The sequence below is a fragment of the Orcinus orca genome, chromosome 5 (assembly GCF_937001465.1).
Source record: "Orcinus orca chromosome 5, mOrcOrc1.1, whole genome shotgun sequence".
NCBI lineage: Eukaryota > Metazoa > Chordata > Mammalia > Artiodactyla > Delphinidae > Orcinus > Orcinus orca.
In genome coordinates, this window is record NC_064563.1 from 12,096,466 (window position 1) to 12,384,823 (window position 288,358).

The 288,358-nt window shown below is 44.8% G+C and overlaps 3 protein-coding genes and 1 long non-coding RNA gene across 7 annotated transcripts; 1 reads left to right on the forward strand and 3 right to left on the reverse strand.

The window, feature by feature from the left end:
- Positions 1-4,293: 4,293 nt before the first annotated feature.
- OXNAD1 (oxidoreductase NAD binding domain containing 1) lies at positions 4,294-60,043 on the reverse strand. 2 transcript variants are annotated; one of them, XM_004271929.4, is made up of 9 exons: positions 59,550-60,043; positions 49,674-49,830; positions 47,752-47,869; positions 47,377-47,440; positions 32,222-32,328; positions 20,405-20,546; positions 6,755-6,997; positions 5,900-6,008; positions 4,294-5,226 (listed from the first exon to the last, which is right to left on the reverse strand). In XM_004271929.4, the coding sequence occupies exons 3-9, from the start codon at positions 47,859-47,861 to the stop codon at positions 5,072-5,074; spliced, it is 930 nt and encodes a 309-aa protein (XP_004271977.1). In that variant the 5' UTR covers positions 47,862-47,869; positions 49,674-49,830; positions 59,550-60,043; the 3' UTR covers positions 4,294-5,071. The 2 variants fall into 2 exon arrangements, with proteins under 2 accessions (XP_004271977.1, XP_033287881.1); XM_033431990.2 differs by lacking the exon at positions 49,674-49,830 and having other exon boundaries at positions 59,550-60,041.
- Positions 60,044-60,125: 82 nt separating this feature from the next.
- Positions 60,126-122,151, forward strand: DPH3 (diphthamide biosynthesis 3). Of its 3 annotated transcripts, none has more exons than XM_033431991.2 (3): positions 60,126-60,373; positions 60,885-60,959; positions 121,550-122,151. In XM_033431991.2, the coding sequence occupies exons 1-3, from the start codon at positions 60,266-60,268 to the stop codon at positions 121,766-121,768; spliced, it is 402 nt and encodes a 133-aa protein (XP_033287882.1). In that variant the 5' UTR covers positions 60,126-60,265; the 3' UTR covers positions 121,769-122,151. The 3 variants fall into 3 exon arrangements, with proteins under 3 accessions (XP_033287882.1, XP_004271979.1, XP_004271978.1); XM_004271930.4 differs by lacking the exon at positions 121,550-122,151 and adding an exon at positions 62,701-65,196 and having other exon boundaries at positions 60,151-60,373; XM_004271931.4 differs by lacking the exons at positions 60,885-60,959; positions 121,550-122,151 and adding an exon at positions 62,701-65,196 and having other exon boundaries at positions 60,132-60,373.
- On the reverse strand, positions 103,319-143,072 carry GALNT15 (polypeptide N-acetylgalactosaminyltransferase 15). Its single transcript, XM_004271932.4, has 10 exons — positions 141,871-143,072; positions 125,818-125,984; positions 124,206-124,410; positions 120,019-120,186; positions 113,530-113,647; positions 112,020-112,214; positions 111,154-111,285; positions 110,462-110,566; positions 106,431-106,574; positions 103,319-103,840 (listed from the first exon to the last, which is right to left on the reverse strand). Exons 1-10 carry the CDS (start codon positions 142,545-142,547, stop codon positions 103,694-103,696), a joined length of 2,058 nt encoding a protein of 685 aa, XP_004271980.1. The 5' UTR covers positions 142,548-143,072; the 3' UTR covers positions 103,319-103,693.
- Positions 143,073-265,482: 122,410 nt separating this feature from the next.
- Positions 265,483-268,744, reverse strand: LOC125964491 (uncharacterized). Its single transcript, XR_007477554.1, has 2 exons — positions 268,462-268,744; positions 265,483-268,412 (listed from the first exon to the last, which is right to left on the reverse strand). It is a non-coding gene; the product is annotated as an uncharacterized LOC125964491 (long non-coding RNA).
- Between the last annotated feature and the right edge of the window lie 19,614 nt (positions 268,745-288,358).

Genomic DNA, 288,358 nt, shown 5'->3' on the forward strand with positions numbered 1-288,358 from the left:
ATGTGAAAAAGAATACATATATGTATAACTGAATCACTTTGCTGTACAGCAGAAATTAATACAACATTGTAAATCAAGTATACTTCAATAAAATTTTTTTTAATGAGTTTTAAAAAATGGAGTTCTCTTGACCCCATTTCCCTTTCCAGTTACCATCCCATCTTTTTCCTTCCCTTTACACTAACATTCTTTGAAACAACGATTCATACTCATTACAATTTCTTTCCTCCCAGTTGTTCCCACACCCACTCCAATGTTTCACTCTTGACATCCCTCTTATCAAGATCACCGGTGACCTTCCAGTTGCTACATCAATGGCTGCTCATGAGAACTTCCCTCCTGTTGCATCAAAAATGACCCAGCTGACCAGTCCGTCCTGCTTGAAACACTTTCTTCATGTGGGTTTCTGACAGCACACTCATCTCCTTTTCCTCTTTTCTGTTTATTCAAGCACTTTTTGCAACTCTAATAGCCCCAAACCTCATCAACACCCCACGACTCAGTGGGGGCCCCTAACACAGCCGGGGCATCCCCAAACAAGCCAACCATCGAAAGTTTGAACACAATGGATGCAAACAATCAAATGTACAAAAAGCCAAAGAGTTCATAATGATACTTAAAAAAAATAATGTCACTGGTCATCTTCGATCTTTGGAGGTTGCTCAGACACCAACTCTTAATAGGCTAATTGATGAATAAAAGGAATCAAGCACTGATTCTGTCTTTCCAATTCAGACTCATTTTAGGGCAAGTCAATGAGGGAAAGTTCTTTTTAGAAGAGTCACGGGTAATAACTGCAGAAAAAATGATAGAGATGGGCGATTAATCCTTAATGAAATAGTAGGTATAGACAATGATCAACAGCTACTAAGATAATTAGGTGAAAGGCTGATAGAGAACTTTTCATTGGGGGGATCAGGCTGACAAAAGCTGAACCCACTGATCAATCTTAAAAACACTAGAAGTGGGACAGACATTAGGTGCCTCCTTGGGATGCAACAGAAATACATAACACCGGGCTTCCCTGGTGGCACAGTGGTTGAGAATCTGCCTGCTGATGCATGGGACACGGGTTCCAGCCCTGGTCTGGGAGGATCCCACATGCCGCGGAGCAACTAGGCCCGTGAGCCACAACTACTGAGCCTGCGCGCCTGGAGCCTATGCTCCGCAACAAGAGAGGCTGCGATAGTGAGAGGGCCGCGCACCGCGATGAAGAGTCGCACCCGCTCGCTGCAACTAGAGAAAGCCCTCGCACAGAAACGAAGACCCAACACAGCAAAAATAAATTAATAAACTCCTACCCCCAACATCTTCTTAAAAGAAAAAAAAATACATAACACCACGTACGATGTAGTCCTGCAAAAGAAAAACAAAATCTTGAATCTAAATGAGCTCTAGATCTCCTTACCAGTTTATGTGACATACAGAGGATACAGGGTGATGTTCAATGACACCTTGAGGATACAGTAGGCTGGGTTTACAATGTGGGAAAGTCTGTAGGACCAATGCCCCAGTTTCTTCAATGAAATGTCTATGGATATGTGTGTGGGGTGGGGAGAGGGGACCGTGGATTGAAAGCAGCTCAAAGGACATATCAACCAAATTGCAACACGTGGACTTTGAGGCAGTGGGGGGAAAAGAATTCAGGAAGGTTGTTTTGACGATATTAAGGAATCACTGTTACTTGTGCTGAGTGTGATGATGGCATGGTGGTCACATTGAGGTGACATGGCTGTTATACACTGAAGAATTTACAGGTGACATGATATGATTTCTAGGATTTACTTCAAAATACTCCTGAAACATCAAAACACAATGACGTTGAGGGCAGACAAAAATAAACAGCAGAATGTTGGTAATCAGTGAAGCTGGGTGATGGATGTCTACTTTGGTGTATCTTTGAACATTTTCGTAAGACCTTTTTTTTTTTTTTTTCTTTCAGAGTAGGGGCTACTGACCAGAAACAGGGTCCCAGGGAACATCCTTATCTCGGAGCTCCACGTCCACCTACAGACACCCTGTGGATGAGGAGGTGCCCTGTGCCTCAGAGAAAGCCCCTTTAATGGCAGACTATTTGGGAAAGGCCAAGGTATTTGATCCATTTTCTGGTGAGCATTAGCGTTCATTCTAACACAAAATTTGAGAAAGTCTCACACATCAGCTTAACCTATCTTCTGAGTAGACTCTGAAAGGGTCTCATGTCCCAAGAAGAAACATCCTTTCACAAACTCATAAGGCCAGAAGGATCCATAAGAGTGCCTTTAAAACAGCCCATCAGCTCTGGGCAGGTCCTCTCACCCATGTAAGAAGTATCTACTAAGTACTTACCATGTGCCAAAATGAGCGCTGAACAAGACAGAGCCCTACCATGTGCAGGTTACAGGCAGGTGGACTAAACCTGCGCCATCCAGCCTCTTACACCCTTCCTGAATAGGATGAGGAAAAGCAAAGTACTAACACACTCACACTCATGCACTGCTCTACCGAGCACTTCATGTTTCATCACCTTTAATCCCCATAACAGCCCTACAAGGAAGGGGGTATTATTCCCTCCGTTTCACATGCAGGGGCGCGTTATGTGCCCACGTGTGTGTAATCACAAACTGAGGCAGCACGCAGGTCAGCGACGTGCTCCAGGTCATCTACCCAGTACGTGGCAGAGCTGAGATCTGAACCCACGCAGCCTGGCTCACAGGCTCTCTCCAGTTGACATTCTCAGCCACCACACTATAAATTCCAAGTCACCCTGGCTGGACTTAATTTGAGGACCAAAGAGATTCTCACTGGCCCAGCAAGCAAGGGCAAAAGGACATCCTTGACCAGTGGACCAGATATACTGTTCAGTGCTCAGCACCAGAAAGAACAGAGCTGGAAGGAGCTACAGTCTAGGCAAAGGTCATGACCTGGCCCCTCAGCGATTTACAGATGGCAACAGTGTCTGGCAGGGTGGCGGGCAGAGCTGGGATCTCCAGGACGGGTGGCCCTCGCTCTATGACACAACACCGGGCACACAGGCCCCTGTCCCATGCCACACTGAAGCTACCCCCCGGCACCTCCACTCCCAACACAGAAAGGCCTGGGGCGGACTCCCTCTTGGTAGCTGGGTGTCCCCCCGCTACCAGCTGCCCTGGCCAGTGGGCAGAAGGGCCCTGCAGTGCTCTCACGCCCTTGAACCTCAGCATGCTCCGCCCTCAAGGCCAGCCCTCAGCCTGGACACTTTGGGGCCAACGGGTGACTCAGGCTCCTTAGGGAGGTCAGAGCTCCTCATGTTCCCCTCACCTCTGAAATGGTGACGATCATTGCCCTGAACGGACTCTGATGTTCCTGTCGGGTCAAGGGTCCCCCTCTCCTCCTACGGAATTCAAATCTGGGATTGAAACAGTTGACAAACGATCCCTGCTTAAAACAAAATTCAAAACAGGGCAGAGGCTAGAATGGTGATGCTAGCCGTCGCCAGACCCCATAAGTCAGTGATGTGTTTAAGTCCTGGAGTCCCCGTGAGACCTGCAACCCCAGAGAGGAGAAAGGGTCCCCTGCCCTCTCATCAGCTGGAGAACAGAATCCTCTCCACGGACCCCTGCATTCCGGCTCTGGTCTGCCCTTCTTCCCGGACCCCCCTTACCTCATGGGGTTCTCCAGGAAAGTGGCCATGGTCCGAGACTGCCTGTCACAGAAAGGAGGGCCTGGCCTGAGCCTGGGGACTTATTTCAGGTATTTTAAACTCTAAACAGAGATAAGAAGTAAAGTCTGCTTTCTAGCAGTTCCACCAGAGCAGCCTTAGGACGATGCTCTCCACTCCGTCCATGCATCCTGGGGACCACCTCCCAACCCCAGGCTTAGCAAGGGATTAAACGGTAGTTGCTTTCTTTTAGTCACTCAACAGGTATGTGAGAAGCTGCTGTGCCAGGAACAACCCTGGCAAAAGAATGAAATAAAAGGCAGAGGAACAGGGTTTGGAATTGGCTCTGTAGCCCCTAATCAATCCTAAGCACATTTCTATAGCCAGCCAGCCGAGCCACTAAAGGCAGATTCAACAGGGAACACGGCAGTCATCCTTGCCTTTGTCCCAAACAAGAAGCCGCCTCCCACGTGTAGCACTGAGGCAGGTGGCCAAAGACAGACCCCAGGAAAGGTTTCATCTGAGAAGAAACTAACAATTAGGATACATACTGAGGTTGGTTATTAACATGAAGCAAATATGCTGGATGTTCAATTCCATAAAGCAGTTTTCCTAATAATTTTCTATTTCCAAATCCAACTTCTGAAGAAGCAAGGCTGCAGGCAACAATAAGGTAAACTAAAACATTAAATTTTTATTTTTTTATTTTTGGCTGCGTTGCGTCTTCGTTGCTGCGCGCGGGCTTTCTCTAGTTGAAGCAAGCAGGGGCTACTCTTCGTTGCAGTGCGCAGGTTTCTCACTGCAGTGGTTTCCCTTGTTGCAGAGCATGGGCTCTAGGCGCACACGCTTCAGCAGCTGTGGCACGCAGGCTCAGGAGTTGTGGCACGTGGGCTTAGTTGCTCCATGGCATGTGGGATCTTCCCGGACCAGGGCTTGAACCCGTGTCCCCTGCATTGACAGGCGGATTCTTAACCACTGTGACACCAAGGAAGTCCCTAAGACATTAAATATAAAGCATTTCAAATGAAATTATGTTTAAATTTATTCAACATAAGATATATAGGTTGTTATCAAATAATTTAAAGATAGCCTACCTTTCACACACAAAACCATATTTTCATGACTGAATAAAAGTCTATGTCTTTTTTTCCCTTAAGGGGAAAGAAAATCCCTATTGACCAATTCAAAGTACATCATGAGATAATCAAGCAGTTATTCATAAAAGAAAGTCAACGTAGTGAAAATCAGTTTAATCAATGAAGTTTTTGCAACAAGTTTATAATTTAAGTCTGTCAGCTGGTTTTTCTTGTTTCTCCAACCGGTCACTGAGTTCACAGCCTTAAAAACTAAGACTGGGTAGAGGTAAATTCATCCACCACGAATCACAGAGTGTACTGTCTGTCCCTGTCCTCGTGGACCTCCATCCCACCCTTCTGCACCTGCGCCTGCCCCCTACCACCACTTCTCAAAGTAGATGTGCTCTTTGGGAACGTGGCTGCTCTCCAGTTCCTTGGAGAAAAAGTCTGTCATGGGAGGTGGGCCACAAATGTAGAACAAGGTCTCTCTTGAAATATGGTATCTTATCTCCTTCTCCGTTATTCTTCCTTCTACCAAAAAACAGAATAAACACCAATTTAAGCCAGACGTGTCTGTACTGAAAAGAGGAAGGACTAACCACAACTCGGCAACAGTGTTTATTTTCAGTAACTAAGCTCAGTGGGTCGCGTCCTGAGTCATCAGCATGCTGGCTCCTGCTGGTGTCCGGGCCGGACCCAAGCAGAGAGCGCGTCTCCAGGTTTCCTGAATCCACGGCAAGCAATGAGGGCAGCTGATCCTAATGCACTCACCAGACAGGGCCAGGGAGCATACTGATCTTTGGGAGAGATTCAAAACTGCCTTCAGCAAAGTAAATAAACTGCTTTGTGAGAACTCCTCCCAGGGAGGGGAAACCACGAGAAATTTAAATTACTATTAATGGCAAATGGAATTGATTCAGTCAAAGCCGGAGTATAATTCTTTGTATGCATACTACGGCGATGACGCAAAGGTCCCCTAAAAAATGCAGAAAATAAATTTTAATATGGGCAGCAGGAGATCTGTATATAATAAGTAAATCCAACTAACCTCTCCGTATTTTTCCATGATGAATCGTCTCTCAATTCCCCAAGTAGTGACATTCCCAGCCAGCAACTCCCAGCAATAAAGCATCTACACTCAACCAACTGGCACATCCACAAAATAACGGTGTGGATACAGTCAAAACATCTTTAGGGGACTCACCCGTGATGTACGGCTTGAGGTCTGCACTGATTTGTGTAGTCTGTTTTGTAACATGCAAACTGCATGCAATCTTCTCAGGAAATTCATTTACTAAATCAAGGATATTTTTCTGGAATGTCAAACATACTTGGTCACACTACAATTTAAAAAAATCAAAACAGATGTGCACCCCCAGGGACGATGAACCTCCACTGCCATTCCACACACGTCTGCCCCTCCGCTCTCTACTTAGAGAGATATTGTTTGCAGCCGAGCAGGCCAGAGCATTCAGAGTACAGAGGGCTATTTGGCTTTAATTGAAATCTGAATATGCTAACAAGCATATTACTAACTCTCCGGGAGTTTTTTCTTTTTTCTTTTTCTCAGGCGTGGGCAATTAAGCAGCAGTTTCACTGACCACAGTTGTGTCTTTTAACTGTTTCTGTTCTTTTGTTCATCCTTGCAGCTGCAAAGCAACCCAGAGTGAAACGCTTCTCCTGTCAAATGGACTTAGTTTCCACAGATGCAACCGCTGGGAGTTTCACATACCCAGCTGGGTCTCACCTACTCCTGTGCCATCTGAGCCCACCCGTAGTCCTCGTGACTCTCTGGGGAACCCCAGCGCCACGCTGACTTTCCTGCTCGTCCACCTCCTGAGTCAAGCCCCCAGCCCTGCCCTCTCCTGTCACTGCACTGGGAGCCTCCTCAGCACTAGCTTTTTAAATTGTCCTGGGCCTCATTTGAACATGATTCAGCCTCTCCAGCTTCTGAACTATTGCAGAGAAGACAGAATAGAGACAAGAAAGGTCCGTGGACACTAATACCATGATGCGAGTCTGCTCACAGCAAGCTATGGGACACACACTCCTCCCTTACCTTGAACAGGAGCTCACTGGTGTTTTTTGCGCTGTAGAACAGTCTGATTGTTCCAATCTCATACCCACGTCCCTTGTTCGCCCGTTCTCTGTGGAGGTCTGCTGCATGCCGCAGGATGGAAAGCAGAGGGTTAATTCCAACTCCTCCCGCAATCAACACAAGGTTTCTAGAGGCATCTGCAGGCTGAGGGTCAAAGAAGAACTCTCCACCCACTCTCATGGCCACTTCCGAGTCCAGTGTACACTGAGGGGGGAGAGAAACGAGCCTTTAATGCTGTGTAGCAAAGGTCTGAAACCATGTTCTTCCTTCGGAAAGCAGAGGGCATCCACCTCCTATATTCTGGTCAGTTTTTAGGGCCATTTTTACAGCTTGCTCTCAGTTCTCGCAGGGCCGTGAATTGATCCCACCTGTGCCTCATACAGGCCATGTGCTCCTCCACCTTCATGATGCAGGCTGCACAGCCACTCTGGTGTTGAGAAACGGAGGCTCGCTTCAGGAATCCTGCCGTTTGTTAACTTCTCAGGTGCTGAACTAACTGGGTTGTGCAGAGAGGCACTGGGCCCAGGGGACAGCCCTGACGTATGAGTGTCCTTTTCTGAGCTGTGTGCCTGTGCTCTGATTAAAGCCTTGGAGCTGAGAGGCGGGATGGGGCTACCCTGGGCTCATCAGGGCTGAGGAGTGTGGGTCCCCAGGCTTCCTCCTGGCCGCCAGCAGGGAACAGCCAGGCTGCTCCACAGGCTGAGGCCAGCACTGCGGTCCTGCTCAGTGCTGTCAGCTTCTCCCTGGAGCAGAACAGGCAGCCAGAGGTTCCAGCCTAGGGGTTGAGTACCAATCACACCCACCCAGGTAAAGCAGCTACAACTGGGTGAGGTCACTTACACCAGAGATACCATCAGAGCTGAATGCACTGGTTCTCCATGGGGGCGGTACTGCCCCTGAGGGAGGTGTTTTGGAAATCTGTGGTGACACTTTTTTCAGGTCATGATGACTTGGGGAATCCAACTGGCATTCAGAGGGCAGGGCCAGAGACACCAGATGTCCTGTGAAGTCAGTGGTGCCCAGAAGCTGGCTCCTACTAAGCGGATGGTTAAATCTGCAGGAATTGTGTGGGCCAGTTTCTACTGGTAGTTTGATGCCAGCAACTGTGGGAGTACTTACAGCACAGAAATCAGCAAATGAGGCAAACGAGGGCTTTTAAGTCAGAGAGCTGGTGTGGCGGCACACCAGTCTCTGTGATGCACAGGGCTGCCCTGCACAGAATTCTAAAAGATCCATGGGACGTACATGCAGGTGAAAACTGGTTTGGAACGATCTGAGACTAGACCCTAAATCATTTTACAAAAAAACTCGACCACAGGGCAGACAGCAAAGCAAGAAGAACCACAATCCTGCAGCCTGTGGAACAAAAACCACATTGACAGAAAGACATGATGAAAAGGCAGAGGGCTATGTACCAGATGAAGGAACAAGATAAAACCCCAGAAAAACAACTAAATGAAGTGGAGATAGGCAACATTCCAGAAAGAGAATTCAGAATAATGATAGTAAAGATGATTCAGGACCTTGGAAAAAGAATGGAGGCAAAGATAGAGAAGATGCAAGAAATGTTTAACAAAGACCTAGAAGAACTAAAGAACAAACAAACAGAGATGAACAATACAATAACTGAAATGAAAACTACACTAGAAGGAATCAATAGCAGAATAACTGAGGCAGAAGAATGGATAAGTGACCTGGAAGACACAATGGTGGAACTCACTGCTGTGGAACAGAATAAAGATAAAAGAATGAAAAGAAATGAAGACAGCCTAAGAGACCTCTGGGACAACGTTAAACACAACAACATTTGCATTACAGGGGTCTCAGAAGGAGAAGACAGAGAGAAAGGACCCGAGAAAATATTTGAAGAGATGATAGTCGAAAACTTCCCTAACATGGGAAAGGAAATAGCCACCCAAGTCCAGGAAGTGCAGAGAGTCCCATACAGGATAAACCCAAGGAGAAACATGCCAAGACACACAGTAATCAAATTGGCAAAAATTAAAGACAAAGAAAAATCAGTGAAAGCAGCAAGGGAAAAATGACAAATATCAGACAAGGGAACTCCCATAAGGTTAACAGCTGATCTCTCAGCAGAAACTCTACAAGCCAGAAGGTAGTGGCATGACATATATAAAGTGATGAAAGGGAAGAACCTACAACCAAGATTACTCTACCCGGCAAGGATCTCATTCAGATTCAATGGAGAAATCAAAAGCTTTACAGACAAGCAAAAGCTAAGAGAATTCAGCACCACTAAACCAGCTCTAGAACAAATGCTAAAGGAACTTCTCTAAGGGGGAAGCACAAGAGAAGAAAAGGACCCACAAAAACAAACCCAAAACAATTAAGAAAATGGTCATAGGAACATAACACATCGATAATTACCTTAAACGTGAACGGATTAAATGCTCCAACCAAAAGACACAGGCTCGCTGAATGGATACAAAAACAAGACCCATATATATATGCTGTCTACAAGAGACCCACTTCAGACCTAGGGACACATACAGACTGAAAGCGAGGGGATGGAAAAAGATATTCCATGCAAATGGAAATCAAAAGAAAGCTGGAGTAGCAATACTCCGATCAGATAAAACAGACTTTAAAATAAAGAACGTTACAAGAGACAAGGAAGGACACTACATAATGATCAAGGGATCAATCCAAGAAGAAATATAACAATTATAAATATATATGCACCCAACACAGGAGCACCTCAATACATAAGGCAACTGCTAACAGCTATAAAAGAGGAAATCGACAGTAACACAATAATACTTTAACACCTCACTTACACCAACGGACAGATCATCCAAACAGAAAATTAATAAGGAAACACAAGCTTTAAATGACACAAAAGACCAGATAGATTTGATATTTATAGGACATTCAATGCAAAAACAGCAGATTACACTTTCTTCTCAAGTGCGCACGGAACATTCTCCAGTACAGGTCACATCTTGGGTCACAAATCAAGTCTTAGTAAATTTAAGAATACTGAAATCATATCAAGCATCTTTTCTGACCACAATGCTATGAGATTAGAAATTACAGGGAAAAAAATGGTAAAAACCACAAACATATGCAGGCTAAACAATGTTACTAAATAACCAAAAGATCACTGAAGAAATCAAAGAGGAAATCAAAAAAATACCTAGAGACAAATGACGATGAAAACAGAATGATCCAAAACCTATGGGATGCAGCAAAAGCATTTCTAAGAGGTTAAGTTTATAGCAATACAAGCCTACCTCAAGAAACAAGAAAAATCTCAAATAAACAATCTAACCTTACACTTAAAAGAACTAGAGAAAGAAGAACAAACAAAACCCAAAGTTAGTAAAAGGAAAGAAATCATGAAGATCAGAGCAGAAATAAATGAAATAGAAACAAAGAAAACAACAGCAAAGGTCAATAAAACTAAAAGCTGGTTCTTTGAGAAGATAAACAAAATTGATAAACCATTAGCCAGACTCATCAAGAAAAAGAGAGAGAGGACTCAAATCAATAAAATTAGAAATGAAAAAGGAGAAGTTAGAACAGACACTTCAAAAATACAAAGCATCCTAAGAGACTACTACAAGCAACTCTATGCCAATAAAATTTTAGGACAACTTGGAAGAAATGGACAAATTCTTAGAAAGGTATAAGCTTCCAAGACTGAACCAGGAAGAAATAGAAACTATAAGCAGACCAATCACAAGTAATGAAATTGAAACTGTGATTAAAAATCTTCCAACAAACAAAAATCCAGGACCAGATGGCTTCACAGGTGAATTCTACCAAACATTTAGAGAAGAGCTAACACTCATCCTTCTCAAACTCTTCCAAAACACTGCAGAGGAAGGAACACTCCCAAACTCATTCTATAAGACCACCATCACTCTGTTACCAAAACCAAAGATACGGGCTTCCCTGGTGGCGCAGTGATTGAGAGTACGCCTGCTGATGCAGGGGACACGGGTTCGTGCCCCGGTCCAGGAGGATCCCACATGCCGCAGAGCGGCTGGGCCCGTGAGCCATGGCCGCTGAGCCTGCACATCTGGAGCCTGTGCCCTGCAACGGGAGAGGCCACAACAGTGAGAGGCCCGCGTACCGCAAAAAAACAAAACAAAACCAAAGACACTACAAAAACAGAAAATTACACACCTATATCACTGATGAATATAGATGCAAAAATCCTCAACAAAATACTAGCAAACAGAATCCAACAACATCAAAAGGATCATACACCATGATCAAGTGGGATTTATCCTAGGGATGCAAGGATTCTTCAGTATATGCGAATCAATCAATGTGATACACCATATTAACAAATTGAAGAATAAAAACCATATGATCATCTCAATAGATGCAGAAAAAGCTTTTGACAAAATTCAACACCCATTTATGATAAAAACTCTCCAGAAAGTAGGCATAGAGGGAACCTTCCTCAACATAATAAAGGCCATATACAACAAGCCCACAGCAAACATCATTCTCAATGGCGAAAAACTGAAAGCATTTCTTCTAAGATCAGGAACAAGACAAAGATATCCACTCTCACCGCTATTATTCAACATAGTTGCAGGATACAAAATTAATGCACAGAAATCTCTGGCATTCCTAAACATAAATGATGAAACATCTGAAAGAGAAATTAAGGAAACACTCCCATTTACCACTGCAACACAAAGAATAAAATACCTAGGAATAAACCTACCTAGGGAGACAAAAGACCTGTATGCAGAAAACTACAAGACACTGATGAAAGAAATTAAAGATGACACCAACAGATGGAGAGATATACCATGTTCTTGGATTGGAAGAATCAATATTGTGAAAATGACTATACTTCCCAAGCAACCTACAGATTCAATGCAATCCCTATCAAATTACCAATGGCATTTTTTTTACAAAACTAGAAAAAATCTTAACATTTGTATGGAGACACAAAAGACCCCGAATAGCCAAAGAAGTCTGGAGGGAAAAAAACGGAGCAGGAGGAATCAGACTCCCTGACTTCAGACTATACTACAAAGCTACAGTAATCAAGACAATATGGTACTGGCACAAAAACAGAAACATAGATCAATGGAACAGGATAGAAAGCCCAGAGATATACCCATGCACCTATGGTCAACTAATCTATGACAAAGGAGACAAGGATATACAAGAGAAAAAACACTCTCTTCAATAAGTGGTGCTGGGAAAACTGGACAGCTCCATGTAGAAGAATGAAATTAGAACACTCCCTAACACCATACACAAAAATAAACTCAAAATGGATTAGTGACCTAAATGTAAGACCATACACTATAAAACTCTTAGAGGAAAACACAGGAAGAACATTCTATGACATAAATCATAGCAAGATCTTTTTGATCCACCTCCTAGAGTAATAGAAATAAAAACAAAAATAAACAAATGGGACCTAATGAAACTTAAAGCTTTTGCAAAGCAAAGGAAACTACAAACAAGACTAAAAGACAACCCTCAGAATGGGAGAAAATATTTGCAATCAAATCAACAGACACAGGATTAATCTCCAAAATATATAAACAGCTCATGCAGCTCAATATTAAAAAAACAAACGATAGAATCAAAAAATGGGCAGAAGACCTAAATAGACATTTCTCCAAAGAAGACATACAGATGGCCAAGAAGCACATGAAAAGCTGCTCAACATCACTAATTATTAGAGAAATGCAAATCAAAACTACAATGAGGTATCACCTCACACCAGTTAGAATGGGCATCATGAGAAAATCTACAAACAACAAATGCTGGAGAGGGTGTGTAGAAAAGGGAACTCTCTTGCACTGTTGATGGGAATGTAAATTAATACAGCCACTATGGAAAACAGTATGGAGGTTCCTTAAAAAACTAAAATTAGGATTACCATATGACCCAGCAATCCCACTACTGGGCATATACCCAGAGAAAACCATAATTCAAAAAGACACATGTACCCCAATGTTCACTGCAGCACTATTTACAATAGCCAGGACATGGAAGCAACCTAAATGTCCATCGACAGACAAACGGATAAAGAAGATGTGGTACATATATACGATGGAATATTACTCAGCCATAAAAAGGAACAAAACTCGGTCATTTGTAGAGACATGGTAAGATCTAGAGACTGTCATACAGAGTGAAGTAAGTCAGAAAGAGAAAAACAAATATAGCATATTAACGCATATATGTGGAACCTAGAAAGATGGTACAGATGAACCAGTTTGCAGGGCAGAAATTGAAACACACATGTAGAGAACAAACGTATGGACACCAAGGGGGGAAAGCAGCGGGGCTGGGGGGTGGTGGTGTGATGAATTGGGAGATTGGGATTGACATGTATACACTGACGTGTACAAAATGGATAACTAATAAGAACCTGCTGTATAAAAAACAAAAACAGAGGGCTTCCCTGGTGGCACAGTGGTTGAGAGTCCGCCTGCCGATGCAGGGAACACAGGTTCATGCCCCGGTCCGGGAAGATCCCACATGCCACGGAGCGGCTGGGCCCGTGAGCCATGGCCACTGAGCCTGCGCATCCGGAGCCTGTGCTCCGCAATGGGAGAGGCCACAACAGTGAGAGGCCCACATACTGCCAAAAAAAAACCCAAAAAAAACCCAGAAACAAAAACAAGTCAAAGTATTGTTTGCCTGGATCTAACATAGTCTGAATTTTCCAGAATGTCACTGCCATGTAGATTGTATGTTGTTATGTCCAGAAATTTACCAAACATGTTCACTATTCTGGAGAACCACATCCCAGTGTACAGCACGTATGTGTGGTCATTCTGTTGCCAGGAAACACCTGCACCACCTGCATCTGTATACGTGTATTCACGGTAATCCTACACTGAGGAACAGCAACCTGCCTACCTCATTCTACCTTCTAGTTTAGACATGTCCCACCATTTATACTCTGAAATACAGTCTTTGATTATGGATCACTTTCCTTTATTTCTCCTTTGTATTGTATTTAGAGAATTGTGTTATATTTTAAATGTATTTATTTAATGTATGTACCTATGTATATATTAACTTTGAATTTCATTTCAGAAATGAAAGGGGGCATTGGATCCAGCAGTGTTGAGAACCCTTAATTTGGATAAAAACACACTGATCTAGGAGTCAGAAAGCTAACTTTTAATCACAGCCCCTATGAAATCCAGCAAGTCCCTTCGCTCCTCTCAGCCTCTGCTGCCGCACCTGGAAAATGGGTTCCAGCCCCTGTCCTGCTCACCCCCCAGGGCCATGGTGGGCATTGCATGACACTGTGGGGGAACCCCTGCTGGCAGCAAGCACTACATGGAGGGTATTTTGGTCATGTGGCTGTCACAGAAGAAAAAACATAGGGGGTGCCTGCTTCCTTCTTCCCTGTCACCAAAAAACAGAACTTAGGAATAAAGAAATCATTTATACTAGGAGCATTCTTGACACAAGTCAACTGAGTAGACTCCCTCAGTTCAGGCACTTTCTGAAGACCAACCCTGAGCGCTCACCTGGTGCCTTGCCTGATAGGTGCACAGTAAGTACTTTTTGATATGAATTTAATTTGGGGCTCTACAACTTAAAGAACTAAACTTAGAGAAAATCTAAGAAAAAACGAAAATTATGTGAATTCACAGAACAGGTCCTTTTTGGTCAAGAACTGTTAAATGAATGGAAATCCTTTCTCTGAGGGGGAAAAAAAAACCCATCTGAACTATTTTAAAGATGCAGGAGATTTTTACATGAAGGATGGTACATGGGTTTTCATTTTTGACAGAAGAAATTAGCAGCAAGGGTGCATTCTTTTAGGAATAACTAAAATCTAGGAATTGCGACACTGTCTTCCAAAGTGCTTTAAAATGCTCTTCCCTTTCAAGTCTTGAAAACAGAAATCTGTGGAGGCTCTGTCTAATGATGACAGCAGAGTTAATCTCTCTCCCCTCCTCTCCTTCTTGCCTGTACATTTCTCTTTATCTCTAAGAATCTAAGAGTAAAAGAGACTAAGAAACAAGACAGAAATAATTCCCTCCAATGGTCACCTTCAGAGTGCTTAGTAATGACACCAAACAAAACCTTTAGGTTACTGTTTTTAGAAACCAGAGCATTTTCAACCCTTAAGTTGTCAAGAAAATATGTCCCAGAGAGAGATAATAATCAAGAAGCCTGTCGTCTCCTTAGTGACAAAATAATCTTCAGTAGATCTATCTCCTAATTTGCTAGCATCTGGAAAGAATCAAAAGCCATCTTTGTCTTTTGTTGATCAATAAAAACTGCCAGGGTAGCATGAACACGAGACTCAAAGTGCTGTAGAGTATAAAATGGAAGCGAGTAAAGGGACATTACCTTCAATTACATGGCAATGTATCTAATTTGGATATAGATTTTCTACTTTTGAAATAAACAACTTTTCCACTGCAACTGGCGCCCAGCACACAATAGCTGTCTACAACCCTTTACCCTACCAGGAGCTTGAGCCAAAGCAGAGAAAATAAAGGAAGACATTTATGGCACTTTATTCCATGTCCCAACACAGCAGCCTGCTGCCACCGAGACACTCACGTGCCTCTATTGTCCACTCTAATAGCTTAATAAGACGAATCCTCAGGAGGAAAACAGACACCTGAGAATGGTTCCAAGAAAAATCTAACTTCATAAAGGCTGTTTGCAACTCCCACTGGGCAGAGTGGAGCAGGCAATACAATTAGGATGTGCACTCAAGCAATGCCACTTGGAGATTTTCTACAGCCTCTTGGAATAAGTTCCTTCACTGAAATGCCAATGAGCCATGAAACCAAGCAGGGAGCTATGGACCAGGAACAGGTCCAGGTCACGTAGGCGGCCAACAACTGGAGGGGGCACGTGGCACTAGGAGCCCAGATGGCTAAGCTCCTTTTAGCACTGAGCTCGGGGCACATGGACACCTTGCTGGTCCCACCCTCAGGGCATACTTTAACAACTCAGGATGCAACCTGGAGATAGTGATGGAGGAAAATCCAAAGAGAATATAAAAAGGAATGAGATAGCCGAGGCCACACCAAAGGAAGGACTCAGAAGGTCCCAGGGTAGAAATGTGACAGGATACATTTACAATGGAAATGCTAAGGCAAGCAGCTAGAAATGTGTGTAAACAGATACAACCTGACATGTAAACCATAGGAAGAATATTTTTTTATGCTGCTGTAGATTTAGAAATCTTTTATTTTTTACATTATCTTTACGGTAACAGTTTTTTGTTGTTGTACACTTCTATGAATTTTAACACAAACATAGAGAAGTGTAGCACCAAAATTGATACTGAACAGTTCCATCACCCCCCCAAAACTCCCCTATGCTATCCCTTTCTGCTCACACCCTTCCCCACCCTATCCCTTGTCAACCACGTTTCCATCACTGTATTTCTGCCTTCCAGATTGTGGCATAAATGAGATGTATGGGACCTTTGAGACTGGCTTTTTTCACTCAACATAACACCCCTGAGATTCACCTGAGTTGTGTTATGCATCAACAGTTGATCTGTTTTTACTGCTTAATTAACAAATACAGGTGGACCTGGGAGATACTGCAGGTTGGATTCCAGAACACAGCAATAAAGCGAATACTACAATTAAGTGAGTCACAGCCATTGTTTGGTTGCTGTGCATATAATAGTTACATTTATAATGCATATAAAAGTTATGTTTACATTATACTTTAGTCTATTAAGTGTACAGTAGCATTATGTCTAAAAAAACCATGTACATACCTTAATTAAAAAATACTTTATACTACAAAGCTACAGTAATCAAAACAGTATGGTACTGGCACAAGACAGATCAATGGAACAGGACAGAAAGCCCAGAAATAAACCCACACACTTATGGTCAATTAATCTATGACAAAGGAGGCAAGAATAGACAATGGAGAAAAGACAGTCTCTTCACTAAGTGGTATGGGGAAAACTGGACAGCTACATGTAAAAGAATAAAATTAGAACATTCTCTAACATCATATAGAAAAACAAACTCAAAGTGGATTAAAGACCTAAATGTTAAGACCAGATACTATTAAACTCCTAGAGAAAAACATAGGCAGGACACTCTTTGACATAAATTTCAGCAATATTTTTTTTGGCTCCATCTCCTAGAGTAATGGAAATAAAAACAAAAATAAACAAATGGGACCTAATTAAACTTAAAAGCTTTTGCACAACAAAGGAAACCATAAACAAAACGAAAAGACAACCTATGGACTGGGAGAAAATATTTGCAAACAATGCTACCAACAAGGGATTAACGCCCAAAATATACAAACAGCTCATACAGCTTAATATCAAAAAAAAAACCCAATTAAAAAATGGGTAGAAGACCTAAACAGACATTTCTCCAAAGAAGACATACAGATGGCCAAAAGGCATATGAAATGATGCTCAATGTCGTTAATTATTAGAGAAATGCAAATCAAAACGACTATGAGGTACCACCTCACTCCAGTCAGAATGGCCATCATCAAAAAATCTACAAATAAATGGTGGACAGGGTGTGGGGAAAGGCAACCTTCCAAACTGTTGGTAGAAAGGTAAATTGGTGCAGCCACTATAAAGAACAATATGGAGGTTCCTTAAAAAACTAAAAACAGACTTAGCATATGATCCATCAATCCCACTCCTGGGCATATATCTAGAGAAAACTCTAATTTGAAAAGATACATGCACCGCAAAGTTCATAGCAGACCTATTCACAATAGCCAAGACATGGAAACAACCTATGTCCATCAACAGATGAATGGATAAAGAAGATGTGGTATATATATATATATGATGGAATAATACTCAGCCATAAAAAAGAATGAAATAATGCCATTTGAAGCTACATAGATACACTTAGAGATTATCATACTAAGTGAAGTAAATGAGACAAAGACAAATATCATATATCACTTGTATGTGGAATCTAAAACAATAATACAAAAAAACTTATTCACAAAACAGAAATAGACTCACAGGCATAGAAAACAAAATTACGGCCACCAAAGGGGAAAGCTGGGGAAGGGATAAATTAAGAGTTTGGGATTAACATACATATACTACTGCTATATATAAGACAGATAAACAACAAGGACCTACTATATACTACAGGAAACTATATTCAATATCTTGTAATAACTTATAATGGGAAAGAATCTGAAAAAGAATATATATATGTATGTATATGTATATATATATATATATATATATATACACATACACAGACATACATATATATGTATACAGTCACTTTGCTGTACATCTGAAACTAACATAACATTGTAAATTAACTATACTTTTTTTTTTTTTTTTTTTTGCGGTATGTGGGCCTCTCACTGTTGTGGCCTCTCCCGTTGCAGAGCACAGGCTCCGGACGCGCAGGTTCAGTGGCCATGGCTCACGGGCCCAGCCACTCCGTGACATGTGGGATCTTCCCAGACTGGGGCATGAACCCGTGTCCCCTGCATCGGCAGGTGGACTCTCAACCACTGTGCCACCAGGGAAGCCCAACTATAATTTAAAAAATTTCTTCATATAAAGAAAACCTTTATTGTTAAAAAAAATGCTAACTATCATCTGACAAGGCAGGGTTGCCACAAACATTCAATTAGTAAAAGAACACAATTATTTGCAAAGTGCAGTAAAGTAAGGCGCAGTAAAACAAGGTCTGCCTGTATACTGTATGAATGTATTGATATCACAGTTTATCCATTCACCTGCTGAGGGATGTTTTGGTTGTTTCTAGTTTTTGACAATTATGAATAGAACCACTATAAACATTCATGTACAGGTCTTTATATGGACAATTCTTCTGTTTCTCTAGGATGAATACCCAGGAGTGGTACTGCTGGGTATTATGGTAAGTGTATATTTAGTTTCATATGGAATTGCCAAAATATTTTCCAGGATGGCTGTAGTATCTTGCTTTCCTTCTAACAATATAAGCAATATAAGAGTTCCAGTTTCTCCACATCATTGGCAGCACTTGGTATTGTCGATCTTTTAAATTTTAGTCATTCTAATAGGTCTGTAGAGGTATCCCACTATATATGGTTTTAATCTGCATTTCCCTAATGGTTAATGATGCTGACCATTGTTTCATTGCTTATTTGCCATCCTTATGTCCTTTTTAGGGAAGCATCTGTTCAATCCTTTGCTCATTTAAAAATTATGTTTGTTTTATTTTTGCTGCCTTTTGCAAGTTCTTTATATATTCTGGATATGAGTCCTTTGTTGGATATCTAATTTGCAAATACTTTCTCCTAGGCTGTGGCTTCTTTTTGAAAATTCTGTTATAGTGTATTTTGCAGAAAAAAAATTTTAATTTTGATTAAGTCCGATATATAAATCTTTCCTCTTAGGAATCTTGCTTTTGGTGTCATGTCTAAGAACTATCTGCCTACCCTGATGTTCAGAATATATCCAGTGTTTTCTTCTAAAACCTTTACTTAGACCTACAATATATTTTAAGTTACCTCTGAATATAAAGTATGAGATTTAAGTCAATGTTCCTTTTTTCTGCATATGGATAGACAACTATTCCAGCACTGTTTGTTGAAAAGGTTATCCTTTCTCCATTGAATTTCTTTAGCACCTCTGTCAAAAATCAAAAGGCCATATGTGTGCCGGTCTATTGAACTCTTTAATCTGTTCCATTGATCTATATGTCTATGCCTTCACCAATACCACACTGTTTTTATTACGGTAGCTTTATTTTAATCTTAAATTTGAGTAATGTGATGCCTCCCCTGTTAGTCTTCTTTTTCAAAACTGTTTTTGCTACCCTAGTTCCTTTGCTCTTCCATATAAATTTTAAAATCAGTTTATTTGTATCTACAATATTTGCAATATAGCACATTCCTTTTTGGTAAAGGGGATAAGCAAGTGCCTGAGATGGGATGGAGGTTGTTGGTAAATATAGAAGGCACACTCTAGAAGTGAAGGGGATGGCAGTTAAAAAAAAGATAAAGGTCAAAAACTGATCTGTTCTTAGCTCACTCTTTGTTATCAGAGTTCTAGTAGGTAATGAACAGCAGCATAGGGTTGTGTTGAGGTCCATGATGAACAATGAATTATTAGCAGCAAATGTGGACTCCTTCTCAAAATCACATGTGAAGAGCTCTCCAGAGACTGAAATGGAGAGGCAGTGGCACCACAGGTTTAGCAGTGCTCAACTGGGCACGAGAAGTACGTAATCAGAGATTGTTTCCTCTCCAAATAATGAGAGAATGATTAGCTTAATTCTCTTCATTTAAGATGGTCAGGACAAAATAATCTGATTTATAGATTTACCAATTACAAGACACACACAGAGCCAATTTCCAAAAACGTACATATGAAGTAAAAATGTTTTAATCCTAAAGCAGCATTCAACTGAATACTGTTTGGTGACCCAGAAGGTATTTCAAGACCCCAAAGTATCTTTGCATCATCCTTAGTGCATCAAAAAGGTTCTGCTTCTTTAACCTTGCTACAGTCTGAATTCTGGATGGAGGGGAGCTCTTTGTGAGCTTCTACCCTTTTCATGCAAGCCTAGGTTTCTTAGGTGGATTAAGTGAGCTGAACACAAATTCTGTGGGAGACAGAGATCCCACATCTCCCAGTTTAAACACAGGTTTGCTCACCTGATTGTGAATCCAGAGAGCAGGAGGGTGGTTTGTGTATTTCACTGCCAATTCTATCATTCTCTCTTGTTCTAGCAGTCTGGGGCTGGAGCATATTGAGAACCCACCAACCACAGAGACTCCTGGGATAAAGAAGTCAACCCTAAAAGGAAAGGCAAGTAAATAACTATTGTTGAAGCAATTTTAAAAGTGGGTACTAAGGTAAACAAAACTGACAAACTAGACTAAGAAAAAAGGAGAAACAAATAAAATTACTAAAATCAAGAATGAATGATGGGACATTATCACCAACCTCACCAAAAAAAAAAAAAAAAAAGATTATAAAGGAATTCTATGAATAAGATAAAAAATTAGCTAACTCAGATGAAATGGACACATTCCTTGAAAGACACAAATTACCTAACTGGACTCAAGAAGAAACTGAAAATCTGAACAGACCCATAATAAGTAAATGGATTGAATTAGTAATTTTAAAACTTCCCACAAGAAAAGAATAGGTCCAGATGGCAGCACTGGTGAACTCTATCAAACATTTAATGAAAAATTAATGCTAATCTTTCACAAATACTTCCAAAAAACCCAGAAAAGAACCCTTCCCAACTTATTCTATGAGGTCAGTTACCCTGATACCAAAACCAGACAAAGCTATCACAAGAAAAGGAACTATAGATCAACATTCCTTGTGAATATAGATGCAAAAACCCCAGGAATACAAGATTGGTTTAACATATGAAAATCAATCCAATGAAATAAACCCACTTAACAGAATAAAGGACAAACCCATGTGATCATCTCAATAGATGCAAAAATGGCATCTGACAAAATTCAATACCCTTACATAATAAAAATACTCAACAAACCAGGAATAAATGTGAACTTCCTCAACATGATAAAGGCAACTATAAAATATCTACAGCCAACATCATATTTAACCTTGAAAGGCAAAAAACTTCCCCACTAAGAACAGAAGCAAGACAAAGATGTCTGCTCTGACCACTTCTACTCAACATGGTACTAAAGGTTCTAGCCAAAGCAATTAAGCAAGAAAATGAAATAAAAGGTATCCAGATTGGAGGGAAAGAAGTTGCAGATGACTTAATATTGTATATAGAAAATTCCAAGGAATTTACTATAAATATATTAGACTAATAAACAAGTTCAAATAAGGCTGCAGGATTTAAAATCAGTAATAAAAACCAATTTTACTTCTACACACTAGCAATGAACAATCTAAATGTGAAATTAAGAAAAATAATTCTATTTATAATAGAATAAAATAATAACTGGGAAGAGTCTTTAAAAGAAGTTTAAGATTTGTACACTGAAAACTACAAAACATTGTTGGAAAAAATCAAAGAAGATCTAAATAAACAGAAAGGCTTCTCATGCTCATGGACTAGAAGACCTAACACTGTTAAGATGGCATTAGTGCCCAAAGTGATCTACAGATTCAATACAATATCTATCAAACCCTAGCTGGTTTCTTTGCAGAAACTGACAAGTTGATCATAAAACTGATATAAAATTCAAGGAACCCAGAATCACAGAAGAATAAATTTGGAGGATTCATACCTTCTGATTTCAAAACTTATTATAAATCTACAGTAATGAGGACACTGTGTACTGGTGTAAGGAGAGGCATATATATCAATGGCAAAGAACTGAGAATCCAGAAATAAACTCTTAGATTTATGGTCAACTGATTTTCAACAACAATACCAACACAATTCAATGGCAAAAGAATAGTCTTTTCAACAAGTCATGCTGGTTTTGTAGTAATCTATAAGGGAAAAGAACCTGAAAAAGAATATATATACACACACACACACACACATATATAAATAACTGAATCACTTTGCTGTACACCTGAAACTAACACAACATTGTAAATCAACTATACTTCAATTAAAACAAACAAACAACAAGTGGTGCCGGGACAACTGAATAGCCACACAAAAAGAATAAAGTTGGACCCCTACCTCACACCATATACAAACTTTAACTCAGATCACAGACTTAAATATAAAAGCTAAAATTATAAACTCTTAGAAGACTTACACAGGAGTAACTCTTCATGGCAACAGATACTTAGAAATGACACTAAAACACAAAGGTCAAAGAAAAAATGGAGAAACTAGACTGCATACAATGAAAAACTTTGTGCCACAAATGATACCATCAAGAAAAAGATGACCCTCAGAATGGGAGAAAATATTTTCAAATCATGTATCTAATAAGGGACTTGGATACACGTTATATAAAGAACTCTTAACAAGTCAGTAATAAAAAGACAACTCAAGTAAAAAATGGGCAAAGGATTTGTACAAACGTTTCTCCAAAGAAGATATACAAATGGTTAATAAGTACATGAAAAATCCTCAACATCATTAGTTATTAGGGAAAGGCAAATCAAAATCACAATGGGCTATCACTTCACACTCACTTGGATGGATGGCTAATCAAAAAGACAATATCAAGGATCAGAGAAATCAGAACCCTTACACATCGCTGATGGGAATGTAAAATGGTCTTGCCACTTTAGAAAACAATTTGGCAGTGCCTGAAAATGTTAAACATATGTGACCAGCAATTCCACTCCTAGGTATATACCGAAGAGAAAAAAATATGTATGTCCACTCAAAAGCATGTACATGAATGTTCACAGCAGCATTATTGATAATAGTCTAAAAGTTTCAAAATAATCTAAACATTCATCAACTGATGAAGGCATAAACAAAATGTGGTACATCCACACGACGGAATTAAATACTGATCACATGCCACCACATCGATGAACAACAAAATTATGTTAAGTTAAAGAAACCAGTCACAAAAAAAGATCACATATTATATATTTCTATTGATATTAAATGTCCAGAAGAGGCAAATCTGCAAAGACAGAAAGTAGAACAGTGGTTGCCTAAGAGGGTGAGGATGGGGACTGAATGATAATTAGTGCAGAGTTTTTTTCTGGGATGATGAGAACGTTCTAAAATTTGTCTGGGCTGATTGATCACTGTAGTTCTGTGAATATACTAGAAATCACTGAATTGTACACTTTAAATGAGTGAATTTTATGATATGTAAAGTATATCTCAATAAAAGTTTTTAAAAAGTGTGGGGAAAAAAGTGGCAATAAACACTCTCTCACTGGCATTTGAAAAACTAAACAGGCTGATGCGGGCTCCTAAGTTCCAAGAGTCTCATTTTCCTTCTTCTCTTCTAACCATTCTCCTGTAGTCGAGAACTCTTGTGAGTTCTTCTACTGAATTGAATTCTATGCCACAGAAACTTTTTTGGGGGGGGGGCTGGGGGGGTGATTCTAGGAAATGCAACAAATCTAGTCACATACCAAGGAAAGGGAAACTCTTTAGAAACTGGGACCACAGGAAATTCTCATCTCCATGTCCAGAAAACTCAAATATCCAATATAGCTGCTTCTCAGCCATCAAAGAGCAATAGTATTAAAAAAAAGCAATAGTATCATTTCCCTCCAGTTGCTTCCCTACCAGCAGGCTTACACGAAAAGCACTTGACGTTCTCTCCTGATTTGATCTATGTATGGCCTTAAAAGATGTTCTCTTCTCATCTCTGGCCTTAGATATCTGGCCATTTTTTTATAGTCTTAGAAAACCAGTTCTGGACTGGAAGTGCTCCAGAAAAGGTCCCCAGGCTGTTTTCGCATTTATTCACTTCCTTCTTTCCCATGAATATTCTAATTCCCCTTCCATTTCAGACAAGATACAAATTTTAAAAGACTATAGCTAACATTTATTAACACAGTTGCTATATGCTTTCAGAGAAGAGGTAAATGGCATCTCCATAGCTTCTGTGTTTAAAAAAATTAATCTCTGAGCTACTTTTGCTGCTTTATCTCCTGAACTATAGCACCCTCTGCTGCTTGATGTTGATAAAGACCTTTCTCTCAGGTGTCCCTCTTCTCTAGTAACTCTGGAAACCCTTTGCCTTTAAAAGGACTCCTTCATGAAATGCTACAGAAGAACCTCATCTGAATGGACTTAAGAAAATATGTACAATACGTATTTAATAAAACATCTTTCTAAGAAAGAATTAAGTTTTAAACACACAAGCGCGCGCACATGCACCCCTTTAAAAATGCCCTCTGCAGGATCAGCAACCAGATGAGTGAGTACGTGAAGAGCGGAGAGAAAAGACCTAATTCTGTAGTGAAGCGCACATATCCACATCCAATGTGACACACCAGGCAGCCCCATCCTGCCCCAGGGCCCAGCACAGAGCAGGCACACAAACCACAGCCGAACGACAATGCTTTAGCCGTCAGCTACCGTACTCGGCAAACGCGACAGACGGCATCTGCCCACCATGAACAGGCACTGGGGTTGGTGTTGCAGGTAAAGATGCAAGTATGTCTTGGTTCCTGCCCTCAAAAAACTCCCAAGTGGGAGGAAAATTAACAAATAAACACGATTAATGGGGCTATGAAAAACTCTGCTTGGCAGAGAGAAAACGCTCATCATTTGAGATCTGTCTGGAAGTACCTGTACTTAGTATAGGTTTCTTCTTAGCTCCAACATATGTGATCCTGATTTTCTCAGGCAAATAACTAATAAAGCTGCTGCTTTACTTAAAAAAAAAAAACTTGCTTGGGGGGTGGGACGTGGGGAGGGGAGGCGAGGAAGAAGTAGTCAATTCCACTAGGGGTGGAGGAATTAGGAAGGACTTCACTGAGGAGTCCTGAAAGACAGTGCTCATCAGTCAAGCACTGGAGGAGGACACCATCTGAACAAAGATGCCAAGGAACGCAGCACTACCTCAGCGTGGCCCTGCGAGTCAGGGCTGTGAGGCCGTCTCTATATACGTCTACAGCGCAGCTGCCCTGCCAGCGGGTGGCGGGGGCGGGGGGGGGGGGGGGGGGGGGAAGAGTCCTATTTCTCTAATCTTGCTCCTCTAATCACTTTCTTCTCAGTGTCCTCCTCTCTTAGTACAGCCCAGTCACTTGCAAGCATAAAACCTTGTGTTATCTTGTACGAAGTCAGAGACACACCTTTCTCTCTCCAAAAAACGCCTGGGCCTTGCTCGCCTGGGTGCGTTCTGTGCACAGCCCAGGTGCGGAGCACACACTGACTGCACACAAGGGACAGCATCACAGGGAGTGGAGCTGTGCACTGGCCCACTCCTCGCAGGTCTGCTGCTCTTCCAACAATAGCCTCACTGCAGGGGAACTGGCAGAGGAGCTAAGAGTTACAATCTGTCCCTTGGGCCTCACCAACACAGATGATCTAACTGACTGTGAAACACTGGCTACAACAAAAAAACAAAACAAACTCTGCCCGACATACCCCAAGACACAAAAATATTACTATTCCCTGTTTAAAGACATGGAAACGGAAGCTCAGAGCAAGAAGAAAGCCGCCCATATCACAGAGCCAGCAGGTAGAAAAGCAAGCCTTTGGGCCAGGCAGTCTGCAGAGCACAAGGCGTGTGACGCTATGATACAGCCGCCCAGGGGGACAGACCCAACACTGGTGATATTACCAAATCCATTCACTGATACGGTGCATGTAACACCCACCCTGAGTGATTTTATCTTGAGGCTCACAGGGAGACCCTATTTCTATGTATATCACCAGGGAAGGATGACATTTTTCTTATCAGATAACAGTTTGCAAACTTACAGTTTGCAAGTGCCAACACACTCACACACACGCCATGGGAGCAGCAGTGTGACGAAGGCACAGGCTTTTTCTAATCAGGACGCTGGGGTCAGAGTCTTGGCACAACTCTGAGTTGGAGGCAGGGAGATAATTGTGTGCACAGGACACAAACACTTCCCCAGAAGGGAAATGTGGAAAGATAGATCATTACAATTAAAGTTTGCACTTTCAATGTAATAACTGCTAAACTAGTTTGGAAGGGTAAAAACGCTGCCCTCCCCCCTAAAACAGCCCAAATTCACTTAATATGTATCACTGAACATGTGCAAAGATTGCAGTAAATTGCTTCACAAACGCAAATTATTGCAATCAGCATCTTGTTTTCTAGTTCTAAATTCAAAGGCAAACTATTAACACAAGACTGCTAACTCTTGCTATTATCACATTTGCTATTATCACACATCCTCCTTCTAACAAAACCACATTTCCAGATGGACTGCCAAAATTAGTCAAGTGACTCCTAAGAAAGACAACCAAGACTGACATGCCAGAAATTCATTTAGAAATGAATGCTTTATTTAAATAAAGGAAACAGACACCCAAGCACACCTTTCCTAAGGAAATACAAGTTGCTTTATTTACAATTCAACTTGAATCCCAGCGCAGTGAGGCCATTTGCGGGAACAGTGGGACAGCTGGGCTGTTACACTGTCAGCGTACTGACCAGCTCTCAGAGTCCAGAGTGTGATGTGGGCTGGGCCCCATGGGGGATCCTGATAATAAATTCAGCAAAATATTTCAACTCAACCCAGACAAGTTATGAGGGATACAGGAATTCAGGCAAGAGGGTGGGCAGCTCTGTGACACACCTCGTTAGAACAACCAGTTTCAGACTGCTGTGTTTACTCTGCATTTGACATAAAGAAGACTGATTTTTAAAAATGGATCAACCCCCCAGCAACACAAAACTGAAGCACGTTAGATTACTGCAGTGCAATCTATTAGCAACCATTCCTGCAGAACGTAATCAGAGTTGTCAGGTCCTCAGACCACAGCTAGCTGCTGTTTCAATCTGGAAAACTCAAGAAGTTCTGGGAAGTACTCCTTGGCATGAGCCCTCCCAAAGTCCACCATTAGCCCCACCAAAGAGCCAGGTAGGCTCCAGTGCTGGGTCGCCTCAGGCCAAACAACCAACAGGGAGGGAACCCCACCCCACCCATCAGCAGACAATCGGATTAAAGTTTTACTGAGCTCTACCCACCAGAGCAACTCCCAGCTATACCCACCACCAGTCCCTCCCATCAGGAAGCTTGCACAAGTCTCTTAGATAGCCTCATCCACCAGAAGACAGACAGCAGAAGCAAGAACTACAATTCTGCAGCCTGTGGAATGAAAACCACATTAACAGAAAGATAGACAAGATGAAAATGCAGAGATGTACCAGATGAAGCAACAAGATAAAACCCCAGAAAAACAACTAAATGAAGTGGAGATAGGCAACCTTCCAGAAAAAGAACTCAGAATAAAGATAGTGAAGATGATCCAGGACCTTGGAAAAAGAATGCAGGCAAAGATCAAGAAGATGCAAGAAACGTTTGACAAAGACCTAGAAGAATTAAAGAACAAATACCTAGAAGAATTAAAGAACAAACAAATAGAGATGAACAATACAATAACTGAAATGAAAAATACACTAGAAGGAATCAATAGAATAACTGAGGCAGAAAAAAGGATAAGTGACCTGGAAGACAGAATGGTGGAATTCACTGCCACAGAGCAGAATAAAGAAAAGAGAATGAAAAGAAATGAAGAGAGCCTAAGAGACCTCTGGGACAACATTAAACATACCAACATTCGCATTATACGGGTCCCAGAAGAAGAAGAGAGAGAGAAAGGACCCGAGAAAATATTTGAAGAGATTATACACAAAAACTTTCCTAACATGGGAAAGGAAATAGCCACTCAAGTCCGGGAAGCACAGAGAGTCACAGGCAGGATAAACCAAGGACAGACATGCCAAGACACATAGTAATCAAACTGACAAAAATTAAAGACAAAGAAAAATTATTAAAAGAAAAAAGGGAGGGGCTTTCCTGCTGGCACAGTGGTTGAGAATCCGCCTGCCAATGCAGGGGACGTGGGTTTGAGCCCTGGTCCGGAAAGATCCCACATGCTGCAGAGCAACTAAGCTCGTGCCACAGCTACTGAGCCTGCACTCTAGAGCCTGCGAGCCACAACTACTGAAGCCCAAGTGCCTAGAGCCCATGCTCTGCAACAAGAGAAGCCAGCGCAGTGAGAAGCCTGTGCACCGCCATGAAGAAGAACCCCAGCTCACCACAACTAGAGAAAGTCGGCATGCAGCAATGAAGACGCAATGCAAGCCAAAATAAATAAATAGATAAATAAATTTATTTTTAAAAAAAAGCAACAAGGGAAAAAATGTCAAATAACACACAAGGGAACTCCCATGAGGTTAACAGCTGATCTCTCAGCAGAAACTCTACAAGCCAGAAGAGTGGCACGGTATATTTAAAGTGATGAAAGGGAAGAACCTACAACCAAGATTACTCTACCTGGCAAGGATCTCATTCAGATTCAATGGAGAAGTCAAAAGCTTTACAGAAAAGCAAAAGCTAAGAGAATTCAGCACCACCAAACCAGCTCTACAACAAATGCTAAAGGAACTTCTCTAAGTGGGAAACACAAAAGAAAAGGATCTACAAAAACAAACCCAAAACAATTAAGAAAATAGTAATAGGAACATACATATTGATAATCACCTCAAATGTGAATGGATTAAATGCTCCAACCAAAAGACACAGGCTCGCTGAATGGATACAAAAAAAAAAACCTCCATAGGTATGCTGTCTACAAGAGAGCCACTTCAGACCTAGGGACACATACAGACTGAAAGTGAGGGGATGGAAAAAGATATTACATGCAAATGGAAATCAAAAGAAAACTGGAGTAGCAATACTCATATCAGATAAAACAGACTTTAAAGAATGTTACAAGAGACAAGAAAGGACACTACATAATGATGAAGGGATCAATCCAAGAAGAAGCTATAATGATTATAAATATATATGCACCCAACATAGGAACACCTCAATACGTAAGGCAAATGCTAACAGCTGTAAAAGAGGAAATCAACAGTAACACAATAATAGTGGGGGACGACTTTAACACCTCACTTACACCAATGGACAGATCATCCAAACAGAAAATTAATAAGGAAACACAAGCTTTAAGTGACACAACAGACCAGATAGATTTGATATTTATAGGACATTCCAACCGAAAACAGCAGATTACACTTTCTTCTCAAGTGTACACAGAACATTCTCCAGGATAGATCACATCTTAGATCACAAACCAAGCCTCAGTAAATTTAAGAAAACTGAAATCGTATCAAGCATCTTTTCTGACCACAATGCTATGAGATTAGAAATCAATTACAGGGGCAAAAAACGTAAAAAACACAAACACATGGAGGCTAAACAATACATTACTAAATAACCAAGAGATCACTGAATATGATCATCTCCATAGATGCAGAAAAAGCTTTTGACAAAATGCAACACCCATTTATGATAAAAAAACTCTCCAGAAAGTAGGCACAGAGGGAACCTTCCTCAACATGATAAAGGCCATATATAACAAACCCATAGCAAACATCATTCTCAATGGTGAAAAACTGAAAGCATTTCTTCTAAGATCAGGAACAAGACAAGGATGTCCACTCTCGCCACTATTATTCAACACAGTTTTGGAAGTCCTAGCCACGGCAATCAGAGAAGAAAAAGAAATAAAAGGAACACAAATTGGAAAAGAAGAAGCAAAACTGTCACTGTTTGCAGATGACATGATACTATACATAGTTAATCCTAAAGATGCCACCAGCAAACTACTAGAGCTAATCAATGAATTTGGTAAAGTTGCAGGATATAAAATTAATGCACAGAAATTTCTGGCATTCCTATACACTAACAATGAAAGATCAGAAAGAAAAATTAAGGAAACAATCCCATTCACCATTGCAACAAAAAGAACAAAATACCTAGGAATAAACCTACCTAAGGAGGTAAAAGACCTGTACTCAGAAAACTATAAAACACTGATGAAAGAAATCAAAGATGACACAAACAGATGGAGAGATATACCATGTTCTTGGATTGGAAGAATCAATATTGTGAAAATGACTCCACTACCCAAAGCAATCTACAGATTTGATGCAATCCTTATCAAATTACCAATGGCATTTTTTACAGAACTACAAAAAAAAAATCTTAAAATTTGTACAGAAACACAAAAGACCCCAAATAGCCAAAGGAATCTTGAGGGAAAAAAATGGAGCTGGAGGAATCAGGCTCCCTGACTTCAGACTCTACTACAAAACTACAGTAATCAAGACAACATAGTACTTGCACAAAAACAGAAATACAGACCAATGGAACAGGATAGAAAGCCCAGAGATAAACCCACATATCTACGGTCAACTAATCTATGACAAAGGAGGCAAGGATATGCAATGGAGAAAAGACAGTCTCTTCAATAAGTGGTGCTGGGAAAACTGGACAGCTACATGTAAAAGAATGAAATTAGAACACTCCCTAACACCATACACAAAAATAAACTCAAAATGGATTAAAGACCTAAATGTAAGACGAGACATTATAAAACTCTCAGAGGAAAATATAGGAAGAACACTCTGACATAAATCGCAGCAAGATCTTTTTTGACCCACATCCTAGAGTAATGGAAATAAAAACAAAAATAAACAAATGGGACCTAATGAAACTTAAAAGCTTTTGCACAGCAAAGGAACCTATAAACAAGACAAAAAGACGACCCTCAGAATGGGAGAAAATATTTGCAAACGAATCAATGGAGGAAGAATTAATCTCCAAAACATGTAAACAGCTCATGCAGCTCAATATTAAAAAAGCAAACAACCCAATGCAAAAATGGGCAGAAGACCTAAATAGACATTTCTCCAAAGAAGACATACAGATGGCCAAGAGGCACATGAAAAGCTGCTCAACATCACTAATCATTAGAGAAAGGCAAATCAAAACCACAGTGAGGTATCACCTCACACCAGTTAGAATGGGCATCATCAGAAAATCTACAAAGAACAAATGCTGGAGAGGGTGTGGAGAAAAGGGAACCCTCTTGCACTGTTGGTGGGAATGTAAATTGATACAGCCACTATGGAGAACAGTATAGAGGTTCCTTAAAAAACTAAAAATAGAATTACCATATGACCCAGCAGTCCCACTACCAGGCATATACCCAGAGAAAACCATAATTCAAAAAGACACATGCACTTCAATGTTCCTTGCAGCACTATTTACAATAGCCAAGACATGGAAGCAACCTAAATGCGTATCAACAGACGAATGGATAAAGAAGATGTGGTACAGTTATACAATGGAATATTACTCAGCCATAAAAAAGGAATGAAATTGGATCATTTGTAGAAATGTGGATGGATGTAGAGACTGTCATACAGAGTGAAGTCAGTCAGAAAGAGAAAAACAAATATTGTATATTAACGCATATATGTGGAATCTAGAAAAATGGTACAGATGGTACAGAAAAATGGTACAGAACTATTCTGCAAGGCAGAAATAGAGACATAGATGTAGAGAACAAACGATGCAGACAACAAGGGAGGGAGGAGGGGATGAACTGGGAGACTGGGATTGACATATATACACCAATATGAATAAAATAGATAACTAATAAAAACCTGTTATATAAAAAATAAAATAAAAATTTTAAAAATGTGTATCAACCCCCAGCAACACATAACTGAAGCAGATTAGATTATTGCAGTGCATTCTATTAGCAGCCATTCCTGCAGAATGTAATTATCAGAGTTGTCAGGTCCTCGGACCACAACTAGCTGCTTTGTTTCAATCTGGAAAACTCAAGGCAGCAATTTTCATCTATGACTGAGAGGGTCATGTGCTCAAAACCAAGGTGAGCTGAGGATAGGAAATGAATCAGATTCTCCATGCCAAAAAGAGGCTCAGGCCGAATGGAGACGCTCTAGAATTCCTACTCCCTGGCAGAAACAGTAGCCATAGAAGTCCTTTCCAGAAGGAAAAACAAGCTCTTGTATCTGATGGCACCTTGAACACACACACACTTAGGAAACAGAAAAGCCACTTACCACTGGCCGGCTTTAAAAGAAAAGTCTTTATCAGCTACAAGCAGGCGGAGCCTCTTCACAGATGGGGACTCATCAGCTGCTCCACACACCTTAGCTGCTGACACCACCTGGAGCCAAAAGACCACAGTGGCTGAGGTTAGGTGCACACAACTCAGGAACAAACTGTGGCTTTCTGCTAGGTAGGTTTTTGGGTTTTTTTAAAAATCTACAAAGATGTGGGTTTTGAAAATTGCAAAACAAAGTAAAGCACACTTTGCTTTAGAATTCTGCCTACCACCAGGTGAACAAATTTTAATTATTTTGGGAGAATTTTATTCTGCATACAAAACTCACCTCTGAGAGGGACCGTTTAACAAGCGTGTATTTGTGGAGCGTGCAGTGTGTGCCACGCACGAGGCTGGGTGCTCTGGGGAAGAGCCGGGGCACCGGAGCCCCATGCAGCCCTGCCTGGAGCCTGACTGCTCTGTCAGCGCTATGCACGTAAATGAGACCCACCGTCAGCCACAAGCCTGTGTTTGTTCTGAGCCCTCCAGAAGCCCACGCCAAGCTGACTTCAGAAATTAAAAGCCAAGCACTTAGAAACTTTTTTTTATTTTAAGCAATTTTCACAGAGTAAGTTGTGTGCCTGTTTAATCTAATGACAGACAACAAATTGGGTTTGTACTCCTTGTGCCTTTGTTTTCTTCATTTATTTTTTCTAATTCATTGTTTATTATATTTTACAAGATATAAAGAGTTCACAACCTTCAAACAACAAAAACAGCCCTTTGCCACAGATCGTTGGACAAACACTATTTTAAACGATGTATCTGATTTCCAGAAAATCCTAAAAAGGTCTGAGTCAGGTACTCTTCAGTTCAGTGACATCCATGCCTCCAACACCCCTCAAATTCCAAATGCCTCTACTTCCTACATTCCTTGTTTCTTCCGCCTGTGGGTTTCTCTTCCTCCCAAACCTGGGATTTCTTCACAACAGGGCTGAAAAGACAATATGACTCTTTCCTCCACCTACTGCCCTTCAGCTCCACTTCTGGCAGCAAATCAAATCAGTAGCAGGTGACCAAACACAGTCCTTCTCCTTGACTGTGTTACCTTCACAGCTCCATTAGGGGGCGCCTTGGGAATCTGTCGAGGTCAGTGAGCCTCCCACCCTAATGCTAGCTCCCCTAGCCCCTTTTTTCCAATAGGACCAAGTCAAGTCAAACTATCAGTGGGAGACAATTCTTAAAAATCCACGGCAAAATTCTCCAGATGATGATGGTCTCCCTCGCCACCTCAACAAACCTCTTAAAATGTTCTCCCTTTCTCTTGCTCCTGTAAAATCCCCTGCCTCTCTTTCTCTGTATTTTTGCCAGTCCTCTCTCTCCTCCTCTCCCTGAGAGCAAGTGGGGTGAATATCCCCTCTGGAGCCTCTGAGCCTGGCCCCACCCCCGCCCTGCATGAAACGCTGCTTCACCAGCTCCCACCAGCCTCTCCTCCAGGTTCAACCTGCTCCTCTAGACCCCCTGACTCATCAGACATGATGTCTAATGCTAACTGCTCATCCTCAACAATTCAGCAGCAAAGAGGAAGCAGCAGAGTACGGCTTTTAACAGCACAGGCTCTACAGCTAGACTGCTTGGTATTGAAGCCTGGTGCCACCACTTACCAGCTGTGTGACCCTGGCCACACGTGTGACCCTAGGCCGCCTCAGCTGGGAGATGAGAATAACAGCACCTGTACCTCACAGAGTTGGTGGGAAGATTAAAGGAGACAACATATGCAAAGCACACATAACGCTGCTGGCCCACAGTAAGTGCTCCTTAAGTGTCTGTTTTTATGTATCTTATTGCATTAATTATAATGAATTTATCAGTATTTATTCATTATTACAAGAAATCTCACACTTTATCCATTTACGATCGCACATGCCACCTCACCAGTGCCGCCATGCAGGGACTCGCAGACCAAGCGCCGCACACCCCGGGGAGCTGTTCTCATGGACAAGAGTACACACTATAAAGCATGGTGGTCTTGGTACCACAGCCTATTCATTGTTTTGCTAGAACAAACCTAAAAGCCATACCGTCTTTAAAAGCTATTCTGGAAATCTTGCCTTTAACAGTGGCCTCTACTTATACTTCTTCATCCAACAGAACCTTCCCTGCTCCCTTGATGCTCTCTGCACCCATGGGAAACCTGGCTTCTGCTCTCCTGTGACTTCTCCCAAGCTTGGTGGATGTCTTGACGAACAACCAAACTCAACATCCAGTCCCAGTTCTCAGCCTCCCTTCCAAGCGTCCCTGGTCTCTCTGAATTTGATGCTTCCTACTTCCTTTCCATCCTGAAGCACCCTCCTTGCCTGGGACGGCTGACACTGAACTCTCCCGACCCCCTCCTGCCTCTCTGACCTGGTCCTCCTGCCCCTTCTCCGCCCCTCCTCCCACTTCCTTACCAGGCGCTTCCTCTGAGCTGCCTCACTCCTGCGCCCTCTTCACCTCCGGGCTGAGGCCCTCAAGCACTCCCAAAGCTACAACCCTCCACCCCAATTCACTGTTACTTCTCTGCCAATCACAGGCTCACATCTACATGCCCCTGTAAAAACAGCCAACGTCTGAGGAGCATTTATCTCAGGTGTACGCCAGGTGCTGAGCTAAATGTTTTATGTGCATTAATTCATTCAGCTAATATGAATAACCATATTCTATCCCGAGAGACAGTATTGTTACCCTCCATTCTGCAGATGAGGAAGTGGAAAGGTTCAGTAACTTGCTCCAGATCACTCAGGAATGGCCGTGTCGGGATTCACACCCAGGTCTGCTTGGCCCTTGACCACCTGAAAGTCCTGATCCAATGGCAAACGCACTGATGTGCACAACTAAACCCAGCATATTCATTCCTTCCACAAACCTTTCTTGAACTTGGTGCCTGGCGCTGGAGGCGCAGAGGTGGAGAAGGCTGCTCCTGCCCTCAGAGGGCCCCGCAAAAGCAGCCGCCTTTCACGACCAAGGTTTCAGGCCAAGGTTTCAATTCTGGATCGACCTTGGAGTCAGTAAGTCAAATCCATGATCTACTGGTACCTGCGCACACAGTCTTGGTTCATCGCTAACACAGGCCAGTTCCACGAATTCAGCTCACGCCTCTTCCTCCCCTTGCTCGCCCACCACCATCCTAAGCCAAGAACTCTGCTCTTCTCGCTTGAGTTTCTGCCTCAGCCTCCTTCTTATCTCTCTCAAAACAGACAACAGGCGAATATTCCTCATGTTCTGACCTCACCGAGTTACTCACCAGCTCAAAACCCTCCAAGGTCTCCCTAACTCTCAACTACAAACAAAATGCTCAGAGGCCTTGGTAACTCATGCCAGCCTGAGCTCCTCCTGGTTTACCAGCCAAACTGGACGACTTGCCAGTCCTTAAAGGCAACTGACACCTGCCTCCCTCTCAAAGCCCTGCTGAGGTCTCTGGGCAGGCACCCGCCCTCAGTCCTGTCACCCTCCTACCCAGGCCCCCGGGCCCTGCTCAAACACCACCCCTCACCCAGGTCCTCCCTCTCCTCTCCATCCTCTCAACTCTGCCAATAAAATTTTTCCGCCTGTCTTATCATACTTAGCACATTTAATGTAAATATAAATACTCATGAACAGATCTTTTCCACACACAGACCACAAGCCTCCTGAGGTCACGTACTGGATAGAATTTCCATCTAGGTCACTTCCCTGCCTCAAGCATGGGGCCAAACACATAGTTAAGATTCAGTAAATATCTGCAGAATGAACGAAAACTCTAACTTAAAGTGACTTAAAATTGGTTTCCAAAACAAAGGTTAGTAGAAATTCAGGAGTTATTTGTTGTTCAAAAAAACAAAAAAACGAAAAGAAAAGAAAAGAAAAGAAAAAAAAAGCAAGTGGGGGACCACTAAAGAAAATCTAAATTCATGTTCAAAACTGTGGAAAAGTCAGGGAAGGCAGGGATTTCTTCAGTAGAATAGGAATCTTCCTTTGTTTGCCACACACTCTATTTTAAGTATCTTATTACAAAGTAATAATCAGCAGAGGACTCTCATGACATTATTACTCTTATTTTTTTAGGTTTACAAAAAAGAAACATTTGTTTTTGTAAAGTCATTATTTTCTTTCAATACAATAATCTGCAAAAACACAGCCAAGAGCTAGATTATTTCATTTGTAACAGTTTAATGGGCATCTGTCAGATTCATTAAAAGCTAGATATGTATAAGCTTTAAACACATCCCAAAGAGTCACCTGGTCACAGGGAAATGACATTCATAATCACAGGGGAGGTGGGGAAAGGCACAGAGAATTTCAGCTGAAACATGAGCATGCTTGACCAACAAATGCTAGACTACATAAAATGAATTCAACAATCATCTGCCAATGTCCAAATAAATTCAATGAAGAAGGGAAAGAAGTTATACTTCCCATTGAAAAAGTTCTGTTTTCATCTGGATAGCCCCCATGACCAAAAATGATCCCAGATGCTTTATGCCTACTGGTATTAATACAAAAGGCAACATACCTGTTGCTATTAGTCCAAATAATCTGGGCAAAACTGCTATAACTGGTCACACAAAATACCTTTGCACAATTCATGATTTTTAAAGACATGCCTCCCTCTTAACACCTTATTTTCTTAATATAAATACTGTTTACTATACAAAGATTTCTAGCAATGGGGATTAAAAACATTAGCAAAATCTTTTTGAAGGCCGTGTCTTTTATTTTATTCTGAAGCTATTTCATATAATTAAGCCATGATTATGGCTCTGGTTATATGCCATTCTTTCTCTACTTTTAGTGAATAAGCAAAACATGATGGAGAAACTGTATGTTTTAACATTTGTACTTGTTCTCAATGGATCAAAAGATTTCACAACTGAAACCTCAACTAGCCATGTCCTAAGTTAAAACACATGGCAGGAAATGAAGTTTTCCATAAAATAACATCTAGACTCTTCTACTGTTCAGTAAAATAACAATACATTTGCCAACTTTTACTAGCACACTTTTTTAATGCTTTGTCAGAGTCAGCATCTAAAAGGAAATGCCATCATGCTGACTGAAAGGGTTTTATGGACGATATTTTGATGTTACTGCTGCTACAAAAGTCTCTGTTCAGGAAATGGGCCTTTCTCTGGGAAACCTGGCCGCCTTCCCCTGTTCACTCCCATTCATTCATTTGCTGGCTTAAAAATTTAGACAAAGTCAGTAGTAGAGACGACCTGAAACAAAAACACAGGTGGGGCACAGAGCATTTCAGAGGTGAAGGAAAATGTAGTCATCATCCAGAATAGTGTGTCATCTTACACATAAGGACACCAAGGCCCAGAGACATGATTTTAACTGTGGCTGAACACCAATCTGATGAGTAGGAATCTGATTAAAAGAAAATGGTTTTACTGAAGTAAATTACTGACAAGGAAAGACCACACAATTCTGTCAACTGTATAACCTCTTCAACGGTGTGTGCCGTCAACACCACGGCCTGCTGTGACAATGTGCTCTCCCTGCTCCTCCCAAACACTCACCCATCCACCTGGGCTGAGTCTGCTCTCTGCCCCCTCAAGCCTTCACTCTCTCATGCATCACTCCCCGCTCCCCTGTCTCCATGACAACACACTCGCGTTCGGGTCTGCCGCCTCACATAAGGACACCGGCAGCAAACGCCTACACACAGCGCTCACCACCGGCTAGCCACTCCACGTACAGCATTCATTCCATCGTCACAACAACCCGAAGAGGTGGGTATTGCTATCATCCCCATTTTATATGTGAGAAGACTGAGGTCCCAGAGCTAGTAAGTGGCAAAGCCGAGATTTGAATCCAGGCACTTGACCACTGCGCTTTGCTGCTTCTCAAAACATAACAATTAAAACAAGCCTCTCCCTTAACCCAGCTGTTACCCCATTTCTCTGCTACCATCCACATAAAAAATTTCAGAGGGATACATGGTCCTGGCTCCACTTCCCTATTTCCCACCCTCTCCCCAACACATCCATCAGGCGTTCACCCTCAGCGATGCACTGAACTGAAGCCAGCCACTCTGGTGGCCCACTATCCACTCTGCTATATCCAGTGACGGCCTCTCAGCAAACTTCCACGTGGTTGGCTGCTCCCTCCCGGAAACACTTTTCCTCCTGGCTTCACCAACACCTGCTGATCGCCCGCCTGCCTGGTCAGCCCCTGCTTCCCCATCTCCTCCGCTGGCCCTTCCTCTCCTGCTTGACCTCTAGATGTTGACATGCCCCAGGCTGAGTGCCGGGCCCTCTCCCTCTCCTCTCTATGTGGCTTAAACTTTTCATCTCCAGCAGTGAACTCCAATCTCGTATACCCAACTGCTGACTTCAATTTCCATTTCAAACAAAACATCCAACATAGAACTCTTTTATCTCTCAAAGTTTCTTCCTTTTTATTATGGAAAACATCAAACATACACAAAACTAGTAAAAATAATATAATGAATCTCCATGTAGCCATGACCCACATTGAACAGCTGATGTGAGGTGACAAAGCTCATGGCTGATCTTGTCTCATCTGTAACTCCATCTACCTCCCACCCCAGATTATCCCCAAACTGAGCTCTTTATCCCCCTCCTCCAAACTTGTTCTTCTCTATTTTAGTAAATATGTGCCACCACCATCATCTACCCCGATGATTCAAATCCCAAACTAGAAGTCTCTTGGTCTCCTGTCCTCTCACTAGCTGTACGCCCCCCGCCCCACCTGTGAATCCCATCAGCCCCACCCACAACCCACCACGCTACCCTAAGCCACCGTCATCTCTCCGCGGACTATGTCAGTAGCCTCCAACTTGGTGTCAAAGCACCGCAGAAGCCCAGAGCTCTACCGAGCCAATAGATGACCCACTTACAATGTAAACCACACGTCATTTCCCTGCTTTAAACCTTCTGTCGCCCTGAGAATAAAACCCCAACTCCTTGTCCAAGGCCACAGCAGTTTCCATGACCTGGGCCCTCCTACCTCTCATCTATCACCTTCTCTGAACACGCGGTGCTCGTTCCTGCCTCAAAGTCTCCGCACTCTCCAGTCCCTCTGCCAGGAATGCTGTGCACTAGGCTGGCTGGCTTTCCTCCTTATTCGAGTCTCAGCCCAAACGTTACAAACCAATAGGAAATAACGCTCCCAACACCCATGACCCCATTACCCTGTTTTATTTCCTTCACAGTGTTTATCACATCTGACATTTCTGGTTTACCAGCCCCACATACCTCAGGGGCTTTACCTGCCTCATGCACTGCTGTATTCCCCACACCTGGAATGGGGCTAGGTTATAGCAGGCACTCAATGCATGTCTGTTTCATTTGATTGGATCCCCTAAGGGAAAAATGGAAAAGAGCCACCTCTTAGATTACTTAATTTGTTGAAAAAAAGGGTGTCCGTGAAAAGCAATGACACTATATATTTTAGACACTAACAAGTTAAGTTCTGGGTCTAGTTAAGAAGTACCAGGTGAGGGAAGTTCTCATTTTCACAGGCCTTATCTGCATATCATCACTGTCCCTACTTTACAAAGGGACTCTCCAAGGCAGTACAGGTAATCAGCCACAGAAGGGGTGTCGAGTGAAAAAAAATACACAACCTAAAAGTTGAGAATTATACTTTATTCTGTGGACTTACTGCAGACTTAAGTCTAGGATACAGCCTCTCAGATAGCTCTGAGATACTGGTCCAAATAGGTAAGGGAGGAGCCAGGATATATAGGAGTTTCTGCAAAAACCCAGGTAATCGACCATCAAAAGATTACTGCTAGGGCTTCCCTGGTGGCGCAGTGGTTGAGAGTCCGCCTGCCGATGCGGGGCACACGGGTTCGTGCCCCGGTCCGGGAGGATCCCACATGCCGCGGAGTGGCTGGGCCCGTGAGCCACGGCCGCTAGGCCTGCGCGTCCGGAGCCCATGCTCCACGACAGGAGAGGCCACAACAGTGGGAGGCCCGCATACCGCAAAAAAAAAAAAAGATTACTGCTAATTAAAGAAAAAACAGACATCTCGAGTTAATGAATTTAGTGCTTCTCTACGTATGGGAAGATGCAAGAGTCTGAGCTTATTGAAATCATTCCTTTGATATGCACCTTGGCTATCTAGGGCCAGTATCCTGCTTTTCTCCATCCTGAATCCCCTCAGTGTGCACCATGGGGGATGGTGGCTACAGTGGCTGATGGCTTGATGGCCCCAATATCCTTTGTTTACTGAAATGGGCAGGCGACATTCTTTGTCCACAGTGGGAGTAACACTTGTTTATTCTACTCAATGAAACAGGTACTGAGTGCCTATGTCATGTCAGCACTATGCCAGGTTCTGTGGCTACAGTGGCTTCCCTCTTCGTAGGCCTCCACTCACAGCAGGGTGCTGGGTACCTGAGGAGCTGGAGGCCAGCTGCCAGGGCCATCAGACTGCACCCCCCGGGAGATTCTCCAAGAGACTGGGGCCCACCCCCCCACAAGCCCCCAGCTGCCTCTAGGTGCCTGAGGTCTCCCCACCACTCTCTGCTCTGTCAGAGCTGACAGTGCCGTGAATGCCAAGTACTGTTCATCTCAATCTGGATAATCTCTAAAAGGTTCTCTGACCATCAGTCAAAGCAAATTAGCTGTCCAACTGCTGGGAAACAGTCCATATTAAAAAAATGCCCCCCCACCTCCCAACTTGAAGAAGGCCGCTCCAGCACACAACCTTTCCCAAATGTACAGGTGATGACTAGCAGAGAAGTGTTAAGAGTTAAACTCAGAACACGATCCAGCTCTCCAACTAAGCAGCCTATTCCACTCAAATCCAAGCCTCAGCAAAACCCAAAGTCAAGCAGATTCTCGGCACTCAATAACCAGCAATGGGACTCACAGGATCCCCAAATGTCTCTGACTCAGAAGCCCAGTCATTTGGTTTTATTGTGTCAGTAGTAACTCCCACGTTTGTTATGCCCGGTAATACTAAGTGAAGTTTTGATCTGGAACAGAGAAATGGCTGTGTGAAATTTACCTCCCATTTTGTTGCTCAATTGAACTTTGTCTAAATCAAGTGTCACGATCCTCTGCTATATTAGAAAGACCAATTTGATAACAAAGATCTGAGTTCAAGGGCTGAGTTCTCCATTTACTTGAACAAGTCCTTTAAACTTAGGCCAACAATGTAATTTATCACCCAAAACAGGGCCCTTGTGAAGGTGAAAAGGGGGTGCTACTGACAATTATACCAGAGGAAGAGTTATAAGCCAGGACTACCCCAGGCAAACAGAAAGCAGGGTCATCCTATCTAAATCTCTGAAACCTTACTTTCCTCACCTGTGCAATGGGGATAAGCACCAGGGTGGCTGTGAGAATCAAATAACAACTTATTGTCTAATCGAGGGCTTTGTAAACAACAGGCAACAATACACATAAGGCATTTGTAGGATAAGGCATAGGCTTCTAAAAGAAGTACACTAGTACAATTAAAAAAGTATTAATCCCAAGGAGGAACATACCTAGACACACAGTAATCAAACTGGCAAAAATTAAAGACAAAGAGAAAATATTAAAAGCAATAAGGGAAAAGCAACAAATAAGATACAAGGGAATCCCCATAAGACTATCAGCTGATTTTTCAGCAGAAATGCCGCAGGCCAGAAGGGAGTGATGTAATATATTTAAAGTGATGAAAGGGAAAAACCTACAATCAAGAATACGCTGCCCAGCAAGGCTTTCATCAGATCTGACGGAGAAATCAAAAGTTTACAAACAAGCAAAGCTAAAAGAATTCAGCACCACCAAACCAGCTTTATAACAAATACTGCAGGAATTTCTCTAAGTGGAAAAGAAAAGGCCACAACTAGAAACAAGAAAATTATGAAAGAGGAAAGCTCACTGGTAAAGGCAAACATATAGTAAGAGTAGGAAATCATCCACACACAAATATGGTATCAAAACCAGTTATCATGAGGAGGAGAGTACAAGGGCAGGATATATGAAATGCATTTGAAATTAAGAGACCAGCAATTTAAAACAATCATGTATATATACAGACTGCTATATCAAAACCTTATGGTAACCACAAACGAAAAATCTGTAATAGATATATACATGAAAAAGAAAAAGGAATCCGAAAACAACACGAAAGATAATCCATCACACGAGAAGAGAACAAAAGAGGAAAGGAAGAAAAAAGGCCTAATAAAACAAATCCAAAATTAATAAAATGGCAATAAGAACATACAGATGGATAATTACCTTAAAAGTAAACAGATTAAATGCTCCAATCAAAAGACATAGACTGGCTGAATGGATACAGAAACAAGGCCCATATATATGCTGTCTACAAGAGACCCACTTCAGATCTAGAGACACATACAGACTGAAAGTGAGGGGATGGAGAAAGGTATTCCATGCGAATGGAAATCAAAAGAAAGCTGGAGTAGCAATATTCATATCAGACAAAATAGACTTTTAAATAAAGACTGTTACAAGAGACAAAGAAATATACTACATAATGATCAAGGGATCAATCCAAGAAGAAGATATAACAATTGTAAATATATATGCACCCAACACACGAGCACCTCAATATATAAGGCAAATGTTAACAGAAATAAAAGAAACTGACAGTCACATAATAATAGTGGGAGACTTTAACACCCCACTTACATCAATGGACAGATCAACCAGACAGAAAATCAATAAGGGAACACAGGCCTTAAATGACACATTAGACCAGACGGACTTAATTGATATCTACAGAGCATTCCATCTGAAAGAAGCAGAATACACATTCTTTTCAAGCGCATATGGAACATTCTCCAGGACAGATCACATGCTGGGCCACAAAGCAAGCCTCAGTAAATTTAAGAAAACTGAAATCATGTCAAGTATCTTTTCCAACCACAATGCTATGAGATTAGAAATCAACAAGAAAAAACTGCAAAAAACATAAACATGTGGAGGCTAAACAATATGCTACTAAACAACCAACAGATCACTGAAGAAATCAAAGAGGAAATAAAAAAATACCTAAACACAAATGAAAACAAAAACATGATGATCCAAAACCTGTGGGACATAGCAAAAGCCATTCTGAAAGGGAAGTTTATAGCAATACAAGCTTCCCTCAGGAAACAAGAAAAGTCTCAAACAACCTAACCTTACACCTAAAGCAACTAGAGAAAGAACAAAACACCAAGAAGGAAAGAAATCATAAAGAGCAGAGCAGAAATAAATGAAATAGAGACTAAGAAAACAGAAAAGATCAATGAAATTAAAAGCTGCTTCTTTGAAAAGATAAACAAAATTCATAAACCTTTAGCAAGACACATCAAGAAAAAAAGGGAGAGGGCCCAAATCAAACTTTGAAACAAAAAAGGAGAATTTACAACAGACACCACAGAAATACAAAGGATCACATGAGACTACTACAAGCAACTACATGCCAATAAAATGGACAACCTAGAAGAAATGGACAAATTCTTAAAAAGGTACAGTCTCCCAAGACTGAACCAGAAAGAAACAGAAAATATGAACAGATCAATTACAAGTACTGAAATTGAATCTATGATTTAAAAACTCCAGAACACAAAAGTCCAGGACCAGATGGCTTCACAGGCGAATTCTATCAGATATTTAGAGAAGAGGTCCAAGAGGGAGGGGATATATGTATACATATATCTGATTCACTTCACTGTACAGCAGAAACCAACACAACATTGTAAAGCAATTATACGCCAATAAAAAAATTAAATTAAATTAAAATAGGGAAGAGTTAACACCTATCCTTCTGAAACTATTCCAAACAAACTGCAGAGGAAGAAACACTTCCAAACTCATTCTATGAAGCCACCATCACTCTGCTACCAAAACCAGACAAAGATACCACAAAAAAAGAAAATTACAGGTCAATATCACTGATGAATAGAGATGCAGAAATCCTCAACAAAATATTAGCAAACCAAATCCAACAATATATTAAAAGGATCATAAACCATGACCAAGTGGGATTTATCCCAGGGATGCAAGGATTCTTCAATATAGGCACATTAATCAGTGTGATACACCATATTAACAAACTGAAGAATAAAAACAATATGATCATCTCATTAGATGCAGAAAAAGCTTTTGATAAAATTCAACATCTATTTATGATAAAAAACTCTCCAGAAAGTGGGCATAGAGGGAATCTACCTCAACATAATAAAGGCCATATACGACAAACCCACAGCAAACGTACTCAACAGTGAAAAACTAAAAGCATTTCCTCCAAGATCAGGAACAAGACAAGGATGTCCACTCTTGCCACTTTTTTTTTTGCGGTACGTGGGCCTCTCACTGCTGCGGCCTCTCCCGTTGCAGAGCACAGGCTCCGGATGCGCAGGCTCAGCGGCCATGGCTCACAGGCCCAGCCGCTCCGCGCCATGTGGGATCTTCCCAGACCGGGGCACGAACTCGTGTCCCCCGCATCGGCAGGCAGACTCTCAACCACTGCGCCACCAGGGAAGCCCCACTCTTGCCACTTTCATTCAACATAGTTTTGTAAGTCCTAGCCACAGCATCACAGTCAAATGTCATTCAGTTCAGAGCTCAGTTTCCCTCATCAGCAGGACTCCAGACAGCTTACAGTTACAGCCCCAAGTAAGAGATATTAACATCATAATATGGTCATTCAGTAAATTCTCCAGAGGGAACCCCAGGCCTAGTAAAGAAAGGACACTTCCGGGTGGGTGAGAGCTCCATTCTGGACCCACTCCAGGAAGCAGCAGGGTCCTTTGGCCTAGGAATCAGAGACCTGGAGCTTCCCTCTGGCCCCAGGCTCTGCTGCCTCTGCTGTAACATGGAGATGCCAAGCTATCCTTAGGCTGCCTCACAGGCTGGAACTGAAGGGCAAATGACGCATGGGGAGTTTTGTGCGGTATGCTAGCCGTACAAAGGGAAGGCAGGGTCTGCAGACAAGAGAGGAGAAAGTGGTCTGGCCTGACCAGAGGTGCTGGTCATTTCCAGAAGTCCAAGCTGAGCGCCTGTTCCATGGCTAGGACCTGCACTCTGGAGGGATGCAGGTGAGCCCCTGATGACCTTACACCACTAAGGACGTGGTTCCAGGCACCACCTGGCTTATCCAGCTCCACCCCCCAGCACCCCACTCTCATTCTGTGTGGTAGAGGAGCAGAAATGAGAAACAGAGAAGGAGGGGAGGTGCAACTGGAAAATCTCCCACCTAGCTGATACCATGGCTGGACTTACCCTGTAATTCTCTGACTTCCAGGCATTACAACTCTCAACTGCTCAATCACACTACTGGAGTTTCCATTAACTTTCTGTGCAGTTTTCTTAAACTTGGCTCAAAATAACCCCTCAGAAGTCTCAGAAATTCTGTCCTGTAAAATTTGAATTCAGGAATTGGCAAATTACAATCGACCCACAGGCCAAATCTGAGTGTTCTGGTGAATGCCGTCTTATTGGAACACAGCCACAACAATCTGTTTACATGTTGCCTAGGGCTATCTTCACACTACAAAGGCAGAGTTTTGTAGTTGTAACTGAGACAGGGTGGCCCTGGAAGCCTAACATACTATCTGGCTCCTTATGAAAAGCTTGCCAAACCCAACTCGTAATTCTACCTGCCTCAAAATACAACAGAAGAGAGTACAGTCCAAACCTGTTAAATAAACTGCTTTTTCTTCAAAGCTGGCAAGGTTTCACTTTAAAAAAAAAAATTCTAACAAATCTCACTTTTACAGAGTCAGCATTTTTGCGTGTTGAACAAACCAAAAAAAAGCGTTTTCAGATTTATCATCAGCGGGAAAAGCATATTTTCCCACACAGCCATAAATCTATTATGCTGAACTACTTTACATAAACTCCTCAAAAACACATTGGCTTAAAGCTGAATCCACAAACACACCACTCTTGGCCCCAAAGCAATTTTCTGAAAGTAGAATAAGCTTGAGGGTGGGGCCTAAATAATACTCTTTTACATTAAAGTATATTCTATTATTAACACTAAAAATTAAACTACTGCGACAATGCAATTTCTGACCATGTTTATAGAAGTGTATAATCCTTCCTTATATGAAATAGTTTTCTAACTGTTAGTTTAAATACACTTACAAAACTAAGCTAAGTATTTTCAAATACGTGAAGAATCATTCAAAAGCAAAATCAAATATCCAACTGACACTTTTAAAAGAAAATGGGGTTACTCACAGAGATAAAGGGTGAGGATCCTTTATTTCCCAGCCCTCGACACCCCTTTGGGTTGGTGGATTAGCCCTTCTATGGTCTGAATATGGAGGAAAATATCTGCACATGGGAAGGGGTAACAGGAGCTCGTCCACCTTCCTTTCTCAGATGTTAGTGCTTTCTCCCTTTTGATGAAATAGGAAGTTGTTCTAAAGTAGGGATAAGAACAAGGACTTTGAGACATGGTGCCAAAAAAAAAAAAAAGAAAGAAAGAAAGAAAAAGCAAGCTACTCGTAAAATGTAGGCTCTAAAAGAAGTTCTATCCCTAAAATATAACCTTAAACCTTAAACCTTATGCCTGTGAGGATAGCTCCCTCCATTGCTGCTACACTTCCTTCATCAAAAACAAATCCATCAGGACTTCACTGGTGGTGCAGTGGTTAAGAATCTGCCTGCCAATTCAGGGACATGGGTTCGATCCCTGGTCCAGGAAGATCCCACATGCCACGGAGCAACTAAGCCTGTGCGCCACAACTACTGAGCCTGCGCTCTAGAGCCCATGAGCCACAACTACTGAGCCCACGTGCCACAACTACTGAAGCCCACGTGCCTAGAGCCTGTGCTCCACAACAAGAGAAGCCACCGCAATGAGAAGCCCACGCACCGCAACAAAGTGTAGCCCCCACTCACCACAACTAGAGAAAGCCCGCGTGCTGCAACAAAGACCCAACACAGCCAAAAATGAATGAATAAATAAATAAATTTATTTATTTAAAAAGAAAAAATCCATCCATTCCAAGTTTAAAGGGAACAATTTGAGTATTTTGCTGTCATCTTTTCAAATCAGTTGTCATATGCCCTGTTCAGAAAAGTTCTGAAGAGAAAAATAACAAACTTGCCCTGACTGTCTTCACAGGGATCAAGCTCATGTAATGCCCTCTCAGTAAGCCAGTCCTAACTGCGTGCCACCTGCCAGCGAGGAGAACCTGCCCTGGCCCAAGATACAAACCTCCCGGCGAACGACATCTGCAGTTCTCTCCAAGTGATCAGTTTTCCTTTTGGATTTCATTACGCTTTAATAGAAAGTAAAATTAGGTTATTAAGTATTATCCTCCTGAAAATTAATTACACTAGTAATTATCGTGACTATCCAATACCTGTCATACCTGTAGCTGGAAAGCAACAGCATGACTATCCACAATACAATATAACATCATGGATCCCAGAAAGCGGCCCATGAAAATCTGCACATCTAACTAAAGCTTAATGATCCACTGACAGCATGCACGTGTAAGCAAGATGTTACAATATGCCTCCCATGATCATCAGCAGGTCAGGTCTTTTTGAAAATCAACCTCAAATGACACTGAAGGTGACAACTCACCTGCTTAGAGTAAGGTGGCGCAAAGCGCTGGGTGTCAGTCTACTCGAAGCAGCCTGAGCGCAGATGGCCCCCACAAAGCCTCGCAGCAACGCAGGAATCACGACAGCCATGGTGCTTCCTGGGAAACAACAAACTGAAAGTTAAAATATTTTAAGGAAAAGTAGGGAAATATCAGACTATCTTAGGGGCCAGTGAAGAAGAGTTTGGATTTTTGTTGCTGACATTATGAGCTGATCTAACAGCAAAACAATTAACTTCACCCTGACAAAATTTCTGCTACTACATACAACTGATTCAACTGATCTCCACAGCACATACGTATGTAATTATGGTGTTCAAATATTTCTGTTCTCTATTAGTTTCCAAAATCTCTGACCAAACTCATGGGACTAATCTTCTGCTATTACAGAAGAGGACAGTAGATTTTATAACTGCCTAATAATTATATTCTGCCCAGAGCACCGTATAAGTCTTTAATATTTCTTGTTAGATAAAGTGAAAGGGACAAATTTTCTGAGGTTCACAGCAATGAGAATAAACAAACTCCAACTACATGCAGTAACATAGGTATCACAAATATCACAGTAAATGAAAAGAATGAAAGAAGCCAGACTCAAAGAAGTCAGTCACACAGAGTACAAAAACAGAAAAAACGAATCTATGCAGTTAGAAATCAAGTTAGTAATTACTCCTGGTGAGGTGCCAATGACAATGTCTTTTCTTAATATGAATGCTGATGGGTATTTTCATTTTGAAAAAAGTTCATCAAATCACAGAGAAGTTTGGGGGCAGTAAAAATACTCTGCATGGTACCATAATGACAAAAGTCATTAAACATATGTCCAAATCCACAGAACATACAACACCAAGAGTGAGCCGTGGTGTTAGACTTGGGGTGATTATGATGTATCAGTGCAGGTTCATCACTTATAACAACTGTCCCACTCTGGTGGGGGATGTGGATGCTGGGGGAGGCGATGCACGTGTGTAAGCAGGGGGTGTATGGGGAATCCCTCTACTAGCCCTCAGTTTTGCTGTGAACCTAAAACTGCTCTAAAAAAAAAATCAAGTCTTAAAAGTTCAATGAAGCAGTCCTCTTAGGGTTTATGTACGTCTGTTTATATGTTACACTTCAATAACAAGTTAAAAAAAAAAAAAGCCAGAAAGATTCTCCAACATTTCAAATTCTAAAAACTACTGGCCTATCAGGGAAAGCACTGATTGGAAGTCAAATGATACATTCTTTTTGCTTCCTATCACTCTGTTTTCCTCTGCCAATTTTTAACTATTTCTTTGCCTAACATGGCCACTTTTAACACGTTATATTGCCATATATATCTGTCCTTTCCTATCTCAGTTGGCTTGAGAATAAATGAAAATGTATGTGAACACTCTATTTCCTGAGCTCTTTGGAAGGTACTACATAAATTAATTGTAATAAATACAGTGTTAGAAAAATATTCAAGTGAGGTGTGCTGCATTCCTACTCCACATTCATTAATTTAGCCCTTCATTTGACAAATATTTATTAAAGCCCATCACATGGCAGGTCCTGGGGATACAAACATGAACAAAACAAAGACCTTAGGGAGCCTACATTTAAAAGACAGACACAAGAAATAAATAAAAGTAAGTAAATTGAGCAGTGATATCAGTCATATGTAATTTATTCAGTTATAATCAAATCATATCAAAAATCCACTGTTTCATAACTAGTCTTTAGACAAGATAAAAGATCTATTTCTTGCCATGCAGCATCACTGTGGATAAACATGCTACTCGCTACTTTTCTCTCTAGTAAATGAAGTAAGTATAAGGCCTCTTTCACCTCATGTAAGACTATTACACGTAGTTTTTCTCCTTTGAATGTAGTAAACCAAAAATGGTACATAAATCATTGAAAGAAAGAAGGCAAAACTTACTTTAGAAGTCCATGAGAGTTCAGGAGTCATTAAGAGTAAGGCTGGCTGACTGACTGACATGCAATATTCTGGTCCTGCATTTACACTGAGACCTTTGGAATATACACCAGTTGGAACACAGACAGTGTTTCCATATACTGAAATTCTCAGAAAGTTCCTGCAATGGCAGAGACAACATATAAGAACGATGTTGCGGAAAATTAAAAAGCACTGTCTCTTAGTGGCAAAAGGAAAGGCTCATTGTAATCAGCAAGAATCACCGCAGAGCAAGCCGACTCTCAAAGACCCCCTTTCCATTCATTCCTCCTCCTGTTTCCACTTTTCTTGTCTGACTGTCTTGCTGCTTCTCTCTTTCACCTTCCTTGACCGTCAGTCTGTAACTTCTGCTGCTTAGGGTATCCACCCCATGAACAACCAGCTCAATGGCTGGAATGATACAGTTACATGTCACTTGGGGTCAACTTCCCTGATAAAATTTAACCGATATGTAGGTACATACGGACACCCTGTTCTGCTCAATGTTTTGGACAACTACTGCTACAATAAGTTGTCCTCATCTAAGACACATATTTTAGTGATTATGCTGTCTGAACGGTCTACTGCTCAACTGAACTGGAAAACAAAGAAATGTTAATTTTTAAAAGCTGTTCTCTTTAAAATTCTAAAATCTTGTTTTGTAACAATAGTAACCATGACCAAGAGCGCCACCTACTGGTAAAAAGAAGGGTATTTCATCAAATTGTGTTCAAAGTGCCTTCCAAAGCAATAGGTATTTAAAGAAAAAAAAACTACCCATATTTTGAAATATGTCCAGTGGTTTTATATATTCAATGTAAGTATTAATTAACTATGGAAAATTAACATATATTAAGTAATTTTCAAAAACATACAAAAAAGAATATTCCATCAATGTTTGTATCCTCATAGGCCTTACCTCACCAAAGTTATTTCTAAAACAGAGAAAAGTATCATAAATGCTAAATAAAACATACATCCATTTAAACAGTGAACTACAAGCAACAGATAATTATGACACTATACATATAAAATCCTGAAGATGCTACCAAAAAACTACTAGAGCTCATCAATGAATTTGGTAAAGTTGCAGGATACAAAATTATACCCAGAAATTTGTTGCATTTCTATACACTAGCAACAAAAGATCAGAAAGAGAAATTAAGGAAACAATCCCATTTACCATCACATCAAAAAAAAAAATACCTAGCAATAAACCTACCTAAGGAGATAAAAGACCTGTACTCCGAAAACTATAAGATGCTGATGAAAGAAATCAAAGATGACACAAACAGATGGAAAGATACACCATGCTCTTGGATTGGAAAAATCAATATTGTCAAAATGACTATATTACCCAAGGCTATCTACAGATTCAATGCAATCCTTATCAAATTACCAATGACATTTTTCACAGAACTAGAACAAAAAATTTTAAAATCTGTATGGAAATACAAAAGGCCCTGAGTAGCCAAAGCAATCCTGAGAAAGAAAAACGGAGCTGGAGGAATCAGGCTCCCTGACTTCAGACTATACTACAAAGCTATGGTCATCAAAACAGTATGGTACTGGCACAAAAACAGACATGTAGATCAATGGAACAGGATAGAAAGCCCAGAAATAAACACACACACCTATGCTCAATTAACCTCTGACAAAGGAGGCAGGAATATACAATGGAGAAAAGAGAGTCTCTTCAATAAGTGGTGCTGGTAAAACTGGACAGCTATATGTAAAAGAACGAAATTAGAACGTTCTCTAATACCATGCACAAAAATAAATTCAAAATGGATTAAAGACCTAACTGTAAGACCAGGTACCACAAAACTCCTAAAGGAAAACATAAGCAGGACACTCTTTGACATAAATTGCAGCTATATCTTTTTGGATCTGTCTCCTAGAGCACGGGTGCAGGGGGGAACCAGGTCGCAAGCAGGAGGTGAGCAGCGGGGAACTGAGCGAAGCTTCATCGTATTTACAGCCGCTCCCCTTCGCTCACATTACCGCCTGAGCTCCGCCTCCTGTCAGATCAGCAGCCGCATTAGCACAAACCCTACTGTGAATTGTGCACGCAAGGGATCTAAGCTGCATGCTCCTTATGAGAATCTAATGCCTGATGATCTGAGGTGGAGCTGAGGCAGTGATGCTAGCACTGGCGAGTGGCTGCAAATACAGATTATCATTAGCAGAGAGGTCTGACTGCACAGAGACCATAATAAATCAATTGCTTGCAGACTCATATCAAAACCCTATCAGTGAGTGACAAGTGACAATTAAGCTGCATCTGGTGGCAGGCTTTATAGTGGCAAGCGAGTTGCTGTACTTCAATTGTACAGTTGCATCTAGTGGCAGGCTTTGAGTCAGAATCCAACACATATTTAGTCCACGCGTGGCCCACCCATTATTTTATTTACCACTTCCACTGTGCCTCCTTCCCGCACTGCGCACTTGTCTCAGTCAGAGTTTTGGTAAGCCCACAAGCTAACCCTAGCCAAAATGCATAAAAAACAAACGTCTCTGGAGAGCTTCTTTGAAAATGGGGAAAGACCCAATGATGAGACAGCAGAAGACTCTAAGACTGCCAACAGAAAGAAAGCTGGATTTAAAAGAAAATACCAAGAGTCCTACATAATTATGGGTTCATTGCAACAGGTTATTCACATTCTCCAAGCCTGCTTTTGTATAATATGTGGCAACTGGCTATCCAACAAAGCCATGAAACCTTCAACTGCTTCACCACATGGAGACCAAGCACCCTGCATTAAAAGACAAGCCTTTGGAGTTTTTCAAAAGAAAAGAACATGGACACGAAGAACAGAAGCAATTATTGAAGGCCACCACTTCATCAAATGTGTCTGCACTGAGAGCATCTTTCTTAGTGCCCAACCACATTGCTAAAGCTAAGAAGCCCTTTACTATTGGTGAAGAGCTGATCCTGCCTGCTGCTAAGGACATTTGTCGGGAACTTTTAGGAGAGGCTGCAGTTCAAAAGGTGGCATGTATTCCTCTTGCAGCTAGCACCATAACTAGATGAACTGATGAAATAGCAGCAGAGGATACTGAGACACAATTGTTAGAGAGGATTAATGAGTCACCGTGGTATGCAATCCACGTTGATGAGTCTACTGATGTTGACAACAAGGCAACAACGCTTGTTTTTTGTGCAATATATTTTTCAGAAGGATGTGCATGAGGATAAGTTATGTGCACTTTTGTTGCCAACCAACACCACAGCTGCAGAACTATTCAACTCTTTGGACTTATCGGGACATATCAGGAAAACTGAATTGGTCATTTTTTTAAATTAATTAATTTACTTTTGGCTGCATTGGGTCTTCATTGCTGTGTGCGGGCTTTCTCTAGTTGTGGCAAGTGGGGGTTACTCTTCATCGCGGTGCATGGGCTTCTCCTTGTGGTGGCTTCTCTTGCTGTGGAGAACGGGCTCTAGGCGCACAGGCTTCAGTAGTTGTGGCACACGGGCTCAGTAGTTGTAGCTCGCAGGCTCTAGATCACAGGCTCAGTAGTTGTGGCACATAGGCATGTGGGATATTCCTGGACCAGGGCTTGAACCCGTGTCCCCTGCATTGGCAGGTGTATTCTTAACCACTGCGCCACCAGGGAAGCCCTGAATTGGTCATTTTGTGTCAGTATATGTGCCGACGGAGCACCTGCCACAACTGGACAGCTTTCTGGCTTCACCACTTGAGTCAAAGAGGTCGCTTATGAATGTGAGTCTACGCACTGTGTCATCCGTAGAGAAAGGCTGGTTAGCCGAAAAATGTCACCTGAACTTAACGTTTTGCAGGATGTGATTAACATTATCAACCACATTAAAGTACGTGCCCTTAACTCCCAACTGTTTGCGCAGTTCTGTGAGGAGATGGACACAGAGCACACACGTCTTCTCTTATACACAGAAGTGAGATGGCTTTCTAAAGGTAGATCACTGGCCAGAGTTTTTGAGTTACGAAAGCCGCTCCTGAGATTTCTTTTAGAAAAACAGTCACCACTGGCACTACATTTCAGTGACACAGAATGGGTCGCAAAACTTGCTTACTTGTGTGACATATTCAACCTGCTCAGCGAACTCAATCTGTCACTTCACAGGAGAATGACAACTGTGTTCAAGTTGGCAGATAAAGTGGCTGTATTCAAAGCCAAACTGGAATTATGGAGGTGACAAGTGAACGTTGGGATTTTTGACATGTTTCAAACATTAGCAGAGATTTTGAAAGAGACTGAGCCAGGGCCTTCTTTCTCCCACTAGTGCATGATCACCTATCTCAGCTTTCAGAAGAGTCTGAGCATTACTTCCCAATCACAAAAGACTCCCGAACCGGGAAGGTATGGATCCGTGACCCATTTGTGAATAAGCCAGGTGAATCGACTTCGTCCGTGCTAGAAGAGAATCAACTGCTTGAGATAGCAAATGACGGTGGCCTTAAAAGTATGTTTGAGTCAACTTCAAATCTCTATACAGTCTGGATTAAAGTCAAGGTGGAATATCCTGAGATTGCCACAAAAGCACTGAAAAACCTACTTCCATTTCCAACATCCTATCCTTGTGAAGCAGGGTTTTCTACAGGGACAGCAACCAAAACGAGATCACGGAGTAGAGTGGACATAAGCAACACACTTCGGGTGTCCCTGTCTCCCATCACCCCCAGATGGGACCATCTAGTTGCATGAAAACAAGCTCAGGGCTCCCACTGATTCTGCATTAGGGTGAGTTGTATAATTATTTCATTATATATTACGATGTAATAATAATAGAAATAAAGTGCACAATAAATGTAATGCGCTTGAATCATCCTGAAACCATCCCCCCACCCCACCCCACCCCACCCCGGTCTGTGGAACAATTGTCGTCCACGAAACCAGTCCCTGGTGCCAAAAAGGTTGGGGCCGCTGTCCTAGAGTAACGGAAATAAAAACAAACAAATGGGACCTAATTAAACTTAAAAGCTTTTGCACAGCAGAGGAAACCATGAACAAAACGAAAAGACAACCGACAGAATGGGATAAAAAATTTTCAAACAATGCAACCAACAAGGGGCTCATCTCCAAAATATACAAACGGCTCATACAGTGCAATATCAAAAAATCAAACAACCCAATCAAAGAATGGACAGAAGATCTAAATAGACATTTCTCCAAAGACATACAGATGGTCAAAGACACATGAAAAGATGCTCAGCATTGCTAATTATTCGAGAAATGCAAATCAAAACAACAATGATGTATCACCTTACACTAGTCAGAATGGCTATTATCAAAAAGTCTACAAATAATAAACGCTGGAAAGGGTGTGGAGAAAAAGGAACCCTCCTACCATGGTGGTGGGAATGTAAACTGGTACAGCCTCTATGTAGAACAGTATGGAGGTTCCTTAAAAAACTAAAAATAAAGCTACCATATGATCCTACAATCCCACTCCTGGACATATATCCAGAGAAAACCATAATTCAAAAAGATACATGCACCCCAATGTTCACTGCACCACTATTTACAATAGCCAAGACATGGAAGCAACTTAAATGGCCACTGACAGATGAATGGATAAAGATGTCATATATATATATATATACACACACACACACACAATGGAATATTACTCAGCCATTAAAAAGAATGAAATAATGCCATTTGCAGCAACATGGATGGACCTAGAGATTTTCACACTAAGTGAAGTCAGACAAGGAAAGACAAATAACCACATGATATCACTTATATGTGGAATCCAAAATATGATACAAATGAACTTATCTATGAAACAGAAACAGACACACATAGAAAACGAACTTATGGTTACCAAAGGGGAAAGAAGGGGAGGAATACATGTTTGGGATTAACATATACACACTACTATATATAAAATAGATAACCAACAATGACCTACTGTATAGCACAGGGAACTATACTCAATATTTTGTAATAACCTATTAGGGAGGAAAATCTGAAGAACATATATACTTATGTATAACTGAATCGCTGTGCTATACACCTGAAACTAACCAACAATGCAAATCAACTATACTTCAATAAATTTTTTTTAAAAAACAAAGCCACAAAAAAAGAAAAAAACTACACATATTTTGAAATTTATGTCCAATGGTTTTATATATTCAATGTATTAACTATATAAAATTAACATATTAAGTAATTTTCAAAACTATACAAGAAAGAATACTCCATCAATATTTGTATCCTCATGGGCCTTATCTCACCAAAAAGTTATTTTATTTTTAAAAGAGAGAAAAGTATCATAAATGCTAAATAAAACAGATATCCATTTAAGCAATGAACTGCAAGCAACAGATTAAGATTTAAAATGAATGATACTAGTTTCTGTTCAATAGCTACATTCAAATTCTTTAACAATTATTGAGGCACCAGGCACTATTTTAGGTTGTGGAGACACAATAAACAACCAGACACAAGGCCTTTGCCATCATGAGGCTTTTATCACAATGTCTACAACAGATAATAATAAACAGATAATTAACAAGACACGGATTACAATGAGTGTGATAAAGGAAATAAGAGTGATGGGGTAGGTGGGGGAATATCAGGAAAGGTCTCTCTCAAGAGGCATCAGAGCTGAGACCCGAATGAGGGGAAAGAGGCAGCCAAGCAGGCGTTAAGTGCAGAGCACTGGAGCGAGGCCCCATCACAGAAACAAGCCTGGTGTGGTAGAGGAAGCACAGCCAGTGTGACTGGAGAGCAGTGAGCCAAGGACAGTGACAGGACATGAGGTCAAGTAGGGAGACACGTGCCAGGTCACAGCAGGCCACAGGAAGGGTGTGGACTTTCTTCTAAAGGTGATGGGCAACAACTGAAGGGTTTAAATAAACCAGGGGAGGGACGTGATCTAATTTACATTAAAGGATCACTCAGGCTGCCCTGTAAAGAACAGATCGCAGAGGGGCAGGAGTTGAAGCAGGAAGTTCAGTTAGAAGGCACCAGGCTAAGTGTAGATAGGATAAAACTCAGACAGAAGCAGATGAACATGGAACAGATTTTGGAATTAGAGCCCTATCACTTGCTGATAGACTGGATGAGGTGTGAGCAAGCAGAGAGAGAAAGAAAAACCAAGAATGCCTCAAAGAGCATGAATGCAGAGATAAACTCACAGAGCTAGCATGGCACCTGCTGATTTACAATCCTAGGTGCCAGTGAGGAAGCACAAGGGATCCCGGCATTTGGTAAGGGGACCCGAGTGGAATACAAGTTATAACAGAGTGCTCGACTCAGAATCAGCAGAACTGGGCTCAGATCTGACTCCTTTCTGCTTTCTGACCTTACGCCAGTCACCTCTTCCCATTTATAAATGGGAATGACAACACTACCTCACTAGATGAAAGGAATAAACGTCCGGGGAAATACCTAGCAAGCAGGAGTGTCACTAAAAATCAACCCAAATACGTTATCCCTGCCAAACAACGTAGAGAGGCAGTGGGTTGATATTGCCAATAAACAACTCCTTAGCCTGATCTACAACAGCACTCATAAAAAACAGCTGCTATGACAGTAAGTAAGTATGATCTAGTTCTAAATTCAATCTCACGCTAAGAATTTTGGTCACTGTTATTTTCCAAATCAGCAGTGTTACAATTAAAAAAAATTATTTTTAAACCATAAATTTGTGATCTCAAATGACTGTATAGCAACTAGTAAACTTACTTTTGTCATGCTCTCAGAGTCCAAAGATGTTTCATTATATTATAAAATGTCTATTCCCTTTTAGGAATAAATGTAAAGTTTAGTAGTCATCGTGATGTTTTATTAAAAAATGCTGGGTGGCGTAAAATAATGCCTCACAGGATTGACTACAGTTTTACTTTCCTTAGCACAGGATGAACTCAAACTGGCAGAATGATATGGGAAACCACCTCTGGCCAGACAAGGGATATGGCAACAGACGGCAGGCTGAAAGTGGTATGGAAGGCCAAGGAGACCCCCAAATCTAGGCCTCAAGGGAACCTGCACTGCTCTAGCAGAAAATCTCAGCAGTCTACAGAGTGCCAGGGCTGTTTGTTTAATCCAGCTTTGCTTCAAGCACCATCATATCAGACGGCACTGAAGGTAATTAAGAGCCTAGTTTCAGGGGTCAGAAAGGTCTGAGTGATCACCATAGCTTAATGTCACTTAACCAGCTTTGCCCCTTTTGGTAAGCTCCTAAACCTAAGCCCCTAAAGCTCAGGTTTCCCAATGTTGAAGATGGGATTAATGATACCTATACCTCACTGGGCTGTTTCAATGACATGATGCATGTAAACCATTTGGTACAGGGCCTGGCACACAGCGTCAATTACTATTAATAAGTGGTTCACTCATTTTTCTTTTTCCATTTGAGGTAATACATACTCAAAGAAAAGCTGGAAAATTACAAGGAAATTATAAAGAAAAATCATCCAACGACTCCTGAAACTTTTAGGATTACAAACCTCAGATTTTAAGATTCCCCAGCAAATTGTTTTTGATAGATCCAAACTGTTTTCTAAAAGGTCTAACAATTTATAGTTCCATGAACCAAATATGACTGCACCCATTTCTGTACATTCAAAAATGGCTCACCTTTATTTTGTAGGTACTTATGCTCAGAAGCACTGAAGAACTAAAGAAAGTTCCCAACCTCAAAATGATCACTGGGACTACAGAATAAACACTGGAGACTCTGTGTCCTTCTCTCTCCAAGAGGCTACCTGGGAAGTATCCGTGTCTGCAAAGATTCAGGGAGCAGCCTCTGAGCTATGTGGGCTCTGAGCTATGTGGGCTTTCTCCTTTTTTCAGAGCAGAACCATCCCAGTTAACCCTCAACAAGTTTAGCAAATGTTTCCTAACTCCTGGGTAGATCTCCAATTAGGCAAAATAGAATGTTGGTGAAACCTCTGAAATAATCTTCTACTAATCCCTTTAACATAACTTCTAAATTTTCTCCCAAAGATTCCTCTGCCTTTAGGTTTTCAAGCTTTAAAAGGGCTAAACCAGGTGGAACTTCAGCGTGCACAAAATTGGTAACTTCATGCAAACGTCGGAGTACGTGTACATAAATAAGCATAAGGATGTGTACGTTTGTATATTATGCATATGTATTATATAAATATAAACGGAATATCGTATATGTGATTGCTGAACCAAGTAAAACTCGTAATTTCCACGCAAAAGTAGAATGTTGGATCTGAAAGGAATCTTGTAAATCATCTCTCATCCAACCCTCTTTCAGTCAGAAGAGGAAATAAGGCCCAAAGAATGTAAATGTCCAGCCCCCAGAGTTAGTTCCCAACGGTCATCTTCTGAGCCCAGATCTGCTTCTAAATAGTGGTTTTCTCACAGCATTCCTTCTCTACCAAGATTTGAATAAATGCCTAGTAATGGTGCAATACTCCCATGAAACCCCGTTTTACCAAGACAGGCACTAGTACTGCTTTCGAGACAAATCACTTTTTATTTGCATTTCCCATTAAGGTATACAAAGGCCTCATGGTAGTAACTCTGCATGCTGATGCCATTTCTTTTACAAAGAAGAAACTGTGGTTCACGCAAGTTAAGTAATTTGTTCATAGGCTTGGGGACAGACAGGCTCTTCATTTCCTAGGTGTGTGATTTTGGTCAAGATACGTGACTCGCTGTATCTCAGTTTAAAGATTAATAATATGGAATAACATCTAAAGTCCCAAGGTTGATGGAAGAATTATACTTAGCGAAATACCTGATTGTAGTTATATAATATTATCAATACATGCTTGGCAAACACAGGACTAGAACTCAACCTGCGTAACAGATCTTGTTTGGTCCTTTCGACAACACAATTTAGGGCATTTGAAGACAATCTAGGGTGAGGAAGAGGCGGGGATGTACCTGAATAGCCGAGTGCAGCCAGAACTACAAGCTACGCGTCGCCCAGAGCTCACGGTCACTCGGTGAAATCACTATTCCAGGGGAGCTTTTCGTCAGTCACCGGGGAGGCAGGGAGGGACGTTCCGGAGTCCGAGCAGTTCCCGCCGCCACCTCTGACTCACAAAGCGCGCCCGCTTTTCCGCAGCGTCGCCGAGGGGCAGGGCCGACGCTACCTAGGCCGGCCGCCGCCCGCTGCGGGGTCTGGTTAAGGCCTCTCTAAGGCCCGCGGACGTGAGGCAGGTAACCAACCCCTCAGTAAGGAACCTCCAGGCCACCGCCGCCTCTGGGACTCAGCTCGCAGAGTAGGGACAAGCTCCGCCCCCGGCGCCGGAGAGCTTCCGGTGTTCCCCCAGGTGGCGCAGCAGCCGCGCGAGCGAACCTCACATATTATTGGTCGCTGCCGTCCGATGGGCGGGGCGGGGCGCGACCTCAAGGAGCAGCCACCGCCGTCCGCTCGTGTCTCCGCCCCCTAGCTCCGCCATCTCCATGGTGACCGCTACCCGGTCACCCGTTTGACCTCAAACCCTGAGTTGCGTCATTGTCTCTGAGCCGGAAGCGGTCATTCCTGCGCAGGTGCACTGCGACAACGCCCAGCTGGGCCGGCGTCCTAGAAGTTGGATCGGTCCCGGCCTGGGTCGGACGGCGGAGGTGACAGACCTCTGCTCGCCCCAGTAACGATGGCGGTGTTTCACGACGAGGTGGAGATTGAGGACTTCCAATATGACGAGGACTCGGAGACGTACTTCTACCCTTGTCCGTGTGGAGATAACTTCTGCATCACCAAGGTAACTCGGGGACCCGCCCGGCGACTCCAAGGAGCAGGCGCGCTTTCGCTCTGCCGAGTTCCTGCCGCCGATCCACGCGGCTCATAGTTATCCACGTCCTTTTTTATCTGTTTCTGAATTCCCCCAAATTTGATACTCCGCGCTGTCGGCGGCACTTGGTTCTGGCCTTTAGTCGGGCCGGAGCGGGGAGGGGAGGGTGTGGATGGCGCCATCCTTCCCAACTTAAGCTTCCACTTCCTGGGGTACTCTTTTGGAGGAAGGTATGTGTTTTTGTCTTCCTGGGGGTTTTGAGGCGACTGAACCTTGACTCACTCTCCTGGGTGTTTATCCCAAGTGACGCTTGCAGGGAAGAGTGGGGCTGGCATTTCTCTTGGAAGATGCTTTTGGTCCTCACATGCCTTGTGGGGAGGCCAGCCTCAAAGGAGCTTGCCCACAGAGATGGGAGGGTTTGGGAGAAGGAGATCGCCAAGAGAAGACTATGCTGACCGTGCGGTGTTCGATTTTGTTATAGGAAGATTTGGAGAATGGGGAAGACGTGGCAACGTGCCCTAGCTGCTCTCTCATTATAAAAGTGATTTATGACAAAGTAAGGAGTCAAATTTTAAAAGGTGGGGGGAGGGTTGCAGGCACCTAGAGTAGTCTGCCTGTGATAGGTAGGTGCAGAATGTTTTCTAATCTTGTGTTAGGTAAATGCTGTGTTTTTTAAAACAAATTTTTAAAACCATTAATAAGCAGCTGTATGGTAAATTAAAATTTTAAAAGCTCAAATTGATTAACTCTTTTAGCTTTGGAGAAGGCAGTAAAGAAAACTGTTCTGTATCTAGTGAATATTATGATTACTTATTAAATAGAGGGAAATAATTATAAAGATTATTTAATTGACAGTGTTTATTCCTCCCTTATTTAATAAGCAATTAAAATTGTTTAGAGCTCTTGGACTTACTTTGAGGGAACATTTGTATAGTGTCTCTTACCTGGCTTATACGTCGAACTCTGCATTATCTTGTTTGAGATGTAAGTCATAGTTGCAATTTTACAATTTTCATTTTAGTCTTTAGTTGTCCTGCTGTTTTCACCCAAGGATATTAACAATAGAAAACAAAATAAATGCCCATCTCCACCCCAACTTTTGGTCATTACTTTGAATGGAGTCTTAACATCATAAGAAGCTTAACATTCTTTTCTCTGGGTTTTGTTTTTTGTTTTTGTTGTTGTTTTTGAGATATAATTGTCATATAACAAAGCTTAACATTCTTAAGGATGAACTCTAAAATGAGTACAGGCAAGGTGGGGGAACAAGGCACTTAGCCTCATGACATAAGCAGGCTATAAGTTAGACTACACTTAAGAGGTTTACTGATTTATTCTTGCATTTAAGTGTGTTCTGGAACAAAACGAAAACAGGGTAAAGGTGAGCAGGAGTGCTGGTATGAGAAGAGATAGCAATTTTAAATCGGGTGATCACGCACTGTAGCTTGTTTAGTAGCATCCCTGACCTCTACCCATTAGATGCCAGTAGCACCCCACAGTATGTCAACCCAGAATGTCTCCACACATTGCCAAATATCCCCAGAGACAAAAGCAACGCCTCCTCCCCGCTACCCCTTGAGAACCTTGTGTTAGAGCAGGAAGGCACAGGGCCATTTTAAAGAATGTGGAGCATTGTGTTGTTGGTGGACCATAAACTCCAAAGAACACAGTGGGAGGGTTCCAGGTGCTGGGCAGGAGTCAGAGATCGATAGGGACAGAATACAGGCAGATCCTTACGGGGATCAGACTGCAGGAGATGAGGGGTAACCTGGGAGGCAGAGGTTTCCTGGACTGGCTGGTGTAAGCCAGGCTAAATCATCAGAGATTGAACTTCATTTACAAAATAGCTAATTTGCAGATTATCTATGTTGGGAAACATAAAGAGCTATCCCTTTAGTTGAAAAAAGTAATTACTTTGAAGAGGGTAGGTATTTGAGTGACCAAATATTGAAGTGGAGAAGTAGTAGTGCAAATAGTAATTAATACAGAAACTTAAAAGGTGTGACGTCTGTTTTATAAATGTGATTTCTGAGAAATGGGTGCTCTGTAGTGACGAGGGACATGTTTGTTTATAAGGTAAGGTGCATTAAATATGAATTCAGAACTAAAAACTGATACATTTGTAAGATTATGATTCTGATGCTGGCATTGACTCATTGAACAAGAATGAAGTGATAGAGCAAAGGAAAAACTTAGATTAGCAGAGCTGGATTGATTCTGTAACAAAATGAGTATACCATTGATGCATCTGTGACACAGACACTCCGTGATTAATAAAATTTCTTGTTCTGTCTTAGGATCAGTTTATGTGTGGAGAGACAGTCCCGACCCCTTCCACCAACAAAGAGCTAGTTAAGTGCTGAAGCAGACTTTAGGATTCCAAAGCCTGAATTTTGGGGAATGAGCCAAATTGGAAAAATCAAATGCAAAGTCACTGGCTTCTTCATGGGGACAGTCATTTTGTAGTTTGGTGTTCCGTAGAGTGTGGATTCTTTCCATCGGCTGCCAAGTTCATCTCCAGTTGAAGAAGCAAGTCCACCACATGACATACCCGGATTTTGTGCCAAAACTTTGAATTGGATGGGCTCTTAATTTTCCATCTGAACTTAAAGGAAGATAATTTCAAATCAGTGCTTTCTTTTGCTCAATTTTGTTATTTTTATATCTTACACCTAATTACTTCATTATCTGACAACAGCTTCATCTACCTCAAAGTCATTAGGATTTGTTAATTTAAAAAAAGATTTTATTTTTTAGTTGGTTATTAAGATTATTAAAATCAGCCCTTTCTTTGTAGTTTGACATCAGCTGCTGTTCTAAACTGAGGGAAATCAGTTGCCTTTTGTCAGTCGGGACTGTACCTTCAGTTGGCCAGGCCAGTTTTCAAGAGCTGGCCATGAGTCAGATGTCTGTGTTCTGTTAAGCATGTCATTTCCATTATACTTCATACACTGGGTTCTGGTCATGGTGTTAAAGAGAAAATATACTGAGCTCACAATTTTTCCAGAGTTAAAAGGTAGTGAGTTAGGAAGAAAAGTCAAAAAGTGAAATGGTCAAAGAATGTGGAATTTCCTTATCAATATTCTGCATGTTCCTTGAAAATCAGGACAAGATAAAAACAAAAACAGCCAAAGAAAGTGAAATTGGTAACAGAGGAGAGGAGAAAAATATGTCTACTTTTAGTAAATTAACTGCCTGAGTGGTTTCGTGAGAACAGAGCTAGTAACATTTCTGTATCTGGGTTCTTGTGTGTGTATTTGTTTTTAGATAAGGCTAAGGAAATTTCACTCTAGGTAGGGGTTAATGTCAAGTCTTCATGGCTAGCGGCCCTGCTTTCAGCATTACCACCAAATCGAGTTACTAGTCCTAAAAGGTAAAGCTTCGACAGCAACTCTTGTATTTGCTGAGGAGGAACTTAAAAATGAGATGCCTGTTCCAATTAAATATGCCCCTGAGGGCACATCTAATAAGCCTCTATAAGCTGCAACCACATCAGACATTCACTCTTGCCCTGGAGAAAAAGAAACATACAAAGATAGGGTATCGGTCTTCCTTTGCTACAGCCCTGAGAATAGCAAGAAATAGAACCATTTGCACAGAAATTCCAAAATTCCCTTTATATACACACCTCTGCTGTGTGTACATAAAGTTAAAGTCACCTATGTTTGGTGGGTTGCTCTGTAAATGGCTTCTGCAGTTAGAAAAATAGCTTCCCAGCATGTGAGCATTTTATTACTAACTGATAAATGTGCAGCATACTCATTGGGGGTTTAAATTAAAACAGGCCAGTGGCCTTTTTTCCCCTGCCAACAGCATGGCTATGTGAAGCCATTAGGCCGAGACATAAATCACCAAAAACTGTATGCCAGAACTGCTTGGTACATTATGTGAAGCATACGGCATGTTGATGTGTTGAGAAATCTCATCGCTATTTGGGACACTGACACCCCAGAAGTAATCCACAGTTGCTTTGGAACGAGTGACGGCTCAGGTGAACAGAGCAGGGTGTGTGCTGACTGGTGGGGATGAGCTACAGAGAGAAACGAACTGTCCCATACTCAGATCTGATGGTTTCGTAGATACTGGTAACTGATGATGAATTTCAAACAAGAACAGACATCCCTGATGTCACTTACACTGTGAGCGTAGAAGAGCAGGAAGAAAAGTTGCCCAAGTCCAAACGTCCCAGGAGAAAAGCCAATGCTACTGGCGATTGGTGATAATCTGTGATAACGGGAATGATTTCATTCCAAAGCAGCTGAGTTGCTAAATCTGTTAACTGCAAAAGAACACATCAGGATTTAATCCTGTGTTAAGCAGAAAGTAAAACCAGGGTCTTACAGATATGACTCGAGTTCAGTGTGGTGTATATGCCTTGTTTAGCTTCACAGACATTTCAGAGACCCTCTGAGGACTGAGGTGTAATCCAGGCTCTGTCTCTTGCTACCTTGGTAATCTTTGGCAAGACCAGTGGATTCCTCATCCGTACGATTAGGAGACTTGATCAGGGTATTTCTAAACTCAGTACTATAATTTCAGGCTTCATAGTTTGCAGGAGCTGGAATGGTAATTGAAACCTTTTTAAACTAAACACGAGCTGAAGATGAATTACAGAGAAAGACACTCCATCCTTCAGTAACTCCATGTCAAAGGATTCTGCATATACTTTAGTGTACACAGTCAGAAACCTTTTTATTGGAAAGCACCCAACATTTTTGACAACTGTACGTATTAATTTATTACCAGAATAAATTGTATTGGCATGCTAAATAAAGCCAGATTATTTACATCCATTTGTTTTCATGTAGTTTTTCTTCCCCTAAATACGACCATTATGTATTAAAAGGTTATAATGTGATTTTTATATGAGGTAGAAATCTTTAACCCGCTTTAGAACTTTGTAAGGTTTCTGTTATGGACAGTACAGTTTTTAAGTAGGAAAGAAATTGCCACTGTTTCTACTGTTTGGCCACGTGGGTTTCAGTTCTGGATTTTTATTGTTATTTGGGAAAAAAATAGCTTTGAAGTAAGCGGCAGAAAGGCAGATATAGTTGACTGTAAGTAATTCAGTTTATTGCTGGGAAGGAAGGCTGGTATTTAAGACTGATGATCAGTTCTTACAGTGCTTTGAGAGCCCAGCTCTAGTTAGGGCACAGTTTGAATCTCAGTTCCGCCACTGTGATCTTGGACAGGTCTCTTTTTGTATCTCTATGTCCTGGTCTGTGAAATGTAGACCATAATAGTACCTTTTCCCCAGCGTTGCCCTGTGGATTCCTTCATTCAGCAAGGGTCTGTGGAGTGCTTGCCACATGGTGGACACTAAGTGAGGAAGACAGGTAGGTTTCTGCCATCGTGGAGCTTCCTTGCAACTAGAAGAGAGGAAATAAGAGAACAGGCTGTGTTTAGGGCCCAGGAGGAAACAAACCACGTGATGTGATACAGGTGCCTTTCTAAAGAATAGATGAAAGGCTTCTCAGGTCTGGCACCTTTTCTGAGACCTGAAGGATGAGAATGAAGCAGCCTTGTGAAAATGATTACATTAGCTAATGACTAAAACATTTAGCACAATGCCTGTCATACGTGCAAAAGCAAAAAGTTATCTAATACCAAAAGGAATTCATTGTTTTGAGCACTGACAATATTATTAGAATAAATACGAAAAGTGCAAAGTACTGGACACCCTTTGCCCACACGTACTGAATCTCTCTGGGCTTGGGTTTTGACAAGCCCTCCAGGTGGTTCTGATGCAGCTAACTTTGAGAAGCACGGGTTGAGCACTGGCGTTCCAACTTGGCAATGCACTGGAACCACCTGAGGAGCTTTTAAAAGCCGTGCTGCCCAAGAGAGGCTGATTTATTTGCTCTAGGTGCAGCTTGGACGTCAGGAATAGTACAGTCTCCCTTGTGATTCTAACGTGCAGACCAAGCTGAGAACCACTAGACTCAGCTGGAAAAGAAAATTCATAATCACAAAGCAAGAAGGATCCAGTTTTTTCAATGGTCACACCTTGTTTGCACGTGAAACAGGAGTGGGCTCAGTTGGCCACTTGCTTTGTGTCCAGACATACAATCAGCCTTAACAAGTGACCGCAGAGCCCAAGCTGGGCTAATGACCCCAGTGGGAGAGCCCCAATCTGGGTAGCCCCCTAGCTGCGCCCCCTGCTTAAACAATCACATTTTCCCAGAACACACTCTGGCTGCTAATTACACACCTTACAGAAGTGACAGCTTCTGCATGTGTAAGTAATTAGGATTGCTTTAACTCCATTCCCTACTTCCTACAAAGCAAATTGCTCATGATTACATACTACATTGGGAAACCATTTTACAAATTATTCCTTCTTAAGAGTTTAAAACAAAGGACACATGAAAGGGACTTCCCTGGTGGCGCAGTGGTTAAGAATACACCTGCCAATGCAGGGGACACGGGTTCGAGCCCTGATCCAGGAAGATCCCACATGCCACGGATCAACTAAGCCCATGCACCACAACTACTGAGCCTGCACTCTAGAGCCCGGGAACCACAACTACTGAGCCCACATGCTGCAGCTGCTGAAACCCGTGTGCTTAGAGCCTGTTCTCAGCAACAAGAGAAGCCACTGCAATGAGAAGCCTGCACACCACAACCAAGAGTAGCCCCTGCTCACCACAACTAGAGAAAGCTCACACGCAGCAACAAAGACCCAACGTGGCCAAAAATAAATAAATAAAATAATTTATATGTTTTCAAAAAGGACACATAAAAAAGAAATCACAGTTAAAAATACTAGCTCACAAAATTCTTAAAATGGAGGAGGGATATCCAAGGAAGGCAGCCACCTTGGTCCTGGCAAACGGGTATTTGATGGGGCAAGGGGTTCCATATGAGGTGACTCCCAAATAGAGGTGAATGTCTAGTAAGGGGTGGGGCATCTCAGTATGTGGCACAGAGCCCAGGCACTGCTTCAGGGGGTCAACACTTGGCACTGAGACAGGCAAGCAGGACCCAGTCACTAGGCAAAGATTTGGGGCTAGACTTCATTTTTAGAGGGGAATTGAGCTCTTTCCTGTACGTTTGGGCAAAGATTAACGCCAAGACTGAGGGTGCAGAAGAGGGGAAACAGACTCTTAATGGGCACCACCTGTGTTCTAGGCTCTTTCCATGAGGGCAGGACAGGGCACCCAGAGACACCCCAGAGGGCATTGGGTCCCAGTCTACTATCCCAAATGGCAGAACCTGGACTATTACTGTAGCCAGCAGGTATCTCTGAACTACCAACTGGTGATGATGAAAGAGTGAACTGGCGAGGATGGGGGCTTTGGACCATTTAATGAGATTAAGTGAAATAATACATGTAAAGCAGTGAGCACAGTGTTTGCACATAGTAAGAGCTCAATAAAGAATAGTTTAATCGTGCTTATTTTTTGCTCTATCAGAAATGACCCAAGACTTATGGTCTGAGGAACTTGCCTGAATTTAAAGGTTAAGACGGCACAGAACTCAGCCATGATGTGTCAGGGGTCAACCCAGAAAAGCAAAAGAGCCACGAGCAGTAGAGGACGTGGGATGTGTCTGAGGGTTAGACTTTATGTGGTTGTGCGGGCGAGAAGGAGGCATCAAGGCTGTTGTCTCTGCGTCTGGTCTTGAGACTAAAGTAGCTACACGTCAGCCAAACTTGGTGTGAACGAAAGAAAATACAAACTGGAGCTGCATCTGTCTCTCCCCACTGCCAGCCTTGACTCAGTGGGTGATGTCTGTAGGAGGCTGGCACCCTTCCCCAGGGAACTGCATAAGTAGTTGGCGCAGAAGAAGGCAGAGATGGCAACAGTGTGTGTGAGCACCCACTGACCTGCTGCCCTGCTCCAACCTTCCGAACATAAAAATATGTCTGCTGCTTTCCTTCTCATTTCCAATTTTTTTTTTGGCCATGCAGCTTGCGGGATCTTAGTTCCCCGACCAGGGATTGAACCCGAGCCCTGGCAGTGAGAGCACCGAGTCCTAACCACTGGACCACCCTCATCTCCAAATCTTGCACAAAATTTCTCTGGTGGTCGATGCTCACCCCGGACCATACAGAGAAAGGAATTCTGCAAACTGTAGTCCTATAGTCCCAGTTTAGCCGATTGCCACCATACACAATGTTGGGGAAGCCGAGGCAGGGGTGGGACACCATTTTTGTTTTTAAACAGGTAAAGTGATAATAGCATGACGTCGTTTAGATCACACTGTGGTGTTGATTTCATTATCCCCATGTTAACTGAAACATTAGATCAAGTCAGCCTCTCTTGCTGGCCAGACATCAGACAACAGTTCCATGAGATTAATTTTTGCTACACTTGCGTTGTGAGATGAACAAGGTTTTGGCTGTGTTTTCTGCATTCAAATTTAGAGCAATGTCATTCTAGTAATAATAGGTTAATATTTCCAAAGTCTGCTCTATATATCCACATGAAGGGATTTATTAGCTCTAATTCTAGAGAGAAATGGGACATATGTTCATACAATGTCATTCAAAGTGAGATGTAATACCCCTGGGAACCTAGACTACCCGCCCCCCCACCTCCCCTTACTGATGGGTCTGGTTTCCTGGTTGCCGGAATTTGGGGATGATGCGTTTTGAGTGTTTTTATTGCAACAAATTCCCTGATACATTTCAGTGGTGTCCAACAGTTTGTTATCCAGACCGTTTCAAATCAGGTGAGAAGCTCACACATTAAGTCTGACATGATCTGCATGGCCAGGCCTGAAAACTTGAACTTTGGACCTTGAACAGAATCTGCCAGATATAGTTTTTATATTCCTGGCAAAATATGGCCTACTCAGGACTTGTCCATCTAGCTTGGCTAAGCACTCGTCACATGATGCTGAGGTCAAGGGGAAAAACATCCGTGAAGTTAGACATAAAAAAGGACTCTCTGCTTGTAGAAGTGTTAAGGGTATTAGTAGTTACCCACCAAAATGGATAAGCAGTGTCATTCAACCAATAAAGATGCCGCAAGCATTTTCTGTTTATGAGTTAGGCCTAATCTTAACTTTAAGAACAGGATGGAAATGCTTTTCACCAATGAGTGACACAGATGTAGGTATTGGTAGCTAAATGAGTGGAAACTTTGTTCTCTTTGCCGAACACACCCCTTACTCATCAGGAATTGTAAGCAGTTAAGTACCATCTGGACATCATGAGGCAGAAGGGGGCCTGACCTCGGCCAGATGGCTCCTGTTTTCCTTGCTTGCACACGTGTTCCTCCCCATCTGTGGACTCAGTGGGGCAGGGCCCTGGGCAAAGTGGCCAAGGACAGTACTGGTCACCTGGGCAGGCCTTGGTCTCTCCACTGTAATACAGGGAGGGGGGAGGAGTTGAAGGAATGATTTCAGACATCTTAGCTCTGTTCTGATGTGACATTGAGTGGGTGAATGACTATTGCCAGTCTCCGATGAACTTGTCCTCTCGAGCCTGCAGGGGCCACCTTGAGGTGACAGCCGTGCTTTGGGCTGGGAAGCGGGGTCAGGAAGAGAGGAGTGGAGGCGGGGTCAGGAAGAGAGGAGTGGAGGAGAGCAGCCCTCGCAGGAATGACTGTGAATGACAGCGGCCAGGGCCTGTCGGGAGAGCCAGAGCCCCACTGGACACGAGTGTGGATAGCCCAAGCCCCGCCAGCTTGCAGAAGGACATGTGCGGCCAAAACCTCCCTGTCCCACGTGTCCTGTTTCCCAGGGGGCAGCCTACTTAATGCAAATGCCACCTGCGGGACCTTCAGCCCAGGTCTGGGGCAAACTCGCCCGCTGGTTACTGGCCTCAGCATCTCAAGACACACTTAGCCAGGCCTTTGAGTTCCAGGGCTGCCCTGTTTAACGTGGTAGCTAAAGTTCATATTTCAATTAAGAGGAAATAAAATTAAGAAGTCAATTCCTCAGCCATACTACCATATTTCAAGTACTCATGTACACTTGCTGCTGTGGCCTGTGGCTACCATATTGGACGGTCCAAGTAAAGAACATTTCCATCATCACAGGAAGTTCTACTGGAGAGCTCTGTTCCAGAATTCGCCAGGGTGCTCGTATACTGAAGAAACATAAAACACCTCTCTGGACTTCCTCTTCTTCTATTACGTTTCTTTCTTTGCTTGCATTGGAATATCTTGGCCATAGATTCTTTTTTTTTTAATTAATTAATTAATTTATTTATTTATCTTTGGCTGCATTTGGGTCTTCGTTGCTGCACGTGGGCTTTCTCTAGTTGCGGCGAGCGGGGGCTACTCTTTGTTGCGGTGCGCGGGCTTCTCATTGCAGTGGCTTCTCTTGTTGTGGAGCACAGGCTCTAGGTGTGCGGGCTTCAGTAGTTGTGGCTCACGGGCTCTAGAGCACAGGCTCAGTAGTTGTGGCGCATGGGCTTAGTTGCTCCGCGGCATGTGGGATCTTCCCGGACCAGGGCTCGAACCCGTGTCCCCCGCATTGACAGGCGGATTCTTAACCACTGCACCACCAGGGAAGTCCCCATAGATTCTTAGAGACATTTGATATCGAAGACCTGTGTTCAAGCCTCAGCTTCCCCACATCAAGTTTACGAGAGTTACTTAGTCTGTTTCTGTGTCAATAAAACGAGGATAATTAACCACCTCCCTGGGTTGGGAAAATCAGATGGGATAATAAACAGGAAGTTGCTGATAAGCCCTATGCACTGTACATATTCTCACCAAGCGATGCACAAAGAGAAAAGGGAGGGGTGATAGCCATTAAAATTCTGTCAAAAAAAGAGGTGGTTTTTGGAATAATATTGGTGGTTTTTCAGAAGGGACTGTAAAGGTAAAATAATGATACTTCCTCTGAGAAGAGAGGCCACTCCTTCCCACTCCCCTCTCCTTAGTGGGTCTTTTTGAAAACATTAATAGGCCTGATAAGAAGCCCAACCTTTTGATTTTATAATGCAAGGTCAAGGGCCTTCGGACCCTTAAAACCATAGACACACATTGTGCAAATGAACTCAGAGCCTCTGGAGGTGGACAGGAGACAATCACATGGTCCACCCATCTGTCTATCAAAGGAATGAGAGACGTTTTCATCGTTCCTTCTTCTACTTTACTGCATAAACTCATGGGAAATTCTGTCCAGACTCTGAAGTCACTTTCGTGTTACCTTAATGCACGTGAGTCTGGTAGTTCTTACCAATAATGAGTCATGTTCGCTCCCTTCTGTATTAGTACGGAGGGGTCTTTGTGTTGGCAGGATTGTTTTATTTCTCCAACAGGACCAAAGGAGACTTGAGTTTCCCATGCGGAGTGGAGGTGGCGAGGAGAAAGCCCCCCTCTGGAGGTGATGGGCTCAGATTGGAGGGAAAGGCTGGGTTTCTGGCTGATTTCCCCTCCTGGGACGCCAGCGTTTGAGACCCAACCAGAAGAGAGAAGGTGCTCTGGTTTTCAGGAGCCCAGTAGGGATGTAGCCCAGGAAAGGAGAGGAGTAGCCTGCTAAGTGTGTGGCAGACTCACTGTAACCCCAATCCTGTGATTTCTCCTATAAAAGTCCATGAAGTGAAATTTCTATTTTAAGTACTATGGGGCTTTGTCTTGCATGAGATTTCAAATCACTCTAACTTCAATGGCAACTAAGAAAAAGTCCTTTCAGTTTTCTAGAAGAAGCTGGGAAGGAGCCCCAAGTCCTACTGTGAATTAGTTGGGGAAGCAGGTGGCAGATTCTGGGAGCCTGTGTGCCTTTTGCAAAAGGGGAGTTGGCGATCAAGTGGGCTGCAAAGGACGGAGCAGGGGGGCGAGGGGCCCGGGGGCTGTAAGAACAAAGGAGCCCGGGGGCAGACAAGGGAGGGACCAGCCCTGCCCACAAACCTGGGGTTCACATTTGGGGCCGAAAAGCAAGTCAGCCGACAATTTCAAGGAAGAATTTGGTCAAAACAAATATCTACAATGCATTTATTCCAATCAATATTCCTTCAAGGATTAGTAATTTTGCTACATCACGGGACATTCGACAACTGCTTTGCACATGTATACACTTTTGGACAACTTTCAGAATTTTCCATTATTTTCTGTTTATTTCTTATTCATATTTTGCCAATATTCTTGGTTCCACATTGTTTATAATTACAGGGGAGAGGCTCCGGGGCCGGGTACTGAGGGCAGGAAGGACAGAAATGTTGAAAAATAGGGGCTCCACTGGTACAAATTAAATGTTCAACAATAGTTTTATTGTTTATTTTATTGTTTTGTCTCATTCTATAAGTAATGCAGCCCCATTATAGGAAAAACAAAAGAAAATAAAGAACAAGAGCTCCTATAATTCCAACTTCCCTTGCCTCATTCCATTTCTGTTCCTCCCAGGGGGATTCTTTTTTTTCTCCTAGGAGTTGAAGGCACAACAGCCCTCAGACTGGCAGCCCCTCATTTCCCCCACCACAGACCAAGTTCAGGAGGCCTCCTGCCCTCAGTACCTGGCCCCAGAGCCTCTCCCCGGACACCCGCAGCTTGTCTGCACTTTGCTACACTCACTTTGTATTATACTTCAAAATTCTTAAATGTAATTTTTTTTTAGTTTATTTATTTATTTTTGGCTGAGTTGGGTCTTTGTTGCTGCACACGGGCTTTCTCTAGTTGCGGCGAGTGGGGGCTACTCTTCGTTGCAGTGCGGTGGCTTCTCTTGTTGCAGAGCATGGGCTCTAGGTGCATGGGCTTCAGTAGTTGTGGCACATGGGCTCAGTAGTTGTGGCGCACGGGCTTCGTTGCTCCGTGGCATGAGGGATCTTCCCAGATCAGGGCTCGAACCCATGTCCCCTGCATTGGCAGGTGAAGTCTTAACCACTGTGCCACTAGGGAAGTCCCCTTAAATGTAATTTTATATATGATCTTCTATCAGGTGTGTGTGTGTGTATGTGTATGTGTATGAAAGAAAGATACAGATACAGCAAGTGAGGGAGGGAAGGAAAGAGAGAGAGAGAAAGGGACAGAGACAGAGAGACAGGGACAGAGACAGAGAGAGACACAAGGTAGATCTTTGGTGTTAAAAGATCTACAGATTGGGGTCAAGGGAAGCCCTGGAAATTTGGAAGGGGCAAGGGGATGGTTAGGGCCTTCTATGTTCCCAGGGTAGAGAAAAAAGTGTATTTCAATGGGAAACTATGTTTCATCTAGAGGTTAGATCACCTCCAATTTATCTGCTTCTAGACTCTGACTGTCTCTGAGCTGTTTTAACTCTGTAGTTGAGGGCAGCTGACAGCAACGCGAGGTCGCTCTTGTCTCTAAGTGTGCATGTCCTCTATTGCCCAGGAAAGGCTCAGTTGTTCGCCCTCCCACCATGTGACAAGACCCGTTTTGCCTCCATTTATGTACATATTCTTGTCAATATTCCTCCTGTATAAGGTGTCTCTTTTGAACTGGTTATAGTCTCTACTGGTCCCAAATGAAATCAATAAAATCTTTAACATGTGTTCATTTTTATATCTGTATGAGAGTCATGATTTTACCATTTTTTCGAGAATTATCTTTTGAATAGTTTTCCGAGGATTGAGGAGGGGTCAGCTGGAAAGTGAAGGGGGGAAGGGGTGAGCGACATGTACACCTCTGGGCATGAAAGGAAGTGGGTGGTGGGGTCAAGGCACCCAGGTCATCTAAATCGCTATAGAAATGCACCTCTGTTTGGCTTACTCTGTATTACTGATTTGGGCTCAGACTCTAAGAAGTCAGATATTAATGTGTAGAAGAGTAGTAAGTTCCAAGTGATTTTAGCCTGCTACAGACGCAAATGATTTCTATCCACCAAAAAATATAACTCCCAAAGGATTTATTGTCCTGTAAGAAGACATTATCTAATTTTGCAGTCTATTTCAACATCTTTTATTCTTCTTCTTCTCCTCCCTCCCCCACCCCTCCTTCTTCTTCTTGGCTTTATTTTGCTTTGTTTACTTACTTTTTTGTTTTTCTTTGTTGGAAGGCAACATTCTTTTTTTCACTAACATTATATCAATCTTTCCTATTCTTTGAACTCGCTTTACCAATCTGCTGATTCTCTCATTAATGAGTTAAATAAATCTTTGCCACATGCTTATTCTACTATGAAAGAGGGTCATAGTTTTTAACTTTTTGAAATGTATACGGCAACAGTCTAGTTACCAGCTCGTGTTCTGCATGATCCTGTCCCAAGGTCGTCCCACAGAACAGAACAGTGGAATCTGCATTCTCTTATCATTCACGGAGAACCTGTCCTGTGCCTGGCACCGTGGCAGGTGCTGAAGTTAGGGGAAATGGAGGCAGACAGGCTCAAGAAATTCACATTTGTGGCCAGAGAAAAGTTGTTGGTTTGTTTCTTAAATCAACAATTAAAATGAAATGTGATAGGACTTCCCTGGTGGTGCAGTAGTTGAGAGTCCGCCTGCCAATACAGGGGACGCGGGTTCGTGCCCCGGTCCAGGAATATCCCATATGCCGCGGAGCGGCTGGGCCCATGAGCCATGGCCGCTGAGCCTGCGCATCCGGAGCCTGTGCTCCACAACGGGAGAGGCCACAACAGTGAGAGGCCTGTGTACCGCAAAAAATTAAAAAAAAAAAAAAAGAAATGTGATAACTGCTGGCTTAGAGGTGGCAGTGCTCTAGAGCAAGCGTGGACGAAAGAAAAGCTCAGATCCCCATTATGCGGGCCTTGCCCTTGCTCCTCCTTTCCCTTTTTCACAGGGAGTCGTTAAGTTCCAGCTCAGTAGTCAGCATTGTCTTCTTCCTGGCTAGGAGCATCCTCACACCTCACATGACTCCAGTGTCCAGGCATTAGATGCTTCTGTGTTAAATGAGAAAAACTAATTTGAACAGCGTATCCTAAAGAAAGTCTGTTGTGAAATGCATCCAAAAATCTAATAAGTAGGAGTGATATCTGTTGGTGAATGAATTGGGTTATCTGAGGTGAAGCTGAGTTACTAAAGCAATAAGCAAATCAAGAAGAGAGCAATCTGGAAGGTTGTGAATGTGCCTTCTGGTTCCTAAAAAGCAGGATTAGCACTGAACAGAAAAATCCAATGAAGCTTGGCCCATTTGCATTTTAGCACTCATTTTGGGTACGGTTGGGATGGTGGAGAGGACCTTGGTCATGGAAATGGAAGTTCTTTGCTCTAGTCTCAGTTTGGAAATCTTATCCCAGATTTTCTCTCTGAGCTTTAAAGAGTTGGTGTGAGGTTAAATCATAGAATTAATGTTAAAGCCCTCGTGATTTTGCCTCTACAAGACATTTGATAATGTCTGGAGACATTTTTAGTTTTCATAATTGGGTGGTGAGTGGTGCTCCTGGCATCTGTGTAGTAGGTACAGGCCAGGGATGCTCCGAAAAGTTCTGCAATGCACATGGCAGCCCTCGAGCAAAGATTTATCTGGCCTCAAATGTTAATAGTGCTGAAGTTGATAAATCCTATCTAGGTCCATCTTCTTGGTTCTGTTTGACCCAGGGAATCTGATAAATGAGAGCTTTATGAAGACTGAGTTTCCTGAGTAGGTAGCTGATCTGGGGAGGTGTGGGTAGAGGATGTTGGGGAGTGCAGATTCAGGTGATAACCTGGGTCCCTTATGGTTACAGATGGATTTGGTTGTCAGTTTTCACTGGTCTCAGTTCCCCAGTTGGTAGATGAATAGAGTGGGAGGGCATTGCTGTGGAATTTACAGAGATAGTTGGTACCTATGTTAGAAGGCCCCTCTGAGTGGCTGGGCTATAAACATAAGCTTTAGATGGGGTGACATATTGGTGTCTTATCAGTTTGTTAGATTTACAAAGACTCTTCCAGCTCATTTAAGTAAAGAAGAGTCACTTATTAAAAGTTTTGTTGGTTATCCATTTTAAATATAGCAGTGTGTACATGTCAGTCCCAACAAGCACCTACTGTATAGCACTGGGAACTCTGCTCAATATTATGTAGCAACCTAAATGGGAAAAGAATTTGAAAAAGAATAGATATATATATAACTGAACCACTTTGCTGTAGACCTGAAACTATCACAATATTGATAATCAACTATACTCCAATATAAAATAAAAGTTTTAAAAAGTTATGTTTAAATTAAAAAAAGAAAAAAATGAAATGTGATAAGTCCCATAGTAGAGGTTTCAGAGTTAAAAACTAGATGCTTACAACAGCCCCTGCCTGACACCTCATCTTCCACATGATGGGTATTTAAAATCGTAGCTGGAATCTTCAGGGGGTGACTTGAGCTATCCAAGCCTGGTGATGCTTACAAGGAAATAAAATGGGAGTTTCCTCTCTGAATCACTTCACCTCATCAGGGCAGGACCAGCAGCCCAGTGGTTGTTAATTGTCCTGAAACATACTGGCGCTATTTGCTCTTCTTTTGACAGTCCCAGTAGCTTTCGTTGCCTTTTTTGGATAGTGGGTTTGGGAGTGAGGGTTTGCTTCTCCTTGTTTCACAAGCCGTTTTGTGAAGAGGAGGCGTGCTTAAGTTTCGGCGCGTTGGCCTGTGTCTGATCCAGTCCGGCCACCAGATGGCGCAGTTTCGCCTCTCAGCGCCGCAGTGCCGCGTAGGATTGAGCTCTGACGCTACTGGATTTGAGTCCTTTGTTGCATTGTGACCTTGGGAAAGCCAGTTTCCCCTTCTGCAAATGAGGAATGGTGAAAATCACCTTGCTGTGCAGCTGTGAGGATTAAATAAGATGACAAAGGCTAAGCGCGTTGAACAGTTCAGACGCACAGTGGATACTCTGTAATCCTGGCCCTTCTCTTTCCTCTTTCATTCATTCAGTGCACATTTATCGACTGGTGTTTCTATGCAATGGCTCATAAAGGCGCAGAGTGTCTTACACACAACACACACACACACACACACACACACACACACACACACACTATTGTAGTTACTGGCATACAAGACATACCCTCTACCCTCCAGTACCTAAGTCATCCAAAATTTCCTCTCGTTCAAATGCATTTAGGTACAAAAAGCTACATTCTGAAGAGCTAAAATAATGGTAAAAGACATAGCAACCCTAGAAGAGTGTTACTATGTGTTCAGAGCCTACTATTCCCCACTGGGTTCCACTGTAGAGTATTATACAAACAAGATAATATGTTGCCCCATACAACCAACTTAAAATCCCTTTCAAAACATGTATGATGTTTTCCCCAGAGGAGGGACAGTGACGCTGGCTCAGGACAGCCCTAGGCTTGTGGGCCAATGTGCCCTGAGTGCAGCGCTGTGAAGGGAGGTTGTTAGAGCTGCGCTGGGGGGGATTGCATGTAACACTAAGCACATCCATTTTTGTCACATGCAGTGCGGAGCCACAGCTGCCTTCTGAGTTGAGGAATGACAGGGCAACACTACCAGCCCCAAACCCTAGAAAAAGCAGTGTCTGTCTAAAGCTGGGGGGTAGATAATTTCATCCTTAATCCCACCCGAACGTCTTCTCCCACCCCTCCTCCTCTCTTTCCTGTCGTCTCCTCCTTCTATTTACTCATTCATTCATTCATTCAGCAAAGATCTATTAACCATATATACCATATTGCAGATATGTTTTAGGCACTAGGGTTAATCAGTGAACAACAGCAACAAAGCTTCTTCCTGGAACTTAGAGAAACCCATTCATGTTACAATATTTACATATGCACCTGTCTTCTATGGGCCACCTGAGCAGTTGGGGGCCACCTGCCTCCCCGTGTGAAAAAACCAGCATCATAGCTTGTCCTCTGAGGCCCTACCATGCCCCTGCCCTTCCCATGGTTTGGTTGTGCAACCTTCCCTTCAATTACACGAGATGCTTTGTTATTCTCCTACAAATCTCCCCAGCCTCTGCAGGACTAAGCTTGTGTAATTTGCATTTCTATCACTCGCCACCCAAAGGTGCCTGCTAGAAAGGCAGAGCCACTTAAGAAAACTGATAAGACTTTCTTGATTGTGTTGGGATGCAGGGCCAGCCCTGTAGGCAGGATTAGCCTGAAGGCCTACTTGGCATCAGCTGTGTTAGCCAGGACCAGCCACATCATAAAGGAAGGCTGTGTTCATGTGTGGTTTTGCTTGGCTTCCCCTGCAAGCAGAGCCTGAGGCAAGGATTGGGTGCAGGTGGTTGATGTGGGAGGTGAGCCTGGGAAGCAGGGGAGTGTGAGCAAGGAACTGAGGTGGGGAAGAAGGAAAGGTGAATATAAGGGCACATTCTCCCAGCTGCTGCTTGATTCTGCTTGATTCTGAGAGGCGAACAGAATGCCTCCATTCAGAATTACCTCCTGAAAGGTGGAGGCTGGAGCGATCTTCCACTGGGTCCTATCCCCTCAATGACTGAGAGTTGCCTGGGGTGCTAACTCTCAGGGATGCTCGCTCCTGGTCTCTGCCTTCAGAGAAGACCCTGGGGCAGAAGACCCTTGGCATGGGGCGAAAGGAATCAGAGCCACATGGAGCTGACCAGGAACTGGGGCTGAAGCAGAGCCAGCCTGAGGGCATGTGATGCAGGCATAGGAGGTGTCACCAACAGCCTTACTGAACTTTGCTGCATATTGTAAGTTACCTAACTCAGTGGTCCCCAACCTTTTTGGCACCAAGGACCAGTTTCGTGGGAGACAGTTTTTTCACAGACCAGGGGCGGTGGATGGTTTCGGGATGATTCAAGTGCATTACATTTATTGTGCACTTCATTTCTATTATTATTACATTGTAAGATATAATGAAATAATTATACAACAATTATACCATAATGCAGAATGAGTGGGAGCCCTGAGCTTGTTTTCACTTGCCACTCACAGATAGGGTTTTGATAGGAGTTTGCAAGCAATTGATTTATTATGGTCTCTGTGCAGTCAAACCTCTCTGCTAATGATAATCTGTATTTGCAGCCGCTCCCCAGCGCTAGCATCACTGCATCAGCTCCACCTCAGATCATCAGGCATTAGATTCTCATAAGGAGCATACAGCTTAGATCCCTTGCATGTGTAGTTCACAGTAGGGTTTGCGCTCCTATGAGAATCTAATGCTGCCGTTGATCTGACAGGAGGTGGAGCTCAGGCCGTAATGTGAGCGAAGGGGAGCAGCTGTAAATACGGATGAAGCTTCACTCACTCCCCCGCTGCTCACCTCCTGCTGTGTGACCTGGTTCCTAACAGGTCATGGACCGGTACTTAACAGGACCAGTTAGGTTGGGGACCCCTAACCCCAGGTTGTGGGAGGTGTTGCTGCCCCAGATGAGATAATCTCTGGCTTATCTCTAGAATGTAGCCTCTTTGCAGAACTCCAATCTAAGCATGGGCCTGGCAGGAAAGAATTGAGCTTCCAGAAATTCTGACAAGATCTTTATTTGATTTTGCACATTTTAAGTGTCATTGCTGAGGCTAATTTGGGGATCAAGAGTCTGCACCTCGTCCGGAACATGTAGCATTCTCTATGGTGTACCCCAATTAGGATGACTTCCTTAAGCCTTTGATTTGCCCAATGGTGTTAGGATGCCTGACTGTACTGCCCTGACTGGGCCACCTTGGCATTGGTTAACATAGTGGCCGTGCACAAACTCTGCTTCCAGAATTGCTCTGCAGGCTCCCAATCACATTCAAGTTCTCCTGTGATGGTTGCAGCCAGCTGCAGAGACTGCAACATGTGGAGTGCCTGCCACTCTCCTCCCTGACAGCCTGGCTCCATTTACTTTAAGGATTTTGTGGCCCAGAATATTAACTGAGCTGTCACCGTCATGCTCTGTTACCCTGAAATGGATGGCAGGAAATGGGTCGGCGAGCCCTGTCAGTTTCCTTGCTGCTGGCATCATTCCTGGGTTCAACCGTGAGCATCCCGGCTGTGAGTCACTGCGGAGGTGGAGAGAATCCACTCAAATGTCTGCAGCCACACTTAGAAAGAACTCTTCGAGAGACAGAAGAGCCCTCTTCATCCGTGTCTATTCTCTGCCCTTGTTCTCCATGAGCTGATTGTTGCCTAGACTCACACAGCTGGGCTAATGGGGCACCTGCCACTCCTAAGAGGGCACAGAGCCTGTGTCATATGAGACCTGAGAAAGGAAACCCACCCCCAGGCTGTGGAGCCCCCTTCTTCCTCAGCACACAACTTCCCCGACACCAACATCAGACAAGGCTGCTCTGTGCCTGTTGTGATGGAGCGAGACCAAAACAGAGCCACACTGTCATCGGTGTGAGCTAAGACAAAGCAAGAACGCTGGGCACATTACAAAAATGACCAGAGAGGCCCTCTCCTGGAGAGCAGGAGTGGTTGTCCGTCCACCAGTGATAGCGTTAGCCCCGCTCTGTTCCTCCCATCACCTTCTATATAACAGTGAGAGGCCCACGGGCTTCCCTGGTGGCGCAGTGGTTAAGAATCCGCCTGCCAATGCAGGGGACACGGGTTCGAGCCCTGGTCCGGGAAGATCCCACATGCCGTGGAGCAACTAAGCCCATGTGCCACAACTACTGAGCCTGTGCTCTAGAGCCTGCGAGTCGCAACTACTGAGCCCACGTGCCTAGAGCCCGTGCTCCGCAACAAGAGAAGCCACCGCAATGAGAAGCCCGTGCACTGCAACGAAGAGTAGCCGCCCTTCACCGTAACTAGAGAAAGCCCGCGCAGCAACAAAGACCCAATGCAGCCAAAAATAAATAAATATATATATAAAAAAATAAAAATTAAAGAAAGTGAGATGCCCAATCATAAAATTGCCCCATTTCCTGATTGCATCCAGTCTAGAGCAAGACCATGCTTCCTAGCACCCTTTCCAAAGTCCCCTTGCCCAAGCTCTGATCTCCAAGCCCCTCTGCACCCTCCTGCTGAGATCCCCAAGGTTCCATACGGTGTATGGTCTCCCTGGGCAATAACCCCAAGTACCGCGGCCACGGGTGTATTCTTGATGGTGTTGGCTGGCTGGAGAAGGCCAGTGCTGACCTGCTGCCCAGCAGGTGCTCCTGTGTCCCCTCATCAACTGCAGAAGTGCTCCTGGCAGCCACTGGGGGAGGCGACTGGGGCTCTGGCCCCACGGGGGGCACTTGATTGTCTCCTGTGGCAGACATTTTGGTGCCCAGTGTCTTGTCCCTGCCCCCCTCCAGATTTCAGCTCTAGGGCGCCTTTCCATGTGGGCTCGGAGTGACGGTCAAGCCCAGGCCTCTCCGCTTTCCTGCCTGGGGGCCTTCTCTGAAGCCTGGGAGCCACTCTGCCCTTGCAGCCTGCAAGGTGCCCTGGAGAGAGCTGATGTTCCCCAGAGGTCATGTCAACCAGGAAGGGAGAAAAATTGGTGGAAAAACGTCCCGGCCTCTGCCCTTCCAGTGGATGGCTCTGGAACATGTTCTGCAGGCATCTCAGAGTAGGAAGAACCAAGCTCATGACCCCCTTACATTGGCTTTTCCTCCCTCTCTGCCACACTCTCCTGACTCCCTGACTCCTGCCCCCTGGGGTCACCTCTCAAATAAAGCACCCACATCCGAGGCCTTGTTCCGTCTGCTCTTAAGTTACCCCAAAGTGACACGCCTCCCTAGGACGCACCCACTCCCAGCTCCTGCCTGCAGAATTTCCTAGCCGTAATGTTGGCTGGGGTTGTTTCCCACACCCCAGCTCCAATCAAAATTCCCAAGCCCCTGGTCACAGAGTTTGGTTCAGGGGCATGCGCATTCCCCAAGCCAGTTTAACCAGAGTGACCCTTAGAGCTCTTGCTGGGGATTCTGGGACATGAACCCGGTCTCTGCCGCTCAGCCTGTGGGGATGGTTCTTTACCAATGGCTGCATTTTTTCACTCCTCCCTTTGTTAGGTGGGCTCTGTTTGCCCTCCTCTTGAATGTGGGCTGATCTCGGTTGCATTGAGCAAGGAGAACAGTGGAAGGGGTGCTATACAAGTTCCAAGTCTGGTCTTTAAGAGGACCAGAAGCTTCTGTGTTGGTCTGGGTGTGCTGAGCCGTTGGGTAAGAGAGCTGACAGCCCTGCTGCAGGGACCATGAGAGAGGCCGAGACTCCTAGAGCCAGGCTATGTTTAGTTTCCTGAGGAACCTCCCTGCTGTTCTCCATAGTGGCTGCACCAGCTTACATTCCCACCAACAATGTAGGAGGGTTCTCTAGAAAAGGGCATTCTCGGCAGAGGGAGCAACGTGGCAAAACCAGGGACAAAAGAAAGAGTGATGTATTAGGGGACAGTGGGATGAGTGGCAGGAGGTGAGTCCAGAGGCTGAAGCCTAGACAAGGAAGGAGCTTGTAGGCAGGCCGTGTCGGGGACCTAGAGCATTATTCTGAAAATAATGGGGAGCCATGGAGGGGATTCCATCAGGGGAGCATTTTGGCGAGATCACTCGAGCTTTATGGAAGACTGACGGTGCTTGAATGAGTGAATCCTTCAAAGGAGGGGTTAAGGCTGGAGAAACACCTGGGAATTATCCGAACATAGGTGGATTATTACATCACAAATAGGTATTTAAAGGGTCACTTGATGCTGGGCCTGTTGCCGTGGCAATTTTTGACAAATAATTATTTACAAATGTAAGTCTATTTTGTGTCCCACTTGGCAAATGTATTAAAAAAAAAAAAAAGGATATTCATTTACTTTCCCGGAATTGTTTTTGAAATAAATAGCTTTGCCTTCCCAGAAACCTGAGGGTACATATCCAACTCCATCTGAGTCTGTGGTGACATAATATGCATTAAAGATGATGTTTTGCAATTTTCTGATTCATGGGTGACTCATCAAGGTCATCCAAGCTTAGCATTCCCAACGAAACACGTGGGACAAGGACCTTGCCGTGTCCCTGGTACTTACTAGAGATTCAAGAAATATTTGTAGTTTTTGAATTTGGAAAGTGACCCTAAGTGTCTAGAATTCACTCTGGAAAGAGCAATATAGTCTTGGTTGCTATTAGTAAACTTATCATTCAGAAGCTTAACTTTGTGTTTTGCGGGCCTCCGAAAGCCCAGCCATTGAAATTTGTCAGAGCACAGAAAGGTTTTCACCAGATGCCATACCTCTGTGTTTAATGACTGGACAAGGAAGGCGAGGATTAGGACCAAAGTGTTGAAGGATTTTGTCTTAAACGCTCGCATTATGAGAAAGCCTTGAGGAAATCCAGAGGCCCCTTGGCACTGCCGTGTAATGACTTCTCCCGCTTATGGGAAGCAGATGGAGTTAACAGGCTGAAACTGTTGTTTTATATAAAATCCCCAAACAACTTCCTATATCATATACTCCCATATGATACACAAAACAGGAAGAAATTCATTATAAATCCCAAGGGAAGTTCTCTTCTCACTTTCAGAAGCCGTACTTACTTGCTGTTCATGGTTTTTTTTAGAAAGCAAATAGAAACCTGCCTCTCAGAGATGGGAATAAAGAAAGATTTTTTTGTTTTGTTTTTGCGGTAAGAGGGCCTCTCACTGTTGTGGCCTCTCGCATCGTGGGGCACAGACTTCGGACGCGCAGGTTCAACGGCCATCGCTCATGGGCCCAGCCGCTCCGTGGCATGTGGGATCTTCCTGGACGGGGGCACGAACCCGTGTCCCCTGCATTGGCAGGTGGACTCTCAACCACTGTGCCACCAGGGAAGCCCAAGAAAGAGTTTTATGGGATGGTGCTTTGGGCCACAATGCTTTCCAGAAGGTGTGTAAGAAAAGAGATCAAAACACCTTTGCCTCTCAGCATGTCTGAACAACCCTGCTGGTGGACGGTGGGATCTGGATGGCAGGCACACAATGCCTTCCTCACAACCCCAAACTGAGAAAACTGAGCTGGTTTGGGGGGTTCTGGAAGATCCCTACCTTGGGGTGGGACAGGAGCTGATTGGAGAACACCCTGGAGTTGTGAGCACAGAACTGTATAGGTCTTAGACTCAGGGTCTGGCAATTTCATTTCATAATGATAAAGAACAGAAGCAGAGCCCAGTCTTGCCTGAGAGAGGAGTCATCTGCAACTGCAGACACTGGCCCTGCACCAGTCAACCTCCCATCTTCCTGGCCCACAGAACCCCAGTGAGGTCTGGGTGGCAGGGTGCCCAGCCCTTTCCTCCCTGTGGGTTACTTTCCGTGACCACGTGGCATGGTTCTGGCCACTGGGGCAGAGGGAAGTCCACTGATGGGAAGTGGGAGGGCGTCTCTGGGAAAGACCTCTCTTTCTCAACAGAGACAAAGATGTTAGAGGAAAGCTTCCTTGTGTGGCATCTCTTCCTTACTATTTGGGATGCTAGGACAGGGATGTCATGTTTGGGGTTGTGATGGACATCCTGTAACCACGAAGCAATAGATATCAGAATCAAAAGCCAACAGGAATGGTGAACAGAAGGTTAAAAAGAGCCTGTTGATGAATGCTGTCTGTGAGCTATTGCAGCCAATGGGGAACCTACCTTTGAATCAGGAGTGTGAAATAACTGAAGATCTTTATTTCTTCAGCCTCTGGGGGTTGGTTATTCTTATACTTGCACCTGAACTCATTGAACTGATGCATCTAATATTTGCAGATGCTAAAACAACTTGACCTTTGTTTTCACCCATTCCCATTTGGAAGGTCATTGTCACAAACACTGGGAGGCAATAAAATGTAGAGGTTAAAAGTAAGGGCCTTGAGACAGAAGAAGCAAGAAGAACTACAATCCTGCAGCCTGTAGAACAAAAACCCATTCACAGAAATATAGACAAGATAAAAAGGCAGGGGGCTATGTACCAGATGAAGTAACAAGATAAAACCAGAGAAAAACAACTAAATGAAGTAGAGATAGGCAACCTTCTAGGAAAACAATTCAGAATAATGATAGTGAAGATGATCAGGACCTCAGAAAAAGAATGGAGGCAAAGATCGAGAAGATGCAAGGAGTGTTTAACAAAGACCTAGAAGAATTAAAGAACAAACAAACAGAGATGAACAATACAATAACTGAAATGAAAACTACACTAGAAGGAATCAATAGCAGAATAACTGAGGCAGAAGAATGGATAAGTGAGCTGGAAGACAGAATGGTGGAATTCACTGCTCGGAACAGAATAAAGAAAAAAGAAAGAAAAGAAATGAGGATCATACACCACGATCAAGTGGAATTTATCCCAGGAATGCAAGGATTCTTCAATATACACAAATCAATCAATGTGATACACCATATTAACAAATTGAAGAAGACAAACCATATGATCATCTCAATAGATGCAGAAAAAACTTTTGACAAAATTCAACACCCATTTATGATAAAGACTCTCCAGAAAGTAGGCATAGAGAGAACTTAGCTCAACATAATAAAGGCCATATATGACAAACCCACAGCCAACATTGTTCTTAATGGTGGAAAACTGAAACCATTTCCTCTAAGATCAGGAACAAGACAAGGTTGCCCACTCTCACCACTATTATTCAACACAGTTTTGGAAGTTTTAGCCACAGCAATCAGAGAAGAAAAAGAAATAAAAGGAATCCAAATCAGAAAAGAGGAATTAAAGCTGTCACTGTTTGCAGATGACATGATATTATACACAGAGAATCCTAAAGATGCTACCAGAAAACTACTAGAGCTAATCAATGAATTTGGTAAAGTAGCAGGATACAAAATGAATGCACAGAAATCTCTTGCATTCCTATACAGTAATGATGAAAAATCTGAAAGAGAAATTAAGGAAACCCTACCATTTACCATTGCAACAAAAAGAATAAAATACCTAAGAATAAACCTACCTAGGGAGACAAAAGACCTGTATGCAGAAAACTATAAGACACTGATGAAAGAAGTTAAAGATTATACCAACAGATAGAGAGATATACCATGTTCTTGGATTGGAAGAATCAATATTGTGAAAATGACTATACTACCCAAAACAATCTACAGATTCAATGCAATCCCTATCAAATTACCAATGGCATTTTTTACAGAACTAGAACCAAAAAAAACTTAAAATTTGTATGGAGACACAAAAGACCCCAAATAGCCGAAGCAGTCTTGATGGAAAAAATTGGAGCTGGAGGAATCAGGCTCCCTGACTTCAGACTATACTACAAAGCTACAGTAATCAAGACAATATGGTACTGGCACAAAAACAGAAGTGTAGATCAATGGAACAGGATAGAAAGCCCAGAGATAAACCCATGCACGTATGGTCAACTAATCTATGACAAAGGAAGGCAAGGATATACCATGAAGAAAAGACAGTCTCTTCAATAAGTGGTGCTGGGAGAACTGGACAACTACATGTAAAGGAATGAAATTCGGACACTCCCTAGCACCATACACAAAAATAAACTCAAAATGGGTTAGAGACCTAAATGTAAGACCGGATACTATAGAACGCTTAGAGGAAAACATAGGAAGAACACTCTTTGACATAAATCACAGCAAGAGCTTTTTTGATCCACCTCCTAGAGTAGTGGAAATAAAAACAAAAATAAACAAACGGGACTTAATGAAACTTAGAAGTTTTTGCACAGCAAAGGAAACTACAAACAAGACGAAAAGACAACTCTCGGAATGGGAGAAAATATTTACAAACGAATCAATGGACAAAGGATTAATCTCCAAAATATATAAACAGCTCATGCAGCTCAATATTAAAAAAACAAACAACCCAATACAAAAATGGGTAGAAGACCTAAATAGACATTTCTCCAAAGAAGACATACAGATGGCCAAGAAGCACATGAAAAGCTGCTCAACATCACTAATTATAAGAGAAATGCAAATCAAAACTACAATGAGATATCGCCTCACACCAGTTCGAATGGGCATCATGAGAAAATCTACAAAGAACAAATGCTGGAGAGGGTGTGGAGAAAAGGGAACCCTCTTGCACTGTTGGTGGGAATGTAAATTGATACAGCCACTATGGAGAACAGTTTGGAGGTTCCTTAAAAAACTAAAAATAGAATTACCATATGACCCAGCAATCCCACTACTGTGCATATACTCAGAGAAAACCATAATTCAAAAAGACACATGCACCCCAATGTTCATTGCAGCTCTATTTACAACAGCCAGGTCATGGAAGCAACCTCAATGCCCATCGGATGAACGGGTAAAGAAGATGTGGTACATATATACAATGGAATATTACTCAGCCATAAAAAGGAACAAAATTGGGTCATTTGTAGAGACGTGGATGTATCCAGAGACTGTCATACAGAGTGAAGTAAGTCAGAAAGAGAAAAACAAATATTGTATATTAACGTATATATGTGGAACCTAGAAAAATGTTACAGATGAACCGGTTTGCAGGGCAGATGTTGAGACACAGATGCAGAGAACAAATGTATGGACACAAAGGGGGAAAGTGGCAGGGGGGGTGGTATGCTGAATTGGGAGATTTAGATTGACATATATACACCAATATGTATAAAATGGATAACTAATAAGAACCTGCTGTATAAAAAATAATAATAATAAATAAATAAAAAGTAAAGGCCTTGGAACCAGATGAACCTGGGTTTGTGATACGGCTGCATCCCTTTCTTGTTGTGTGGCCTTGGGAAAATTGCTTCATCCATGTAAGCCTCACTTTCTTCAGCTATAAAATGGGATAATATAAAATGAGGATTATAATGGTACCTACTTTGTTGGCCTATTGTAAATACAACAAGAGATGGTGTGAGTAAAGGGCTAGGCACAGGCTTAACACCTGGGGCAGTTATTACTATTATTTCTGATGATGGGTACCTATGTTTGTTCACAGAGATCGTATTGTCTCTTGTCCAGTTAGTGGCCAAAGTTTTTTCTACTTGATTTTCCTCCCAATTCTTGAAACATCATTCATCTGTACTCCAGCTCCTGGTTTTCTCTCCTCCGTGATAGAATCCATGGAGTCGAGCATCCAGCCCTTTGGTAAGTGGTGAGGGGGAACAAGGAAGTATAGACCATGACTCTTTGCTTAAAAAAGCCTATTGCTTAGTCTGGGATAGAATTCCACTATGAGCTACACAGTAAGTCCCCTACAGATGAACGAGTTCCATTCTGAAAGTGCTTACGCAAGTCCAATTTATTCGTAAGTCCAACAAAGTTAGCCTAGGTACCCAACTAACACAATTGGCTATGTAGTACTGTACTATAATAAGTTTATAACACTTTTCACACAAATAATACATAAAAAACAAACAAACACAAAAAATAAAGAGAACATTTTTAATCTTACAGTATAGTACCTTGAATAGTACAGTAGTACAGTACAACAACTGGCATACAGGGGCACATTCGCATCTTTGAAATTTCGCAACTTGAATGTTCATATGTAAGAGACTTACTGTATTGAATAGAAATGTCAGCCAAGGGCCATCTTAAGGCAACATATATCGTGTTTCCATCTGGATCCCACCTGTTAGCCTAAGGCCAGATGGGTAGGGAGGCAATGCAAGGATGTAGCCAGCGGGTTGGAGGAGGGCACTGGAGACCTGACCAGCTGGGAGGGCCATTGCTCAAACCAATCTGTGAGGAGATGTCATTGTCAGGAGCTGGAGCCTCAGGGAGACGGTAGGAGCTCCACCACCAAGCAAACCAACCGCTACCTAGAGCCATGTGCAAAGGCCTCCCATGGAGAGCAGTCGAGGATATTCTCAAAGAGTTGACTGGAGCAGAAAATAGCATTCCCAACAAAGAGTAAGAATAGGGGATTCTCATCCTTCTGTTATATGAGGCATCTGACCAACATGGAGGAACAAACCAAGATCTCACCACAGCAGAAGACAAGAGGCCTCAGCTGTGCCTCCCAACTGCGTGGCCAGAGTGATGGAGCTGCGTGGTCCTTGTGCTTGGTGAAGGCTCGCTGGACAATGACAAGTGGGGTCAGCAGTGTGGAGAGTAGAGATGGGGCCGGACAGCTTTGGACTGTTTGTGCATGTGGGGTGGAGGTGGTCCTCAGGCTGTTCGTTTTATCAGGAGCCAGACTTGGATGTGCCGGCACTGACGCTCCAAGGGCATGATGGGCTGGCAGCCCCGAACGTAGGTTGTAACGGGCAGGAGGCGCCCCTGGGTCTGGCCTTTAAGCATGTTCCATGGGCCCATGTTGGCTTAGGAGCACAGGGAGGAAGGTTTGCCGGCCTCGTACAGCCTGGCCTCAAGCCCTGCTATTGGGAGTTCCTCTACTTGGCTTGACTCCTCCTGTTGGCGTTTTGAAGTCTGGCTGAACTGGATGCCAAGAATCGGAGTTTATATAAATACATAGAGGCTATGGCTCTTGCTCCACGCAAGAGCTTATATCTGATTGTCCTCACATCCCAACTGCAAGGGAATTGTGTTGGGGGAAGGCAGGGAGTGTGTGCATTGTGTTTTGTGAGTCTCTTCACCACTATAACATAAAACCTCGAGTGTCAGATTCCATCTGTTACTACAATTGAATCCTGTTGGCTTGGCTGAAATGCTGAGAGTTGCTTTGCTTCTTAGCAGCCCTCCCTTTCCCGTGGATGTTCTTACTGCAGCCTGTGGTCCCATAAGGGAAGCTGGTCCTGCCCAAGCTCTGTCAACAGTGAGGGCCCGTGGCATCTGGGTGTCCAAAAGAAAGGCGGCTGAGGGCTACAGTGTCAATGTTTTATATTTTGATTTACAAAAATGATTCATTTGTTTATTTCTATTTTTTTCTGAAAAGGATTGGAGTCTGCTTACAATAAGATCTAATATTTCCCCTCTTCTGTTTTCTTTGCTTTTTTGGTTATTTATACTGTAAAAACACCCTATTTTTATGTTTTTCAAGCTGATTTACAATTTCTTTGGGAATATTTCTGTTTTTAAAGCATCTGTCATTTGTCTCCTTCTGCAGCTGGAATGAGACAAAAAAACTCTAGTGCAGGTGGCGGTAAATGATGCCTGTGAGCCACATCTGCCCCACCACCTGCTTTTTTTAAAATTAATTAATTAATTTATTAGTTATTTTTGGCTGCGTTGGGTCTTCGTTGCTACGTATGGGCTTTCTCTAGTTGCCTGCCACCTGTTTTGTTTTTTTAAAACAGTGCCGACTTTCTTTTCTTTTTTTAATTAATTAATTGATTGATTGATTGATTTTTGGCTGCATTGGGTCTTCGTTGTTGCACGCGGGCTTTCTCTAGTTGTGGTGAGCAGGGGCTACTCTTCATTGTGGTGCGTGGGCTTCTCATTGCGGTGGCTTCTCTTGTTGTGGAGCACAGGCTCTAGGTGCACGGGCTTCAGTAGCTGTGGCATGCAGGCTCAGTAGTTGTGGTGCACGGGCTTAGTTGCTCTGCAGCCTGTGGGATCTTTCTGGACTAGGGCTTGAACCCGTGTCCCCTGCATTGACAGGCGGATTCTTAACCACTGCGCCCCCAGGGAAGCCCCTGCCACCTGTTTTTGTAAATAAAGTTTTATTGGAACACAGGCATGGGTATCTGTTTATTATTGACCCTGATTACTTTTGTTCTACAATGGCAGAGCTGTATAGTTGTGACAGAGACTGTGGAGCTGCAAAGCCAAAAATATTTACTATGTAGCCCTTTATAGAAAAAGTTTGCTGACCCCTGCTTTAGTTCACAGTCAAATATAATTTTAAAATACTATCTGACCTAAGTGAATTTATCTTGATCGGCACTGTGTGGTGGTGTGTGGCTAGGATGGGTGTCCATTCTTTTCTATACCAATGTTGCTCTGCTTCCTGAGAGCCCAGTCTTACTGGATCTATCTGACTACAAAGGCTGCTTTTTGCCGGCTCTGTCCTGGACAGTGAGCTCAACCCAATTCCTTGATTCCCGTTCTCCAAAACAGGACATGGTCAGTGTGGAGGGCTTGGCTGAAAGTGTGGAGTGATGGAAATAAAGCACACAACTTTAGACTGAGGACTAGACACCTCACTCTGAAAATCCCTCTGGCAACCCTTCCTGCCCCCACTAGGAATACCTTTCTGACCATCTTGCTCTTTAGATATTCACCATGTTGTTTTGCCCTTCTCCTCCCCAATACCCACCTCATATCTAAATCCCCCTCACTTTATCCTGGAGAGCTATCATGCTCTCCACTACTGACTTACACAGTATACCTGTACATCCTCTAATACTGGTATGTACCAGTTACTGGAAAATAACTGGAATATGAGAGGGAAATGTTGTGTGATGCAGGAGGGAACCTTGCTTCCCTAGGCTTCAGGTTTCCACAAGGAGGGACATCAGCTAGTGGAACATGAGTGGCCTCACTCATTCTTACCCAGAGGAAGGACTTCGAATATTATTGATAAGCTTGGGATAAGCACTGACCATGTGCCCCTTCCTCAGTCTCTTTCTCTCGGGACACAGCTTCCCGGAAGCCCATACTCTGGTCTTGCTCTTTGGTGGGATAATTTCAGTTCAGGGGAATAGGGGTATTTGGTGCATGTGGTGGGACTATTGATAAATAAATGAAGAATAGAATTTGATGAACAAACTAACTCTTGTACATGGAAGCTTCTGGTGGGCCAGGCCATGTATTCTAGAGTGGGTTTTCCTATTAGGAGATAAGGATTTGAGGGCAAGTGGTCTATCTGGAAGGTGAGCCTAGGAAGTACCAGTTGAGGTGTGTGGACGGGAATGCAGCCAATTACAGATGCACCATCAAGCCATTTACCACTTGGGTGATCAGAGCTTAATCCCACAGTAAACGCTGGAAAATGGTGTAGAACATGCACCTCAGAGTTGTCCTGCTGGAGAGGTGAGGGAGCTGAGGTGTTTATACTCCAACTCCTGTCAGTCAGTGATTGAGGGTTGCTCCTGGGGGTGACTTCCAAGGCATGGCTGGGCTTCCCCACATCATAAAGAAGCCTTCTTTATCTTTGAGGAAAACCCTCAGGCAAAGAAATGCAGATGCTCACTGTTATCATTTCTTCAGGAGCTCACTGAAGCTGTAAGACCAGAGGGAGGTGGGCAGGGCCAGAACACCCTATGTCACTATTACAGACTCTGGTGTTGAAGGGTGAATTTGGCGTCTCTTTCTTAGTTAATGGTGCTTTAACTTTACTGTGGGATTCAGGATTGAGAGAATCAAATTTTGGGTTTCGGCATGATTTGTTTTCTTATCATATAATCTCATGTTTGTCTGTTCGATGTGGCTATTTTCAGAGGCCACAGGTCCTGGATCATCTCCAGAGGGTTCCTATAAAGCCTCTACTTAAATGGGGCTACCTGCTTTCCAGGGCCCCAGCTGCCTCCTCGAGACAAGGACCATATCCCCACCACTATCGGCAGGACCTCTAGTAGCCTCTCATCCTATGTCCATAGTAAATGGTATTTCTGTGCCTTCATACTGTGGGCTCTTCCAGGAGAGGAGCTGAGGCTAGGAACAGCTGAAAATTTGAGCAATTAATTGATTTGTTCAGTGCTCATAAATTCTTACATTATCTCTTACATTTCTGCTAGAGAGACTAATTTCTTAGCCTCAGTAACAAAATTATTGGTGAATGTGCTGGTTGACCCAATTAGGTCAAGTGTCCTCCCTGGAACCAATCAGAGGGTGGAATCCTGTGGCGATACCAGGCAGGTCCCACTGGAGCCACATGGCTAGAGCTGGAGAATTGTGCTGGTTAGATAATCCATTTGTTGCTCTCCTCCCACACAACAGATATTCTCCACCCTCTGAACAGGGTTAGCATTGGTGTATCTGGACAGGTCATGACTTTAAAAACAGCTTCTCATGCTCTCCTGGGTCTTATTTAAATAAAACATTAAGCAATGCCACCCTTGGCCAATTCCTAAAGGAGAGGGGTCAGCAGTGCCTTCATGAAGGTTGCCCAGTGAAGTAAAGTTGCCCTATCCTCTGGTCACATTTTACTGTGAAGTTTAAAGGCTTTCATAAGCCCAAGTTGCAGCAGAATTGGCCCTGCCATCTTCATTTAGCATTTGTCAAGTGTTCTGGAATATCAGTTAACTGTGTGTTAGCTGTATGGTTTAGGAATTATTGGGAAACTTGAATTTTCAAACATGAATCTAATCTGTTTGGGCTGAGCTTGTGAACTATCACCCTAGGAGTGAAGTAACCAGGCCGACTCTGTTTTTGAGCCAAATAAAATCAGGTGAGCTGCTTTTATGTCATTATAGCATAGTGTATTGATATCATGTAGAGACTTCAGTGATGAGAGAACATCAGCGTTCCAGTCCTGTGGAAAGAATTACCACGCCAGCAAAGATCCTCACAATATTAAAACAATACTAAGGACACACTTCCATATTTAAAGAGCACATTTCATGGAGGAAGAGGTTGAAACTGCAAAGAGTTTGGAGATTGGAGGGACCGTTATTAATAAAGAAATAGGAGAGGATTCTAGAATCCTGAAAATATCACCTCCTTGGCTATTTGCACTTAACATAATCACTGGAAATATGCCCAAATCAAGGTGCTTGAAGGTGCTTTGGGCTTTGGCCAAACAAGTTGCATTCTGAACAGAGCTTTTAAAGAACAAGCATAAACAGTGTACACAATACGTAGAGTTGTGCCCATCAAGGCAGCCCGTGTCAATGTCCAGATTTGGTGACTGGTCACAGGTCACTTGGTGTCCAACTGGTTTTTCTTGGCCTTTCAGGGGAAAATGGAAGGCTTCTCCTCAGGTGGGCACAATAACACGAACTCTAATGATGTCAAATTCTGGTGCAGTGACAGCACCGTCTCGTGGACCTGGGGGACTTTTTGATGTTTGTGGGAGTTGGGATTCTAAGTTGGTCAGTGAGATGGACGGCATTGAGACCAAAGAGGAAATGGATCAGGGCCCCTCCAGGGATGACATCTGCTTTCATTGTGTAATAACACAAAGAGTGTTGACTCTAGATTGTTGGCTGAATACTTCTCTCTGTCCCCTCAGTGGGATACTTAGGAATGATGGCGAGCTTGTTGGGGGTGAGGAGGAATTCAGTCTGACAACCCAAACAATAAAGTCAATCATAAAATTCGGGTAGACAAATGAAACTCTTGGGAATCAAATCTTCCGACTGCCAAGTTTCTCTACTTTTAAATTGATCACTGTGGATAATATCAGAGATGAGCGCATAGAGAAGAGAATTTGAACGCTCTGTTCCTCTATGAGGAGAAGGTGGTTGAATTTTTTTAGAACTAAGCGGAGGCATCTGGTTCGTTTACATTAAGCGTCTTGAAGTACCAGCCGGGGACTGGGCTGACCGCCATTTCTGTAATAAGGTAGTAAGTCATGCGGATGGTTAAAGAAGAAAGAAGCACCCCGCCCCTGCTCTGCTCAGCCAATTAGCAGTCAGCCCTCTGGGCCCTTTTGTTAGTTACTGCCAGACACAACTTATACAATGGAATCCAGCCTTTTATTTAATTATACTAATCTATTCCAGCAACTTCAAATACCAACAATGCCAATAACAAAGTTCATTTTAAAAATAGAGGTCTTGTTTAATTTTTATTCTTCAACCATAATACCCTTTACAAGGTTGCCATCTGAGAATTTTTAGCTCCGTCTCAGCCTCAGGATGTTAGGGGAATTTGTGTTGAATATAGACAAGTCTGAAGCAAGAAGACGGTGGCTGAATCTCTTCTCTCAACGGGGTGATAAATCTGTCGAGGTCTGTGCTATCCAGTAGACCTGTTTGCACTGACGAATGTTCTATTCTCTGTGCTTTGCAGCACAGTGGCTATTGAGCACGAGAAATGTGGCCAGTACAACGGAGGAGCTGAGTTTACATTTTCTTTAATTTTGATGAATTTACGTTTCGATAACCACATGTGGCCACTGGCTCCTCGCCCAGGTCTAGAGTGTATTCTGAGGAAGGAAAAATGCAGTGTTCCATTGACTTCAACAAGTGAAGAAATGCATAGTTATGATGTGTACTGTTTAGAAACCCTTACCTCCTGCTTAGAGTTTGTTATTTGAAACACACTGTATCCTGAGACAGCCCAAAGGAGATCAGCATCTTTGAGGGGAGGTTTTAAGCTGACCCTGTGAAGACGGAAATCCACCTGGAAGGGAGATGGGTACCAGGTCTTTTTTTTTTTTTTTAATAGATCTTTATTGGAGTATAACTGCTTCACAATACTGTGTTAGTTTCTGTTGTACAGCAAGGTGAATCAGGCATATGCCGACATATATCCCCATATCCCCTCTCTCTTAAGCCTCCCTCCCACCCTCCCTACCCCACCCCTCTAGGTCATCGCAAAGCACCGAGCTGATCTCCCTGTGCTATGCGGCTGCTTCCCACTAGCTATCTACCTTACGTTTGGTAGTGTATATATGTCCATGCCTCTCTTTCACTTTGTCGCAGCTCACCCTTCCCCCTCCCCATATCCTCAAGTCCGTTCTCTAGTAGATCTGTGTCTTTATTCCTGTCTTACCCCTAGGTTCTTCATGACATTTTTTTTCCTTAAATTCCATGTATACGTGTTAGCATACGGTATTTGTCTTTCTCTTTCTGACTTACTTCACTCTGTATGACAGACTCTATGTCTATCCACCTCATTACAAATAGCTCAATTTCGTTTCTTTTTATGGCTGAGTAATATTCCATTGTACGTATGTGCCACATCTTCTTTATCCATTCATCCGATGATGGGCACTTAGGTTGTTTCCATCTCCGGGCTATTGTAAATAGAGCTGCAATGAACATTTTGGAACATGACTCTTTGAATTATGGTCTTCTCAGGGTATATGCCCAGTAGTGGGATTGCTGGGTCATATGGTAGTTCTATTTGTAGTTTTTTAAGGACCCTCCATACTGTTCTCCATAGTGGCTGTATCAATTTACATTCCCACCAACAGTGCAGGAGGGGTCCCTTTTCACCACACCCTCTCTAGCATTTACTGTTTGTAGATTGTTTGATGATGGCCATTCTGACCGGTGTGAGGTGATACCCCATTGTAGTTTTGATTTGTATTTCTCTAATAATTAGTGATGTTGAGCATCTTTTCTTTTTTTTTCTCTTTACTACTTTTTTTTGAATTTTTGAATTTTACTTATCTTTTTATACAGCAAGTTATTATTAGTCATCAATTTTTTACACATCAGTGTATACATGTCAATCCCAATCTCCCAATTCATCACACCACCACTCCCACCCCCACCCCCCCACTTTCCCCCTTTGGTGTCCATACGTTTGTTCTCTACATCTGTGTCTCTGTTTCTGCCCTGCAAACTGGTTTGTCTGTACCATTTTCTAGGTTCCACACATATGCATTAATATGCAATATTTGTTTTTCTCTTTCTGACTTACTTCACTCTGTATGATAGTCTCTATATCCATCCACATCTCTATATATGACCAATTTCGTTCCTTTTTATGGCTGAGTAGTATTCCATTGTATACATGTACCACATCTTCTTTATCCATTCATCTGTCGATGGGCATTGAGGTTGCTTCCATGACCTGGTTATTGTAAATAGAGCTGCAATGAACATTGGGGTGCATGTGTCTTTTTGAATTATGGTTTTCTCTGGGTATATGCACAGTAGTGGGATTGCTGGGTCATATGGTAATTTTATTTTTAGTATTTTAAGGAACCTCCATACTGTTCTCCATAGTGGTTGTATAAATTTACATTCCCATGAACAGTGCAAGAGGGTTCCCTTTTCTCCACACCCTCTCCAGCATTTGTTCTTTGTAGATTTTCTCATGATGCCCATTCTAACTGGTGTCAGGTGATACCTCACTGTGGTTTTGATGTGCATTTCTCTAATAATTAGTGATGTTGAGCAGCTTTTCATGTGCTTCTTGGCCATCTGTATGTCTTCTTTGGAGAAATGTCTATTTAGGTCTTCTGCCCATTTTTGGATTGGGATGTTTGTTTTTTTAATATTGAGCTGCATGAGCTGTTTATATATTTTGGAGATTAATCCTTTGTCCATTGATTCGTTTGCAAATATTTTCTCCCATTCTGAGGGTTGTCTTTTCATCTTGTTTGTAGTTTCCTTTGCTTTGCAAAAGCTTTTAAGTTTCATTAGGTCCCATTTGTTTATTTTTGTTTTTATTTCGATTACTCTAGGAGGTGGATCAAAAAAGATCTTGCTGTGATTTATGTCAAAGAGTGTTCTTCCTATGTTTTCCTCTAAGAGTTTTATAGTGACCAGTCTTACAGTTAGGTCTCTAATCCATTTTGAGTTTATTTTTGTGTATGGTGTTAGGGAGTGTTCAAATTTCATTCTTTTACATGTAGCTGTCCAGTTTTCCCAGCACCACTTATTGAAGAGACTGTCTTTTCTCCATTGTATATCCTTGCCTTCCTTTGTCATAGATCAGTTGACCATAGGTGCCTTGGTTTATCTCTTGGCTTTCTATCGTGTTCCATTGATCTATATTTCTGTTTTTGTCAGTACCATCCTGTCTTGATTACTGTAGCTTTGTAGTATAGTTTGAAGTCAGAGAGACTGATTCCTCCATTCCGTTTTTCTTTCGCAAGATTGCTTTGGCTTTTTGGGGTCTTTTGTGTTTCCATATGAAGTGTAAATTTTTTTGTTCTAATTCTGTGAAGAATGCCATTGATAGTTTGATAGGGTTTGCACTGAATCTGTAGATTGATTTGGGTAGTATAGTCATTTTCACAACATTGATTCTTCCAATCCAAGAACATGGTGTATTTCTCCATCTGTTTATATCATCTTTGATTCCTTTCACCAGTATTTTATAGTTTTCTGAGTACTAATCTTTCATCTCCTTAGGTAGGTTTATTCCTAGGTAATTTATTCTTTTTGTTACAATGGTAAATGGGATTGTTTCCTTAATTTCTCTTTCTGATTTTTCATTGTTAGTGTATAGGAATGCAAGAGATTTCTGTGTATTAATTTTGTATCCTGCAACCTTACCAAATTCATTAATTAGTTCTAATAGTTTTCTGGTGGCATCTTTAGGATTTTCTATATATAATATCATGTCATCTGCAAACAGTGACAGTTTTGCTTCTTCTTTTCCAATTTGTGTTCCTTTTTTTGCCTTTTCTTCTCTGATTGCCATGGCTAGGACTTCCAAAACCATGTTGAATAAGAGTGGTGAGTGGACACCCTTGTCTTGTTCCTGATCTTAGTAGAAATGCTTTCAGTTTTTCACCATTGAGAATGATGTTTGCTGTGGGTTTGTCATATATGGCCTTCATTATGTTGAGGTAGGTTCCCTCTATTCCCATTTTCTGGATAGTTTTTATCATAAATGGGTGTTGAATTTTGTTGAAAGCTTTTTCCGCATCTATTGAGATGATCATATGGTTTTTCTTCTTCAATTTGTTAATATGGTGTATCACATTGATTGATTTGTGTATACTGAAGAATCTTTTTTTTTTTTTTTTTTTTTGCGGTACGCGGGCCTCTCACTGTTGTGGCCTCTCCTGTTGCGGAGCACAGGCTCCGGACGCGCAGGCCCAGTGGCCATGGCTCACGGGCCCAGCCGCTCCGCGGCATGTGGGATCTTCCCGGACCGGGGCACGAACCCGTGTCCCCTGCATCGGCAGGCGGACTCTCAACCACTGCGCCACCAGGGAAGCCCTATGATCCTTTTAATATGTTGTTGGATTCTGTTTGCTAGTATTTGTTCAGGATTTTTGCATCTATGTTCATCAGTGATATTGGTCTATAATTTTCTTTTTTTGTGATATCTTTTTTCTGGTTTGGGTATCAGGGTGATGGTGGCTTTGTAGAATGAATTTGGGAGTGTTCGTCCCTCTGCAATTTTTTGGATGAGTTTGAGAAGGAATGGTGTTAGCTCTTCTCTAAATATTTAATAGAATTCGTCTGTGAAGCCCTCTGGTCCTGGACCTTGGTTTGTTGGAAGATTTTTAATTATAGTTTCAATTTCATTACTAGTGATAGGTCCGTTTATATTTTCTAATTATTCCTGGTTCAGCCTTGGGAAATTGCACCTTTCAAAGAATTTGTCCATTTCTTCGTGGTTGTCCATTTTATTAGCATACAGTTGTTTGTAGTAGTCTTTTGTAATCCTTTGTATTTCTGTGGTGTCAGTTGTGATTTCTCCTTTTTCATTTCCAATTTTATTGATTTGTGTCCTCTCCGTTTTTTTCTTGATGAGGCTGGCTAACAGTTTATCAATTTTGTTTATCTTGTCAAAGAACCAGCTTTTAGATTTATTGATCTTTGCTATTGTTTTCTTCATATTCTATTTCATTTATTTCTGCTCTGATATTTATGATTTCTTTCCTTCTACTGACTTTGGGTTTTCTTTACTCTTCTTTCTCTAGTTGCTTTAGTTGTACAGTTAGATTGTTTATTTAAGATTTTTCTTGTTTCTTGAGGTGAGGTTGAATTGCTATAAACTTCTCTCTTAGAACTGCTTTTGCTGCATCCCATAGATTTTGGGTTGTTGTGTTTTCATTGTCATTAGTTTCTATGTTTTTTAAAATTTCTTCTTTGCTTTCTTCAGTGATCTCTTGGTTATTTAGTAATGCACTGTTAGCCTCCATATACCTGTGGTTTTTACAGTTTTTTTTTCCTGTAATTGATTTCCAGTCTCATAGCGTTGTGATCAGAAAAGCTGCTTGATATGATATGATTTCAATTTTCTTAAATTTTCTGAAGCTTGATTTGTGACCCAAGATGTGATCTATCCTGAAGAAATTTCCATGTGCACTTGAAAAGAAAGAAGTGTATTCTGCCACTTTGGGGTGGAATGTTGCATAAATATCAATTAAATGTAACTGGTCTATTGTGTCATTTAAAGCTTATTTATTTAAAGCTTATGTGTTTCCTTATTTATTTTCTCTTTGGATGATCTGTCCATTGGTGTAAGTGGGATGTTAAAGTCCCCTAGTATTATTGTGTTACTGTCGATTTCCCCTTTCATGGTTGTTAGCATGCCTCATATACTCAAGTGCTCCTATGTTGGGTCCATAAACATTTATAATTGTTATATCTTCTTGGATTGATCCCTTGATCATTATGTAGTGTTCTTCTTTATCTCTTGTCCTTGTTTATCTCTTGTAGCAGTCTTTATTTTAAAGTCTATTTTATCTGATACGAGTATTGCTACTCCAGCTTTCTTTTGATTTCCATTTGCATGGAATATCTTTTTCTATCCCTTCACTTTCAGTCATATGTGTCCCTAGGTCTGAAGTGGGTCTCTTATAGACAGCATATATATGGCTCTTGTTTTTGTATCCATTCAGCCAGTCTGTGTCTTTTGGTTGGGACATTTAATCCATTTACATTCAAGGCTATTATCGATATGTATGTTCCTATTACCATTTTCTTAATTGTCTGGGGTATGTTTTTGTGGGTCTTTTTCTCCTCTTGTGTTTCCCGCCTAGAGAAATTTCTTTAACATTTGTTGTAAAGCTGGTTTTGTGGTGCTGAATTCTCTTAGCTTTTGCTGGTCTGAAAAGCTTTTGATTTCTCCATTGAATCTGAATGAGATCCCTGCTAGGTAGAGTAATGTTGGTTGTAGATTTTTCTCTTTCATCACTTTAAGTATATCCTGCCACTCCCTTCTGGCCTGCAGATTTTCTGCTGAAAAGTCAGGTGATAACCTTATGGGGATTCCTTTGTATGTTATTTTTTGTTTTTCCCTTGCTGCTTTTAATATTATTTCTTTGAATTTAATTTTTGTTAGTTTGATTAATATGTGTCTTTGTGTATTTCTCCTAGGTTTTATACTGTATGGGACTCTCTGAGCTTCCTGGACTTGGGTGACTATTTCCTTTCCCATGTTAGGGAAGTTTTTGGCTATAATCTCTTCAAATATTTTCTCAGACCCTTTGTTTTTCTCTTCTTCCTCTGGGACCCCTATTATTCGAATGTTGGTGCATTTAGTGTTGTCCCAATGGTCTCTGAGATTGTCTTCAATTCTTTTCAGTCTTTTTTCTTTATTCTGCTCCTCAGCAGTTATTTCTACCATTTTGTCTTCCAGCTCACTTATTCATTCTTCTGCCTCAGTTATTCTGTTATTGATTCCTTCTAGTGTATTTTTCATTTCAGTTATTGTGCTGTTCATCTCTGTTTGTTCTTTAGTTCTTCTAGATCTTTGTTAAATATTTCTTCTATTTTCTCAATCTGTGCCTCCATTCTATTTCTGAGATTCTGGATCATCTTTTCCATCAGTACTCTGAATTCTTTTTCAGGTAGATTGACTATTTCCTCTTCATTTTTTTGGTCTTGTAGATTTTTACTTTGTTCCTTCATCTTTGACATATTTTTTTCCCATCTCATTTTTTTTCTTTTCTTATGAGTGGGGTTGTGCTCCTGTCTTTCTGGTTGTTTGGCCTGAGGCTTCCAACACTGGAGTTTGTAGGCTGTTGGGTAGAGTTGGGTCTTGGTGCTGAGATGAGGACCTCACTCCAATGAATATTCCCTGGATTCTGAGGTTCTCTGTTAGTCCAGTGGTTTGGACTTGGAGCTCCCACCGCAGGAGCTTTGGCCTGACCCCCGGCTCATGAACCAAGATCCTGCAAGCTGTGTGGGGTGGTTAAAAAAAAAAAAAAAAGGAGAACCATAACAAAGTAAAAAATAAAATTAGACTAGGAAACTAACAGCTGTGTTAGTTTCCTAGACTAAAAATAAAAATATAGATGAAACAACAACTGGAAAGTAAAACAGAACCACAATAGTAAAAAAGAGGAAGAGAAAAAAGAAAAGGTGGAAAAGGCCTTGGCTGTGGAGGGCAGGGCCTGAGCAGGGGTGAGGTTTGAGCAGTGAGTGGGGCCTATGCTTAGGATCCATGGGGCTGGAAAAGGCGGGGGGGTGTGGTGGGTGGGACTTAGGCTCAACAGAACAGAAGGGCCCAGCTGTGCCCCTGCCTCTGGTCTCAGAGGGTGGGGGACCTCACCTGGGAACCCAGCAGGTTTCCTGGGCTTGAGTGGGTGGGGCAAATGCCCTCCACTCCTCTACCACTCCTCCGGTCCCAGAGGGCTCCTCCCGCCTGCCTCTCCTGATCTCCCCAGCCTCCCTCCTATGCCCCCAGGACCCACGCACCCAGAGGGGACTTTGGAGGTTGGGAGACTGGCCTGGGAGCTCAGCAGGCTTCCTGTGCCTGAGTGGGTGGGGCAAACCCTCTCTGCTCCTTTCCTACTCCTCTGGTCCTGAAGGGTCCCTCCCGTCTGCCTCTCCTGTTCTCTCCCGGCCTTGCTCCTATGTCCCCAGGACCAACTCAGCCCAGAGGGGACCTCTGAGGGCATAGGACCCAGCCTGAGAGCCCAGCAGATTTCCCCGGCCGATTGGGCAGGGGAAATGCTGGGCCCCTGATCTGAGCCCCTGAGGTCCCTCCAGGAGTGGGAACCCCTCCCCCCTCTCAGCCACCCTTCAAGGGTGCCGGTCCTGTCTAGCATCCACTTCTCCTTCCCCCTCAGTCCCCCCACATCCTACTGGTTCGCTTGGGGGTTCTTCCCATCTCCTTGGGTGTCGGGGTCCCCCACCCAGCACCATGTCTTCTCAATCACAGAACCACCCCGACTCAGCAACTCTTACAGCCCAACTGGGTGGGCCAAGTCACAACAAGAGGGCCATTCAGCTTTTGCTATCATGGGCTCTGCCCTGATGGAGATGTGTTCTTCTATGACTGAATGTTCAGGTGTAGGCATATTTGAGGGTCCCAGACATTTCCTACCGGCTCAGAGTCAGCCCTTTCATGGACATTAACACCCACCTCTAGTTCCTCTCATAATAATTTTGGCTCAGACGCTGGCATTTCCCTCCCAGGGAGGTTTGCCTTTCTGCAAATGTTGCTCATTCTGATCCAATCAGCGCAAACCCTGTAACAGGGCATCAGGAGAGTTTCTGAACTGTACACACTTCTGTTAGTGGGAGTGTTCAATCTAAGCTGACCCAACACCAATGATTAAAGAAAAGAATATTGCATGAGAATCCGATTGTGGTTAATCTAGATAGAGAACAGCAAGGGCAGGGTGAATGGAGATAGAAAGTTCTGAGGAAATTCTCATTAACATGAGAACATCTTATTCCAGGTCTACTGACTCTTTTCAGCTACTAGGCTGAGCTGAAGAATTGGGTCAAAGCTCTCTCCAACCCTATTTTCTCTCAGTAGCTTACTTCCCTTCCTTCCTCTGAGCTATGCCTCAACCAATGAACATGAAATTTGTCCTCATAAGCCTATTGCAATGGTTTTTGGATGTCAGGACTTTGCACTTTCTTCATGCTTTAATTTTCATGGCTGGTGACACAGACAATCCAAGATAAGGCCATTTGAAATAAACTGATCAATCAGAATTGTGTATCCTGAAGGTGTTGCCAGGCCTCTTTCCTTGGTCAGAGATAAAAGCAATTATTTACTGCTCAATGGAAAAAAAAAAACCCAAGAATCTTATGTACCATGTAATGATCATCTACCAGTGTTGAAGACATTGAGACAATGGGTCCATGTTTTTCTTTTTCTAAAACAGCCAGTGGTCAATGAAGTAAGGTACGGGAAGGAAAGACTTCCCGTATTCATTTGTGGAGTTTTTGTTTCTACTATCACCACTGCACAAATACAAAGGGTCTTCTTCATGATATGCACATGCTCCTGTTGTTCCCTTGAGTTGAACCTCTATGGTCACATTTCTCTTTTCCTTCTGTTGGTAGCATTCATTGTTCATCCACGGTGCTGACATTGTCAAATCGCCACAGCTGGCTGGCTTTTCCATCACACTCACGTAAATACAAATCTTTATTGTTTTCCTGCATCACAGCTTCTATGCATTTCCCAGAAAGAATGTGAACAATCATTCCATTCTGAAAAGGGAGAAGAAAAGGAAAAAAAAAAAAGAAAATGAGTTGGTCCCCCACAATCAGTCAGCAAAGAAGGAAATTTCTAAGATTTGTGCTAATCATTAAGAGAATAATAAAGGTGATATGAACTGGCCTGGTAAGGAATTGGAGTATTTTGGTTACTATATAATATAATTTAGGTAACCCTAAAATTTAAATATCATACAGAGCCTTGGGGTCATTAATTCAATTATTATTATTGTGGTTGGGTAATTATGCCATTTCTTGGAGAGTTCTGGCTAGTAAAATGCCAGTGTAAAGATCATGTTCAATCATTATACTGTATTGTTGACATTCATTGTTATCACTGTACTTGTAAATTTCTGATTTCAGAAGGATTTCATTTAATCTCTGCCCTCTGTTAATCCTGCAATTTAGTACTGCTGCCACCAGGCTGCAGTATACAGTAAGACTTTAAGGATACACTGAAGGCCCGAATCAGCCCTGTTTGGAAGACCATAGCTGCTTCCTGCCCAAAATCTACCAAACTTAATACTGAATGTAGCCATCCCCTTTTCAAGAAAAAAATCAATTTCTTTATGAAAAGTTAAACAACCTTAACCAACAGTGCTGATAATGTCCATTTATTTATTTAGAGATATAATCACATGCCCTAAATACAACTCAGCGGATTTTAGTATATTCACAAAGTATATGCAACCATCACCTCTATCTAATTGCAGAAAATTTCATCACTGTAAAAAGAAATGTACTATTCATTAGCAGTCACTTCCCATTCCTGCTTCCTTCCAGCCACTGGAAATCGTTAATCTAGTTTCTGTGTTTATGGATTTGTCTCTTCCTGACATTTCATATAAATCGAATCATATAATAGATGGCCTTTTGCGACGGGCTTCTTTCACTTTGCATGGTATTTTCAAGTTTCATCCATATTGTAGCACAAAATAGTACCCAATTTCTTCCTTTCTTTCTTTCTTTTTAGTGGTAAAAATATGTAACATAAAACTTTCTACCTTAACCATTTTTAAGTGTAAAATTTAGTAATGTTAAGTATATTCACTTTGTTGTGAAACAGATCTCCTTTTTTGAATGAAGAACTTTTTCTTCATTCAAAACAAACTCTATACCCATTAAACAACAACTTCCCTCTCCTCACTTCCCCTCGTGCCTGGTAACCACCACTCTATTTTCTGTTTTTATGAATATGACTTCTCTATATATTTCATATAAGTTTAACCATACAGTATTTGTCTTTTTGTGACTGGCTTATTTCACTTAGCATAATGTCCTCAAGCTTCAGCCATGTTGAAGCAAATGACAGGATTTCCTTCTTTCTTAAGGTGGGAAAATAGTCCATTGTATGTATATAGCACATTTTGTTTATTCATTCATCAATCACTGGACCCTTGGGTTGCTTCCACCTATTGACTATTGTGAATACTGCTGCTATGAACAGTATCTTGCTCCTTTTTATGGCTGAATGAGAATACTTTTTTAAAGCCTTATTTTTTAATGCCTGAAAGATGCTGGGTGTATCTTAGTCACTAATCTTTTACATATTATTTTTAAATGCTGTTTCTAAATCTATCTTATCCAGAGGACTTGCTTAGAATGATCCTTTATGATCATTCATAAAGGGCCTTAACTTGGTTTCTAAGAATTCTTTGAGCATGTGTGGGCCCCCTGAGGCCTAGGTTCACTTGTCACCAAAGCCCCAAGAGCTTTGTTCTCAACTGTTTATCGTGAGCTCAGCTTAAGTTTTACACTATACGATTTTCCTCTTTCACAGCCTGCTTTAAGAGTACTGATGCATGGAGTTCTGCTTAGTTATTTAATCCCCCCCCCCGTTATTCCCAAGCAAAAGTTGAAGAAAGGCATGTTTAAAAGATGTGTGTATTAATCTGTTTGTTTGTATACTTGTACCCTAACTCATTTCAGAAGGGATTTGAGGTGAAGGAAAAACTATGTATGGACAGTTATTGTTGATACTGTCACCTTCCAATCCCAATCCTGTAAACGGCTCACTCTCCCTAAATACTTACACTCCTCCTATTTCCTGATACTTACACTCCTCCTATTTCCTCTTTATTGATGCATAACCTCTGGAAAGGATCTCAAGCTTCTCTCTGGAGTCATGGGAATCAAAGCCTTACTAAACTGATGAAATGCTCAGAGTGGAATCTGCAAAGGAAGAAAGAACGATCTACATCCTCATCTATCTGGTTGTGGAACAGGAGGCAGGCCTTTCCATTGCCCCTAAAACCACACCACCAACGTGGTTGACTGTTTCTGTAACACGCTCCATGGTCCTACTTGTGACCTAAGCTAATAAACTTTAAAAAGAGGCTGTCTCCTCTCTCCACCATATCAAGACCAGAGCTATACAGAAACCTGGCAAATCAGTACATTTCAAGATGCTGGTGGTTAACTTTGCTGCAAGGTTGGCTTCACCTCCCCCTGAGGCCTTAGTGCCAAGTCACTCAGTTCAACAGCAGGGACACAGGCTTGTATGGTAATACTTGACCTCTTGGAAGAGCCTGAGACACGCACCAGCCAGCCGCCCCGCTGAATCCTTCCTAGCTGGGTTACTTACCTCCTGGTAGTCCCAGTGCTGCCGATGGATGTCAGGGCCTCCCTTGGTGCAGTTCTGCAGAATCACCTGCTCTCGCCTGACATCGAAGCACAGGTGGTGGGGGCTGCCATAGTAGATCTCCTTCCTGCCCATGTGATCCAGGTGCTGGGACAGAGGGAAATGGCTGTTAGCACAGCTAGAAGGAGATCCTCTCCAAAGCTGGAGGTAAAGGAAGGAGAGCTCACTGCAATAGGGCTGAGGTCTGGGGGCAACTTTCAGATTCTACTGGGGTCAGCAAGACCCTATCTCATAGTCAAGTCCACAGATATGATGCCGGACTAGCCCTGGCCTCTGAAATCTCCACATTCCATCTACTTTTGCATTCATATTTATACATTCTGGAAAGTTCCTCCATTATTCTATTTACTGTATCATAGGTGAGGCCATAAAGGATGCTGTGTGTTTTGTGAGGGTACAGTTGGAAGGGCAGATGAGGAAACTCCTGAGGCCCAAGTGGATCTCTTTCTGGAGACGTCTGTGCTGGCCCTGCAAGTGATTTTCCTTCTGTCTTTTGTATCTGCTGACTCTCACTCATGGTTTGCATTTCCTCCTGGGTTCCGTAGGACTGGATCATGCATTCCTTTGCAGAGGGGCTTTAGCTGCGGGAAGCTCGTGGGCCCAGGTTGGAAACACATCCTGATAAAACCATTTTCCGTTTGTTCCTGCTAAATGCAGCCTGAACTAATTTTTACGCTAACTGTGGCTGGGAGACGGGGTTGGCTTCATGGGCATGTGACCTGTGTAACTGCAGGGGCCTCATGCTTAGAAGGGTTTAATGTTCTTGGTGTAATATATTTGGTTTAATGCTGATGCTGTCTAGGAATTCTTAATAATTGTTGAGTGATAGGTCTCACCATCTTCATTTGCACTGAGCCCAACAAGTTAGGTAGCCAGTCCCACCTGAGGATTCCCAGACAACACAGTTCCTATAAATTTGAACCCTAAACCCACGTCGGACACAAGCTTGTGGTTAAAAATTTTCAGGGAAGAGTCATTTTCTCCAACGCAAAGACCTGTCTACAGACCTGCTTCCTTGTCATCTTCTGGTGGCAATAGGTAGTCTTTTCTAGTCCCAGTTTTCACAGATAGGTTACTCTGTGAAGGTCAAAGCTGGCTTTGTATGGGTGTCCCATTTCCAACCCCTCATCTGTCATGGGCTGAAGATGGGCTTTCGTCACTATCTCCTGCTTGGAACCAACGCCTCTGGGTTCCTGAGGTTTGACAGAAACTGTCCCCTTCACCCTGCAGGAGAGCTTGGCCATGGCCCTATGACTCTATTTCAGTTGCCTCTGGATTCGGGGCCCCTGGAGATTTCCCTTTGTTATAAACATAGTTACTTACGCATAAAAGAGGGTGTTTCTTCTTTTTTATATGGCATATGGTGCTTTCAGCTTAGCAAGTTCACAATTTTTCTGGATACAGAAGCCCTTGCTAATCCCCACCTCCCCACCAAGAATGTAAATAAATAAATAAATCCAAAAGCTAACATTCTTTTTGCACCATTATCCCCAGTTGCAGATGAGGAAACCAAGACTCAGAGAGGTTAAGAGGCCTGCCTGATGTCACACAGCTAGAAGGTGAGCTATTTCCACCATCACAGAGCTATCTCTCTGTCCTCCTGTGCCAGGTGTGAGTGCCCATTGGGGTGTTCTAGAACATTGGTAAAAGGGCAAAACTGAAAGGGGACAAATGGATACTGAGAACTTGCTTCTCCGGGTGTCCTCCAGGCCCAGGGCCTTCCCCTAGGGTCCCAGAGCCTCGCCAGTCCTGCCTGCAGGGCTGGACCCTCCAAGACTTGTTCTGCCTTTCACCCCAGGCTCTTGGGGCCTCACCTGACTCGTTTGATCAATATCTCCAGGAAGTTACACTTTGTTGTTTGTTTTTTAATACAGGCCTTTGGGGTAGGACAACTTATGCAAAGGCCCCATCACAGGCTGAAAAGAGAAAGGTTTGGGGGGCAGGCTAGACTTTCCAGGTTGTCATCCAAGTTGTGATAAGAAGTGGACACACCAACCTTCATCCGGCATCATGGGGACGTCCCACAACCTGGGCAGTTATTCCTGAGATGGAAATTTGAAGAGGAGAAATACCCTAACATAGAAGGAGACCTTCCTGATATCCAAGGAGCCCACATGGTGCCGGAAGGACCCTCTGTCTCTAGATTCTTCCCCTGACTCAGTGTGGATTTCAAACCTGATTCAGATCCCTTCTGGCCATATGTACCCACGAGCAGGACCTCTGGCTCAAGGAGAGACTCTCCCTGTGGTCAGTGCCTGCCAGTCACTTTCAGTGTCGCCCTTTGGGCCATAAACTTTTGTTGTCACAGGGCAACCCCGCCCTTCCTCGGTACCGAAGGGTCCAGCCATGCTGCAGAGTGAGGCCCCGGGAAATCCATGGAGTTGGTCTCCAGTGCGCCCCAGGAGAGCTCGTGTGCTCTTTCCCTCCCATCCCCAGGGGCGTTTGTACCCTCTGCCTTCCTCCTGACCATGCAGTGGAAGCCTTTCTCCCTGTGGAAGGAGTTTCACAAACCACATTGCTGTGTGTGTGGGAAACGTTCCCAATGAGGCCACAGCTCTGAAGCCCGATGACCCCATCTGTGTGTAAGGTCTCCGCTGACAAGTGAGGCAGAGGGTCACCAGAGGCCATGAGCCTTGCCTACCCAGATCCAGCCCTCTCCCCACTTCACACACACACACACACCCCCCAGGCTCCTGTGATGACCTAAAGTTCCCCCTCTGGCCCAGAAGTATTGGCCCCCATAGATCCCCATTAAATGCCTGAAAGACACAGCATACCTACTCTGGGCAGGACTCAGCGTCAGAAGCCTGGAGTCTTAGGAACACAGTCATGAGCTATGGGTTTGAGGCACTGCTGCAAATGGGTAACATTTTCCAGGGTCCCCTCGATTCCTCAGTGTTTCTGTGCCTATAGTGCCTGCTCGGTGACCCACTTTCTCCATCTCTGGTTCTAGTTGGCTAACAATCTTGAGCTGGTCCAGATGTTTCAGAAAGGTGCCCTGGTGGAAATTTGCCTGCACACAGGTTTTCTTTGCCCTCTGATTATAGATTTTTAATTTAAATGGGGAGCTTTTCCATTTTATAAATAAGTTCGTTTGTATCATTTTTTTAGATTCCACATATAAGAGATATGTTAGGATATTTGTCTTTCTCTGTCTGACTTACTTCACTTAGGATATTCACAGAACAGAAACAGACTCAGACATAGAAAACAAACTTACGGTTACCAAAGGGGAAAAGGCGGGGAGGGATAAATTACGAGTTTGGGATTAGCAGATACAAACTACTATATATAAAATAGATAATCAACAAGGTCCAACTGTATAGCACAGGGAACTATATTCAATATCCAGTAATAAGGTATAATGGAAAAGAATCTGAGAAAAATTATATATATATATTTATATATGTATAACTGAATCACTGTGCTGTACACCAGAAACTAACACAACATTGTAAATCAACTATACTTCGATAAAAAAAAAAGAAAAAGATGGGGATCCTTTCCATAAACTCTGGATTTCCAGTGTCTTTTAAATTTTTGGATGATCTTGTAATACTGGATCTGGTTTCATACAAAACGAAAGACATTTACTGAGGCTGGGGCAGGCGCTCCTCTGTGACAACAGCCTCCGCCCAGCTCCCTGTGTTTGTTTCCTTTATCCACTTAAACCCTGGAGACACACCTGAGTTTGAAGCCCCTGGACTAGCCACTCTCCAAGCCTCGGTTTCCTCATCTGTCAGATGAAGACATTGGCTAAACAGCCTCGCCATGTCCCTCGAGCTCAGATGCTCATATTCTCTGATGGGTCCACATTTGGGCTTGGGGCTGGGGCAGGTTGGGGAATGGGTCGTCAGAGTGGGGGACCACGCACAGTCAAGGGACATGGGACCACTGAAAGGAGATGCCCCAAAGGGAAGGGAGGGCCATCCCAGCAAAGACCCCTTGCAGGTCTGAGAACACTGACCACCCACCTGCTGCTGCTGGCTGTCACTGCAAGGAGCTAGCATCATGGCACAGCCCAGGACGTCCCCTTCTGCCAAGCAGTCTGCACAGAAGCCAAGTCCGGTGTTGTGGAGCTGTAAGCAACGTTCACAGAAGTGAATCCCGCCCTCTGCTGCAAAGATGCCCTCTGTTGGCCACTCCTTCACCCTCTGCAGTGTAGCTCAAGGTTCCATGCTCAGATCATAAAAATGATCGAGGTCAAGCTGAAGCCAGTGACCCTAAGGACAGGCCTCCTGAAGGAGGTGACAGCACCTGTCCTGGTGAAGGGGCCCTGGGATGGGTTATGGGGCAGCCCAGCCACCCCCCACAAGGAGGCCCTGCTGAGCTGGGACTGGGTGGCCAGGGTCATGGAAGAGCATCTGAACTTCAGCTCCTATCCTGGGAGACCACCCAACCCCTTCTCTTCCTCTCTCTCTGCACTTTGTTTTTGTTTTTTTTTTTGCGGTACGCAGGCCTCTCGCTGCTGTGGCCTCTCCCGTTGCGGAGCACAGGCTCCGGACGTGCAGGCTCAGTGGTCATGGCTCACGGGCCCAGCCGCTCCGTGGCATGTGGGATCTTCCCAGACCGGGGCACGAACCCGTGTCCCCTGCATCGGCAGGCGGACTCTCAACCACTGCGCCACCAGGGAAGCCCTCTGCACTTTGTTTTTATCATGACTTGCCTTTCCAGAGAACCTGGGCCTGCGTTCGGATGGGTAGAGCTCGGGATAGATGTTGGCCAGAAACCAGTGGAAGGTCCGACAGCCCAGCCTCCTCTGCAGCTGCTGGCGTTCAGTGCAGTCTGGCTTCCCAGCCTGGGGAGGAGAGAGACACAGGCGGCAGGACGGAGAAAGCTGGTTTTACATCACAGTTCATGTGCTGGGAAGCACAGAGGTGTCTGGGAGCAAGCTGAAGGAGGGGGACAGCAAGCATCACTGTGAACCACGTCCCACATTAAATAGCATTTACATGTCACGCCATCAGAACGGCGCTGAGTGGTAGTGGACCAGGTGAAAATGCACTGTTTGCAGACATTTCATTAAATGTTTAAAATGTTTATTTTTCTGTGCCTTTTTGGGGATGTCCTTTATGTTTATATTTTATAGTAAAAAATACTTATATTTGTTTCACGTCTTGGGTAATTTTACACAACACTGTAAACCAATGTTATATTTGTTTCACATCTTAGGTAATTTCACAGCCTTGAGCACTTTGCCTGGGATGAAAGGGCCCTTGGAGACCCACTGCAGCACTCACTCCTCACCCAGCCTCTCCTCCGGCCACGGGACGAAGGATCACACCCCTTAGATGTGATGACAGAACCCCTACAGACATCAGGGGGTTCCAGGCCATGATGCCCCTGGGAGATGCTGGAAGAGACAGAGGACAACCCCGCCAGGTAGAGGAGCCCCTTGACAGGGGCCACTCATGGAAGTACTAGCCAGAAGCTTCTATCTGCCCTTCCAGGCGGGAGGGGAGGTGGTCCTGCACAGCCTCCACCTGGTGGCCCTGGGTGGGCACAGAAGACCCTGCCGGTCTCTCCCCTTACCTTGCTCAAGGAGAAGGCCTCCGGGCTGTGCCTGTAGAAGGTTTCTTTGAATGCACCCAGCCAGGTCTCAGCAATGCGAACCTTGTTCCGCAGGGTGGTCTCCCAGTCAAAAGGGGAGTGGGCATCCTGGTTTCGGTAGACGTGCCCCACCCGGGAGCAGGGAAGGATTTCGACGGAGCCCCTACAGAGCCAGGTCTGCAGAGAAAGGAGAAGATCAACACCTCTGTACTCCTCGCCAGCAACGTGGGGAGTGAGGGGCTGGCAAAATGCACCAGAAATCATGAGCACAAAAGAGAACGATGGTTCTTGTTCTCAGGATGGAGCAGGGTTTCCAGATCTGAGGGTTCTGGGCTGGGGAGGGACAAGGTGGGGAGAATGAGGGCGGTTGTCCTGGGTCAGAACTCGTGGTGTGAGGGGCTCACACCCCTTGCCACTACCTGTGGTTCCCCACCCCTACTGAAACACGTGACCAGATTCAGCACTTAGAGGATGCAGCCATGCCGTAGCTAGCGCCTGGATTCTCCGAAGGCTGCTTCCTCGGGGAAGAGGGTATACCTAGTGGCCAGGGAATTTCTAAAAGCTTGTGAAGTCTCCTGCTGCAAAGGCACCAGAAGCCATCTGTGTGGAGGTCAAAGCAAGCTTTCCTCAACCAGAACCTTTCTACTTCTGGAAATTTCTCTACTCTCCACTCACTCCCTCCTACTCCCAAATGCCTGAAGTTCATTTGACAGGAAGCCTTTTATTCCCCACTTGGGAATAAAGAGGAAAGTGAAAACATGCCTAGGATAGGCAGTACATGAAGCAAAACACACCAAGAACCCAAACCGATGGGGTTCCCAAACTGGGTGCCAAGGCACCGCAGGGTGCTGCAGCAAACTCAAAAGGCCACGTGGGATATTTTCATTGTTCAGGAGAAACACAGTGACATCTGTGTTCTGAAAAGTACAAGTTCAAGGCAATTCATTGTTTCAACCTTAGATCACTGCCCTTTTAGTGATATATGTCTTTGTTGGGCTGGGTTTTCAGTGGTTGCTGCATCAGGTTAAAGATCAACATGGAACAGGAAATGAGGGTGGCGGGTCCAATCTGATTCCAAGGTTTGAGAAACTGTCTGGCGCCCAGTGGGTGCTAAGCTGTCCGGACAAATACTAAGTTCTTTGGACCAAACTACTCAATGCACAGAACTGCTTGGTATTTGCTTTGGCCAATGGGTGCTGTGAAAACTATCAAGATGCTAAGTGTGCCGGGAATGGAGAACGTAGGGGAAGCTTTGCACTCAGGTGGAGATGACTGAAAACTCGCCCTTTCCTAAGGGCAGGTTTGACAGGCGAGTTCAAGAAGGAGGCTGGGGTGAACTCAAGAGAGATGAAAAAGGGGGAGAAATGAGGGTTTGACACACTACGTATAATGACTCTGTAACTTGCCCGAAGCCTTAGCCCTGACCTCCAAGCTGTGACCAGACACAGGGCTCCAAAGAACCCACCTGGGCCTCCCTTGGCCCAGGAAGTACCTTGAGAGACAGTTCGAGGTTTTCGCCACCCCTCAGTGACATGAGAGGGTCATACGCTCCAGTGTTTTGGAAGTAATGTCTGTCCATGGCCACGACCCCGCCGGGCAGCACAGGGCTCCTGGAGAGAGAAGGTGAGACTATGTAGAAAGGTTCAGAACCTGGAGCATCTGGTGAGCGGTGGGGGGATGGCAGGTAGGGGGCGCTCCAGTGGCCCAGAGAGTGGACTCAGGGCTCAGACAGATCTCAAGACTGGAGCCAAGCAAGCATGTCAGAAATCCAGTATTTCATGAAAAGAGAGCTCTATGGGCTTCCCTGGTGGCGCAGTAGTTGAGAGTCCGCTTGCCGATGCAGGGGACAAGAGTTTGTGCCCCGGTCTGGGAAGATCCCACGTGCCGCGGAGCGGCTGTGCCCGTGAGCCATGGCCTCTGAGCCTGCGCGTCCGGAGCCTGTGCTCCGCAACAGGAGAGGCCACAGCACTGAAAGGCCCGCGTACCGCAAAAAAAAAAAAAAAAAGCGAGAGAGAGTTCTGGTTGCCTGGGCCTTTTATACCCCATCCTCCGGTACTGCTCCTTCAGGGAGAGGCCCCTCTGGCGAGATTTTGGGAAGAAGACCTTGGTTAAATAAGATGCCCTAAGGCCGGCAGCACCAGGCATGGACCAAGGAAACCGGCAGTCCTCTTTCTTCCCTCACCCCTGATCTCACGCTCTTGTTTGCTTCGTGACCATTCACCCCCTCCCCAATTCTAAGATGAATCCCCCAGGGACTCTGGAAGTAGATAGGTCCCCATCTGCTCTGGGGGAAATACACATGAATTAAAAACACAGAAAGCTGGAATCCCGAGTGAGGGAATGAAGATGGCAACAGCATCCCTCAGAAGGGTTTAACTGGGGAGGATGGAGGCGATCTCTTTATTCAAAAGAGAACAAATTTTCATTGTTGTTGTTTTTTGGGGTTTTTTTGGTTTTAAAAAAAATTTTTTTATACAGCAGGTTCTTATTAGTTATCCATTTTATACATATTAGTGTCTATATGTCAATCCCAATCTCCTAATCCATCACACCACCACCTGCCTCCCCACCACTTTCCCCCCTTGGTGTCCATACGTTTGTTCTCTACATCTGTGTCTCCATTTCTGCCCTGCAAACCGGTTCACCTGTACCATTTCTCTAGGTTCCACATATATGCGTTAATATACGACATTTGTTTTTCTCTTTCTGACTTACTTCACTCTGTATGACAGTCTCTAGATCCATCCAGATCTCTACAAATGACCCAGTTTCGTTCCTTTTTATGGCTGAGTAATACTCCACTGTATATATATACCACATCTTCTTTATCCATTCGTCTGTCGATGGGCATTTAGGTTGCTTCCATGACCTGGCTATTGTAAATAGAGCTGCAATGAACATTGAGGTGCATGTGTCTTTTTGAATTATGGTTTTCTCCGGGTATAAGCCCAGTAGTGGGATTGCTGGGTCATACGGTAATTTTATTTTTCGTTTTTTAAGGAACCTCCATAAAAGAACAAATTTTAATGCAGCCAAACTCTGGGTATGCCTCAAGGAGTGAGTGACTCAGAGTTTTTTTTAATTACTAAGAAAATAGTCTTACATTAACAAAACTACTGACCTTTACGTTATTAAATATACTAAGTTATACCACAATACTGAAAACCAGTAGTGTAGTTATTACTTGATACAATTTCCAATTCTACCACTCACAGTTTGTAAGATCTTGGATGATACAGATAACCTGTCTGGTCTCAATTTCCTTACCTCTAATCGGGTACAGTAATAGTGTTTCATAATAGGGTTTTGTGGGGATTAAAAGAAATGTCATGTAAAGCACATGTGCATGCCAAAATCCAAAGATCTCTGAAAACCAAGTGCTTTTTCATGATGCATCTGGCAGTAAACCATGTCGTGAACTGACGTGGGTATCTGGGGATGACAGACTGTATTTAAAACTTGTATTTAAAACACAGCAGAGGGGACTTCCCTGGTGGCATAGTGGTTAAGAATACACCTGCCAATGCAGGGGACACGGGTTCGAGCCCTGGTCCAGGAAGATCCCACATGCTGTGGAGCAACTAAGCCCATGTGCCACAACTACTGAGCCTGTGCTCTAGAGCCCGTAAGCCACAACTACTGAGCCCATGCACTGCAACTACTGAAGCCGGTGTGCCTAGAGCCTGTGCTCCGCAACAAGAGAAGCCACCACAATGAGAAGCCCATGCACCACAACAAAGAGTAGCGCCTGCTTGCCACAACTAGAGAAAGCCTACACACAGCAATGAAGACCAACGCAACCAAAAATAAATAAACAAGTAAATAAATTTAAAAAAAAAACAAAAGAACACAGCAGATCAGAGCCGTGAAGAGCGTTGTGTCAGGGGACTGGCCATAAGCGTTTTTTTTGGTTTTGGGGTTTTTTTTGCAGTACGCAGGCCTCTCACTGTTGTGGCCTCTCCCGTTGCGGAGCACAGGCTCCGGATGCGCAAGCTCAGTGGCCATGGCTCACGGGCCCAGCCACTCCGCGGCATGTGGGATCTTCCTGGACCGGGGCACGAACCTGTGTCCCCTGCATCGGCAGGTGGACTCTCAACCACTGCGCCACCAGGGAAGCCCCAGGCCATAAGGGTTTTAACCCTGGATCTACCTCTTAACAACCTTATGGAACTGGGCAACCTCTGGGGGTTTCATCTGTAATTTAATCTCTATACACCTCACTTTTCACACGTGTAAAATGGGATTAATAACAGTAATTAGTAACAATAACTGCTTTACAGAATTATGGTAAGGTTTGAGTTAATATGTATACTATGTTTACAGCATTAGCTAAGCACATAATATATGTTCAGTAAATATTCCTTAATACTATCATTTGCAAGTATACAAATGATGATACCCTTTCTCGAATTTTCTTAGTATCTATAGAGTCTGTACCAAACCTTGTCCTAATTCCTCATTTCGTGCTCTCTCACCAGACTAATGAGAGAAGCCATGAAGTCAGAGTATTCAGGGTGGGGAAGACATAGGTAGAAAAGTATGAATGTGTGTGAGGAGGGATCTGGGCCCTGGATAGGGAGGCTGAGGCCTCCGTGGGGCCCCAGGTAGCAGCCGGGTCTCAGGGAAGGACCGGCTGCTGAGGGCAAAGGTGGCTGGGCTCTCTCTGGCGCTGACTTTGGCCGATGGTAGGTCAAGGTGACCTACGGTGACCTTGGCCATCAGAGAGGCCCTGAGGCTTAGAAGGTTCCAGAGAGGATTGATGCCTGGGGTCAAAGTGCCTTTGCCTCAGGTTGGGTAAAGGTCCTCTGAGAAGTCTGTTCTCTTCAATAGAATCCCTTTGCTTCGGCTGGAGCAGAATAAATTGTTCCCTCAAGCGAGCACCTCTCTTAACTCCCTGTGGGCCCCTCTGTCCGGTACCCCTCATACTGCTCACCAATCTACTACCCTCCCCACACCATAAATCGAAGAGGTCTGGAAACTTCTCTTTCAATTCTTTGTGTCCACAGCCCTTAGAGTATCTGGCATAAAACAGGTGCTCAGAAGAGGCTGATGGACCAGGAAAGAGGTTAGAAAGCATTCAAAGCTCTCTGCACTTTCAGGATTCATACCTATGATGGAAGGAGGTGAAATCTATCTGGCTCTGCACCCCGACCCCACATAGTTACATCTTAATACCATGAAACTTCCCCATTGGGTATACAAGGCCCAAGGTTGGTATTGGCCTGTTACAGACTGAATGTATGTGTCCCTCCCAAATTCATATGGCAAAGCCCTATCTCCCAGCGTATATTGTTTTTGGAGATGGAGCCTCTGAGGAAGTAATTAAGGATACATGAGGTCATCAGGGGGGAGCCTTGATCTGATAGACTCAGTGCCCTTAGAAGAGGAAGAGACCCCAGGGCCCCCTCTCTGTCCTGTGGGGACACAGGGAGAGGTGGCTGTGTGCAAGGCAGGAAGAGAAGTCTCACCAAAAACCAAACTGGCCAGAAACTTGATCTTGGGCTTCTACCCTCCAGGACTGTGAGAAAATAAATTTAATGTGGGTTAAGCCACCCAACATGCAGTATTTTCTTATGACCACTGAGCTGACTACAACATGGCCCAACAGCCAAGAACGAAGACACCAGACTCTGAGCTTTAAAGTTTGAGTGACAAAGCCGCCGCCTATGCCTAAGATGAGGGATCACCCTCACAGAGCCAGTATTTTCTATGTCCAACTAGATAAGATCCTCCACCCTGAGGAGAGAAGAGAGAGCCCGTGGGGAGACCAAGAGACAAAGGTGCAGGTAGATCCCTGAGAAGGACCTCGTGTCCACCTTTACACCTTCGGGGTTAACTCCTGGAAGAAGAGGATCCCGTGCTTGTTGTTTGGGAATCAGAGAGCAGGGGGCATGTTGCCCACCTCCCATCTGGCTGCCCTGGGAGTTCAGGAACCCCCTGACCACCTTCGGTCCCGGGAGACGCGTCTAGGTGGTACCCTGGGGACCCAGGCAGAAGGTCACGGGGGCCCTGGGGATCCAGGCAGAAGGTGGTGGATGCAGTTCCATGGAGACCTCTAGCCCATCAGCACACCAGCGTGTGCTGCGCTATGGGGGCCAGGAGAAGATGTGGGACTTCAGCAGATGCCACGTGGAAGGTACAGGCCACTGGGGACAGCGTGCCAGCCCCTCATCAGAGGCCACGACCAGTGAAAGTGCATCGTCGTGAACACCGATGCAGGACAGCTAAAGCCCGAGGTGGGGCACTCCCTCCCCACCCACCTCCCTGACAGAAGCCTGGAGCTCAAAGTCAACCCCGGGGGGACGGGGGGGTAGACAAGCATGGATGACAGATTTAAAGATGAGATGACTAAGCTATCACTGAATTTGTCTAATTTGTCTGGAAGGTTTCTGCCATTAGGAAGCAGGGGTCAAGACAGAAATTGCCTAAGTCCGGTTGTTAGAAAATAAAAAGAAATATTTTTTGCGTATCTAAGCTCATGGTTTATCACATGTCAGCTGTGAGAGTTGCACACCCTCGGGCAGTCCCTTGGAAGTCCTGTTTGTGCCTATTGCCTTCACTTCGTGTCCCTGGACTAGGCATTTGGAAACAACTTGGGTAACTGCTTGGCACTGGGCAGGTCAGCTGTGGCAGATTCCTTATCCCACGGGCTTTTCTTACAACATGACATTGACATTGACACCCCTGAGAGGTGGGTCCAAGTCTCCTTCCTGTGAGCCTGGGTGGGCCTGTGACTTTGGAGGAAGTGACCTTAGGTGACTTCTGAGACTTAGTTATAAAAGGGGATACATGCTCTAAGACATCACAGTAAGTGAGAGAAGACACATAAAGGTTAACTATTGTACGATTCCATTGATATGAAATACCCAGATTTGATCAATCCATAGAGACAGACGGTAGATTGGGCATTGCCAGAGGCTGGGGAAAGGGGACAGCTGGAGACACTAAGGAAGGGATTTTCCTTTGGAATCATGGAAATGTTTTGGAACTAAAAAGAGGTGGCGGTTGCCCAATATTGTGAATGTACCGAATGCTACTGAATTGTTCACTTTGAAATGGTTCATTTTATGTTATATGAATTTCACCTCAATAGATTATTTTTTTAATCGGTCGGGGGATACAGCTTGGTTTGCCTGGCACCTTTTGGGTACTTGCTCTCCGAACCCAATGCCGGGGTGTAGGAAACCCCAACTAACCTGCCTTCAGCGACTTCAAGGAGAGAATGGGGAAGAAGCTCCCGCTGGGTCCCAGCGACGGCCAGCGTCAAACTCCAGGGGATTCCTGCCCGGAGCTGTTTGGAGCTGTTGAGTCATTTCCAGCCAGTCTAGTCTAGTAAAGGATAGTCCTGCGGAGGCCCCAGACACCACGGAGCAGAGACAGCCAACGCCAATGCTCCCTTTCAGAATTCACAACCCAGAGTCCACGCTCTTAATAAAACAGCTGTTTCACGCCTTTAAGTTTGGGTGGTTTGTTATAAAGCAGAAGGTATCTAGAACATTGACTTAAATAGAATAGTTGTCCAAAAACCAAACACATGAGAAGCAAACCATAAAGTTGGACATATTTTGAGACTTATGGTGTCCTAGCATTCACCCGGCTGAATTCTTCCTTTTTACCAAGAAAGCACCCCAGGCAAGGAAACTCCAGTGTTACCTGGTAAGACAGAGCTGGATGGAGGCCCCAGACAAGGTGCTTCCACTTTCCACTCCAGTATCTGGAAGCTTCGCTGGACTCCATCCATATAACATTGTAAGAATAATAACACCTATAGCTGCGTGTCCGGCACTTTCCGAATGTTTTTCATATATTAGCTCATTCAAACCTCACAACAACCCTATAAGGTAAGTACTGTTACTATCCCCAATTCACTGATTAAGTAACTTGCTAGGAAACTAGGAGAACCGGGATTAGCCCAGGCAGTCTGGTGCTGAGTCCACCCTGAGGAAGTAAAAGCAAAGCAGGCTGAGTGAAGGAGCCTCACCTGATGGGGCTGATGGGGGACAGGAGGGCCTTCCTCTCTCGCTCCGGCAAAGGCTCCCAGTGGAAATCCAGCTTCCAGTCCAATACCCCGCGCTGCAGGTCCTTGGAGGGGTAATACTGGAAAGTCTTCCAGTCAATCACATCTAGGACTGGAGACACCACCCTGCTCCTGGAAAGAATCGTGGAATCAGATTAGGGATACACACCCTCCACTTGCTGGGGGACAGAAACATAATCCGGACACGTGCTGCCCAATAGGGCAGCTACCAGCCACACGCGGTTACTGGGCACCTAAAATAGCATCTGTCCGAACTGAGATGTGGTGTAAGTGTAAAATATGCCCTGGATTTAGAAGACTTAGTTTGAAAAAAAAGATGTACAAATCGCAGATTGCATATTGAAATGATAATATTCTGGACATACTGGGTTTACTAAAATATTTTGTTAAAATTAATGTCATCTGTCTCTTTTTCTTTTGTAATGAGACTACTAGAAATGTTTAAATTATATCTGTGGCTCATGTTCTATTTCTACTGAACAGTACTCTCCTAGAAAATATATTTTTCCATAAGGAATCGGGGGCCTATTTCATTAAAAAGCATGCCTGCCCCTTTCTTTAAAAACCTCTCAGGATAGGGCTTCCCTGGTGGCGCAGCGGTTGAGAGTCCGCCTGCCGATGCAGGGGACACGGGTTCGTGCCCCGGTCCGGGAAGATCCCACATGTCGCGGAGCGGCTGGGCCCGTGAGCCATGGCCGCTGAGCCTGCGCGTCCGGAGCCTGTGCTCCGCAACGGGAGAGGCCACAGCAGTGAGAGGCCGGCGTACCGCAAAACAAAAACAAAAACAAAAAACTCGCAGGATAAAACTGAGACACAGGGGAATAGGGACCTAGGCTCAGCTCTGCCGCTAATGTGCTGTATGATCTTGAGATAGCTGTTGCACCTCTCTGGGCCTCAGCTTCCTCATTCATAAAATGGGAGGCTGAACTACTTCTCACAAAGGTCTTTCTCAGCTGTAATGCTCTAGGACTGTGGCTCTTGACTTCTTTGGGGGTCTTTGATCCCTTTGAGAATCAGGGGAAATCTATGGACCCCCTCCCCAGAAAATAATCATATGCACATATACAAAATATCGTGCACAGCTGCAGAGGGTTCACGGGCCCCTGCTCTAGGGTCTAGTTCTTGTTCCTCCCTGGATCATAAAACTTCATTGGCTTGAGGAATCAGGATTGTCAAGCCCCCAAAGGGTCCTCATTGTTAAAGTGTGTGTATGTATGAGTACGTGGTGTCTGTCAGCAAAGTCGTGAGTCTAGGTTGATTTGCTCATTTACTGTTGCTGTTGGTAATTGTATTTTATCCCCATTTTTTTGCACAGCCTGGGATTACGTGACCTTCAGAGAGGGTAATGTGGGAAATTGGTACAGGTTGGAAACTCTGCCTTTTAATTAAACAAGTAATCACTTAGGTGTAGCAGGAGCCGCCCTCTACCTAGTCAGTATCTCACTCACATTTTTTTTCTGACCTCTCACAACAGTTTCTTCTAAAATCCGTACCATGCAATGAATCAGGCCTGAACTCAGGGGTGCTGGAAGTTACCAGTCTAAGAAAAGGAAGATTCCTGGAAAAGAGATGCCAGCCATGCTCTTCATACTCCCATCAATTTCCATCCACCTCAGAGACAGCCAGGGCTGGCACGAGCCCAGCGCTTATGCAGAGGGCCAGGGTGGTCCTGGGATTCAATGATCTGCTTTAATCTGTGGCCTCAAGTGACTGGCCTTGGCATGAAGAGCCATGGGGTTTATATTTACAACAAGGATCTTGATACGCTTGTCCTGCGCTTTTCACATTGTTCCCTCTGGAAGTTAAGGGGAACTTAATCTCTCTGGCCTCCACTATTTTGGGGCACCTCGCGTTGACCTAAGAAAAGTGAGAAGCAAGGTCAAGGAGGAAAGGAGGGCACCGTCCCAAGTCTCTGCTTACTGTGGAATGAGCTGAGCCATCGAGATGTATTTGGCTACTGGCAAAGCATTTTGTGGAATTTCAGAATCAAGAGGCAGGGAAGCTGTGTGGCTGAATTCTAAAGAACCCCATCAAGTTTGTGCCATCTCAGTAATGGTAACAGGACAAGAAAGGAAACTGCATTCAAGCGTCCACACAATCAGTTCATCCCAGACCTCTGAGCTGTGTCCTTCTTGATAAAAGGTGTACATCCCTTTTCATCAGAAAACGATCACCCTAAAATTCATCAACTTTCTCTTTTTACTCTGTCTTGCTGGAGGCTCAGTCATACGTAAAGCTCACTTCTAATAACTGTATTATCCCCAATTTCTTTCTTTTCTTTTTAAACTTAAATTTGCCAGATTTCCCTGTATGTTTTATTTTTTTTTAATAAATTTCTTTCTTTATTTATTTTTTGGCTGTGTTGGGTCTTTGTTGCTGCGAGCGGCCTTTCTCTAGTTGCAGCGAGCAGGGGCTACTCTTCGTTGCAGTGCGCAGCCTTCTCATTGTGGTGGCTTCTCTTGTTGCGGAGCACGGGCTCTAGGCGTGCGGGCTTCAGTAGTTGTGGCGCACGGGCTTGGTAGCTGTGGCTCGGGGGCTCTAGAGAGCAAGCTCAGTAGTTGTGGCGCACGGGCTTAGTTACCCCACAACATGTGGGATCTTCCCAGACCCGGGCTCGAACCCGTGTCCCTGCATTGGCAGGCGGGTTTTTAACCACTGTGCCACCAGGGACGTCCGTATCCCCTATTTCTAACACTATCTTTTCCTTTCTGAAATCTCCTTTCCCTTCTCTTTTAGCCAGATACATAAGTGATTCATCATAAGCCTCTTTGAGTACATTTCGGATAGAGATAAAGGATAAAATGTCAATGAATGAAGTGAAAGATGTTTCCTTGTTTTGGTTTTCATTCCCATGGACCATAGCAGCTGCCCAACCAGAGCTGAATTAGGAAGTAACTACAGTCTAGGGACTCGAAAAAAGGTGGTTAAAAAAAAAATCTTATACTTAGCTTTGTGTTTCGAATCTACAGATGTAGCTGGTGCTCCTGGACTTCACTTAAAACAAAATAGCAAAGCTTCCCTGTCTGACTTGGAAGGAGCTAGGAGAGGGCTCAATCCATCATCCTGTCACTTGTGAACTGAGTTTTAACTCTCAGGCAGACACGAGATCGATCCTCTCTTAAGCCTTTCTAAGCTCCAGGAGGTCAAGCGTTTGGGTTTCAATGAGCCATCAACAAACACCAGCTAACTGAAATATGTGAGGTCAACCAAGGCACCACTGTCCAGAGAGCCAAAAGCTACCTGCAGTTGCAAACTTCCCAACCAAACTTTTTACCGCAAGGAAGAATGAACCCGAGTTCATCTCACCCACTCTTTATTTTCCCCAGGCCTGGATGTTCCTCCAGCTCTACAACGTATAAAGTCATTTTGGAAGTTCACGCAAATTCTCCGTGTTTGTGAGAAGTATCTTATACTGAGAAGCAAAAAGCTCTGAATTGCCTCTTCCCAGAGCTCTGCTGCTCAGGTGCGACCCCAAGACTGACGCTGGCCCTTCCAGGACTCTGCCTGCTGAGGGGAGTGGAGAAGGATGGAGGCTGGAGAGTTTCCTGTGGGCATCGGACAAGAGGAAGGATGCTCCCTCTGCAGAGCTGGAGGCATCTTGATCCCCTCGCTGCTCTTCAACACACACACACACACGCACGCACGCACACACACACACACGCACGCACGCGCGCACACACACACACGCACGCACGCACGCGCACACACACACACACACACACACAGGATTCCTCAGACTGCCTTCCATCATTTACGCCCTCGAACGGAGGTGCTCTGTTCCCTGCCCCACCTTGCTTCTCCCTGTGAAGCAGGCCCAGCCCCGGCTGAGAACTAGGTAACCTTAAGAACTAGGTGTTGCTAGGACAGGAGCCCAGACCAGTCTTCAAGTGGGAAACAGCTCTTGAGCCTCTTGACAGCCTCTGGAGCCAGGAATACCTCTAAGAGGGTGTTGCCCATTTCCCCTTGGAAATTCTCCTTTTTCTCTGGCCATGAGTCTTACTCCTTGGCTTGGGCCCTAGAGCTGGTAGTCAGCACAGGCAGTGATGGGTGGGTGTTCTCTGAGCGGCTGAGGCTGTGGACTGTTTCCCCCTCTCCCACCTCCTGCTCTGCAGCCCCTGGGGGTGAGTTACCTGTCACCAGCTATTCTGGCCAGGAGGGGCTCCAGCCAGCCCGGGTGGCACTCGCAGTGGGCGTCCATGAAGACCAGCACGTCCCCGGTGGCCCTGGCGGCGCCCAGCATCCGGGCCCTGGCGGCGCCCAGCCTCCTGTTGCTCCTGAGCAGCTTCACCCCCTCCAGCCGGGCCACGTACTCGCTGAGAGCCGACTTGAGCTGTCCTGGAAGCAACAGGACAGTGGGGTCACGGATGCCACAGCCCGCGAGATTGCCATGACCCTCACTAGGAACATTGTCAACAGGTCTATCTTGGGAGCTGTGGTGGGCACGAGAGTCCCGAGCAGCACGTACATGGTGGTGGTTGTGAAGGTGTAAAACGCTTCGTTAGTTTCGGTGGGTCAGGATTCTCTCCACTAAACACTAAAGGAAATGGTGTCGTAAAACTAAGAGAGGAGAGAACTCTCTCACATTCTCTAAATGCAGCAATGAGGTTGAAGCAGATACGGCTGGTGCCCTCCTCAGAAGCCCTGAGATCCCTTTTACTGATCTGGTTTGCTTTGCATGTGCCCAGCTGCTGCAGGCTGGCTGCTAACGGCAATCAGCAGCCTTCCCTGGAGATGTGCCCTAGAGTATGGGAACCACCTGTCCTGCAAGTGGCAGGGAGTCATGCAGAATGATACCCCTCACGCCAGGTGCCAGAGTCAATGACCGGCCATTGCCGGGGTACCAAGCCCGCTCCCTTGCCTCAAGGCAAGACAGATGCTGAGGTGCAGTTTACACTGCAGAGCTCCCCTGGGATCAGGCTGTGGCTGAACTTCGTCTGACACCACGTCTAAGTTCAGCTCCTTCCTCTGCCTCTCCAGCTTTCCCCACTCCCCTACAGTGTTCCCCGGAGGGCACCGCCCCCGCCAAATCACATGCACATGAGGCCCCATCTCAGGCTCTGCTTCTAGGGTACCTGAGCTAAGACACAGTGGTCAGGGAAGTCAAAGACAGAGGGTCCATTTCATATGACTGCCAGTGTGTCATTGGTGGCCCTGGCCAAAGCGGTCTCACTGCAGTGGTAGCGGTGACTGGGCAAAATGCAGTGGGTCGAAGAGAAAGTGGGAGGTAGGAAATGGAGACCAAAAGTCTAAACGTTCTTTTAGGAATGACAATCTATAGAGTTGACAGGATGAGACAAGCTTGTTAGGCTTTGTATTCAAGATCAGAAATGCTGTGTGTATGGGCATGCTGAGTACACCCAGATAAGCAAACTAGTGGAGATGGAAAGAACAATGTATAGTCGTTCCTCAGTATCTGGGTGAGGGGATTGGTTCCAGGACCCACCCCCGTAGATACCAAAATCTGCAGATGTTCAAGTGCCTTATATAAAAGGACAGCGTAGTCAGCCCTTTGTGTCTGAGGGTTCTGCATCTGAGGATTCAACGAGCAGAATACGTCTTTGGTATTCACCGAGAAGCAGTGCCCCTGGGGCTCTTCACTAATGAGTTACCTGCGCCTGCATCCCATCTGCAGGTCTGCTTTGGGGAACCTTGCCTGCACAGGTTCCAAACCCCAGTCTGTGCACGGGAACCCCCCCAGGGTCCAGGCCCTCCCCAGGAAACCTGGAGGAAGCCCGCAGGCACCTTGCTGGCTGAGGTCGTCCACCAGGATGATCTCCTTCAGGTAGGCCCTGGGCACTGTGTCCAGGATGCTATGCACGGTTCTCAGGAGGGTGGACCAGGCCTCATCATGGAAACAGAGGATGACGCTGGCTGTGGGCAGGCTGTCTCCGGGATGCTGCTGCAGACACCTGCAGGGAAGAGAAGCAGGGCGCTGAGGGGAAGGGCAGGCCCTGGCTGGGGCTTCTTCAGCCAATGGCTCTCCTCCCAACTCACCGGCTCTCTCTGGGTTTTCTCAGAATTTCCACATAAACAGAACCCATTACACCCTGACAGAAGTGCTGTCCACTATCTCCCAGGACTCGGGTTCCGAGAGCTTCTTTACGGTGTTAACCCATGCCTCTCCCATAGCAGTTGAGAGGTATTACCACCATTCTCAGCAGATGACTGTCCTAATCTGTAAAGTGGGAATGAATGACAATATCACCAACCTCTTAGAGCTGTTGTGAGGCTTAAACAGGACGAGGTACATAGTAAGTGTCCTGTGAACATGAAAGATCATCGGTTTAGGAGTAGGGACACTATTTTCTTTATTTTTCTATTTCTATAATCTAGTACAGCATCTGACACATAATACATGTTAATCAACATTTCAATCTATGCGTGTCCTTTGCCCTAAGGTGGGTCTCTTGTAGGCAGCATACTGTAGTTTTTTTGTTTTTTTTTTTGTAATCCAATCTGCCACTCTGTGTCTTTTTTTTTTTCGAGACTGTGTCATTTTTTTTTTTTAATTTATTTTTGCTGTGTTGGGTCTTCGTTTCTGTGCGAGGGCTTTCTCTAGTTGTGCCAAGCGGGGGCCACTCTTCATCGCGGTGCGCGGGCCTCTCACTATCGCGGCCTCTCTTGTTGCGGAGCACAGGCTCCAGATGCGCAGGCTCAGTAGTTGTGGCTCAGAGGCCCAGCTGCTCTGCGGCATGTGGGATCCTCCCAGACCAGGGCTCGAACCCGTGTCCCCTGCATTAGCAGGCAGATTCTCAACCACTGCGCCACCAGGGAAGCCCGACTCTGTGTCTTTTGATTGGAGTGTTTAATCCATTGACATTTAAGGTAATTATTCATAGATATGTATTTATTGCCAATTTTAACCTTGTTTTCCCATTGATTTTAAATTTCTTCTTTATCCCTTTGTTTTTCTTTTTCCTTTTCTGGTTTGATGATTTTCTTTGTATTATGCTTATGTTCTTTTTTTTTGGTTTTTGTGACTCTATTGTATATTTTTGATTTGTGGTTATCCTGTTTTTCAAGTATGTTAACTCATCTTCCTATATCTAATTGCTTTAGACTGGTAGTCATATAGAGTCAAACACATTCTAGAAAAAAAATCTATATTTCTTTACTCTCCTCCTTCATATTTTATGATTTTGATGATTTTATGATTTTCCATCTTCATTTTCATTCTTTTGCTGTTCATTGTGGTTATGATCGCTTTAACAGAAAATTTTTTAAAAATCTGTGTACTGGCTTCTTTAAATGATTTACTTTCCAACTGTGATTTTCTCTTTCCTATAGATTCTTACTTCTTCTCTATTTAGAGAAGACTTTCAATATTTCCTTTAGGATAGGTTTAGCATTACTGTATTCTTTTAGCTTTTACTTGCCTGAGAAATTCTTTCTCTCTCTTTCTATTCTAAATGATAATATTGCTGGGAAGAGTATCCTAGGTTGCAGATTTTTCCCCTTGGGGACTCTGAATATATCTTGTCATTCCTTCTGGCCTGAACGTTTCTGTAGAGAAATCAGCTGACAGCCTTACGGGGGTTCCCTTGTAAGGAACTCTTTGTTTTTCTCTTTCTGCCTTTAGAATCCTCTCTTTATCTTTTAACCCGTGGGGCGGTGGGGTGCGTGGTGTGGCCTCTGCCCAGAGGCTGTCAGGTCCCACTTTCCTCTCCAGGTGAATGGGATGCTCTATATTTGTTGTGCATCGGGTCTGTTGAGAGCTCTGAGCGAATCCACAGTGGAATGAATTCTAATAACAAGCTGGTCCATGGAGCAGTGTGTGGCTCACATTGTCCACAAAAGGCACTTTCCTAAACTGCACTTCCAGAGTGCTCCTTTCTAGGCTGCAGCTGCTGAAACCACTGGTCCCTCCTCAGAGGAGTATTTGCATTTGAATTGGGGCTGTCCCAAGGACCTCAAACTTCCAGCATCTAAAGGCATCTGTGCTGGTGGGACTGCACACAGAGGGATGATCAGAGGAGGCTGGCCCTGCTCGCGGGAGATGCCACCTGAAGGGTCAGCCCGAGCTGCTCACCAGCTGGACATCCCTCTGCCGGGTGCGTCCCAGCCAAAGCTGGAGCTCTCAACACTCTGGAAACCTGCCCGTGACTCTCTGGGCAAAATCCTATGTGGTGGGGGATTGATACTAGGTAAGTGCTTTAACTTAATGGTAAAACAGAAATCTTAGATAATTAAACAAAAAAGCGCATGAGGGCTTCCTTGGTGGCGCAGTGGTTGGGAGTCCGCCTGCCGATGCAGGGGATGCGGGTTCGTGCCCCGGTCCGGGGGGATCCCGCATGCCGCGGAGCGGCTGGGCCCGTGAGCCATGGCCACTAAGCCTGCGCGTCCGGAGCCTGTGCTCCGCAACGGGAGAGGCCACAACAGTGAGAGGCCCGCGTACCGCAAAAAAAAAAAAAAAAAAAAAAAAAGCGCATGAACATCTCATAAGGTAGCTGTGACAACTGTCTTATTGTTTCTGTATTTATACACCATTTCTTTTCATAAAGTATTTAAAGTCACTCTCAAGAAATAAGTACCATAAAATAATGGTAAAAGAAAAAATAAGGCTGAAAAGTCAAGAGTAGGGAAATAGAAGTAAGAGTGTGCGGACAAAGAATGTCGCCTGCCATTCCAGTAAAAAGAAAAGAACGTTGTAGCCATCAAGCCAACAGCCAGTGCATCCCTCACCCACAATGCACCCTGAGGGGATTCAGGATGCAGAAAAAGAGGCTACTTAAGATACTTATCTAAGGAATAATTTCAATGAGCCCAGACTTTTGCATCTTCCCTTAGGTAGAAAAGCACTAAAATCATTAACTTGAGATATCTGTGTTTTGTGATTAGCAGTTATCTTTTGATGTTCAGCTCCATGGTTTGTCTGTTTATTTGTTTGTTTGTTTTCAGCAAAACCTCCTATATATCCTCCCCTACCTCTTTGGAGCAGTTCCTCAGAGCTATTTGAGAGCCTGTCTCCCCGGCTATGGTCCTCAGTAAGGTTCCCAAATAAAACATAACTGGAAACTCTTAGGTTGTGCATTTTTCTTTAGCTGACAAGTAGAAAGTCAACATCTGGAGAAAGAACATACATTCATAGGTCAAAAGGGCCTTGGTATTTCTAGAGAGAATCTAAAATTTGACTCTGAGCTTCCTGGTAGCCAAAGTAAAATGGGAGGTTTATTCTGCAGTAGAATTATTACCATCAGAAAAGTTACATACCAGATATTTTGGGGAAAGCAATGTTCTTTCTAGACTGTTTTTTTTTTTTTTTTTACAATTTATAACTTTTTCATTTGAAATCATTTAAGACTCAAAAGAAGTTGCAAAATTAGTACAGACAGTTCCCATGTTATCTTCACCCAGCTTTGCCGAATGATCCACAATGATCCAAACCAGGAATCTGACAGTGTTCCATACTATTAACTCAAATACAGACCTCATTTAGATTTCCCTAGTTTTTACACCTAGCACTAATTGCTAAAAGAAATTCCTAAGGACTTTAGAAAGAAGTCCCTCAAGAGATGACAGTGTCCTTAGAAGCATCCCTAAGATGAATACAATAATGAACTATACTATACATGAACCTTTACAGCTTGATTTCAGGATGGTCAAATAACACATCCAAAGTGGAACCAGTTCCCATGAAGTTTTGGGATGATAACGGAGAGGCCCCAGCACACGCTGCGCTCTCGGTTGAGTCTTCGACCCCCTCTACCCTCCCTCTCTCCCACCCCGCAGCCCCTCCTCTCACCCCAGGCCCTCCTGCAGTCTATCCGAGTTAGAGAAGTTCCACTCTGCCCCCAGAACTGCTCTAGATCTGCTCACAAACAAACAGGTTCCAATTTTCCTTTGTGCGTTCTCCATTTCCTGTGTGGTTGTACGTATTGGCGGATCCAGGGGTTCTAGAGATGGGGACCTCCAATGGCTGTTGAAAAGAAATCTTGCCTCAGTGGACTCAGTGAGTACAGAAAAACCCAGAAACATTACTTGGGCGATTGCTCGGAGGCTGGCTGTTTTCCAAGTCAGACAGGAGAGGAGTCTGGGGACAAGGAGGTCTGCAGATGGGATGCCCATGGGTGCAGATTCAGACGGAGTGAAGTTCATCACCTCAGGGCAGAACACAGCCATACCTTCCCCGGGGCCTGGCCCCTTCTCCACCCCAATCTATAGAATATGTGGACAGGAAACAACACTTCTGTGTGTGTGTGTCTGTGTGTCTTTGTCTGTGTGCACCCATGTGTCCTTGTAGAATGGTGGTCAAAAGAGCTTGGACTTGGAATCAGACAAATTTTGATTTGAATCTCCCCCCTGCTGCTCCCTGAGTTTCTTTGGGTAATATACTCAATATTTAACTCTCCTCATGTCAGGAGACGGGGGAGCTTCCTGCCGGGCTACAGAGCTGGGGACCCCGGGCAACCGACTTTCTCTCCTTGGGCTCACAGGACATTCCCTGCAGAGATGATTCAGCTGTGGACGCGGGAGCCCCGCTACTTCCTAGCTGTGTAAACGACCCTGGACAAGTAACGTGGCTTCCTGGGGCCTTGGTTTCTGCAGGCGGGTGACAGTAGCCCCCGTGTTGCAGGGCTGCTGTGAAGATGAGATGGCTTTTTCACGAAGCACTAAGAACGGTGCTGGCACTCAGCGCTGTGTATTTGCTGCCATGATCAGAGGATGTATTACCACTGCAGGATGGATCACGAAGGCTCTTCCAGCCTTGAAATTCTGTGCTCCTGACTCTTCTATGCATAGGAGAGGGGGAAGAGAAGAGGACAAACCAGGGGAGCAGGGGTTTCAAAGAGAATCTCAGAGGACTCCCCTCCTCTCCCTCCACTAGGGTTTTCTAGGTTTTATGCATAGATAGAACTGTGTTCTCTCTTCCTGGTGAGAGAGGTGGGTGAAGAGATGACAGGCAAGGCTGGGATGAGCTCAATAGGCTGCGGGGACTTTGAAAGGCAAATGGGCTTCTGGAAGCTCTTCCAAGGCCAAGGGCGGTACCTCCCTGAGCCGCGGAGGCAGGTGTCCTGGCACCAGCTCCGAGAGGACCCTTCACCTGCCCCGTGGAAAGATGCTCACATGGCCTCCAAGACATAAACAGGTGGTGCTGGAACACCTCTTCAGGCAACCGCAGAACTGCCCCGAGCCGTGAACTGGAAATAGCCGTGGCGGTACCGTGGTCTTTCAGGGCTGAGTGCCGTGGGCTCCTGCGGGAAGGCCAGTGCTCTCACCGTAGTCTGAGCGCGGTGCTAAGTATCAGCAACAGAGGGTGGCGAGGGCTGTGTCTCGGGGCCAGGGAGATGCTCTTCAGAGGAACCAGGATTGATTCTTTTGTTTCTGGGGGGCGGGGTGAGGAGGCGCAGGAGCCTGTGGGCAGGGCAGGCTGTGTAGAGCCCCGTGGAAAAAGGGCTCTGGATACATGCCTGGGCTTCTGAGGTCGGTGGTCATCAGCCCATGGGCAGCACCGGGTCTCGTAGGGATGGGCGGACGGGCCCATGTGGTAGCATAGTGTGGAGAAGGGGGGTGTGGCATGCGATACCCTGAGAGCTCAAACACCGTGACAGTTCAGGGCATCTTAGGAAGAGTCCGTATGTGTCATCAAGCTTTGGCATTGAGTTCAAATCCTGGCTCTGTCCTTGTGTGACTCGGACAAGCGACATAAGCTCTCTGATAACCATCTTTCCTTTCAACAATTTCCAGATCCGCAGAACCAGTCACATCTGTAGTAATCAATTGTTATTTTTCGAAATACTTTTGATTCCAGTATGTCCTTTTTGAGCATGCATTTTACTTAACCTCAGTATTTTTCATCTGTGAAATGGGTTTGTTGGAAGGATCAAATGAGTTACTTCATACAAAGTACTTAGAGCAGTGCCTTACTCATAAGTAACAGTTCAATACATGCTAGTTATTATTATTTCTTGCAAGCCTCCCAAAGGCCTGAATACCTCTCTAGGCCTCAGTTTCTTCATCTGTAAAATGAGGATAAGAAGTAGAGTTATTTTAGAGGACTACTTAAAGATTATAAACGTCATATAAATGGAATCACATAACATGCAGCCTTTTGTGTCTGGCTTCTTTCGCTTAATATAATGTTTTCAAGGTTCATCGTGTTGAAGCATGTATCAGCACTTCATTCCTTTTTACTGATGAATAATGTTCCATTGTTTGAATAGACTGTATTTTATTTATCCATTCATCAGTTGACGGACATTTGAGTATTTCCAGTTTTGGCTATTATGAGTAATGCTGCTGTGAACATTCATGTATAAGTTTTTGTGTGAACATATGTTTTCAGTTCTCTTGGGTATAGAGCTAGGACTGGCATTGCCGAGTCATGTGGTAAATCTGTGTTTAATATTTTGAGGAACTGCCAAACTGTCTTCCAAAGCAGCTGCACCATTCTACGTTCCACCAACAACTTCTTCACATCCCTGTCAACACTTGTTATTGTCTGGGTTTTTCTTTAGCCATTCCAGTGTGGGTGAAATGGTACCTCACTGTGATTTTGATTTGCATTTCCCTACTGACTAATGATTTGAGGATCATTTCATGTGCTTTTTGGCTATTTTCTATGTATTCTTTGGAGAAATGTCTATTCTAATCCTTTGCCTATTTTTAAGTTGGATATCTTTTAATTGTTATTGTAAGGGTTCTTTATATATTCTGATATAAATCCCTAATCAGATATATGATTTGCAAATATTTTCTACCATTTCTGGGATTGTGTCTTCACTTTCTTCAAGCACAAAATTAAAAATTTTATGACGTCCAATTTTTAAGCCACTAAATTTTGAGGTCGTGTGTATGCAGCACTAGATAACGGATACACTGTCCCATTTTAAAGATGAGGAAATTAGAGTCCAGAGAGCTTAAGTGACTTGCTTAAAGTTGCACAGCAAGTTGCTGATGGTCAGTGTGACTCTAAACCTTGTGCTCTTGACCAGTATATACATATCCCCATCTTGGACTGAAGTGCTAATAGAATGTTCTGGATTCAGAGTCATAAGGCTTGGGTTCTGATGTCCAGATCACACTGACTGTGATGGGGGGGGCGTTATTTGAAGAACATGCAATCCATTGGTTTCATCACAAGCTCTGGACTGTCTACACTGATTCAGTAAAGTCCTCAGAAAGCAATTTACTTTGATCCCACTGTCTTGGCTGCCTTAGAAATTTGCTTCTGTGGAGTTCTGCTTGACACCATGCTCTCAGCTTTGATCAGAGAACAGTACATGAAGGCATTTCAGGACACCTGCTTGGCATTACAGTCTCTGTAACACCTGTGGAGGGGAATTGTCTCCTCCAGCACTTTCTATCCCCTCCATGCAACTTTAGGGGGAAATTCCTGGCAGATAGAAGTGCCAGGAAAAGCTTTTCCTCCTCTGAGGACCTGGCGTGTTTCCTGTTCCTGAGCAACAAGGATCATGATACTTATTGAGTTTCCTTTTTCACTTTGGCTGCCAGGAAGCTCAGAGTAAGGAATTAGGATATTTAGTCATTGGTTGCTTATTTTCATTCTAATTTTCTCTTTGATCTTGATCTCCCATCTCTCCATCCAGTCATTTAACTGATATTGACTGACAACCTACTATGCGTGAGGACTGGAAGATGAATTAAGTAGATAAAATCCTTGAAGCAGAATCTGTGGTGCCCTGCCCATATCCCCTCGGGGATATCATATAATACAGCACAGCCTGACTTCCAATTGCCCGAGCGTTTTCTCTGACTGCCAGAGATGCTCTCCTTAAGCACCAGCTGCCTGAAGAGGTGGAGAGTAACCTCCCTCCACCCCTGGGAGCTGCCCTCAGTCAGTGACTAAAATGAGTTGGTGTATTAATATCCAGCAACCCAGACCCTAAGGGTGGGGGTGGGTAACAACGAGATGCTGTCTCCCAGGTTCCCCCCAGGGCTGAGCTCTAGCTGCCTGCAGAGGTAACTGCCTGCAAACCCACTTTTCATTGGCTGCTCCCTACCAGGGCTCCCAGGCATCACCTGCAAAACAACTCTTTATCCTTAGGGTCTGCTTTGGGGGAACCCAAACTCAGATAGTCTCTGATATCATGGAGTTTATATCCTATTAAACAGAAAACCGAAGAATTATTCAACAACTGAGAGGGGAGAGGTGTTCTTGGCAGAGGTCACAGCCTCTGCTAAGGCCTGGAGGTGGGAAGGGGCTTGGCCTGTACCAGGAAAGGAAGGAAAGATTTTCTAAAGTGTGCTTCCCTTCATCTTGACTAAACATGATATTAATAGCAATTTTGTATTTCATAATGTATCTTCAAATCCTTTGAGGGAATAAAGTACGTAGGTAAACAAAGAAGAGAGCAAAAGGTAAGTGGTCCACACAGGGGCCCTGGGCAAGTCGCTTCCCTCCCCTGGCGACCTGGGTTCTTTCTGTCAAGTGGGGATGTTTTTCCTGCTCTGTCTGTGCCACGGCTTTGCTGGGGGTCGTGAATGAGGCAGGGCAGGGAAACAGCTCTTGTGCATTGCGAAGCAGTGTCCAAATGTCACCAGGTACTCATGAAGCGATCCAAGAAGAAATCCTTGTTTTCATTATTAAATAATGGAGGCATTTTCTTTGTCCTTCAACCATATACCTGGTGAATATTTTACTGTCCCAGTTTGTACACATCACACAAGTATCCGAAAGCCCACCCTGACCTCATTTGTCCATCTTCTGAGTGGCAGCAGGTGGGGAAGGAAAGACCCAGGGCTTTGGAATCAAATCAATGTGGCTTTGAATCTTGGCTCTGTTATTTATTTATATCCCTTAATTAGCCAGCACAGGGAGCCTGAGACCTTTCTCCAGCCCACGGCTGCTGCCTGGATTAAAAGGGATCATTCAGGCCCAGGAGAGCCGCTCAATGAGTGCAAACTTTATGTCTTCACACTCCAAGATCAGGAGAGCCTGCGTCTGTGTTTACACAAAGATGCACGCCCTCACTTCATGCAGCTCCAGGGTCCCCCGTGAACTCAGAACATGAATTTGGAGGCTGATTCTGAAGAGGATGAGTCACAGCAGTGCACCAGATGGCCTGGCTGTGACACAAACCCTCTCCTGCCCTTCCCTTGCCTGGCCAGAGTAGAAAGGTTTCTGCCGGGTTTTCTAAAGCTGGTTTGGAGTGACTGACCCCCTGCTCCTACCAAATCAGCAGAGGCCCCCCCACTGAGATGGGCTTCCCTGTCTCAGCCCTGAGCCCAGTGATGTAACAGCTGGTTACTTGTCTGCATCCCTCAGTGTACCCTGAGCTCTTTGGGGGTGGGGCTGGGGCTTGCTCACCTTCTCACTTTCAATAGTCGCTAAACAAATAATTATTCAGTGAATGAAGGTGGACACTGTTCTTGCTTTCAAGGGGTGTATAGGCTGGCTGTCTATAGACACAGGACAATAATACCAATTTCTTGCATTCTGGGAAAAACCCGAGGTTCAGCCCATTGTGTCTCTAATTGGTAGAGCTCATCTTGGGGACACCAATTTCCAGGCCAGACCTGGGGATAGAGCGGCTGGAGATACAGCCTGCAGACAATGCCTTAGAAGGATGGACAAAGGAGCTTACAGATGAGAGAGAAATGTGGAAGGGCTGGAGCCTGTAGGTGAGGCTGAGGTTGCCAGCCTGTCACTCGCCACAGTGGAGACAAGTCACACCAGGTCCCCTTCTCTTTGTGGGAGTCCTCTGAATTCTCCCAGCCTCCTTCTGAGGGGCTCCAGGCATCCTTGGCTTTGCTCTGATCCTGGCTCCCTAGTCCTGGACTAAAGATGGGTACCGACTAGGAGTCTCTGGTCTGAACACTGAAGGCTCCTGGTGCAAGAGCTCCGCCTAACAGGGACAGCTGCCCCAAGAATGGCCAGCTGCCCCAGACCGATCCTTGGTCTCAAGGTGATATTCAGACACACGGCGAGGGTCAGCAGCTGGTAGCAGGTCACAGAATGGGCAGTAAGCCAACGATGAGGCAGCAGAAGCCAAGAGGTAGCCCAGCGCTTCTCAGATATTAACAGGTACCCACATCACCCGGCATCTCCATAAATGCAGATTTGGGGTCCAGGAGGTCTGGGGTGGGGCCTGAGAGTCTGCATCTCTAGTGAGCAAGCTCCCGGGTGATGCTGATACAGGTGGGTGCCAGACGACAGCTTGAGTAGAGGACAAGACATCAGCAGGGAAGTTGCAACAGGAGTGAGTGCCGGGCCTCCAGCTGCCAGAGGACGTCAGGAAGGCACAATCCCAGAAGCACTGTGACCCGTGAGTCCCCTTCCTGCACTGCCTGCAGTCTTGCCTGGGCAGTCCCTGCTCCTTACTTCCCTGGGAAGACTCGAAGCAACCCTGCCACCTGCAGTCACATGAGTGTCTCTGTTCCTTTTCACCTAAGAGGACCTAGATCAGTAGCTCCCGGCCTGGCTGCACACAAGAATCACTTAGAGAGCGAGTCCCGGTCAGTTGTATTTTGCTCGGTTGGTCTGCGGGTGGGGAGCCTGGCCGTGATGATTCACAAAACGCTCACATGCAGCCAGGGCTGTGAACCCTCATCAGCTTACTCAAACTTTCACACGAGCATAAACCACCTGCGGATCTTGTTAAGAACAGAGTTTCTCAAGCAGTAGGTCTGAGTGGGCCTGAGACTCTGAACATTTCTGATGCTGCAGGTCTGAGGCCCACACTTCGAGTGGCACTGCAGTAAATAACACCAGCTTTCCCCAGTAATTAAAAAAAGATTAGATGCAGGTGGATCACTTCTGATCTAACCCCCGAGGCTGGCCCGAAGCACAAGACAAGACCCCACTGCACTGGGCACCATAAGTGCATTCGATCTCAAAGAGTCACACTCAGCTCTGTCTACACCACAACCCCACTGTGGGGGCCGGATCCAGGGTGGAGATCCAGGGAGGCGCCGCTCCCGGCCGTGGCTACGCTGGCCTCGGGGGCTTGGTGCTTGTGGGTTCCCTTCGACACCTGGCTGGCCAAGTCCCACACATACTGGGTTATTTTCCCTCTCTTGTTGCCGGAGGGGGATGAGCTGGGCTCCAGCCCCCAGTCTCTGCCCCAGGCTACTAACCCCTCCCCAAGGGGCATGCCTTCTCCCCCAGATTTACTGGTGATGCCCTGTCAGCTGCCTCTCCTCTCTTTTGCAGCCCAGGTGCCAAAGCCATCCTGGGGTGTCTCGCTGCCCACCAGGAACTGACCTGACCCTGTGGCCTGCAGCACCCCTCCTCCTTGACAACAAAGCTCCTGCCAAAGGGGCCTCTGGGGCAGGAGGGGGGCGGGGTGAGCAGAGGAGGAGATGCTCCTTCCTACCTCCCCCCACTGGCGGGGGAGTGCCTGGTGCCTTGCAGCCCTGGTTCTCAGCCCTGGCTGCACGTTGGAACTACCAGGGGACACCCAGGCCTCACCCCAGACCAACTAAATAAGAATCCCTGAAAGTGGGACCCGCGTAGGAGTCCTTCTTATGACTTCCCAGGTAATTCCGATGTGCTGCCAAATTTGTGATGACTTAGCAGCTGGAGGGGCAGAAAATAACCCATGGGTCAGAGAAAGGACAGTGGTGTGAGGCCCACAGCTGCCTGCTCCAATCTTCCTCCGTCTTTACAACTCACTCCTAGGGCCTATGCTAGAGAATACAATAAGGGCATCTTCTGTTTGGACTTGAACACTGCGGGGGCGGGGGGGGTTGGCGGGGGGGAATCAGCACACACTTCATCTCATTTGATCCACAACCCTACGCAAGGGTGTTATTATCATCGCCATTTTACAGTTGGAGAAACCGAGGCTCAGAGAGGTTGAATGATTACACAAGGTCACACAGTAAGGGTTGGTGTCCAGAATTCAACCCCAGGTCCACTGTTCTACGGGCGTATGATTTAGTCACAGTTGTGGGCATATAAACCAGGGAAACATGGGCCAAACGGTAAACACAAGTTATAAGTTGGCACAGGCAGGTAGCGTGCAGCCAGCTACGGCTGACCTGACATTTGCGTTTAAGTGTAAAACCCTGGGCCATGAAGGGGACTGTGTTTCTTTCTGCCTCTCTTCTCTATTCTCCAATCCCAGAACTACCTCCTCCATGGAAACTTCCAGAACCCTACTACCTCTCCACTCACCATCTATACCAGTGGTTCCCCAAACTGTCTAGTATCAGCTTGTAAAAATTCAGATCGCTGGGTTCCAACTCAGAGCCACCGATAGTCTCTAGCGATGGAGTCTGAAAAATCTACATTTTTTTTTTTTTTTTTGCGGTACGCGGGCCTCTCACTGCTGTGGCCTCTCCCGCTGCGGAGCACAGGCTCCGGACACGCAGGCTCAGTGGCCATGGCTCACAGGCCTAGCCGCTCCGCGGCATGTGGGACCTTCCCGGACCGGGGCACAAACCCGTGTTCTCTGCATCGGCAGGCGGACTCTCAACCACTGCGCCACCAGGGAAACCCTGAAAAATCTACATTTTAAACAAACAATCTGCAGGAATCTAACATGCACATACGTTTGGGAACCAATGATGTAGTCCCTTGCTGCTCAAAACTGTGGTCTCTGGACCATCAGTGCTGGGGGACCTGATAGAAATGTCGCATCTGGGGCTGCACCCCCGGCCAACTACCAACATACTCTGCATTGTCACAAGATGCCTGGGGCGATTTGCATACATGTTGAAATTTGAGAAACAGCCTCTATGCAATCTGCTGGGCATAAAGAGTGTCCTCAGACACAAAGGGTAGGTGCTTGAGAAATGGCTGTTCTTTTATGGGTTGTATTTGGGCCCAGTTTTAAATCTAGAAAAATGGTACGGATGAACCTATTTGCAGGGCAGGAATAGAGATGGAGAAGTGGAGGACGGACATGTGGACACGGAGGGCGGGGGTGGGGGGTGGGGAAGGGGAGGGTGGGATGAATTGGGAGATAAGGATTGAAATATATACACTACCATGCATAAAATAGACAGCTAGCAGGAACCTGCTATAAAGCACAGGAAGCTCAGCTCGGTGCTCTGTGACGACCTAGAGGGGTGGGGTGGGGGGGAGGGAGGTCCAAGAGGGAGGGGATGTATGTATACATATAGCGGATTTCTGTACAGCAGAAACTAACACAACATTGTAAAGCAATTATGCTCCAATAAAAAAAAAATTTTAATAAATAGAGTGATGGGAGAAGGAGAGTCCTGGCACCCTGGAGGGAGGGTTGTGGCCTTACTTTGCAGAGAATCCCTTGTGCATCCTGGAGCCTGCCAGGAAGGGGCGGCGCCAGGGCCTGTGCGCTTCTGGGGGAGGGGAGTCTGGGGTGTCAGGCCGGGCGCAGGGGAGTCTGGGGTCTCAGGCCGGGCGCACAGGCTGCAGGGACAGGCTGCGGCCAGAAGAGGGCGCCACATCCTGCCGGACAGAACCAAGCTGTGGGCGGGGAGACCTACCGGCCCGGTTAGCCTGGGACCGAGGGGTTACTGCGATGGGAAAGTCCAGGCAAACTGAAACTAGTTGGTCACTCTGGCTGGAAGAAGCACACACAGAAGTGGTGCACACATGCACATACACACGTGCACATCACACGCATGACACAGTGTACCCACACATGCACACACATGCACAACACTCACCCATGCACTTCACACCACAAGCACAACACAGACAACACACTTGCAAAAGTACACACGCGCCGCTTGCACAACACATTTATAACACAAGGAGCACACACCACACAATGCACATGTGCAGCACACTCACAACAAATACGCATGTACACAGACCACACAAACACGCCGAACAAGCCGTACATCACAGCACACACACATGCACACAAGCACAGTAGGGGTGCCCATCACGCCACGTGCACAACATACACACATGAACCACACACACACAATACACCCGTGCCCTTCACACCACTTACACAACGCATGGGTAAAACACACACAAGCACATCATACATATCACACAGGTGCACACAGTCACGACACACGTACCACAAAAACATACAGCTCAAGCACCACATAACAACACACACAGGCACAATGCCATGTGCATCACATACATGATACGTGCACGTGTCACGCAATCACGATGCATACACACATGAATATTGACACAGCAACAACACACATGCACACATGACAAGACACCACACAGCTTGCACCTGTGCACATCACATCACAGCATACACAGGCACCAGGCACACGGGCACCACTAACACACTACACACAACACACATGCACAGCATCCATTTGACACACGCACAACACAATGCACCCACACTTGCACGATGCGGACACACAGAGACACACACACTCACAGCTTTGGGAGCCAGAGACTCTTGATCGAGGCCGTGTGTCTGGTTGGTAAAACGTCCTTGCTCCAGGCCAATGAAAAGATGTATTAAAAGAATTGGAAAACGATATATTGATTCATTCAGCAACTGTTTCTTTACTGTGTGCTGGGACTACAGGTTCACTGCATGGCAAGGGAAGCAGGCACCGAATAAACGGATACATCAATGACCATTTAGCTTCGGTTGTCATGAGTGTTACGAAGTAAGGCTGCAGAGAGCACAAACCTGTGATGAGGGTGCGGGGCCTGGATGGGTCTGGGAGTTGCCTGAAAAAAGCTGTTGCAGCCAAGACCTGGAGTCGGAGCATCAGGGCTGGGGCTTTGGTGACATGGGTGAGACTCTGAGGTACACAGTCTAAGGAGGCTTCACCCTCCAGGCGACTGCATCTGCACGCCCCTGAGGGCGAGTGGCTGAGTGGCCAGGCTCAGAGGAGCCCCATCAGGGATCTGAGAAGTAAGTGGTCCGGCTCCCAACTGCTGCTTCACTCCAATCCTCCCGCCCAGAGGGCTGGAGGATGGGTTTGCTTCCCGGGAAACTCTGGGCTCTGGGAAGAGCAGTGCTTATAGGGAAGGGACCTAGTCACCCAACTACCCAGCTGCCCTGCTCCTGGTTGCTGGTAACCAGACCCCTCCTCTGCACCCACCATGGTAATGGTGGGGAGGGCAGGGGGTCCAGGACGAGCCCACCGTTTCCCTGGGCACAGCCTGTATGTCATCCTACTTCCCAGCTTGCCTCCTGGGGGCGGGGGCACCCTGCCAGGTCAGGCTGCATGAGTGCAGTGTTCTAGATCCTGGGTCCTGGACCTGTCCCCTTAGTTTCACCGACTAAGGAAGGGGGCGTAGAGTGGGGGGCTCAGGCAATTTGGAGCAAATCCCTGCTTTGGCACCTACTAGCTGTGTGACTGTGGGTAAGTCACTTGGCTTCTCTGTGCGTCATTTTCATACGCATAAAATAGGCACGATCGTAGTGCTAGCACCCATCCTTATAAGTTGTAAGGATTTTTGAGTCAATACATGACAAGCTCTTTGATTAAAGTCAGGCACATGGCAAGAGCCACATAAAGGTTAGCTGCAATTGTTACCTTCATCCAAAACAAAAGTAAACCCAACAATCATACTATTAAAATGTGCTGGAACTGGAAGCGTCTTGGAGAACATCCACCCTAGGCCCCTCTGGGTTATAGAGATAAAGCTGTTTGACAATCCACAGAGACAGAAGGACTAGAACCCAGGACGGGAAGAGAAGGGACAAGGAGGGGTTCCTCCTTTTCTGTCTCTAGGACGGTGGTTCTCCCCTGGAGGGCTGGTTAAAGACAGATCGCTGGACCCCACCCAGGGTTTCTGCCTCTGCATCTCTAACACGTCCTCAGGGGATGCCGCCGCTGGTCCAGGGACCACACGTGGAGAAGCGCTGCCCTGAGGCAGTGGAAGCAGAATGCAGAAAGTCTGCATCCCTGAGTATGCTGGTTGCCCTCTAGGAACGGGGAAAGGAGAAGCAAGGGCCTACTTACAGCGGATGCCGTACCTCCGGCAGCGCCCTCTGCAGGGGGATGCGGGCACTGAGCGCCTCCTCCAGGCTGAGCGAGGTCAGCGCCTCTTCTTCAGATGCCCCCGCGTCCTCCTCCTCGGCCGCCCAGTCCCTCTCGGGGGCGTCCTCGTCCGGCCTCCTGCTCAGCCGCTTGATGAGCTGGTAGCTGCCACCTCTCCTGCCCTGGCTCTGGTTCCCCCTCGCCCTGGGAGAGGCCACAGCCACCAGGAGCTGATCCTCCCGCAGCGAGATGAAGGGCGGCAGACCCTCCAGAGGGCCGTACTCTTGGTCCTCGTCCTTGGACTCCAGCACCCACTCCTGGGATTCCCCAAAGTCCAGGCGGTACCCGGCTTCGGGGCCGTGCTTGGCGACCTGAGCTGGGACAGCCTGGGGCAGGGCAGGCAGGGGAGGGTGCAGCACGGCCAGCATCAGCAACACACATCCCAGCAGCAGGAATTGCAGCCTGCAAGGTCCACGCCTGCATCGCTTCCTTACCAGCATGTGGCTGGAACTTGCCAAACGCAACAGGTCATGTTCAAATTCACTGTTTCCTCCTGCTCCGGGTTCCTCCAAGCTGGCAGCAGAACCTGGCGTCCTGGGTCCACCTGGAAGGTTTTTCTCTCGGTCACTTAACCTGCTCCTTTTTTCCCCCGCTGACATTTGCCAGCAGCGTGCGTAAGACCGGCTTCCACTTACAATCAGAAAGCCACGGACCCAAGTCCCAGCCCAGGTCCCCTCTGAGCGGACGTCTTTAATTGCCTTCCAAAAGCCCGTTCACAGGGACTTCAGACTGAACTGTTTGCGCCTCCCTCCACCCCCACCCTTTGATGCCCTTTTCCTCTTTGGGAAAAATAATGTTTCCTTTCTGCTCAGGGGTCCTAGTCCCACGTGTTTCGCTTCCCCCCCTTGCACGAATTGTCAGGCTGCTATGAGATGTCTGGGGGTAGCCGGTGGGTCCTCAGTCTGGCAAAGCTGACAGCCGTCCTCTTTTGGACCCTGCAAGTCGGGTCAGCTCAACAGATGTGAAGCCGGCAGCAGGCTAATTTCCTTTCACACATAGCTCCCCGCGCAGCCGGCCCGAGAAGCTCTGCCAGACGCCGCAGGCGTGCGCCTCGCTCATGGTCCTAATGCCCTCACTGTTCCCAGGCTTTGTGCAACCGGAGGAACCCGACTCCGGGGAAAACAAACGCCGTCACCGCTAGGACCAAACCCAACAGGAACACCCTAAGAGTTCTGATTCGAATCTCCTTCACAGGAAGGCTTCTTTCCCCACCCAAAGGGGCGGGAAAGAATATTCCCTCCTAATTTCCGGAAGGCTGTACCTGGGATGGAAATGCAGGGAGCTCGCTGCCTATTTGCACACTCAGCCTCCGACAGGTCTGAGGACCACCGTCCTCAACCTTCTGAAAAGGAGCGGAGCTGGGGGAGATGCTTTTGTCACAAGCCCCTCCTGCCCACAACAGCACCTGAATGCCTGCTCTGCGCTGGCCTCTGAGCAGGCTGGGAGTGGGGAGTCAGAAGAAGAGGGGCATGCTCCTTCAGTTGTAAATGTCCTTCATTCAACCAATGAATATTGATGAGCACCCCCCATGTGCCAAAACTATCCCGGAGACTGGGGGTATAGCAACGAATAAAACAGCAAAATGTGCACCTCGTGGAACTTACATTCTAGTGGGAAAGACAAACAGACAGACAGATAATTAAAATATACAGTGGGAGGCACTTCCCTGGCGGCGCAATGGTTAAGACGCCACACTCTCAATGCAGGGGGCCTGGGTTCGATCCCTGGTCAGGGAACTAGATCCCACATCCATGCCTCAACTAAGGAGCCTAAAAGCCACAACTAAGGAGCCTGCCTGCCACAGCTAGGACTTGGTACAACCAAATAAATAAATAAATATTTTTAAAAATAATAATAAAAAAATAAGATATACAGTGGGAGAGACAGTGATAAGGGCTAAGGAGAAAAATAAAGCAGGGAAAGGGGCTGGGGAACAAGGGCTGGGCTTGACAATTGACACTGAGTGAGGGAAGGGCTCTCAGAAGCATTTGTGAACGAGGAGGCCTGGGCAGCTCAGTGGGGTGAGCATTTGGGGCAGAGAGCACAGCAAGTACAAAGGTCTTGCGACCAAGAGCATGCCTGGCCTTTTGAGGACCCGCAGAGGGCCCGTGTGGCTGGAACAGAGTGGGCAGGGTGGGAATGGAATGAGAAAGGTAAGAGGGGGGATTACTTAGGACCTTGGGGGGCTAAGGTCGGGATTTTGGCTTTTCCTCTGAGTAAGATGAGAGCCCTTGGAGGGTTGTAAGCAGAAGACAGACACAGTCAACTCGGACGTTAACTGGTCCACTCTGGCTGCTATGCTGAGGTTAGGCAGTTGGGGAGAACAGGGCAGAAGCAGGGAGACCAACTGAGGTGTTACCGCGGTGAGACATGATAAGGGCACCACTGGAGGTGGGGCAGTGCTCGGCTTCTGGACGCATTTTAAGGAAGAACCTATACGATTGGTTGGTGAATTAACGTCCAGTGTGAGAGAAAGATGAGTCAAGGATGATTACAAGTTTTTGGTCTGAGCAGTTGGAAGAATCAAGCTGCCGTCAAGGGAGATGGGGAAGGCTGGGAGCATGGAGAGGGCAGTGAAAGCAGTGGTTCCGTTGGGGACACGCATAGTTGGAGATGGCGTTTCAACAGCCAAGGGGAGGGGAAGGGTGGGCAGCTGGATATATGGATGCTGGGGATATATGATAGCTGGAGGTCAGAGGACAGGTCTGGCCTGAAGATAAACAGCCAGACGCCAGCAGCACATAGATGGTGCCTGAAGATCCTGGAGGGAGTGATGGAGACGGGAGAGAGGAGGGGAGCCAGCAAGCTCAGAGGCCTCGGGCGTCAGGTGGACCGGATTGATGGAGGGTGGGTAGATGGCACAATGAGATGTCACCATCCTGATGTCTGAAGAGGAACCAGGGGTGGGGTGGGGAGGGCTGTCATTGCAGGGTTCCTGGATGAATTGCTCATTGTTTCTGATTTGATTTTAATCTTCAATTGTGAGCATAAACATCTCATGGGAAAAAAAATGTTTTTCCTTTGGATTCAGTTGCTGCTTCCAGCCTGTGTGTGTGTATGTGTGTGTTCACATTTGTTTTCCCTGAAGCCACTCGGAGTCAGAGGTGAAAGAGTGGGTCCTAAACGATTGTTCTCGACAGCCCAGCGCGGCGCCCAATGGACAGCTCATAGGAATTGCCATATTGGACTGTATTTTCCAAATCCCACATCAGGATGTCCTGGGGATGGGAATTGTATGACTTCCAGGTTTAAGAGGCAGGCGTTCTGGGAGATGTGGTTTAGAATGTAAGGACATCTGGGGGTTAACGAGGATGAAAGGATGGAGAGTTTTGATTCCAGGAAGCTTTCGGAGATCTAAGGGTGCACAGTCTCCACCCTCGGGCAGAGCGCCCTCCTCCATCCTCTCCAGTAACACTGGCCTCCAACTTGCCAGCCTCGTCCCACCTCAGGGCCTTTACCTGGCCTTCCTTCTGCTGGATGGCCCTTTCCCCAGAAGTCCAGCCACATGGCTCACTTCCCCACTTTGATGTCAACTCCAAGATAGCCTATTCAGGGAGAGCTCCCCAACCCACCTCTTCCCATCAGAACCCCTCCATCCACGTGTGGCATTGTCTGTCTGCTTCCCCTCTGCTTTCTCCGTGTCTTCATGGCTCTTCTCAATACTCGGTGAGTAAGATACTCAACCGTGTCACTTCTTGATCTGTTTCTATTCATTTTGCTCCTCATTGTGAGTCATCTTTCACTGGCTCTTTGCATGCCTAGTCATTTTAAATGTGATGCCAGATGCTGTGAATTTTATCTGTTGGATATTGGATATGTCCGTATTTCTATACATATTGTTGAGCTTTTTCTCTGGAAGGTCAAATGGTTTGATCTTTGAGCAGTCTTTAGCTAAGGGCCAATTTCCCCCCACTTACTGAAGCAAGACCTTCTGAGTACTCGGCCTGATGCCCCATGAATTACGAGTTTCCACTCTCGCCAGTGGGAGCACTGACTATTCCCCACCCTGTGTGAGCTCTGAGGAGTCTTCCCTCTGCTCCTTTAGCTGGTTCCTTCTCTGGCCTTGAGTTGTTTTCCCACAGGCATGTTCTGATCAGAGCTCCTGTGAAGACTTGGGCTCCTTGCAAATCTCCGGAGCTCTCTGGGTGTAGCTCTCTGCTCCCCAGGCCTCTGCTTTGCATGCTCTAACCCCCTTGGCCTCCCCAGTCTCCCAGTTCTATCTCCTCAAGTCAGGGCCACACCCCGCTCCACCTGGGATCCCCTTCCTGCACTGTAGCCTGGAAACGGTCTCCAGGCAACACGCTCACAGGTCTCACCTCATTTGTTTCCCCTCTCTCAGGGATCGCTCTCCCTGTTACCTAAGGACAATTCCTGAAACTATTGTTTTCTATTTCTTCCAGGGCTTTCAGTTGCCTCTGAATTACTTGAGGAGGAAAGCACTTCTGTGATGTTGTCTTCATTTGGAGTCCCCTAGTAGCGGGCTCTGGGGTACAGTTGATCCTGATGCGTTCTGGTTGTGTGAATTTGCCTACTTGCTACAATTTATTTGTAACCTCGAAATTAATACTTGTGTCACTTTCACAATCATTTGTGGATGAGTGCGGAGTGGCAGAAATGTTGACTTATGTGATGTGCACATTCCCAGCTGAGGTCACACAGGTGACACTCTGACCTTGTTCCAGCTCTCGTATTATAAACAAGCAACCTGTTCTATCTAGTGCTATGTTTACACATTTTTTGTGCTTTATGTTGGTGATTTTGCTGTTTAAAACGGCCCCCAAGCCTAGTGCTGAAGTGCTGTCTAGGGTCGTAAGCGTAGAAGGCTGTGATGAGCCTTACGGGGAAAATGCATGTGTTAGATGAGCTTCATTCCGGCATAAGTTCTAGTGCTGTTGGCCGTGAGTTCAATGTTAATGAATCCACTATATATATTAAATATATTAAGGTGTCTTTGAACATAAACATATAGAACAAGGTTATGTATTGATTGGTTGACCAGAAGACCAGGGAGCAGTTGTTCTGTATTTGCTAATTCAGTATTCATAGCAACTTTGTAGAACATCACTCCTACGAAGTCTTGTTACTGTACAAAAAAACTGAACAAGTAGTTTATTCATGGAGGGGAGAGAGGAAGAGAGAGAGGGAAGGGAAGGCAGCCTTTGAAGAGCGTGTCATCAGGGCAGCTATTACTGTGGGGACCTAGAGCTTAATATCATTGGGGTTGTTTGGGAGCCACAGTAGAGCACGCCTCAGGGTGATCACAATCAAGGGAGAGGGGGTTGGGGTATTTATGCACCAACCCCCCATCAGCTGAGGTCTGCTGGGGAGGGGCACTCAGGGCCTGCTGGGGAGCAGACAGAGGTACTGAATGCCAAAGGAAGTCCTCAGAGAAAGAGGTACAGACGCTGGTGATTGAAGTCCAGCCTGGGTTTCTACTACAGGGGGAGAGGATCCAAGCATCTGCTGCAGATGGCATGACCAGGGCTTGTAAACTCAGATGCTTCCAGAAGCCAGGCAGGTAATATAAGCAAGAGCAGTAGGCTGAGGGGGGCTGCAGGACCCGAGAGTTTCTCTTCCTGTCTAACAAGAACAGCTGTTCCTCAGCTATGGCCAATTTTTGCCACGCAGGAAAATAGGCCGAGACTTGCCAAATCTTCTGGTTTTTCAAGAAAAGTGGGAAATTCAGATTTTTAAAAATGTGAAATCCTAAATTTGTAAAAGCTGGCAGTGAATTTAAAAACTTTTAAATACACCATGAAGGCCAAACAAAACATGGCGGCAGGCCAACTTCAGCCCACGGACCACCAATCTGCAATCTCTCTGATAGAAGGTGCGTGAAACCCCACCTGTTGGGTATGAGGCTGGAGAAAATGGATCGTCATCTCCTGTGCACGCTAAGCCTTCTGGGAGTGCCAAGAGATGCCTAGAAGTCTGCCCTGACATCCATGTGGCTAGGCGTCCCTGTGTCTGTCCGGTGAGCTCACCTCACTCTCCTGCTTCAAGGTTTATTAGAAGTCCAAGGACCACCATTCCTCGTGGCTACAGGAGTTCTCCAGCGATTTCTTGTCACTGTTTTGGCATTTTTCCTCCCGTGAGAAATTAGCTGAGCCTCCTGGGCTATTCGTCTGGCATCTGCTCATCTGCACAGCCGGTCAGCCCACTCCATCACTAAGAACAGGGCTGCCTGCCCAGCCTTCCACCTGCACACAGACTAGAGATTGTCAGAGGAGCTTGCAAGTCGAGTGGTAGTGTGTGGGGAAGCAGGGCCCAGGGAATTGGCCACCATCTGGCATTTTCTGAAACTCAGAGGGAGGGAGAAGCCAATGGCTGTGCTCCCAGGGAATGGCAGAGCACCTGTCAGCCAGGGGTCAGGAGTCAGCCAGGGAAACAGATCCACCAAGAGACATAAATGGGAGATATATGACTTGTTACAGAGATATGATCTCACGTAATCTTGGGAGCTGGCAAGCGGTCTCTGCAAAGCTGTTGTCTTCACATCTGATGCTGAAGCCTGAAGTCCACAAGACAGGCAGCTACGAAGGAAAGATAGATGCAAAGGGGCGGAAATCAAGACCAAGCTGGAACCCCAGTGTGAGATGGAACCCCACACTGATGGACTAAAACCCGTGTCAATCCTTGCTGCCTCTATGTAAGTGGTGTGGGTATCCTGCAGAAGCAGGGGTCCTTTGGTGTGGAGCTAAACGCAGACCCCTGGCCCAGACACAGGAGCGGAAGAGCTGAAGGAGGATTCAGGGGAAGTTCTACCGCTTCCCGCCAATGACGTGAGTCAGCAGATTAGCAACATTATGTAGTATGAGCTACATTAATGTCTGTTGCTTCCCTTCTGCCCTTCCAGATTTCCCAAGAATCACTCTTGTGCCCCACTGTGGAGATACTAGACCAGCTCTGTCTTCACTTCTGGGGGTGCCTGAATGTCTGACTTTTGACGTATGACCGAGATAAAGGCAATGGGATGTGTGGTATGCTGTGTGAGGTCTGAACCTCTCCCGACAAGCGCAGGGTTATCTCCTTTACCAGCGGTTTGCAATGGCCTCCCCAGTTTGAGAAGCCTGGCTGGATGACTTAAAGAGCCACTTGGTTGGCTGTGTCCCCTCCTTACTCATGCCCACCCATAAATCCTACTTTCCTGTCAAAGAAAAAAAAAGCCACCTGGCTCTTTTCAGTGAGTTCTCCTAAAGCCAAGGTTCCTCACACAGATCTTGGCCCTTCAATCCAGAGATTCAGTGTGGCCTGTGTGGACAAATGTTGGGCCCCAATGCACAAATTTTGTCTCTTAGAAACGACACTGTTCCCTTGCATTCTCTTTCTCTCCCTCCATTGGATCTTTCATCTTTAAATAAAAGTCTTAACGTAAGTATACTCTGTGGAGTCTGGAGAATCCATTCAAATATCTGAACTGGGGAAAACAATATAACCAACCCCACTGAAAATGTGTAAAAATGAGCATTCTGGGAAATGTAGGTCAGTCAAGCTAATTGATACCTTATGAAGTCATCAAAATGTCCATGGGCTTCAGTGCTCTGTGGCCACTATCTTGGTATAGGGAAGTTTGCTCTTGGTGTCAGGAACAAGCTTGGCAGACCTAGGTCTTTCCAAAGAAATCATTCCACAGCTGCCTGGGGAACCAGAACAGACAAATTCTACGAGGAAACAAAGACTTGTTGATTTCTTAAAATCCTCCCTTCTTGTGATTCTGCGGCTAAAACCTTATGTGGTTTCTTGCTAGTTTTCCAATGCTAACAGAAAGAGAATGCAGGAGGGAAGGTCTGATTCCTTTTGGGAAGGATGCTCTAGAAAGATCCAGGAAGACATAGATGAAAAAACTAGAACTGCCAAGAGCGAGTTACAACATGGCAGATTTGGGCTCCATCAGTGGGAGGACTTTATAACATTTAGTGTAAATGTCCGATAGCTGAAGGGATTGCCCTTGTGAGGACCTGAGTCCAACTCCTTGACTTGTTAGCTTTAGGCAGAGATTTAATAACATCCTTCCTTCCTCCTTCCCTCCCTCCCCCTGTCCCTCTCTTCCTTTCTTCTTCCTTCTTTTCGTCCTTCCTTCCATGCATCTGTCCATCCAGTAAATTTTCTCTGAATGAAATCAGTCAACCAACATTTATTGAATACCTATTATACGCCAGGTGCTGTGTTGGGCTCTGGAATCACAGCCCAACAGGGAAGGCAGTTGGGGTTATTGACCACCTGCTGTGTGCTGGGCACTGCTTGAGGTGCTAGAGATTAGAACCTAGGATAGCAGGCAGTCTGAGACTGGTGTTGAGATTCAATTCTAAGCCATGACTCTTAAGTGGATCCCCCAATTTGTGAGTCCCAGTCTGGTTGGCACCACCAGCCATGATTCCCTGACTCACAGTGACCCACGGGGCTTCTGTTGCCACTAAGACTGTTTTGGTTTGGCCGGGTCCAGTGGGGCTGGGATGTTCTGGTCTGTGACCTCATTGTTTATTATCATTTTTCAAAGCTTCTGCCTCCCTTCTGTAGGCTGGACCAGAGCCAGAGACAACAGAGTGGCTATGTGAAATAAACTCCAGCCAGCACTACTATCATCTTGAACACCCAAACAATGGGTCACATGCCTACAGCTCGTGATTTCTTGGCAGGCTGGCCGAGCCTGAGCTCTTCCATTTTTATATGCCATTTGAGATGGGAAGGCATTGGAAATGGCTGATCTGTGAATGTTTACAGGGTGAAACCCATGCAGATAGAGAGGAGATGAATTTACGAGTAGTCCAATCTCAGCCCTCAGGGAAAGACTAGGAAATACATTTAGCCTGACATTTAAAGATCTGATGTGATCCAGATGCTGTCACTTTAGCACCCAACTCTCCCCAAACACTGTGCAAGACCTGACAGGGGAGGGTGGCATGTGGGAGAACACGTGGGTGGAGGAAGGCCATGAGGTTAACAGTTCCCAAGATGGCGGCTGGGCTTTACCCCTTGGATGTGCCCTGTGCTGTGTCCCAATTTGCAAGGGTGGGACTGTCTCTAAAAGAGCCTTTTGAAAACCTTGTGCAATCTCTTTGCAAACATGATATGATCCCTGAGAAAGAGAGTGTATACGAAGCTGGAGATGGCTCTTGACAAAAGTGGTTTGCTAATAAGCAAGAGTGGGACAGATAGGAATGTAGGCCTTTGCTGGCTGTGGAGGGAAGGCAGGGCTGGAATCCTGACAGAGAACTCTCGTGGTCTATGGTACTTTCCATCAGGACTCGTGCTCAGTTATGTGTTCAGAAGGCTGCTCATGCAGATGGTTGGGGGCATAGATGCTCCAGGCAACTCTGCGATGCTTGGAGGATGGGCGTCTTCGTGAATGTACCTTGAATATTGAGTAGATTGGAGGCAGGGCTTGGAGGAAGTCTATGAAGTTTGTCTTAAGAAGTTAGAACTGAATTTTTTTAATACTTTATTATTTTTTAATTTTATTGAAATATAGTTGATTTACAAAGTTGTACTAGTTTCAGATGTACAGCATAATGGTTCATTATACATATATATAAATATATATATATTCTTTTCCATTATAGGTTATTATAAGATATTGAATATAGTTCCCTGTGCTATACAGTAGGTCCTTGTTGATTATCTGTTTTATATATAATAGTGTGTATATTTCAATCTCAAACTCCTAAATTATCCCTAAACCTTAGAACTGAAGGTAATACACCTGATTCTGGGGTGGTCACAGGTGTGATGGACGTTGGATCCCAGTCCAAATTCTGCAACCTATTCTCCGTGTGAACTTGCAAGTCCCTATATATTCACGGAAGGAAAGGGCTGGCTTAAATGTTCTCCAGAGATTTTTCGGCACTATGATGGAAACTGAACATGCATTATAAAATGGAGATCGTGCCTGAGCCATTTATACAGAATCTCCCAATAGTCACGCAGCTGGAGGAAAATGAAGAAACCTTAAATATTCTACCCAGCCTCCCTGCCTTCTGAGCAAAAGCATTCTTGGAATAACCAACTTCCTGGCCTCTACAAATATAACCCCACAGAGAACCAAGTCTTCAGCCACAAAGAGCTTTGCTTCAGGTGTTTAAGACGATAAAAATTCCCGATAAAAAGGCCCATGCTCTTGGCTCAAAATATCGCTGCAGGTTTTAAGTGACATTTGCATATTGATTTCAAAAGGCCCCGCAGCAACTCTGTAAATGAATTCATTAGAATAACTGACTCTGGTAGCTCTCCGACCCAGCAGTGACATCACCCCTACAGAGCACAGAGTTGAGCTTATGAACCAATCAAGATAATTGTGCCCTTGATTGGGAAGGATAAGTGTGCTGTTGAAGGCATTTGTCAGCTCTACAGCTGGGACTGTGTGGAGAGGCCAGGAGACAGTTTCAGAGAGAAGGCCGTGGGGAATTCCCTGGGTTGGGTGTTTGAGCATTAATACTTCTTTCTCCATGAGGTAGAGGCGGCGGTGGGGCAGAAGCATGCATCCGAGATTGGAAGCCTTGCATCAGGAGAGTCAGCATGACCTGTCTTGTAGAGTCTACAGTACTTTTTGTGCTCTGCTTCTTCCTAATCATAGCAGTTACCATTTGCACTTTGTTTTTATCAATATATTAGTCTCCTTTTTTGGAAAGGATTTGTGGTGGCTTGAGTGTACATTCAATTCAATAGGACAGAATAAATAGCTAAGGACACTGGGTCAAAGGAAAAGTAAGCTTAGGGAGTAAGATGAAACCAGAAGTAAAGTTAACACACAAAGTATGTAAGCAATTGCAAAAGTGAACCACTCTGAGCTTCCTAGCAGCCAATGTAAGGAAGGGAACACGGTTGGTCATCAGGTTCACAGTACCCAAAGAATAAGAATGTTCCAACTGGACAATCAATAGATCTGCCTGGTCATTGCCCATGAAAGCTGGAGTTCAGGATTTTCATCTTTAAATGACAGGTACCTGGAGATAAAATGTCTGCATTGATCAGAAAGGACAGTGCCAAATGCTTTGATAATCTAGAAAATGTTATATAGGGCAGATGTTCTTTTTGGTTTAAAAAAAATTGCTTAAACCAGGACTTATGCCTGAGTGGAGGCCCGTTCCACAGCTGCAGAAAGGTGAGCTGAAGGAGACCCCTCGCAGAACCAAGAGTGTCCTGAAAAAACTGTTTGGGACAAAGGGGAAAATTTTTTTTTTAACATCTTTATTGGAGTATAATTGCTTTACAATGGTGTGTTAGTTTCTGCTTTATAACAAAGTGAATCAGCTATATGTATACATATATCCCCATATCTCCTCCCACTTGCATCTCCCTCCCTCCCACCCTCCCTATCCCACCCCTCTAGTTGGTCACAAAGCACCGAGCTGATCTCCCTGTGGCATGCAGCTGCTTCCCATTAGCTATCTACCTTACATTTGGTAGTGTATATATGCCCATGCCACTCTCTTACTTCGTCCCAGCTTACCCTTCCCCCTCCCCATGTCCTCAAGTCCATTCTCTATGTCTGCGTCTTTATTCCTGTCCTGCCCCTAGGTCCTTCAGAACCATTTTTCTTTTTAGGTTCCATATATGTGCATTAGCATACAGTATTTGTCTTTCTCTTTCTGACTTACTTCACTCTGTATAACAGACTCTAGGTCCATCCACCTCACTACAAATAACTCAATTTCGTTTCTTTTTATGGCTGAGTAATGTTCCATTGTATATATGTGCCACATCTTCTTTATCCATTCATCTGTCGATGGACACTTAGGTTGCTTCCATGTCCTGGCTATTGTAAATAGAGCTGCAGTGAACATTGTGGTACATGATTCTTTCTGAATTATAGTTTTCTCAGGGTATATGCCCAGTAGTGGGATTGCTGGGTCATATGGTAGTTCTATTTTTAGTTTTTTAAGGAACCTCCATACTGTTCCGCATAGTGGCTGTATCAATTTACATTCCCACCAACAGTGCAAGAGGGTTCCCTACAGAGGGGAAATTAAGTGCCCAGTGTTCTAGGTCTTAGTACTGTGGGTCTTTCACCTTGGCTACACATCAGAATAATCTTAGAGCTTTTTTTTTTAAAATTTTATTTATTTATTTATTTATTTTTGGCTGCGCTGGGTCTTCGTTGCTGCGTACGGGCTTTCTCTAGTTGCCGTGAGTGGCGGCTACTCTTCATTGCGGTGCACGTGCTTCTCATTGTGGTGGCTTCTCTTGTCGCGGAGCACAGGCTCTAGACGTGTGGGCTTCCGTAGTTGTGGCACGTGGGCTCAGAAGTTGTGGCTCACGGGTTTAGTTGCTCCGCAGCATGTGGGATCTTCCCAGACCAGGGCTCGAACCCATGTCCCCTGCATTGGCAGGCGGATTCTTAACCATTGAGCCACCAGGGAAGCCCCAACCTTGGAGGTCTGAACAACACTGAAGTCCAGTCCTCCAGGGGATTCTAATGTGTCCCCAGAGATGGGGACCACTGCTCGGAGCATGGGGTTGTTTTGGGTGGAAAACCCCAAAGCAGCTTGCTACCAATCTCTGGCCATAGCCACAGTTAATAAGCTGTCCTTGCTGGATCTGATCGTGAGTGATGGAAAATCCTGGTGAACATGGGGGAAATATGAACCTGCGGGTAGTGAAGCTGTTGACCTGCTGCATCAGGTTGTGGGAACTTAGCCAATGAGTTTTGGAGGATACCTGCCCACAGGAATACCCGAGCCCTTGCATACAGGACCCCTGTGGGCATTTGTTGTGACTTTGATTTACAGAGGCTGATTAGCCAACCCGGTCCACCGAGGCTAACTGGGTCACAGGACTTGCGTTGCTAAAACTAGGAAAGCCCCAGGCAAACTGGGATGAGTTGGTCACCCCAATGGTTTGGTCTCTTCTCAAGACAGGATCAGAGAGCGGAAAGGGTGAGTCAGGCCTGAAGCCGAGCGGATTTGACCCTCTGTGGATGTTTATCTGTGTCTTCCTTTCTACCTGGGCTGCCAGATGCAGGGTCCTCTCCCCCCCACCTCTGTTCCCATCTCCCTGAGACATTTCTGTGTCCGTCCCGGATTCCAGCAGGGGCCCAGCCAGAGTTCTGGGGCCTCTGGGGCCTGGGAGGAAGTGGAACTTCCCCAAACTCTGAAGATCTGCTCTGTCAGACGCTGTAGGACCATGGCTTTTCTCCAAAGTCAAGACACAGGGCTTTGAGACTCACTGTCTTTTGCCTGGAGCCTTTGTCCTGGAAAGCCAGTGGGCAGCCCCTGGGGTACGCATGAAACAGGCCGGGACCTGGGACCTGGGGCCCTTTGCTGCAATGCTTGCAACTGGACAAACGTCTCCTTCAGCAACAAAATACAAAGAAACTCTAAGGGACTAAAAATAACTGCCCACATGCACAGTTGGGGGCAATTATGGACAACAAGATACAAAAAGACCAAAAACACAACTGCCACTTCTGAAGAGCCAGGAGCAAAAGCAGGGTGTCAGGAGAAAAAGCAGGGTACTGTGCATGCCCCCTGCACACAACACCACCAAAGAGGTGGGCAAACCACCTAAGTCACCCTTCTGGCCCGACCCCTGGACACACCGCTACCCTCACCCCATGTAAGGAACCAGCTTGCCCCTGCCTGAGGAGTGAGCGAGCAAGGAAACCTGTTACTTGTTCTCGATCCTTCCTGCTGCAGCAGGGGCCCCAGTAAGGCCTTCCCTGAATTTCTTGTCTGCTCTCTGATCAACTTCTATTGATTAAGGAGGCCAAGAACCGTGGTCAGTAACACAAACACTTAGATGACACAGGAACCCCACAGGCAAATGGTGCCCTGCTACCAGGGCTGGTTTCAGGGGCGCTCACTCATTAAGGCTCCTGCTCAGAAGGGTCCATGCTTGGTTTAACAGTTCTGCTGTCATCATCTTGAGCTCCTTAATGATTTTTGAACAAGGGGCCCTGCATTTTACTTTACGCCAGGCCCTGCAAATTCCGCGGCCAGATCTGCCTGCCACCCAGCCCAAAGGCAACCCCTCCACCTCCGTTCCACCCAAACAGATTCACTTATGCTGCTTTTGCCAGGGGTGCCGTTATGGAAAAAACTGAAAATAAAATGGGAAATTTTACCCGAGGGACTCACAACCTGGCTAATTCCTGGCCTAATTCCGGAATCTCTCAATCACATTTCCAAGGGGCACAGCCCCCAAATCTGCATTTTAGGAAAGGTACCTGGGTGATTCTGACGCATGGCGAAGATTGGGCTCCAGTATTTTAGAGCAGGATTTTAAGTCAAAATAAGTAAGGCGGAAAAAAGAAAGGGAGGGCTTCCTTGCTGGCGCAGTGGTTGAGAGTCCGCCTGCCGATGCAAGGGACACGGGTTCATGCCCCAGTCCGGGAGGATCCCACATGCTGTGGAGCGGCTGGGCCCGTGAGCCATGGCCACTGAGCCTGCGCGTCCGGAGCCTGTGCTCCGCAACGGGGGAGGCCGCAACCGTGAGAGGCCCGCGTACTGCAAAAACAAAAAGAAAACAAAACAAAACAAAAAAAAAAAGAAAGGGAATAAGCTGTGAGAGGTAAGCACTTGTTGGAGTCGCTGACTCAGGCAGACTTTCAGGCTCCTACACTTATCCATAGTGCCCTCGTTTGGCCCCGACTGTGGGGATGTTTCCCCTTTGTGGGTTTCACTGCCTGAAATAAGAAAAAAGTATCTCCGTTACAATTCTGTGAGCAAGTTCCTTGAGGCCTGGGCCTGCTCTCTGCCCATGTTTTAGCCCCTGCTACCCCTTGTAGCCAAGCCAGGCTGCCCAGCAAGAACTCCCAGATCAGCTCTCTGGAGCCTCACACCCCTGCCTGCACCACTCTCCGGTTTCACAGCTTCCCAAATGCCCTCCTTCTGACCAGCCTCTCCAGCTGCTACACCCCATGTTTGCTTCTGATTTTGACTGACCTTGGCCCGTGGTCCTTGGCTGACTCCTTCTGGCACTCTCAGGGAAGACTCCAGGGCAAACAATTACCTGTCCCCTCCTGGGCTAAGCTGTGTGTCTTTGTGAGAGTGAGAAAACAATGCCCCTAGGCAAGTCTCACATTAGTAGGAAATGTAGCAGATCTGGCTGGCTTCAGGCATGGCTGGATCTACTGACTCTCTCCATCTCTTTGCTTCGATTTCCTCTATGAGTGCTCAGAGTTGTATCTTTCGATGCTAAAGGAAAGGCATGGTGACCAACACTCCTTCCCCCATCACAGGCAGCAGGAGTTTGGTTGGCTCAGTCTGCCTGCTCTGGGGTCTCTCATCATCTGACGTTGACATCCAATGGTGGTGTGCTGGTAGACGTTTAACAACTGGCTCTCGCCAGGGGAGTGGGAAGGATGCCTTGACTTGTAGGATTTGCTGGTTTCTGTGATGTAAATACTATTATGGTGACATATTTCAAGCTACGGATACTATATCTGTCAACACAGAGTTGGGAAGAGATGTACAGTAGAATGCCATCATGTAGTATTGCCAGATACCATATTTGTAAGTAACCTCAGGCACACAGATAATAATAAAATGTGACAAGACAATTAGGAAGGGATGAATTTTGAGTAGCCATTACTTTTTCTTTTAATATAATTCATTTAAGTATAAACTTATATCATTTAAGTTTTAATAATGAATATGCTTAACAAACAGCTAGCAAGATTCCTGAATTTTTTTTTCTTTTTTTTTTTGGCGTTATGCGGGCCTGTCACTGTTGTGGCCTCTCCCGTCGCGGAGCACAGGCTCCGGACCCGCAGGCTCAGCGGCCATGGCTCACGGGCCCAGCCGCTCCGCGGCATGTGGGATCTTCCCGGACCGGGGCACAAACCCGTGTCCCCTGCATCGGCAGGCGGACTCTCAACCACTGCGCCACCAGGGAAGCCCCCTGAATTTTTTTTTTTTTTTAATGTTTTGGCTTGCTCCACACAGCATGCAGGATCTTAGTTCCCTGACCAGGGATCAAATCCATGCCCCCTGCATTGGGGGCTCAGAGTCTTAACTACTGGACCACCAGGGAAGTCCCAAGATTCCTGAAATTTAACCATCGGCTCTCATGAGCTGGTACCAGCGGCTCCAACACATCACTGCTTCTAGAACTGGGCTCAGTGACAAATGGTGAACAACATTCAATTAAGAACATCTGCTAAGGACTCCGGGTGGAAGATGGGTGGCAGGCATGCCTCGGGTTTACCTTTTCTAGAATGTCAGCGATTTTATGAAAAGAACGTTTGTTTTTTACAATTGCAAAGAACCTAGGATCCCCACGTGAAATAGCACGATTTTCCCTGGGGAGGAACACGTAGATTTTGTTCCTGTTTATGATGCTTCTGCGGTGGGGTCTGACTGCATCTCATCGGCATTGCCAAAGTCAGGAAAGAAGGGAGTGGGAGCCACCTGGGGGGGCATTTCTCATTTCTGTGCCAAGGTGCTAACAGATCTGTTAATTCTGCGCACCACGGAAAAGCTAACTGCTGGAATGTGGGCGTAGATTGTTCTTCAGCTTCTTTTGCTTGAGTAGAGGGAGTCTTTACGGTCAGGATTTCACAGTTTAATATCTCATTAAGACTTCCTGCATCGGCTTTCCCTCTTCCCTCTTGTTTTCCCTGGTGGAATTTGCCAGCAGCTGAGCAGATCTGGGGGCTGGCTGGTTCTCGAAGGAACCAGGCAACAGCTGCCTCTGTGGAAGCATGACAGGTTAACGTGGCTTCCCAGGTGTCAAAAAGTCTCTTAAATAAGGAGCTGTTAGTTCTGGGTCCAATTTGGCTCAGTGGCTGTGGCTTGAGGAATTCCAGGTATTGATTCTGGAGCTGGAGAAGTGTCCCTGGGAACCAGGGTCCAGGGTGGCTCCCCTGCACCCCCACCCCCTCCCCTTTTGCTACACCAGTGATTAGTGCAAGAATCTGTATACAGTAGGTGCTTGTCAAACCTTCATCCCAAATTGATCAGTTGGAGGGTATGAATCACAGTGAAGAGATAATCATTCTTAGCAACAGGTTTAATTTTCACTTCTTTATTGAGTTATAATTTACATACAGTAAAATACATACGTCTGAAGTATACAGCTCAAACCTTTTCTGCGTATACATATGTAAATATCCATGTGACCACCATCCTATAAGATGTAGGTAATTTCCTTCACCCTAGAAAGTTCTCTGTGTCCTTTTCCAGTCAATGCCTCCCCCAGAGGCACCCACTATTCTGGTCTTGTCTTAGCTTGGGCTGCCATAGTAAAATACCATAGGCTGGGTGGCTTAAACAACAGAAAGTTACTTTCCCATGGTTCTGGAGGCTGGAAGTCCAAGAGGAAGGTTCCAGTCGATTCAGATGGCTGCCTTCTCACCCTGTTCCAGCATGACCTCATCTTTTTATCTGGAGATAGTGAGACCTCTGGTATCTCTTCTTAAAAGGACACTAATCTTGTAGGATCAGGGCCCCTCCCTTATGATCTCATTTAACCTTAATTACTTCTGTAGAGGCCCCATCTCCAAATACAGCCACACTGAGGGTTAAGGATTCAGCATAACAATGGGGACAGGGGTACAAGCATTCAGTCCACACAAATTAGCATTGCTGGCTCTAGAGCTTCAGACAGATGTGATCATACGGTACATGCTCCTTTGTGTCTGGCTGCTTTTGCACAGTGTAATGTTTTCAAGATTCATCCACGTTGTTGTATGCATCAGTGATTCTTTCCTTTTTATTGCTAAATAGTGTTCCATTGTATGAATAGACCGTAATTTGTTTATCCACCCTCCTACTGATGAATGTTAGGATTGTTTCCAGGCTGCCAATAGATATTTATTCTGTGTAGGTCATTACGTTAGCTGCTAGGATATTAAAAAATGTAAAATATGTCCCTGCCCATCCGGAGCTTATGCTCGGGATCTGCGCTTAAAAAATAGCTAAGAACATACCAACCTACCAAACAAAATAAAATATGACCCTGTGACTGACTCAGGGACTTGGAAGGAGGGAGATTTTTAAGGAATGTCAGTAAAGTCTGTTTGTAAATACATGTACTCAGAAGATGAGCCAACTTAAAAATGTCAGCTGCCAGAGAAATGAAAGCAACTCCAAGTGAGGTCCAAGCTGGCAGGCCATTAGGCCAGCTGCATAGGTACCTCTGGGAAGCCACAAAATGCTTCATTGCCTGTGTTACGGGCCGAAGAGCTTCATGAAGTGGGAACAGGGTGAAAACATTCCCCTCGGAACAAAGCTGGCTCCTGCTTTGTTTTTGTGGTTTCCTCCAAGAGGGTGGGAGGGAAACGTTTGTGCTCAGAAGGACAGCTAGGCACCACGTCCATGGTCAGGAAGGGCTCTCCGTGGCCAGGGGTGATTGCTGCAAGTGACGGAAAGGCAGGGTGAGCAAAAGGGTATGGGTCCTGGTCCCAGCGTGGGGTCTAGAGGGTGCGCATTCAGCTTCTCTGGCCCACAGGTGTATTTGGGTGGGTTGGCAGAGGTTTGGCAGCGGTGACAATGTCACATGGGCAGGGATGGGCAGCTGGAATTGACAGCCCCCTAAAGGGACCTGGGGGCCTGCCTGGGGTCTGTGAGCAGAGCTGCTAATATCTGTCCGTGAGTCTGAGAGATGAGGTCTTGTGTGTGTCCTCATAGACCTTTACAAGCTCCCCCAAGTCCTCCCCCACCAAGTTTCGTCTAACGCCCTGGGTCTTGCCTTTCCCTGCCCAGCCATAGAGCAGATGGAGTTAAAGGGACTTCCGAGGTCCCTAAGCATTCTGAGGTGAAAGGGTGACAGAATGAGTAACTGTGGGAGATTTCAGGAGAGTTACTCAGTGAAATCTCCCAACCATCGTTTTATGACCGTGTTGGTGGTAACTATCCATTTCATATTCATAATATCATATAATATTAGTGTTCTGCTTGCTTGGGGTTTAAACTATCTTTCTTACATTTTTTTTGATTGAGAGGACAAAAACCATGTTAAAAAATTGGGAAGAAAACAAGAAAGCTTCCTAATAGCCCCTCCTCACAGATATTTTCACATTGGTCTTACCTTCCGGTTCATTGTTTATGCACCATCTTTTCACAAATTTGCTTAAGCATTTATTTACCTGTGGCTGCAATAGACTTGACAATGATCACACTTAATAGCTGCATGATATTTAGTGTGGATGTGCCATAATTTTCTATTGCTGGACATCTCGGTGTCCAGATTTTGCTATTATCTGCAACTGAGTGATTCCTTTTAAAGAATTTGTACCCAAAGGTGCGCTTACCACAGCCCTGAGGGAGGCCCAGGGTGTCATCAGTGTTTCAAGGACAGAAAGACACAGAGGACTTGGAACTGCATTTTTGTGGGTCCAAAGGGAACCAGAACCAGAGCTGTGGTGGTGGTTGGGGGGAACTGTGGAAAGTATGTTTAAAATGTTAAAAAGGCAAGAAAAAAAAGTTATAAAGGCAAAAGTTAAAAAGGCAAAAGAAAGTATAATTCTCCTACAAATATCTAATGAGTACATGTCAAAGTTTTATTTTAATTCGTTCATTAGAGAACCAGATGTATAAGACGACCTGATATATGGTTAGTAAAAGAAAAAAATGGGCAGTAAGATCGCTAAGTTAGATACAACACTGATTATTTTTCTTCGAGGCAATAAAACTACAACCTTTACTGTTATCTTCTCTATAAACAGAAAGTCATTTTTATCTCTACAGGAAAAAAATCATTTACACCACTTGGATAAAAGCCATTTGTATCTTAATGGTTTTCAACAAGTTAATAGCTAATTTTAGAGTCTTGCGAAATATGGAATCAAGAGTAAATAGTAAGTCAAAGTTATTTCCTTCTAGAAGGTCCAATGCCCCTGAGGCAGGCATTCTTTTCTGTATCCTTTTTTGCTTTATTTCTGACTTTTGGAAATTGTTTTTCTTGAAGAGAGAAGTGACCTGGAGAGGGGAGTCCATGGTGATGTTAACTGTCCCCTCCAGCTATTTCAGAGCAGGGCAGCACCGCCAGATTTTTCTCTTGGCTTGAAGCAACGAGGGGTACAGATGGCCGGTGAGGACAAAAAAAGAAGCTTGAATAATTAATGCCCTCCCACTGGGGATGGACATGGAGAGGAGGGCCCCGAGCCTGTGAGAGGGATGGAGTGGAGACCTGGGATTGGACTAGAGGCCAGACCACCCCTCACCCCAGAGATTCTTCTGGAAGGCTGCCCAGAAGGGACCTTAAAGGCTCATTTGAACCTGTTCATCTCACACGTTAAGCAATCCCTTCCTTATGGAGTGGAGCTCTGCCTTGGTCCTTTTGAGCCATTGACAGTATTGTTCACCATTACCACTGCCGCTTTCTTATCCAAAGCATCCCTTAGTCCCCTGAACCTAGAAGCCTAAGTAACCAGCAGTCCTCTGGCTTTGTTCTTTTCCCTCCAGGCCCCTGCCTGGCCCCAGCATTGCTTCCTCCTCCTGTTCCAGAGCAGAACCTGGCTCTTCCCAGCAGAGCAGAGTGGGGAGCTTCTGATTAAGGAAGAGGACTCCAGCCAAGGCGGGTGGGGTGGGAGAGGAGAGGGATGGATTGGGAGTTTAGGATTAGCAGATGCAAATTATTATATATAGAATGGATACACAACAAGGCCCTACTGTAGAGCACAGGGAACTCTAGTCAATATCTTGTGATAAACCATAATGGAAAAGAATAGGAAAAAGAATGTGTATATATATATATATATATATATATATATATATAAAACTGAGTTATTTTGCTGTACAGCAGAAATTAACACAACATTGTAAACCAACTATACTTCAATAAAATTTAAAAAAAAAGGAAGAGGATGACAGTTCAGGTGATGAACTCATCCTAGTATTCCTGGGAACGTCTAGATTGGAAAACTGAATGTCCCATGGCCCAGGAACCCACTCAGCCAGAGGCTACATGGGACAGTTGGTCACCCTAAGTCCAGCCCCCCTTGTGTTCTGAGCAGCTGTTGGTGCTGCTGTTGCCACCCTTAGTGGCTCTTTTAACTCTTTCCCCTCTGTTCTACTAGTCGTCATCTCTTATTATATCTCTGTTAAATACTCTCTCAATTTATGAAGCTGAGGCGATAGCTTAGGACTCGTACAAGTTTCCTGTGGACTTCAGTCTGGAACAGAAATGCATACGAGTTTTACATTTTTGTTTTCTAGCAAGGAGTGTTTGTGGAAGCTTCCAAGAAGACAAACAGAGTGGAATGGGGTGCTTGTTTTCATGGATCAGAAATGAATCACATCGACTTTTTTCAGTAATGACACAGAGTTGTGGAGTCTTGGGAAAGAAACAACAGAAAGAAAAGGTTTTCTGGTGGAGACCTGTGAGAAGAATAAAGGCTCCTGAACGGAGAACTGGGATTCGGAGAGAAAGATGGACAGTGGTTGGACTCTTGAAGGACAATAAACTTGCCGTGCTTGTTAATGCCTGACTGCTGTTTACAGCTGGTGCTGTTTACACCTGGTGCTCTTTCCAAATGTTCTCCGTAAGCATCCGTTCTGCTCCAGGGTCCTCAGAAAGACAGGTTAATAGTTGACTGAAGGGAAGGGAGACAAAGGGGGATTGTGTCAGTGTGTCCACAGCTGAACTCTTCTTAGGGCTGAAGGCACATAAGGGGGTATCATGCCCAGCTCTGAAAATAAAGCGTTATTGGCTCCAGTCAGAAACTGTCACTTTCTGCTGAGATGGAATATATTACTCAGAAGAGAGAAGGACCAAATATTATGCAGTCTGCCTTTGGGGAAAGAAAAAAACACCCACTTCTTATAAAAACACTTTTTTGGGATGAAGGATTTGATTTCAACTGGTGAGTCATCCCTGTGTTTTTTTTTTTTTTTTTTTAACCACTTAGCCAAAAAATGAGGTTTTTAAAAAAGCATTTCTCGAAGCAAAATCTTCCACTGCTTGAGTTTCTCTCATCTGACATGGAAGGCATCCTAAGTGCTTATATCCACAGTGCCAGAAGCTGCCCCAGTTTGCATGAAAGATACTGTAGGACAAGATTCATAACGATCAAGTTTCAGGCTCATTAGGAAAAAGCAACCTCAAGATACTATTTGTGATCTAGAAGTGAGAAATGATCAAGAAACAGAAAATAAAATTTAAAACACAAATTTCAATGAGTGTGTTTGAAAATGACACAATGAATGTCAGAAGGCAAAGGAGCTGAAGAGGGCTGTGGACATTGTAGCAGGAAGGACCATATGTCTTGGTCTAGCAAGGACAGTCCTGGTTCATGTTGGAAAAGCACCTACTTTCACTCTCAAGGATGTCTTGCTTTGGACAGTGGGTTATACGCTCGCCCCAGATGTAGTGGTTTGAAAGCATGTCTGCCAATTCTTTGACACTCTTAACCATCAAGAAGTCTGTGTCCCTTCTCCTTGGAAACGGATGGGCTTTTGTGACTGCCTGGGTGAGTGGTACGTGACAGCAGACAATCCTGTAAGAAGCCTCGCTGCCCAGGAGCTGCGTGCTGGAGGCACTACATGGAGAGACCAGAGAGCAGAGCCAGAGGTGCCTGAGGAGCCCCCCCTGCTGGGGTGTTCCCTGTCAAGGCACCAGACATATGAATGAGGAAGGCTTTGTGATGACCCCAGCCCCCATCCAACTACAGCCACATGAGAGACCCCTAGTAAGAGCTGCGTGGCTGAGCCCAGGCAACTCTAGAACCGTGGGAGAAAAATAACAAATGATGGTGCTCTTTTATGTCAAGAAGTTTGAGGTAGTTTGTGATGCAGCGATAGGTAAGCCAGATGCTAATTACAGGTTGGTTAAATACCTTGAGGGTCCCCACTGAGGACTTTTACGTTGCTGACAGTTTTCCATCATGCGCCTTCACTCACTATGCCACGGCTGCCCTGGCCCCCTTTCGTTCCATTCTCCCTAGAGCCACGTTCCTCTTGAGCCAGGACCCACTGTCTAGAATGCTCTCCACTCCTCCCTCCCTCCTCCAGGTCCCAGCTTAAAAACCCCTGCCCGGATCCCTCTAATAAAATCTTAGCTCTCTCATAGCCACTTGGGAGAGATTACATTTTCCAAAAATTGCCCGAGCCACGTTTGTGATCTTACGTGCTGTTCCAAAACCTCATCTTTCCCTTATCAAGAGGTAGGGACTATTTCCTTTCCCCTTGAAGTTGTGCAGGACATTGCGACTGCATGGATGGTACGGCATCTACCCTGCTCTCTCTCAGGACACACACCCTGGGAGCCCAGCCACCACATTGTCGGGAAGCCCAGGTCAGGCGGAGAGGCCACGTGGTGTATTCCATCTGATAGGTCCAGCTGAGGTCCCAGCAGAGAGCCGTCATGAACTGCCAGACAGGCAAGGGGGTTTTCCTTCAAATGATTCCGGCGCCCAGCTTCTATGCCACCCCAGCCAACGCCATCTAGAGCTGGGTGAGCCACCCCTGTCCAGTGATCATCAACATCACAATGTCTGTTGACTTTCAGACTGAGTTTGGGCTGCTTGTTACGCAGCCATAGGTGACCAGAACACCACTGTATTTTTATTTCTTAAAACTCTCCCAATCGTGATTAAACATTTTTAAATGATTTACTGAGTATCTATTTTTCTTCCTAAACTGTAAACTCCATGAGAGCCGGAACCCAAAGTACCTTGTCCATTGTTGTATTTCCAGCACCTGGCAGTACAACAGATGCTCTGTAATATATTTATGGAATGAATGAATGGATACAACAGCCTGAAAATACATGAGGAATGCCACCAAGGTGCAAATGAAAATCAGAAGAGTTCCTGAGGATACACAGTTATTTTGGCGATTAGGAAAGTGCAGAAGGATATTCCCCTTATATAGGACATCTGTGGAACTTGGATGCTGTTTTGTAATTTTGCATATAACCACCATCCAATCAAACTTGTGTGTACACTAACACACACCATCTCAACAAAAGCCTTTGATAATCTTTTTTTTTTTTTTGTGGTATGTGGGCCTCTCACTGTTGTGGCCTCTCCCATTGCGGAGCACAGGCTCCGGACGCGCAGGCTCAGCGGCCATGGCTCACGGGCCTAGCTGCTCCGCAGCATGTGGGATCTTCCTGGACCGGGGCACGAACCCGCGTCCCCTGCATCGGCAGGCGGACTCTCAACCACTGCGCCACCAGGGAAGCCCTGATAATCTTTTGACACCCTTGAAAGTTAGGTTCAGAGTAGATCCTTGGTTCGTGCAACTTCGTTAATGCATTTATCAAAGATTTAACTATAATCACATACCAAAACAAGTATCGTCTCCCATAGGTGGGAAAGTTGTTGTCAAATTAAACTCCATAGAGGAAGAGCTGTTTGAAGATGAGTATATTCAAGCCAGCAAAGTGTGAGACGTAGGGTGTTGTTGACAAGTGTTACTGCAAAACACTCAGCTATTATTTTTGAGACCACGTGGCAGACTGAGGTCCCAGAAGGGGGAAAAGCTACAATGGTGCCCATGTTTTCAAAAGGGGAGAACTTCTCAGGAAAAGAGAAGAACAGAACAAAACACCAATTTATCCATTTGTGGTCACCGGGCAGCACTCGAGGTCCTGAGCGGCCAGCTTGGCTTGAGGGAGATGGATTTGGGACCAGGACCAACTCAGCCTCCAGTGAGCGTGGCAGGCTGGGTAAACAATTGCACAGTGATGAGTGACTGTACTTGGGCTTCTTGGTTGTTTGATTGCAGGTGAATAAACCAAACGCCTCTTGAAGGAGCGGCGCCTGGCCTGAGAAGATTCTATAAACATCTCCTACGTCTGGGGGAGAAACTCATACAACCTTGCGAACTGGACCCGCTCAAATGTTGCAAAACTCCAACTGGTCATAATTCTGTGTATCCTGGTCAGAGCCCTCTTCCACCCTCTGGTTCAGTTTCTCCAGTGACGGTACCGGCAGTCTCCTTTAAGGTGGAAGAAGGGTGGACGTCAATTACCAAGATGGGAAAGGACGCCTCGCCCACTGCTATTAACTGCTGCCACACACACCCTTTTCTTTTTAAACCCAGTATTCTGTCTATCCCATCTGCAGTGCAGTGGACTGAATGTATGTGGCCCCCTACCCCCAATTCATAAGTTGAAATCCTAACCCCCTGTGTGATGGTACTGGGCGGTGGGGCCTTTGAAAGGTGATTAGGGTTAGTGTCCTTATAGAAGGGACTCCTGATTGCTCTGTGCCCTCTTTCTGCCATGTGAGGATACGACAAGGGAACAGCAGTCTACAACTCAGAAGACGGCTCTCATCAGAACCTGACAGTGCTGGCCCCCTGATCTAGGACTTCTAGCCTCCAGAACTGTGAGAAATACATTTCTGTAGTTTATCAGCCACCCCCTTTACATTTGGTTATAGCAGCCTGAGTTAAAGCACATACAAAACCTCGAGCTTCCCTGGAGGCGCAGTGGTTAAGAATCCGCCTGCCAATGCAGGAGACACAGATTTGAGCCCTGGCCCGGGAAGATCCCACATGCCGCAGAGCAACTAAGCCCGTGCGCCACAACTACTGAGCCTGTGCTCTAGAGCCTGCGAGCCACAACTACTGAGCCTGTGTGCCTAGAACCCATGCTCTGCAACAAGAGAAGCCAACGCAATGAGAAACCCGCGCACCACAATGAAGAGTAGCCCCTGTTTACCACAACTAGAGAAAGCCCGTGCACAGCAACGAAGACCCAACGCAGCCAAAAATAAATAAATAAAAAAAATCAAAAAACCATGCACGAAACCTCTGTCTTTGGCAAATGCATCGTGTCCTCTCTTCCCTCTGTAACTTTGCCCTGAAATGCCCTACTGTTCCCCCTCCCATATATCCTATCTAACTAACTTTGACTACTCCCTTCTCTCAGGGGTCAGTTCAGGTGTTGTACTAGAGGGAAGTTGGGGGCACCCATCCAGATCCCTGTGACCTGGGCAGGTACACCCATCCGCCAGCTGCTCTGAGTGTTAGCTTCTAACAGCTCAAAGCTAGAAGCCAACACTCCAGTGACTGGATGATAAGGAGTACAAAAGTCTGGTGTCTTTGGTTGAAGGAAGGACAACTCTGGTGTAATTCACCCTCCCTCCAGATACCCTCCAGGACTAGAGGCTAGACTCCAGCAGGAACCCAACTTCTTCCCTTGTTCTAGCTCACTTGCCTCAGTTCTTCACAGGCTTCTTCTGATCTCCCTCAATAAGTCACTTGTACAAGATTTCTCCTTCCAGACTCTGCTTTGAGGGAACCCCACCCAAGCAGACATTGTCTCTTCTGGGAAGACTTTCCCTGACCATTTTCCACCCACACTGATGTAGGGACCCCTCTTTTGTGCACCCACCTCTATCACTGAGCTCCTCGCTAAGTCCTGGAATCACTGATTTACCAGTCAGCCTCCCTCCTAGGCTACTTGACAGCAGAAACCCTGACCCACTGATCTTTTCCTCCCCAGCACCCAGGGCAGTATCCGTTTGGCCTATAGCTCGTGCTCAGTAAAATGTTAACAAACTGAATCTTGGGGGCCTTTTGGAAAGAGAATGTGCTCGTGAAATGAACCGGGGTAAATGGCAAAACCTTATTTTGGCCTCCCATGTTGGAAGAGGGTTCAGAAGACACCACAGAGATGGTTCTAGAAATAGGATATGGCCTTAGAATGTTGTTAGCACCATTGAAAATGGAATGTCATCTGGGATTTTGGTCAGAAAATAATTATCAAGCCAGCTACTTACAAGGTACAATGGAAGATTTTTTAAAAATGTGATACATGGGCCCTATCTTCAAACAACTCAAAATCCAGTTTGGGAAAGGTTGACTCTAAATATATGAAGAGGCAATCCAAGTAGAACATGAACCAACTTCCAGCCACAGTAAAGAACAGGAAGAAATAGGCTTAAACCATAGTGGGATATTGGGGAAAATATTTGAATCAACTTCCTGACGGTCAGGGCAGCAGAAGTCTCGCCGGCACGGAGAGAGACTCTGTCTTTGGCCAAAGTTGAATCAGGCTCCTCTGAGCTCTTGACTGGCCCCATCTTTGGCCCATGAGCACTGCAGACTCTTGGCACAAATGATTTTGTCCACCTTCTACCCTAAAAGACTTGAACAACACTAACGCCTCAAGCCTGCGTCCCTAGGACAATGGTCCCAGTCCCCTTAAGTTCCTGCCTGAGAAATCTCAACACTGCCAAAAGTATTTCCTGTTTGTTCCAAAAACCTGACTATATGTCCCTGACCTCCCTTTTCTTAGAAGCATTTACTTTGAAGAACTTGCGATTGTAAATCCTTTCTCTCTCCTGTTGTGATGTATCTTCCACAAGCCAGGACTGTCTTTTTCAAGGACCTGAGAGCCATCACTTGAAATGTAATCACCAAGAAGCGCAGGGCCCTGTCTCCCAGCCTCTATGGGAGGGTGGGAGCCTAACTTCAATAGCAAACACTTAACCCCACATCATATCCTTCAGTACTTTTCCTTTAGCACACCCTAGTGTTTAAAGGCCTCCCATCTTCCGTTTCAGTGGAGTTGAGCTGAAGTCTCTCCCCAGCTGCAGTAGAACAGAATAAAATCTGTCCTACCACCTTTAACTAGTGTCCAGCTTTGTTTCTCTTTGACAACACCCAAGGGAAGCTGTGACTTCAACATTAGTAGAAAGCTTTGAAGAGGAGAGCAATGAATTTCCACTTAAGAGGGCCCTGATTTTGTCCTGCAATGAAGCGGGAGGTGGACAAAGTGACCCTTTCAAGCCCCTCTGCTGGCCAATTTGTCAGATCATTGGGAAGATGTCCCTTAGGAACGCCATGAGTATAAGGACAGGATCAGGCAATGTATTCAGTCCCAAAATAAACAGAGAAGTGATGTCTATAGTAAACAAAAATGAGACTGGTCCTGACTCTGCTTCTCCCTTGCTGGGTGACTTTAGATAGATTACATAACATCTCTGAACCTCAGTTTCTCCATTCTGTAAAAAGAAGGTGTTGCACTAGATGACGTTTAGGCTCCATTCCTAAACATGATGTTTTGCTCCATTTCTCAGGCAAAATCAATTGATATGTTATGACTTCCAGAGCCCCCAAATTCCTGAATTAACAAGGAAGACCCTCCTGCTAGTTGTTCTTGATGGGTACATTGAAATGCCTGTCATCTGTGTGTTAAGATGGGAGAGGGGCTGTCTACTGCCTGCCAAGAATGCACTGTCACACCTCTTCCAGGGCCATATGCGGCCAGGATCCCCTGGGAAACGAAAAGCGCACATGGTTGCCAGAGCATCTAACTTTGTGACTCAGAGATTGCCATCTGTGAAACAGCTTTTAATTGAAGCTCCAAGAGGCAGAAGCTGGCTGGAAAAACCTTGCAAGTTGATCCAATAGGATCATCTTCCCTAAAAGAGGTTTTTTATGTTTAATTAGTTGGAAGCCATTTTTTCACAGACGGATTTTTCGAATGTCAGTCCTTTTGGTGCCCTGCCTGTCCACTCCCTCACCCCTACACCCCCTCCCTGTGTTCAAGTCCCACAGATTCTTTAGTTAGTAGCAGCCTCTGACTTTTTTTTCCCCTTGAGGCTACATTGACCATCCTATGAGGAATCCAGGGTTATAGAAGGCTTTCCCCACCACTCAGGATACAGATGAGTTATTTCAACCTGGGTGGAGAAGCCAAGTGTAAGCAGGTCTCAGTTTTTGGTAATCCAAGTCAGTTACCCCTATACTCAGGAACCACAAACTCATGGTCGAGTTGGTCTGTACTGAGTCATCAGGCAGGCATGAGCCTGAAAGGCAACACTGACCAAAGGGAAACCCAGTCATTCCGGGGGTGAAGTGTTAACCCTTTGTGCCCCGGGCTAGAGAGGACTTGCTGTGGCCAGGACCAGCTCCATCAGCTGCCGGCAAGAGGTGGGTGAAGGAACCCAGAGTCAGGGGCTTCTTCCGACCTGGGATTTGTACTGCTGCAATCCCCCTTGTGTCCTCAGGGCGTGCAGTGTGAGATTCTGTTATAACAAAATGGGTAGAGTCAGGGAGTGGAGACAGAATTAGAACCGTGGACAGACCTGGCTGCAGAAAGTGAAGATACTGTTCAGTGTGCTTCTAGGTTTGCAGCTGAGCAAAATACTCCATTTCAACCCACAGGCAGATAATAGTATCTTCATTTTAACCCTTTTATTATGGAAAATTTCAAAACATACAAAAATGAAGAGAACACTTAAAGAATCTCAGTATACCAGTTACCCAGTTTCAACAATTATTAACTCAAAGCTAAGCTTGTTTCATCTATACTCCACCAACGCCCCAGCCCCGCCTCACTCTCCGTATTACAGCCTCACACTTTGTAACCAAGGAAAGCAAGGCTCAAGCATAAATGAAGAAGAATGAATTGGGCCAGTTATTCTCAGTGACTGGAGGGAGGGTGAGGGTGGAGGAGGTATGTCCCATTCTTTGGGGTGGCATGTGTGTGTTTTGGAAAAAGCAAGAAAATACTGCACTGTTATTATATAATTTTTATTTGGAACATGAAAATATAATACCTATTGTCTTCATAATATAAATTACAGAAAATAAAGCTGAACGAAAGTTTTCTCCAAGCAGGTGGTGGGGACGACATAAAAAATTCTCAGTCTGTGAGATCCCGAGGTTATGGGTTAGAATAGGTCATAAAGTACAGGATTAGAATTTGTCTAAGGTTCATTTCCCCTTTGACCTTCCAGTGTTTATAATCCCAATGCCTGGGAATTGGAGGCAATGGCTACTTCCCTTTATAGCATCTAGCACAGTTCTGCATAACCAAGAGGCTTCAAAAAATGCTTTGGAGAAGTGGCCTTCCCTAGTTGTAATTAAAAATAGGACCCAATGGGAGACTGAGAGGAAATTGCTCATAAATATCTTACATATGGCATTTCCAAATTGGAGACATTGCTTGAAAATAGGTAAGCCCTGTAGTTTTCAAACTCTGTTCCTTGGGACCTTATGGCTGCATGAGGGGTTTGGCAAGGATTGATGTGTCTCAATCAACCTGGGAAAAATTAACCCTGTATCACTTTTGTTTTATATTTGGGTTTTGCTTTAATTTTTCATAAAGAGTTCTGCTGATGAAAAACAGTGGCGGTAGTCTCCTGCCACGGGGAGGAGCTGGTGGTGCAGAGAGGGGATGTGACTTGCCCTCACACAACAGGACAGTGGAGTTGCTGGGACCAGGGCCTGGTATCCAAGGATCTATGGGCAGTTGACATGGTTGCTGGATTGGAAGCCACAGAAAGTACCCAAAGTAAGTGGGAAAATCCTTTGGAATGGAAGCACCGCCCACTCAGGCTCTCCTGCCCCTCAACCCCATCAGTCTTAAGGATAATAGAGGAATTTTGCAGGGGATGTTTGGGAAGGTTCCTGCAGAGGGAACCATTGTTCCAGGACATGACATGATTAGAATGCAGGCTGTGGGATTTTCTCTGATGTGCTATAGAACCCTTGAACTGTGGCCCTCATAGCATCCTGTTTGTTTAGCCAAGTCCAAGTCAGAGGTTACAAATGAGTGGTCAGGAGGCTGAACACTACCCCCAGACATGTTTGGTTTAGCCTTGTTTGAATATACATATATTTTTGATACCGTACATATTACATATATAAGGCATGAAAGAGGGGACATCACTACAGATCTTACAGTGTTTGAATATTTTTTAAGTCACCAACACTTTTAAATTGGGGGATTAAAAATTCTGAATTTCTGGTGTATCTTCAAAAAAAAAAGAGAGAAATATTTGGCAATGGAATACTGGGCAACATTGGCAACACATTCTTGTCTCAGTCAGCTGGAAGCTGGGGCTTTAAACTGAGCATCTTTTCTCTTGTTTGCTTTATTCCCCACTGCTCCCTACTGCCTCACACCCAGCCTGCTACACTAGTTCATTTTATGTCCTGGGCCCTGTAGTAATCTGGATTGGTGACCTAATACTCTGACAAAGGGTTTTAAACAATGATTCTCAAATATTAGCATCGGAATCCCTCCATGGTGCTTGCCTGAGTCACTACCCCTCAGAGATCCTGATTTCAGTGTATTAATGAGGTTCAGGATTTACATTTTAAACCAGCAGCCCAGAGAGTTCTGGTGCAGGTGGTTTTATGGTCACAGTTTAAGCAAAGCTGCTCTGTAACTGAGGTTCTTAATACGGGCTACACATTTGAATCACCAGGAGGAGATTTACAATGTATTCAGCTTTTGCCTTCAAACAACGGAATCAGAGAACACTAGAGGCCTGGCCCAGATTGGTTAATATTTCTTCATTTATTTTTTTAAATTCCAAAAATACAAAAAATTTGAAAGAAGTGTTCATGGGACTCCTTTACACCTCTTACCTAAATTACCAACTATTAACATCTTGCTACACCCATACCATATCTCTTATTACACACACACACACACACACACACACACATTCCCTTTTGGCCAAACCATTAAACAGTAGTCTGCACACATTGACACTTCACCATTAAATGTTTCAGCATGCCTCCCTTAAGAAAAGAGACATTCTTCTCCACAAACACACTGTATTACCAAGACTGAGATAACCACTGTTTCCTCGAGATGAGATTCGGGTCAAGTACTTCCAGCAAGAACCCCACATAGTGATTTTGTGTGATGTTCTGTACTTCCCATTACATCACATCAGGAGGCCAAAAATGCAACAGTTCATGAACTTTAGTGTGCACCTGGAAGGTTTGTTAAAACCTAGATTGCTGGGCCTGCCCCTGCAGTTTGAGGTCTGTGGTGGGACCTGAGCATTTGCGTTTCTCATAAGTTTCCTGGTGATGCTGATGCTGCCAGCCCAGGGACCGAACTCAGAGACCCACTGACCTCAAAGCAAGCTATCCCGTCACTGGTGGTAGGCATTCGTACTTGAAAAGTTCCACCAGTTGATTATAAACTACCAGCATCGGGAACCACTGCTAGCCTGGCCCGCCACTCCTCAAACATTGTCCTCGGGGCAGCGACGTCCTCATCACCCAGGACCTCGTGAGGACTGTGGAATCTCAGGTCCCACCCAGACCTGCCAACCCAGAAGCTACGTGCTAACAACATCTGCACTGACCCATGCGCACATTGAAGTGTGAGCGGCTCTGCTCTAGAGCACCTGGAAGCTTATTCCACGCTTCACCTGGCCGGTCATGACTTGGCAACCAGGGCTCTGTGGGAGCCCACGATGGGGCATGGGCTGCTGCTTCAAGGCCACAGACCCAGCCCTGGAGGGGGAAGAAGAGAAATAAAACCTACCAGTTGACTCTGGGTCAGCTCTCCCACCCCCGCTTCAGCTTTTAAAGTCTTTTTAAGAAACTACTCACTTCAGTCCCGTCTCTAAATTTAGTGCCTTGTCTTACCAGCTCCTCTGGTTGGGCCTCCTCCTCAAGCGTGGCTTTGTTGGATCTGACTGTTTCTGAGTGGGCAGTATTTTGCTAAGCCCTGAGGGTATAAAAGTGACTAAAACAAATTCCCATCCTCAGGCATCCTGCATTCCGGTTCCTTCTTTCCCCACTGGCCACCTGCCCAGCAACGTCATGTCCCCAGCGGGGTCCCCGTGCGGTGGCCTGTTGTACCCGTTGCAGGGCTGGGGTGAATGAAGAGCTCCTCTGACCTTCTTTCTCTTTCCTGTTTGGACCTAACTTTTAGAGACTGGGGCTATATGGGGCCATCTATCAGCTATCATCAAATAGTCATTCAGCAAACATTGACACTGGGACTTTGGTGCTGTGGAGGGGACAGATGTGGTTCCTGGCCTCTGATTACCTACAATATGGAGGAGAAGATGAGGCACTTATGGAAAAGGAAATAACACCAGGAAGAATGTGTATGGAGACATTTGTGAGATTTCAGACTGGAGAGAAATCACTTCCCACTTAAGGGACTAAGGAAGGCTTCGTGGAGGAGGTGACATTTGGGAAGAGGCCGACTTCATCTTCAGGGTCAGATAGAATCATCGGGTGTCTTGGTTTTGCTCTGAGACAGGCCCAGGAGTTGCTCGGATTCAGACCATGTTTACTGCCACTCCACTTTCACACCCCGGTGGCCGAGGAGAAGGCAATATATTTGCTCATAAAGCGTTTTACAAGCCTGGGCAATGGGGCGTGGATTGTAAAGGGTTCTAACTAATTCCGTGCTGCCGTGGAAATGGCTTCAGCAGGTGGGAGGAGAAGAACCAGCCAGGGAACGTGACGACCGGGGATTGAAAACAGCCATCAGAAGGATCGACCCACACTTTCCGCTCCTGGCAGACAGCAGGCCTGTCAAGAGTAGCAGCAGTTGGTTGAGGCAGGGGGTCTCTGAGGCAAATGTGGGGCTGGCAAGTCATTGTCCTGGGTGAAGTTAAGTTGGGGGATGATCTGAAGGAGAGTGGTGAAGGGGCCGTCTCCCATCTCAGAGCCCTGGGCAGGCGGGACCATGAGTCAGTTCAGGAGACCCTGCCTTTGCTGGGGGTGGTCGGGGAGGCCTTCAGGGGAAGTGAAACTTACAGCCTGAGTTGGAACTTTCCTGGGAGATGAGGGGTCGTGGGAAAGTACAGAACAGCACACAGGAAGCAGGGAGATGTGCGCGTGGGGCTGTGTCTTACGATGATGAGACCATGGCGGCCCCTGGCCCAGGCCTGGCCCCAGACAGGACCTCGTGGCGGGTCGCATGAATGGCCCCAGCTCTTCCCCTGGCCCTGCATCCACGCCCTCTGCTGAGACACTGTGCTGCCCTCGGACTCTGACTCAGCCGTGTGACCTACTCTGGCCAATAGATTGAGACAGAAGAGACAACCTGCAATAAAGGATCAACTCAGCAAGTCTGAGGGGTCCAAACTTTCTTTCTGCACATTCCAAAGAAAGTCTGGGCCCTGGGCTGGTTCCTCGTTCCTAGGAGGTAACTTCTAAGCCCCAGGAATATACTGCCTGAAAGAGTGTCTTTGTTTACCTGGAGGCATTGAGCCAGGCCGGATAGTGACACTAACAATATGATTTGTGAGGGGGCTTTGGACTACATAGTATCAACTTGACCTCTGGAGGGGCTGGAGACTAAGGTCAGGCACATAGCAGCTGTCAGTGCCTATGTGACCAACCCCCAGTAAGAACCCTGGACACCAAGGCTCAGGGGAGCTTCCCTGGTTGGCAATATTCCACGTGTGTTGTCACACATTGTTGCTGGGAGAAATAGGCGCTGTCTGTAGACCTCCACCGGGAGGCGACAGCTGGTACGCTGGACCATCCCCTATGTGTCTTGCTCAATTGCTGATTCAATCTGTATCTTTTTGCTATAGTAAATTATAACCATGAGTGTATCAGCTTTGCTGAGTTCTGGCACACCTGAGGGTTGGCTTTGGGGATCCACACACTACAGGCAGTATGTCAATTCTGAGCCAAGGCTTTGAAAGGCTTTGTAAGTGTTTCTGCTTATTCTCTTGCACTCATGCAATTGCCTTAAGAAAGACGTGCTTGGGTCCGCCCACTAGTCCAGGAGAGGAAAGAGAGACACTGGAGCAGGGCCACTTCCAACAGGTCCATCCTAGATCAGTGGACCCCCAGCTGACTGTGATGACTGAGCCAAACAGAGAACAGCAGAACCACCCAGCTGAGCCCATCCTGGAGTCCCTGACCCATGAGAAACAATACATACTAGTTTTCAGCCACTGAGCTGTAGAGTGATGTGTCCTGCAGCAATAGGACTGATAAGCCCCCAAACAACAGTGGTGGTTCCAGCTCTGCTCTAACTGATGTCAGGGTCTCTGCAAGCTGGTTGCCCGGAGGGACTCTCCATCCCCAACTTCCAGGCCAGGAGAGAATCACAAAGTAGCCAGCAATGTAGCTTCAGTCATGCAAACTGCAAGGGATCCGTTTTTCCAAAGGAAATTATATGGAAGTCCTTATGGGCCTGCTGGGGAGGAGGGACACAGGTGAGGGGAGATGAGATGTGGTCTGAAAGTAGGGCAGGGGAGTGGGCCCCAGGGAGAAGTGCAAAAGGGGAGAAAGGAGAGTAAATGGGAAGAAAAGGGCTCTATGGAGTGAGGGGTGGGGAGGAATCTTGGGAGTAATTTTTTAGAACATTTTGTCAGGCATATATACCCTCACACTAGGCAGCGTGTACCTTCCAGAATGCTTCAGGCTGCCATCCTGGATGGCATAAAAATAAATGACTGTTGAAAAGTTTGGAGTCCTGAGGACATAGCATAGTTTGGGGAGAAAGGGCAGGGATGGAAAGATGGGTTACAGGATTTAAGTTCTCATGAAAATATGAACAATACATGGTCAGTCCTCGTTATTTGCAGATTCTATGTTTGCAAATAGCACCTACCTGCTAAAATTTATCTGTAACCCCCAAGTCAAATAGTTGCACTGCTTTCATAGTCATACTTCTATTTCCCCTAGGAGCAATGTTTCAGTATTCACTGATTCAGTGTTCCTGATCTCTTTAGAGGACATAATACCATGAATAACAAGAATCAACTGTATGTTGGTCTAAAGCAATATATATATACAATATATTGGTGGGCACACTGCTCTGTCCAGCCACTCAAAAAAATGACCATAATGGGGAAGTCCTTTGAATGGCATGCACAAGATAGCTGTCCCAGATCTTAGTTTTTTGGCTGGAAAAATTGGCCAAGAATTCAGAAGAGGCAAAATGAACATTATTTTTCCATCAAGCAGAGCCGTCCATCATCAGAGCAGTCCAGCCTGGAATCAGACCGACAGGAGAAGTCAGGGAGAACCTTCCCCAAGCAAATCAAAGGGGAGTCCATTCAATTCAGGAAATGCCATTTCATTACCTGGGATTAGCCCTTGCTAGATACAAAGACTAGCTCTGTGCTCTTCAACCCCACAGTGGTGTAGAGAGAGACCCTCAGGTGATGCTGCCAAGTTTTTATCCATGCAAAAAACTTACAGTGACTATGCTTCTACAATAAGCATACCCACTGTTCCAGTGAAGGCTGTCAGTATGTGGTGTTGCGTGATTGTGTGATATGCTAGGATAGATCAGGGTACCACTGGCTGTGAGAGAAGAGGGAGTTCACAACAAACAAACAAAAATCCTGTGCATTTACTGGCAGGCCTTCTTATTATCTGAAAGAGCACTGAAAGCAGATGATGTTAAAGGAAAAGAAGTAAAGAGTACAGTGACTTGATACAATCTAATTCCTTCAGGTGTCACCAAAATTTCCTATATTTGAAAATAGGGAATGGCTGAACCATGGGGTATAGAAGTATGTTTACCTTTAGTAGATATTGCCAAACAGCTTTCCAAAGTTTTGGTATCAGTTCACATTCCCATCAGCATTGTAAGATAGTTCTAGCTTCTCCACGTCTTCACCAACACTTGGCATTATCAGTCTGGGATCTTGAATCTTGAATGGAGGGTCTAAAGGGCAGAGAAAGCTGTCAGAGCTTGTCCGTTCCAATTGGATCACCCTGCCAAGGTAATTTAGCAGTTCTGATGCATGGTCCCCTGGAGCACCATTTCTATGTTTAATTCTTCTGCCTTCCCAACAATTCTCCCTATATCCTTCTGTAAATTCCATGTTGACTTACCCTAACTTGAGTCAGTTTCTGATACCTGTAACCAAACAACCCAACTGATGCATTAGTCTTAGCTACTGGGGACTCTAAACTGCGCCCTGGCCTCCCCTGACCTGGGCAACAAGGTACAATATCATGGACCACACACTGTAGCCAATAAAATACTTATTATCTCCAAGCCCACCAGGAAGGCGCTGCTTCTTTATCTTTTCAGGGTACCTTTGCTCTGCCCAGAATTCACTTTCAAAACCTATCCACTTGGAAAAATAGGATGAAGATTAAATATCACCTTCTCTGGGAAACACTTTCTGACCACCTCATGCAATTGCTCCCTACACGGCTGAAGAGAATTCTGGTCACACCCTGTCCAGAGCTGTCCCCTCATAAATCCATATGTTGAAGCACTAACTCCCCAGTAACTTGGAATGTGACTGTGTTTGGAGACAGGGCCTTTAAAGAGCTAATTGAGGTTAAATGTGGTCATATGGGTGAACCCTGACCCAATCTGACAGGTGTCCTTATAAGAGATTATAACACAAAAAAAGACAGTAGGGATGCACACACACAGACAGAAAACCCTGTGAGGAGGACACAGCAAGAAGGAGACATCTGCAAGCCAACAAGAGAGGCCTCAGCAGAGACTGGCCCCACAAATACCCCTCAGAGCTTCCCCTGGCTCTTCAGTTTGGAGCTGTCACCACCCCTCAGCCATGTGGGCCTAGAGCTGGAGTAAGAGCCATCAGTGACTGCAGCCCTGGACTTGGGTTTCTAGAAAACACCCAGCTCAGCTCAGCTGTCTGCAGCATCCGGGCTGCTCCTGGCATAAAGGTTCTTAAACTTTGGCATGCATCCCAATCACCTGGCAGGCCTAGGAAAGCACAGATGGCCAGGCCACCCCCCCACCACTAATTTCTCATCCAGTAGGTCTTGGGTGGCGCCTGAGAATTCACATTTCTAACGAGTTACCAAGGGATGCTGATGCTGCCAGTGCAGACATTAACCCAGGCAAAGGCAGGCAGGCATTCCAGGGAAGGATGACAGACACACTTGAAAGAATGTTGAAGGAGATCCAGGCAGGGTGAGATAAAAGGTGATATGGATGGATGACTTGGTCCAAGAGTGCTCAGCATGTGCTGGGCAAAGCCAGACAGTGGTTACAGCAACCACAGGGTGAGTGTGGGAGATGGATACAGATGAAGTACCAGGACCATCCCTCAGAGCCCAGGTTCATTTAGACAAGGAGTGGCCACCAAAGGGCAGATCCCAGTTCATTTTCAGATCTGTGAACATTTCTGGGGATCGTACGGTTTAGCGGCTAGATACTGAGCTAGAGGCAGCAGCTCTCATGCGGAGGAGTAAGATCTGAGTCCTGGCTTAGCTGTTATCAACTGTGTGTCTCAGCCATTTAACCTCTCCCCCTGGGTCTCTGCTACTTGATTTTCAACAACGCTTCAAGGTTGCTTCAAGGATCAAGTGAGGTTTGGACAAAGGAGCACCTCGTAAATTATGATATTCTACAGAAGCACAAAGGATGTAGATACTCCTGGGGATGTAGAAATGAACAGGGCTGGTCCTTGCCCACCGGCAGTCATGATCTCGGAGAGGCAGCAGTGAGTGGTGGCCTGAAGTCAGATCTTAATTCCCTGCCCTGGAATTGAACCTGGGGAGCCTGGTTGAAAACTAGGAATCCTGGCTACCAGATCCCCTGCTCTTGCCCGCAAGTGAAAAATGCATTTCTCACCGCGGCAAAAACTGTAAAAACAGATACAAAGTTTATTATTAGAGACATAGCACAACAACAAGTGGGAGAGCACACAGAGAAGCAGTTTGTTTAGTTATGACGGAAGCAAGGCAGAGATGCCCACCCGGAGAGAAAGGGTGTGGGCGTCCTCTCCAATGACAAGGAGCACTGTCAAGAGGCGGTTAGGTCACTTATCTAGGGCAGTTCTTCCAGGTCTTTGTTTACATTTGGCCAGTTACCTGGTTTCTTTTTCCACACCTGACGTGCCTTAGGACCCTTCCCAACATGCGTGCGCAACTTTTTTCCAAGATGGATTCCAGCCCACAGGCCTATGGGATGACCTTGACATCACATATTATGGGGTGGTGCTCCCTCCTTTTTACCCCCAAGGAGGCTTTCTGTGCATATGCAATGTTTCCCTTGCCCCAAGGATGGGAAATATATGACCTCTTGATATTTTAACAGGGTTTAGTCCCACTCTGTCCCTGCCATAAAAATGTCCAATGTCTGGTTGTTTACCCTATTTCTGTTGCTGGTTTTTATATTGAGGTGCAGATCTTGAAACATAGACAGGAGTCCTGTCATAAATATGTAGTCCTGGAGCCCATTTTTCTCTTGCTTTCGGAAATGTAAACAGGGGGGTGGTAATGAATGCCCGGCCTGGAGCCCATCTTCTTCTCACCCCAGGAAGTGTGAACAGGACACCAGTTGTAAATGCCCAGCCTGGAGCCCATCTATCTCCTGCCTCAGTCACACTCCAGAGCAGGAGGTCCTGTATCCAAATACCTCCAAATCCCGATAGGACTTTGCTTCTCTCCATCTCCTTTGCCACCACCTAGCCTAAGTAGCATCATCACCCTCCCAGAACACTCAATAACTCCCTAGCTCTTGTCCTCTAAGCCAACTATTTTTACAGCAACCAGAGGAATTGTTTAAAAATCTAATCAGATCATGTCCTCACAGACTTAAAATGTTCCAGTAATTTCTTCCTATTGTCTTGATACCAAATTTAACTCCATAACCTACAAGACTGTGTGATCGGGGTGCAAGCCCATCTCTCCAGCCCAGCTCATGCCATGCCTCCCAAAGACACCAGCCTCCATTCCTTCCTGGAATGCAGCAAACTTCTCCCTGCCTCACGGCCTTTGTTTGCCCTCTGTCCTCTGACAGAGGGTTCTTTTCCTCCCCTCTGTCTCTCTGTTGCCTGCTCATCTTTCAGATCTCAGCAGCTGTTTTCAACAGCTCCACAATATCAATTAGATCATCCCATTACTCTCTCTCAGAGCATCCTCTTCCTTTATTTCACAACTCTTTGTAATACATATTTTTTCATTTGTTTACTGTATGTCTTTCCGACCAAATTAATAGGCTCTAAAAGCTGGGATTATGTCTATTTCATTCATTTCTTGTATCAGTCAGGGTGTTTGGGATGAAAGCAACAGAAATCAGTCTGGCTGATCTAAGGTAAAGGAGATTTGTTGGAAGGACGTCTGGAATTAATAGGCCAGAGAACAGGGTTTGGAAACAAGTAGGAGCAAGACAGCTCTAAAAAGTGGGAAATTAAAATGGCAGGAAACGTTCTAGTAAAAACAGCCTGATTGCGGTGTGAGATTCCCAAATGCCAACTTGTTTTCAGTCTCCTTATTAATCTGTTTTGATTTAAAATCCAGAGTGAGAACATTTATTTGGCCTGGCTTGGATCATGGGCTCACTCTTGGCTTGGGGAGGGAGAGAAGCCTCATCAGATTGCATCCAAAAGAAAGAGGTCATCTCCCATCCTCAAAAAAAAAAAAAAAGAGTTGCTTGGTTTATGCTTCCCAAGGGGAGAATGCACACTGGCTAGCCTCAAAGGAAGTATCTGCTAGGCCACCATAGTGATCCCTGCTGGGTATCCAGATGGGGTAGCTGCCTAATAACATATTTGTACAATGAATGAATGAAAACTTGCTTCTGGGCAAAGTTCAGAGCTTGCTCAGTGACTTAAGAGAAGAGATTGTCAATGCCAGTCTTGGTGTTTTGGAAAAGAAATCTCTTGGTGCATTTAGCAATACTTGGAAACATGCATCTTGAATGGAATCAGTAAGCAACTGGGGACCCTAGGAAGTTGTATAGCTTCAGCCATGGACAAACCCCAAACATTCCTGAAATGTCATACCCAGTAGTATTTTTAATTACCTCAGAAGATGGTGATTGCCTCTCTGGGTAAATTTCTTTGGCATTAACAGGAAAATTTCCCCTTCAATTTTTTTTTTTTTTTGGTGGTACGTGGGCCTCTCACTGCTGTGGCTTCTCCCATTGAGGAGCACAGGCTCCGGACGCACAGGCTCCGGACGCACAGGCTCAGTGGCCATGGATGACAGGCCCAGCCACTCCGCGGCATGTGGGATCTTCCCGGACCGGGGCACGAACCCGTGTCCTCTGCATCGGCAGGCGGACTCTCAACCACTGCGCCACCAAGGAAGCCCCCTCTCCTTCAGTTTTTAAAGACATACAACCCATCACAATTTGGGCCACCTCACAGGAGACTGGGCAGTAGAACAAGAGTCATCTGAAGGAGCTTTCTATCCTGGTGTCTGAGGAGAACCAAAAAAAAATTTGCGGCCTTCCCTTAAAGTAGATGTATTAATTGAGGAGAAAACGAGGTACGTAAGAGAGGCGTGTGGAGCACTGTGTGAGGGCCTGGTCTCATCTGGCTGGTTAGTGGAACATTCTTATGCCTCATGGTTTAAGGGTTTCTTTTTCTTTTCGAGATTTGAGGAGGGAAGTTCTCAATTTCCAGAACAGGAGAAATGAAGACATCTCCAGATTTCATTTTCAAGGCCCTTTGGCTACATTCCCAGATCCAAAACATTTTCTCCAAGGGTCCTCAGCCAGACATCTGGATTTCTAGATGAGTTTTGTAGCCAAGGAAATTTTAGACAGGGGATGCATTTCAATATTTTGTAGCCTTATAAACCATCCTGAAACAGTGATTTAAAACAAACAGCAATTATTTTTCATGATTTAATTTATTGTTTTTCATGACTGATACCAGTTGAATGGTTCTTCTTTTCCACATGGTATGTCTGAGGTCACTCATGGGCTGTATTCAACTGGGGATCTATTCAGGTGGCTAGGTCTTGGACATCGGAGATGGCCTCTCATCCTCCAGGACTTCTTACCATTCTGTAATTTAGCCCAAGCTTCTTTATTTATTTATTTTTAAATTTATTTATTTATTTTTGGCTGTGTTGGGCCTTCATTGCTGTGCGTGGGCTTTCTCTAGTTGAAGCGAGCAGGGGCTATTCTTCGTTGTGGCGCATGGGCTTCTCATTGCGCTGGCTTCTCTTGTTGCGGAGCATGGGCTCTAGGCACGTGGGCTTCAGTAGTTGTGACTTGCGGGCTCTAGAGCACAGGCTCAGTAGTTGTGATGCACGGGCTTAGTTGCTCTGTGGCATGTGGGATCTTCCCGGACCAGGGCTCGAACCCATGTCCCCTGCGTTAGCAGGCGGATTCTTAACCACTGTGCCACCAGGGAAGTCCACAAGCTTCTTTATAGCATGGCAGTTGGCTTCCAAGAAGGAGCATTTCCAGAGGACAAGACCCAATGTGAATTCATTTATCAAGCCTCTGTTGGCACCACTTTGCTAATGTCTCAATGACCAAAGCAAGTTCCATGCTCAAGTCCAAAGTCAGTGTGGGAGAGAAGTACACAAAGGTGTAAACACCAGAAGGTGTGGTTCATTGGAGGCCAGTGATGTAACAATCCAGCCCAGGAGAGCAGGGAAGTTGTGCAGGCTGAGTCTCCCTGGTTGTCAGTGTCTAGGTAAGGATGCTATCTGGTCTATGGCTCTGCAGTTCCAGAAATTCAGTGTGATTAGGGTTGCATCTAGCTCTACCTTTTTCTGTGGAATTTCCTCTCATCCACAGACCCTTCCAAAGAAAGGAATTAAATTTGTAATGTTATTTCAAGATCCTGTATCCTTGGCCACAGGTGATTGGACCAGAGTGGACTCCTGACCCAGTGGAAATCAAACCGTTTGCTGGGCTGGCCCAATTAGATTGTCTCCTCTGCCTCTGGAGTTGGGATGCTGAAAGATTAAGGTCTAAGTTGGTAAAGATGTTACAGAAGATCTTCTGGGTACCCTAAAATGAGCTATGTCTTCTGAAATATGTTCCAAACTCCTGAGAGGAATGAGACAGCTAGACCATAGTAAAGAATTTTTAAGGAACAGTGACAAGTAATAAGGTGTTAGAGGGTTGCAGAGAACAAAACAAACACCATAAATCATTATTAACTCATAGATATTGCATGTTTCTTCTCATCCGATTTTATTCCAATGATCTATCAGAGAAGACTATGCCCACAGTAGACACCAGTCCCATGAGAATAAGACATGTGTGGAGCAGGTCAGGAGAGGCACTCAACCTAGGTCAGCCTAGCCACAGTTGACTGGCAGCCCCACAGTTGTGAGTATAAATATTTGGGGGGATGTTTGTTATGCAACATTATCGTGCCAATAGCTGACTACTACAAAGCTCAATGTTAAAGGTCCTGGTTGGCCAGTTCTCTGCTCCACTGATCATTCAGGGCCTCTGTCTCCATCTTGTGAGTCCATCAACCCCTAGAATTTCGTCCTCATCTACATGTTTAAAGCCTTGTCACAGGCCTATGCAGGATCCAGCTTTCAGGAGAGGAAAAATTTATGGAGAATCACACAGACAATATTTAAAGGCCAAAACTTGGAAGTTGAGTGCATCACTTGCATTCATCTGGCAAGAATGGAGCTACATGACAACACCTGGCTGCAAAGGTGGCTGGGAGATGTAATCTCTAGCTGAGTAGCCCTGTATCTAACAACTATGAAAGAAGAGTAAACAACTGTGTGTGAACAATTAGCAATCTCCACTCATAGATGGGAAAAATGATTTAAAAATCTGTGAAAATTTTCATGAATAGCAAGATAGTATGAGCTATTATAGTGACATACTTTCTGAAACAAACTAGACAGTGAAACAAATTTTATGCTAACTTCTGTAAATCACAATGAGAAAATGTGATGACCCTGTAGTGTTCAATTCATGGTCACCTTCCAGGAGGGACAGAGACAAATACAGATACAGAACATGAACAGAATGCTGAAGGTCTCAAAAGCAGGTCATAAGCAGAATGGTCGAGGACCTTGGGGACTTTCAAATTGAAAAGAATAGTTGGGAAAAAAAATGGCTGCCCTCAAACGTCTTAAAGTTTGTCATGGCAAAGAGAGATAAGGTTTATACTGTAAAGTCTCCAGGAATAAACAGAAGATAAGAAGAGGAAACTGCAAAGAAACATATTTATGCTCACTCTAAGAAAAGAAGATTCTAGCAAAGAGGTCCAAAATGATTTATACCTCAGATGCATTTTGGACTAGAAGATACAAAAAAAAAAATGCTAGCATTTGCTGAGTACCTACGGTATGCCAGATACTACTAGGAACTTTCACATACTTTATTCCTTTCAACTGTGAAAGTCTATACATTGTTAAGGCTACATCCTACATCCTTCTGAAATCTTCTAAAGAGGCCACTTGCCTCCAGTCATTAATTACATACATTAATGTGTAGTAGTTCCTGAGAGTCTTCTCTTTGTCAGACTTTGTCTCCAAATTTCTGGAGGCAATTTATTGCAGCTCTACATACTTTTCTTCAAGCCCTCTTTTTGGGGACTCACCGACAATCCTGCAGAGAACATATATGACAAGTTTGTGGAGTAGAACCCTCATAGGAAGAAAATCCTGGGGATGTTGTATATACACCAAGTTGTGGGTTCTGTGGTAGATGAAGATATTGGTGAGGGAAGGGAAAGGAGGAATCCTATCACTCAGTAATTTTCCAATTCCCAGCAGAAACCTGAGATCTTTGAGAGGGGGGGTTATGGTCCTGAGTAGCACAGCTTTGTGGTGGCCCACATGTCTACTGAGTTACCGCCTCGAGGAGTCTGGAGGGTGCTGCCAAGAAGGGGGAGTGGTCTGGTTTGGAAGTGCTGTCCAATGCACAGACATCCAGTATTTTCCTCAGACCTCTTCTGGGAACCCGTGGGGAGAGACGCCTTTCCTGATACACTGGGAGTTAACTGGAGTCCATGAGTCCTTTTTTTATTCCTTGTACCTCCTGAGCCAAAGTTCCCAGATCTCCCAGATGTTTCCACCTAAGTCAATCCCAATCTCTAACACTGTATTCTTCTACCAGTGGGAATCCCAGGCAGGAGACAGAAAGTGACATGAGGAAGAGACTCTAAAACTCCAAATCTTCTTAAAGCTTGGGAGAAACTTTAATGTTTTGTACACACCTTTGGTAAGTGATAAGTTCTTCCTACATGTTCCCAGGAAGTTAAGAGAGAGTCAAGAGGGTATGGTAGGAACCTATTTGACATGTAAATATTGCAGTTAAGCTGCGAAGAAGGTGAGCAGAGGACATTTCAAGGCCTCTGGAGTCACAAAGCAGCAGGACAGACGAGGTGCTTGGGGAACAAGGGCATCCTGTCTCTTGCACCCACGCACGCTCCACCTTCCAGCCCCCAGTCTCTGCTGTGTCTTCTAAACCCTAATGCCTCAGATTGGCCAAAGTTTTAGTAGAGGTTTGCTATGTCCAGGAGCCACAGGCATCTGGTGTTCTGGTGCTGTGACCTCACGGAATAAAATGCTCACAATTCAGTTCAGCCTTTCCAGCAACAAGAGCTCCAGTCTGCTTCCTCTGATTTATTTAATGGAAAGCATACTTCACCACAGCAAGCAATATTTTCTCCCAAGACAATAGAATATAGAGTCTAAAGAGAAATGCATATTCTTTTTGACTTTCTAAGGCCCTCTCACCTTTGTCTTCAGCTACTCTGGTAGAAAGTGTTATCAACTTAGCTGAGAACGTTCTAGAATGGATGTGAAATCCCTGTGTGAAAGTAAACAGACTAGGAAATATAGTGTGATTGGCACCAACAATAAGGGCACATTTGAAGTTCATGGTTTGTAAAATGGGGATGATAATAAAAATACTACATCAGGCTGTTGTGAAGATTAAATGAGTCAACTTATGTAATCAGAACAATGTTTGCCATGTGGTAACATGCGGCCGTCTCAACCATTATTAAGAGTAGAAAGGGATAGATTTGTTAATTCAGTTGAACTTGAGCAGTAAGTGACATTCCAGTTGTGTTATATTACTTATTATCACATGGAGGTCTAATAGTAAATATAATTAAAAGTAAATACAACAAATAGAATAAAACTAGGAGGGGGCAGAACACATTTATCTTGAGATGAGATGACTTGGAGGCATTCCGTATCTCCTTAATGGCTGCCTTTCATTAATTTAAGCATTAGAGATCCAGGTAGCTGTCAGTCTCATGGGATAGTGAGTGGAAAGGGGGGTGGGTGTCGCTTCTAAGATGCTGGCAATAATTCTGTTTCTTGATCTGGTGTTGGTTACATAGGTGTGTTTAGTTTGCAAAAATTTATCAAGCCCTATGCTTGTGATATGTGTACTTTTCTGTATATATATATATTATACTTCAATAAAAAGTTTTAAGCACATAAAATTTTAATTTAAAAGAATGTAAATGAACATAGAAACAGAGAGATGAATGCCTGCTCTTGTCAGTAGCCTTTAGAGAATGATAAAACTTATCCTTATTTGAATTTTCCTTCTTTTGGACTTAAGCTATCTTTTTTAAAAAACATAATAAATTTTATTTATTTATTTATTTTGGCTGTGTTGGGTCTTAGTTGCTGTACACGGGCTTTCTCTGGCTGTGGCGAGTGGGGGCTAATCTTTGTTGCTGTGCACAGGCTTCTCACTGTGGTGGCTTCTCTTGTGGAGCATGGGCTCTAGGCACGCACGCTTCAGTAGCTGTGGCACGCAGGCTCAGTAGTTGTGGTTCGCGAGCTCTAGAGTGCAGGCTCAGTAGTTGTGGTGCACAGGCTTAGTTGCTCTGTGGCATGTGGGGTCTTCCCGGACCAGGGCTCGAATCCATGTCCCCTGTATTGGCAGGCAATTCTTAACCACTGTACCACCAGGGAAGTCCTGAACTTAAGCTATCTTGAGTGGGTTTCTTCAGCCTAGGGGATCAGTTGCTGATGCCCAAGGCTCTTCTACTGGAAGGCAACCCGCCACAAGGACAGAGATGTAGGACCTCAAACTCCTCCCTGCCCTTCCCCCCCATCCTGGCCATCTTCAAAAACAGATAAATCTACTCTCTGCAGAAAGTTAAGTAAGTTAAGAAAGTTAAGTAATTGTCAACTCTAGCATTCCATCAAGATCAAACCTCAACATTTATTAAATTCCTCTAAGAGTCTTGCATTCTTTGAGGAAAGATACCCTGAACATCTAAATCACTAGTAACTTTCTTGTCTAACAAGTTTCTCCAAAACAGAGGCAGGGTCTAGCACTTCAGACAATCTGGTCTCAACTCACCCACCGAATCCTCTGCCTCCACAGAGGGGACACAGCTTCTCTCATCCACCTGGGGTGCGACAGCCTCAGCCAACACAGCCTCAGGACCCACAATCTGAGATGCCCAGTATTCAGCCCAGACACTTTGGACAGTGGCTAAAGCTACGCTTTAGAAGTTGGGTAATTTATTCCCCCACCTCAGTCCCCTAGATGGCTTCATGAAAAAAGAGAAACCAGCTCAGAGTCCAGTTCCTCCCACACAACTTCAAGAGGACAGACATGCAGCCCATGAAGCAGAACTGGCAAAGCAGTGAAGTGTTTGCAGCCGCGTAGAGATCAGACCCTCAGCACGGAGCCCCAGACCTCTCCAGATGGCCCAGCAGCCCAAATCTAACCCAAACCCAGACAACTGAAGTAGTGTCTTCTCTCGACAGGCTCAGATCTATCCAACCGCATCCAATACAGTAAATAGTCATCGTGAAGCCAAAGCCACGGAAACTCAACTCTGGGTGTCCGTTCCTCATGCATCTTGTGTGACTATTTTCCCTCTGACCTTTCTTCTTGGATGGAATTAATGACTTAACTTGCTTCCAACCACAGTGACTAAGACTCAAAGATGGTGTTTGCTTGGAAATAAAATTTAACTTCATAGCATCATCCTGCCTCTATGTGGATCATGTGTCTCTGGATCTCCTTGTATCATTGAAAAAGACAGAGGGAGACCTGGAGACAGGATGCTTCTGGGAAGTCCACTTCATGTCATGGCAGAGTGAGAACTTTATTCATTTATTCAACAAATATTCATTGAACACCTGTTCTGTGACACAAACTACGCTATGTACTGGAAATACCATGATCAAGATAAACAAAGTCCCTTCTCTTACGGGGTTTGCATTCTAGACAGAAGGAGATAGACAACGAACCAGTACACAGATAAATTTTTAAAGAAAACTTCATGTACTGATAAGAACCATAAATAAAAATGAAACAATGTGATGGGAGAGAGGTGGGAGTGAGCGGCTCTCTGGGGAACATCATTTAAGCTCAGATTTGAATAACAAGAAGGTACATCTAAAGATCTGGGAAAGGGTATTCTAGGCAAAAGGAGCAGCAAGAGCAAAGGCTTGAAGGCAGGGACCGCCTTGGTATGTTCAGGAACCAAAAGAAGGTCCGTGTGGCTGGAGTGAAGGAGACAGTGATTTGTGATGAGGTCAAGCAGGTATGTAGGGACTTGATCCCGAAAGACTGTGAGCTGTGATAAGAAATAAAATCTGCCTGCCTGATGTGGCCAGATCATTGAAATGTGCCGGGGAGCCCCAAAGGAAAAGAAAATAGTTTTGAGTGTGAGGGAGGGCATGTAGTAGCGTGGTTAGGGGCTCAGGCTCTGGAAACAGGACTCTCTTGGGCTATATCCCAGCTCGACCACTATGCTGTGTGAGCTTAGGCAAGTGGCTTAACCCCTCTGGGCCTCAGTTCCTTTATTTTTAAGTTGAAGATAACAATAGTTTCTACCTCAGAGATATTATTTTGTTTGGAGGATTAAAGAAGTCTGTATATATAAGGAGCTTAAAACAATGCCTGGCATGAGACAGTGCTTGCATTTTAATTTTTTCATTGTTGCTATTGTTATTGTTATTATTATTATTGTCATAGACATTGATAATGAGAAAAGGACTTTCAATGAATTCTTCACTATGTTATATTTTAAATTTAAAAATGACTCATGGAATAACATTGCCATAGATTGTATTATCTGTCATTAATTCTCCTTTCCCTTCTTTCTCCTTCCATGGCTAGGGTGGCTTAAACAACAGAAAATTATTTTCTCAAACTTCTAGAAGCTAGAAATACAAGATCAAGGTGTTTGTAGGGTTTGTTCCTTTTCAGGGCTGTGAGAGGCAGATCTGTCCCAGGCCTCTATCCTTGCCTTGTCTTTTCCCTGTGTCTTCACATTGTCTTCCCTCTGTCTGGGTCACTGTGTCCAAAATTCCCCCTTTAATAGGACACTAGTCATTTCAGATTGGGGTCCATCTTAATGACCTCACTTTACCTTGATTACTTCTATAAAGACCCTATTTCCGAATAAGGTCACTTTATGAAGTACTGGGGGTTAGGATGTCAACATATGAATTTGAGTGGACACAATTTAACAGCCTCACTGACTGGAATACACCTCCTCATCCCACTTATTTTGGGTTTGGTCATGTGACTTGCTTTGGCAAATGTAATATGGGCTCAGGATGAAGGTACATGGAGCACTTTTGTACCTCACCTAAAGTCTTGAGTACAACCTAGCCAAGCTGATCCACATCTGGCCTACAATCACCCTGCAAACCAGCTGGCAAGAAATAAGTAATAGTTGTTATAGACCAATAGAAGTGTGGGGGTTATTTGTCATATAGCATCATCACAGTAAAAACTGACTAATACAAACATTTTCACTCAGAATGTAATAATCAACTGTTTTTGTTTTCACATCTCTATTCTTGATCCTGATGCCCTACATAATTTTTTACTGCTGTTGAATCATGTGCCATTATCATTCCAGCCTCTGATTTTTATTTTATTTTTTTTTCTATGTAGCACATGTCAGGCACTTTTCAGGCTGCTACACAGTTATCATAACAGTAAATTTCCTGTCTCCATGGCACCTCATTCATCTGTTCCTCTCTGGGGATCATCTGTGAACTCAGGCCATCTCTACCCCAGTTTGCTTGATCCGGGGCATTTCTAATGCCTCCAGATTGTTGCAGTTATAAACACTGTCATTTTGTGCTGAACATAAAAGGGTCGTGGTGAAGCCAGGCTGCCTGCAGTCCTGCCTGCTGACCACCAGGAGGCCTCCAGGATGGGCAGCTGGTCAGTGAGTGGTCCTCAGCCCAGGTGAAGTTTAGGAAACCCAACCCTGTTTGTTCTCCAGAATTAGCCAGCTGCAGGAAGACAGTGATATAAACCAAGCCTGTGCATTCCCAGCAAGAAGCTCCCACGTCCAAGAATTAGATGGCTTCTCTCCCATAGCCAGGCCTCCACTTTCCGAATACTGTTGTCCTTGAAGGGCTAAATCTCTCCTAAGATTGGCAAATTTAGAATCAGAACCAGAGAGAAATGAGACATTTGAGGGTTATTTCACCCAGCCTGGGAGGGGATCTGATGCGTGACCGTGCAAGACACCCGGGTCTCCATCCTGGGGCCTGTGCTGGGCACTCATTGGGTCCAAACTCTGACACCTGGGTGTTTCTGCACTCTCTCCAGAGGAATCAGGGGGTCTCGGTGAGGGAGGCGGGGTGAATTCCCCTTGCCAAACTGCTTCTGTGTAGCTGAGAAATGTGACTGCCACCACTTGGCATGTTATACTTGGGCTAATCTCAAGTAATCCACCTGAAGAAATATTACAAGAATATTCGGAGTTGGATGACTTGGGTTCGAGTTTTCATCCCTTTTCAGCTTCCTGGGTGACCTTGGCCGAAACACTTAACCCCTCTGAGACTCAGTTTCCCCATCTACCCCTGCAGAGGCAGACCCTCCAAGGCCATTAAGGTGAAGATGTTTTGAGGTCTAACAGTGTTGTAAAGATGTTAGTTGTTGTTCTATTCAGGATGGCTGTCTGGGGCTCCTCTCCCTTCCACAGAATTCTCGAGGCTCACCTGATGCCTCAAAGTTAGCCTTGTTAGAAGCCTCCGGTGTCTGTTATACCCCAAAGAGGCCCATAAAAAGTCCGTCACAGGGCAGGGCAGTAGTACGGGATAAAACAACTGCCTACCTTCTACACATATCTCTGCAGTTCAGTGACCCGAAATTCCATCCTCTGCCTTCTCTCTTTTTTTTTTTGCGGTACACGGGCCTCTCACTGTTGTGGCCTCTCCCGTTGTGGAGCACAGGCTCCGGACGCGCAGGTTCAGCGGCCACGGCTCACGGGCCCAGCCACTCCGCAGCATGTGGGATCCTCCCCGACCGGGTTACGAACCCGTGTCCCCTGCATTGGCAGGTGGACTCTCAACCACTGCGCCACCAGGGAAGCCCTGCCTTCTCTCTTGAATGCTCATTAAAGAATGGCTTTAATTTGGGGGCCCAGGGTGATGTTGGCGCTGTACAGGGATGCTAGGGAAATGTCAGAGTGTGCAAAAGTCAGATGCACAGTGACGAGAATGGATGATAATCATCAAGATTATCTTATCTCCTGCCGTTCAGTTACCACAGTGCTCTTGTAAAAATACCAAAAAAGCAGCAAGTAACGTTCAGTATTTTTCTACTGAATGGCATCGCAACAACGTTTCTCTGCAGTTTGTCTTTGTCTTCATCTTCTAGGTGTATTGAACGTGGAAGGTGCAGGTGACAATTAGCATCGTGTGTGTGCACATGCGTGCACTCGCATGCACGCACACATATGGGGAGATAAAGAGAGCAAGAGACAGAGGAAGAGACAGAAGGAGAAAGACGGTGGCTAGAAGGAGAAGGGGAGGAAGACGCGTTAACTAAATGCTCAAAATGATAAGACAGAACAGAAGGGGAAAAGGAGAGGATGACGAGGAGGAAGGAAGGGGGCAAGAAAGAGCAAGAGGAAAGAGCAGGGAAGAAAGAAGAGACGGTATTAAGTGAGGCAGAGACACGCTTTCCCGGGTGAGCTGGCTCCTCAGACTACTTTCTTGAAATGAGCCATAGCTTCACGATGTCACCCGCAGCGCTGGTCCTAAACTTGGCAGGTTCTGAAATTCAATTTTGTTAGAACACCTGGAGATGCTCACAGGCTAGCAAAGGATGGTGAAATAAATTCCAGAGGAACATTTCATTATCAAAGGTAATACCTTTCCAGTATTTACACATCGATGCCCACTGTCCTGAGCCCCCTATTCCTGGACTCAGTGGACATAATTAGGCTTAGATTGAAACAATGCCCCTCAGATAGGAACTTGAACCCACGCAGCCGGGACTCAAACCCAGCCTAAACCCAGATTGCGACTCGAACCCATGGGGCCGGGACTTGAACCCAGCCTAAACGCTGACTGGGTCTTGACCCCATGGAGTCGGGACTCAAACCCGGCCAAAACCCATAGTCTTCCAACTGAGATCACACACCTGGTTTTAGGACTTAATGAAGCCCAGGTTCTTGATGTCTCATCGCAGAAAGAATTCAGTGAGAGACAAAAGTGATAGGTAAGAAGTGGATTTATTTAGAGAGAAACACACTCCACAGACAGAGTGTGGGCCATCTCAGAAGGTGAGAAAGGCACCAGGGTGTGGGGTTGTCAGTTTTTATAGGGGTGGGTAATTTCATAGACTAATGAGTGGGAGGAGTATTCCAGCTATTGTAGGAGGGGGAGGGGATTTCCAGGAATTGGGCCACCGCCCATGACAGGTCGGCCTTGGAACTGTCATGGCGGCTGTGGGTGTGTCATCAGCATGCTGGTCTGTTACAGTGAGCGTATACTGAGGCTCAAGGTCTAGTGGAAGTCGACTTGTCCGTCATCTTGGACCCATTTTGTTCTAATCAGTTTATGTTATGTCCTCGGTCTATGTCATTCTTTCAAAGGTTGTGCCCTGCCTCCTTCCCTCCTATTTCAAGCTCAGAGCTCTGGCGAGTGCATTTCAAGCTCAGAGCTCTGGCGAGTGCAGTGGGACATTTTGACGATCTCCCAGAAGGGCCCAGACTCTACTTTTTTTCTGGCCCAAATTCTCATTTCTCCCTGTGACTCCCCACGAGGTAGGTGTTACCATCATGCCAGTTTTTCAGTGAAGGGAACTGAGGCTTGTAGACACTAAGGAAGCTGCCCCACATCAGACAGACAGTGAGGATTCAGACTTGAGTAGTGTAAGGTCGGATCTTAACAAACGGCACCGCGAAACAGAGGAAAGCTTCAAGTGAGCTTTATTAGGGAGCGCTCCCGGGCGAGGTTCACTGGTCCGAGAGAAAGAGGCCAGAGAAGTCGCACCCGGGCGAGGGTTGGGCAAGATTTTATAGGGGAAGAAGGGAAAGGGGTGTGGTGAATCTGGGAGGGCGCAGGGTATTCCTTATTTGGTGGTCTTTTCGGGTATCCTCGGGGACCGTTAGTCCCGCCCCTCGAAAGGCGGGAAGGCTGGGCCGGGTTCAAAGTCCCCAGGTCAGTTCCTGGAACTGGGTGGTCCGGAGAATTTCGGTCTGATGCAACCAGTGAATCTGATTGTGTTCCCCTGCCTCGGGCCAGTTGGCCTTACAAGTAGGACTGACTGCGGGGCCTGAGGAGGTAACAGGTGTGAGGATGGTTAAAACCACACCTGCCACATGGTAGACACTCAACACAGCCACCACCTCTGCTACTGGACGCCACCACTGCACTCAGGGAGTCTGACGATTCCTCCACTGCCAACCAAATCAATTCTCTCATCTTTGCTCTTTGGATCTCTTGGTTTGGCTGTGGTTGCATTTTATTAACTAAGCCTAAATCACATATCGGAGCTTCCACGATGTTCTGAGCATGACTACCAAGTGGGCAGGAAGTGTAGCAATTCCCAGAACATCATGGAAGCTCCAGTAGATGACTTGGGCTCAAGGCAGAGCTGTTGTTGAGTTGAAGCACAAAGATACAGCCAAACCAGCTGTATTGAAATACAACCAAACCAGCTGTATTGAAATACTTCCACACTAATTGGCAAGTATCACTATCTCTAGTCTCCAGGTGCCCACCACCATCCAGGAAACTCCATCTCTCCCCTCAGCACCCTGGACCCCACCTTTGATTCAGCGACCATGAGAGTTAATTTTATGTCAGCTTGACTGAGCCAAGGAGTACCAGGTAGCTGGGTAAACATTATTCCAGGTGTATCTGTGAGGGTGTTTCTAGATGGGATTAACCTTTGAAGCAGTAGATTGAGTATACCAGATTGTCCTCCCTACTGTGGGTGGCCCTCATCCAATCAATGGAAGACTGAGTAGAACAAAAAGATAGGCAAGAGGGGACTTCTCTCTGACTGACTGTTTCAAGCTGGGACCTAGGTCGTCTCCTGACTTTGAACTTAGATTCAGACTGGAACTTACACCATCTGTTCTCCTGGGTCTCCAGTTTGCTGACTGTAGCTCCTGGGACCATTCAGCCTCTATAATCATGAGAGCCGATTCCTTATGTATTGGAATATATATACATATATTCCAGTTTGAATACATATTTGGAGTTACTCATATATAGTGTTCTATTTCTCTGGAGGATCCAGACTAATACAACAGTGAAAGCGTTGATGCCTGACCCAGCAGGGAGTCTCTGGGACCTTCCCGCAGCCTGTGTGGAGAGTCATTATGTTACCCAGTGAAGCTCTCTCTGCTCACCGCATGAGAGGCCAATAAATTGGAAGACGAGGTATTGAGGCAAGGAATATGACTTTATTCGGAAAGCGGGCAGACCAAAAAGATGGCAGACTAGGGTCCCCCAAAACCGGGGTCTGGATGACAGTTTCTTTTATAGAACGAGAGGGAAGTAAAGTAAAAAGGCAGAAAATAGAGAGGGAGAGGCAGGGAGGAAGTAAAGTAAAAAAAAAAGGGCCAACAGTCTTGCAAAACACCTCCTGGGGCTTCCCTGGTGGCGCAGTGGTTGAGAGTCCGCCTGCAGATGCAGGGGGCACTGGTTCGTGCCCCGGTCCGGGAAGATCCCACATACCGCGGAGTGGCTGGACCCATGAGCCATGGCCACTGAGCCTGCGCTTCCGGAGCCTGTGCTCCAGAACGGGAGAGGCCACAACAGTGAGAGGCCCTCTTACCGCAAAAACAAAAACAAAAGCAAACAAACAATAAACACCTCCTGGAATGGCCAACCTCAGGGAGGGGATGTGTAATTTCTTCTTTCTTGCAGCTGTTCACAGGTGGGTAGGGTTCCCTGAGGCAGGTCATTATGTGTGATTATAATAACAAAAGCAACAAAAGGCTAAAGTCAAAGAAACAGACCCAACATGGAGTCAAAATTGGCTCTTCCCTGTTGCGATTGTGACTACCTCTGAGTGCACCAGGTGACAGCATCCAGGAGAGCAGGGGTCACCGTGTGACCTTCCCCTGCATCCTGCCAGGTTCCGGGCAGCCTGCTCCAGGATAGGGCTACTTCTCCTGCCCGCCCAAGCGCCAGTGCCTGCTTCTCCGGCCTGAGCCAAAAGGCTTCCATAAGCCATTGCCATCTGTGAGTGAGAGCTACTGAAACCAGGGCGCGGAGAGGGGGTGAGGCGGGGTTGCTACTAGGAAAGTCCTATTCCATCAGTGTTTGTCTTGTGATCAATTGGTGTTTAAGATCCAGAAACCAGATCCCTGTACCAAGAGCCCCTGTGAAAGGAAAGTTAAAATTTGCCCCTTCACACACAGGCTCATATGGGAAGGAACTGCATGGTCTTTTCCACGCTGCATATATTTTCCAGTATAATCAGACATAAGAGAACAACGTATTTAGTCAGATAAGGAAGTCAGTTTGTTACAGAAACTTCCATAGGAGCGAAAAGACTCAGACGCATCCCAGGGAAGGGGGCAAACTCCCAAGTCTGTACGGAGCTGCAGTTCCAATATGCCTTCTTCCCCCGGGGCCCATCTCAAAGCATAAAGTGGTCAGAGGTTTCCCCCAGTACCCCTGTCCATACCCCATCACTGGAGTGGGGTCCAGTGGTCAGGAGGAATCAGAACTTGACCCGACATGACCTCCAGCCCAGCTACCCATAAGCAGACTGTCCATGGCCTGTGTTCAACAGTGAAAAAATCTCAACATAGGGGCTTTAAAAAAAAAAAACAAAATCAGTTCCTGTCTCTTAATGCAGGTTTAGCTGCAGTCTTCAGGGCTCTGATTTTAGTTGTTCTGTGAGGGAAATATGTGAGAGTGAACATGTGTCTGAGTATGTACTGGGATAAAAGAGAGAGGACGGATAGGAGAAAGAGCACAGAAACAGCTAAAGCCGCATTGGAGGCCAATGGAGGGACAGGAGACTAAGACATTTTCTATCGTGGCTTAACACAGGCAGTGCATCAGAGCTGAGCTTTCAGCTCTGGAAGAGGCCTGTGCACAAGAGTATCAGCGGTAATCAGGGAACTCTAGCAACCCAGCCCCAGCACAGGGCACAGTCCTGGAGGCTCCTGGGTCGGCCACTCTCTGTCCCCTTTCATGCCCAGGCTAGACAAGGTGACCAGAGACCAGCGCCTGCTTTCTAACCTTCAAAGATGTCACCTTTACCTTTCTGCAGCTTTGGCATTCATCCTGTTCTGTACTCAGGGAAGGACCCAAGAAATCCTGTTGGTGCCAAGATGTTCAGTAAACTCCAGATCTGGGGCTCTTGGCTGACGTATGGAGGCCACAGGATGCCAGGGCCCCCCCCCCCCAGAGAGGAAGAGCAGATTCCCGAGGATTCCCCAAAGATGAAGCTCACCAACCGGGGGGCAAGAGCGTAGGTTCCTCCTCCCATCTCAGCTGACAGCGGCCCAGGCTATGCGCTGCCATGGCAATGGGGAGGGGTGGGAAATGGAGCAGAAGAAGAGTTTCCTTGGCTTAAACATTGTGTCACCTGGACTCACGATGCCTCCTTGACATGGTGAAACATCAAAAAGTCATTCAAGTTTCCGGAGGCTCTGTGAGCCAGCCTGACCCCTGATCCACTCAGAGGAATCTTCCAGTACCCGTGGTACTAACACGATGTGAAGGAATTCTCTCTGCTCTGAGCAGAAAGTGGGCTGCAGCCGGTTGTATTTTCCAAAAACAGTTGCAATATCTCTCATTGTGTATATTCTTCTAGAACAGGGGTCCACAGACTGTAGCCTGCAGACTACCTACCTGTTTTTGTAAAGTTTTCTTGGAAGAAGGTCATGCCCATTTTGTCAACGGCTGCTTTCATATCGTTGCTATGTCGGCAGAGTCGGAGTTGCAACAGACACTGTATGGCAGGCAAGTCTAAAATATTTACTATCTGGCCCTTTAAGGAAAAGTTTGCCAAACTTTTTTCTAGAACCTTGCTATCAAGCAGTTGGGGTTAGGGGGAGATGATCTATGTTCCCTCCCTTTGGACCAGGGTGGAACTCTGTACCACCTTGACCCAACAGAGTATAGCAGAAGTGATGCTAGGTGACCTCTGAAGTTGGCTCATAAAAGGTCATGTGGCTGCACCCTGCCCTGTCCAAATAACTGCTTCTTGAGCCATGCTGGATCCCAAGCTGAGATCCTTCCGAAGGGCAATTAGAGGCTAACCCGGTTACTGTAGTTACACTGTGAGGGGAGTAAATGAGCCCCTTGAATAGCATTGTTACGGATCTCTTGGACTTCTCTGTCTTATCTGAGAAGCAGGCTATACTGATGGAGGGCAGAGATCAGTCAACCAACCAATCTGGTAATTACCTTTTACTCAGCAATGAAATAATACACAGTGTAGATTCTTCATCATGTAGTACATAAAACAGGGATAGACTCTAGTTGTAATGACAGCTACTAATAAAATGTAACTTTCTCATATTTTCATAGCTCTTTAGTATTTAACGAGTGTTTTCGTATACTTTGTTTCATTTCTCCCCTTCCAAGAACCCTATGAGAGACACAGGAATCTTGAAACTGAGGCAGAAAGCTGAAGAAGAAGAAGTGGGGCTTTAACTGAGCCTTGTCAAATGGGCCACACTGGAGATAGAGAGGGAAGAGGCAGAGGGAGGCCACAGCAGGTGGAGGTGGAAGCAGGTGTAAAGGCTTGAGATGTTGTGTGGTCCCAGCCTGGGAGCGTGGAGGGTGAGGGCAGAGCCATGACCTGCTGGTCCCCAAGCTGCTTGGAGAGAAGGCGTTTCTAGGCAACCTGACCTGCCTAAGAAACCTAGATGTTGGCCTTCTGAGACCTCCCTGTATTGAACTGGTTACCGTGAGCACTCTGGTACCATGCATCTCCCTGCAGCCCAGCAGATTTTGCTCCTGTCTGTCCACTCCAGTGCTCTGTGGTTCTCCAGCCCCATATCACATTTTCCTTGTCCCAGAAGTGATGTAGGCAGGACAATCGCCGGAGAGGAGAAATCACTGTGTGTCTCTGTCCAGCCTTGATTCCCTGCCCCATCTGTATGACCAAGCCAACTTCCCCAGTCTCCTGCCATCTTCCCTCCAGGCTGCTGGGTCAGCTCCTCCCTGGGAGACCCTTTTCCCCTCCACTCTCTGGGAAAGTCTGGCTGGGAGGGATCTGCTGTTATCATGATGTCATGCTCTCCTAGAGAAGTGAGATGCGTTTTTTAAAAATATTTATTCAGGGCTTCCCTGGTGGCACAGTGGTTGAGAGTCTGCCTGCCAATGCAGGGGACACGGGTTCATGCCCCGGTCCGGGAAGATCCCACATGCCGCGGAGTGGCTGGGCCTGTGAGCCATGGCCACTGAGCCTGCACATCCGGAGCCTGTGCTCTGCAACAGGAGAGGCCACAAAAAAAAAAAAAAAAAAAAAAAAAAATTATTCATTTAATTTAAAGTTTTTTAACTGAAATATATTTGACATATAACATTGTGTAAATTTAAGGTGTACATGTTAATTTGATCCATGTATATATTGCCATATGGTTGTCACCGTAGCAATAATTAGCACCTCTATCACTTTACATAATTATCATTTCCTTTTAGTAGCTGGAATAATTTGAGATGAGTTTTTTTATTCCTTTAGGCTTCTCAGCCCCTGTCTTTGCCAGGCCCCACTCAGCCATGGGAAGTACAGGCCAAGGCTGCCCATGTTGTCACCCAGTCATGGAAACCAGCTTCCTAATGACCACCTTGGGAGCTCAAGCCGAGACTTGTGCCCACTGCCGGGCATTGGTGTGAACTGGGCATCTGAGTACCGCCCGGCCCCCCTTCCCTTGCCTCTGCTGGGCTTCCTGCGTGGATGGGAAGGGCCACAGCCTCAGGACCCGGTCTGCACTCAAACTCCCCTGAACCCCACCCCCGTTGTCTGGGGCCGTCCTAGCCCCTCCCAGCAGCTCTTCTCCCTTCCCTCTTCCTATGGCTAAAATGAAACAAAGACAAGCAAGAAGGGGGAAAGCCGGTCACTGAGAATGAGTCACAAATTTAAAAGATGTCTTTCTTTCTGGGAGGACTCAGAGGGGTTTCCCCTGCAGGGCAGCTTTTAGTTTAAAGACTTGCCTTTATCCAAGATGCGTCAGTTCCCAGGATGCCCCTCAGCGAGGTCTGTGCAGCTAAAGAGTTGAACTGTCTCGAGAAGCCAAATGGACAGCCCAGAGCACCTGGAGGTATGCCTTTAGCAGTGCACATGCTGCAGCAGGCACTGATATGCCACGTCCTCCCCCAGGAATTGTGGACAATTCCAAATGGATTGGCTGCTCTGGGGAGAGGCACACAGATTTGACTGGAAGATGGGGGTCAGGGCACCATTGGCAAAGTAGCCACTTGATCTTATGGCTGATTTAGTAGCTGTTTCAGCTGGTTTAAGTTCCTTCAAGCATTCAGCAATTAACCCCTTCTTAGAATGTTCTGGAAAATGACATATCATTTAGGGTCCATTGGCAATCAGCTCAGATCCACAGCCTGCTATCTCCATGCTTCCCAGCAACTAATGAGACTCTCCAACAGTGAGTAATGGCACCTGTGTAAACAGATTAGGTAAAATTCATCGATTTGTGTGACACCCTTCTATGGAATTTTTCTGAGGTAAAGGACTGTCTTTAAAAAATTAATTGTACTTGACTTTTTCATTATTAAGGGTGAAGGGGGTGGAAGTTAATGAGCCTGAAGTCCTCAGAGCTTGGATCTGCAGAGGTTTAAACTCTGAGCACCTCGGTTTCCTCCTCCAGAAGGAGGACCTACATTAGCTGCCCCTTAGGGATGCCGTGAGGATCACATGGGCAATCTGCATGAAAGACCTTTGTAAACTATAAGGCGTTAAAGATTACGAAAACTAGTCTCCCCCTTTCCTAGCCCCTCTCTTGCTTCCACACACACGTAAACTCCAAGCATGCAAACTCAGAGTTCTTGCTGGGAAAATTCCAGATGATCAGCCCCGGAAGTGTTTGATCTTAGCCCACCTCCCTGTTTACATTTTCATCCCCAAACCGAGCTATGATTAGACCAAGAGCTCAGGCTAACTTAGTCACAGATTTGGCAGGCTTTGCCTCTAGTGTTTTGACGTGTGTGTGTGTGTGTGTGTGCACATGCGTGTGTCCTCCTGAATATCAGGCACAATCATTCACTGGGGTCACTCTGATTCGTGACATTTTAAATCTCGAGGCACTCTGCAAATGTCCTCCCAGGACATTCCACCAAGGCCCCTTCGGGCCACAGCCATCTCTGTCCTCTCTTTCCGGTGGACACTCAATAAAGAGCTGAGGTGGGGCGGGGGAGAAGGCCCAGAGGGTGTTAGGTTGGGCCTAGGTGCTCCTTCTGGATTCAGTTTGTTGCATTCTTGCATATCTGTTGCATTTGGGGTTTCTAAAACTTTACCTATTTTCTTTCCCACGCGTGATCTTTACATCAGCATGGCGACAACGATTCCTGGTCCTGTACGAAGCTGCCCACGTGTCACACCAGCTGCTACCGTGGGAGAAACCTGACTGTGGGCTCTTTCACCTCTCCTCCCCGGCATGTCCAACATGGGTCCTTTTTTTTTTCTTTTCCCGCCCAGGGAGATTGAACCCAGGCCCTTGGCAGTGAAAGCGAGGAATTCTAACCACTGGACCACCAGCGAATTCCCGAACATGTGTCCTTTTAATGCAGGACAGAACTCCCCAAGAAAAGAATCCCTGCCCCCAAGATAAATGTACTAATTCTAGAGACAAGAGGGAAGAATCATAAAATCATAAAAATTCACTTGGGATCCCAAATATAAAATTCGTCCACAGCGCCTTCTCCTTCCCATTCAGGAAAAGTGTTCTGGGAACACGAACTTGGGCAGGAGCAGGGGAAGGGTGAGGCGTGGCTATGACTTCTCTGACCACATCATTTCTACCAGCTCAGTCTCTGGAGCTCCAACACAACTTCCCGGCAGCACCACGGCCTGAACATCCAGGCTGACATCTCTGGTGGATGTTGGGAGAGAGTCATGCCCTGGGGTAGGCAGCTTCACGGAGAGCTGCAAACTCAACACTCCCTGCCCTTTCCTTATGCTCATCCTGGTGGTGTGAATCTCGGAGGGCTGAGGCCAAGGAGCCCGGCATCTGGTGAAATCCTCAGTAAGGGCCCAGTTGAGCAATTTCAGGAAAGCTATAACCCAGGGTGTGTTCAAGATGAAATGTTTTCTGTCATCACTTGCAATCAAAGGATTATAAATGGAAATCATTTTTTAAAAATACATGAGCAATTATACTCCAATAAAGATGTTAAAAAAAATACATGAATCATTACTGGCAGAGCTATTAGCCCTCTTTCCCCCTCACCGCCCCCAAAAATGGTCTCTGTCTTATAGACCATGAGCTGTCTCAGTCTCCAGACCAACTATTACCCCCATTCTACTCTCCCTGGAGTGCTCTGGACATGTCCTGACTTTCCACACCCACCCCTATCCACCTCAGCCCTCAAACCCTCCCACTGGGCCCTTCAGAGCTCATGTTCTACCATCAGTGAAAGCTTCCAGAGGCTTGCCATCTTCTCTGAGCCTCCTTTCTGCTTCTTGCCCTAACTCTGGAACCGGGTCCGCCCTGAAGACCCCGGCAAGTGGAGGCTGCTTTGTTCTCACAGCTGTCCTCCGTGACTTCCATCACCACTTCCAAGCCATTTTCCATCCTTCTCCCTGCAAAAGTCCCAGCTCCTTTGAAGTTCACGCTTTTAAACTAGAGGGTCCAAATCCCTCTCTGGTCCTGTCATCTAACAATCCCTAAGTGATTGCCTCTTACTTGTGGAAGTTTCTTGCACCTGGCTCCCTATCTCTCTCTCCACCCTGGCTCTGTAAACACAATTTCAGTACACGTACAGATGACTCATCCAAACTCATCCAACACTTGGCATGTCTATTCTTTGACTCCTTCACCTCCTCTTCTCTTTTCCTCTAATGTACCTCACCAGCCACCCTCCCCCTTAGTCATTATCCTGGCCTTGTCACCACTGATAAAACACCACCTTCCTGCTCACTTACTCGGACAGCCCATCCCAAGGCACCAAGCCTGCTTCTCCATGAAAACTTTCAGATCAGAAGCCACTGTTTCCTTATCCATTACCCCCCCAAGTCCCTATGTTCCTCTCCCCACAAATTACATTCTGGAATCCATCATTACACTCAATGCCTGCCAACCTCTCCCCACCCCCTCTCTCCCTCCCATGTGCTCACCTGTTTAAACCCCAGCTCAGGTCACATGCATCTATCCACCCACTCCATACCTCTACCCAAGTAGCAGACTCCTGCTGGAGCAAAACACACAACTGTGCCAACTGGTCTCGCCCTAAATTCATGATGCCCACAAGTCTTCAGAGGGCCTCACCTGGACTGCCAAGGTAGGCTCTTTCCCTCCTGAATACAGCCCTCAAGGGCCTTCTTTTCTGTCCTCAGACTGCCTGTATCCCCTCCTCTGGCTTCACTCGCAGATGACTATCTTGTCTGGTGTTTTACTGAGAAAACAGAAAACAGAAATTTTCCCATCTTCCTACCCCCAAATCTCTCAGTTCACCTGCATCCATTCCCAAACCCTCTGCTTTCCCTCCTGCTGAAATGGAGGAAGTATCCCTGCTCCTGTCTGGAGCCAACACCTCCCTCTCGCCTTCTCCAAGTTGTCACCACTGGGGTCGGGATGGGGCAGGAGAGGGTGCATCTAGGGCCCTTGTGAGTGCACGCTTTCCAACCCTCGGGCCCCTCTTGCCTCATTCCAGCCCTGGCCTGCCTCTAGGTCCCTCAAAGCCATTCCCTAACCTTTTTTCGTATCTTTTCCCCAGACTATGACAAACTCCCACCTCCTTTATGACATTCCACCACAATTATAATTAAGTAACTGTTTAATTCTTTGTTGGACATCCGCCTCCCATACTGGGATATAAGCACCCGAGGGCAGGGAACAGCTCTAGCACATTCACTGCTCTAACACCTCTCTGTGCCTCAGTTTACCTATCTGTAGAATGGGGATAATGATGCCCCAATAAATGCTGGGGCCGTCTCCCCATCATCCAGTAAGTTCTCAGCCCATGAGAGGTACTTCAACAGTAATTGCCGAATAAGTCAGTACATGAAGGAATAATCCCAGGACTGATGCATGGATGAAGATTCGGCAGGGTTGAGTGCTTTTCTGAATGCAGTAAACTAGGAAGAGGTGGCAGTAAGATGACCTGAAGCTACAAGTCTTCCCCTCTTCGTGGTGGTTGGTGAAAGGCAGCCATATCGTCCTCTCCTGCACCTGTGGCTGCCTTCGTCCCGGTGTCGCAGGTGCCTATTATCAAGTCAGGTCCAACAGGCCCTTTCCTTCCCAGCCCAAGGGGGGCCTACCTTGTAGAATCTGTGGCAGAACAAAATCACTAGTGCAGTCTTCCCCTGACACACTGGGAAAGGCTCCACAAAGCTCTTCAGGGAGATCACAAGGCAGGGAGACTGCTCTGCTTTGCTGTTACTAAGGAAACAGACGCACCCGCCCTCGCGCTCCTCCCCTCGGCCTTCAGGACTTCTCCACTCTTCCCAGGTCCCACATGGCTTTTTTTCTTTTTTTCTTTTTTTTTTTTTTTTTGCGGTACGCGGCCCTCTCACTGCTGTGGCCTCTCCCGTTGCGGAGCACAGGCTCCATCTGGACGCGCAGGCTCAGCGGCCATGGCTCACGGGCCCAGCCGCTCCGCAGCATGTGGGATCTTCCCGGACCGGGGCATGAACCCCTGCATCGGCAGGCGGACTCTCAACCACTGCGCCACCAGGCAAGCCCACCACACGGCTTTCTTGAGCAAGCCCCTCAACTCTGTCCCCTCCGTCTCCGTCCTCTGCTTGCGGAGGGAGAAGGAGAAACCGAGTGCTTACAGGCCAGGACCCAACGAGGCCCCGCAGCAGCTTGTGCCCATCAGTGCTCAGAGCCCACCTCTCGCTCTCCATTTTCTCCTCCTCAAATGTTTGCAAGCACGGACACCAGAAAATTCCAAGATGCGGGCTCTGGTTTAGCTGTATGGGACCGTCAGAGTCTCCGGACTTTTACCAGGAAGGGGGTAAGAGCTACAACCACAGTACCCAGAAGCAGAAGCAAGGGGCTTCTGGAGGCAGCTCCTTGGTCTCTGGCTTTGATTCCCCTCTCAGCCCAGCAGCCTGGACTACGGGGCTTGAGGGAGGTGTGTGGACACGGCTGCGTCTGCAAGAGCAATTTTCTTTTATCGCTTCCCCTCACCCACTACGTCTCTTCCAACCTCTCTCCCTCCCTCTGTATAGTCACTGCAACTTTCTTCAGGTTTCCCTTGGGGTCTGCCCGGCTAAGATTTGGTTTCACCCTCAAGGTGTTATGGCCCTGCCTGTTCCCCTCTTTGGAAGCGTGACCCAAACCCAAATGCCGCTGAGCTGGGAGTGGGAGAAACAGCCCTGTGTTTCCCAGCATGCTAAAGCTGTCCCGTGTCTGCTTGCTCTACCCACCAGCCCTCACTTCAGGGTCATCTTGCTTCAAACCATCACTCTTGGTATCCTTTCCTCAGCTCCCTGAGGGAGACCTGTGCTGTTGTTTGTTTTTTAACAAGACATGTTACAAACATGTTTATTTTGAAGTAGGAATTAATAGAAAAATATGGACTCCTTCCAAAACTCTGTATTTTTCTGAAAGGACACTCCTGGGTCAAAAGGACATTTTTGTTGAGAGCAACTCCTAAATGACTGGATTTCTAGTCACAGAACTACCCTTTTTTTTTTTTTTTTTTGGTCAGAAATTCGGTGTTGGCTTTAACAGGACATTGAAAACTCACATTAAGAGTGGTGGCTCCTGTGTTTCTGGCTTTTAAGGGGCTCCTGCTGGTACACTGGCCATTATTTGTCCAAGCCTCCTGGCTGGGTTCAAGACATTGCTGTTGGGTGCTCCATTCTGTGATGGACTGAATGGAACAGTGAGGTGAAGCACAGCAGGGCACGTGGGGCCTTGCCTACTTCTTAGCTGTGTGATCTCAGGCGAGCTACTGTCCCTCTCTGAGCCTTAGTGTCCTCATCTTTACCATAGGGATAATCCTGCCTTCCTCACACCATTATGGTTAAGAGATACACTGAGGTCATAATTTATTGTGGTAACTGAAAATTGTGGTTAACTGTAAATGGGTAGAGGGTGGCCCACCAGGGTTTCTTCCCTCTTCTTCAACAAAAGAAGCTGTCGAGTCACAGTTGAGCAAATCTTCACGGCCACTCCTTGCTATGAGGATGTAACCACAGATGCCCCTGCCATGGGGAAAAGCACCTCAGGAAGCTGCTCTTCTTGGGACAGACAAAAGTCTGGGGAAGAGCTGCACAGTTTATACAAGAATCCCAGGGCTCCCTTGGAAGAGAACGGATTGATTATACCTCACTACATCAACCACGGCCAACAGCAGCACTAGCCACCTCCACCAGGAATCACACTTCTGCACACAGTCACACCACCAACCACGATCACCACCACCGCCCCGCCCCCACCATTGTCACATGACAAATCTCCCTACCATCACCAACCCCACCACCACCACCATCACCACCAACACCTTCACCACCGTCACCAACCCCACCTCCACCACCGTCACCAACCCCACCACCACCACCATCACAACTCCACCTCCACCACCATCACTACCTCCACCACCACCACCATCGCCAACCCCACAAACACCACCATCACCACCAACACCTCACCACCATCCCCAACCCCACCACCAACACCATCACCACCAACACCTCCACCACCATCACCAACCCCACCTCTCCCACCATCACTACCTCCACCACCACCACCATCACCAACTCCATGAACACCACCATCACCAAACCCACCACCACCACCATCAACAAACCCACCACCATCACCATCACCCCCACCTCCAACACCATCACCACCCCCACCTCCAACACCATCACCACCCCCACCTCCAACACCATCACCACCCCCACCTCCAACACCATCACCAACCCCACCTCCAACACCATCACCAGCAACACCTCCACTACCATCACCAACCCCACCTCTACTACCATCACCACTCCACCTCCACCACCATCACTACCTCCACCACCACCACCATCACCAACTCCACGAACGCCACCATCACCAACCCCCCCACCACCATCACAACCTCCACCACCACCACCATCACCAACTCCACGAACACCACCATCACCAACCCCCCCCCACCATCACTACCTCCACCACCACTGCCATCACCAACCCCACCTCCACCACCATCACCAACCCCACCATCACCACCATCACCAACCCTACCATCACCACCATCACCAACCCCACCTCCACCACTGTCACCAACCCCACCTCCACCACCGTCACCAACCCCACCACCACCACCATCACAACTCCACCTCCACCACCATCACTACCTCCACCACCACCACCATCATTAAACCCACCACCACCCACCACCATAACCAACCCCACCACCACCACCATCACCACTCCCACCTCCACCCCCATCACCATCTCCATACACAGCTCATCACGGTCATCACCATTAGCACCACCATCATGTCACCTCATCACCAATACTACCACCATCATCAACGACACCCACCCCCCACAGCCAGCACCTCCACCATACTCTCAACATCAGTATCATCACTAACAACATCCGCACCCCCGCCTCCACTGCACAACCCATCACCATTACAATTTCCCCTCTATTTTCGCCAGCGCTCTGCCCCATGAAATTCAGATCTTTATGTTTGGAAAAGTGTATCTTGGCCTAGATCCATGGACCCAAAACCCTAAAATAAAGCTAAGAGAGAGAGAGAGAGAAATAGTAGCCTGGCTTTGACCCTAAAAGAGGAGAGGGGGAGGGGAGTGTTCGTTTTGCCTTTTTGAGTCCAGGGGTCTTAGGATCTACTCACACATGGTGAAAGAAAACAGTAACTGGCCTCTGGGGCTCAGAGCTTCTATGGCTTGGGGAACCCTTCCAAAGAGAAAAAGGAGTGTTGCTCCTTCCTAAAGGATTGCTAAGTCTATCAATCTGAAACCCACCATCTCATTAGGCAAATAGACTCCCAAAACTGTTCCAATTCCCCCCCCCCACCATAGGACAATCTGTCACCAAAGGAAATGGCAGGGTGAGCTCAGCACACAGACAAATGGCTTCAGTGAGGACCAGCCTTGCAGGTTGCTGGACACGAATTCTGGGCCTTCTGATACTTCTGTTTCATGGACGAGGCCCCAGGGGTTCTCTCTAGGGCCCAATGTGACATCTTAATATTATCTCAAATAAGAAAAAGAGAGACCGAAGGACAGAGTCGGGGAAACAAAAATACAAATCAGAGGCAATTAACATGCAGTGTGACTCTGGTATGAATTTCCAATCTCTGCTCTTGAGAATCAAAGGAGCCTCCTCGGGAAGTGGGCACAGACCTCTGAGTCCTGGTCCAACCTTCCCTCTTCTTTTTCACCTGGTTCTGTGAGCCTCATGATCGCCTCTGTGTGTCAGGCCTTCCACATCCCTAGCTTGTAGGCACTGGGAAGGGCACTTTCTCAGATAGAAGCGCCCTGTGTATGTTGGCTTTTACGCTGAGATTACAGAGGTTTCCCACTCTCTCCAACGTCAAATTTTTCCTGGTTTTGACCTAAAGGTACAGAGCTTTGTCAGTTGTTTTTGTAACTGTAATTCTGCCTTTGCTCGGGGCACATGAAGGGGGTCTGCCCTCCTTTCCCAAGTGGGCTGTAAGCTGCGCTCCTTGGTTGACTGGGATGGCCTTTGTTGTGCCTGAGCTGCTCAGCCCCAGGCCTCTCTCTGCCTCATGTAATGTCCATCTGCCTCACAAGGGGACCAAGAGATTTTAAAGCCTGCCCTGTTCACTGGGTGGCAAGAGATGGAAACAGCCTGCAAAGGTGTCTCCTGATTCATCCTCAGCTCTGGCACAAGTCCAGTGATGTGCTGTCAACCCCCCTCCCCTACCAGCTACAGCTGTTGGAGGTTTTTACTTTCCTGTCTTGTTATTTAACTACTGCATGCCCACTTTTGTGCAAGCTACCTAGGCGGCTCTCCAGCCCACACACAGCCCAGCTAAGTCAGGACCCAGAAATTCACCCTGGAGCAAGGTAGGTGGCAGCTACCACCAGGGTAGCTGCCACTGTGGGCACAATTAGTGACACAAAAGGTCCAAGACAGACTTGTGTCCCTAAAGCCTCCAGCTGCCTGGGGCTGCCATCTTAGGCCAAAGCTTGAGTTTTTAGTTCATAAAACACTCAGTCCTTAATGTCAAAACCACCAATTAAAGTGGCCCTGTTCAAAACATGTAAGGGATACACACTTAGAGGGAGTAATTATGAGCCCTGTAGTTTGGGATTGACTGTGTTTTTTTCTTTGATTGTTTTTAACATTATTAGGCTTAGCAAGAATCTCTGTTATGTTTATGCAAATTTTATGTGCAATATGCATACGTGTACTATGATTTTACATTTTTATTTTGTGACAAAAAGCCCTGAGGATCTTTTGAAGAAAAACACAAATAAGTGCAAGAGAAATAATGCAGCAATGATAAGATCCCTGAACAGCCCACACAGGAAAATTAAGGAGAAAATTCTAAAGTGTCCTATTCTGGCTCCAGCTAAGTCCTCCTCAGAGAGCTGAGATAAACTCTGTGTGTGTGTGTGTGTGTGTCTGTGTGTGTGTGTGTGTGTGTGTGTGTGTGTCTGAATGGGGGTGGGGGCATAATGTGTGTGTGGGTGTAAGTCATGTGAGTAAAGTGTGAATGTGTGTGAGTGTGAATGTGGGTGTGCACATGGGAATATGTGTGTGGGTATTGAGTGTATGTAAATGTGACTGCATTTATGTATGAGTTGTGAATGTAAGAGCTCACTGTATGAGTGTGAGCATGAGTGCATGTACATATAAGTTATGAGAGTCTGTGTGCATGCCTGTGAGTGCAAATGTGAGTGTGGATGGGATTGTGTGAGTACAAGTTGTGTGTGAAATGAGTGTGCATGTAAGTGGTGTGCATGTGAATGTCATTGTGTATGAATGTGAGTGTATTTGAGTGTGAGTGTGTGCATTTATTATGCAAGAGGATCTAAAGATGCAACTTTACAGGATCTTGACTTGGAAAGCCCATCATTTCTGAGCACAAACACAGCTTGTCCCAGCCCAGGGAGACCTGATGGGAATCGGAAATGGCGAGGGTGCCCATCTGTCCCACTGGCCCAGCACAGAGTTCACTGATGCCCATGGTCCTGGCATAGCTCTCATCTTTTGTAATCATCCTGAGGCTGTGGTTGAGGTCTACCTTACACAAGTAAAGTACACACCTCATGAAAGTAAAGACTGTCTGCACACACACACACCCAGAACTACCCCCAAGATCAAGTCACACAACAGTCCCAGCACAACCCTCCCCTTTTACTCTCAAAATTCTCCTGGTTGGGAGGGGATATTTGGATATGTGTATACGTATGGCTGATTCACTTTGTTACACAGCAGAAGCTAACGCACCATTGTAGAGCAATTATACTCCAATGAAGATGTCGAAAAAACAATCATTTTGATGTGACAGCCACCATCATCCATTTTAAAAGTACAAGACAAGCTCTTTAACAATCAGGCATTTAGCATCATTCCTTTTACTCCTTGAAATTATATTTCCATCTCACTTCCCCCATAGAATTTTATCCTGATGTAATACACTGATATTTTTATACTTGACAGTCTTTTATTGATCAGTCTCTCATATATCACAGTAACAAAACATGTATGCAAATTTATTTAAAATTTGTTTCCTATAACCGTAAATAATAAATAATTATTTTTTAAAAATCTCCTGGTTGGGATGATGAACACTTCGGTCCCCCTGGGGAAGTCTCACCAGGCTTTCTCCTAGGCCCCTGAAGGAGGGTGGATTCCATCGTCCATTAGCATGACACCATCTTCTGGCCTTTGGGTAATATTTTACACATGCAGGAGAATCAAAGTAAATGTATTGCAGCTGTTTGGAAACCAGGGATGGTTAGATGACATAGGTTTGACTTGATGGGCTCTGAGGATGTGTGGATTCTAGAAGGTGGAAATTATTAGAACAAACACCTTGGTGGAAATTACCATTAATTCAGTGTCTGAACTTCCCTTTACCCCATCTCCACCACTCTGGCCTACCTCTGCCAAACTTTCCTTTCGTTAAAGGAATGAGTCATCCCCAATGGGAACCATATGGAAACTATGGGAAAGAGTATGGGATCTGGAGTCGGCCTGGCTTGGCCTTGCAACTTGACTATACCATCAGCTAGCTCTGTGTCTTTGGGTAAGTTAGTTAACTTCTCTAAGCCTCAGTTTCCTCATCTGTGAGAGGAATAACAATTTACTTTGCAGTGTTGGGGTCAGGATTAGATTTAATGAATATAAGGTACCTGGCACATGGGCACCAAATGTATATTAACTGATATTTAAGTCAGATTTAGGGATCAGAATAAAAGCAAAGAAGCAGACTAGCTTGTCCAAAAGTGGCCACAATGCTATTTCCAGTCCCATTCATTCTTCCAGAATTTTGCCCCTCCCCATCAAGAGACAGAGTCTATCTCCCCTCCCCTTGCACCAGGCAGGACTCTGTGACTGCCTCAATGAGTAAAATGTGATAGAAGCAATAGTACATGACTTCTAAGGATAGGTGAAAAAAGCTCTCTCTCTCGAGATGCTTACCCTGTGAATCCAGCCACCATGCTGTGAGGAAGCCCAAACCCGCCCACACAGAGAGACTGTATAGAGAGGCCCATGGGAAGAGGACCTGAGGATCCCCCCAGCCAAACAGCACTACCAACCAGCAGACATGTGAGTGAATGAGCTTTTAAATGATTCCAACCCTCAGCCCCTGAGTCTTCGCACTGAGGTCCTAGAAATTGGGAGACAGATAAAAACTGTTTCTGCTGTGCCCTGATTGAATTCCTGGCCCAGGAATCTGTGAACATAATCAAGGCCTATTTAAGCTGCTAAGTTTGGGGATAATTTGTTATACAGCCATAGTAACTGGGACTCAATGTAATCAGGGTTTTGTGGATGGAGCTGATATTACTCACTTATATCTGCATCAGGCAGAGTGAATGTGAACACAGCTCTCTGCTTTGGTGCCTCCAAACCTCAAAGGTAGAGAGTCTGTTGTACATACTTGTCCTGTTGCTTGTGATTGGAGCCTGGTGTACATGTTCATGCTGACAAAATTGATTGGCTCCATTACTCAAATCCAAAGTGATCTCCTATATCCAAACTCCTAGATCCCTGTCAGTTCTTTAACACTGACCCCTTACTAGCCTGTGGGAAATGGAACCAGAAAATAATGCAACTATTTCATAACCAAAGATGCCTGAAGTTATATATGCAAATTGGTTGCTATCCTCTTCAAACAACAGTTGTGCAATGTCTAATCCTATTTCTCTATTTTCTGTCTCACAGAGATGGAAACTTTACCCAGTGCCATGAACACATTTGGAGAAGGAAAAAGACTAGCAAGGCCTTCAGTGACAGCCAAGGGCCGTCAGAAAAATCAGGCCAGAACGTAGGGCAGCAGCAAGACCAACTTTCCAGAAAGCCCAAACCAAGGAAAATGGGTTAAATGGGCAGACCATGCCCATAGAGCTCTACCATGGCCTAGAACATGTCACGTGTCATAGCAAAGTTAGTATAATAGAGTTGTGAAAGCATGAGCTTTGGGTCAAACAAACCTGGTTCAAATTTGGTTTCTCCACATAGTGGCAATATGACCTTGGTAAGTTCCTTACTGCCTCAATTTTATTACCTGTAAAAATAGTACCTACCTGTGGCAGAGGCAGCTGGTGGTCTACCAAAGATATGTATTCCTCTTGCAACTTCACTTATGGCTGGGAAGAAGCTGCCCAGCATCTAAGTTGGACCATGTGACCTGATGGACTAATGGGACCAATGACCAATGAAAGCAGAGGTTCTATGTGTCCCTACCAAGCCAAGGTGGTGAGATCCAGTGTGTTCTGCCTACACTGTCATTCCCTTTCCTGGTGACCTTGGAGGCCCCAAGTTGAAGATGGTGACTTCCTGGGATAGAGTGAGGCTGAATCCCTGTGTCACCACTTGGAAGAGAACCATTTAATGAAGAACATGCACAATGGACTTTGTGTGAGTGAGAAATAAACTTTTACTAGGTGAAGACACTAAAAATTGAGGTTGTTTGTTATAGTAGGGAGCCCACTCTGACTCATACATTGTTTTAGAGAATTGTGACGTACATAATTACAGATACTGTAAACAGTTGTATACCATTTGTCTTCCCCATTTGACTTATGGTCCGTGAGGGCAAGGACTGGGCCCTAATGACCCAGTGTGCAGTGTATACCAAGCAGTGAGTAAATTTGAACTGGTTATCTGCAACTTGATTAAGAGAGGCAAATTAGAATATGGACTCTTTAGCAATAGGAGAAAGAAAATGTTGAGGCTAAAAAAGAATATTACATCAATACTTCATCCCCAAACATTTAAACACTTGTCAAAAGTATTAAAAAATACCAAAAACACCAAAAAAAACCCCACCTAGCAATAAAGTCATAATTTGCCAATTTGGAACTTTGATGCCAAAAGGGACCAGAGAAATGCATTTTCTCATTAGCAAGTTTTAGAAGCCAATGTTTACTATCAGATTTTCTGTAAAGTTCCACAAAGCTTTTCCAAGGTAATTAAATGGTTGCCTTAACCACTGGTTCATGTTTCTAGCAGATGAAGCTGAGGAATCTAAGGGATTCCTGTGTAAATGCAAACTCAGTAGGAAGAATTGTATCCAGAAACAATACCTTATCAGTAACACCTGAGCTTTCTCTTTGAATTATCCATGTGAACAAACATAAGTTGTATTTATTTTTTTAATTAATTAATTAACTAATTTATTTATTTTTGGCTGCGTTGGATCTTCTTCCTTTCTGCATACGGGCTTTCTCTAGCTGTGGCGAGCGGGGGCTACTCTTCATTGTGGTGCGCGGGCTTCTCATTGCGGTGGCTTCTCTTGTTGCAGAGCACAGGCTCTAGGCACGTGGGTTTCAGTAACTGTGGCTCACAGGCTCTAGAGCGCAGGCTCAGTAGTTGTGATGCTAGTTGCTCCGTGGCATGTGGGATCTTCCTGGACCAGGGCTTGAACCCGTGTCCCCTGTGTCCCCTGCATTGATAGGCAGATTCTTAACCACTGCGCCACCAGGGAAATCCCATAAGTTGCATTTATATAGCATGTTTTTTTCTGTTGCTTCCACTGTGTTTTCTCAACAACCCTAAGAAGTTAGGGCACATTTTATTGTCATCATTTCACAGATGGAAAAATCCATGAAATAAAGAGAGTTGTGATTTGGCCAGCATCTCACAGCTCTTGTGAGAATCAGAAAACAGGTCTCCTGGAAAGGCATAGGACTTTTTCTCCACCGGACCTCCCAGGTTGATATGTGTTCATCATGGACGATAGCCCAATAGAAACCAAATAAAACAAACTGTTTTTGAGTCAGTCTGGGTAAGGTCTCAAGCTTGGGATAAAAAGTCTCAGTCTTATGGGATAAAGCAAACTAAGACACACTTGTAAAATCCAACAACAGCACCACTGGGGAGATGAGCAGTTAAAAAATAAATAAAATATTAACATGGCAATTCCTCTTAATAACAGAAGAGACAAGGTAAGACAGGGTACGACTAAATAACAAATAAGGAGAAAGTCCAAGAAGTGTGATGGCCGTTCAGAGGAGGGAAAGAGTACAGAAGCTAGAACACCAGAAAGGCGGGGTGCAGGAGCTGTCATTTTAGAAAGGGGTAAAATTATGGAATCAAAGTGTCTTATCTGCTCAGCACCCCTCCCTTCTTCTCTGGAAACATTCCCCTTTCTCTGGGGAATTTTTCCTTCCTTTATTCCATTCATCTGAGATTGATTCTAGATGGGACTGCTAGTGATAGCATCCTACACCTTGGCCATTGGAGTGGGCGTGGGACCCAGTTCTAGCCAATTAGAATTCTTGAAAAAGAAATAACTGTAACTAAGGGAAGGAACCAATCCTGCTTGCATGTAATGTGAGGAGGACCTGCCATAGCCATGGGTTCTGCTCTGTGGAGGAGACTGGGCTTGAGGAAAGCAGCTGATATTAGAGAAGGGGCAAGACGGTATGGGTGACATTGGAATGTGGTTCCAATTGTTCCCAAAGCTTAGCAGAACCCTGCCTTCCCTGCAGGTTATAGTAGCATGGAGTCAATCATTTCCTCCTTAACCCAACGGTGGTCAAGCAGGGCTCCTCTCATTTGCAAGCATGGTCTTGACTATGGGAACAGGTGGAAAGGAGAGAAGAAACTGCCTGCTCTCAGGCAGAGGCTACAGACGAGCTGTGTGGGAAGTGGGGCACAAGACTTCTCTGGGGACAGTGAAGAAAGCAGTGTTTCTCGAGGTGGGAATCAGATAAAGGACGAGTAGGACACCAAGCTATGAGCGGCTTGAATTTGAGACGATAGTAGAACGTATCCATGGAGACCCTAAGCTGGCAACCAGGATGTGGAGGTGGGTCTCCAGAGAGAAATTATGACTGATGCAACTATAAACCTTCAGTCTTATATACACTCAGTCAAAAGGACTCCAGCGAGAAAGGGCTTTTGTATGATTTAAAGTGGTTCGTGAATTTAAGGGAATATTATTAATTTTGTTGTGCCATCTGCATGGAGGTAACAGTTGAAGTGGATGTAGAAAATTCTCAAGGGAGAGAAGGGAAGAGAGTCTTGGATAAATGTTCCCAGTTAGTCAAAGACAATAATAAGAACATCAAGGAATTAAGACAAGGCAGGGTCACAAAAGACAGGTAAGCAAAGAGTTTGAAGAGGGAGAGGTTGAGCAGTGGTGAAAAGAACAGGGAAGCCAGTGAGAAGGTTGATGAGAAATTCTATGGGATTTGAATTTGAGGAGCAGGAAGTTACTGATGAATGAACTTGGATGTAGCAAGATGCCAGCCAAAGGATGGAGAGAAGTTACAGGTGTGTGCTGTTGGTGGCCACCCATATTACTTGAACCTTCCAGAGGGGGGCGCTCCTGTGACTTTCCAGTATGGAATCCTCATCTCTGGGCCTGAGGGATTGTTTCCCCAGAACCAAAGAAGGTCACAATGCCCATCAGGTGAGCCAGAAGTAGCAGAGAATTAATACCTGCCAGGAGCAGCCCTTCAGCTTAGGAGCTGGTGTATAAATATCCCAGCTCTCTCGCCTTGCCCTGGGGGTGGGAAAATTCAGAATAGATTCTGCACCATTTCTCAGAGTTTCCCCCCAAAATTACACTCCAGGTGCCCACGGTAGCCACTGTTAACAGTACACTCTTTAATCAGCTGCATTCCTTTTCTTGTCTACCTTCCTAGTCTCCTAACAGTGTGTTTCCTGCACTTCCTAAATATACTACTTGTACTTGAATCCCTGTCTCAGTGTCTGCTTCTGAGGGCAACTAAGCTGAGACAAGCGATCATGTAATTTACAGCCCAAACTAGGACCCTTGTGAGAGTGAAAAGGGGAGGGGACATTGTTAATAGTTATGCTCAGACATATGCCTGGAGGTATGCCCCCCCACCCCCACCCCCGTTATATGCTTGTCCTTTGAGAAGCTGGACTGGGGACAGAGGAGGAAATGCAAATTTCAAATACCAATTCCTTATGCTAACAGAGAGTGAAGATTTGTGGAGAGTAAAGCTGCCTTTTATTGGGTGAGTATTTGCACCCTATGCCCCACTACCTGGAGGGCTCTGAAAAGGAATATGTCAGCTCAAGAGTGGGAAAACATCTCAGGAGGAGAATGGGCCACAGAAGTAGGTCAGTGTCCGGCCCTCAGGAAAGCGAGGCTCATGCATTTCTGTGATTTTAGTCTCCAAGGCTGCGAGCCATGCCGTCAACCTTAGTCAACAAGACACTCATCTTACGGCCTCGCTGGGCGCCCCCTTCTTGCTTCCTCTCTGCTTCCGTTAGTAAGGTCACTGCGTGCCTCTCTGCAGCTGCACAAACAGACAAACTTCCTCTGACAGCACATCCATGCCCTCTCTGTGGGTGCCCTAGCCCTAAGGATATCGTCTGGAAACCTTAATCCTTTAATACCCAGGGTCTTTCCACTTCAGATGCTTCTATGTCTATCGTTTTAGCATCTCTCCTCTAAAAAGAGATTTTTTTTTTCTCTGCAAGAAAGTCTTTGAAGAACGCCACTCCATCGCGTTGCATGGTTGCCGAGGAGCTGCTGCCGGGGGGAAGCGTGTTCTGGATGTGAAGGTGCTGAGGAAGGACAAGACGCGAACATTTTTTCCCCTCCCTGTGCACGTATTAATCCCCATCCCCGCGTTAAGACGCAGCTTCTGTGTGATGTCGGTGGTGTGGATGAAGTGTCTCTGACGGGGAGGGACCTCTGCCCTCCAGCACCAGGTGTTGGCCTGTGGTGCCTGCTGTTCCCTGTGGCTCTCAGGACCCCCGTTCCTGGGAGATGCGTCTCATCCGTCTGACAGCTTGCCCTTGACAATCTGGCTTCTGCTGCTCCCCTTGAGCGTGGAGTTGATGAATAAAGAGATAGATTAACACAGGCTATGCCAAGCACCTTCTGTGTATGAACTCATTTCATCTTCACAATTCCACGGAGTGAGTCCTGTTATTAAGCCTGGGCCACAAGTGAGGAGTGAGATTCAGGGAGGCTAAGTAGCTTGCCCAGGTTCTCTCAAAGAGTAAAGTTTGCAGTTTGAGCAGCAGAAAAGGAAAAGCCTGTGGGATACTCCATTAGACACAGAGGTAAGGCTGGCTGGTAGGCTGGGCTGGTTAGGAAGGAAATGCTCTGTGGGTCCATATTCCACGGAGTTCTCCTTCGCTGACTGGATTAGAATTCCATTCTGTAGCTATACTCCTGTCCTAGACCTTGAGGCCCGGGGGGACGATCTCCCATGGATGGCCCAGGCGAGAGCTGATCAGACACCACCTTGGCCTCCAAAACCCAGCTCCCTTCCCAGACCTCAGCTTATCAGGGTTTTATCTCCTCTTAAAAGCCACGCAGACTTTGTCTATGTGTCACAGGTCAAATGCATGACCTCCTCAGGAAAGGCCCTAAAGACCCTTCTACCCTCCCACTGCCAGTGGATCCTACTCTGCTACATCCCTCTCCACCTGGCCTCTGCACAGAACCTTGCCTGTCCTCCATCATGGTGGAGACACAGACATGGGGCGAGTGGGCCTGGACCAGCAGTAGGCAAGCAGGCCCCTCTCACAGGTGCTTTGGGAGCGTCACACCTTTATTCAGAGGGCTCGCTGCTGAGCCAAGCTACCTGCAGCTCCCAATTACACTCATGATTTCCTACCTCAGTGTCTTTGCTCAGACTGTTCTCTCCACCATGAATGACCCATCTCTGAATGTCCAAACTCCATCCATTTGTTAAGGCACAGAACCGTGGCATCACAGTGCCTGATGCCTTCTCAGAGCCCCTCACTGGAAGTCCTCTGCACCCCTCTGAGCCTCTGTCTGTACCCCTCTAAAATCACACATGTGCTGCATTCTTCTTGGAAAAACGGAAGAGATGTATATTTATAGTCACATTTCCTTTTCTAGTCTGTAAGTTCATCAAAGGCTGAATTCAACTGTGCATCTTCAAATGTGCTTAGCAGAGGGCTTAACATGTCAGGTGTTTTTGAAAGAAAGAGGAGGGGATACTTAGGGAAAAATGCAATATCTGGCAGGGAAACCTTTGGGAATTGCAAATAACATATTTGCCAGATAGATGATGTCCTTGATCATCAAAACAAATGGAATATTTATACTCCAATTCCTGTCCCTCTGTGGGCATGGGGTCCAGGGTACCTCTGAGAATCCAAATAGATCAACTCTCCCATTCAGAGTCGATTCTATCATTTATTTATATTAGTCGTGGGGGGAGGCTTGAGAGAGACAGTTTCAGAGCCAAAGCTCCCTTGGCTTCTCTTCTCGTGTCCATTTTCCTTTCTGATTAAAAACCAGTGGAATTTTGAGAAGCCAATTCCAAGGCTGTGCAATTTTCCTCTTTTAAAACGTCTGATACTGAATTGATTCCGTAAGATTTACAGCAGGCTCTTCACTCCTTACTCGTTAGAAGCCATGCACCTTCCGAGCAGATTTGCGGGTAGTCGTAGTAGCAGTAACAGTAGCAGTAGCAGTAGCAGTGGTAGTACCAGCAGCAGTATTCATAGTAGCAATGGTAATAGTAGTAGTACTCACTACTCTGGGCTAAAAAAGATGCCAGAGGAATGGAAACATCTTCAAAGGTAAGTCCCAGACAGCTCATGATTTTGAGTATCACCATTGACTAGATGTGTAACCTGGGACTAGTGATCTCACCTCTCTGAATCACCGTTTCCTCGTAGGTAAAATAGAGCTAATACTTGTAACCACTCCACAGTGTGGTGGTGAGGATTAAACAGGATCGAGCCTTTAGAACGAACAACCCACCACCTGGCACAGAGTAAGTGCCCACTAATAGCTGGCTGTTAGATACACTCTTGAAAAAAAAGCTGAAATAGAACCAAAATGTGAATATCTATTGCTTTTATACAGCTGGTGAATATTTAACTTTTTTTCTGTGCTTCCCACATCGTTTCTGATACTTATCTACATATGTACCTAACTCAGCCATTGCATCACCAACTACTGTCTCTATTTAAATGGTGAACTTCTAAAAGGCAAAGATCCCTCCTGTTCTATTTGTTTAAGTAGCATGATTCCAGGAACATGTGGGCACTTAATATATTCTTAGCTCAGCAGTTTCTAACCATGGGTCAAAAATCAAATTGGACTGCGGTGGTTCTTAAATGCTTTGGGGTCATGAACGGTTTTGAGAGCAAAATGAATACCGTGGACCAACTCCCAGAGAAATGCACAGCCAAGCGAACCGTCCATACACTGCATCCCTCCCCTCCCTAGGCCATACACTGCATCCCTTCCCTCCCTAGGCCATACACTGCATCCCTCCCCTCCCTAGGCCATACACTGCATCCCTCCCCTCCCTAGGCCATACACTGCATCCCTTCCCTCCCTAGGCCATACACTGCATCCCTCCCCTCCCTAGGCCATACACTGCATCCCTTCCCTCCCTAGGCCATACACTGCATCCCTTCCCTCCCTAGGCCATACACTGCATCCCTTCCCTCCCTAGGCCATACACTGCATCCCTTCCCTCCCTAGGCCATACACTGCATCCCTCCCCTCCCTAGGCCATACACTGCATCCCTTCCCTCCCTAGGCCATACACTGCATCCCTTCCCTCCCTAGGCCATACACTGCACCCCTTCCCTCCCTAGGCCATACACTGCATCCCTTCCCTCCCTAGGCCATACACTGCATCCCTTCCCTCCCTAGGCCATACACTGCATCCCTTCTCTCCCTAGGCCATACACTGCATCCCTCCCCTCCCTAGGCCATACACTGCATCCCTTCCCTCCCTAGGCCATACACTGCATCCCTCCCCTCCCTAGGCCATACACTGCATCCCTTTCCTCCCTAGGCCATACACTGCATCCCTTCCCTCCCTAGGCACGAGGCTCCCGGATTAAAGTCTTTAAACCAAACAAAAACAAAACAGTTCATAAACACTGCCATGTGCCAGGGGCTTCATAAACTACATCTCATTTAAGCTTTAGAAAGATGCCAAGGCGAAGGGACCACTCCTGTCTTCTGTGCGGGTCCAGAGATGCTAGGTGTCTAGCACGTGTGAGGTCAGACAGCTGAGTGTTTTCACCCCCCCCCCCACCGGCTCAGTAGCCCTCCTTGAGGTAGGGGGGGGTGGTCTCGTGGGTCCACCAGAGATCAATGGCCGATTCACGGGCGAGAGCAAGTATTTTCATGTCAATTCTGCCGGTGAGGACACTTGGGCATCCTGAGAAGGCCTTGTGGGAAGTAAAAGTGGTAAAATCAGGGCGCCCCAGGTCATCGGAGCCTGAGGACGCTTTCCTTCATTCTCTCATACATCTGAGCATCGCTTGTGCCAGGCACTGGGCCACAATCTGATGTATGCCGCATTATTAAAGAGCCCATGGCAAGTAGGCCTGGATTTCGATTCTAGCTCTATCAGTTGGTTGCTGTGTGACCTTGAGGAAGCTAATTAACACCTTGAGCCTCAGTTTCCTTATCCGTAAGGTAAGGTTAATCCACTCTTCATTGTGGGGTTGCCCTACAGATCCAGTGGGCCTACGTTAGGAGACACAGGGGCCTGCGCAGACTGGGTACTGTTCAGAGGTCACTTGCAGACAAATTGGATCTATTTTAGGTTGTCAGACAAGAGACCCTTAGAGAAAAAAATAAAGTCCCGTCCAGGAGAGGAGCCCAGGAAAAAGGGCAGAGGAGGGCCCTGCACTAACACAGGGAACTTCCTCTTCTCTCCAGACCACTCAGCTGACGTGCCTCTTTGTTTTCGTACCGTAAAGGGCAAAATATTTTCCTGGCAGTTGGAAGCAGAGTTTTGCCGTTAATCTTCCCTTTGCATGCAGTTTCACCAAGATCCAAAGTGACACAAAACAAATCCTAGAATTTCACCCCAAGGAGATGGAAAAATGCGTGCCTGCCAGACTGGGCAAGGCCGTCTCCAGGCACAGGAGCAAGAAGTGCTTTCATCGGGGGAAGTGTCAGCACACCCACAGCTGTACCCCAAGCCCACACACAAAAGCGGCTTCCCACAGACCTGCCCAAATATTTGAACGCAGTCCTGAAAGAGTGTTTTTAAAATTTCTGGACATCGAAATAGAAGAGACATGCCTAGGAAATACGAAAACTGCCACTGGGGGGCCAGCCAACCGCGTGAGCCCTGTCTTCTGTCCCACAGCCTCCATCAGGGGCTACACCTCAAATTTTACCTTCTGGGGCTTGTCAGTTTCCTTCCAGCCACGATGGATGACCTTTAAAATGGATTTCATCGGCCGGTGCAGTCTTGATATCCTGTCCAGATACGGGCACTCAGATGTGGAATGCATCCCCTCCACACTTACAGAACAAAATAAACAGGGAGAAGAGAACCAAGCCAGATCTGCTGGCCCAAAATCTAGTCAGGACTGACTAGAAGTAATCCCTGCCTTGATCAATGGGATGGTTGTTTGGCCACTGAATAGCTAGCTATTGATTGTGCCAACTGGCCTTTCTTTCACACCAGGGTGGGGCTTGGGGTTGGGAGGGTCGGTCTGTCATCTGCATGTGAGCATCTTGGCTGTGGACATGTTCCTGCTGCTCTGAGGCTGCCGAGCCAGCAGGGGAGAGAGAGGAGGGAGGAAGATGCTCCTGACCTGTGCATCTCTCTCTCCACAGTCATGGAGCCGTGGGGCTGGTTCCTGTCCAACCTCTACAATGCATGGCTTGGGGGGATGGTGGGGGCGGGACTGACAGCACGCCAGCCTCTCTCTAGTTGATCTCTAAGCCGCTCTCCCAACCCCTTCCAAGGAAGCTCATCCCTCTTCCCCCATCAGCCAAGGAACAAAAGCCTTTTCCCATAATGATTCAGGGATAAGCAACCCCCCCCAAGAAGTCACAACCTACCAGTTCCAGTCCAGTTGGGCTCATCTGGGACACCTGTTGCCTAAACCCACAGGCCCTACCCACTGCCTAGCATGGCTGAGAGCAGAGCCAGCATTTACATTGACCCTGTCATATGCATCTCCCCATTTAATCTTCATTCCAACCCTAAAAGGAGGAGGAAACAGAAGCAGAAGGTTGAGCAGCACTCCCAAGTCACCCAGCTGAGAAGCAGGGAGCAGGAATTTGAACACCCCTCCCTCCCCAGTTGGGTGGCCTCCCCCTGGTTGGATGAGCCAATGGCCCCTCTGAGCTGCAGTTTTCTTGTCTGCAAAATGGGTTGTTCTGATATTTGCATGAGTTCACGTCTGTAAAGAGCCTCACCATGCTTGGCACGAAAGGCCTTTTCCTCCAGTCAAGTAAATATGTGAGCACTGGTGGAAGATGCCTGTTGGATAAGGAACGTTTTCAGGATATGAAAGTGTACGAAGTTTATCTTCTCCGCCCAGACATAGCCTGACCTTTCGGAGCACATTTTATTGGTCAGAGAAGAGGCTCACCACCCTCTCATCTCACTGCCCCTGTGCCCAGCATTCTCCTGTATCCTGTTATCCTGTCGCAGAGGGAAGCATCCAAGATGGCAATCCCATGGGAATGTTGGGCAAGCGCGCTAACTATGAGGTCTGGGGCATCGGAGTTTTTTAAAAGGCCATAAGGAACGCTTGTCTCTAAAGGATGTGATTACTGTGGTGGATCTGAGGCACTGAGACATCTGGGGTTCTGCCGTTTAGACGACCTGTGCAGAAACACGGTCCTCAAGCAGTCGTAAACCAGAGGCACCACTGACCAAGAACCAGCAATGGCCCATTTGTGAGAAGTGCAAGTGCAGACAGAAATAAGGTAGAAGAAGGGTTGACCCTGCATTACCAAGTCCCCCCACTCACTCCCAAGCAATAAAGATTTCTGAAAGGGTACGTGAACTGGAACCCATTCTGGGCGGTGAAGCAGAGGTCTTGAGTTCAAGTTCTCCGTGCCTAGTCTAGACCCACTTGCTCCGGCTGCCAGGCTCTCCAAGCAGCGTCCTCTAATGCCTCCCCTCTTGGCTTGCTCCCCGCTCACCCTTGCCCTTGTGACGGACTGACCTGGAGCCCCTGGGTCATCACTGGCGCCTCCTACCCTTGGCTTCCCCACCTCACCTCCACAAGGTGTCTCTCGGACACTTGACCACAGTGGTGAGCCACACTGGGCGTGACACCTCGTGGCAACTGCGGGGCCTGGGCCCGGCAGGGTCTCCCTGACCAACAGGTCTCCCCACTTGCCCTCCTTCTCTTTTCCTTCTAATCTGTCCCACAGCTGCCAGAGGAACCTTTGTAAAGAACTGCTGTAACTGTATCACTTGCTCCCTCCCTTCCTCTTAGCCCCGACACTATCAGCTAGAAAAACCCAGAAGGATAAGGGCCTCACAGCATTGAAGTGAGGATTAAAGGCCAATGACTTTATGGATTCCAAGCACTGGGCCTGGTAACATATGCACATCATCCTTTCTGATCTTCTCATCAACTCTGTAAGGAAGATTCTTTTCCTAAAACCATCTTGTAGCTGAGGAAACCGAGGCCCAGAGAGCTGAAGAGATCTGTTCATGATCTCTTGATGACTGTGGGCAAAACTGAGACTCAACTCCAGGTCCCTCTGAGGCAGGAGATAGACGGAACCCAGGCTGAGCTGCTGGAATCTGTCTCCTGTATCCTTGGATACAGTATCCTTGGACAGATACTCCAAGATAAGATAATGGCAGGAACAGTGGAGAGCTGAGCCTTGCCCAGATAAGAGATAAAGAGACCACATATTTCGCATTCTCAAGGTCAAGGAGACCTTCCTGACTACACATGCACAGAAAGGCTCCTGGGGGCCAAAAAGGAAGGGGGTGCCACCCCATAATAGGTGATGTCAACCTACCCACAGGCCTCTTCGCTAGAATCCACCTTGTCTAAGAGATGCTCGCACACACAGAGGAGGACCCTGAGATATACCAAATACGGAATCAGGATCAGGCAAAGCAAGATGATTGGTCAGAGGAAACCTGGAAGAAATGCCCCGTGTAAGTGATTTAAACTACCACGAGGGCACGACTCTCTCTGAGCCTGCCTGTGTGTGCCTATTGACGCGTACTTTTTTCCTCCTAATAAACACTTTACTTGTTTCACTGTTTTCCATCTCTTTGTTGAAATTTATCCCTACAACGCAGACAAGCCAGGGCCTTGTCACTGACCCTGGACATCTTGGTCTAGTGGCTAGGATCCGGTTCTCTGACTGCCGCGGCCTGACTTCCATCTCTGGTTGGGGAACTGAGACCCGGCTTCAAGCTGCTGCAGGCCGAGGTCACCAGAGATCACTTCTGGTTTCAAAGTCTGACTCTGATGTCATAAGCCTCGCTCAATGGTTCCCTTCTTTGTAAATGTAATGGCTGGTGTTCTCCCCTCCTCAGAGACATGCTTGGAGAATCAGATGAGTTATAAACCCAGAATGGGAGGCCTGGGAGGGGCCTCAGAGGTCATCTGGCCCAATCTCCTCATTTTACAGATGAGGAAACTGAGGTCCAGAGAGGCAACTTACCCAGGACCCCATAGCTACTGCCAGAACCTGGAGCTGTACGTTTCTAAACACCCACTTGCTTTATTGTGAAAGATAGCATGCATACAGAAAGTAAAATGGCTTAATGCAATATTAAAAAATGAACACCTTTGTAACCACCAGCCACGTCAAGCACTAGAACGTTTCAGAGAGCCATGCGTTTCCTGTTGGAGCCGAAAGTATTCGGGGAGGATGGAGCGGTGAGACCGGGTGCTGAGAGGAGCAGTTCCCTGGGGCGTCTCCCTGTGAGTCCTGGGCCCTGGCAGTGGAGGAGGAAGAGAGGGACCCAGACCCACAAAAATATAGTAAGTCATTTAGAAAGTTGCAGACAAGGAAGTAGTAGCCTGTATTTTTAGCATAAGCATTTACTGGAGATGGGTGCTTTTAGATAAGGATGGTGGAGAGACCTGGACCAGCCACTCACTCTTTAATCGGATCTTTTACTAAAGTTACTCAGACTAACCAGACACCATCGTAAGCACTTTTGAATATGAAATCATTTAATTATCACTTATAGCCCCACAAGTTAGATATTATTGTTAGCCCCACTGTACAGATAAGGAAATCAGTGCAGAGAGGTAAATTTCCTTGCCTAAAATGCCCTGGTACTAAACAGGCCCAGTCAAACCCAGTTATGTGTTTGCCTAAAACTTTTTTCTTCTTTTCTAAGTGGATTCCTCACCACGTCTCAGTTTGCCCATCAGCAAAATAGAATAGTTACACAAAGCATAGCACTGAATGAAAGCACTGCCTTCTCCTCAAGAGTCCTCTTCACGTCAAGTACTGTAATTTATTAAGGTACTTATATAGTGTTATATTTGAGGAGAACTAAATTCCTGTGTTTTTAAAGAAGCATAGTTATTCAAGATAGAAAAATGGGACCTGAATAGAACTTTTCCTCACAGTGGAGTAAGACATAGTTAATTTTAAATTTAGGAGACCAAGGGAGACCAATTTGAAGAACAAGGGCTTAAACTGGATTAACTTTACAACAATTGTAACATGAACTAAATGATTGGGGAAATTGGAATAACTTAGTTCCCAATGGGTTAGATACCGTATGCAAGTGATCAAAACTTACACCATATTGTAAGGTAAAGCATGTCCAAACTACCATTTCAAAGTACTTGCTGGTTTAATTAATGATAATTTATTCCCAAGTTAGCATCCTCATCTACATTTGCAAAATGTACTTTACTTATTTCACTCATTTGTGGCTCTAGCATTGGTTGAGTTATTATAAAAGGATTTCTAAGTATGTACATGATCAGAAAGCTACGTGTTAGAGCAGATATGAACGTAGAACATACAACTTTTGACCCAAGGAATTCGTGGAAAGCCCCAAAGCACCGTGGAAGCAATACATCAGCAATGTTTACAGCCTGCACCTTGAAACAGGTGCGTTGGAGACAGAAGACAAACTTTGAAATCTCTACATATGGACTTAAACTTTATACTAGTTGCTAGAGCTGGAGGCGACTTTAGAACTTGCCTGGCCCTTCTTCTAATTTTTTTCTTTTTTTTTGGCCACACTGCAGGGCTTGCAGAATCTTAGTTCCCCAACCAGGGATTGAAGCCCGGGCCCTGGCAGTGAGAACGCCGAATCCCGACCACTGGACCACTAGGGAATTCCCATCCTTCTTCTAATTACAGATGTAGAAACTCTGGTCAAAGGGAGCTCACGTGACTCAGTGGCAGAACCAGAATGGCACCCAGCCCAACTGAATTGGGTCTTCCCTGTGTCACAGGACCTCTCAGCCTCCTGCTGACTATTTGCCACTACCTTTTTTTTTTTAATCCACTGTTCTTTTTTTTTCATGTCTGTAGTAACAAGAATGGTTATAGGATGCCACCAATACATAGCAGGATGGGTGAAATCTTTTAGTTTTGATATACTGATTTTTATAACTAAGATTTAAAAGAGGCGAGCATGTATATAACATTAGCAAACATTTTTAATTGTACCTACCATGTGTCACACATTCTTCTACGTGCTTCAGATACAACAACTCAGTGAACTGTCACAACAATCCCATGAGGTACACTTTATGATTAACTCCATTTTCCAGGTGAGGAAATTGAGGCATAAAGGACATAAAGTTAATACGTGCCAGAGTTGGTACTTGAACCCAGACACGGCCCCCAGAGTCCCTCCCTTGACCATTGTACTGTACTGCCTTTCTGTCAAGTCAACATTGCCTAAACAGGATCAAACTAGTCAAAAAACTCAGGCGAAAAATTTCCTATTTCTGTTGCTCCCAGGTCTCACAGACTGCGATGAATTGATTCTTTTGGGTTCATTTACGCTGGGAAACAGGAGCTCATTTAGATATATCTAGAAGCCAGTGAGGAAGGAAACGGCCAGGTGGAAAACCCAGATCCTTAAGTCATGCACCACAGGGATAGGGCTTTTATGCCAACAGGCTGGGAGTTCCCTGCACTCCAGTATTCTGTTTAAAGAATAAATTCCTAAACATTTCAGAGGTAAAAGCATTTTAAAGACAATCCAGTCTTCTTCTCCCCTATTCTTGTCACTTAAAAAAATAAAATTTGTCAATGGAACAGATGCCTAGAAAGGGCCACAGTCTGATAACTCTTGCAAGGTCTCCCCCGTTTTCCTACCCTCTGCAAAATCAGATCCTCTGAATACAATAATAATAGAGCTGCAACTGGATTTCCATTTGAGGTACAAGGTTGTTGAATGGAAAAGCAATTAGGGCTTGTCATCCCCAGCCTCTCAACTACAGTGTACATGTGATGGGTCAGGGGAGCGAGGATAGTCTTGGTGATTTAACTGAACTGCCAGCCACACTATCTTGTGTTGATAAAATCATTACGTATTTTCTCCTGTAGATCACTGGGGCATGGACTTTCCCGACTTACTTCTTGAATCCCATAGCACATGATTTCCACGTCGTAGGGGCTAGTAAAGAGTTTATTATTATAACTGTTCTCTCAAACTGTCCCACAGTTAATGCTGTTTTTACTCAGTAGTACGTTCCTATCTCCTGGCATTGTAAGGAAATAAGAGTTAGAGATGAGTAGCCCAGAGGCAACCGTGGTCAATCGCATACTGGGATTCAGGTGATCTACAGTGTCCTCATTCCCTTGTGCTTTATCAACATCATCTACATTTGGGCTAATGATAAGTTGTCAGTAAGTAGGTAATTTGGACCATTTTGATCAGGTTGTGATTTTTTTTAAGTTTCTTTTTAAAGTTACATACCATAAAATTCACTTCTTTGAAGGTACAGTTCTATGAGTCGTGACAACTGTATACCGTCAGGTAAGCACCATAACACTCAAGTTACCTAACAGTGCCACCGCCAGCAAAATTCCCCTCATGTTTCTCCTTTGTAGTCAAACCCTCCCCAATCCCAAACTCCTGGAAATCACTGATGTGTTCTCTATCTGCATATTGAATTTTGAGAGTCCTTTATATATCCTGGATAAAAGTTGTTTGTCAGATACAGGATTTGTAAATATATTCTCTTAGTCTGTGACTTATCTTTATTTTCTTTTACGGAGCAGAAGTTTTACATTGTGATTAAGTCCACTTTATCCATTTCTTTTGTGGATTGTGTTTTTGGTGCTGTTATCTAAGAAGTCTGCCTGACCCAAAGTCAGGAAGACTTTCCCCTATGTTTTCTAAAAGTTTTATAGTTTTACATTTAAGTCTATGATCAGTTTTGAATTTATTTTGTATAAAGTGTGAGATAAAGGTCAAGGTTCATTTTTGTTGCTACTACTATATTTTTTGTTATATTTTTAAAACAGGAGTCAGTATTACCTATGTCTTCAGAGGAGACAAACCACAGAGCAGTTTATTTTAATATTTTTAATAGGCTGTATATGCATATCTTACAGAATTTGGGGTATACAATGAAAAATAAGTCTCCCACCTTGGTCCCATGGATCACGTAGATGCTACCATCCCCCTATCCCCCTCAAGACTACCATTGTTATCGGTTTCTTATGTATCTTTCCAGGAATAATTTATACATTTACTATTATGTGTCTTTTTAAATAAATGATAACAAACTATTCTTACACATACAAAAGAAGAAATAGAACATTCCAGCATGCCAGAAACCCCTCTCATCCCCCTTTCCCCGTCTCCTCTTCAAGGTAACCACTATCCTGACTTATAGGAATCATTGACTTGCTTTTCGTTATGGTACCGTCACCATCCCTGAACACTATAGCTTAGTTTTTCCTAACCTTGAATTTTACAGTGTAATATCACAGTACATAGTCCTTTGTGTCTAGCTTCTTTCATTAAATATCAGGTTTGAGAGTTTCATTTACATTGTTGAATGTAGCTGTAGTTTAGTGATTTTCATTATTTTGTAGTATTTGTACTGGGTTAAAGGGTGTCCCAAAATTCATGTCCACCTAGAATCTCGGGATGTGGCCTTATGTAGATAGGGTCTTTGCAGATGTACTCATTTAAAATGAGGTCATACTGGATTGAGGTGGACCCTAAGTTCTATGACTGGTGTCCTTACAAGAAGACACAGAGAGGAGAAGGCCATGATAAGACAGAGGCAGAGGCTGGAGTGATGCAGCCACACGCCAAGGAAGCGGAAGACTGTGGGCAACCACCATAAGCTGTGGGAGAGACAAAGCAAAACCTTCCTCCAAGCTGCCAGGAGGAACCAACCCTACCTACATCTTGATTGTGGACTTCTAGCCTTCTGAACTGGGAAGAATAAATTTCTGTGATTGGAAGCCACCCAGTTTATAATAATTTGAGTCCAATATGGTATTCCACTACCTTTTGAGTCTAATACGGTATAAATCAGCCACAATTTGTTTATAAATATACCTCTACTTCTGATCCATTCTGTAGCTGAGATAGTTTGGTTAGTTTCAGGTTGGGAGCAATTATGAGTAACACCTCTGGGAACACGGTAGTTCACGTGCCCTGGTGCAAATGAAAGACACACCTCCATTGTACCACACTGCTTCCTGAATGCTCACCCTTTGATGGCTTGGCCAGTAGAAATTCCTGGTCCCAGTCCTGAAGCACACTCAGGTGAAGGAAGAAAGGACAACAGTGCAATCAGCAGAGACCTTCTGGTGATGACTCTCGACTGCCCCAGCTCCAGCCCAAGCTTCAGAATCAGGGGATCCTCGACCTCTCCTGCCTGATGCCTCCTCCATGCCTCCATCCCTGGCCTTGCTGTGGCCCTGACCCCGGCCATCACTTCCTGTTTGCAGGACACCCCACACACAGTGACTCTGGCCTTGTGTCTGCTCTCTGATCTCCCTTTCAGTCCCTTTCTTCCTTTGCTGGTTGACTGGGTTTGGGACTGGACCCTGCTCTATTGTCTGTCCCATGGACTCAGCCAACACGTCTCAGATGGAAAGTCCTGAACAGTGGGTCCCTCTTGCAAGGAGAGGCTTTTTGAAGTATTTTCTCTCCACTGAGCAGGAAATCCATTGGCTTTAGAGAATGGCCTCCCCAGGGACGGTGGAAGGTTGAGGGCCGAGAATGCAGGCATCTTGGGGCAGATGAGGTAAATGGCATTTGCAGTAGAAATGGAGATGCCAGTGCACACGGCTGCCACAGCATCCCCCAGTGCAAAGTCACAGGGAAAAAAGAATGTGTGTGTCAGCTGCCAAAGGGCTGAGGTAAACGACTGCCTTCACCCAGTGCCCGCTCCTCAGGATGAGTCACTTCCTAAACGTCCAGAGCTGTGACTACGACTGTTTATCTGACACGAACACTGAACTTGTTTTCATGGCTGCAGTACTATCCCAAAGTACACTGGGTTGCCTCTTTCCTGAGTAACAACATCCTCTTGTTATGAATTCTGTATTTCATTTGGAACTATCTTCATAGCATTTGTATTATTCTGTACAACTTCTGGGAAATTGTGACAATAGAAATATTGAGGTAGATAGAATTCTTTTTTTTTTATTTTTAGGGATATTCTACTGTTTTGATTTTGAAATATGATGACAGATCTGTGGTTCACTCCACCCGTCAGTGCTCTGAAGCCAGGAGTTGAGTATCGGTTCTGTGAGGATTTCAGCAGCCAGTATTCATTCACTGTTGCTCAAAGTTCTCCTACAGAGAAGATCTAGGGAGGTGGTGAGTGACGGGGGTATAGCTGAGAACCGAAATGCTTAGTTTCATGGTAATGCAAACATTTTTGTAAAGAACCGTGCGTTCTCAATGTTGCCAATGTCTTATCTCCCAACTCATACGTTAAGGGGTGAGGGTGGGAGTACCAGTGAAGGTGTGACCAGGGACGCAGAACCATGATGAGTAAAATGGAAAAACATAGATTTGCTCTATAGGGATATATGGTGGGAGATGATGAAGATGTCCGTGCAGGGCTGTTACCTCTGTATTTGGTGGGGATCAATCCTGAAGTTGCTGTAGTTTGTCAGGCCAGGCAGTTTGGAAGGAATTCTGAGAAGCGTAGTTCTGGTAGCTAAGTTAACACTATACAAAGCCATCCCCGTGGTGGAGTCAGAAGCACCAGGCAGATGTTAAGTCCAGAGCTCTGTTACGTAGGCGTCGCTAAGCTAACATGCATATACCACTTACCACATGCCAGACATTCTTGTAAGCACTTGATATATATTCACTTGTTTAATGCTCTCAACAACCCTATGAAGTAATTTTTTTCATTATCCCTATTTCACAGATGAGAAAACTGATACATGGAGAAGGTCACGAAGCTAATAAACGACAGGCAAATCCTAGTACAGTAGCAGGAATGGGGGGAAGTCTTTCCTTATTTTTTTATGGCCTGCCATTCTTTAATCCTGAATCTTGCTTTGTTTTACTTTTCTATTTTTAATATACTTGTCCCTCTCCTTATGAGACTTTGAGGGGATCTGGCTGAATTTTCTCATGAATGCATTATTCCGGTATGATTGTAGCTCCTCTCTACCCTGCAAATCATATGAAAAAGAAACCTATGTCTTTTCTCATCTTCTCTTCATTCCTGGCTTAAAATCTTCTTATTTTCTCTGTATTCCAGAGTAGAAATCTTTGCATGGGAAGAATTCACCAGAGTATTAACTAGGTTCACATCTGAAAGTCGTATAAGGAGGTAACTAAGAGCATGGAATTTAGAGCCAAATTTGAATTCCATCTGCACTGGGCAGTAGCTGAATGACCTTGGCAAGTTGGTCTATTATTATTATCTGTTTCAGTCAGTTATTGCTACGTAACAAATTAACTCAAATCGTGGTTTAAACAACAATTATTAACTCTTGCTCCTGTGTCTGAGGGTTGGCTGTGGGTCTGCTGATCTAGGCTGGCAGTACTTGAGTGGCTCTGCTTCAAGTTAAAAGTCCAGCTGGGCTTGGCATCTCACTGATTTGGGGCTCATGGGGATCCATGTGTCTTGATGGTTGCTAGGAGGCAGCAATTCCCCAGGACAAGCTTTTCTCATGGTAATACAAGAGGTACAGAGAGAGACAAGGAGAATCAGGTACTACCCCTTAAGACTAGGCTCAACTCTTTCCACCCCGTTCCTTTGGCCCAAGCACAAGTCTAGGTCAGGGAAGTACAAATATACAAGGCAAATATAGATGGCAGAGGGTGTATACAGCGGGAGGGGGAAGGACTGTAGCCAATCATGTACATTATTTAATAACATTTTTATTATTAAAAGGCAAACAACTATCCTTAGGTTCTCCTTGAAATATATTTCTAGATCTCGGAAGTTTAACTTTCAGAAGAAAAGCAGAAGCGAGTGACTATTTCAGATTCGGACAGTTGACTAAGTGGTCAACATCCAGAGAAGAATTTTAGGCATGTTTCTCTGCTCTCTTCCCAACACCTCTAGGTCAAATTCCACCTCATGATATCCATCCTCTATCTCTGTGATCCACGGGCATAGGTCCATTGGTTGATGTCATCTGTATATTGGTATTCCTCCAGCATCGATTCTGGTGTATTTGCAGACTGACCTAGGAGACAGAGGGTCCATTCTAGGTTCTCACCAGCTTCCATTTCCTTTATAAACATCTCCCAAAGACATTTTGCCCCCACACGTAGAAGTTGGACCATCATTCGCAAGGATTTTGGGGACAGATTGTGCCTCTAGGGAGAAAAGTCTGCTCTATCCTTTTGACTCAGGTGTGTCAGAAGCACACAGCTTGAATTTTCTTGCTTCTATGTGTCTGCATCCTATATATTCTTATTTACTTGTACATGAGTCGTTTGTTCAAAAATGTTTTGTGTTCATGGTGGGGAGTGTCATCCACATTTCCTCTCTTGGGTGACCTTTATGCATGTTTTTTCTTCCTGGAAAAATTAAAAACATTTTTTGGAGCTGAATGAACATTGGTCAGCTGCGTTCCCTGTAATTGCGGCAGGAACATTTTACTTGCAGAAGTCTTCACAAAAATAGCATCAAGTCAAAACCAAATCCCATTACCAATTCCCAGGATGCTACAAACTCCTGGAGGAAAACAAGTCAGGCTGCCTTCACATTTTAATAATCACAAGGCCTGGCACAGTTGGAATTCAAATGATCTTTGTTAATTAACTGAGTAAATTCCAAACCTCTGTGACACAGAGTCCGTTGTGGCAACGCTTCTGAAAATAAGAACACTGCCAGGTTGAGCTGCTGTGGATGTAGGCGTTATTTTCTAGGGAAGGATCAATTCTAGGCAAAATCATGACACAGACAATTCTCTTCAGATTTCAGAGTCTCGATTCCCTAGGCCCTCCTTCTCAAAACGCTGCTTCCCTATATTTCTCTGGCTTCTTCCCATGGTGCAAAAATGTAAATAAGAAAAATAAAAATAAAAATAAAAAAAAAAACAACAACAAAAAAATGTAAATAAGGCTTAAGGCTATTTGTTTATTTTTTATCCACAATGATTTATCCAGCATCTATTAGAAGTCTGGTATTATGTTGGTTTTAGGGATTAAAAAGTCAAACACAGGGCTTCCCTGGTGGCGCGGTGGTTAAGAATCTGCCTGCCAATGCAGGGGACACAGTTTCGACCCCTGGGCCGGGAAGATCCCACATGCCATGGAGCAACTAAGCCCATGTGCCACAACTCCTGAGCCTGCGTTCTAGAGCCCGTGAGCCACAACTACTGAGCCCACGCACCACAACTACTGAGCCCACGCACCTAAAGCCTGTGCTCCACAGCAAGAGAAGCCACCGCAATAAGAAGCCTGCTCACCACAACGAAGAGTAGCCCCTGCTGGCTGCAACTAGAGAAAGCCCGCGTGCAGCAACAAAAACCCAATGCAGCCAAAAATAATTAAATTAAATAAATAAATTTAAAAAAACCAAAAGTCAACCACAGCAGGGTAACTGCCCTTAGGCAGTTAATGGGGGATATGTACAGTATAATGGGGGGTATATACGTGTAAACATATGATGATTACACAGTGTGACAAATTCCCTAATGCTACAGGAATCCAGAGGAGGGACCCCTAGTCCTTCCTGGAAGAGGTGACATCTGAGCTGATGCTTGGTAGACAAATAAGAACTGGGGTTGAGGTGCAGTCCCAGCAGAAAGAACGGCATGTCCAAGGACTCACGCTGGAGAGCACGAGCATTCTTGGAACACCGGGAGTTCACCATGACTGGGGAAAATAGTGTCTGTTCGGGTGTGGCCGAGCTGTGGCCAGAGAGGGAAGCAGAAATGGATCATGCTTGCACCTCTTAAGCTGTCTTGCGAAGTGTCGATTTATCCTGAAGGCAATGCAGAGTCGTTGAAAGTTTGTAAATAGGAAAATGACCTGATCAGATTTGTGCTTTAAAAAGATACAGGCATGAATCAGGAAGACCAGTTATGAGACCATCGCAGTGATCAGGCAAGAGATAAGTGGCTTTGTCTGGAGGCCCCTGCAGGTCAGCTGTGACACAGGATTTCACCGTCCAATGCCCCACACAAGCTCTGGTCTATGTGCCTTTAACACATTACAAGCTTTGGCTACTTGGTTCACACTTGACTTAAATAGCCTTCTTTGGTGATCATTTCATCCTGCCAAGTTTGGAGTTTACAGCCTACTATGTTTGATAGCTTTTCAGTACATAGTTTTCAGACTTTTAATTTCTTTTTAAATGGAAAACTGTGGGGATTTTTCATGTTTGAAACCTGAGAATGCATGAATGACTTAGTTCAAACTTCTTCCAAAATATTGACTTTGGGTAAAGACCAACTATCCAAATTCCAGGCTGGAGCTCAAGAATAGGTTGGACATCTTTGTTGCTTCTTCTCCTAAAAAAACAAAATAGGAGAGAGGAAGAAAGTGAAGGGAAAAGAAAACAAGAGGTTTCTCCTTTCATCATTTAAGAATTAATATCTGAATAATAAAATAATATCCACGTGAACTTCTCTAATTCTGTAGAAAACGACAGTATCAAATTCTGAGTCCTCAGATCAAAATATCACACTCAGTACTGCCCATCACACTGAGTCCTCTCCTGCCCTCCAGGCTGTGCCTGCATCCTCTCCCTAAACCACCACCATCACTAGAGAAAGGTCCCAAGCAAGAGTGGCCTGGGCTGCTTGTCACTGGGATATAAAGGAGTTCTGTTCTAATGATTCTTTACAAAGAAGCAATGATCAAGTAAAATGAAAATTTTGCTCTTCACTTTCCCAGGCCTGGCTACCTGTACCTGATTCTGAAGCTCTATAAGGCCACGTGTCATGCAATGGGATATAACCTATTTGCTGTCCCCTCACAACACCCCTATACTTGGATTCTGGACACTGGAAATTTAGGGGCTCTTCTGCACAAAACCACCCTAAAACATGGGGACGTAGAACAAAATGGTTCATTATTTCTCACAATGCTGTGGATTGACCAGGCATTCAAATGCCTCACTGGTGCTGGCTGGGATGTTGGGATAGTTAGGAGGAACTCAGCGGCTTCATGCACGTGACTGACAGTCGGTGCTCAGTGTCAACTAGGAGCTCAGTGGGGGCTTTTGGCTGGAGACCTCTGTTCTCCTCCATCTGGGTCTTTCTCATGCTTAATTGGGCTTCCTCACAATATGGCAGCTGGGGTCCAAGAAGGGATGTTCCAACAGGTGAAGATGGAAGATGCTATTCTCTTACATAGAGTACTTCTGCTGTGTTCCATTGGTTAAAGCCAGTCACACAGCTAGTGTAGATTTGAAGGGAGAGGAAATAGACTCTAGTCCTTGATGGAGAAATGGCAGGGAGACATTGAGCATGTGGGATGGGAGATAGAATTGTGACCATCTTGAGCAGTAAGAAGAGGAAAGCCAGTCATTAGAGGCTGTGTGGACAGCTGACTTAGAAGTCTGAGATCTGGATGGTGAAGGGTCAGACTCAGGGGTCCCAGGGGAAGGATCAGTGAGTAGCTAAAGCACTAAGCCATTTGTTAAGGAGAGCTTTGTTAAGAACAAGCCCCCTGGGACTTCCCTGGTGAGGCAGTGGTTATGAATCTGCCTGCCAATCCAGGGGACACGGGTTCAAGCCCTGGTCCAGGAAGATCCCACATGCCATGGAACAACTAAACCCGTGCACCACAACTACTGAGCCTGTGCTCTAGAGCCCACGAGCCACGACTACGGAGCCCGCGAGCAACAACTACTGAAGACCGCGTGCCTAGAGCCTGTGCTCTGCAGCAAGAGAAGCCACCGCAATGAGAAACCTGCGCACTGCAATGAAGTGTAGCCCCCGCTCGCTACAACTAGAGAAAGCCCGCATGCAGCAACAAAGACCCAACGCAGCCAAAAAAAAAAAGAACAAGCCCTCTACTAGCCTTGTTTCCTGGAACGTGGTTATAAATATCCTTCCTGTAAAAACTCTGTCAGTCTCTTTCATTCTGTCCAAGCATACAACCTGATACTGAGGGAAGTAGTCATTATAGTTTCCTTCAAAGTAAGTTGCCAAGCTCTGGTCATGAGAGCCTGGCCACAGTGGATAGACCCAGAGCCCAGGCGGGAGAAGCTGAACCAGGGGAGACGGCAGCCAATGAGAGGCCTCGCCTGAAACCCCATCCACCACGACCAAGTCTTATTGGTGGTGATTCCCCAATGTGCTCAGGTCCTTGCCCTAGGGAAGTGTTAATGCAAAAAATGAACTGAGAGAAGGATGGAGAAACAGGAAGCTGCCAATGGTGAAGACAACGGAGAGAGAAGCAGAGGCGAAAAGCAGCTGAATCGTGGGGGTGGAGTCAGTGGGATAGAAAGGAATGGGCGTCCCATTCTGGGGAACAAGGTGTTCAGGACACCAGAGCAACTGCTGGCTTGAATAGTGGACCCGTTAACAGTTTCCTTTGAAACTGGCCTCATCTCCTGGGGTGCACCTCTACCACCCATGCTCCTGCCTCACTGGCCTTATGTTCCTGAAACTTACCAAAGCTCTCACGTAAGGGCCTCTGTACCAGCTGATCCCTATGCCTAGAAGATTCTGCCCCAAGACCTTCTCCCAGCTGGCTCCTTTGAACTTTCAAGCCTTGGTTATGATGCTAGCTCTTCAAAGAAGTCTTTCTGGACCATGCAACCTGAAGCAGCTTCACACCCTTCTCCCTTATCTCCCTCAGGCATATCAACAGATTCTTTTCTTCATAGTACTTATACCATCTGAAATTACCTTGTTCATTTACATATGTTTTTATTATTTATCAACCCTCACTTGAGTGGAAACTCCATGCAGGCAGGGCCCTTGTGGGTCTTGTGGGTCTTATTCACCACTAGACTCCACAGAACCTGGAACACAGTGTGACACACAATCGGTGCCCAATGTTTGTTCAGCTGGGCATTCCCCTTTATTCCTCATAAATTGAAGACACCTCACACCAAGAGGGTCAAGGCCCCAAAAACCTTCATGGTAGAAGACTTTGTGGTGAGGAATGGCAAGGTGGCCAAAACCGTAGAAGCCCTCTACACTGACGAATATTTAAGTTCCCTAAAAATAGAACAGAAACTGTTCCCAAAACAACAGCAAAACTAAGGGCATTTTGTGCCCCTGTAATTAACAATATGACATACTTTCCATTCACACCCAAGGACGGTCACGATGAGTCAAGTAATTTCTGGAACTTTTCGAGGACCTTCCTTCCCTCAACAGCCCACCACTTGCCCTCTTGCCACCACAAACATACATTTTAAAGTAACGTTTATCAATATGTTTGGATTTGCAGATGATATGCCAAAACTGTGTGTTTATTTCTCTGAGTCTGTTCCTCTAAGCAAATGTCCAATGTCCAAGGCATTTTATCCACTGGATCCTATAGGCAGAGCATCTGAGGTCCAAAGCTTTTGAAAGCCTTCTGGAATGTCTGGGACCTGAAAAAAAATGATATCGTCTCTCAGAATAAATATAATTCGATAAATGTGTGAGTTAAATGTGATGTCTGCTTGTCCACTGCACGGCGTTCATGTACTTCCCAGAGGGCAGAGGGCAGAGGAAAGAAGCTGACCCTTGAACGACCAGGTTTGAACTGTGCAGGTCCACTTACACTTGGATTTTTTTTTCAATCGTAAATACTACAGTACTCCAGTCTGAGGTTGGTTGAATCTGCGGATGCGGAGGAAAGACTGTAAATTACACGTGGATTAATCCCCACATTGCTAAAGGGTCAACTGTCCCTTTTACTATCTTTGGGGTGGGGGGATGCTATCAAAGGCAGTGTGCCGAGCGTTGCTGAACATCTTACATTGGCTCTCACGCCATTTGGGGTCCCTAAACCATGGCTGACGTGGCCTCATCTACACGTGAATCCATCTATATATGAAATCCTTGCCACACTGACAAGGTCTAGAGAAGCCAACAAGCATGTACTTGATTTTGTGGTTAGGGCTTATTGTGTGATCCGAGACTAGGATTCCCAATTCCAGTCTCAGGGACACCACGTCCCATTTTTCCTATAAGTACACTTGTCAGATCCCATGTCCCTGTTTTGGTTCAGAAAACATGGCTAAGTATAGAGGATGGGGTCTGAGGGTGACTGAGGAAAGTGAGGGGGGTGTCAGGGTCAAGATTCCCCTGACTGCCCCCAGCCTGCCGCTCTCAGCCCACTCTCCTGCCTCTGTGTTTCCCAGTTAAAGCATCAATAGGGGATTCAGGACACATCCAGAGAGTCTTCTGGAAGTTTTAGGAACTAGATTAGGAAGGAGATGAGGAAGGAGTCTGGGGGAAGGTTTCAGAGGTTACAAAACCTTATACAAATAGTGGAGGGGAGGGTACTTAATGGGAAAAGTCCTGGGAGTCCCTCAGAGGAGGGCCTTGAACCTCAATTTTCCATACAAAGTTATCTCTCGGGGATTCTCTGTCAGATATTAATTTCCTTCCTCCACAGTGGAGCTCCAGGCTCCAAGCTCCAGGCTTGGTGCAAAGCACCTTCAATGTGTGTTTAATATTGTGTTAGGCAATCAAAGAATGCGGGGATTTATAACAAACCTGAAACAGTTTCAAATCAAGGGTAGGTGTAAATAAAGAGCTTTGCCGTTGCCATGTTTTCAGTTTTTTTCATGGGCTGTCATTCCAGACCGTCGCAGACTGGAAAGAAGTCATCTTATTTTTAAGGACCTCCAAAGTAGATTCCACTGTCTTCCCTTACAGCTCGTTCTGGTGTCAACTCGACGTTGGCGAGTTCTCCTTGAGATCTAACGAAATTCTTTGTGCAGAAGCTCAGGCCGCCCAGCTGTGGCAGCCAGAGGAAAATTCCACCAGTTTCCACATATTCTTCTTCAAGAAGGTCAGTAAGCCTTTGGAGGCCTGATAATCCTAATTTCCACATTCTCGTTTGTGGCTTGTGGAGTCTCCTGTTCCGGAGTCTCCTGTTCCAGAGCCTCGGTGTTGACTTTCCCCCTCACTGAAGGGGTCTCTTCACCCCCTTCCCCAGCCCCAGAGAGGAGAGAAGGCAGCTCCGAGTGGCACTGAGAGCCGAGCTCAGTTTAGAGGCTGAGTGGGTGAGTGTGAAAGGGGTGCCCACACAGGCCTCCTGATCACACTCCTGGGCCTGCCAGCGGCCCGTGCTCCCAGGCAAGGCACTGACGTGCCCCCGCGCCCCCAGAGTGTCCTCTGGCTTTCAAGGAATAAAGGCCAGAAGTGTCAGGGAAGCAAGGCCACACCCAAGAGGAAAAGGCGGCTCAAAAGCTGGGTCAGAGGGTATGGGGCTGCTGGGTTGTCGGGTGCATCCGGCCTTGGTGTTTCTGAGGAAGGAAGGGAGGAAAGGAAACCAGGGCCTGCTGGCCTTCTGGAGGCTGCTCGGCCTTTGAGGCCCTTTCCACACGCCTCTGATTGCCTTGAGTGAGACTCAAAACCGACTTGAGGGGCTTCCCTGGTGGCACAGTGGTTGAGAGTCCGCCTGCCGATGCAGGGGACACGGGTTCGTGCCCCGGTCTGGGAGGATCCCACATGCCGCCGAGCGGCTGGGTCCATGAGCCATGGCCGCTGGGCCTGAGCGTCCGAAGCCTGTGCTCTGCAACGGGAGAGGCCACAGCAGTGAGAGGCCCACGTACCGCAAAAAAAAAAAAAAAAAAACAAAAAACCGACTTGAGAATCTCTTCCAGCTCACGTCCAGATTCAAATATTAGGGCTACCCAAGAAACAGAATGGAGACCAACAGCAGGAAGGCTTGCCATGCCCTACAGCTCTAGGGGGAGGGGGGACCCTGGAAAAGAGATGTGTGAGGGTGGACTGCCTGTGTTAGGAGAGGGTACCGCAGACATGCACAGTTTAGGAGCTCATGGACACCCGAGGCCTAGTGAGGGGGTCTTCCAGAGCCAAAGGTGTAGAGACGTGCACAGTTGTGGGTGGGAAGAGCACTGGCCTTGAGTGAAAGGCTCACTTGTGGTTCCGCCGCAATCTCTGGGAGCCACTGAGGGTCGCAGGTTTTTCTGGGCTCCATCAACCGTTTCCACTGAGGCTTCCTACTTTGTGCCAAAAAATTTCCTGGACCTCCACGTGACACATCTTCCATGGTGAGTTAAGTTCTAAAGATAAAATATAAGGCGAAACTATTGCCCATATAAACATTCTCCTTTAAAATCTTTTAAATTACTCACAAACGCAGAGATACACTTATTTTGAGAGGCATTTGTAGGGTCAGAGACCCACCAAGAGGAAACAGTCACATCTACCAATCTCTGCTCAGCCCAGACATCCCCTCATTGAGAGGAACAGTAACCAAACAGCTAACATTATTAAGTGATTATAGGTTTCATTGTTGTTTTGTTGTTTGTGAGTTTGCTAAGCCCCCATCGTCGAATTTGCATGGGTTCAGTATGCACGTAATGCAACTCCATTCTAAGTGTATTTTTAATTATTTTCTGATTTTAAAAATACATTTTGAGACTTCCCTGGTGGTGCAGTTGTTAAGAATCCGCCTGCCAATACAGGGGACACGGATTCGATCCCTCGTCCGCGAAGATCCCACATGCTACGGCAGAGCAACAACTACTGAGCCTGTGCACTAGAGACCATGAGCCACAACTACTAAAGCCCATGTGCTCTAGGGCCCACTTGCCGCAACTACTGAGCCCACGTGCTGCAACAACTAAAGCCCTCGCGCCTAGAGCCCATGCTCGGCAACAAGAGAAGCCACCACAATAAGCCCACGCACTGCAACGAAGAGCAGCCCCCACTTGCCACAACTAGAGAAAGCCCACACAGCAACAGAGATCCAAGGCAGCCAAAAATAAATAAATTTTAAAAATACATTTTGACTAGAAACTCAGGAAAGCTTTTATATGATTTTTGTTTTATTTACTCTATGCACATTTGCAAAATTTTTTCTTAAAAATGTACAGGTGTGATGAGATATGTGAATGATCCAGGTGTAGATGATGTTAGATGCAGATGGACTAGTGGGTCCCTGGCAATATGGCCAAGATGGTCAAGTGGGAGCCAAGCTAATGAGATGGTCTAAAAAACCCCCAACTTGAAATCTCCATGCGTCTCTGCTTTTGAGGAGGGTCCGTGCTGATTGAACCAAAAGGATACCTTGGTTTTCAACCCACATTTCAAAAAACTAATTTTGAACAAGGGTGGTTGAACTTATTTTTCTTTAGCCCTTTGATTCTAATTACACCTCACATGTTGCCTTGTCATTTTTAGGGTGTTCATGTGCATTATTGCCTGTGGATCTCAGAACATCCTTGGGAGGTAGGCCAAATGAGTACACCTTCTATTTTTCAAATTCAGAAACTAAGCCTCCAAAACCCAAGGCTCTTGTCTGAGATCCAACAAGCTTAGTAGATATTAGAGTTGGAACCAGAATCCAAGTTTTCTGATTTGAAGACTGTCCAGGTTCAAAAAAAATTAAAATAAAGCACAGACTTTATCTCTGTGCTTACCAGGAAGGGTTTGTTTGTTCTTGTCCAAAACAGAAGAATGGCCTGTGTGCCCAACGAACTTCCCTTCTGGCCCTAGAATAGTTCCTTAAATTCTCAGCCTGAATTCTTCCAGATGGTACTGTTCACTGGACCCTGTTCGTCTGCCCCCCTCTGGTGGCCGTTACACAAATTACAAGTCACAGAGCAACTCCTAGGGCAGTGGTTGATTTCTCTTTCATCCATCGTGCATTCACGCCAACAGCACCTACGACAAACCAGCCTCTGCAATAGGTGCCAGGCATACACAAATAAACAAGTGAATAGGTGATTACAAAATAGTGGGGCAAGTGTCACGGAGAAGTATGCAGAAAATGCTGGGCGTACAAAAGATACCTTTGTAGGGGAAAGAGCAGATAGGAACGGAAGGCAGAGGCCTGAGCCAGGTTCCGAAGGCCACTTGGGAGTAGGAGATGAGAGGAGGCATTAGGAATTCAGGGTGGGGTCTGGAACCATACTGACTAGGTCCAAGTCCTGACCTTGCCACTTATTAGCAGTATGACCTTGAGCAAATAACATCTCTGGACCTCAGCATCCTCATCTTTCAACTGAGGAAAACAGCAGATCCACCTTGCAGGGCTGCGGGGAGGATTAAATGAGTTAATTCAAGAGGAGAACTTAGGACACTGCCTGGCACATAGTACATATTATGTTAGCTAGTATTATTATATACCTTTATGATTTGGTGCTAGTATAAAATCGGAGTTGGGATTTACACCAAGTAGGGAATCTATTTACTCTCAGAAAGTCTGTTTTACTGTAAACTGACTTCAAAATGTCAGGAATTACTTAAGACAAAAGTACCTTTGTCATCCCTTGATCATACTTCTGCCAAAACTCTCAGATGTAGGTGATTCCTCCATTTAACTCAAAGCGGTGAAGCAGGGCTGAGAGGCCCAGATGATTCTGAGCCTGGTCCAAGTACCACCCTTGAGTATTTTAAAAGGAAAGTACAGGTATCAAATAAACGACCTTTTAAAAACATTTTCATTTTAATTATTAGTACACAGCATATTTTTGCTCTCACTAAAAAAATGTGTTTTAGCAATGGTAAAATATGCCTGATTTTTTTGACATCTTGGTGTAATGCTTTGTAACATACCCATTCGAAGCTCTGGTTCTAAATTCAGATTATTCTAGTACTCGTTTTTGAAATAACTGAAAAGGAGCTTCACCAACATGCATAGATACCAAATGGAATAAGTGCTTTATGGACCATGCCTAATAAAGAGTGATATTCATTTTCCAGTCTCATCCACCAATTATGCAATTATGCAAAGGTACTTGTTGAAATTCAGCTGACAGTTTCCATTTTTCCTGAAGTCAAATTTTGTTCTTGCAAAATAATTGGAAGGTTTTACCTTTTCATACTCTTAATAAGTTAGTTTGTATATAAGGTTAGAATACCCTGTGTCCAAGTTTTGAAAGTAAGCAGATAGGTGAGTTTTTATAAGTGGCTCACTGACATAATTTCCAGCCTCAAAAATCACATAACTCTGGAGAAATTTCCACTATCCATTTTCAGTATAAACTTATGTTCTCCAAAGCATGGGTTTATTTTGAAAAGCTGTTACTTGCTCACACTTTGTTACAACATGACCTTTGCCTCCAAAAGACAAGTGTATTTATTTTTCCCAAATATCTTTTAGGTACATTTTACTGACACGACTTTCATCATGGAGAAAGTCAGCAGGTTTTCTAAACATTGTCTGTTTTTAAAAGAAAAACTTATAATACGTTTAAATTTGTTAACTCTTAAATACTTTGCCACAAGGAAACCTTTTTTACTTCATCTAGTATTGATTGTGAAGCAAGCTGTATTCCTCATCTCCAGTTATTCTACTTCTAGGCAGGGAGTTGTAGACATAGACACATATATAAAACCAAAAGCCTTCATTTGGACCTGCAGACGAAATATACATCACTTCCATTAGCATAATTTTAACCCGGTGGTATGCTGTTAAATATTTATCAACCAGCAGTCTGAAAAGAAGAAAAGACCCTGGGGTTAAATAGTCTCACCACGGTCAGTTTCAAGCTACCAACTTGATGTCACTGATCGCAGATATGGGAAGAAGTGCACAGCCTCAATCTATTACACAACATCACCCAGATGCATGAGATGTAAATGACCTCCAGAGCACACATAAAGGCAAAATGTAGTAAAATAATTAGAAACTGATGAGTATATTTAAGTATATATTACTTTTGTTTTTAAAATAGTTTATTTTATTTTTTTAATAATGGCTTTGCTTATCAACCAACTCACAAAACTCCTGAAAATTTAATAATATGCTCTCATGATCCATTATAAACCTGTTCCACACTTCACTTTGACCTGTTTATGCTAGAAGAGCAGGATCCTTCCCATGTATCTCTGTGTGTGCACGTATGTGTTGTGTGCATGTTTGTGTGTGTGTTCCAAACTATTAATGGTGTTTACTTCTGAATATTTTATATGACACATTTCTGATTTTTTTTAATATAATGAGCTTTTGAAATTCAATATTTTTCTTTTTTTAATTTTCTTTTATTTATTTTTTTATACAGCAGGTCCTTATTTGTCATCAATTTTATACACATCACTGTATACATGAGAATCCCCATCGCCCAATTCATCACACCACCACCCACACACCCCCCACACTGCTTTCCCTCCTTGGTGTCCAAACATTTGTTCTCTACATCTGTGTCTCAGTTTCTGCCCTGCAAACCAGTTCATCTGTACCATTTTTCTAGGTTCCACATACATGCGTTAATATACGATATTTGTTTTTCTATTTCTGACTTCACTCTGTATGACAGTCTCTAGATCCATCCACGTCTATACAAATGACCCAATTTCATTCCTTTTTATGGCTGAGTAATATTCATTGTATACATGTACCACAACTTCTTTATCCATTCGTCTGTCAATGGGCATTTAGGTTGTTTCCATGACTTGTCTATTGTAAATAGTGCTGCAATGAACATTGGGGTGCATGTCTCTTTTTGAATTATGGTTTTCTCTGGGTATATGCCCAGTAGTGGGATTGCTGGGTCATGTGGTACTTCTATTTTTAGTATTTTAAGGAACCTCCATATTGTTCTCCATAGTGGCTGTATCCATTTACATTCCCACCAACAGTGCAAGAGGGTTCCCTTTTCTCCACACCCTCCCCAACATTTGTTGTTTGTAGATTTTCTGATGATGCCCATTCTAACTGGTGTGAGGTGATACCTCATTGTAGTTTTGATTTGCATTTCTCTAATAATTAGTGGTGTTGAGCAGCTTTTCATGTGCTTCTTGGCCATCGCTATGTCTTCTTTGGAGAAATGTCTATTTAGGTCTTCTGCCCATTTTTGGATTGGGTTGTTTGTTTTTTTTAAAATTGAGCTTCAAGAGCTGTTTATATATTTTGGAGATTAATCCTTTGTCCGTGGATTTGATTGCAAATATTTTCTCCCATTCTGAGGGTTGTCTTTTGGTCTTGTTTATGGTTTCCTTTGCTGTGGAAAAGCTTTGAAGTTTCATTAGGTGCCATTTGTTTAGTTTTGGTTTTATTTCCATTACTCTAGGAGGTGGATCAAAAAAGACCTTGCTGTGATTTATGTCAAAGAGTGTTCTTCCTATGTTTTCCTCTAAGAGTTTTATAGTGTCTGGTCTTACATTTAGGTCTCTAATCCATTTTGAGTTTATTTTTGTGTATGGTGTTAGGGAGTGTTCTAATTTCATTCTTTTACATGTAGCTGTCCAGTTTTCCCAGCACCACTTATTGAAGAGACTGTCTTTTCTCCATTGCATATCCTTGCCTCCTTTGTCATAGATTAGTTGACCATAGGTGCGTGGGTTTATCTCTGGGCTTTCTATCTTGTTCCATTGATCTATGTTTCTATTTTTGTGCCAGTACCATATTGTCTTGATTATTGTAGCTTTATAGTATAGTCTGAAGTCAGGGAGTCTGATTCCTCCAGCTCTGTTTTTTTCCATCAAGAGACCTTTGGCTATTTGGGGTCTTTTTTGTCTCCATACAAATTTTAAGATTTTTTGTTCTAGTTCCATAAAAAATGCCATTGGTAATTTGATAGGGATTGCACTGAATCTGTAGATTGCTTTGGGTAGTAGAGACATTTTCACAATATTGATTCTTCCAATCCAAGAACACGGTATATCTCTCCATCTGTTGGTATCATCCTTAATTTCTTTCATCAGTGTCTTATAGTTTTCTGCATACAGATCTTTGGTCTCCTTCGGTAGGTTCATTCCTAGGTATTTTATTCTTTTTGTTGCAATGGTAAATGGGAGGGTTTCCTTAATTTCTCCTTCAGATTTTTCATCATTAGTGTATAGGAATGCAAGAGATTTCTGTGCATTAATTTTGTATCCTGCAACTTTACCAAATTCATTGATTAGCTCTAGTAGTTTGCTGGTGGCATCTTTAGGATTCTCTATGTATAGTATCATGTCATCTGCAAACAGTGACAGTTTTACTTCTTCTTTTCCAATTTGTATTCGTTTTATTTCTTTTTCTTCTCTGATTGCTGTGGCTAGGACTTCCAAAACTATGTTGAATAATAGTGATGAGAGTGGACATTCTTGTCTTGTTCCTGATCTTAGAGGAAATGCTTTCAGTTTTCCACCATTGAGAATGATGTTTGCTGTGGGTTTGTCATATATGACCTTTATTATGTTGAGGTAGGTTCCCTCTATGCCCACTTTCTGGAGAGATTTTATCATAAGTGGGTGTTGAATTTTGTCAAAAGCTTTTTCTGCATCTATTGAGATGATCATATGGTTTTTATTCTTCAATTTGTTAATATGGTGTGTCACATTGATTTGCATATATTGAAGAATCCTTGCATCCCTGGGATAAATCCCACCTGATCATGGTGTATGATCCTCTTAATGTGTTCTTGGATTCTGTTTTCTAGTATTTTGTTGAGGATTTTTGCATCTATATTCATCAGTGATATTGGTCTGTAATTTTCTTTTTATGTGGTATCTTTGTCTGGCTGTGGTATCAGGGTGATGGTGGCGTCATAGAATGAGTTTGGGAGTGCTCCTTCCTCTGCAATTTTTTGGAAGAGTTTGAGAAGGACGGGTGTTAGCTCCTCTCTAAATGTTTGATAGAGTTCACCTGTGAAGCCATCTGATCCTGGACTTTTGTTTGTTGGAAGATTTTTAATCACAATTTCAATTTTGTTACTTGCGATTGGTCTGTTCATATTTTCTATTTCTTCCTGGTTCAGTCTTGCAAGGTTATACCTTTCTAAGAATTTGTCGTTTCTTCCAGGTTGTCCATTATATTGGCATAGAGTTGCTTGCAGTAGTCTCTTAGGATGCTTTGTATTTCTGTGGTGTCTCTTGTAACTTCTCTGTTTTCATTTCTAATTTTATTGATTTGAGTCCTCTCCCTCTTTTTCTTGATGATTCTGGCTAATGATTTATCAATTTTGTTTATCTTCTCAAAGAACCACCTTTTCATTTTATTGACGTTTGCTATTGTTTTCTTTGTTTCTATTTCATTTATTTCTACTCTGATCTTTTTTTTTTTTTTTTTTCAGTACGCGAGCCTCTCACTGTTGTGGCCTCTCCTGCTGCGGAGCACAGGCTCTGGACACGCAGGCTCAGTGACCATGGCTCACGGGCCTAGCCACTCCGCGGCATGTGGGATCCTCCCAGACTGGGACACGAACCCGTGTCCCCTGCATCGGCAGGTGGACTCCCAACCACTGCGCCACCAGGGAAGCCCCTGCTCTGATCTTTATGATTTCTTTCCTTCTGCTAACTTTGGGTTTTGTTTGTTCTTCTTTCTCTAGTTCCTTTAGGTGTAGGGTTAGATTGTTTATTTGAGATTTTTCTTGTTTCTTGAGGTAGGCTTGTATAGCTATAAACTTCCCTCTTAGAACTGCTTTTGCCACTTCCCATGGGTTTTGGAACGTCATGTTTTCATTGTCATTTGTCTCTAGATATTTTTTGATTTCCTCTTTGATTTCTTCAGTGATCTCTTGATTATTTAGTAACGTACTGTTTATCTTCCATGTGTTTGTGTTTTTTACGTTTTTTTCCCTGTAACTGATTTCTGTAACTGATTTCTAATCTCATAGTGTTGTGGTCAGAAAAGATGCTTGATATGATTTCAATTTTCTTAAATTTACTGAGGCTTGATTTGTGACCCAAGATGTGATCTATCCTGGAGAATGTTCCATGCGCACTTGAGAAGAATGTGTAATCTGCTGGTTTTGGCTGGAATGTCCTATAAATATCAATTAAATCTATCTGGTCTATTGTGTCATTTAAAGCTTGTGTTTCCTTATTAATTTTCTGTTTGGATTATCTGTCCATTGGTGTAAGTAAGGTGTTAAACTCCCCCACTATTATTGTGTTACTGTCGATTTCCTCTTTTATAGATGTTAGCAGTTGCCTTATGTATTGTGGTGCTCCTAAGTTGGGTGCATATATATTTGTAATTGTTATGTCTTCTTCTTGGATTGATCCCTCAATCATTATGTAGTGTCCTTCCTTGTCTCTTGTAACATTCTTTATTTTAATGTCTATTTTATCTCATATGAGTTTTGCTACTCCAGCTTTCTTTTGATTTCCATTTGCATGGAATATCTTTTTCCATCCCCTCACTTTCAGTCTGTATGTGTCCCTAGGTCTGAAGTCGGTCTCTTGTAGACAGCATATATATGGGTCTTGTTTTTGTATCCATTCAGCAAGCCTGTGTCTTTTGGTTGGAGCATTTAATCCATTCACATTTAAGGTAATTATCGATATGTATGTTCCTATTACCATTTTCTGAATTGTTTGGGTTTGTTTTTGTAGATCCTTTTCTTCTCTTGTGTTTCCCACTTAGAGAAGTTCCTTTAGCATTTGTTGTAGAGATGGTTTGGTGGTGCTGAATTCTCTTAGCTTTTGCTTGTCTGTAAAGCTTTTGATTCCTCCATCGAATCTGAATGAGATTTTTTCTGGGTACAGTAATCTTCGTTGTAGGTTCTTCCCTTTCATCAGTTTAAGTATGTCATGCCACTCCCTTCCGGCCTGTAGAGTTTCTGCTGAGAAATCAGCTGTTAACCTTATGGGAGTTCCCTTGTATGTTATTTGTCATTTTTCCCTTGCTGCTTTCAATAATTTTTCTTTGTCTTTAATTTTTGCCAATTTTATTACTGTGTGTCTTGGTGTATTTCTCCTTGGGTTTATCCTGCCTGGAACTCTCTGTGCTTCCTGGACTTGGGTGGCTATTTTCTTTCCCATGTTAGGGAAGTTTTCAACTATAATCTCTTCAAATATTTTCTCGGGTCTTTTCTCTCTGTCTTCTCCTTCTGGGACCCCTATAATGCGAATGTTGTTGCATTTAATGTTGTCCCAGAGGTCTCTTAGGCTGTCTTCATTTCTTTTCATTCTTTTTTCTTTATTCTGTTCTGCAGCAGTGAATTCCACCATTCTGTCTTCCAGGTCACTTATCTGTTCTTCTGCCTCAGTTATTCTGCTATTGATTCCTTCTAGTGTATTTTTCATTTCAGTTATTGTATTGTTCATCTCTGTTTGTTTGTTCTTTAATTCTTCCAGGTCTTTGTTGAACATTTCTTGCATCTTCTTGGTCTTTGCCTCCATTCTTTTTCCGAGGTCCTGGATCATCTTCACTATCATTATTCTGAATTCTTTTTCTGGAAGGTTTCCTATCTCCACTTCATTTAGTTGTTTCTCTTGGGTTTTATCTTGTTCCTTCATTGGGTACATAGCCCTCGGCCTTTTCATCTTGTCTTTCTTTCTGTGAATGTGGTTTTTTTTCCACAGGCTGCAGGATTGTAGTTCTTATTATTTCAGTTACTCAAGTAATATTTGATTATATTTTCATTGTAAAAATGTTAAATGGTACAGAACTATACAGAAAAGACAAAAGCTTCCATTTTTTGGCCCTTAATATCATCTCCATTGACCCCATTTCATCCCCCAAATTATAACCTCTTTATCTTCTATAGAAAGATCTTTTTATATTAATTTACATATGTATGTGTAGATACATACATATGTATGTGTATGTGTAGATACATAGTTCTGTTTTTTAGTATGAATAGGATCATTATATAATATGATTTAGCTCACAAATTTTTTTTTGTTTTGTTTCATTTTTTTACTTAATGTGCCAAAGATTTTTCTGTTTCAGTACATATAGAGTAACACAATTTTTTTAATATTTTTGAAATACAGTTAATTTACCATGTTGTGTTAGTTTCAGATGTACAGCAAAGTGATTCCGTTATATTTATATATAGTGTATGTATATATATTATTTTTCTGATTCTTTTCCATTATAGGTTATTACAAGATATTGAGTATAGTTCCCTGTGCTGTACAGTAGGTACTTGTTGTTTATCTGTTTTGTTTACAGTAGTGTGTATAGGTTAATCCCAAATTCCTAATTTATCCTCCCTCCTTTCTCCTAATACATTCTTTTTCTTTAGTATGGAAGTAACACTATGATTTAGTCATTCCCTTACTGATGAATATTTAAGTTGTTTCTCTTTTTAATTTTTTTTTGTTAAGAAACTCTGCTACAGTAAACCTTCTTGCAGACATCCTTGTGCCTGTATGAGAATATTTCTTTAGGACATAGATAACTATAAATGGTATTGATAAGTCATAGACTAGATGCATTTCTAAATTTAATATATTCTACCAAGTTACCCTTCCAAAAAGCTGTATCAGCTTATCCCCCCCACAATAATGTTTGAGATTTTTTCATTATTGAACTACATCTGCATTCCTAGGAAAAAACTTTACTTATATTATATTTTTCTTCTGATGTATTATTGTCTTTTTTTTTTTTCTTTTTCTTTTTGGCCACATCATGCGTCATGTGGGATCTTAGTTCCCTGACCAGGGATTGAACCCATGCCCTCTGCAGTGGAAGCAGAATCTCAACCACTGGATCACCAGGGAAGTCCCACTTCTGATGTTCTGTTGAATTTGATTTGTTACTGTTTTTTCTGGAATCTTGGGACTATATTCATATCTGAGATTGCATTAGATTTCTGCTACAAGTTTTGATATCAAGATTATGCTAGTCTAGTAAAATTGAGTGAAATATGTTCCATGTTTTTCTATGCTCTGGAACAGTCTAAATCCCAGAGTAGTTATGTGATCCATGGAGTTCTAATTGAATTAGCTTATAAAATCTAGGCACATTCTGGGAGTGCTTTGACAAGTTTTAAATTTTCTTCTACACTCATGGGCATATTTATACTTTCTTCATCTTTGATAAATTTTGATCATTTTTGTGTTATTAGAAAATCATTCATTTTACCCAGATTTTACAGCTCTTAGCTCATAGTTCAACATAATAATCTACATATAAGGGCTTCCCTAGTGGCACAGTGGTTAAGAATCTGCCTGCCAATGGACGGGACATGGGTTCGAGCCCTGGTCCGGGAAGATCCCACATATCGCGGAGCAACTAAGTCCATGTGCCACAACTACTGAGCCTGTGCTCTAGAGCCCACGAGCCACAATTACTGAGCCCACTGAAGTCCGTGTGCCTAGAGCCCGTGCTCCACAACAAGAGAAGCCACCGCCATGAGAAGCCTGTGCACCACAACGAAGAGTAGCCTCCGCTCGCTACAACTAGAGAAAGCCCACACACAACAATGAAGACCCTATGTAGCCAAAAATAAATAAACAAAATAAACAAATTAAATATAATAACAATCTGCCTATAAATCCTGTAAATCTGCCCTTTATCTATGGTTATATTCCTTTCCTCATTCCATACTGTTTGTTTTATCCTCTTTTTTTTTCTTGATTATCTTTGCAAAAGGTTTTTTCTCTTTTTCTTGTGTTTTAAACAAATATCTCTGATTTACTTAGAAAACTTACTAATTTTCTCTTTTCTAAAAACTATTCTGTTTTAATCTTGATCAATTCCTTCTTCCTACTTAGTCATATTTTCTTGGCTCTCTTTTTAACTTCTAGTTGAACAGTTTATTTATATTCTTTTTTTCTTATTTAAAGCTCCTAATTGTTCTATGTATGCAACCTTGACCTCTGACTTATGTAATGTTCTCGTTATCATTGTTTTCTAAATAATCTGTAATTGCAGTTTTGATTTCTCTTTGATCCAAAAGTTATGTAGGAGTGTGGTGGAGTTTTTTTCTTTCTTTTTAAGGTTTTGGCAATAATATTTAGTTTCTCTGTATTTTGGTCCAAGATTGTAGCCTGCATGATTTCTTCTCCTTGGAATATGTTAAAATTTTTCTTGTGGCCGAATAGGTGACACCCTTAGCAAATGTTCCATGGGCTTAGAACAGAAGATAGATTCTCTGCAGGGAATGAAGTGTGACACATATCTGTAGTTGGGAAAATATTTTGATACAACCTAATTCAAGTAAGTCCACTGAATTAACAAAGGGAATTTTTAACTCACACAAGAGTGTGGGTTTTTTTTGGTTTTTTTGCTTTTTGCTTTTTTTTAATCACAAGGGCCAGGCTTTGTTGAGCTTTTAGAAGAAGGAGGAGGAAGAAGACAAGGAGGAAGAGGAAGGAAGGAAGTTAGGTTGCTCACAATTCCAGAAACTAGGGCTTAACTATCAAGAGCCAATTCTGGAGGACTAGCTAACTATAGAGATTCATACGATGGATCCTAGACTTGAGAAGACACAAGAAATGGTAGAAAACCAGTCTTCTATACTCAAACAGATAAGCATATGAGGTAGGATGGAGAAGGATTGAGACAGGTAAGAAAGTGAGATACAGGTGAGTATTGCTGAGTGGGGCCCTGGTCCTGCCTCCTTCTAATGTTGAAACACTGAAAAAGGAAAGGGGAGACTTAGATTTGAAGGTCTGAAGAAAGTCTGTTTCTCCCCTGGAGCCCTAGGAGGAAGGAACTCTCCAACTGTTCTGCCAACATGGGTGACCATTGTGAAGCAGATATGGTGGCCAGGCTGACCTAAGCAAAGCAAGGACCCCGGTGGGACTCCAATGACAGTGAAGAAGGCTGGTGGGAGAGTTCACTAGGGCTAGGGGTACAGGGACCTGTATTAGACAGTCAAATGCTGGATGATCCAAAGCCACAGCCAGAGGTCAGGAGAACTGCCAGAGCTGAGATGAGGCCCAAGGCTCCCCAGGACCCTCTGGCACAGGTCAGGGCAAGAAAACAGACTAGCTGTGATCCTTGGTTTCCTTGGCCACCACCAAAGACCAAGCAGGACAAGGCTGTGCAGTAAAAGCCAAAACCATGAGGTCACTGAGCCTTTTAAACCCAAAAGAAACTCAGAAAAATGGGAAAGGCAACCTTGGTAGTGAAAAATTTTCTTCACATTTAATATCTCTGGGATGAGATGAGAGTCACAGTCAATGGGCTCTTAGAGTCACTTTCAGTGGCCAGTTTGTAGTCATCACATAGTTGTCATTTATGTGTGAAAATCAAAAGTACCAGCTTCAAAACTCACAGATTGATGGCTGTCATAGCTTGGAAGAAAGTGTCAGAGTAATAGAAAAGCAGTGACCACCTTTTGGAGTAAAGTTGTTGTGGGTGAGAGAAGCCATCAATTATGAGCCAAACATGATCCAAAAGTACGTGTTGTCAGTCCGGCTCACCAGGAAGCAGACTCTGACATGGAGATAACCATGCAGAAGATTTATTAGGAAAAGTCCTTGGGTCAAACCTATGGAAGGGAACAGAACTGGGTAGAAGGGAAAACTGGGCTGTGATGTAGTCACAATGAAGGATTCAGCCCAACCCAGGGGGAGTTCTGAAGCTGAGATGATCCTTTACAGTAGTTCCAAGTTGGGGCAGAGGCCAAGGCTTTCCACCCCTGTGTCAGCCAGCTTTTAGAAGGAGGCAGAACCTTGGGTGAGGTGGCTCTCTTCAAACGAGGCAATCCTCAACAGGGGCTAACAGGTCAGGGCTGTCTGCCAGCAGCACTCCTAACAGCTGAGGGAATAAGGGCTTCCTTACTGAAGGAGAATTGGGGTGAGACACCATCCCTTTCACCCCAGAATCCTGGCCCTACCTAATGGACAATTCAGCTTAAAAAGAGTCCAGCCCCAATGGTTTTTGGAATTTTTATGGATTCATTTTAAGAAATGTTGGGCCACCAAAGCTCTTGATGGCATAAAGGATAATATTATGTGGAAAACACAACACCAATGATTAAAAAAAAAAAACGATACTCCCGGAAAATGGTGCTCCATGAGGCTCTGTAGGCATGAAAGACAGACCCACACCCAGAATAGGATCTATTGTTGTGAAGACAAGTTGGTCTCCTGGAGGACCAGTGCCATATCAGGGGCTCAGCATTGGTTTCTGTTGCTGGCAAGCTGCACGTTCAGGGGGCAATAGCTGTATCAGTCTTTTCAATGTCGATGTCCATAAGAATAATTTTTTCCTAAGAATTATTTTAAATTGTTGTTGTTAAGTCTTTTGAAGCAAGGGAAACATTTATTAATAACCTTGAATATATCTTTTAAAATTCAGTTGATGCCATGGAGGTTCTTAATCTTGAGTCTATGGGTAGAATTCAGAAAGTTTGTAAAGTTGGACGGGTAAAAAGTACATCTTTATCTTTAATAATCTGTAACTGAAATTTCACATTTCCTTCAATTCTGGATGTAAGTTACACACTATAGCAGTGGTCCCCAACAGTTTTGGCACCAGGGACCGGTTTCATGGAAGACAATTTTTCCACAGATAGTTTCAGGATGATTCAAGTGCATTACATTTATTGTGCATTTTATTATTATTATTATTATTACATTGTAATACATAATGAAATAATTCTACAACTCACCATAATGCAGAATCAGTGGGAGCCCTGAGCTTGTTTTCACTTGCCACTCACTGATAGGGTTTTGATATGAGTCTGCAAGCAATTGATTTTTTATGGTCTCTGTGCAGTCAAACCTCTCTGCTAATGATAATCTGTATTTGCAGCCGCTCCCCAGCGTTAGTATTCCCCTGACTCAGCTCCACCTCAGATCATCAGGCATTACGTTCTCATAAGGCGTGTACAACCTAGATCCCTCACATGTGCAGTTCACGGTAGGGTTGGCTCTCCTATGAGAATCTTATGCTGCCGCTGATCTGACAGGAGGTGGAGTTCAGACAGTAATTGTGAGCAATGGGGAGTGGCTGTAAATACAGATGAAGCTTCGCTCACTCACCTGCTGCTCACCTCCTGCTGTGCAGCCTGTGGCCCAGGGGTTGGGGACCCCTGCACTATAGGGATATTAACAGCACCTATGACTGTCACTAAGGGAAGTCACAGATATTTTTATTCTATATTACAGTTATGTGGTAGATATCTTAAAATATTGCTTACGCTCATCATTGTTTTAAAACTGTTGTAGTCAGTGGATCTGCTACTGGATCTCAATATTTCATGTGTTAATAAAGAAGCGCATTTGGTACCAATATTATATTTTAAATATTTTGATAGTTATACATACTTTAATACAATACTATGTGATTTATTTATTTTTATTGGAGTATAGTTGATTTACAATGTTGTGTTAATTTCTGTTGTACATCAAAGTGATTCAGTTATATATACATAACATATGTATATATTCTTTTTCATAATTTTTTCCATTATGTTTTATTACAGGATTTTGAATACAGTTCACTGTGCTATACAGTAGGACCTTATTGTGTATCCATTTTATATATAGTAGTTTGTATTTGTTAACCCCAAACTCCTAATGTACTATGTGTTATATTTTATGCATTTCAAAATCTGTTCTGCAAAGGAGTCCAGAGGCTTCACTAAATTGCCAAAAGGATCGAGGATCAGGTAAGATCAAGATCCCCTGCTCGAGAGTGCAAGATTATTCATGCAGACAGCTTTCCACCATCATTTTAAGTAAAAGTTCTTTTTCTTTTGCCCCCTCCCCCTCCCCTAGCCCTTTTCTTCAAGTTTTTGGGGCCCTTGGTTGTCCTGGTCTCTGCTCAGAGGCTGCCAGGAAGATGCGTGTGGGTATATACAGAGGTTATTAGGGCTTCGACCAGGCAGTGCCCCAAGGGACGGGGAAGCACGGGAAACTCATTCGTATCTGATTCCTCCATTTCACATCAAATCATACCACATGCCTGAACTGTGAGGACACTCTTCCAGATAATCTGAGGGCACCAAAGCTGCCTTTCAGTTTCAGCTTTATTCTTCCCTCCCAGCAAGCCCAGGGTTTTTTGCCTGATCAGACAAGCTTTTGCAATGAGGTGCACAAGAATTGCTTTCCTCCTTGGCAAACATTCACAGCTTCTCCTTGGTCAGTTCCAGGAAATGCTAATAAGTGCTATTCATTGGAATCTGATTTGCATACTTTATGGATTATTTGTGGTTTGTAGCTAATGGGGATCAAAGCTTGCACAGATAACCCCACCGCACCTACCCCTGCAGGGCCCTGGATTATCCCAGTCTGCTTTTCCATGCTTGATGTAAACAGGTTTATCATGCTAAGGCCTGGACGCCCTGGAAATGGAATTGACACACTTCCCCCAACTCCTGCATGGCACAAAGGAAGCCCTTCCCCTGGGCATGTTTGGGAGTGTGGCTGCGTGACATGGGGTGCTGTGTGATTTAGTCCACGGTAGATTTTCCCGGCACCCTTGCCCTCAAGCCAGGCAATCACAAGCATGCTGGCATTAGAATTCCAAAGAGGTTTTCTTGGTTTTGTTCAGGGATTTTTTTTTTTTTCTTCAAATCACAGCCTTTAAGTGCTCTTTGTGTTTATAATTAGCCATAAGCCCTGGGATGGCTCAATTCACATCACCATGCAGGCGCCCTCCCGTCCCCCTTGCTTGCCCGAGTGCTGTTAATTAGCCCTGCAAAGATCAGCAAGCGTGATTGGCAGCAGCTTTTGCAAAAAGGCTCCCAACCCTCTCGGCAACAAAGAAAACCGTCTTCACATCTTGGCGTTATAGCTGTCATCTGGATTCTTTGCATTTTCCCTCTACCACTGCTGAGGATTTCATGGATGCATTTATTTATTTTGAAATATTAGCACCAATGTTTTGGTAGAAATTTATGTCTTGCAGTTGAGAAAGAATGTCATGTTTGAAATTTGTCACAACTCTAAGAAGGGATAGAATGGGGGCAGGACAATTCATTTTTAGATGAAGAATAGGGTTAAGAGTTTGGGAAACTGTTTGGCAGTATCACTAGAGCTAAACAAAGATATACCCTATGATCCAGCAATTCCACTCCCAGATAATTCCCACAGAAGCGTGGTGTATGTATGTTTCCCTCCCGAAAAGCACTAAGATGTGCCTAGCTGCAAACTGGAAACTGACCAAATACCCATCAATGATATCATGATTTTTTAAATTGTACTGAATTCACACAGTGGAACACTATGTAGCAGTGAGAACACAAACTACAATTACACACAACAACATGGATGAATCTCAGAAAGGTAAAGTTGAGTGAGAGAAGGTAGACAAAAGAGAATATGCTGTATCATTCTGTTTATATAAAGAATAAAAATCATTTAAAAACTAACCTATGTTATTAGTCCAAGCAGTGGTTAACTTTGGAGGAGAAGGAACAGCAGTGACTAGAAGGGTTTCCTGGGTGTTGGTAATGTTCTATTCCTTGATCTGTGGGTTGGTTTAGGGAGAATGTTTAGTGCATGAAAATGTATTGAGCTGTAAATTGGTATGTGTACTTTTCTACATATATATTGTACTTTAGTCAATAGAAAAAAAAATGGGGCTATGTTACTTCTTCAGTAGGAGTAATAATTGGAAAAGACAAGGTTGATTTTGTCTCCCTGGTGAGCCAAACCAGGCCTGGGATGTGGTATCCCTGAATCCTGCCTTGAGAACTGGGGTCCCTCGGCCATGGACAGTGGCCCTGAGAGCCATGGGTATCATCATAGCCAGATCTCATATGAGAACCAGGTAGATGACCTGAAGAATTGTTAACTGTGGAGGGAAACCAGAGACTGGAGCCAAACGGGATGTGACTATGTGCAGGACTTACCGAATTCATCCCCTAGGCCCTCTAGGCATGGTGGCTAGGACCTGGGAATGTCTTAAAATCCTATGAAAATTTTTGAGAGCTTATAAAAACATGTAATGACTCCAAAATGCAAAACAGAAAATTATATAATCAAAATCAATAAATGTTTAATTGAATATCTACAAAACATATGTCAAGTAATTCAGTGCTTCTCAAACATTAATGAGGATACAAAACACCTGAGGATCTTGTTTGCATACAGATTCTGATTCTGTCGATCTGGAGCAGAGCCTGAGATTCTGCATTTCTCACAAGCACCCAAGTGATGCTGATGCTTCCAGTCCATGGACCACACTTTGAACAGCAAAGAAATAGTTAACTGGAGGTCAATTCAATTCTTACATAGTTATAAATATAATAGATACCAAAAATATAGATGAATATTTTATTTTTACAAAACTCAAAATAATGTTTTTCACTAAGGCTGCTGCTGCAGCCAACAAGAAACCTGTGTGCAAGCACAGGTCACTATCCACAGCTCTCCTCCTGGGAGTCTGTGCAGCCCACTACTGCCAGGGTCCCGTGATGCAGGGACACTTCCCTGGGAGAACACATGGTGCAGCTCAGGCTGTTGCAACATCACGCCAACCTCTGCCGCCACAGGCTCATCCTGCGTTCCATACCGCTCCCTCCCCCCAGCCAGAGTGAGCCAGAGTCCCCTAATCAGCCACTCCTTTAACTCCCTCCTGTCTGTGTGAAGAACAGACAAAAGAGGGTGACTTACATGCAAAGGCAGGGCCAAATCCAAAGCTGAACCCCAGGAGCTGTGCAAACAAAGAAGAGAAAGGGAAATCTCTCCAGGCAGCCTCAGGAGCAGTGGATTAAATCTCCACAATCAACTTGATGTACCCTGTATCTGGGGAATACCTGAATAGACAGCGAATCATCCCAAAATTAGACAGTGGACTTTGGGAGCAACTGTAGACTTGGGAGCCGTGTGGCTGACAGGGTCTTTGTGCTCTGGCCGGGTGTCAGGCCTGAGTCTCTGAGGTGGGAGAGATGAGTTCAGGACATTCATCCACCAGAGACCTCCCGGCCCCACGTAATATCAATCGGTGAGAGCTCTCCCGGGATCTCCGTCTTGACACTAAGACCCAGCTCCACTCAATGACCATGAAGCTCCAGTGCTGGACACCCCAGGCCAAACAACTAGCAAGGCAGGAACACAACCCCACCCATTAGCAGAGAGGCTGCCTAAAATCATAATAAGTTCACAGACACCCCAAAACACACCACCAGATGCAGTCCTGCCCACCAAAAAGACAAGATCCAGCCTCATCCACCAGAACACAGGTACCAGTCCCCTCCACCAGGAAGCCTGCACAACTCACTGAACAAACCTTAGCCACTGGGGACAGACAACAAAAACAATGGAAACTATGAACCTGCAGCCTGCAAAAAGGAGACCCCAAACACAGTAAGTTAAGCAAAATGAGAACATAGAGAAACACACAGCAGATGAAGGAGCAAGGTAAAACCCCACCAGACCAAACAAATGAAGAGGAAATAGGCAGTCTACCTGAAAAAGAATTCAGGGTAATGATAGTAAAGATGATCCAAAATCTTGGAAATAGAATGGAGAAAATACAAGAAACATTTAACAAGGACCTAGAAGAACTAAAGAGCAAACAAACAACGATGAACAACACAATAAAGGAAATTAAAAATTCTCTAGAAGGAATCAATAGTGGAATAACTGAGGCAGAAGAACGGATAAGTGACCTGGAAGATAAAATAGTGGAAATAACTATTGCATAGCAGAATAAAGAAAAAAGAATGAAAAGAATTGAGGACAGTCTCAGAGAGCTTTGGGATGCCATTAAACACATCAACATTCAAATTATAGGGGTGCTAGAAGAAGAAGAGAAAAAGAAGGGGACTGAGAAAATATTTGAAGAGATTATAGTTGAAAACTTCCCTAATATGGGAAAGGAACTAGTCAATCAAGTCCATGACGCACAGAGAGTCCCATACAGGATAAATCCAAGGAGAAACATGCCAAGACACATATTAATCAAACTATCGAAAATTAAGTACAAAGAAAAAATATTAAAAGCAACAAGGCAAAAGCAACAAATAACATACAAGGGAATCCCAATAAGGTTAACAGCTGATGTTTCAGCAGAAACTCTGCAAGCCAGAAGGGTGTGGCCAGACATATTTAAAGTGATGAAAGGAAAAAACATACAACCAAGATTACTCTACCCAGCAAGGATCTCATTCAGATTCAACTAAGAAAGTAAAACCTTTACAGACAAGCAAAAGCTGAGAGAATTCAGCACCACCAAACCGGCTTTACAACAAATGCTAAAGGAACTTCTCTAGGCAAGAAACATAGGAGAAGGAAAAAACCTACAAAAACAAACCCAAAACAATTAAGAAAATGGTAATAAGAACATACATATCAACAATTACCTTAAATGGAAATGGATTAACTGCTCCAACCAAAAGACATAGACTGGTTGAATGGATACAAAAACAGGAGCTGTATATATACTGTCTACAAAAGACCTACTTCAGACCTAGGGACACATACAGACTGAAAGCGAGGGGATAGAAAAAGATATTCCATGCAAATGGAAATGAAAAGAAAGCTGGAGGAGCAATTCTCATATCAGACAAAATAGACTTTAAAATAAAGACTATTCAAGAGACAAAGAAGGACACTACATAATGATGAAGGGATCGATCCAAGAAGAAGATATAACAATTGTAAATATTTATGCACCCAACATAGGAGCACCTCAATACACAAGGCAAATGCTAATAGCCATAAAAGGAGAAATCGACAGTAACACAATAATAGTAGCAGACTTAAACACCCCACTTTCACTAATGGACAGATAATCCAAAATGAAAAGAAATAAGGAAACACAAGCTTTAAATGATATATTAAACATGATGGACTTAATTGATATTTATAGGACATTCCATCCAAAAACAACAGAATACACTTTCTTCTCAAGTGCTCATGGAATATTCTCCAGGATAGAGCATATCTTGGGTCACATTTCAAGCTTGGTAAATTTAAGTAAACTGAAATTGTATCAAGTGTCTTTTTGACCACAACATTATGAGACTAGATATCAATTCCAGGAAAAAATCTGTAAAAAATACAAACACATGGAGGGTAAACAATACACTACTAAATAACCAAGAGATCATTGAAGAAATCAAAGAGGAAATTTAAAAATACCTAGAGACAAGTGACAATGAAAAGACAACAACCCAAAACCTATGGGATGCAGCAAAAGCAGTTCTAAGAGGGAAGTTTATAGCAATACAATCTTACCTGAAGAAACAAGAAAAATATCAAATAAACAACCTAAACTTACACCTAAAGCAATTAGAGAAAGAAGAACAAAAATCCCCCAAAGTTAGCAGAAGGAAAGAAATCCTAAATATCAGATCAGAAATCAATGAAAAAGAAATAAAGGAAACGATAGCAAAGATCAATAAAACTAAAAGCTGGGTCTTTGAGAAAGAAGATAAACAAAATTGATAAGCCAGTAGCCAGACTCATCAAAAAAAAGAAAAAGGGGGAGAAGACTCAAATCAATAGAATTAGAAATGAAAAAGGAGAAGTAACAATTGACACTGCAGAAATATAAAGGATCATGAGAGGTTACTACAAGCAACTCTATGCCAATAAAATGGACAACCTGGAAGAAATGGACAAATTCTTAGAAAAGCACAACGTTCCGAGACTGAACCAGGAAGAAATAGAAAATATAAACAGACCAATCACAATCACTGAAATTGAAACTGTGATTAAAAATTTTCCAAAAAACAAAAGCCCAGGACCAGATGGCTTCACAGGCGAATTCTATTAAACATTTAGAGAAGAGCTAACATCTATCCTTCTCAAACACTTCCAAAATATAGCAGAGGGAGGAACACTCCCAAACTCATTCTATGAGGCCACCATCACCCTGATCCCAAAACCAGACAAAGATGTCACACACAAAAAAAACTACAGGCCAATATCACTGATGAAAATAGATGCAAAAATCCTCAACAAGATACTAGCAAAGAGAATCCAACAGCACATTAAAAGGATCATACACCATGATCAAGTGGGGTTTATCCCAGGAATGCAAGGATTCTTCAAATCAATCAATACTCAAATTAATCAATGTCATACACCATATTAACAAATTGAAGGATAAAAACCATATGATAATCTCAATAGATGCAGAAAAACTTTCGACAAAATTCAACACCCATTTATGATAAAAACCATCCAGAAAGTAAGCATAGAGGGAACTTACCTCAACGTAATAAAGGCCATATATGACAAACCCACAGCCAACATCATTCTCAATGGTGAAACACTGAAACCATTTCCACTAAGATCAAGAAGAAGACAAGGTTGCCCACTCTCACCATTATTATTCAACATAGTTTTGGAAGTTTTAGCTACAGCAATCAGAGAAGTAAAAGAAATAAAAGGAATCCAAATCAGAAAAGAAGAAGTAAAACTTTCACTGTTTGCAGATGACATGATATTATACATAGAGAATCCTAAAGATGTTACCAGAAAACTACTAGGAGTAATCAATAAATCTGGTAAAGTAGCAGGATACAAAATTAATGCACAGAAGTCTCTTGCATTCGTATACACTAATGATGAAAAATCTGAAAGAGAAATTAAGGAAACACTCTCATTTACCATTGCAACAAAAAGAATAAAATACCTAGGAATAAACCTACGTAAGGAGACAAAAGACCTGTACACAGAAAACTATAAGACACTGATGAAAGAAATTAAAGATGATACAAACAGATGGAGAGATATACCACGTTCTGGGATTGGAAGAATCAACATTGTGAAAACGACTCTACTACCCAAAGCAATCTACAGATTCAATGCAATCCCTATCAAACTACCAATGGCATTTTCCACAGAACTAGAACAAAAAATTTCACAATTTGTATGGAAACACAAAAGACCCGAAGATTGCCAAAGCAATCTTGAGAAAGAAAAATGCAGGTGGAGGAATCAAGCTCTCTGACTTCAGACTATACTACAAAGCTACAGTAATCAAGATAGTATGGTACTGGCACAAAAAAAGAAATATAGATCAATGGAACAGGATAGAAAGCCCAGAGATAAACCCACACACGTATGGTCACCTTATCTTTGATAAAGGAGGCCACAATATAAAATGGAGAAAAAGCATTCTCTTCAGTAAGTGAGGCTGGGGAAACCGGACAGGTACATGTAAAAGAATGAAATTAGAACACTCTCTAACACCATACAAAAAAATAAACTCAAAATGGATTAAAAACCTAAATGTAAGGCCAGACACTGTAAAAGTCTTAGAGGAAAACATAAGCAGAACATTCTATGACATAAATCACAGCAAGATCCTTTTTGACCCATCTCTAGAGAAATAGAAATAAAAACAAAAATAAACAAATGGGACCTAATGAAACTTAAAACCTTTTGCACAGCAAAGGAAACCATAAACAAGACGAAAAGACAACCCTCAGAATGGGAGAAAATAGTTGCAAATGAATCAACGGACAAAGGATTAATCTCCAAAATATATAAACAGCCCGTGCAGCTCAATATTAAAAAAATTAACAACCTAATCCAAAAATGGGAAGAAGGCCTAAATAGACATTTCTCCAAAGAAGACATACAGATGGCCAAGAAGCACATGAAAAGCTGCTCAACATCACTAATTATTAGAGAAATGCAAATCAAAACTACAATGAGGTATCACCTCACACCAGTTAGAATGGGCATCATCAGAAAATCTACAAATGACAAATGCTGGAGAGGGTGTGGAGAAAAGGGAACCCTCTTGCACTGTTGGTGGGAATGTAAATGGATACAGCCACTATGGAGAACAGTATGGAGGTTCCTTAAAAAATTAAAAATAGAAGTAACATATGACCCAGCAATCCCACTGTTGGGCATGTACCCTGAGAAAACCATAATTCAAAAAGAGACATGTACCACAATGTTCATTGCAGCTCTATTTACAATAGCAGGACATGGAAGCAACCTAAGTGTCCATCGACAGATGAATGGATAAAGAAGATGTGGCACATATGTACAATGGAATACTACTCAGCCATAAAAAGAAATAAAACTGAATTATTTGTAGTGAGGTGGGTGGACCTAGAGACTGTCATACAGAGTGAAGTAAGTCAGAAAGTGTAAAACAAATACTGTATGCTAACACATATATATGGAATCTAAAAAAAAAAAAGTTCTGAAGAACCTAGGGGCAGGACAGGAATACAGATGCAGACATAGAGAATGGACTTGAGGACACAGGGAGGGGGAAGTGTAAGTTGGGACAAAGTGAGAGAATGGCATGGACATATATACACTACCAAATGTAAAATAGCTAGTGAGAAGCAGCTGCATAGCACAGGGAGATCAGCTCGGTGCTTTGTGTCCACCTAGAGGAGTGGGATAGGGAGGGTGGGAGGGAGATGCAACATGGAGGGGATATGGGGATATATGTATACGTACAGTGATTCACTTTGTTATACAGGAGAAACTAACACAACATTGTAAAGCAATTATACTCCAGTAAAGATGTTTAAAAGAATAACGTTTTTATTATGATAAAACATACATAACATGAAATTTAACATTTAACCATTTTCAAAAACACAGTTCACTAGCATTAAGTACATTTACGTTATTGTACAACCATCATCACTACCCATCTGCAGAATCTTTTCATCTTCTCAAACTGAAACTTGGTACCCATTAAACAATCACTCCCGTCCCCTCCTCTCCCCAGCCTCTGGCAAGCACTATCCTATATACTGTCTCTATGAATTTGGCTTCCCTAGGCACCTCATATAAGTGGAATCATACAATATTTGTCCATTTGTGACTGGCTTATTTCACTAAGGATAATGTCTTCAGGTTCATCCATGTTATAGCATGGATCAGAATTTCCTTCCTTTTTTAGACTGAATAATATATTCCATCGTATGGATGGACCACATTTTGTTTATCTCATCCATCGATGGACATCTGGGTTGTTTCCACCTTTTAGCTATTGTGAATAACGCTGCTGTACCTATGGATATACAAATATCTATTCAAATCCTGGCTTTCAAACCTCTTGGGTATACATGCAGAAGTGGAATTGCTGGTACTCCTGTGTTTAATTTTTTGAGGAACCACAGTAATAATTATTTAAAAACTTAGATGATCATTTTGATGACCCAGATGTTCACATCTCCCAGTGCTTATACCCTTGTGTGTCCCCTCCCACATTAACTGTGGGCCAGGCCTGTCACTGCTTTGACTGATAAAATATAGACAAAACAATGCTATACCAATTCCAAAACTGGACCTGAATTGATCTGGCAGCTTCTACTGCCTTCCTTTTGGAAGGCTTCCTCTTGGCACAGTCCTACTTAGAAGTTAGCCACCATGCCATGGGACAGTCCAAGTGGTCACCTAGAAAGGCCCACATGGAGAAGAACCAAGTGCCCCAGGTTACAGCCCCACCTGAGCTCCCAGTCAAGCACCAACTGATTCCAGATGCCCAGGCATCCCAGACATTTCAATTTCAGCTGAGCTCCTGGTCAGTGCTTCAGCTGATTATAGTTACCCACTGTCCCAGCTAATCCTACTTGGAGCAGAAGAACCACCCCATGAAAGATAATATACTGTTGTTTTAAGCCACTAAGTTTTGAGGTGATTTGTTATGCAGCATTAGCTAGCTGAAACAAAAACCCTTTCAAATGTTTTAGAGCAAGAGCAAAATGCATTATACCTAATGTAAGATTTGGTTAGAATTTAAGATATTTGATATAGAGTGAAATAGGCCCAGAGCCTTCAAAGAACTTAAATATCCTAGGCACTAACAAACAAACAAGTAAAAAGATGCAAAGCAGCTGGTAGGAGATGGGTCCCTAGAACCAACAGGCACAGCAGGAATTTTATAGCTGCTGTGGTTGTTGTTGTTTTGATTGAGTTAAAGGCTTGGCTGGCCCAGATCAGCATGCCAGTTAGCTGCTATCATCCTTATACTAAAGAAGGCAGCTGGGGATTTTTCCTCCTATGTGGCTTGGCATATGGCTTTCGGGGGATTTGAACTCTTAATTCCAAGCTTCCTTTTCCCCAGAAATTACCATGCAGCTGAGAGATAAGAAGGAATTCAGTCAAGACTGTTCTCAGATTCCCATAAGCACAGAAAATAAACAGCCCGAACTTGAAGCCTTGAAAGCTGTGGCTGAGATGGGGCTCACTCACCTGGGCCCTGAGTCTCTGGCCCTCTCTCACTGCCAGACACTACAAGGAAAGCAGCTTCTGCCTTGCTCTGTTCTCCCAAGCTGGGGCCCCATGACCCAGACCTGCAGGAACGGTCCTGGTCTTAGGCAGGAAGAATGGTGGGCAGCGGTTCACTCAATATTCAATAATGTATACTGAGCACATACTATGTGCCAGGCAGGCACTATGCTGGGCACTGGGCATATGTTGGCAAATAAAATAGACGTGGTCCTTCCTGTCATGGAGACTGCGGCTCGGTGGAGGAGACGGATGACAAACACACAAGGACAATACAAGTGCTGCATTTGTTCATGCCTCAGGGGCCCTTTGCATGGTTTCATCTTTTTTTTTTAATATTTGTCTGTGCTGGCTCTTAGTTGTACCATGTGGAATCTAGTTCCCCAGCCAGGGATCGAACCTGGACCCCCTGTATTGGGAGCTCAGGGTATTAACCACTGGACCACCAGGGAAGTCCCTGATTTTGTCTTTTTTTTAAAAATTAATTAATTAATTTCTTTATTTATTTTTGGCTGTGTTGGGTCTTTGTTGTTTCATGCAGGCTTTTCTCTAGTTGTGGCGAGCGGGGGCTACTCTTTGTTGTGGTGCACAGGCTTCTCATCACCGTGGCTTCTCTTGTTCTGGAGCACGGGCTCTAGGTGCGTGGGTTTCAGTAGTTGTGGCGCACGGGCTTAGTTGCTCCATGGCATGTGGGATCTTCCCGGACCAGGGATCGAACTCATGTCCCCTGCATTGGCAGGCGGATTCTTAACCACTGTGCCACCAGTGAAGTCCCCGATTTCGTCTTCTTGATGTTACTCTTTATTCTGCTACATTTGTCATTGGGTGTCAGCTTAAACATAACGTCCTCACCTTCCTTGCTGCCCACTCACCCTGACCCTCTCAGATTGTATTAGGTGTCCTCCCAGTGTGTTCCTCTGCCCAGCTCCATCACTGCATGAATACAATCTGAGAGGGTCACGGTGGGGGGCTGCCTGAAGGTGGCATTCTCCATGTTGAATGTTAATGGACAGAGGAATGGAATGGGTGTGGGTGGGCAGAAAAGACAGCAAGGGTACAGGCGCAGAGGGGAGAAACATCTTGAACAGTCAGAGAACAAGAAGCCGCTGGCGGGGGGAGGAGGATAGAGGGGGAACGAGGAAGGGGGTGAGGTTAGCCTGGCAGTAGGACCCATTTGGTACACCACTGGACCCCAGTTTTGATGATTAGACCCTCTCCTGTTCCTTCTATCCTCCCGTCTCCGCATCCCACCCAGGACCTAGTAACCTGCTGTGTGACAGCCAGGATCCAGATTCACGACGAACAGGTGAGCAGTTTTGTCGCTATTGGTCATTTCTTTGGGAAGAATTTTTTGACTACCTTGGAGAGTCTGAAGGTAAGCATTTTTCTCTTATGCTTCTTTTTTGCCCCTAGTAACAGCGAGCTTTTAAAAAGTCAGCATATGTCCATGAACTTTGAAGAACTGCAGCAAGGAATCCAGGAAATTCCATTGTTTGGACAACGGGCAAGGAAGGCAGCTTCCTCCCAGGAGCAGGCAGCACTTGCACCCAATCCTGCAATTAGATGGAAGGACAGACAGCCAGTTAGAGGAGGAGATTAGCATTTAACAGAAGCTGGGTTTTTTCTGGATTATTAGAAGCCTTGGAGACCCAAATTTTGCTTTCCCCTTCCACAGTGAAAACTCGAATACTTCTTGTGGTTTCATCTGCTTTGTTAATTTAAAAACTTGGCCACTAAAATAGGATCCGTGATGCTGTAAAACCTGAAAGGGCGATTTTGGAAGAAGCGCTGCAGTGGTAGATTTCCAGTTACCCGCCCAGGCTGCTCACCAAGGGGCAAACTAAGTTCCTTTTAACATGAACTGCTCAGCAAGAAATGTTTTGCCCACATTTGAACCCATACTCAGAGTCCCCTGTAGTCTACACATCTGTCTGTCATGCTGGATTTACACACACTCGCATCATGGGGGCCTGGAGACTTGGAGGCACGGTGCTTCAGGAGGCCAGGATGGGGGCAAGTGCTACAGAGACATTGTGGAGAGCGGGGCAGGGGGACCTCAGATGAGTGTGCCGCATCCCTGTCATGTGCTGCCCCTTCAGTTGCCTGGGGCTTGGGGTCTGAGGGGAAGGGGCAAAGAGCAGCCAGAGAGGGCAGGATTAATGCCAGGATCGTAGCCATCAGAAAGGGCAAAAAGCCACTTTGGGCCCACAGTGACATGACCCTCAAGGCTGAAGACAAGTTCTGGGATGAAAAGGAAGTGAGAGAGGTTGATTTTACAGTAGGGTTGCCAGATTTAGCAAATTAAAATACAGAATTCTCAGTTAAATTTAAATTTCAGACAAAAAGATTACTTTAGTATAAGTATATCCCAAGTGTTGCATGGGATATACTTATACTAAAAATTTTTTTCATTGTCTAACTGAAATTTTAACGTAACTGGCTGTCCTGCATTTAATCTTCCTTGTATGTCTCCAGCTCACCAGTTCCTCTACCTGATGTCCCAGCCCACCCCTGTCCCTGGTGTTTTCTTTCCCCTCTCCTCCTCTCTGGCCCTCCTTCTTCCTCTCATTCTTCCCCAGTGATGCAAGAGAGGATCTGAAAACAGGTCCCAAATAACTGGAGCTCATTCAATACTGATATATTCTCTTGCTTCCATTTGCATGTTTACTTCTTTGTGGCTGTCCAAAGTTTAAAGACTTTATTTCCTGCTAAAATTACCCCAAGCAATATACAACAGAGGAGGGGAGATATAGGGACAACTGCTTTAATAATTCAAGCAGCCCCCTCTGAAGTGCTGGAGAGTGTAAACTCTTCGCACCAGGCCCCCTACTTTGTTGGCACATCCTTGGAGAAATCCAGCTAGCAGCCTCCAGATCCAAGGGTTGCCACCCAAGCCTGCGGCCGCTCAGGTACTTTCATCTGGGGAACAGGAAGAAATGGAAAACACGGGGGATAGGAGGCAGAGACAAAGCACCCAACTATTGCAGGGTGAGATCCAGGATTGTTGTAATTGCATTTATGTGAGTGTCAGAGTTTGCATGTGCGGTGGTAGGTTGTAGGTGGTATTGGGGAAAACTTATCAACACAGAAGCTGACAATAGGTACTGGCGACCTAAACTAACGAGAAAATTAAATGAGTTGGATTATGTCACAATAACTCTTATTATAGTCATTTTGGTGAGCCTTCTACCATGGATGCCTAATTACCATATGGTGTCATAATACTTATGTGTATCATTATATATGCCTTAAATTAACTTTGTTATAAAGTGTAATTTGATTGCAACAGGAGATTCAACATGTGTTGAATTGAGCCTTTGGAGTTTGTTACTCATGCAGGATGGAGCTCTCCTGCTCTGAGAAATTCAGCGCAGCTATGGGCTGAGTCATGGTGAGAAGGCCGCGTTGGAAATGGCTCCCAATGACCCTCCACTTCCCAGCATTCATCCCTTTTGTAATCTGCCCCCTCCAGGGTACAGTGGGCCTAGTGACTTGCTTCTAACAGATAGAATACAACAAAAGTGATGGGATGGCACTTCTGAAACTGGTGTAAAATGCCTGTGCCTTCTTGCAGTCCCTCACTCTCTCTCACTCTGGGAAAAGCCAGCTGCCGTGTCATAAGCTGCCCTGTGGAGACGCCTACATGCCTGGACCCCAGCGAGGCCTCTGACCAACAGCCAGTGAGAACCTGAGACTTGCCAACAGCCAGGGAGTGAGCTTGGAAGAGGATCCACCCCCAGTTGAGCCTTGAGATGCAGGCAGCCCTCGTGGAACCTTCATGCAATCTTGTGAGAAGCTCCAAACCAAAGGCATCCTGACCCACAGAAACTGAGATCATCTTTACTACTAATAATAATTCATTAATATTAAATGTTAGTTGTTTTACACTGCTCGACTTTGGGGTAATTTGTATGCAGCAACAGATAAAAGAAGACGGTCACTTCCTGAGGACTGCACTTCTGTGGTATGTCACTGAGAGAGTGGTGAAAAGTCTAACGGTTGTATCTGACAGTGCAGACCCAGCAGCTGATGAGGACGCTAGTGTGGGTGGTGATGCGCGGCTGGGGGCTGGGAAGGAAGAAAGACATGGAGGCTGGTGCTTTACTTCATCAACATTGCCAAGTTCTCAGGAGCTCTAGAAATGCTCCTACCTGTCGCTAAACATTCCTGAAATGCTGCTATCATAACTCTGATTCCTGTTTGCAAACTCAATATCCCATCACCCGCCAGGGCCCGGAACTGCGCTTGCCTCTCCCTTTGATTTGTGTTCTTGGCCAGGTCCCAGGCCACTCCTGTCTGAGGCTCCTCGGATGTGGACTCTTTAGGAAAGGATGCCCCGTTATTCAACGCTCTCAGTCTCTTGGCTCCAAGCCTTCCCTTCTGTGCTCAGCAGTGAGATACTGGGGCTGGGGCTCCGCGGGCCAAACCCGGCTTTATCAGCCGCGCGCTGCCGGGGTCTGCCGACAGGGGGCGGTAGAGCGCGCTGCAGGGCTGGAGGTGGCGGGGCTGCTCCCTCCGCTTCCTCCCGGTTCCTGCTCGCACCAACCCAGCCTCACTGGCTCGCCCCATCTGCGCCAGTCCCCGTGGCAGCAGCTGAATCCAGTCTGCAGTTTCCTCGACACTCGCAGAGCCAGCTTCCTGGGGCCCCTCGGAGGCACCATCACCCGCTGAGCAGCACCTACTCCTCGGAGATTGGAGTCCCAGCCACCAGATCCCTCCTCCGAGTTTCTAAGTTTGCGTAATTTCAGTCTCTCCCTTTATCTTGCGTCCCCCCAGCTTGGGGGGGCCGCTGCTTCCCAGATGCTGCCTCCGTGATACTTTAGACTTCTGCTTGGCCTCTGCAGTTACCTCGTTAACAAGTCTTGCTCTTGCATCCTCTCTGTTATAAAAACAAGCTGCTTTGATTTCTGTCTCCTGCTTGTGCCCTGGCTGACACAGGGGTTCCTGCGCCACTCCTGGCCTCTGGCCAGCTTCCCATCTTACTCTTCCAAAAAGAGCTTCCCCCCGGGCCGTGCACAGCCAGCCCTCCAAGGGAGTCCCCATGACATGTGTACCCTGGGCTGCTGTCATCACCCCAGTCCCAGCCCTGCCCTCAGGGGAGAGACGGGGGAGGTGCAGACCAGAGACCGGCTAGGCTCAGAGCCAGTGGCAAAGGGGGAGGGGAGGGGGGAGGTCAGTGCAAAGAAGCGGGAGCGCAGCTCCGGAAGTGCTGGTGCCCAGTATGTCAGCTGGAGTCACAGGTTACAGCAGAGAGCAGGGGAAGGTGAGAAGCAGCGCTGGCCGCCGGTCTGGGAACCGTGGGGAACTCTGACTCATCAGCTGCTAGCTGGTTCTACCTGCTTAAGGGGCACCTCCATGGCTGGCCATGTCCCTTCTTTCAAAGGGCAGGGAATTCCCTGGTGGTCCAGTGGTTAGGACTCTGCACTTTCACTGCCGAGGATGCTGGTTCAATCCCTGGTGGGGAACTAAGATTACAGGGCCAAAAAAACAAAACAAAAGGCAGTGTTACAAGCCTCCAACTGACAGGTGGCCCTGAGGCCATTAAAGGACTGTATTTCGTAATATTTTTGTGTGAGTTAGGGGACCCTTTTATAACACAATTGCTTAGGAGGGGAGGCTAGAATATAAACTTAAATTTAGATGTAAAACTCATTCTGTCAGGCAATTTCTAAGCAGGAAAACAGAACCCAGTTTAAGTATTTAAACAGATGGGAATATGATGCAGTGAACTGGTTACACAGACGATGCAAAATCTGAGTGTTCAAAAGGGCCCTGGGGAGATTAGTGCCACAGGAAGCCACTGGCCTTTGAGGCAGGACAGAGGAAGAAGTGGTGCCCAGGTTGGGTTCTCTAGAAGCAGACAGGCATAGTTTGGGGTTCATGGTGTTTATTAGGGGTCAGCTCCTGGGAGGGAAAGGAGAAAAAGGATGGCAGAGGAAGAAGCTGCCTTGTGATGCAGACCAAACAAAACCTCAGCCAGGTCTGGAGTGTTGCCCACCAGCATGTCCTGCACTCAGCCAGAATGGCTGGGCACTTAATACCCATCCCCTTGGTCAGGGGATGTGGGCTGGTTGGGAAGAGCATGACATTGCAAGGCTGACCCTGCAGGAGCTGATGGCTGGAGGTGGGCTGCCGGCTTCACCCCTGCCGTCGGGCAGCAGGTCCTTCCTTGAAGGGGACCTGAGCGTCTCATGCCTCCCACAGTAGTGTCGCCAGAGCCCAGGGGAAGATGTTCCCTGATGGAGGCTGGACCCACCCTCAGTCTGAACGGCGGCGTTGGAGCCAGGCTCCTAATGGAGATTCTGTGCAAGGCAGAGGAGGAAAGACATACCTGGCCTTGCCCTTCCTCCTGCTTATGATGTCTGACTAGTGGCTCCTCCTGGCCAGCCCTGGTCAGGAAGAGCTGCCGGGGAGCTGGAGAAATCCAGCCTGCAGGTGTGAGCACCTTGAGCAGAGCTGGGGAAGGGAAAGGACTCTGCCAACAAACAAACCCAGGAAATCCTTTCAGCAATTTTCCTCTTACTTTCTCTCCCCAGAGCAACAGGGCTTAGAACCAGGGCCTACTGACTGCCAGCCCGCAACCTGTCATGCTTCCCTTCAGAACAGGCCACTTTATCTTGTTGAGAAAAACCCCTTCAGGAACAAAGGCCTCACCCCCTCAGCTGCTGGGTTTTGTGCCCAAGATCATACCATACCCCTTTCTGTGGTGGCCAGTATCTAATGGCTGACTGAGGAGAGGTGTCTGCTATACTTTTCTTTACAGCACTTCCTACCACCTGACCAATTATTTATAATGTATTTATTGTGTCTCCACCACTCAAGAGCAGGAAGTTCGGCTTTGTTCATAGCTGTATATACACAGTGCCAGTGTTTGGCACACAGTGTGAATTCAATTAAATTTGTTAATGAATTCATTCATTCATCCGTTCATTCATTCACCAAGTGCTAAGCCCTAAGCCCCATCAGGGCCCTAAGCCCTGGTGATATAATGGTGTAAGACCTTATGGAGCCTTCCCAGGATAGACCCCTCCCCCGTAGCCTCTGTTGTAGCTCCTCTCTGAAGTGCCCAGATCATAGTATCTCATGCCTATTTCCTGAGCTTTTCAGAGGCTAAAACCCAACACCACATGGAAGAAATTAACTACTTGATGATCATGAGCGTGTAGCCCCCAGACCTTTTGGTGCCTAAGGTTTGATCCCCATCATCCAATCAGAGAATTGTGCATGAGCTGATCACAGACCCTGGGATGCTTCTCCCACACTTGGCCCTTAACAATGCTTTGCTGAAACAAAACGTTCCAAGGAGTTCTTGTTTTTTGAGACAAGCCACCCATTCTCCTTGCTTGGCCCTGTAGTGAATGTTTCTCTGCTCCAAACTCTGATGTTCCAGTTTATTTTGCCTTACACACGCAAACTTGTGTTTGGTAACAGTGATGCCTTTGGAAATTTCTGATCTACTGGAGAAATTAGACAAGTAGAAAAATAATGCTAACACAATGTGGCAGGTGCTGTACTGACGCATAGTTATCAACCAACGTGACTAACTTGTGCTGCCAAGGCAGAGCTTCATTGAGCAGGAGATAAGGGACTGCTTTCCAGAAGGGTTCCAGGCAGATGGGCCCTGGAATGGGTGAAGCCCAGGATGGCCTGAGCAGCCAGGCAGGTGACTTCAGGGGCTCTAGGACATCAGGATCAAGAGGACAATGAGACAGGGGAGGCCAGGCAAGCCCCTAAGATTCAGCACTACCACTTCTGGAAACTTGGTCCTCAGAACAAGAGCTTGAATGTGCAAAGACTCATGTACGAGGCAGATCACTGCCATATCGGTTCCAACGGCAGAAAATAAGGAGCAATGTCAGTGTTGATCAGAGGGAAACAGCTGAATAAATAAAGGCACTTCCATACTTTGGAACTGCAGCTATTAAGAGGCGTTGCATTCGTCTATGTGTACCGACTTGGAAAGATCTACATGATACAATGCTAGATGGAAAGGGAGATTACAGAACGATATGTACATATTGATACCCATTTTGTTCAAATATATGCACATGTGTGTTTATATAAATATAGAAAATCATCTAGAAGGAAACAGACAGTTGGGATAGGAATAGACAAGGGGACACTATCACTTTTGGGTATTATTTGAATTTGTTAAAACCAGTATGGATTAACTTTCAAATTAAGTAAAGGGATAAAAAGAGAAAAAAGAAAGTCCAAGGAGCTTATGGTCACTGTGCATCGGGGACAAACTGAAGGTGCACAAAACAGGTCGGGATAATTGATCCAAAGCAGGCCACAGGGGTTAAAGCAAATGAGGGGCAGGAATCAGGAAGGTGAGGTAGTTCAGGACCAGGGCAGTGCGGAGGGGCAGAGACACAGGAGACCTGATTCCAGGAGAGGCACCATTGACCTCTGCAGCGACCCACTTCCTACAGGCCTTACGTGTGTGCAGCAGGCCTCAGTGATCACAAAGAGCCACTTGCAGTCACACGGGACTCTCCTGGGAGCAGGGAGAGCAGAGCTCGGATGGTGAGGATGTTCTCATCAGGCAGACCCAACCCTTCTAATAGCTTTCTCTAAGCCAGCCCTCCCTCCATACCTCCCTGAGGAAAGAGAAGATGAAGGCCTCTGCCTTTTCTCACCAGCTCCTTTTACCAAAAAAAGGCCTTGCTTTTTTGCTCCTTGCAGGACCCCCCAGAGCCTTTAGCAAGCTTACTGTTTGCCTTGTGAGTCTCTAAGAGGGGATGCCAAGTGCTGTATTTCCAAAAAGTATTTAACCACAGGGCACTCCTGCATTAGGTAATAGATTTTACTTGCCATCGAGTTTTAATTACACAAGTATTACGTGGGTGCTTTCTCCTTGTCAAGAACTCCAGGTCATCCTACTGGAGGGAAAGGCCATGTGGAAAGAGAGGGCCTGGAGGATGAGACACCTCATGAAGAAAGAAGCCATGTGCAAAAGGCCTGAGGTGCCCGGCCTGAGAGTGGGACCATCTTGACTCTGCAGTGAAGGCAGCCGCATGAGAGAGGCAGCTAGTTCTAGTGGGACAGAGACAAGGCAGCCCTGCTGACTGACTGCTACCTGAAGTCCTGACCAGAGAATCATGGTTTTTGTGTTAAGCCACTAAGTTTTGGGGTGGTATGCTATGCAGCCATAGATAACTGATATTCTCCTATCCCACCCCCAATGTCAATCTCCCCCTCTTCCAAGGAGAGATCTTAAAATTTGTTTTTATCATTACTTTGTTTTTAATAGTTCCATCAGATATGTAATGTTTGCAATCCATTTTATCTCTTTGAGCTGTTTTTGAGCTTTATAAATATAGATTCACGCTCTATGTATTGTAGGGAGAATGGAATTACAGAAAACTCACCCAGTGAAATATCATCCCAACAGTGAAAATAAACATTGCCACACACAATACCAAGGAAGGATGAAGCATAGAGGCTTAGTTGTTGTACTGACAACAGCAAGTTGCAGGAGACTACTATACAATCATTCACCTTTTTATACGATTATTGGCCATTTCTTCTTGAGTTCCTGGTACATTTCTTCGTCCATTTATCTCTGGGGTTGTTTGTCATTTTCTTATTTGTTGGAATTCTTTATAAATTTTAAGAAGTGTCCCCCAAGGTTGGAGTACTAGGAATTACTTGAACCTTGAGAAACATTTCTAAGGATAGAGTTTAAAATTACCAAACCAAACCAACCAACAAAAACACCATGGAAGGTATTGAAAAAAAGAACAAATAAGGTTAACAACATATTACACAGGCTCTTTTTTTTTTTTTTTTTTTTTTCAGTATGCGGGCCTCTCACTGTTGCGGCCTCTCCCGTTGCAGAGCACAAGCTCCGGACGCACAGGCTCAGCGGCCATGGCTCACGGGCCCAGCCGCTCCACGGCATGTGAGATCTTCCCGGACCGGGGCATGAGCCCGTGTCCCCTGCATCGGCAGGCGGACTCTCAACCACTGCGCCACCAGAGAAGCCCTACACAGGCTCTTTGACTTCTTGGCTGAAGATTCCAAGGCTCAGAGACCCAATAGAACTTTGGGCTCTGTTGCCAGTAAGAGGCTATTTACATAAATCCATGGTGCACAGAGGTTCTAGTTCACATTTTCTTTCTACCGAAAGGAAATGCATCATTTAACTTGAGATATGGTCCCCCTTTTAAACATTTCCTAGGATAGACCAATGAATTACTGCTCTTCCTAGTAGTGAGTTTATATTGCACTAAGGAAAGATAGACTCCTTTAACCCCTGAAGAGTCACATTTCTTTCACTTGGGTCACTTGATAGGGCCATTATAGACTCAGATAAGATGTGTGGGGCTCTTTAATATCTGGCAATTTTCTTGTGCCTCTTCACTTATTAAAAAAATGTATCCATTAGCAGTCATCAGTACGTTCTGTCAAGATGGGAGCTAAATTATCCTTAACGTTTTAAGAGAATGCTTTTTCAAGAAAAATAATGGCCTTAATTGCTCAGTGGAATAGATATGGCATTCTTTGTCATAACCTCTCCTTCCTCCCCGCAGGTGGAATCGGACACTGCTTACTTCAGTCAAAGATCCAGGCCATTTCCTCGCTACCCTGTGAGTCAGCCCTCACTCCAGCCTGTGGCCACCATCCCCAGGAATAAACTCCTCACCCATCACAGGGAGAGACCGCGGCCTGCTTCCTCCTGCTTTTTTTTTTTTTTTTTTTTCTTCTCTTTTTTCCTCTTTATGCGGTACGCGGGCCTCTCACTGCTGCAGCCCCTCCCGCTGCGGAGCACAGGCTCCGGACGCGCAGGCTCAGCGGCCATGGCTCACGGGCCCAGCCGCTCCGCGGCAATGTGGGATCCTCCCAGACCGGGGCACGAACCCGTGTCCCCTGCATCGGCAGGCGGACTCTCAACCACTGCGCCACCAGGGAAGCCCCCTCCTGCTTTTTAACTCATCCAGGGAGAAGGAGGAATGAGGTGCTCGCTGAGCAAACAATCTCATTCAGAGGGACTCTGTTTTAGCAATAGAAAGCACATCAGAGAAATAATCACCCCCCTGGAACTCCACACTGAAACAGATCTCCTTTTTTTTTTTTTTTTTTTTTTTTTTTTTTTTGCAGCAACTCTAAATAGACCATTAATGACTCGGGTGTGGCTGGACCTAAACGTTGAATGGTTTAGGGCACTGGGGACTGAAATCGAGCAATCAGTAGGCCGTCTGAGACTGCTGCTGGCAGTAGCCACCCGGCGCATGTAGCCCTCATTTTTGCAGTAGCCATCCTTCTGGTATCGGAAGTAGCCACCATAGGTACCTCTTCATTTGAAACATATGCTCTATGGAAAATGTGGCTCGCAGGAGGGAGGTTGTAGGGGTGTGTGTTTGTGTGTGTGTTTTCATGATTAAAACAAGTTTTCTGTGTCGCTTATTTTTATGAAACCGTAAGGTTTAATTAGTGAAAAGCTTCCACCTCCTAAATATGGGTATATCTCTCCAGGCTTTGTCTTTTTCTTACTCCATTCCTCTCAGGTCACATCTATTCTCACAGGCGTTAATAACTACATCCATAGCAGTTAAAATATCTTCAGGTGAAAATAATAAAATACCAACAGAGAGTTAAATAACAGAGACATTTAATAAATGTATGTGTCACAAGAAGTCTGGAGGTTGGCAAATCCAGACTTTGATCAGCACATCAACGAGGGCACCAGTGCCCAAATTTCTTACCATCTTTCTGCTTTGTCACCATCAGTGTGTCAGCCACAAACCTCAAGATGCTGCTCCAATAATCCCATTCTCTCCTGACAGTCACTAGCAGGAAGGAAGGAGATGAAAGCAAAGCAGGCCTTCTCCTCCTGGAGAAAGAAAATCCTTTTCAGAAACCTGTGCATCTCATTGGCTAGAATAGGATCACATGGCTCACCCCTGGACCAATCAAAGGGAAGCGAAGTACCACATTTGGACTCAGGACCATCATGATTTTTCCCCTCCAACTGGGCCCTCGCAACCCAAACACAGGTGGGATTCTATTCAGAAGGAAGGAGGAAGAGCTGTTGAGGGGGCAACAGCTCCCAGATCCTTATTTCCAGCCCTGACTACTCTCTCCTCCAACTGCACCTTTCTAACTGCCTGGAGTACCTACCTTATTGCCCTGTTGCCTCAAACTCAATCTTTCAGGGAAAAAAATTCCTTTTCTCATCTAATAGGTGGCTCCTTTTTCTGCATTTCTTGACTTTTCCAGTGGCAGTTTCATCCATCCACCCATCATAGAGGCTGTGACCCTCAGAATCATTTTCAATGCCCTCTCGGTCTGGACTTCCTTAACCAGTTGGTCCCCAGAGCAGCTGAATCTTCATCTTCCTAATGTCTCCTACATTGGCACACCATTTCACCCTTTTTACTATTCCTTCAGTCACGCTGTTCCAGGTGCACACGAACCTCTCATTTCATCTAAAATGGGCCCCAGCCTACAGTGCCATATGCTCTTCCACCAGACTTACCTTCTTAAAAAAGCCTGCAGTCTCATCTCTCCGTGGTCTAGGATGAGGCTCCCATATTCCTACAGGAGGAAAATCTACAGTTCTCAGTTTGGGTTTTAAAATTTTCTACACATTACCTTTTAAAAAGGATTCCCCATTATTTTCTGCTCCAGCCAGACTGGTTGAGTCATTTTTCCCTGAAGTATGCTTTAATGCATTCCTATCACCACATGTTTGTCCACACCATTCCCCCAGATAAGAACACCTTTCTGCTTTCTCCTTTCTGAGTCCTACCTGGTCAACTCATCTCTCACTGCTGAAATCTCTTTAAATATCCTAGGCTTCAATGAGTGTTTTCTCCTCTGAAATCCTACATGCTTATGGAATTATGAGTCAAGTTTTAATAAGAAACTTCAGGGTTAAATAATTAGGCAAGTGTAAATCTCCTATGGCCATATTACCAGTGCTTTGTAATGTGCCACAATAATACTTACATGGTAAATAATGATATAATACCCATTGTTCAATATTGAGGACATTTTTTTAAAATTCCATTCTGATTATTAAACTTCAGAAAGTTCAGAGTCCTTTCAAAAGATAAAGGACTTTGCACTATTAAAGCAAGACTGCAGCAGATTCTTCAAAAGACTGCCAGTGAATCTATACAATCTGATGTATCATTGGAGAGACTGTTCATTCATTCATTCATAGTCAGAAGATTGATATTTTATTGCCCAACAACTGTCACCAGAATTCTTGGCAGGAGAACTCTCTATATTTAGAAAAATATCTTGAAAAATTGCTTGGGGATAGAGTGAGGTTCAGATAGAATTTGACTACACTATGTGTATCACGGCACTGTGCTCATGTCCAGGGAAGTTGGGGATTTCTCTTCTTCACCATTTCCTCACAAAGAAATGCCAAACCCCTTAAAGAAAGTGGCAAGGTTATCAAGACAGAATATTATATAGAAACCCAGAAGACTCACAGAACTGTTTACTGTTCAAACAGGTTACAAGAACTACAGCAAAAGGGTAAGAGGCCTTGGGCTTAGCTGTTAAACTTAGGTGAAGGTAGGCCTGGTACCATGTCGCCCATAGGGCTTCTCTAAAGAAATTTGGCCAAGTATAGCTTTTTGTTGACATCTAAGGTTTTTTCACTTATTCTGACTTTGCTACTTAAAGCTTTGTCAAAACTCTCTGAACTTATTTCTTCATTTGGAAAATAGAAGAGGGAGATCTATACTATACCCAGGACTGCTCTGCATTTTATTTTCTAAATGTACACATATATGTATGTTTATCTTTCACAAGACTGAGTTCTTATTTTTTGATTCACATTTCTTTGGTAAAACTGTCTGTACTGGTAGTGATACTTTTGGCTGCAAGTAAAAGAAAACTCCATTTCAACTGGCTTATACACTAAAGGAGATTTATTGGTTCACGTAGCTGAAAAAGTCCAGATGCTGGGTAGCCATCAGGTGTGGTTCCATAAGCCCCCCGATCTGCCTCTCTATGATTTGCTTGTCCCCTTCTTCTTTTGTGGATTGGCAACAGACCCTGGCTGACAGCAAGGTGATTGTAGCATTTCCTGGCCTTGCAGCCTGGCCATAGCAACGTCCATACGAAGAAGGATCATCTCATCCAGTAGCGTCACTCTTAAAATCAGAAGCCCTCCTGACCAGAGACTCCTACCAAACCTTCTGTTTCATCTCATGGGCCAGAATTTGGGCACATGCCCACTTCTAAACCAATCTCCTTGGCCTGAGGAATGTCACGTGCTAATTATCAAGATCTGGATTCTTAAACTAATCTCTGTGGCAAGAGGGCAAGATTACTTATAGACCAATCAAGCTCACACTGCAACCAGAGAGGTTGCATCAGCTTCCCTAAACCTCAGACCTGCACAGGGGCAGAGTATCCCCGAGCAAAAACCAGGGCGCCGCCAGAACAAGACAAGAGGAAAGGGATGCTGGGGAGGCATGCATCTTCAAAGTTTGTTATGTACAGAACTGTAGAATACCAATTTCATCCTGGAGATCTGAACAGGATACAGCCACGTCTGCTAACCAAAGGCTGTAATATTCAGAGTTCAAGTCTGCCAGATCTTTATCTAACAAAGTCTAAAAATTTCCACAAGGAAATGAGAAGCATGTAAACAATTACAGCTCTGTGGCTAACTGTACACCAGTATACGTGAAACCAATTGTTTCCACTCCATATGGGATACTAATCAGCTTAATTACATGGCAAAAAAATAACTCAAGAACCAAAGTGCTCCAGTGTTTCATCAGAGGAGAACAATAGAAGCTGAAAAACATACTTTCTTCAAACAGAAAAACAGGTGAAATCTTGGAAAGGATCAATCAGCAGTGAAGTGGTGTTTATGCGTTTTTTTTCCCACCAGAGGAATGTAAAAAGAGTTGGAAAATATACTCTTTTCAGATAGAAAAATAGATATAATGTTGGAAAAAAAATCAGAGACTGAGCAGGTTTTAATTGCTAATCATTAATATCCATTTCTATTCTGCCACCAAGGTTACACTCAGAATTTACTTAATGCTTTCAAAATACTGTCTATCAGTCTTGTGGGAGTGGTGGGCAGTCTGTCAATCCCTTCCTGCTTTGGGTCCAAATTGACTTAGAAGTACAGTTGAGCCATTCTTCCAACAAAACAGCTATTGAGGGCCTCTGATGTACCAGGCTGCCCTGTGCCCATAGCATCATCACGTGGTCAGCCAGCTGCTTTCCTTCCCTTTCAGAGGAAGGGGGCTCCTTGGAGGCCATCATCCAATGTTCCCTGTGACACTAGACCTTCTTTTGAGCAGCCTTGATCCTTCCTCTGATGTCGGTTCAGTTGGGTCACTGACTTATTGGGCTCCCACTGCCAAGAAAGAGCTGTACGGAGTGCTGTGTGGGAAGATAAGAGAGAAATGACTGATGTAGCTCTTGCTGCAGAGAACCTGACCACCTTCCTGGAGATGGAGCTCCACCAGGAAAGAAAGAAGAGCACATATATATCGAAGAGTTGATGAACCGAGACCCAAAGGGTAGGCAGTGCAGGAAGGAAATATGTCTTTCAATTCCCAGGTTAACAAGGAATGCATGCGGGTTGAGAAGGGAGGCTGCACCAACGCAGAACAGTGGGAATGAACGAGTAAAGGCCAAATCATAGAAGGCTTTGGAAATCAGAGATAGAAGTAGACCCAGTGGGCAAAGGAAAAGGGAAGTAGTCTGTGCCTCAAAAGCAGGAGTGTGATGTGTATGTGTTTGGTGTGCCTATGACTGTATGTGTGTGTGTAAGGATGAAGTTACAAAGCTCACCCCCTAACAGAGACCAGATTAGCTGGATTTTACCACATGCACACACACACACACACTCACGCACACACACACATGCACACAACTCGGGGGAAAACTGGAAATGTTGGTCCAGACAGACTGAAGATCTCACTCAGGGTTTTCTAACCCTTTTGGACATAAAGACCTCTTTTTCTGATGGCAAAAATACTCGGACACCTGTACAACTCTGGTGATTGTTGACTAGTATCTGTCGATTGAGAACATATGTAATACCCCTGGTATACTCATATGCTTTTATGAAATTGAGGTAAAAGAGGGCTTTCTAGATGGATCAATTAGAAAATGGTGCCACTTCTCAGGGCTGGCTCAGCCCCGAAGTAGGACAGTTGACCCATGAAAGAGATTTGGGACTGGTTTTCAGCCCTTGTATGAGCCCCCTCAGTTGGGCACCCTTTGCCAGAGGACAACCAATGCAACCATATGGAGGCCCCCGTGACCCAAAGGCGCTACAGGTTCAGTAAGGCTTTGAAATGAGATGTGTTTGGTTCATAACAATTGTGTCCAGATGAATTTGAAAAATAGGCATGCTTTTTTTTTTTTTTGAAAGATAGTCATTCTTTATTCGACAGACAAAGCTTTGGGAATTGAAAAGGATTCAGATACTTCTTGCCAAGACTTTACCCCTCCCCAAGTGTCTGTAGTCCACAGCAGGTGGTTCAGGCCACTCAAGCTTCTGTCTAATGGCCACAAGGGGGCAACAATCAGGAGTGGACATTGTCCCTCTCTGCCCCAAACTCAGTTCACAGCTGCAGATCGAGAGTGAGAATTGGGGAAGGAAGGAAGTGCACTTAGCACTTTGCCCCAACAAACAGATCACAGGATTTAGTGCTAAATAAATCCCTTTACATTTTGTTCACACATTGTGTGTGTGTGCATGGAAAAAAAAGGCATACAAATGAATAATCTTAACATAAAATTCTGAGTTATTAATAAGCCTTAATTTTAGCCATGAGTTATTCACTCAAGTATCCCAGCATAACCAAAATGTGCCACCTTAAAAGCTACTTCAGTGTATCAAGTTTTCCCCCAAAAGCGCACAGATTCCATCAATGGGCACTGGAACACTGTCCTATCACTCCTCACATCCAGCCAGACACTGAGGACAAGGAGATAGCAAAATATGCCTTTTTATCTGTTGTCTGTTCTCTTGAGACTGCACAATGCTTTGTCACAATGCCCTGTGTTTATATAAGATATTCATTTTTAAGCCCTTTTATTAAACCACAAATCAGAAACCACAGAACAATTTTTGGAGTTAAAATGAATTTTTGTTTTCACAATAATCTTATGGGTCAACGGAGTGAGTATTATGTTTTTGCCTGCTTAAGAGATTGAGGGTCTTGAGGGATAGAGATGATGTTTTCAAATTATTAGCAGAACTAGTCAATGCAAAGGTCTCTCCACTACACGAAGCTGCTCTATACAGAGCAAGGCTAATTCACGAGAACTGTATTTTTCAACTTTTTAATTAACCCAAGTTAGTGGTGTAATGGTAAATTAAAAAAAATTTTTAATTGAAGTACAGTTGATTTACAATGTTGTGTTAATTCCTGCTGTACAGCAAAGTGATTCAGTTATACATATATATACAATTCTTTTTCTAAATATTATTTTCCATTGCAGCTTATCATAGGAAATTGAATACAGTCCCCTGTGCTATACAGTAGAACCTGTTGTTTATCCATTCTGTATATAATAGTTTGCATCTGCTAACCCCAAACTCCAAATCCATCCTTCCCCCACCCCTCTCCCCCTTGGCAATCACAAGCCTGTGCTCTGTGTCTGTTCATCTGTTTCTATTCCGTAGATAAGTTCATTTGTGTTATATTTCAGAATCCACATATGAGTGAAATCATACGGTATTTGTCCTTCTCTTTCTGACTTACTTCACTTAGTATGATCATCTCTAGGCCCATTCGTGTAGCTGCAAATGACATTACTTCATTCTTTTTTATGGCTGAGTAGTATTCTATTGTATATATGTACCACATCTTCTTTATCTGTAATGGTAAATGTTTAACAACTGTATCTCCAAGTGAAAACGCCCTTGCCAATCTCCATGGTGTAAATACTCCCACTGAAGCTGATTTCCAGCTACCGTGTGATGGCACTGAATGCCATGAGAGTTGGGAAGAGATGTACAGTAGCAGAAAATTATTTAGTATTTGTAACATACAGATATAATAGTCATACCTTCAAGAACATGATAATAATAAAATGTAGTAGAATAACTAGGAAGTTAAGAACTTAGAGTTTTTGTTACTTTGTTTTTAAGTATAATTGATTTAATTGTAAGTGTATATAATTTAATTTTCAATAATGGCTGTATTTAATAAGCAGTTCACCAAATTCCTGAAAATTTCACAGTTGTCTCTCACCAATCTGTGGGAACCAACACTGCATGCCACGGACCCAAGCTCTCCTTTCAAGTGCTTTGAAATTTAAAATAAAATAAATATCAACCCCCTAGGGGACACCACTAGTTGTAAGCCTTAACACCCCCCTCCCCAACCAACACACATTTCGAGAATTTTTGGACTGTGCAGGTGAAGGCTTAGCCATCTGTGGATGGTCTGGGCTAAAACTCAAAGTCCTGGAGCCAGTGGGCAAGGGACTGTTGATATAATTAAGGTATAAGATGACTGAGCATTGTTCATCTAACCTTCCTGAAGTGCAGAACAAAGAAAATCCACCCTCCTTTTGCAGGAAAAGAGAGTATTTTTGGTTTGGGTTTTTTTTTTAATTTTTATTGGTGTATAGTTGCTTTACAATATTGTGTTAGTTTATACTGTACAGCAAAGTGAATCAGCTATATGTATACGTATATCCCCTATTTTTGGATTTCCTTCTTATTTAGGTCACCACAGAGCACTGAGTAGAGTTCCCTGTGCTATACAGTAGGTTCTCATTAGTTATCTATTTTATACATAGTAGGGTATATATGTCAATATCAATCTCCCAATTCCTCCCCCCAGCCCCCTTTCCCCCTTGGCATCCATACATTTGTTCTCCAATTCTGTGTCTCTATTTCTGCTTTGTAAATAAGATCGTCTATATCAATTTTTTCAGATTCCACATATATGCGTTAATATACGATATTTGTTTTAAGGGAGAGTATTTTTGGTCTGAATTATCCAGCTTGGCTATTGACCAAACTCAGCTGGATAATTATACAAGTCTTCCTTTGACTAGTGCTATATTGGCCTAAGTTTTAGGTTTGGGACATGAAATGTTGGCACTGGGAAAGACCGTAAGCAGTCAGGCCCACGTCATCTGAAGGAAACACTGGGGGTGCAAAACTTAAGGTGCAAAACATATTCTCAGGATGGGGTAGGTACACTCAGCCCTGAGTGTGCCTCCTTAAATTTTGTGCCCTAGTTACCTCACTTGCCTCACCCTTGTTCTGGTCCTGAAACTGATGTCCCAAAAGGCCAAGTTCACCTGACTAGTGGGCATCAGAGCTGGTACTAACATAGATCCTCTAACCCCTGATCTGACACATTCCCCATACAGTAGATTGCCTCCAGCTTTGCCTACCCTTCCGAGGAAAGACCTTCAAAGCTAAGCAGGAAGTTTTCTGAACAGCCAGTGGTCCTCAATCTAGGTGGCACATTAGATTTCCTGAGAGGGTTTTAAATATTCTAACTCCTAAGTCCCTGTCTCTGACATTTTAAATCAATTGTTCCGTGATGGGTCCTGGAAAGAGTTTTGTTTATTTACCTTTTTTTTTTTTTTTTTTTTTTGGTACGCGAGCCTCTCACTGTTGTGGCCTCTCCCGTTGCAGAACACAGGCTCCGGACGTGCAGGCTCAGTGGCCATGGCTCACGGGCCCAGCCACTCTGCGGCATGTGGGATCTTCCCGGACCGAGGCACGAACCCGTGTCCCCTGCATCGAAAGGCGGACTCTCAACCACTGCGCCACCAGGGAAGCCCTGTTTATTTACTTTTAATATTCCTCTATGATTATTATGTGCAGCCAAGGTTGAGAACCCTGAATAATAACAGTAACAACAATAATAACTTTGCTAGTAAAAGACCATGTTAGTTAAGGAGGAGCAGGCTGTATTTACGCCAAGGTGTTGAACGTCAGTATTTGTGTCTTTTCCAATTATTATCGTTAAGTCAGTGTATTCTGTGCACCCATAAAGAACTATTTTGCTTTAAAAAAACAAAAATAAAATGAGCAGGGAGCACCTTAACCTGGATTAAGACCCGGAGCAGGATTTGCTCCTGGCAAATTTACCTTAAGAGGATGGCAAGGTGATGACCCAGCAGGCTGGACTTCTGCACTCTCAGTGGGGAAGAATGCTTATAAGGCAAATCAATACAGTAAGTCCCCTACATACGAACCTGCAAGTTGCGAACATTCAAAGATGCGAACATGCGTTCGCATGTCCAGTCATGTAAGTTCGTTCACATGCCTGGTGTACATTGTCATGTGTGTGCATCCTCTACAAGTGGTTGTGCTTTTGTGTACTGTACTGTATAGTACTGTATAGAGTACAGTAGTACAGTCTTTATTTCAAGCCCAGGCTGTCCAGAAGCCAGCGTAAAAGCAGCGGCGATGTAGCAGGTACTACTGTACTTTTCAATGTACTGTACTGTAAGAGTAAAAATGTTTTCTTTATTTTTTGTGTCTGTTTTTTATGTATTATTTGTGTGAAAAGTATTATAAACCTATCACAGTACAGTACTATATAGCCGATTGTGTTAGTTGTGTACCTAGGCTAACTTTGCTGGACTTAACGAGCAAATTGGACTTATGAATGCGCGCTTGGAATGGAACTCATTCATATGTACGGGACTTACCGTATGTAAATAAGGGAAAAGTTTATCATTCTTAGGAAGGAAAGCCAACAAACTATTTTTAAGTACTTGGAAAATTATTTTGAATTGAGCCATTTGACCAAATAATGATTTTGCTCATTTATGAATCACTCTTCCTATTGATGAAAACACAGAAGATCCTCCGAGGCACAGAGTGATTTGTCATCAAACACCTTTTACATCGGTGTTTGTTAGGGATTAGAGAGTAAGCTTTCTGCATTTATTCAAGGATATTCTAAAATACAGGCTTTTCGACAACACAGGTATACCTAGGAATCCCTATTTTACTCAAGGGAAATGTAAACTCTATCAATCAACTTGTGGTGGTGATTACCTGAATTTATACATTTGTCAAAAAGTATAGAACTGTATACTAAAACTGGGGAATTTCACCATAAGTAAATTATACCTTAATTTAAAAAAAATGGACACAGAGATGGATGCAGACATTGAATAAACGTTTGCTAAGGGAAAAAAAGACAAGGAGACTTTCTTCTTCATGTTGCTAAAT

Excerpts from the sequence above, each read along its gene's own strand:
- OXNAD1 (XM_004271929.4), bottom strand. The coding sequence starts at position 47,861 with ATGGCTGTCGTGATTCCTGCGTTGCTGCGAGGCTTTGTGGGGGCCATC. Across the intron at positions 32,329-47,376 it reads CAGATGTCGTTCGCCGGGAG|GTGGTGTCAGCAGCTAAGGT; the intron begins GTTTGTATCTTG and ends TTTTGGCTCCAG. Across the intron at positions 5,227-5,899 it reads CCTCAAGCCGTACATCACGG|AAGGAAGAATAACGGAGAAG; the intron begins GTGAGTCCCCTA and ends GTTTTTTGGTAG.
- DPH3 (XM_033431991.2), top strand. The coding sequence starts at position 60,266 with ATGGCGGTGTTTCACGACGAGGTGGAGATTGAGGACTTCCAATATGAC. Across the intron at positions 60,374-60,884 it reads ATAACTTCTGCATCACCAAG|GAAGATTTGGAGAATGGGGA; the intron begins GTAACTCGGGGA and ends ATTTTGTTATAG. Across the intron at positions 60,960-121,549 it reads TAAAAGTGATTTATGACAAA|TTTCTTCTAAAATCCGTACC; the intron begins GTAAGGAGTCAA and ends CTCTCACAACAG.
- GALNT15 (XM_004271932.4), bottom strand. The coding sequence starts at position 142,547 with ATGTCAGCGGGGGAAAAAAGGAGCAGGTTAAGTGACCGAGAGAAAAAC. Across the intron at positions 124,411-125,817 it reads GGACGACCTCAGCCAGCAAG|GACAGCTCAAGTCGGCTCTC; the intron begins GTGCCTGCGGGC and ends TGTTGCTTCCAG. Across the intron at positions 112,215-113,529 it reads ACCTCGAACTGTCTCTCAAG|ACCTGGCTCTGTAGGGGCTC; the intron begins GTACTTCCTGGG and ends CTTTCTCTGCAG.